The 288,358-nt window shown below is 47.6% G+C and overlaps 1 long non-coding RNA gene across 3 annotated transcripts; it reads right to left on the bottom strand.

Annotated features, from left to right (window-relative positions):
- Window positions 1–121,342: 121,342 nt before the first annotated feature.
- Window positions 121,343–231,197, bottom strand: LOC134987273 (uncharacterized). 3 transcript variants are annotated; one of them, XR_010192968.1, is made up of 5 exons: window positions 230,994–231,197; window positions 166,524–166,641; window positions 136,667–136,818; window positions 122,869–122,964; window positions 121,343–122,478 (listed from the first exon to the last, which is right to left on the bottom strand). It is a non-coding gene; the product is annotated as an uncharacterized LOC134987273 (long non-coding RNA). The 3 variants fall into 3 exon arrangements; XR_010192966.1 differs by lacking the exon at window positions 230,994–231,197 and adding an exon at window positions 180,091–180,424; XR_010192967.1 differs by lacking the exons at window positions 122,869–122,964; window positions 230,994–231,197 and adding an exon at window positions 180,091–180,421.
- Window positions 231,198–288,358: the final 57,161 nt, after the last annotated feature.

The raw sequence follows: 288,358 nt of genomic DNA, 5'->3' as shown, positions 1-288,358 counted from the left end.
GGCCCAAGGACAATTCCATCTTGCACCTCTTTTTTCTTTTCTTTTTCTTTGCATCATGTGCTGATTGGGGAGGGTTTTTTGGAAGGGACATCCTGCGTGACACTGCAGTGCCACTCCTAAATGGGCCCGGTGTTTGTGTCGGCCACTAGGGTCGCTAATCTTACTCACACAGTCAGCTACCTCATTGCGCCTCTTTTTTTCTTTGCGTCATGTGCTGTTTGGGGAGTGTTTTTTGGAAGGGACATCCTGCGTGACACTGCAGTGCCACTCCTAGATGGGCCCGGTGTTTGTGTCGGCCACTAGGGTCACTAATCTTACTCACACAGCTACCTCATTGCGCCTCTTTTTTTCTTTGCGTCATGTGCTGTTTGGGGAGGGTTTTTTGGAAGGGACATCCTGCGTGACACTGCAGTGCCACTCCTAGATGGGCCCGGTGTTTGTGTCGGCCACTAGGGTCGCTAATCTTACTCACACAGCTACCTCATTGCGCCTCTTTTTTTCTTTGCGTCATGTGCTGTTTGGGGAGGGTTTTTTGGAAGGGCCATCTTGCGTGACACTGCAGTGCCACTCCTAGATGGGCCCGGTGTTTGTGTCGGCCACTAGGGTCGCTAATCTTACTCACACAGCTACCTCATTGCGCCTCTTTTTTTCTTTGCGTCATGTGCTGTTTGGGGAGGGTTTTTTGGAAGGGACATCCTGCGTGACACTGCAGTGCCACTCCTAGATGGGCCCGGTGTTTGTGTCGGCCACTAGGGTCGCTTATCTTACTCACACAGCGACCTCGGTGCAAATTTTAGGACTAAAAATAATATTGTGAGGTGTGAGGTATTCAGAATAGACTGAAAATGAGTGTAAATTATGGTTTTTGAGGTTAATAATACTTTGGGATCAAAATGACCCCCAAATTCTATGATTTAAGCTGTTTTTTAGTGTTTTTTGAAAAAAACACCCGAATCCAAAACACACCCGAATCCGACAAAAAAAATTCGGTGAGGTTTTGCCAAAACGCGTTCGAACCCAAAACACGGCCGCGGAACCGAACCCAAAACCAAAACACAAAACCCGAAAAATTTCAGGCGCTCATCTCTAGATATGCCCCACAGTGTCAGATGTGCCCCACAGTGCCAGATGTGCCAGTTATGCCCCACAGTGCCAGATATGCCCCACAGTGCCAGATGTGCCAGATATGCCCCACATTGCCAGCTATGCCCCACGTTGCCAGATATGCCCCACAGTGCCAGATATGTCCCACAGTGCCAGATATGCCCACAGTGCCAGGTGTGCCAGATATGCCTCACAGTGCCAGGTGTGCCAGATATGCCCCACAGTGCCAGATGTGCCCCACAGTGCTAGATACTTACCCTCCGTCGCTCCCGCGCTGTCTTCTGAAGGAGGGACACGGAGAGCACAGCGCGCGGCTCTCCTGTGTCCCTCCTGCGTCTCCGGCGGCAGCGGCGTGTGTGTTAAAAGAAGTGCCGGTTCGTGCACTTCCTTTAACACACACACGCCGCTGCCGCCGGACACGCAGGAGGGACACAGGAGAGCCGCGCGCTGTGCCCTCCGTGTCCCTCCTAAAGCCCGACTCGAGTATAAGCCGAAGTGGCTTTTTCAGCACAAAAAAAAGTGCTGAAAAAGTCGGCTTATACTTGAGTATATACGGTACTTCAAAATCATAGGAAAAATGAGCTAAAACAGCATATACCCACACCTAAATATTTATTATGTGAAACTATAATAAGACTCATGCTTGTTAAAGTACACTGTAGTAGACTAGTGCTCACATGTACAGTACATGTACTTTATTGCCAAAGAACCAAATACATCCATTTGAGTTTCTGCTGCGGGGTACACTGGGCTCCACAAGGACTGGACAATGAGGTGTAGAATAGGATCTTGATCCGAGGCACCAACAGGCTCAAAGCTTTGACTGTTCCCAGAATGCACAGCGCCGCCTCCTATATCACCCCTCCTCCCAGCACAGGAGCTCGGTTTTGTAAGTTGGTGCTGCAGTAAGCAGGCACTGAACAGAGGGGCTGCTCCAGGCAGCCCTAAGAAAAGCTTTTTATGAGGTAAAAAGTGAAGACTTCAAGGGCAGCAGCGGTGGTTAATGTCTTGTGACATTCACTGCTGCAGCTCCAGCTCTCCCCAGCGGCGCTGTACACTCCCGAGCCCTGGTTGCCGGGTACCTACAGTGGAGGCTCCGGTTTTCTTCACGTTAGACACACATGGCTGGGGCTCTCCAGGATCGCGTGGCCGCGCTTCGGGAGGTGGCAAGCGGGACCCAGTCTTTATCGCGATCCGGCGCGGTCAGTGGGAGGCGGGCCGTGCGCGCTGGCGGTGGACACTGTGGGAGTACAGGCGATCCCACTAGATCACCAGGGCATGGGCGCAGGTCAGGTTTTCTCTCTAAACCAATTCTTATATCGCCCACAGTACCCGGTGGTTTTGCCAGTAGAGGGGATAAGGCTTAGACCTGAAGCCCCTCCCCAGCCTCAGGGCACCATGTTCTAGCAAGTGTTCCTGTCCTGGAGCTACATATCTGTCTTTTCCTCACTCCCTGTCAGTGTCTGCAGCGCCATTATCCCTCAGCTCACTGTTCCTGGGACTGCTTGGGCAAATCCTCCTATGTAAAGCCGCCTGGTTGTCAGCGCTGTGCCTTTACATGACACTTAAGTATTCTACCTGCCTTTTTAGTCAGTGTTAGTAAGAAAGAGTGCACTTAGTCAGGGTTTTATAGTACAATTACCCTGTGATATACATCCAGTTCTTACTGTGTACTGTTATATCTATTGTTATATAGCTGTGTAAGCTAGTCCAGTGCAGTATTATTGTCAGTAATAACCTCTGCATTGTACAAACTGTGACTTTCTGTGTGTGCATTTGATAGCTGAGTGGTGTCCATTTCGTGTCTTTCACTCAACCTGCTATCCCTATATTCCATAACCTGAGGGGGCTTGGTGCGTCAGGTGTTATCTAATATAGGATTTTCACAAAGATATACTGTATTACGTATTTTTCTCTGTGATTTAGTCACCATATCATTCCTTTATCTCTGCTAGTGCTGACTACACTGCGCAGGGGTTTGGGCTAGAGGTATTGTGCTGCTGATAATTGTACTGTGTTAACCTCATACTGCAAGTTATATCATGTCTGCTTCTGAGTGTAACGGTTCTGGGGCTGAACACACTGCTGGTGTTGCTGACGCCAAGGGGCCATATGAGGAGAATATAGCAGCTGTGGGCTCTGGTTCTGGGGGCTCCTTGCCCCCAAGTGGGACTGTGGCAAAGGAGGCACATACTGACCAACCGTGGGCCGCTTTTTCCACGCTTCTGCATACGCTAGTTCATAAACTAACTCCCCCTATGGGACCCCCAATGCCGGTACAACTGTATGTGGTCTCTGCAGCTAACCCGCCGTGGGCGGACGATTTATCTGCTCAATTAAAGAAGTTGAACTAGTCCTTGACTACTAAAAAGTCTGACCAACGCTCGCTTAAGTCCAAGAGGTCCTCTAAGCGAACACTTCTCTCCTCACAATCCACTGCTGTCACTGACACCTCGTCTGATGAAGACGGCACATATACTGACCCCTCAGGTTCTTACTCAGATACGGCTGATGGGGAGGGTAGTTCACATGTGGATGTTCCTGATCTTTTGGAGACTATTAAGTTAAATTCTGCAGATTACGGATGATCCGGAGCCATCCGTCCCTCCTAAGAAACCAGATAGGTTCAAGCGTCAGAAGGTGGTTAAGCAAGTTTTACCTCACTCTGACCACCTAGTGGATATACGTCAGGAACCCTGGGAAAACCCGGGTACGAAGTTTGTGCCTCAAAAGAAGATGCTGGCTCGCTATCCCCTCGCGCCAGAGCTGTCTAAAAATTGTGATTCACCTCCTCCAGTGGACTCACATGTGGCTAGGATGGTGGTTTCCTCAGCTCTACCTGTCACTACCGTCACGTCTCTAAAAGAGTCTACGGATAAACGTGTGGAGGGTTGTCTGAAAGCGATTTACACCCTCACGGGTGCTGCACAAAGGCCCACTATTGCAGCTACATGGGCTGCAGAGGCTATTGAAGCATGGGCCTTGGAGTTAGAAGCTGAAATCTCTTCTGACCATGCTAGACAATGCTTGTCATATATTATCACAGCTTCTCGATATATTAAAGAGGCGGCTTCTGATGCCGGTATCCTAGCAGCCAAGGCCTCTACTACGTCAGTCCTGGCTCGCAGGATATTGTGGCTGAGATCCTGGTCTGTGGATCTGGACTCTAGAAAAACCCTGGAGGTACTCCCTTTCAAGGGAGATTTTCTGTTTGGGGAGGACTTAAATAAGATTGTGGCTGACTTGGCTACTGCCAAAACTGCCTGTCTGCCTAATACCGCTCCTTCTGTGTCGAAGGCTAAAGGTACGTCCTTTCGCCCCTTTCGTCCATCAGGTAAAGCAAAAGGTCAGGCGTACCATAAGCAGGCCCGCACTTCCAAACCTGGTAAGCCGAAGCCCAAAAGAGCCTGGGCTGCCCGTCAGCCAGCTGCCAAGACCGATAAGCCTGCCGCATGACGGGGCGGGCCTCCCCCTGGGGGATCCCAGGGTGGGGGGCCGGCTTCTAGGGTGTACCCAGGAATGGTTGAAGACCACTTCAGATGCCTGGGTACGGGAAGTCGTCACTCGAGGTTACGCCATAGCCTTCAAATACCGACCCTCTCATCGATTTTGCCAGACAGACGTCCCTTTGGACCAGACAAAGGCAAAAACTCTACACTCGGTGGTACAGACCCTCCTGGATACAGGAGTCGTAGTACAGGTGACTCTTGCTCAGAGGGGCCGGGGGTACTATTCTCCGCCGTTTCTAGTCCCGAAACCGAATGGGTCCTCCCGGCCCATTCTCAACCTCAAGGCATTGTATAGGTTTGTGAAGGTTTCCAAGTTCCGTATGGAAACCCTTCGCTCTATAGTTCTGGCCTTGGAACCTGGGGACTACATGGTCTCCCTGGACATACAGGATGCTTACCTGCATATTCCTATAGCAGTGTCACATCAACAATACCTGAGGTTCGCTATTGGCAACCTACATTATCAGTTTCGGGTGTTACCTTTTGGTTTAACAACGGCTCCGCGAATCTTCACCAAAGTTATGGCGGTGATGACGGTGGTACTCCGCCATCAAGGGGTCAGGATACTGCCGTATCTGGACGACTTGTTAATCCTGGCAAATTCCCCAGATCTTCTCCTGCGTCATCTGGATATGACGGTCCTGTTTCTGCAAGCCCACGGGTGGCTCATCAACTGGAAGAAATCCTCCCTGGTCCCTGCTCAGAGCATGGTGCACCTGGGAGCGTTGTTGGACACTCACAACCAGAGGTTGTTCTTGTCTCAGGAGAAAGTCCTGAGGATTCAGGACAGGATTCGTTGCTTCCTTTCTCGTCCGCAAGTGTCGATACATTCGGCAATGCAGGTGCTGGGCCTAATGGTATCAGCATTCGACATGGTGGAGTATGCTCAATTCCATTCTCGCCCCCTCCAGAGGCTGATTCTAGCCAAGTGAGACGGCCTGCCTCACTGGATCAGATCTCAAATGATCTTTTCGACTCCGGAGGTCTGTCTGTCGCTACACTGGTGGCTTCGGGACCAACAATTGTGCAGGGGTCGTCCCTTCTGGATATCCAACTGGGTCCTGTTGACGACAGATGCCAGTCTAAAAGGTTGGGGCGCGGTGCTGGAGCTGCACTCCTTGCAGGGTCGGTGGACCAAGGAGGAATCTCTCCTCTCGATCAACATTCTGGAATTGCGGGCGGTCTTCAATGCGTTGAACCTAGCCCAGCATTTGATTCAGAACCGTCCTGTTCAAGTACAGTCAGACAACGCCACCACAGTGGCTTACATAAATCATCAAGGCGGCACTCGAAGCCGTTTGGCAATGAAGGGAAGCCTCACGGATTCTACGTTGGGCAGAATGCCATCTACCGGCAATATCGGCAATATTCATTCCGGGAGTCCTGAATTGGGAAGCGGACTTTCTCAGTCGTCAGGACGTGCATGCCGGCGAGTGGGGCCTCCATTCAGAAGTGTTTCAACTCCTCGTGGAAAGGTGGGGTCTTCCAGATGTGAATCTGATGGCGTCTCAACACAATCACAAGGTTCCGGTCTTCGGAGCAAGGACAAAGGATCCTCAAGCAGCATTCGTGGATGCGCTGGCGGTGCCGTGGAGGTTTCGGCTGCCGTACGTGTTCCCTCCGGTGTCACTCCTGCCCAGGGTAATTCGGAAGTTCAAGCAAGAAAAAGGAAATCTGCTTCTCATAGCTCTGGCGTGGCCCAGACGGCACTGGATCTCAGACCTGCAAGGCCTATCGTCAGAGCGTCCACTTCTACTTCCACAATGCCCAGACCTCCTCGTTCAGGGCCCCTGTGTCTACCAGGACCTAGCCCGGCTGTCTTTGACGGCGTGGCTCTTGAAGCTTCCGTCTTAAGAGCTAAGGGTTTTTCTGAAGAGGTCATTAAAACTATGTTGCGGGCCCGGAAACCGGCCTCTGCTCGGATTTACCATCGGGTCTGGCATTCCTACTTTGTTTGGTGCGCATCTAACCATTATGACGCTTCCAAGTTTAGTACAGCCAAACTTTTGGCTTTTCTACAGCAGGGCCTAGATTTAGGCCTGCGTCTGGCCTCCCTCAAGGTTCATATTTCTGCCTTGTCGGTGTGGTTTCAGAGAAAAATTGTGACTTTACCTGATGTTCATACTTTCACTCAGGGTGTGTTGCGTATCCAACCTCCCTATGTCCCGCCTGTGGCTCCTTGGGACTTGTCGGTGGTTTTGGAGGCATTACAGGAGCCTCAATTTGAACCTCTTGGTTCAAGCTGACCTTAAGTGGCTTTCCCTTAAGGTGGTGTTCTTGCTGGCTATTGCCTCTGCTAGAAGAGTGTCGGATTTGGGTGCCTTGTCTTGTAGTTCCCCATATCTGATTTTTCACCGTGACCGGGCGGTTCTTAGGACTCGTCCCGGATATTTACCTAAGGTGGTTTCTTTGTTCCACCTTAATCAGGAGATTGTGGTTCCAGTTTTTGTCTCTCCTGATTTGTCTCCCAAAGAGCGGTCTTTGGATGTGGTACGGGCTCTGCTTCTATTTGAAAGTCTGATTCTCTCTTTGTTTTGTTTGGATTTCACAAACGTGGCTGGCCTGCTCACAAGCAGACCCTGGCCAGGTGGATTAGAATGGTGATTGCGCATGCTTATGTGTAGGCTGGTCTGTCAGCTCCTGTTCACATTACGGCCCATTCTACTCGGTCTGTTGGACCTTCTTGGGCGGCCCAACGTGGTGCGACCCTTGACCAATTGTGCAAGGCGGCTACGTGGTCTTCCGGGAACACGTTCATAAGGTTCTATGCCTTCGATACTGCCGCTTCCCAGGATGCTTCCTTTGGACGCCGGGTTCTTGTGCCCGCTACAGTGCGTCCCCTCCCATAAGGAACTGCTTTAGGACATCCCCATTGTCCAGACTTGTGGAGCCCAGTGTACCCCGCAGCAGAAAATGAGTTTTATGGTAAGAACTTACCCTTGTTAAAACTCTTTCTGCGAGGTACACTGGGCTCCACAAGGCGCCCACTCTGACGCACTTAGCTTCTTTGGGTTGATATGGCATTAGCCGCTGACACTTCTCTTGTCGTGAGAGTGTGGTGTATGTGGCTACTAACCGTTGTCGTCTCTTTTCCTGCTACTGCATTGGGCTGGTTAACTCTACTGAGCTCCTGTGCTGGGAGGCGGGGTTATAGAGGAGGCGGCGCTGTGCATTCTGGGAACAGTCAAAGCTTTGAGCCTGTTGGTGCCTCGGATCAAGATCCTACTCTACACCCCATTGTCCAGACTTGTGGAGCCCAGTGTACCTCGCAGAAAGAGTTTTAACAAGGGTAAGTTCTTACCATAAAACTCATTTTTTATGCAGGATCAAATTGCTCAATGAGTAGGGTGTTTGATTACAATTTAACAGGTTATAGGTTTGAATCCTGGGTATTGTAGTATATTGAAATGTGTTATTTAATAAAATAACATCAAGCTCTCAAGGTAAGTGCATGAATGAGGTATAAAGAGAATTTGTGTACAAATCCATTTTCTTGTAGTGGTCTGTGAATGTGTGTGTTATTTGTATACGTATCCATATGTCCTGATTGGAAAAATGGGGGAGAGGGGGGCGCCAATTCTCTCTCTGGCACAAGGCACCAAAAAGTCTAGTTACGGCCCTGTTAATATACTGCACTTGTAGCGTTCATATTCAACTTATTTCAGTTCCTCGATAACCCATCAGCATGTATGAAATGTCATTCAAATCGTCACTCGCTTAGACCATTAATAAGCAGTTTTTAAAAACTCTTCCCAGCAAAGCCAAATAACAACTCATCTGAGCCTACGCTTCATGTTCTATAATTGCGATGGTGCCCAGAAGTGTCATCACTCCAAAGAAGGGTTATCTAGAAGATGTAGTGGAATATCGTCGCAGGCAGCAGCTGGACACAACTGTCATTGCTGTTGCTATCTCTTTTCCTCCTTTGGTGATCTCTGCAGCTGTCGCCTTACATAGGGCACGGCTGTCCTGGCTCTTTATCCAGCTGCGGGCATGCCACTACAGAAGAGATACACAGTTATTCACAACGGACAGATAACCACAAGAATGCCTGCACAGCATAAAAGCAATAGAAATAGCAGTCGCCAATGACTGCTTTATTCTTGGAGACTGATAATTTAGAGGTTGATAATGCTGCTGTCTAACAATAGTCACACCTACTTTCCCCACCAGCTAGTACAATGGTCATTCTGCTACTTTATGTATTTATCATGTGTTTTCCACACCTCTTAGATTGTAATCTCATTTGGCCAGTGATGTCTTTAGCCTCTCTTTCATGTTATTGCATCTAATTTGCGTGTGTTATGGGGATGTAATCAGAATCCTGACACTCACAATGCCGATGGATGCCCAAGCTTTAGGGTTAGCCACTGGGGGGAAGGTTAGGCTGTGGGTGGGAACGGTTAGGGTTTGGCTGCTGGAGGGGTCAGTTAGGGGTAGGGTAATTGTTAAAATAGTTACTGGGATCCGTCAGCAATCTGAGAGTCGGGATTCCGCTGTCGGGATTCTGTCTCCTGGTATTTCTTCCATTCCTGATTCCATTCAGTTTCTCGACTCTGGTGATTACCGATCTGGCACATTTCCTGCCTCTGTCCTGCTGCCTATTACTGACACGGCACATTTCCTGCCTCTGTCCTGCTGCCTATTACTGACACGACACATTTCCTGCCTCTGCCCAGCTGCCTGTTACTGACACGGCACATTTCCTGACTCTGCCCAGTTTCCTCTAGTGATAACTGACCTGGCCCGTTTCCTTACTCTGCCCAGCTGCCTCTGGTGACTACTGACCTGGCCTGTTTCCTGACTCTGCTCATCTGCCTCTGATGACTACTGACCTGGCCCGTTTCCTGACTCTGCTCATCTGCCTCTGGTGACTACTGACCTGACCCGTTTCCTGACTCTGCCAGTAACCTCTGGTGATTAATGACCTGGCCTGTTTCCTGACTCTGCCAGTTACCTCTGGTGACTACTGACCTGGCCCGTTTCCTGACTCTGCTCATCTGCCTCTGGTGACTACTGACCTGGCCCGTTTCCTGACTCTGCCAGTAACCTCTGGTGATTAATGACCTGGCCCGTTTCCTGACTCTGCCCAGTTGTCTCTGGTGATTACTGACGGCCCATTTTCTGAATCTGCCCAGTTGCCTGCCTCCGGTGATTACTGATCTGTCACTTTTCCTGATGCTGCCCAGCTGCCTCTGGTAATTGCTGATCCAGCCGGTGACATCGCCTCCCTGGTGCCAGTGTTTGCGGACAACTGTGCACTGTCTTGCTTCTGCCAACATTCCTGTGGTATAGATATACGTTTTCCGTTCCATCCTCTGACTTTGTCCTATAGATTTATCTGTCCGGAGTTTCCCTAGACTACTGGGTGAACAGCTGACCTCGTGTACATTTCTCATTCCTTGTTTATATAGTGTTAATTAGCTATTTTATTGCAGAAGCATCCTGTGATTAGCACTTGAGCTAATTGTTAGTCAGTGTTGTTGTTTTGATTATTCTCTGTTATTACTCTCTGGGTTCTCTAAGCCTGCAGTGCCTCATACCTCATCAGGGTTCTGTCTTTTGCTTAGATTACATTAGCTTTGGTTACGCAGTTCAGATCAGGTACATAAAACCTTAGATCAGTTTGCAGGGTTTCTGACGTCAATTCCGGTCCCGGACAGGCTGAAGTGTTCACAGCGGCTGAGTAAGTCCTGGGCTACTCAGAGACTGCACAAGATCTGTTTGTACAGCTCTGCTACACATGCGTTCGCACACTAGCACAGCTAAAATACACTCCCCTATGGGTGGCGACTATGCGAATGCAGGACTGCAATAAACCCCTTAGTGAGTGAACAGGTCTGAATTAGGCCAATTATCCAATATAACGGCTGATTGGTCGGATAATTGGATAGTGTGTACCCAGCCTAAGTTTTTGTCATTTGTGCGAGAGTAAGCTCTATTAGCATTCCTCTCTGTGATTCAGTTTTCCATCCACTGTGCACCCCTGACTCCTTTGAGGATTTGTGATCAGAAATGTGGATTTGCACTACCACCAGCAGGGCTTAGACCCACTAGCAGAGGAACTACTGGCGGTGCAGCCGGTGCAGTGCACCATGGCCCGAAGCAGTTAAAGGGCTGGATGTACTAAAGGGAAAATGCGGTAAAACCCTGTTTTACCGCACTTTCGTATGTACTAATCCCCGTCCGCCGCGTTTTCGCCCCATAGGGTATCGCCATCTTTTTATGGCGATTCCCTATAAAAGCCTATGTGATTCTTACCGCCGCAGCCTGCCGCTCCCCCCTGCGCCGCTCACGACGACCCTTCTCCCCCCAGCATACCTGTGTGTCACTGAGGTGCTGCGGCCCCCCTCCTCCTTCTCCCCCGCAGCACAGCCTTAGCTCCTTCGGGCTACAGGGGGGAAAGAGGAGGAGCCCGGGGACTCCCTGAACACGTCACCTCCCGGGTCTGGGAGGGGACGGAGACCCATGCTGACCCCCGCCGACCCCTGCACACATCATCGCAGTGGCCTCCTATACCGCATTGCGATACTAATCGCATATGTTAGTACATATGCGATTAGTATCATTGCGGTAGGCGGCGAGGGGCGGCGATGACATATAGTACATCCCGCCCTCAGTACCAACAGCCAGCAGGAATAGAATTAATAATAGTGACTCAATATAGTATCTTCCGATCCGTCACTTCGGGCTGTAAAGAAGGAGGCTGTCCAGTCTGGGGAGAGGAGGTTGGCCCCCGGCTGTGTGAGCCAATGAGGTACTGTAACACGTCAGAATGAGGTGCGCTATTACGGCGCCAGCTTGTGGTGCTGAGGGGAGCTGTGATTGTCTGACCTACAGTAGTTCCTAGAAGCAGGTGGATGTGTCAGAAGATCGTTACACCTGTTAGCTGCTGACGAACTTCATCACTCTAGACTTTTTCAAAATGTTGTTACAGTGTACCGGATTATCTTTTATTAATATAGTTATTTTTTGAATGTGCACTTATTTAGTTTCTTTTATTAATATAAGAGGCACAGAGCTTGCTAAATAATAATCTGTAACTATAAATTGTGCAATAAATAGGAGGTGGCACCTAGATGTGCGATCTACACCAGCTGTGGATAGTGTGTGAGAGAAGGTTAACTAATCTCTGCAGCAGGTTATGGTATGCCCTGTGTAGGGATGCCTTGCTGTTGGTTGTTGTCTCCAACAACAGTTAGGATTGTAATTCACAGTCACATAGGTTTGATTGATTAAGTTAAATATGCAGCTGTCTGGTGTCTTAAGAGGACTGCGACCTATGCCTCTGCTGTCCACTGTCTTACCCGATATTGATCTATGGGAGTCCTTGTAGAACTCCAACTCCTGGTGGGGCTGATGTTCGTTTCTCTTCTGATAGGGACTGTCCCACTCCCTTGTTTCTGGTCTTTCCAACGGTGCCTGTAGTCCGGTGTATGTGGAGTACACACACCCAAGACTTCCTGGGGGCCCAAAGCATATTTTTGCACCTAGGCCCACCACTCAGAAGTTCTGCCACTGCAACCCACCACTTCCTATCCCTAATCAATGTAATCAGTTTCATGACTGTCATCAAACCAGACAAACAAAGTCACTACTAGCACCTGCTTTAGTGAAATGACTTCAGTGGATAAGAACTATAATAGGCCAATAGCACATATTTATCAAATGAAAGGGAGGCCTCTACTCAAATTAATGGAATAAACCTAATGTTCTCCGAATACTATTATTATATAACATATATGAAAAATAAACTGAGTTAGGGCCTGATTGAGAGGTAGACGCTACTGCGTTCGTAATAGCGGCCGCTGTCGGAACAGCTGGAGCAAAATAAATACTATTAGTAGCCCTCCCCTTGAGCACCAGCGTGCAATGGGGAGTATAAGCTCTATATCCGTGGACATTGCAACTGCATCGGTTCTGAACATTCCACCATTGTTCACACCATTGACACATGGCCTCTGTGGCCGTGGATCTGCTTCACTGACACTCCCATGCAGGGCCACCATGAGGAGGGTGCTATGGGCACAACTGTCCTGGGCCCGGGAGAGGGGAGGGCCCGGGCAGCCTGCTGCTGCCTGCCGCCCAGCACTGCCTGCTGCTGAGAGGGCCCGCCCGGCTCGAAGTATTGAAAATGTACCTCCCAAAATGGCTGCCGCCTCAAAAGACACAGTTATTTTAAATGCTCGAGGAGGTGGCGGCCATTTTGGGAGGGACATTTTCAAAAGGTTAAAGAAGGCAGGCATTTACCACGGCCACCACCGGGACTGGGTGGCTGGCGAGGGGTTTCACCGTCAACGAGCAAAACCCCTCACAACGATAACCCTCCTGAGAGCAGGTACTGCGCATTGGGGCATTTTTACTATGTGGGCATAATATGTTGGTGACAGGGGCATAACTGTGGGGGTATAGTATCTTAGCATGCTGACAGGGGCATTAATGTGGGGGCATAATATGGTGTCAGGAGCATTACTGTGTGGGACATAATATGGTGAAAAGGGAATAAAAGTAGAGATGAGCGGGTTCGGTTTCTCTGAAACCGAACCCGCACGAACTTCATGTTTTTTTCACGGGTCCGAGCAGACTCGGATCCTCCCGCCTTGCTCGGTTAACCCGAGCGCGCCCGAACGTCATCATGACGCTGTCGGATTCTCGCGAGACTCGGATTCTATATAAGGAGCCGCGCGTCGCCGCCATTTTCACACGTGCATTGAGATTGATAGGGAGAGGACGTGGCTGGCGTCCTCTCCATTAGAAATTAGATTAGAAGAGAGAGAGAGATTGTGCAGAGTCAGACAGAGTTTACCACAGTGACCAGTGCAGTTGTTGTTAGTTAACTTTTATTTATTTTAATATATCCGTTCTCTGCTATATCCGTTCTCTGCCTGAAAAAAAACGATACACAGCAGCAGCCAGTCACACAGTGTGACTCAGTCTGTGTGCACTCAGCTCAGCCCAGTGTGCTGCACATCAATGTATAAAAGGCAAAGCTTATAATAATTGTGGGGGAGACTGGGGAGCACTGCAGGTTGTTATAGCAGGAGCCCCCAGGAGTACATAATATTATATTAATTTAAAATTAAACAGTGCACACTTTTGCTGCAGGAGTGCCACTGCCAGTGTGACTAGTGGTGACCAGTGCCTGACCACCAGTATAGTAGTATATTGTTGTATGTATTGTATACTATCTCTTTATCAACCAGTCTATATTAGCAGCAGACACAGTACAGTGCGGTAGTTCACGGCTGTGGCTACCTCTGTGTCGGCAGTCGGAACTCGGCAGGCAGTCCGTCCATCCATAATTGTATTACAATATATACCACCTAACCGTGGTATTTTTTTTTTCTTTCTTTATACCGTCGTCATAGTGTCATACTAGTTGTTACGAGTATACTACTATCTCTTTATCAACCAGTGTACAGTGCGGTAGTTCACGGCTGTGGCTACCTCTGTGTCGGCAGTCGGCAGGCAGTCCGTCCATCCATAATTGTATTATTATTATAATATATACCACCTAACCGTGGTTTTTTTTTCATTCTTTATACCGTCATAGTGTCATACTAGTTGTTACGAGTATACTACTATCTCTTTATCAACCAGTGTACAGTGCGGTAGTTCACGGCTGTGGCTACCTCTGTGTCGGCAGTCGGCAGGCAGTCCGTCCATCCATAATTGTATTATTATTATAATATATACCACCTAACCGTGGTTTTTTTTTCATTCTTTATACCGTCATAGTGTCATACTAGTTGTTACGAGTATACTACTATCTCTTTATCAACCAGTGTACAGTGCGGTAGTTCACGGCTGTGGCTACCTCTGTGTCGGCAGTCGGCAGGCAGTCCGTCCATCCATAATTGTATTATTATTATAATATATACCACCTAACCGTGGTTTTTTTTTCATTCTTTATACCGTCGTCATAGTGTCATACTAGTTGTTACGAGTATACTACTATCTCTTTATCAACCAGTGTACAGTGCGGTAGTTCACGGCTGTGGCTACCTCTGTGTCGGCAGTCGGCAGGCAGTCCGTCCATCCATAATTGTATTATTATTATAATATATACCACCTAACCGTGGTTTTTTTTCCATTCTTTATACCGTCGTCATAGTGTCATACTAGTTGTTACGAGTATACTACTATCTCTTTATTAACCAGTGTACAGTGCGGTAGTTCACGGCTGTGGCTACCTCTGTGTCGGCAGTCGGCAGGCAGTCCGTCCATCCATAATTGTATTATTATTATAATATATACCACCTAACCGTGGTTTTTTTTCCATTCTTTATACCGTCGTCATAGTGTCATACTAGTTGTTACGAGTATACTACTATCTCTTTATCAACCAGTGTACAGTGCGGTAGTTCACGGCTGTGGCTACCTCTGTGTCGGCAGTCGGCAGGCAGTCCGTCCATCCATAATTGTATTATTATTATAATATATACCACCTAACCGTGGTTTTTTTATACCACCTAACCGTGGCAGTCCGTCCATAATTGTATACTAGTATCCAATCCATCCATCTCCATTGTTTACCTGAGGTGCCTTTTAGTTCTGCCTATAAAATATGGAGAACAAAAAAGTTGAGGTTCCAAAATTAGGGAAAGATCAAGATCCACTTCCACCTCGTGCTGAAGCTGCTGCCACTAGTCATGGCCGAGACGATGAAATGCCAGCAACGTCGTCTGCCAAGGCCGATGCCCAATGTCATAGTACAGAGCATGTCAAATCCAAAACACCAAATATCAGAAAAAAAAGGACTCCAAAACCTAAAATAAAATTGTTGGAGGAGAAGCGTAAACTTGCCAATATGCCATTTACCACACGGAGTGGCAAGGAACGGCTGAGGCCCTGGCCTATGTTCATGGCTAGTGGTTCAGCTTCACATGAGGATGGAAGCACTCAGCCTCTCGCTAGAAAACTGAAAAGACTCAAGCTGGCAAAAGCACCGCAAAGAACTGTGCGTTCTTTGAAATCCCAAATCCACAAGGAGAGTCCAATTGTGTCGTTTGCGATGCCTGACCTTCCCAACACTGGACGTGAAGAGCATGCGCCTTCCACCATTTGCACGCCCCCTGCAAGTGCTGGAAGGAGCACCCGCAGTCCAGTTCCTGATAGTCAGATTGAAGATGTCAGTGTTGAAGTACACCAGGATGAGGAGGATATGGGTGTTGCTGGCGCTGGGGAGGAAATTGACCAGGAGGATTCTGATGGTGAGGTGGTTTGTTTAAGTCAGGCACCCGGGGAGACACCTGTTGTCCGTGGGAGGAATATGGCCGTTGACATGCCAGGTGAAAATACCAAAAAAATCAGCTCTTCGGTGTGGAGGTATTTCACCAGAAATGCGGACAACAGGTGTCAAGCCGTGTGTTCCCTTTGTCAAGCTGTAATAAGTAGGGGTAAGGACGTTAACCACCTCGGAACATCCTCCCTTATACGTCACCTGCAGCGCATTCATAATAAGTCAGTGACAAGTTCAAAAACTTTGGGTGACAGCGGAAGCAGTCCACTGACCAGTAAATCCCTTCCTCTTGTAACCAAGCTCACGCAAACCACCCCACCAACTCCCTCAGTGTCAATTTCCTCCTTCCCCAGGAATGCCAATAGTCCTGCAGGCCATGTCACTGGCAAGTCTGACGAGTCCTCTCCTGCCTGGGATTCCTCCGATGCATCCTTGCGTGTAACGCCTACTGCTGCTGGCGCTGCTGTTGTTGCCGCTGGGAGTCGATGGTCATCCCAGAGGGGAAGTCGTAAGCCCACTTGTACTACTTCCAGTAAGCAATTGACTGTTCAACAGTCCTTTGCGAGGAAGATGAAATATCACAGCAGTCATCCTACTGCAAAGCGGATAACTGAGGCCTTGGCATCCTGGGTGGTGAGAAACGTGGTTCCGGTATCCATCATTACTGCAGAGCCAACTAGAGACTTGTTGGAGGTACTGTGTCCCCGGTACCAAATACCATCTAGGTTCCATTTCTCTAGGCAGGCGATACCGAAAATGTACACAGACCTCAGAAAAAGAGTCACCAGTGTCCTAAAAAATGCAGCTGTACCCAATGTCCACTTAACCACGGACATGTGGACAAGTGGAGCAGGGCAGGGTCAGGACTATATGACTGTGACAGCCCACTGGGTAGATGTATGGACTCCCGCCGCAAGAACAGCAGCGGCGGCACCAGTAGCAGCATCTCGCAAACGCCAACTCTTTCCTAGGCAGGCTACGCTTTGTATCACCGCTTTCCAGAATACGCACACAGCTGAAAACCTCTTACGGCAACTGAGGAAGATCATCGCGGAATGGCTTACCCCAATTGGACTCTCCTGTGGATTTGTGGCATCGGACAACGCCAGCAATATTGTGTGTGCATTAAATCTGGGCCAATTCCAGCACGTCCCATGTTTTGCACATACCTTGAATTTGGTGGTGCAGAATTTTTTAAAAAACGACAGGGGCGTGCAAGAGATGCTGTCGGTGGCCAGAAGAATTGCGGGACACTTTCGGCGTACAGGCACCACGTACAGAAAACTGGAGCACCACCAAAAACTACTGAACCTGCCCTGCCATCATCTGAAGCAAGAAGTGGTAACGAGGTGGAATTCAACCCTCTATATGCTTCAGAGGTTGGAGGAGCAGCAAAAGGCCATTCAAGCCTATACAATTGAGCACGATATAGTAGGTGGAATGCACCTGTCTCAAGTGCAGTGGAGAATGATTTCAACGTTGTGCAAGGTTCTGATGCCCTTTGAACTTGCCACACGTGAAGTCAGTTCAGACACTGCCAGCCTGAGTCAGGTCATTCCCCTCATCAGGCTTTTGCAGAAGAAGCTGGAGGCATTGAAGAAGGAGCTAACACGGAGCGATTCCGCTAGGCATGTGGGACTTGTGGATGCAGCCCTTAATTCGCTTAACAAGGATTCACGGGTGGTCAATCTGTTGAAATCAGAGCACTACATTTTGGCCACCGTGCTCGATCCTAGATTTAAAGCCTACCTTGGATCTCTCTTTCCGGCAGACACAGGTCTGCTGGGGTTGAAAGACCTGCTGGTGACAAAATTGTCAAGTCAAGCGGAACGCGACCTGTCAACATCTCCTCCTTCACATTCTCCCGCAACTGGGGGTGCGAGGAAAAGGCTCAGAATTCCGAGCCCACCCGCTGGCGGTGATGCAGGGCAGTCTGGAGCGACTGCTGATGCTGACATCTGGTCCGGACTGAAGGACCTGACAACGATTACGGACATGTCGTCTACTGTCACTGCATATGATTCTCTCAACATTGATAGAATGGTGGAGGATTATATGAGTGACCGCATCCAAGTAGGCACGTCACACAGTCCGTACTTATACTGGCAGGAAAAAGAGGCAATTTGGAGGCCCTTGCACAAACTGGCTTTATTCTACCTAAGTTGCCCTCCCACAAGTGTGTACTCCGAAAGAGTGTTTAGTGCCGCCGCTCACCTTGTCAGCAATCGGCGTACGAGGTTACATCCAGAAAATGTGGAGAAGATGATGTTCATTAAAATGAATTATAATCAATTCCTCCGCGGAGACATTGACCAGCAGCAATTGCCTCCACAAAGTACACAGGGAGCTGAGATGGTGGATTCCAGTGGGGACGAATTGATAATCTGTGAGGAGGGGGATGTACACGGTGATATATCGGAGGGTGAAGATGAGGTGGACATCTTGCCTCTGTAGAGCCAGTTTGTGCAAGGAGAGATTAATTGCTTCTTTTTTGGGGGGGGTCCAAACCAACCCGTCATATCAGTCACAGTCGTGTGGCAGACCCTGTCACTGAAATGATGGGTTGGTTAAAGTGTGCATGTCCTGTTTTGTTTATACAACATAAGGGTGGGTGGGAGGGCCCAAGGATAATTCCATCTTGCACCTCTTTTTTCTTTTCTTTTTCTTTGCATCATGTGCTGATTGGGGAGGGTTTTTTGGAAGGGACATCCTGCGTGACACTGCAGTGCCACTCCTAGATGGGCCCGGTGTTTGTGTCGGCCACTAGGGTCGCTAATCTTACTCACACAGCTACCTCATTGCGCCTCTTTTTTTCTTTGCGTCATGTGCTGTTTGGGGAGGGGTTTTTGGAAGGGACATCCTGCGTGACACTGCAGTGCCACTCCTAGATGTGCCCGGTGTTTGTGTCGGCCACTAGGGTCGCTAATCTTACTCACACAGTCAGCTACCTCATTGCGCCTCTTTTTTTCTTTGCGTCATGTGCTGTTTGGGGAGGGTTTTTTGGAAGGGCCATCCTGCGTGACACTGCAGTGCCACTCCTAGATGGGCCCGGTGTTTGTGTCGGCCACTAGGGTCGCTTATCTTTCTCACACAGTCAGCTACCTCATTGCGCCTCTTTTTTTCTTTGCGTCATGTGCTGTTTGGGGAGGGTTTTTTGGAAGGGACATCCTGCGTGACACTGCAGTGCCACTCCTAGATGGGCCCGGTGTTTGTGTCGGCCACTAGGGTCGCTAATCTTACTCACACAGCTACCTCATTGCGCCTCTTTTTTTCTTTGCGTCATGTGCTGTTTGGGGAGGGTTTTTTGGAAGGGACATCCTGCGTGACACTGCAGTGCCACTCCTAGATGGGCCCGGTGTTTGTGTCGGCCACTAGGGTCGCTTATCTTACTCACACAGCGACCTCGGTGCAAATTTTAGGACTAAAAATAATATTGTGAGGTGTGATGTGTTCAGAATAGGCTGAAAATGAGTGTAAATTATGTTTTTTGAGGTTAATAATACTTTGGGATCAAAATTACCCCCAAATTCTATGATTTAAGCTGTTTTTTAGGGTTTTTTGAAAAAAACACCCGAATCCAAAACACACCCGAATCCGACAAAAAAAATTCGGTGAGGTTTTGCCAAAACGCGGTCGAACCCAAAACACGGCCGCGGAACCGAACCCAAAACCAAAACACAAAACCCGAAAAATTTCCGGCGCTCATCTCTAAATAAAAGTGGGGGCGTAATATGGTGTCGGGCATTACTGTGGGGACTTGGGGGTCTATTCATGAAGCAGTGAAAAGTGTGGAGAAGTGAGCCAGTGAAGAAGTTGCCCATGGCAACCAATCAGCATTGAAGTAACATTTATAATTTGCATACTATACAATTGTACAGAGCAGCTGATTAGTTGCCATGGGCAAGTTCTCCACACCTTTCATAGCTTCATGAATAGACCCCTGAATATGGTGTCAGAGGAATTACTGTGGAGGGCATAATATAGTGTTGTTGAGAGTATGTGCACAGGAATATATATTGGCAGCCCTGCGCCCATGACACAGTATTTTTTTGCAAGCACTTCCGCCCACATCCCATTGATTGTGTGCAGCCTTCTTTTTTCCAAGCGACACTGTGTGTAACGCCGGCCTCTGCGCAGAGTCGGGGGACGCATGTGCCGCAGGGGTGTTCTGGAGTTTTCCTACATGTGCAGTAGCATAAAATTGTTCAACTGGACAAACGTCAGCATTGCTCTTAGTGCTAAATATGGGGCTTCAGGTCACACTGACAGATCATCTGTAAAATATAATACAGATCCCCAGACAGACATACATCAAAACACACCGGGTATATCAAATGGTGATGTAGGATTATGGTGAGGTAAAATGGTGACTGCAGCACACACAGGAAGAGCTTCTTTACAACCTGCGTTTATTGTTAATGAAAATGGAATGGCTTCAGAAGCAAATTAGTCAAAAACATATTGGCAAAACTAGAGAGCAGCAGTGAGTGTTTAATCTTCCTGATAGTGTTTCAGTATAGGTGTCATCCCTAAATCATACACTGTCACACAGCCTTATTGCTTCTGCTGAGGAGGAAAGACGCCACGTAATGCTGGCTTGCATTTTATTTGATGAATGTTTCCTAGCACTTTTGATTTAACAGCGTGACATGCTTTTCATTTCAGTCACAGGAGGCCAAACTGTTTTTTAACTACCACTATCCAGAGCCATAACTAGAAAGAGGCACAGATGCCTCTCACCTCCATCCCTCTATCTCCTGCCCTGGGGCAAAAATATAGTTTTACCACAATTTTTTTAAGTATTACATATTATATTTATATATATATATATATATATATATATATATATATATATATATATCTCTGGAGAAGAAAGGCGGAACTTGGAGACTTACAGATTCTGGTGAAACAAACCATCAAGTGTTTAATCACTTCAACGTTTTGGGGGACGCACCCCCTTCAGGTAAAAACAAAACACATGTTTTGTTTTTTCCTGAAGAAGGGGGTGCGTCCCCCAAAACGTTGAAGTGATTTGTTTCACCAGAATCTGTAAGTCTCCGAGTTCCGCCTTTCTTCTCAACATGTATTGAGGTATCATACACCTCTAAGGAGGGCACCGGAGCCACTATCCTATATACACACACACACACACACACACACACACACACACACACACACACACACACACACACACACACACACACACACACACTATATATTGTAAATTATCTATATGAGAGTCTGACTTATCATCCTTCTCTTCTCAATGAGCTGATAAATAAATGCTAAATGAATGGGCTCTGCCACTGTGCACCGAGGCAGTTCAGGTGGTGTGTTACTTTCTTATTCCAGGGTGAACATCAATATGGGGGTGCAAATACTATGTGTGTGTGTGTGGGGGGGGGGGGGATGAGGATCTTAAAATTAGAGCTAATGCTTAGACTGTCAACCACAACAGGAAAATATGGGATGCGGTTATGTGACCGGCAGTTGGGAGACCACCGGTCACAATACCGACGCCTAGCCTGTTGGTCAGCATGCTGGCCAACAGGGACTATTCCCACTCATGTGTGTCCACGACACCCATGCAGTGGGAATACAGCGACCAAGCCTGCAGCGTGGTGAGGGCAGCAAGCCCACAAGGGGCTTCGTTGTGCTGGCACCCCTGGATCCCGGCATCAGTTTGGTGACCGGCGGTCTCACGAATGCCATTCTCACGAATCCAAACCAAAAATATTACATGCCAAAGAATATAATTCATGGGAAACTGCTTCAAAATAATTTAAAGAGGCAATAACTTAAAATAAAGTAAAAAGCAAAACCAGGCTTGGTGCAATCTGGTTAGCGGCATCAACACATGGTAGATGCAGCCAAATTCCCATATGCAGGGGTTAAAGTGGGAGGGGGAAACAGGGTGGAAGTTAGTTCCACCACCTGTATTGGTAAGGGGAACTAGTTCCACCTCCTTCATTGCCTACACAATAATACCAACAGAAAAGCCTGCCCCATCACCTACGTCAATAGATGATGCAGACGGCGCTAGTGTCCCTCCTCAGGTCCTCGGGACTTCCTTTTCCAGCACGGCGTATGTGATATCATGCTGTCACCGCTGCTAAAGTGAAGAAAGCCATGAAGAGGAGCAGGCTCTGTGCATCTTGAAGACAAGATAGAAGGTGCTGGAAGGACAAGAGAAGTGGGGAAGCTTCTGGAGGGATACAGGGCATGGAGATGCTTTAGGGACACAGGCAGTGAGTGCTGGAGTGACAGAGGCTGAGATATGTATAAGGGGCACTACTGTGGGCATTATGTGTAAGGGTCACCACTAATGTGGGCATTATGTGTAAGGGGCACTACTACTGTGGGCATTCTTTATATAAGCAGCAGTACTACTGTGGGCATTTTGTGTATAAGCGGCACTTCTGTGGGAATTGTATATAAGAAACACTACTGTGTGGCATAACGTGTATAAAGAGTACCATGGTGTAGTGCAATGTGAATAAAGAGCACTACTGAGTGACGTTACCTGAATAAGGGGCATTACTATGTGGTGTAATATGAATCAGGGGCACTACATGTGGTGTAATGTGAATAAGATTGTGCTACTCTGTGGTGTAATTTGAATTGGGGGTACTATTGCGTGCCCACGCTGCTTCTTTGTGAGACCAATGTCCCTTTATAAAAATTATGGGAAGTAGGGCACTAATTTATAGTTTGCAGGGGTGTGCTGAAAACACTAGCACTGGCCCTGGCTCCACTTAATGTGAGGAAGGGGGGGGAGGGGGGAAAGTGGCGGGGTAAATGAGTTCCACCACCTCTCCAGGACCACTTTAAGCCCTGCCCATATGTATAGCACAGGCGTCACAAAGGGGGGTGCTGGCTACACCTTAGTGTCACCCTTCCGCAGTGACAGGAGTCGGGTGCTGCAGTGTAACATTATCCAGCAACAACCGGCTCCTGTCACTGGGAAGGAGTTGGCATTGCAAGCACTAATCTCTGGGGGCAGCCCAGCATCTCTGGTGATGCCGAGCATGTGCCCTCGGAATGAGATAATTGGGGGTTTCCATGAGGATATCAGAGGTGGACTCCCACGAGACCACGCCCTTTCCACAAGGTCATGCACCTTTTGTGACACGTGCACAATCCGCATTCGAGGGGCTACCATTGGCTGTGTGTCACCGACCCTGGTTCCGCCACTGATCTGTGGTAAATAGAACTTGCATAGAGTCACTGCAGTCCTGAACATACCTGAAAGGTAAAATGTTATTTTATAGTGTGAAAAAAAGCAATTCACCCTTTTAAATATACTATTGATCTCAGCAGATAAAACTGTGTAATCAGCAACACTTTGTGACACCCATATTTGTATGTGGTACAATCTAAGTACAAAATGTGTCTGTTTTACAGTTGGCTTATTGTAGCAGTTTTTCTGTATTTTGTTCCCAAATCAAGCATCCAGAAACCCGCTGTATATATCCCGCCTTTGAACCATTAGTAGTCTGTGGCAGCATCCCTGCTTCCTATAGGCCCTACACACTACGCGATAACACTGAACGATATGAACGATCTGGTTCATTAATGAACAAGATATCGTTCATATCTTTCAGTGTGTATGCACTAACAATGAACGATGTGTGGCCCCGCGCTTGTTCATGGTTGGTGCTGGCTCGTTTATACTTTATACATGCATGCCAATATGGATAATCTCGTCTGTGTTAGCATGCAGGGATATGGGACCAGGTGACGGGGGGAGTGAAGAAACTTCACTCCCCCCATCACCCCTCCCCCCGCCGCCAGGTGGCCCGTTGGGCACCTTGGCGGAAAATGCCTAGTGTGTAGGGCCAATTAGTTATGAATGCATGTTTTACATACATACATTCAGAGGCAGCTGCAGAGTGAATGGTTGTATGCCCATATGCAAAGCCTGAGATGCATTCTGGTTGGCAAGAGTAGCTTATGTGTCTGGTTTATGCCATAGACACGTTGCAGATACTTAAAGTACATCCCACGCAGGGTTGGAATGGCCCACAGGTGTACAGGGAAACCCCCTGTTGGCCCCACTGACTGGGGCCCCTCTCCTTCTCCTCCTCTAGGGATCAGGATCCAGACTTGAATTATGCATTATACATATGTTACCTTATACTGCACAGGACAGATGTAGTAATAGTGGCCGGCGGCCGGGATCCCGGGGGCCAGAATACCGACGCCGGGATCCCGACCGCCGGCATACCGACAGCTGGGCAAGCGCCAATGAGCCCCTTGCGGGCTCGCTGCGCTCGCCACGCTGCGGGCATGCTATTTATTCTCCCTCCAGGGGGGTCGTGGACCCCCAAGAGGGAGAATATGTGTCGGCATGCCAGCGGCCGGGATCCCGGCGCCGGTATGCAGGTTGCCAGGATCCCGGCCGGCGGCATACCGAAGACAACCCCACAGGACTATGGTGTATTTTCTACAGTGCAGTGCTGTTATTAATCCATACTGTCAAAGTCAGAAAAATATCACGCTGCACATTGCCATATATGCACCTCATGCGTGTGCCCGCTGCACGTGCATGAGCTCTCCCGTGCGTGCGTATACTCGCAGTCGCGTCCACTCGCAGGCGCACGGTATGCGCATTTATGGTAGAGTTTGTGTGCGTCTAGCGGGCGACTCAATCGTTACATATTTTAGTATATAATGTATTTTTGTAGATTATGGTCCCGTTGATAGAATCTGAAAGTTTAGTTAATGTAGCATGTTCAGAGACAAAGAGATCCCTCTTTGTTTGATACGAAGGGTCAGACAGGGGTTACACAGTGGTGTTTAGTATCCATCGGAAGGGTATATAATTAGCAATATTCCGGTGTTGGTTAGAAACGGATTAATCGCTCGTGCGTATAGTTATGACTATAAGAAGTTTATGGACATTTACTATATTTGCAGTTTATTACCCATGCGGCGGGAAACCTGAGTTCCCCTCCCACCTGAGCAGTTTGAAATAGTCACAGCCAACCTGTATGAACCAACCTATGACCTTTTGTTATAATGCGGAGACGGATTCCTGTGTCCAATGAACAATAAGAATATAGGGACCATTGTACTGTACTGTGTGTAAGTGTATATAAAGACAAGCCGACCTGGGCCAGCTCCATTCTACTCTTCTCAACGGTTCTCATCACTGATAATCGGGAGCTGGATATCCAGGAAGGCGCATGCGATTGTTTCCCCTTGTGCGTAAGTTCTCTGCAGCCATTTTACCTCCTATTTGTTATAAGCCATTCACTCTCTCCTTCCCCTTAAAAGTAATAGTGTTGCTATTGTATTTTAACGTGTAGTAATTCTGTTAGATATTTATGTTAGCCTGGTAGTGTATAAACTGTACTGTATATTCTTTTGCAATTGAACGTTCATTCTCTCTCTTAAAGGTGTTAGAACCTTAGACCGGTATTTGAGTGTTTATTATATTTCTAAGGGTTCTCTGAGCGTCTCAGTCGCTCATACAGCTTTTAAACTAACAAGGTTACATTGCGTTGCATCTACACATTATCACTGCATAAAGATTTACAGTATAAGTACATTCTTTAAGGTATAGTTATTATGGTTTAATTCTGTGAGCGTCAGCGCCGCTTGTGATCTCCTCGTGGTCTCGAGCGTCCGCTACGCTGGTAGCGTATCATTACGGTAATCGGCAGCCTATGGTGTGCTTGATACCAACAGCGTATTCTCGCAAACGTTTGTGTCGCTCGAGCGGCTCGCTCCCGATACAGCATCCGCTACGCTAAGGGCGTACCCTTAAGGTACCTCGTGCGCCAATTGCGTACTGTGTCTCTTAACCTTTTATAGTGTTTAATATAGGGTAAATCTGTAGGCTTTATCAATTGGGGGCTCCTCCGCTCTTCACATATCTGCACTAGGTAACTTTAGCAGACATTATCTGTCAGCAAAGGGCGGGAAGGTGGTATCCCTCGCAGTGCTGACCAGATAAGCGTCTGCTTCGCTTAGTAAGGAGTGCTGAGGGAATCTGGAACCGGAAGGTAAGAACAGTACGTTATTGTCTTTTAAAACTGTTTAGTTTCTGTTTTGCGTACGTACGCATAAGCACACACACCTGTATTTCTTGTTTAGTAGTATTTGTCCGTATATCATTCTCCTGATTGCCACATACCAGTGATAACGTGCTGAGAGATTTGTTGTTATTAATAGTAAAAAGATAAAAAGTAATATTTAAGGGAATAATTGTAAAAGGCACGCACACAGTCTCGCCTAGAAATACAAGGGAGATTTGGGTGGTGTCCAGTAAATGATTACACTTAAAGATCATTTACATTGATAAACGTGTAGTTGTGTTACTGTGGATGTACTTGGTCTGTGTACACGTGTCCTTACAAGGGCGGGGCGTACACGACGCAAGGGTCGACGCACGGAGCGTATATTACGCAACGGAGCGTACGGATACGCCCACATAATACAAACCGCACGATAGTATTGTTTTAGTAGGCGATAAGGAAGTAACGCGATAATAACGCAAATCTATCTCAAATCCAAAAGTTAAAGTTAAAAGAGAAAAAAAAAACCTTCTCTGTTGCAATTCTTCTGGGTTAGGCTAATACCGAATGAAAGGAATTCTGTACAGAAATAAGAGTGTTCGAATGTAAGAGTGTGTATATATAAGATTTCTCTTTTTACGGACGTGGGAACCATAGGCCAGTAGAAAGAGGTACACCAGCGAGAGTGATAGCGTGGGGTGGCTTGGGAGGCGTCCCTTGTTAATCTCGACATATTAATGAGCAGTAGAGTCTGCTGTACATAACAGACCAGGAGGTCAAGGACCAGGAGGTTCAGGTACAGCAGACTAGAAGTAGAGAGCACAGCCGAAGAGGGTTGGTGCGAGACCCATATAGGCCAACAAAGCTCATTGCTGAAGGAATTCGCAGCCGAAATTTTCGATTCCACTGATCGTTCCGCACATAAGATTAGTTGCTTGTGTGCGGATACGATTGTACCGCATGTGATTGTGTGCATTAGCGTGTCTTGAATATTCATAAGAACGCTACTTGCACATTGTTAACGTGATTTGTGTAATTTTTTTATTTTAAGGGAAGTAGCCTGATCACTCAGGGACATTCCAACGACTGATACTTGCTGGGGAGGGTAACATACTCCCACACGCCCGAGCAAGTAGACGTTCATAGGTGCCCTAGGTTGGGTACGGAACCTCTGGGAACTTTGGTCGCCGTATTGGCCAGCGTGGGCGGGTGTTAAGTGGGCGGACCTCGAGGCAAAACCCCCACCGCAGCCTTACCCCGGACATCTTGGTTTTTGTAAGGGTTGCCGAAGACACTGATTTGAAGTCAGAGGTAGTGAAAGCAGCACCTGCAAAGATGGGGGCCAGTTGTTCAGGTAAGGGGCGATCAACCGAGGTTCAGGTTGATTTGGTAAACCGACCAATCGGGTCGGCAAGGTATATCATGTGTGAGAAATATGGTCATCACACAGAGATGTTGTGCAATGAATGGGAAAGGATGACTGTGCATGACGGGGAGAAGTTTCCCCGGGTAGGTAGTTTTAACCCAGAAGTATTACAGAATTTAAGGAGAAGAGTTTGCCTGATTAAATCTTCAAAAAGGCGTATTAGACATTATGACTATTTAACATTGTGGCAACAGGAAGGTGAAATACAAAGGGGGTTGGCGCAAGCCACTGGATCTAACCCTATCAGGAAACTGATAGCCACTGCACCCCCACCACCATACATACCTGGAGAGAAATTGGTTGCAGAGAATGGCACACAAGGTTATGATAAATGTATAGAAGTTAAAGATAATGTAACTAAAGTAATTAATGCTAACACTAATCCGTGCAAGTTGTACCCTGTTTTGAACTTTCCCCAGGATTGTGACCAAGAGGATGAGCCCACAACAATATCAGCACTCTCCCTAGCAGCCACCATATCAGAAACAGCAGTGGGCACGACCCAACCCGTAAGATTAGTATCAAAGGCCCCTAGCGGAGGGACAGGTGAGGTCGTATCATCTGGTAAGTACGGCACCATACACTATGCTGAAACCATTTCACCACATGTTGTAGAATCTACTCAGAATGATGTTGTGGGACTTAATCCAGTTAGGGTAATAGCAGTGCCAAATGGGAAAACTGAAGCCTCAGGAGCAACTCCTGTCAGGAACATCGCCATGCACTGTCCCTTTTCCTGAGCAGAATTAAGATCAATGATGTCTGAATTCCCTGATCCTAGGAAAGATTTAGTTGCATGTCAAAAGTATATTAGAGAGCTAGGAAATTCTGCAGAGCCAAATAACAAAGATTGGAGGACAGTTTTGAGGGCATGTTTACCCCCCAATGTTGATTCATTAAAGTTTATCGCTGATTGCAAGTTAGATGAGGAAGTACCACTAACAGACGAGTATAATCAGGATAATGTAAAGAGAATCAACTTACAGTTAGGAGTATATTTTCCTGCAGTAGTAAAGTGGAATAAAATCTTTACAATAAAACAAAAAGAAGGTGAATCCACACCAGAGTATTTTCACCGGGCTCTGCAGGATATGGCTAGGTACATTGGTATAGATGACATTAAAACTAATGTACACCACAGGGAAGTAGCTGTCTCTGTATTAATGGATGGGTTAAAAGAGCTTTTAAGGAATAGAATACAAACCACTAGGCCTGATTGGAGAGGTATGTCGGTGGATGCATTGGGAGAGGCTGTTGCTGGGCATGATCGGAATATCATCAGACACAGGGAGTCACAGAGTGATAAGCTAATGGCTGTAACCATACAGGCCCTTACTACCAGGCCACCTCAGCCCAGAACTGTGACCCCTGTGGGTAAGTCAAGAGGTATAAAATGTTATGGTTGCCACAGAGAGGGACACATGGCACGTGATTGTAAAACAAGACAAATACAAAATTCATATCAACCCCCTAGACAACGACCTGATACGAGACATTGGGATCAAGGACCGCAGAAGCAGAGCTATGAGCCACATGCAGGGGAAACAAAAAGGTATCCCCCAAGAAGAGACTGGCAAATCTCTGATAGTTCCCATCTACCCCCACCACAAGCAATTGCTGCCAGTGCGATTCAGGGGGGTCACCATACCCAATAGGGGTGTGGCCATACCTGTAATCTGCAGCCAGTGAAATTAATTGCGAGTCTTGGAAGTGAACCCGAGGTCACAATTGATGTAGCTGGTAAACCATTAAATTTCCTTGTAGATACGGGGGCGGCCAAATCAGTGATAAATTCGACAGTGGGCATGAGAACCACTGGTAAGACAATTCCAGCCATGGGAGTAACGGGAGTAGTACAGCACTACCCGGTTAGCAAACCAGCAGAGATTACAATAGGGCCGTTGCATACCAAGCATTCCTTTTTGCTGGCTGCATCGGCACCGACTAATCTCCTGGGAAGAGATTTATTGTGTAAAATGGGGTGCGTCATATATTGCACTCCTGAAGGTGTGTTCCTAGACATACCTGAGAACCACGCTCAGGAAGTGCAAGATATGCTAGACTCCCCATCAAAATTAATGTCACATACTGTTATGATAAATAGGAGTCCATCCCAGGTAGAAGAAATGACATCCCAAATACCAGAGTCACTTTGGACTAAAGATGGACAAGACACTGGATTAATGCCAAACGTAGCTCCAGTAGTTGTGCAAGTAAAAGATGGTAGGATAGCTCAAAAAATCCCACAATACCCTCTGAAGCCAGAGGTGGAGTTAGGAGTGTACCCCGTAATAGAGCGCTTGCTACAACAGGGCATTCTGGTAAGAACATCCAGCACTGCCAATAGTCCCATCTTCCCTGTTAAAAAGAGTGGGGGGAGGGGTTACAGGCTAGTGCAGGATCTAAGGGGGATTACCAAAATAGTTGAGAGTCAGTTCCCCGTAGTGCCAAATCCAGCAGTCATCCTTATGCAAATCCCTCCCACTGCAAAATTTTTCACTGCAATTGACCTCTGCTCCGCCTTCTTCTCGGTACCTCTGCACCCTGACAGCCAATATTTGTTTGCGTTCACATACAGAGGAGTTCAATACACCTGGACTCGCTTACCACAAGGTTTCATTGACAGTCCAAGTATTTTCTCACAAGCCTTACATGATTGTTTACAGTCTTTTCAACCTGAGAGTGGATCAATACTAATACAGTATGTAGACGATCTACTTCTGTGTTCTGATTCACTCGAATCGTCCCTGAGAGATACGAAACAACTCCTGATTCATCTCTCAGAAACCGGACACAAGGTTTCAAAAGATAAATTGCAATTATGCCAGACTAAGGTAAAATATTTGGGACACTGTCTGATACAAGGACTGAGACACCTGACCGCTGATAGAATTCAAGCAATTCGAGACATGACTGCCACAAACCCAGCAACAGATCAGAACGTTTTTAGGAATGTGTGGGTATTGCCGTAACTGGATCCCAGGTTTTTCCATACTAGCATTACCTTTACAGGAGATGGTCTCATCAAACAAACCTGATCGGATTTCGCATACAGACGAATCTGAGATGGCATTTGAGAGACTTAAACAGTGCCTAACGCAGGCACCAGCATTAGGTATGCCAGACTATGGGAAACCCTTTGAGCTGTACGGAACAGAAAGTGCTGGTTGCGCGGCAGGCGTCCTAACCCAAAAGCACGGTGATGCCAGCAGGCCGGTAGCATACTACAGCGCTCAGCTAGACACGGTAGCGCGATCCCTCCCCACATGCTTGCAAAGTGTTGCTGCGATAGCATTGCTAGTAACAAAAAGCGAAGATGTAGTGCTAGGACACAACCTCACAATCCACACGCCACATGCAGTGTCAGCCTTGCTAAATTCTGCCCAAACCAGACACGTCTCATCAGCGCGGTTTACAAGATGGGAATTGGCATTGATGGCCCCCGTAAACATCCCCATAAAGAGATGCAGCGCATTAAACCCTGCAACGTATCTCCCAGGTGTGCCTGGACAGGCACAAAGGGTGGAGGATGAGAGTAATGGTGAAGGAGGATTTAGCACAGGAAAAGACATGCATGATTGTATGGAATATTTGACCCAAAATTTCACGGCAAGGCCTGACATCAGTGACAACCCACAGGAAGATGTAGATTTTACTTTCTACACTGACGGTAGTTGTCACAGACAGACGGACTCGGGAGACTTGTGTACTGGATACGCAGTCGTAGATGACCAAGGCACCATAGAAGCAGAACCGCTAGGCCCACCTCACTCAGCCTAGGTTGCTGAACTGGTTGCCCTAACCAGAGCATGTGAATTGGCTAAGGGCAAGTCAGTCAATATCTACACAGATTCTAGGTACGCCTTCGGGGTAGTCCATGATTTCGGAGCCCTATGGCGCCTCAGAAATTTCATGACGGCAGCTGGTACACTGGTAGCGCATGCAGCTCACATCAAAAGGCTTCTAACAGCGATACAGGAACCCGACAGAGTGGCTGTTATCAAGTGTAAAGCACATACATTTAGCCAAGACCCAATATCACTTGGTAACACCCGAGCAGACGAAGCTGCTAAGTTAGCAGCTGGTACCCCCAGACAGACAGACATCACACAACTGATGGTATTTAATATTGTTAACACACAGAAATTGTGTGAAATGCTAAATTTGTGTTCCCCACAGGAAAAGGCAGTCTGGAGGTTAAAAGGATATGGCCAGGAGTCCTCAGGACTCTGGACAGATGGACAGGGTAAACCAGTGGCACCAAGAGAATACCTTCCAAGTCTAGCGGAAGCAGCACACGGGCTGACTCATCTGGGCAAAGAAGGGATGTGTAAGCTAGTAAGAGCTTACTGGTGCGCCCCAGGATTTTCTTCCCATGCAGGTAAGAGAGCAATGACATGCCTCACCTGCTTGAGGAAGAATATCGGGAAAGCAATACCAACAGAACCATCTCATATCCCACCAACAGACGGCCCTTTTCAAGTAATACAGATTGATTTCATACAATTACCCCCTTGTCGAAATTTGAAGTATGTACTAGTTTGTATAGATGTGTTTTCAAATTGGGTCGAAGCATTTCCTGCGGCCACAAATACCGCTATGTTTACTGCTAAGAAAATTGTGCAGGAATTTGTGTGTAGATACGGTATCCCTAGAATAATTGAAAGTGATAGGGGTACCCATTTTACAGGTGATGTCTTTCAAGGAATGTGTAAGTTGATGGGAATTAATAGTAAGCTGCACACTCCGTACCGCCCCCAGGCGAGTGCGAAGGTAGAAAGAGTGAACAGCACTATAAAAAATAAATTGAGCAAAGTTATGGCAGAAACAGGATTGACATGCCCAGAAGCTTTACCCATTGTACTATACAGCATCAGAACCACTCCCAGGTCCCCTCTTAATCTGTCCCCCTTTGAAATTCTGTTTGGTCGACAACCGCATGTTATGATTAACCCTCAGGATGATTTGAAGTGTAACAATGAAGTGACTATAAAGTACTTGGTTAAGATGAGTAAACAGCTAAGGAATCAGAATGATAACTTGAAGTTGGTGATTCCTGATCTGCCAGATAGTAATTGTCATGACATTGAACCTGGGGATTATGTAATGATACGGAATTTTCTACGCTCAGGTTGCCTTATTGACAGATGGGAAGGACCATACCAAGTCTTATTGATTAGCACGACAGCATTGAAGGTTGCTGAGAGAGAGACTTGGGTTCATTCGTCCCATTGTAAGAAGGTTGCTGATCCAGAGAGGTCTCGTGATAAAGAACAGACGGTAGAGGAAGTTGTATCACTGGAGTGTCTGTTTCAGGAAGATTGAGACGGCACCTGAGCATTGAGAAATAATAAGATCGGAGGCAGTCGTCGATCCCCTGTTCCCTTTTATTGTTTTTCTCCACCTCCCATCCCATCTCCCTCAATTATTTCTTTCCCCCTTCTCATTTTTCTCCATTTCCTCCTATAAGATGGACTTGCCCCAAGAGACTGTGATCCGGATTTTCCTGTTGACCATGATGTTGACCAGAGCAGTCTGTTCCGGCGAGAGTACCATGGAGGTCGAGAGAGGTTCTGGAATGGGTTCTGATGACAGAGATGGAGGCGTAGATTTCCAAGAACAACATAATCACCAAGCAAAGGCGAGTATCAGAAAACGATCTGGTAGCATTGACCATAGAAGGAACTGTGAAGGATTGTTAGCTGAAGAAAATTGCATCTGTAGGCATTGTGATAACTTAGTTGAGGATGGGTGCATCAAGAAATGTCAGTCCAGTTTTAACATTAACATGGACCGGCATCCATTGGGTGACTATCACTCATTAGTGGGTAAGGTGTTAAACCAAACAGACTGCTGGGTATGCTCTCAAGTACCTCAAGGTCACAGCAAGTCAGGACTAGTACCATTTCCTTTAACGATAGGGGAGGTACTTGAGTTAAGTGGTGGGAGGCCGGTTGACAAGAGGTTTAACATCTCTAATCCTCCTAGTTTGAAGCTCCACCAATACCATGTGGATAGGTCCTTAGTGTGTTTTAACATTTCCAATCCCCGAAAGCCGGGAAATTGGGAAGTGTCATGGAATAACAAAACCATGACCTTTTCATATAGAGCCGATAGAATGCCTACAGATACAGAGCTTATACGCCACATAGCCGATAGTGGAAAATATTTCCGATATAGGTATACCCTAGGAAGTAGGACCATGAGAGTTGGAGAAGTATCACCAGGATACTGTGCACATATCATACAACTGGATACGTGTACTAGACAGATGGGAGAATTAGGGTTAGGAGGATTCACATGGAAGATGTGTAACATGGTTCTAACATATTCAGTCCCATATGTTCTCCCCGATGATGCATATTTCATATGCGGGAGAAAGGCGTATAAGTGGCTTGCCCCAAACTCAGAGGGATTGTGTTATATTGGAAAAGTATTGCCTGAGGTAATGACTGTATCACATACCAAAATGAAAGATATTCACCGCAGTGCCCCAGCTCCTTATACTCACACTCATTACGAGCACATCGTTAAACGGCACCTGATAGAAAGAACAGAGCATCCGACTTCTGACCTGATCCATGAATCCACCGGGATTCAATTCCTAATCGCGTTAGATATCACTCGTACCGCCAGAGGAGTGATAAATTATAAATATATATCTGCGCTTGCAAATTTATTAGACAATATCACTGAAATGTATGATGACACATTCAGGTATACTGGGAGAGAGTTACAAGCCTACAAAACAGAACTGGTTCAGCATAGGATGATTCTCAATTATCTCACGTCTGTGACAGGCGGGTATTGTGTTACCCTAGCGACTCAGTATGGAATAAAGTGCTGCACGTATATTACAAACAGCACTGAGGACCCAGCCGAGGTCATAGACCAAAAGATGGATGACATTTTGCAATTAAAATGGGAGTTCCGAAGGAAACACAATCTCACCCTTACTGCCGTGGGTAATGAGCTGACCGGTTGGGTGTCATGGTTGAACCCACGAAATTGGTTCTCTGGTTTAGGAGAATGGGCTCAAGAATTATAATGGATGTAGGTAAATTTCTTTTGTGTATTCTGGGTGTCATCATATTGGTCGGTCTGATATTTAGATGCGTTCGGGTTTTAACAAAGTGTAAACGTAGCGCCCGAGTGATGAGTTTAAGAAGTGAAGATACTGTAATAACAACGACTGATTTGATTTACGACCCAACCATTGAGACAATGTTGTGATGAAAATGTGATTCCACGGTCCGTTTCTTTCACCGGTTTCTCCTTTGTTTTCCTCCAAGGTAAAAAGACATCCGCTTGGAAGAAGAATTTGACAACCTTTTACACAGACCATTGATGGACAATGCCATAGACCCCCAATATGCCTAGCGATTTTAAAATTTTACGATAGCCCAACACTTTTGTAAGTCTATGGACATTGAGAAAGCTTTTTGCTCAAGCAATTATAGCAAAAGCATCGGGAGACTACAGTCAACATGTACATCAAGACAAGACACCAGACAAGACTTCAATCAACAAATGTATATTAAACTCACATAGTTTATGACTGCATTTACCATAATTGCTCCTTATCTTCATCTCTACAACCCTCAGGTAATGACACACATAGTCGATAGGGAATATAGGCACAGATATCAGCACTCACATATCCCCCCATTCATGTATCATCAACTAAAATGTGCTCCCCCATTTTGTTGCAACCAAAAGCCGAAAAGAGCTCGGTAAAGTTTGACAGCCCATCCACAGACCCGTACCACGGGATAAGAAGGAATTCAAATGTATACTTCGCAATACCTCGAAGCTTGATTTAAAACACGTACGGCACGATGATACATGACCCCTCAAACATGGACTCATACATACATGCTTCTACTATCTCACTAGGTCATACCTTTTTCCCACCTTCTTCTCTTCTCCCTTACCCAATCATAGAAATGTATTATACATGACATATATTTTTCTCTTTTTTTTTTTTGAACTGTTTTAGGAAGTGGCAGTTATTGGTGACTGCCAAAGGGTGGACTGTCAAAGTCAGAAAAATATCACGCTGCGCATTGCCATATATGCACCTCATGCGTGTGCCCGCTGCACGTGCATGAGCTCTCCCGTGCGTGCGTATACTCGCAGTCGCGTGCACTCGCAGGCGCACGGTATGCGCATTTACGGTAGAGTTTGTGTGCGTCTAGCGGGCGACTCAATCGTTACATATTTTAGTATATAATGTATTTTTGTAGATTATGGTCCCGTTGATAGAATCTGAAAGTTTAGTTAATGTAGCATGTTCAGAGACAAAGAGATCCCTCTTTGTTTGATACGAAGGGTCAGACAGGGGTTACACAGTGGTGTTTAGTATCCATCGGAAGGGTATATAATTAGCAATATTCCGGTGTTGGTTAGAAACGGATTAATCGCTCGTGCGTATAGTTATGACTATAAGAAGTTTATGGACATTTACTATATTTGCAGTTTATTACCCATGCGGCGGGAAACCTGAGTTCCCCTCCCACCTGAGCAGTTTGAAATAGTCACAGCCCACCTGTATGAACCAACCTATGACCTTTTGTTATAATGCGGAGACGGATTCCTGTGTCCAATGAACAATAAGAATATAGGGACCATTGTACTGTACTGTGTGTAAGTGTATATAAAGACAAGCCGACCTGGGCCAGCTCCATTCTACTCTTCTCAACGGTTCTCATTACTGATAATCGGGAGCTGGATATCCAGGAAGGCGCATGCGATTGTTTCCCCTTGTGCGTAAGTTCTCTGCAGCCATTTTACCTCCTATTTGTTATAAGCCATTCACTCTCTCCTTCCCCTTAAAAGTAATAGTGTTGCTATTGTATTTTAACGTGTAGTAATTCTGTTAGATATTTATGTTAGCCTGGTAGTGTATAAACTGTACTGTATATTCTTTTGCAATTGAACGTTCATTCTCTCTCTTAAAGGTGTTAGAACCTTAGACCGGTATTTGAGTGTTTATTATATTTCTAAGGGTTCTCTGAGCGTCTCAGTCGCTCATACAGCTTTTAAACTAACAAGGTTACATTGCGTTGCATCTACACATTATCACTGCATAAAGGTTTACAGTATAAGTACATTCTTTAAGGTATAGTTATTAAGGTTTAATTCTGTGAGCGTCAGCGCCGCTTGTGATCTCCTCGTGGTCTCGAGCGTCCGCTACGCTGGTAGCGTATCATTACGGTAATCGGCAGCCTATGGTGTGCTTGATACCAACAGCGTATTCTCGCGAACGTTTGTGTCGCTCGAGCGGCTCGCTCCCGATACAGCGTCCGCTACGCTAAGGGCGTACCCTTAAGGTACCTCGTGCGCCAATTGCGTACTGTGTCTCTTAACCTTTTATAGTGTTTAATATAGGGTAAATCTGTAGGCTTTATCAATGCATTATCATGTATGTACTAGCAGTATTTACTATATGTATATATATATTTATTTTGCAGCACAGCGATCAGGTTACTACTGCGCATGCGTATGCACCACAATGCGCACGCGCGTCGTACGGGTACAAACAGCATCGTTGCTGGGCAATGCTTCAAGCGACAAATCCATTTGCAGGGGTGATCGCAAGACGATTGACAGAAAGAGGGCGTTTATGGGTGTCAACTGACCGTTTTCTGGGAGTGGTAGGGAAAACGCAGGCGTGTCCAGGCGTTTGCAGGGCGGGTGTCTGACGTCAATTTCGGGACTGGACAGGCTGAAGTGATCGCAAAGGCTGAGTAAGTTCAGACGTACTTTGAAACTGTAAAAAACTTTTTCGTTCAGCTCGGCTGCACACGCGTTCGCACACTTGCAAAGTGAAAATACACTCCCCCGTGGGTGGCGACTATGCGTTTGCACGGCTGCAAAAAGTAGCTAGCGAGTGATCAACTCGGAATGAGGGCCATTGTTACAGGCTGACACACAGGAGTGATCGCCCACCAACGTTCCATAATACTATCAATCATATTGCTCATATTGGAGACTAGGTGCTTCATCGCGCCCTACGGGCGCTCTTCACATCGTCGCAAGGGGCTACGCCCCCTTAACCCTTGCATGCCTTTCTGGGGTTCAATATTTGTATTATATGGAGTATTACCTGCATTCCTTTGTTAGTGGTTAAATATTGCACAATGAAAGTGCGTGCGATGGTGAAGGAGGCGCAGCCCCTTGCGACAGCGTGAACAGCACCTGCAGGGCATGATGTACAGAATGTAGATGCTGCGGGTGGAGGGGGGGCAGAAGCGGGAAAGGCCCTGATGGGGAAGGGTCGGGAGGTGCTGCGGATGGGGGAGGGGCAGAAGATTGGGGGCTGCAGATGGGGGAGGGGTCCGGAGGCACTGCAGGTGGGGGAGGGGCAGGGGTGCCATGGGTGGGAGAGGGGCAGGTGCGGGGATGTTGCGGATGGGTGAAGGGTTCCAGAGGTGCTGTGGGATGGGAAGGGGCGGGGGTGCCGGGGGTGGGGTAGGGGTCCGGAGGCACCATGGGTGGGGGATTGGCAGGTACAGGTGGTGCGGCGGATTGGGAAGGGGGTCTCGAGGTGCTGCAGGTGTTGGAGGAGCAGGTGTGGGGGTGCCGTGGGTGGGGGAGGGGTGGGTGAGGGGTGGACCACGGATTGAGGAGGGTGTCTGCAGATGCTGCGGGTGGAGGGGGGCAGGTGTGGGGGGAGACATATATGGGGGGTGGATGGTGGAGGGGGCCTGGAGGTGCTGTGGGTGGTGGAGGGGCGGGGGAGTGGGAGCCGCGGGTAATGTAGGGGGTCTGGAGGCACAGCGTGTGGGGGAGGGGTGGAGTGCCGCATGTGGTGGAGGGGAAGGTACGGAGGTGTGGTGCATTGGGGAGGGGTCTGGAGGCGCTGCGGGTACTGTACCTGCCAAAAAGGTAGTTGGAGGGTATGCAGTAACAGGGCCAAGACAGGGGTGACAGGGTCAGAACAGGGGTGACAGGGCCAGGACAGGGGTGACAGGGCCAGGACAGGGGTGACAGGGCCAGGTGAGGGGTGACAGGGTCAGAACAGGGGTGATGGGGCCAGGACAGGGGTGACGGGGCAAGGACATGGGTGACGGGGCAAGGACAGGGGCGACGGGGCCAGAACAGAAATGACAGGGACATGATAGGGGTGACATGGCCCGGGTAGGGGCGGCAGGACCAGCACAGGGGTGACAGGGCCAGTATAGGGTTGACAGGGCAAGCACAGGGGTGACAGGGCCAGGATAGGGGTAACAGGGCCAGCATAAGGGTGACAGGGCCAGGATAAGGGTGACAGGGCCAGGATAAGGGTGAAAGGGCCAGGATAAGGGTGACAGGGCAAGGCCAGGGGTGACAGGGACATGACAGAACACAGGGCACGGGAGAGATTGGTATTAGGGACAGAACAGTGGTGACAGACAGATGTGTCTTACCGGAGTCACTGCTGCTGGCTGCTGCTGTTCCACTCCAACCTGTTGGGATCTGCTGCTGGTGGAGACTTGGCATGGCTGACTCTCCCAGGGTGGAGTCCTGCTTCCTCTGCCGTCCGCATCCCTCCCCCCCTCCTCAGTCACACACCGCAGACCTCGCGCAGCTGCTGGGCACTGTGGTAAGGGGAGACTGGGACTGACTGGTTATCCCCCAGGAGACGCTGCGGCTGGAGGGAGGAGGGGGTCATATCATGCACGCGGCGCGGACCTTGCGGCTGCCGGGCACTGTGGAAAAGGGAGACTGGGAGTGACTGGTTTGCTCCCAGGAGACGCTGCAGCTGGAGGGAGGAGGGGGTCAGAGTCTGCAAGCAGCGCTGACTTCTGCAGCGCTACCCGCCGGCTAAAGTGTGTGAAGGAGCTGCGCGCACCTCACTGCGGGTGGCAGCACTGCAGCTAGCGGTGGGGTTGCCGGGGCTGGAGATAACAGAGGCAGTACGGAACCTGCACAGCGGCTGGTGCCCCACAAAACTGCAGCTAAGAAGCGTGGAGTGTGCCAGAAAGTGACGCTCCTCCGCGCCAGAGAGCCCCTGTTGAGTATGCTGATGTGGGGGGTCAAGCACATAGTGAGCCGGTGCCCAATCTGTCTGTATGGCATACCCCCTCACACACCCCCATACCTCCCAACTGTCCTGATTTTCGCGGGACAGTCCCATTTTTTTGGGTCTGTCCCGCTGTCCCACCCGTGGGCCGCAGTGTCCCCCGGTGGGGGGGCAGTTGGGAAGCTCCTGAACTCGCTGTTCTGCTTAGCAGAGCTGCGGTGAATAGATGCTGTGCGCATGCGCACAGCGTCTATTTAATGGAGACAGTGGGAGAGGGGGCATCAGGGGGTACGGATTAAGGGGGGGTTCCGGCAGCAGAGCCGGATTAAGGTGGGGGGGTAGGGGGTATGTACCATGGGCCCCACAGTTTTAGGGGCCCCCCCGGCTGGAGTAGCTCTGTCCCAGCTCTGAAGCTCCCCGTCCTGCCAGCAGCAGCATTGTGCTACAGTCAGCACACTCTGCTGCGTGTTGGCAGGTCTGTGGTGGTGCAGGGAGGCAGCAGCCTCCCTGCTTTCTTCTGCCTGTGCGGGTGTGTACGGGGGAGTGACCAGCCCCTCTGGATTTACCCCTAGCTGAGGGGCCAAAATCCCATAAAAAAAAATATATCCGGGATTTGCATAAGGGGGCGTGGCCACGCGGACGCGATTAGGCCACGCCCCCAAACCCCCAGCAGTCACAGCAATGACATAGAGCCCCCCGTCTCAAGTGCCCTGAGCCCCCCGGACTCATAATCCGCAACTGGGGGCATCCCAGATGTCACAGAGCGCTGGGCATGCCCCCTCACTGACGAAAACGGGGGCCCTCCCATGAATCCACTCCCCTTTTCGTTGGCCACGCCCCCTTTTCGCTGCCTGTGTGTCCCTCCTTCTGCCTGAAGAAAGCTGGGAGGTATGCACCCCTGCCTGTGCCATGCCCATACCATCTGCTTCTGCTCCTAGTCTCCTATAGATTTGCCCAGATCTGTGACTCATTTGACTAACTCCGCCCAGTGTTGTGACTCCGCCCAGCGTTAGCAAATGAGTCACAAAGTCACAGATCTGGGCTATTATATAGGAGATTGTACATTTTGCTTAATCCTGGCACCCTGAATATGAGCCATTATTTCACACAACTGATTCAATTAACCCTGCTGCTTAATTAGTTGCTTAGAATATAATTGAAATTCATAGGTTTTTAACCCTATGTTTATTAGTGATGAGCACCGGAAAATTTTCGGGTTTTGTGTTTTGGTTTTGGGTTCGGTTCCGCGGCCGTGTTTTGGGTTCGAACGCGTTTTGGCAAAACCTCACCGAATTTTTTTTGTCGGATTCGGGTGTGTTTTGGATTCGGGTGTTTTTTTCAAAAAACCCTAAAAAACAGCTTAAATCATAGAATTTGGGGGTCATTTTGATCCCAAAGTATTATTAACCTCAATAACCATAATTTCCACTAATTTTCAGTCTATTCTGAACACCTCACACCTCACAATATTATTTTTAGTCCTAAAATTTGCACCGAGGTCGCTGGATGACTAAGCTCAGCGACCCAAGTGGCCGACACAAACACCTGGCCCATCTAGGAGTGGCACTGCAGTGTCACGCAGGATGGCCCTTCAAAAAACTACTCCCCAAACAACACATGACGCAAAGAAGAAAAAAAAGAGGCGCAATGAGGTAGCTGTGTGACTAAGATAAGCGACCCTAGTGGCCGACACAAACACCTGGCCCATCTAGGAGTGGCACTGCAGTGTCACGCAGGATGGCCCTTCCAAAAAACACCCCCCAAACAGCACATGACGCAAAGAAAAAAAGGGGCGCAATGAGGTAGCTGTGTGACTAAGATAAGCGACCCAAGTGGCCGACACAAACACCTGGCCCATCTAGGAGTGGCACTGCAGTGTCACGCAGGATGGCCCTTCCAAAAAACACCCCCCAAACAGCACATGACGCAAAGAAAAAAAGAGGCGCAATGAGGTAGCTGTGTGACTAAGATAAGCGACCCAAGTGGCCGACACAAACACCTGGCCCATCTAGGAGTGGCACTGCAGTGTCACGCAGGATGGCCCTTCCAAAAAACACCCCCCAAACAGCACATGACGCAAAGAAAAAAAGAGGCGCAATGAGGTAGCTGTGTGACTAAGATAAGCGACCCAAGTGGCTGACACAAACACCTGGCCCATCTAGGAGTGGCACTGCAGTGTCACGCAGGATGGCCCTTCCAAAAACTACTCCCCAAACAGCACATGATGCAAAGAAAAATGAAATAAAAAAGAGGTGCAAGATGGAATTGTCCTTGGGCCCTCCCACCCACCCTTATGTTGTATAAACAGGACATGCACACTTTAACCAACCCATCATTTCAGTGACAGGGTCTGCCACACGACTGTGACTGAAATGACGGGTTGGTTTGGACCCCCACCAAAAAAGAAGCAATTAATCTCTCCTTGCACAAACTGGCTCTACAGAGGCAAGATGTCCACCTCATCATCATCCTCCGATATATCACCGTGTACATCCCCCTCCTCACAGATTATCAATTCGTCCCCACTGGAATCCACCATCTCAGCTCCCTGTGTACTTTGTGGAGGCAATTGCTGCTGGTCAATGTCTCCAAGGAGGAATTGATTATAATTCATTTTAATGAACATCATCTTCTCCACATTTTCTGGATGTAACCTCGTACGCCGATTGCTGACAAGGTGAGCGGCGGCACTAAACACTCTTTCGGAGTACACACTTGTGGGAGGGCAACTTAGGTAGAATAAAGCCAGTTTGTGCAAGGGCCTCCAAATTGCCTCTTTTTCCTGCCAGTATAAGTACGGACTGTCTGACGTGCCTACTTGGATGCGGTCACTCATATAATCCTCCACCATTCTTTCAATGGGGAGAGAATCATATGCAGTGACAGTAGACGACATGTCCGTAATCGTTGTCAGGTCCTTCAGTCCGGACCAGATGTCAGCATCAGCAGTCGCTCCAGACTGCCCTGCATCACCGCCAGCGGGTGGGCTCGGAATTCTGAGCCTTTTCCTCGCACCCCCAGTTGCGGGAGAATGTGAAGGAGGAGATGTTGACAGGTCGCGTTCCGCTTGACTTGACAATTTTGTCACCAGCAGTTCTTTGAACCCCAGCAGACTTGTGTCTGCCGGAAAGAGAGATCCAAGGTAGGTTTTAAATCTAGGATCGAGCACGGTGGACAAAATGTAGTGCTCTGATTTCAACAGATTGACCACCCGTGAATCCTTGTTAAGCGAATTAAGGGCTCCATCCACAAGTCCCACATGCCTAGCGGAATCGCTCTGTGTTAGCTCCTCCTTCAATGTCTCCAGCTTCTTCTGCAAAAGCCTGATGAGGGGAATGACCTGACTCAGGCTGGCAGTGTCTGAACTGACTTCACGTGTGGCAAGTTCAAAAGGTTGCAGAACCTTGCACAACGTTGAAATCATTCTCCACTGCGCTTGAGACAGGTGCATTCCACCTCCTATATCGTGCTCAGTTGTATAAGCTTGAATGGCCTTTTGCTGCTCCTCCAACCTCTGAAGCATATAGAGGGTTGAATTCCACCTCGTTACCACTTTTTGCTTCAGATGATGGCAGGGCAGGTTCAGGCGTTTTTGGTGGTGCTCCAGTCTTCTGTACGTGGTGCCTGTACGCCGAAAGTGTCCCGCAATTCTTCTGGCCACCGACAGCATCTCTTGCACGCCCCTCTCGTTTTTTAAATAATTCTGCACCACCAAATTCAAGGTATGTGCAAAACATGGGACGTGCTGGAATTTGCCCATATTTAATGCACACACAATATTGCTGGCGTTGTCCGATGCCACAAATCCACAGGAGAGTCCAATTGGGGTAAGCCATTCTGCGATGATCTTCCTCAGTTGCCGTAAGAGGTTTTTAGCTGTGTGCGTATTCTGGAAAGCGGTGATACAAAGCGTAGCCTGCCTAGGAAAGAGTTGGCGTTTGCGAGATGCTGCTACTGGTGCCGCCGCTGCTGTTCTTGCGGCGGGAGTCCATACATCTACCCAGTGGGCTGTCACAGTCATATAGTCCTGAGCCTGCCCTGCTCCACTTGTCCACATGTCCGTGGTTAAGTGGACATTGGGTACAACTGCATTTTTTAGGACACTGGTGAGTCTTTTTCTGAGGTCTGTGTACATTTTCGGTATCGCCTGCCTAGAGAAATGGAACCTAGATGGTATTTGGTACCGGGGACACAGTACCTCCAACAAGTCTCTAGTTGGCTCTGCAGTAATGATGGATACCGGAACCACGTTTCTCACCGCCCAGGATGCCAAGGCCTCAGTTATCCGCTTTGCAGCAGGATGACTGCTGTGATATTTCATCTTCCTTGCAAAGGACTGTTGGACAGTCAATTGCTTGGTGGAAGTAGTAAAAGTGGTCTTACGAGTACGACTTCCCCTCTGGGATGACCATCGACTCCCAGCAGCAACAACAGCAGCGCCAGCAGCAGTAGGCGTTACACGCAAGGATGCATCGGAGGAATCCCAGGCAGGAGAGGACTCGTCAGAATTGCCAGTGACATGGCCTGCAGGACTATTGGCATTCCTGGGGAAGGAGGAAATTGACACTGAGGGAGTTGGTGGGGTGGTTTGCGTGAGCTTGGTTACAAGAGGAAGGGATTTACTGGTCAGTGGACTGCTTCCGCTGTCGCCCAAAGTTTTTGAACTTGTCACTGACTTATGATGAATGCGCTGCAGGTGACGTATAAGGGAGGATGTTCCGAGGTGGTTAACGTCCTTACCCCTACTTATTACAGCTTGACAAAGGCAACACACGGCTTGACAAATGTTGTCCGCATTTCTGTTGAAATACTTCCACACCGAAGAGCTGATTTTTTTGGTATTTTCACCAGGCATGTCAATGGCCCTATTCCTCCCACGGACAACAGGTGTCTCCCCGGGTGCCTGACTTAAACAAACCACCTCACCATCAGAATCCTCCTGGTCAATTTCCTCCCCAGCGCCAGCAACACCCATATCCTCCTCATCCTGGTGTACTTCAACACTGACATCTTCAATCTGACTATCAGGAACTGGACTGCGGGTGCTCCTTCCAGCACTTGCAGGGGGCGTGCAAATGGTGGAAGGCGCATGCTCTTCACGTCCAGTGTTGGGAAGGTCAGGCATCGCAAACGACACAATTGGACTCTCCTTGTGGATTTGTGATTTCGAAAAACGCACAGTTCTTTGCTGTGCTTTTGCCAGCTTGAGTCTTTTCATTTTTCTAGCGAGAGGCTGAGTGCTTCCATCCTCATGTGAAGCTGAACCACTAGCCATGAACATAGGCCAGGGCCTCAGCCGTTCCTTGCCACTCCGTGTGGTAAATGGCATATTGGCAAGTTTACGCTTCTCCTCCGACAATTTTATTTTAGATTTTTGAGTCCTTTTTTTACTGATATTTGGTGTTTTGGATTTTACATGTTCTGTACTATGACATTGGGCATCGGCCTTGGCAGACGACTTTGATGGCATTTCATCGTCTCGGCCATGACTAGTGGCAGCAGCTTCAGCACGAGGTGGAAGTCGATCTTGATCTTTCCCTATTTTTGGAACCTCAACATTTTTGTTCTCCATATTTTAATAGGCACAACTAAAAGGCACCTCAGGTAAACAATGGAGATGGATGGATACTAGTATACTTATGGATGGACGAGCGACTGCCGACACAGAGGTAGCTACAGCCGTGGACTACCGTACTGCGTCTGCTGCTAATATAGACTGGATGATAATGATATAAAAAATATATATATATCACTACTGCAGCCGGACAGGTATATATTATATAATGACGGACCTGCTGGACACTGTCAGCACTGCAGACTCCTAAAGTAAGCTACTAGTATCAAGAAGATAGAAAAAAAAAAAACCACAGGTAGGTGGTATACAATTATGGATGGACGAGCGACTGCCGACACAGAGGTAGCTACAGCCGTGGACTACCGTACTGCGTCTGCTGCTAATATAGACTGGATGATAATGATATAAAAAATATATATATATCACTACTGCAGCCGGACAGGTATATATTATATAATGACGGACCTGCTGGACACTGTCAGCACTGCAGACTCCTAAAGTAAGCTACTAGTATCAAGAAGATAGAAAAAAAAAAAACACCACAGGTAGGTGGTATACAATTATGGATGGACGAGCGACTGCCGACACAGAGGTAGCTACAGCCGTGGACTACCGTACTGCGTCTGCTGCTAATATAGACTGGATGATAATGATATAAAAAATATATATATATCACTACTGCAGCCGGACAGGTATATATTATATAATGACGGACCTGCTGGACACTGTCAGCACTGCAGACTCCTAAAGTAAGCTACTAGTATCAAGAAGATAGATAAAAAAAAACACCACAGGTAGGTGGTATACAATTATGGATGGACGAGCGACTGCCGACACAGAGGTAGCTACAGCCGTGGACTACCGTACTGCGTCTGCTGCTAATATAGACTGGATGATAATGATATAAAATATATATATATATCACTACTGCAGCCGGACAGGTATATATTATATAATGACGGACCTGCTGGACACTGTCAGCACTGCAGACTTCTAAAGTTAACTACTAGTATGAAGAAGATAGAAAGAAAAAAAAACCCACCACAGGTAGGTATACAATTATGGACGAGCGACTGCCGACACAGAGGTAGCTACAGCCGTGGACTACCGTACTGCGTCTGCTGCTAGTATAGACTGGATGATAATGATATAAAAAATATATATATATCACTACTGCAGGACAGGTATATATTATATAATGACGGACCTGCTGGACACTGTCAGCAGAATGCGTTTATAGAATAAAAACACCACACGACGAGTGTTTAACTTTTTCAGGCAGACAATCACAATATACTGGTGGTCACTGGTCAGTCACACTGGCAGTGGCACTCTGGCAGCAAAAGTGTGCACTGTTAAATATATGTACTCCTGCTATAACTGCTCCCCAGTCTCCCCCACAATTAAGCTGTGTGAGCAGTGAGCACTCAGCACAGTCAGATATACATAGATGATGCAGCACACTGAGGCTGAGCACAGATATGGTATACTGTGTGTGTCACTGTGTATCGTTTTTTTTCAGGCAGAGAACGGATTATATTAAATAATAATAAAACTGCACTGGTGGTCACTGGTCAGTCACTAGTAAACTCTGCACTCTCTGAGTACTCCTAAGCTCCAGTAAATCAAGTGTCTCACTCTCACTATCTATTTCTATTCTAAACGGAGAGGACGCCAGCCACGTCCTCTCCCTATCAATCTCAATGCACGTGTGAAAATGGCGGCGACGCGCGGCTCCTTATATAGAATCCGAGTCTCGCGATAGAATACGAGCCTCGCGAGAATCCGACAGCGGGATGATGACGTTCGGGCGCGCTCGGGTTAGCCGAGCAAGGCGGGAAGATCCGAGTCTGCCTCGGACCCGTGTAAAAAGCGTGAAGTTCGGGGGGGTTCTGTTTCCGAGAAACCGAACCCGCTCATCACTAATGTTTATATCTATTTAATTGTTTTTCATTTCAGTGTTATTAATGAGATTTAATACTTTATTCCTAATAATAATTGTCGTTATAAAATCAGCACTTTTGTGACTACAATTAGAAGTCTATCTTCCATTCTCCCACACACCGAGCACTGACACAGGTCTGCAGATTTTTCCCATACATTTGCAATTAGGCATCAATTAAACTACAAAGTCTCTGTGATATGTGCGTAACAACTCCCACCTCTTACCAACTCAGCGCAGCCTGGTTTCAGATTTGACTGACATCTTATGTAAAGCATAATAAGAAGACTGGTGACTACTACAATTAATACCGCAGATCAGTGGCGTAACTTCGTCACAGTTGCCCGGAGGCAAGATAAATATTGGTGCCCCCCTATTTCCTATATTAAGATGTGTGTGTGTGTGTGTGTGTGTGTGTAGTGTTCTGAAAAAAAATTATATACTGTATTTATACATTTAATTGTCTTTTATTTTAAATGACACATTTCTTAGCAGTCATACCCAGGATTAGAACTCATGACCTGTTACACTAACAGCAGACACTTTGGTGGCGTTATTTGCTCCTGTAGAGGAAGCATGAGAATTCTAACTATATGAAGTTACGTGTAATTGTCAGAGAAGTATCTTCATATAGTTAAAATTCTCATATTTCCTATACAGGAGCAAACAGCTTCATCAGTAAGGTGTCTGCTTCCAGTGTAACAGGTTGTGGTTTCTAATCCTGGGTGTGATACTTGTAAAATGTGTATATTCAGTATAATAAAGAGAGTGTGATTTGTAAGGTGCAGGGACCAGTGAGGAAGTCGGCCACTGAAAAGACAGCGACAGATATCAATTAACTTAATTCAATGGTGTCACAGAATGGGAGGAGAGGTGCCCCCCTTTAGAGCAGGAGCCCGGCGGCAGATGACTCCGTTGCCTCCCAGAGTTCTGCCTCTGCCGCAGATCCATATAAAGTATGTGGTTTCTCAGTTAATACATACCACTAACTTCTGGTACCTGCTGACCGGAACCATTGCACTTTAAAAGGGGGCATGGCTTCTGTTGGGGGAGTGGCATTGGGTGAGTGGGCATGGCCTTGCAGCACGAGGGGGGGGTACTTTAGGGCCCATTTATTAATTATCAGGTTTTGACCCAATAATTACAATTTCTTATCATCACAATTTGCAGCAATAGAAAAATATCTGCCACCTGGATGTATCATAGTTCACTTACAGGAGCAACAGGAGCCCGTCAGTGACATGTGGTTATGTGAATGGCTGGGGAGGCACATATTGGGTCTGAATGCTGGGAGCCTGTCTCACCCCCTACTCACTGTAACTCTTCCCTCACTACACCAAGCTAATGTCCATTAAATCTCCTACCTGCATCCCTGTGTCTTCTCTTGCTGCTGCTGACTGAGCTTCAACTACAGTGCACTTCCTGGTCACATGACATATCAGTGTCCATCAGTGCACAAGGCCCGCCCCCATACTCACAGCTTTACTGCCCATGGTGTGGCCCCGCCCCCAGCTCTGCAAAGCAGTGTCTGACTGTAGAACCGAGGCAGAGCTGTTGCTGCCTTATCTCTTGTCTCCCTGCAGCTCCAGGGATCTCCACAAAGCTGGTGAGTGTTCGCTATAAAAAGGATTATATTAACCACTTGCCTGGCATGGTCACATCAGATGCGACCATGCCTGCAAGTGCTCTATCTGACCTGGTCGCACAGGATGCGACCAGTCAGATAGAGAGTGTTAGCAGCGGCAGGGAACATAAACTTCCCTCCGCTGCTGCTGTCAGAGGGACCGGAAGGTCCCTCTGCCTCCCTGCACTCTCCCCCTGTGTCTGCCGTGCTGCCGATCACTGCTGATTGGTCAGCACGGCAGGATCCCCCCCCCCCCTCCAGCGGCTGCAGACAATGGCAGCCGTTGGTGAGTTTAAATGAACCCTCCCAGGCCACCCCCAGACCCCCCCTGTATACCTGCAGGCTGTCCAATGATCGCAATGTTCCCAATCAATGTTTTTGGGGGGAATTTTACAATTAAATTTTTTTATTTTTTTTCATTTTTAACTAAAATCATTTGGAATAGGGTTAAATTCATGTTCTTCACCTAATTCACTCATCAAAAAAACCCGACATTTTCGGAGCGTTTTTCAGCGATATAAATCGTCAGTTAAGTGGCTAAACAAAGAAGATGTTTATGTTATAAATATCTTCTTTGTATTCTAATCGTTTTTATATAAAATCTCAGGAGTTTGACAGGGTGTATGACAGGGGAGGCAAAGGGGGTACAGATGCACTAAACGATCATTACAGTATAATAAAATATAATATGTCATAAGAGGTTGTTGGTATATCGTTGGCTAATGATATCGGCCTCCCCACCAATCATCCAGGTTGACAAGAGGTGACCTGGACGATTGGTGGGCAAGCCGATATTATTGGCCAACGATATACCAACAACCTCTTATGACATATTATAATTTATTATACTGCAATGATCGTTTAGTGCATCTGCACCTCCTTTGTCTGTGTATACTACTTTATTCTCAGCAGCACAGCACCTTTCATTACTGGAGGGTGTGCAATTTAGAACCATTTCCCCTACTATGTATGACAGGGGAGGCTCTGAGACGTGTAAATGAAAAGTGATTAGCGATCTCTTTACTTTTATTTTTGCAGGGGCCGTCGCACTAGTGCACGTGTGCAGTGTGCTGGTCACACATGCAGGAGAGGTGAGCATCGGGGAGGGACTCTACGGATCCCTCTCCCAGTGCTTATTGCAAAGTGTAGCCTATAGACTATAATGGCTAATGCCACCTTCAGGCCAAGCTCTATGGGGGATGCGTTTGCAGTCAAAAAGGGGGGTCCCTTGTAGATATATTTGGGGGATACTTAGTATTTGCAGGGGAAGGACTGCCCCCCCCCCCCCCCCTTCCCCGGTGTTTTCAAATAATAATTGATAAAAAGGCCCCTTTGTCTGCCAACAGGGCAGCCATCCAGGGGGAATGCTGGGACTGGAGTCTTGAGCTCAAACAGAGAAGTGGGTTTGCGAGGGGTGGAGATGTTGCTCCTGGCCCATTGAAAATAGTCCCACAGAAGAGGAGGCTGACAGCATTGATAGGTAAAAAAAAAATGTTTCCTGTCACAGACTGCCATTGATGTCCACCCAGGCCCTGTCTACTCTGGCCCCAGCTACGCACTTGCACTCTCTCACCTGGTGGGCATTGAGGCAAGTCAGTCTGCCTGTTTAGAGCTGTGCAGGCAATGCGGTGGCCACCCTTTTCCTCTCTTCCAGTCCTCTCTTGCACTCAGGTCCTCCAGAACCTGTCCCCCAAGCCAAATTACACGAGGAGCCGCTGCTGGAAGAAGCCTGGTAAATGAGCTCTATAGTGGCTTATGGATGAAGAGAAATGATTCATGATTGATATGTGTGTGTGTGTGTGTGTGTGTGTGTGTGTGTGTGTGTGTGTGTACCATATGTGTTGGGGGGATTAATAAATGTGCTGACAGAGTGAGTGAACGTGCTAATGGTACTGTGATGTTAAATATGATTAATTAATTGCTTAAAGGGTGATAGTTGAGGGAAAGTTAATGGGCGCTAACAGGGGCCCTTTAAGAGAGAAGGCCCTGTGTGCAGCCTCCCCCATCCGAGACCCTCCTCTCAGTCGGCGCCCGGCAGCGTAGCAGCTCTGTAGAGAATCTGAGCACTAGAGTGCTCAGCCCCTAATGCGTATGAGCAGATCTCTGGGAAAATGGCACAGAAGCAATTTTTACAGTGCATTCTGCAGTGGTGCTGCCGGTGGCACTGGACCCTGGAGGTGTAAATATTTATAAAATGGGTGCAGAGTGTGCGGTGTGGATCCCCCCTGGACTCAGTGGCCCGTGTGTACACACTGCACCCATTATAAATACGCCAGTGGGTTATAAAGGAATGTCTTAATGGAGTTTTATGGCAGCTGATAGGGTGGAAGAATGTGCTAATGGATGCTGGAAGGTGGAATGATAACTAATCTGGGAGAGATGAGTTAATGGATTCTGGGATTAGATTTATAATGAATTGGGGAGAGATAAATTGGCGATCAAGCCTTTGAAATGGTTGAATTGTTCCGTTCTTTGGTTATTCAGCCTTAGAGCGTATTAGAAGGGCTGCCAATAAAATCATTGGCATGCCGTTGCCGACCTTCCGAGAGCTTTATAGTCTTAGGGCTTCCAAGAAAGCTAGGAGAATTATATCAGAAAGCGGTCACCCATTTAACAAGTTTTTTGTCCATCCCAAAAGAAGTTTTGAACTTTGTTAGCACGCACAAGTCATCTTAGGAACAGCTTCCTTCCATCTGCAGTGCGTATGCTAAATATGTGAGTGTACTATTATATGTGTTCTATGAATGTTATGACCTGTTGCTGTTTAAACTGTGGATGCTGTCATATTGCTATTGGGTGTTGATGTGGGAGGCAATCATGAGACAGTCTGTCGGGGTTCCCGGCGGTCACAATGCCGAAATACTGGCGCCACAGGCTTTTCTCCCTCTATTAGTGTCCATGACACCCATAGAGGGAGAATAGATCCTGTGGCAAGCGCAGCAAGCCACCATCCCCGCAAGGGGTTTTCTAGCACTCGCCCCGCTGACGGCATACTGGCGGCTGGGATCTCGCTGTGGGGATCATGAAAGCCAGGATCCCGGCCATCGGTAAATAGTATGTATCCCACTCATGTACATAGGTAATTTCATTTGTCAACATGTTTGGCGGATGACAATAAAATAAACTTTGAACTTTGAAGATGGGATAATGGATGCTCACGGAGCGGAATTGGAATTGATTAATGGGTTCTTGGACAGGAATAGATTAGCAGATACTGTGTTGGGGAAACTGGTTAAGGGTTACTTGAGGGGTATGGCTGTTGGGTGGGGGCATTAATGGGTGCTAAAAGGGGTAATGGGTGCTAGCAGGATAGGTGAATGGGTTGCTTGGAGTAAATGGTGGTGGTGGTGAATGGACACATTGGGCGGGATTCAAATCTTTTATCACCCCCAATCTCCCGTCTAAAGTGACGGGAGATCGCGGGGCGATATTCTAATGACCCCCGTTTTCGCACTGATCGTGCCCAAAAGAGCCGGGTTTAGCCACGTAAAGCAGCTAAACCCGACTAAAGACATGGGCGTGATTGTGAAAAGTCCCGTTTAGCCGTCCAAACGGGTCACTTTTCATGCATTTTGGCTCACCACCTCAGGGGGTGGCGATCTGAAATGCTGATATCGCGACCATCGGCAGTAACATTTTAATACTGCCGGCGGGCGCGATGGGGGCGGGAGGGTGCAGAAAAGATTTGAATCCTGCCCATTGGGTGCAACTCAGTTTAACTCCTATCTAAAGCCATGCAATTGTTTTGCTTGACCAGCCCTGAGGTGGCGCTGAAATCTGCGTCAAGGCTGTGGGGCTAGTCATGAGTGCAGGCAGCACGCGTGGCACTTAATGCAGATAATCCCGTACATTCTCACGCGAGAATGCGCTTCACATGACCACAGCGGTCAAAATGATATGTTTTTATGTTTAGAATATTTATATAGTCATAATAACTGTATTTATTTTACTTTTCTACACAGTCATCTTAGCTAATGAATATCTAGGAAAGCTGCAGAGGCTAGGATGCAGGGTGTAGACTGCAGCCATTTCACAGATTGTCAGGAATCTCTAGAGAAGTCATTGAGAATGTCACCAACGGGAAAGTGCTTTGCTGCTTTACAATTGTAGAGTTCACCTGCTGTAAATAAAAGCTACACAGACAGTGCCAAAAAGATTCTATCTGACACCAGGGTTAAGTGAGGAAACAATCCCATCCCCTGCAGAGATTTCAGGCAAAGCTTTCATAGTCACCCTGTGACAGCAGCATGTCCTTCCCGGAACAGTGATCTGTCTAAGCTTCTAATCTAACCTCTTGCTAAACTATATCCCATTAATGCAAGCAAGTAGTGTCAATGTTGGGTGGATTCCGTTCCTTTCTTAATCCTACTGATCGCTCATTTACTGTCTCTAGTAAGAACTCCACGCCAGAGATAATTTCTAATTCAAATATCCCAATCTATTTATTTACACAGAGATCTATCATAAGACATCATAAGCCGTCTATTAATTTATTGTGTTTGACATTAACTATATACTTTAAGATAGCTTATCAACTAAAATAAAGACACGGACACAACTGGGTTGGATTAAATAGTAATTGAATTAATTAATTGGAATGACCTTATTTGTAGTAGGTGGCTAGGAAGACTCTACCACTAACCAGCTCTAACCCAACTAAAATGGTGATGACTGAAACACCCCATCTATATATATATATTTATATATATATATATACAGGAGTTGGTATGGTCGGCACTCCCTGGATAACAATGCAACTGCCCTGGTGCCTTCCTTTGTAGAAATGCAGAGAAAGAAATGTCCTTATAGAGAGGGGTATGCATCCATCCACTCCCAATAGTAAAGGAACAGGCTGCACGGGAACAGTTGGAGTTCCCGTGCAGGTGTCTTGCAGCATATTGCCTTGAAAAAAGCGCCCTGCGTGGCGCTGAAACGTTTGCCACAATATGCCATTTATTTGATTTATCATTTTGAATACAAGTTTGTTTTTACAAGACCCTTGGAGTGCCACCTGTTCCTTTACTGTTGGGAGTGGATGGATGCATACCCCTCTCTATAAGGACATTTCTTTCTCTCTCTCTCTCTCTCTATATATATATATATATATATATATCTCAGCATAACCTGTGTTGTGAAGGTCTCACCACCACTTACTATAGCACAGTGAGGACGCTCCCCAAGGAAGCACCCATCGCCCCCCCCACAAGGGCAGGACACACGCCGTCCTTCAAAAGGGGTACGTGCCCCACAACAGCACTTATGCTACACGTGACTGCTGGCCAGTAGCGCCTTCCCGCCCACTAACTCGGAAACAAACAATATTAGTAAGACAAATTGAAAAGAGCCAAAGTAAAGAGCCAACAGGATGGGTGGGAGGGCTTCCAAACCGACAAGAGGAAAGATCCTGGTAAGCTTCTCCCTACGTACACTAAAATCACCGCCCCTATACTCACTGATAGGCTGACCCTAACCAGTTACAACTCACTACAAACCTTGATCTGCCTAGCAACAGATGACAACTTCAACCAATCACAAAAATTCAAGACCCTTATATAGATTTTGTGCCTAGGCAGCCCTTTCCTTATCTTCTTTCATGCTATTCTTAATGTAGCTATCTTTCTGGTCACTTGTTCTCCATGTGTAGATGGAAGATTAGTGCTGTTTATAAGAAAAAGTAACCGTGGATTGATTAGCCAATCAGATTGCAGAAAAATAGTCCATAATAATTATTACATGGATGTTAATAGACTTGCTCTGTGTTTATTGTTTTGAGGGATACGGTTATGATATTGGACGGGAGGGTTAGCGTTGGGCACAAGGGGGTGGGTTAGGCTATGGGAGAGAAGTTTAGGGTTAAACACTAGGGGGATATTTATGATGAATGGCGGTCTGGTCAATGTTGACATGCCAAGCGGGGAAAAAAACAAACCCAATCTAGCTTGGGTTTACGCAGATTGATCGATGGTCGCGATGGTGACACAAGTCTTCATCCGCAGATGCATGCAGGAGACATCAGTCTCCTCTCATTTTATTTGTACGGGATGCCATACAAACTGGTATCAGGCTCTTGTTCTGTGTACCACAAAGCCAGACCCCAGACCTCTGGTGGCCCACCCATACCCCTCCCTCATATCTATTGGTGTTAAAATAAGGCAGATTGTTAGGATGACATAATTATACCAGCGCCGACTTCAGCCCCTGCACAATCTGCACAGCACTCTTTGCCTGACTGCTTTGCATGCAATATAACTTTCCGCACAGGAGCCAAAGGTGCCATGGTCAGTAGGGTGGTATTCAGTATGCCGGCTGTTGGGATCCCAGCGCTCAGTATGATCCCGATCGCCGGCCACTCATACTACACCGGTCAGTACTGACTATCGCTTATTTATGGACAATTACCATGTCATTTATGGATCCCATATATGTATTACTAAGATCCACTGTAGATTATCTCTGATATCATGGGATAATTCCGTGGCAGAGCAGTCCCCATAGGTTTGTATGGGGCTGCAATCTGGCTGTTTGCATCTAGCTTGGTTCCTATTGTAGCCTATCGGACTACGTTCTGCAAGATTTCCCAGAGCTACTTTCATGTGCCGGCCGACGACTGTGCATGCACATATCACAGCTGGATACTGGAAGAGCTGTTGTACCAAGAAGAGAATGATATAGACGCCGATGATAGGGGGGAGATAACAATATAATTGAGATCAATGATGCATCCCCTCTATTGTGGTTTTGTTTTTACTTTAAACAATGCGGCCTCTGTGAAAACTGTGGTCAGGGGGCACTTTTCTTTCATCATATTTGTCAACTTTCTGAATGCCCCTCATCTCAGGTCGTCTCAACAGGAGTTCATTGGTATAGGTGGACGGTTCGAGGGCATTGTAGAGCAGGGGGCGTGGCTATGATGACACAATTCAGCGTGATTCACATCATCGCCCTTCCCACTTTCGCCCAGCAAGCGGATGGAAAATATATGGAGGGGAGGAGCCTCTCGGCTATTCGAGGAGATTCGGCAAGCATGTCTTGTTTTCATTTTCAGTATTAACAGCAATATTATGAAATTTGGTCAAATTCTTACATTTTATGTTAAAAATGAATCTGACTTGCAGCAATCAGAATGTAAGGGGTGTGTTACGCCTCCATCTCTAACACCTATTTTAGATTTCAAGCTCTATTTGAGTGGTAAGGGTGTTTCACTGTGGGCTTACCATTAAATTCATTCATGTCTTCTTCATTATACGGTAAGAAAATCAGTAGTTATTTGTATTTCTTTGTTATACATTTTCTGCTACTCCCCCAAGGTTTGTTTGTGAATATAAGCATCAAATGATCCCATCTCCTACCTCAGAATATACCATTAGCGCCGACCTGAGATCCTCTTAAGATATGAAAAAGCCATTACCCTCTTAGTGCAACAAAATGATAGCTTGGAAATTCATAAAGAATCGTTTGCATTTCTGACAGGCTGACTTTGAGGTTATTATTATCCCGGCTGTAATGCACTTAGTGCGGTATGCACAATGAATCTTCCTCGCTGTAAGTACTAGATGATGGCAAGCAGCTGGGCCAATAACAAGGCCTCGTTCTATGCAAAGTGGAGGGCTGCTGACTGATAACAGAGAAATACAGCCAACTGCTCTCCCCATATCTGCCCTGTTAGGGAAAGGTCAAGAATAATTAGTTACCCTTAACTCCGCAATTAGCAATTAAGCCGGGCAATCTGCGCTTAAGACACGGTTGCAGGAAACGGCAGGGCTATATTCCCCGATGGCTCGTAAGACTTATATACGCAGCTACATAGCGGAAGCTCTTCTGAGACGAACAAAAGGCTCGCAGGTTCTGCATTTATTACATTTCATGCATTTGACAAACTGTAACTGCCAATTTTCAGCAGTAAGTGGAATTCACGTCCTCCATCTGAAAGCTTTCTGATGTGTACAGCCCGTAAGTACTTGAAATGCGTCCTTACTAACAACAGTATCATGTTTAAAAGGTTGAATATGTCTACACTTTGGCTTTTTTTTTCTTTTTTACCCTTTCTGTGCAGGAAGATCCATCACACAATGGACTGACTTCAAAGAATGGATCTGTATCCTTACTAACGGCTGCAGCCGTGTACTTGCTGGCAGTGACCTGCCTACCGTGTTCTAATTATGGGAATTAGTTTCTTATAAAGTGCTCCAACATTTACCCGGCACATTAAGATAAATTAGGGTGAAGACATTTAAAAACACGAAGGGATGAAGCGTCATTAACCCACAGTGTGTTGACTGCTGCTGCCTCCTGGAGCCATTTCATGTTGGATTATTGAGGAGAAATTGGGTTCTGTATGTTTTGTCGACGGGTTAGGATCAATATGCCACCGGTCGGGATGCCGGTAGCCAGAATATCGACCGTGGCATTCCAATGCTGAGAATCCCGACAGGGGATTACCTTCCCCCCATGGCCCCCTAACCCTCCCTATTATCAGCCTAAACCTACCACTCCCCACCTCACAGCCTAACTATCAGAAGGATCTGAATCAGAGGAGGACCCTACTGCATTTGCAATAGCGGCCGGCGTTAGAACTCAGGGAGCGATAATATGCAAATGCTAATGACAGCCTTCTTCTTACAGACCAGCGTGCAATGGAGACTACAAGCTCTGAAACGACCACGCAATATACTCACCTTAAGCCTCGCTCCTCTGTCCTTCCTTGCTGCCCGCTTCTCGGAACTATGGGAGAGATGTCATGACGTCTCTCCCATAGCGCACAGTCACACACTGCCAGAGCCTCAAGTCGGAGCTCAGGAGTGAGCTTCTGCCTCCTGTTGCCTCTGTGTGGAAGGAGCCCACTGGTAACAAAATCTCAGCAGGCGCCCGGCATCTCCCTGCGTGCCGGCTGACATCCTGGGTTAGGTGAGCCGGAGGAAGCGGAACTGGTTCCGTCTTCAAATGGATCTGACGGAACTCAGTTCCACCCTGTTCTGGCTCACTTTAACCTCTGGGCTTGGGTATGTTGCAGAGTTCCTGTAAACCCGAGCAGATGCCTTACAGCTACGAACAGTCCAGTTACTTAAATAGTGGAGTTTGTTAATTGAAGACAGTGTCGGACTGGGGCATGAAGGGCCCACCAGAGGAATGTAGTGGTCGGGGCCCATGTTTATTGGTGTGGCCAGTCTCCAGAATAGGTGTGGCCAGCTGATACATTAGTTTACCTAACCATTAGAGAGGGCATGGTCTGTGATCGTTGATAAATTTATATATAGTAAATGCTGCCAGTGCATGCATGATAATGTACCAGATTAATTACAGCAATGCACTGTAGAAAATACATCATAATCCTGTGCAGTATAAGGTAACATATGAATAATGTATAATTAGTGCACAGTCTGGAACCTGATCCCTAGAAAAGGAGGAGAGGCCCCCAGGCAGTGGGGCCTACCGGGGGTTTCCCCTGTTTCCCTGTAGGCCAGTCCAAACCTGATTGAAGATAAAGCAGGTACAGTCGTACTCACTGTTATATATACACACTGGTAGATGGCGCGGAGCAGTGTGTCATACAGTTCACCAGCTGGTGAGAGAATGTAGGTACCGGGTAGCAGTGCAGGATGCTGGAACAACAGTTATATTGCAGGTCTCACTGGAGATACAGTAAGTGTAAGACTACTGTCTTCCACTGGTGACACTCTCACATAGTCTCAAGATGGCCCCGTACATGGGGAGATGTGTGGGGGCGTGCCAAGGCCAGGGTCTCCATCTTCCAATGAAACTTTCCTTGTCTCACTGCTGAAGTTGCGGTGGCTGGTCTACCTCATGGGTCACACAGCCGGCCGATGGTGTAGCAAGCGATCGGATGCTGCATCCTTGGACGCAGCACTGGATCACACATACATGTAGGAGGCGTCTATTTATACCAGACGCCTCCTACCGCATTATCATATATGTGCATCTCTGCTGCTTCCTATGCTAAACCCAACCAAACTAAGGACCTAATTCATACTTACCTACTCTCCCGGAAGCTGCGGGAGGCTCCCGTTTTTTGGGGTAGCCCCCCGCACCCCCGGAAGAGTGGGCAGGTCTCCCGCATCCTGCTCGCACCCTAGTGATGCGAGCAGGATGGAGAGATAACCTCCCATATTCGCAGGTCCGTCGGGTGGAGAAGGGGTTAAAATGACGCAAATCGCGTCATTTTAGCCCCGCCCCCTTCCCGCGGACCCGCGAATCGCGGCATTTCTCGACGCGGGGGCGGGGCTTAGTGATGTCACAGTCCGCCCCCGAAGACACCTGCAACGTCTCCTCTCCGGGCTTCTCCCGGAGAGGAGACATACAATGTTGGTAAGTATGACCTAATTCAGAGTTGATCGCAGCAGCAAATTTGTTAGCAGTTGGGCAAAACCATGTGCACTGCAGGGGGGGGGGGGGCAGATATAACATGTGCAGAGAGAGTTAGATTTGGGTGGGGTGTGTTCAAACAGAAATCTAAATTGCAGGGTAAAAATAAAGAAGCCAGTATTTACCCTGCACAGAAACAAAATAACCCACCCAAATCTAACTCTCTCTGCACATGTTACATCTGCCCCCCTGCAGTGCACATGGTTTTGCCCAACTGCTAACAAATTTGCTGCTGCGATCAACTCTGAATTACCCCCTAAGACCATACTCAGTAGTAACCTTGGCAGCCATATTGGTACAGGGAATGAAGCTTCCTGTGAGTAATAGCAACATGTAGTCTGTGCAGTAGCGTACTCCACTTTTAACAGTTGTGGTTGCATCCACTTTGAATACAGAATTCTGCATTTATTTCCGAGCAAGCAGTGCACCTATAAATGCAGCCGACTTGCGTGCAACTCTAAAGCAATCCGATACGACTGAAATTTAATTATTTACCCACAGCTTAGTCAGCCTTTTACCCCTTTCACACCGCACAAATAACCTGGTATATTGCCGGGTCGACGCGGGTCGATGTGCAGTGTGAAAGGGGTAAGTCCTGCATTCCTGGGTCACCTGATCCGGTGTTTCAACCCGGGAATAAAGCAGGGTTATTCCCAGGTTATTACTGGGTCAGGTGCAGTGTGAACGGGTTGTTGGATCGATGCGACCCGGGACCCGTTCACAGTATAGGCAGAGGCGGCGTTAGAGGGACAGGCGGCGCTTGGAGATGATCTGATCTCCAGGCGCCACCTCCGCACACACCACCGCTGACGTCACCAACCCAGAAATTTGCTGAGTTGGTGTCGCCAGTCTGAAAGGGGTCTCAACCGGGTCACACCCGGAAAGGACCCGTGCACAAGTCCCGGGTGCGACCCGGTATAGTGTTGTGAAGGCGGCATTAGTGCCTTCTACTGTCTGCTGGGATGTACAGATGTGTCCTCTTGCACCTAGCGTCTATACGCCATACAGCGCAAAACATCCGGCAACGGAGACGCTCCGAGAGGAGTAGAGTACTGTCTTTTTCTTTAGATTTTGTATCGCAAATAGAGATGTGCACCGGAAATTTTTCGGGCTTTGGTTTTGGATTCGGTTCCGCGGCCGTTTTTGGGATTCGGACGCGTTTTGGCAAAACCTCCCTGAATTTTTTTTGTCGGATTCGGGTGTGTTTTGGAATCGGGTGTTTTTTTTCAAAAACCCCTCAAAAACAGCTTAAATCATAGAATTTGGGGGTCATTTTGATCCTATAGTATTATTAACCTCAATAACCACAATTTCTACTCATTTCCAGTCTATTCTGAACACCTCACACCTCACAATACTATTTTTAGTCCTAAAATTTGCACCAAGGTCGCTGGATGACTAAACAAAGCGTCCCAAGTGGCCAGCACAAACACCTGGCCCATCTAGAAGTGGTCTGCAGTGTCAGACAGGATGGCACTTCAAAAAATTGGCCCCAAACAGCACATGATGCAAAGAAAAGAGAAAAAGAGGTGCACTGTGGTCGTTGGACGGCTAAGCTAAGCGACACAAACACCTCAATATCACAGGAATTATTTGTTCTAATCAATGGTATTATTGGTCCAAATCACTGGAAGAAAATGACAAAATCACTGGAATTATTTGTTCTAATCAATGGTATTATTGGTCCAAATCACTGGAAGAAAATGACAAAATCACTGGAATTATTAGTTCTAATCAATGTTATTATTGGTCCAAATCACTGGAAGAAAATGACAAAATCACTGGAATTATTCGTTCTAATCAATGGTATTATTGGTCCAAATCACTGGAAGAAAATGACAAAAATCACTGGAATTATACGTAAACATTTGTAGAAAGTCGCTGCTTTCTGATTACAGAAATGCTCAGATATTCCTGCGAATCCACAATCCCTTCCCAGAGGAAAAAGAAATTGAGAAACCGTTGTTTGAGAACACTTGTTCTCTTCCCCTTACAAAGGAATAAACCACTTTCCAAGAAGACTGACGTTTTTGGGATTATGGAGACATAATAATGTTTTTGAATATAAATCCTAAAGCAGGTGGTGTATTAGAGCAAAAGAGTGCAAGAGACCAGCCATGCGGTTTCTGAAATATTATGACAAAATGTTACTGTATTTCATAAGCACTCATTCCTAACTCTGCTAAGTACTGTTTGGTATACTGTATCTGGCTTTCATGAGGTAGTTGTCCATTATTTCAGCTTCCATTGACCTTTTTGAAAGTGGTAGAAGTTATTGATTCTTTTTTTTAATTTTTATTTCCCCCTATTTTTAATTTTCTCCTGCATAGCCCAGTAAAATGTTGCAATGTTAAGTATTGACTTGTGCCTTCTGGGGGTCCACTTCTTCACCAAACCCAGCCAAATCTCATCCTAACCCTCTGTTCCACGCTCTCTATGTACCCCATCTGTGTCACCCATGTCTGTCTACCCCTCCCCTTTATATTGTAAGCTCTCACGAGCAGGGCCCTCTTCCCTCATGTGCTTATTCTTTGTCTTACTTTAATAATCTTCAACTGTACCACATCCAGCAGTCTTCTGCCACCTGATACTTATTCCAGTGTCATCTGCTGATGAAACTATGTTTATTTACTCTGTACTTGTCCTATACTGTCATCAACTGTAAATTGCTGTTTTCCTGTTTGATTATTTATGTACTCTGTAATTGGGCGCTGCGGAACACTTGTGGCGCCATATAAATAAACGATAATAATAATAATAATAATATTGGGTGTATAATCCCTAGGTGTAGCTCACACATCACACAGTACAGTATATAGGGTGTGTAATCCCCAAGTGTATCTCACACATTGCTCAGTACAGATTACAGGATGTATAATCACCAGGTGTATAACACACATCGCACAGTACAGTATATAGGGTGTATAATCCCAAGGTGTATCTCACACATCGCTCAGTACAGTATACAGGGTGTATAATCACCAGGTGTATCACAAACATTGCACAGTACAGTATACAGGGTGTATAATCCCCAGGTGTATCTCACACATCGCTCAGTACAGATTACAGGATGTATAATCACCAGGTGTATAACACACATCGCACAGTACAGTATATAGGGTGTATAATCCCAAGGTGTATCTCACACATCGCTCAGTACAGATTTGCTGCTGCTATCAGATCTGAATTAGGCCCTATATTATGCAGTGTTATACACTAAGGGCCTTTTTTAAGATACTCATTTTCACATTGAACATCAACACTAAAAATTATTTTTAGTACTGTTGTGTTGCATCTCCTTAAAGAAATAAGCAGCAAAGAGATGCGAATGCAGCCCAGATGTTTTCAGTCACTATGTTGACAGAGAAACTGTACACACGGGAAAGTGGGCACCCCAAGAAAAGATGGGGAGGTGGATGTCATTGTCCACCTAGGGACAAATGACCTGGCAAATGCTGAACTCATGGCCGTAAAAGATGAATTTAGGAAGTTAGGGACTGCTCTGAAGCAGGTGGCAACCACTGTATCTTTTTCAGAAGTATTGCCAGTACACAGAGGGGTAGACAGAACTCATCGCATCAGAAACTTCAATGTTTGGCTAAGGACATGGTGCAATGAGGAGAGATTTGGATTTATAGGCCACAGTCACACCATCTGGCAAGATAGGAGCTTATACAAAAGTGACGGCCTGCACCCATCTTCAAGGGGAACGAGAATACTAACTGAACAGTTTGGATGCTTCATCAAGAACTATTTAAACTCACAGAGGGGGGCAGTGAACCAAACAAGAATAAATAAATCTGCTCCCCCAACACAGAGGTATTGTTTCTGCAGGCAAAGGGAATAGGTAGCATATCCACAGCAATAGAAGATAATTCAGATCAAAACCAAATTAAAATAGGCAGAGAGAGGAACATAGCTAGGAACAGGAAAAGCACAAACAAAACTCTAAAAGCTATGTGTGCAAATGCTAGGAGCTTAGGAAATAAAATCCCAGAACTAATTGCAATAAAGACAAGGGATGATCTAGACATTGAGGCAATTACAGAGTCATGGTACAATGAAAATCATGACTGGGACATAGCTATACCGGGATATACTTTATTTAGGAAGGACAGAATTGGAAAAATCGGAGGAGGGGTAGCAATGTATGTAAAAAAATGCATAAATACTACATTAATACAAAGTATTGAAGAAAAAACTGAGGCCCTTTGGGTGACCATAGAAACAGGGGAAAAATCGAGTATTCGTATTGGCGTGATATACAGGCCACCAGGTCAGGAAGAGGAACTCGACAAGTACCTATTGCAGGACATAACTAAAATGGCATTAAAAGGAGAGGTAATAATCATGGGAGACTTTAATCTTCCTGATGTAAACTGGGAAGTGTCTGTTGCTAGTTCCACTAGAAGTAGGGACATTTTAAATTCCCTTCAGGGAGCATCCCTCCACCAATTGGTGAGGGAGCCCACTCGGAAAGACGCTATATTAGACTTAATACTTACAAATGGAGACAGAATATCGGACGTAAAAGTGGGTGAAAACCTGGGATCCAGTGATCATCAAGCAGTATGGTTCAGCATAAAGACAGAGACTGACTCATCCCATACAAAAACAAAGGTGTTGGATTTTAGGAAGGCTGATTTTGTAGGGATGGGAAAATGTGTAAGCGATTCTTTGGTAGAGTGGAGGAACTTGGAAGCCGTGCAGGAGAGGTGGGAAACATTAAAATGTGCAATATTAAAGGCAACAGACCTTTGTATCAAAAGTGTTAGGAAAAACACAAGGAAAAGGAAGCCAGTGTGGTTTGCAAAAGAAGTAGCAAATATTGTGAAAGCAAAAAAGATGGCTTTTAGGAAATATAAGCAGACACAAAATAATGAAGACAAAGAGATATATCTTGTTAGACAGAAGGATACTAAGAAGGTAATTGTCACGATCCAGGTAATTCTTTATCAGTATTTACCTTCCAAATGTCTCCTGAGACTGTCCCAGTGTTCCAAGCCTGGATTCCATCTGCACTGTCTGTGTGCAGCACGCTGCATCTCATTGTCTCTAATCTCCTTACTGTGATTCTGGCAGCATCAGGGTTAAGTTTCACATGCAAGTTACAAACAATCTTTCCCTCCAAAAGCCAACATGGGCGCAGCCATGTTTTCCTAATCACATGATACCTTTCAGCCTATCAGCTGCACTCTGCTCTCAGCCTGATTACCCAGCAGCTGCACTCTGGTCTCTGGTTAATCAGCCAGCCAATCCCTGTTTCCCAGCTGGTATAAATATCTTGTTCCTGGGGTGGAAAGATGTCAGTGCTTCAATTGTCTTCAGTGATCCCAGTGTGCAGTCCTCCCATGGACTTTCTCTGCAGTACAGCCTGACTCTGCAGTGTCTCATCATTGCATCCTGTGACTGGCAGTTACCGACACCAGCTTCCAGCAGTGCTCTGCCCTGCCAGTAACCATCGGTGTTTCACCATCGATCTCCAGTGACCATCGGTGTTCCTCCATCGATCCCAAGTCTCCATCGGTGTTCCTCCATCGATCCCAAGTCTCCATCGGTGTTCCGCCATTGATCCCAAGTCTCACAGAGGGGGGCAGTGAACCAAACAAGAGTAAATAAATCTGCTCCCCCAACACAGAGGTATTGTTTCTGCAGGCAAAGGGAATAGGTAGCATATCCACAGCAATAGAAGATAATTCAGATCAAAACCAAATAAAAATAGGCAGAGAGAGGAACATAGCTAGGAACAGGAAAAGCACAAACAAAACTCTAAAAGCTATGTGTGCAAATGCTAGGAGCTTAGGAAATAAAATCCCAGAACTAATTGCAATAATGACAAGGGATGATCTAGACATTGTGGCAATTACAGAGTCATGGTACAATGAAAATCATGACTGGGACATAGCTATACCGGGATATACTTTATTTAGGAAGGACAGAATTGGAAAAATCGGAGGAGGGGTAGCAATGTATGTAAAAAATGCATAAATACTACATTAATACAAAGTATTGAAGAAAAAACTGAGGCCCTTTGGGTGACCATAGAAACAGGGGAAAAGTCGAGTATTCGTATTGGCGTGATATACAGGCCACCAGGTCAGGAAGAGGAACTCGACAAGTACCTATTGCAGGACATAACTAAAATGGCATTAAAAGGAGAGGTAATAATCATGGGAGACTTTAATCTTCCTGATGTAAACTGGGAAGTGTCTGTTGCTAGTTCCACTAGAAGTAGGGACATTTTAAATTCCCTTCAGGGAGCATCCCTCCACCAATTGGTGAGGGAGCCCACTCGGAAAGACGCTATATTAGACTTAATACTTACAAATGGAGACAGAATATCGGACGTAAAAGTGGGTGAAAACCTGGGATCCAGTGATCATCAAGCAGTATGGTTCAGCATAAAGACAGAGACTGACTCATCCCATACAAAAACAAAGGTGTTGGATTTTAGGAAGGCTGATTTTGTAGGGATGGGAAAATGTGTAAGCGATTCTTTGGTAGAGTGGAGGAACTTGGAAGCCGTGCAGGAGAGGTGGGAAACATTAAAATGTGCAATATTAAAGGCAACAGACCTTTGTATCAAAAGTGTTAGGAAAACACAAGGAAAAGGAAGCCAGTGTGGTTTGCAAAAGAAGTAGCAAATATTGTGAAAGCAAAAAAGATGGCTTTTAGGAAATATAAGCAGACACAAAATAATGAAGACAAAGAGATATATCTTGTTAGACAGAAGGATACTAAGAAGGTAATTGTCACGATCCAGGTAATTCTTTATCAGTATTTACCTTCCAAATGTCTCCTGAGACTGTCCCAGTGTTCCAAGCCTGGATTCCATCTGCACTGTCTGTGTGCAGCACGCTGCATCTCATTGTCTCTAATCTCCTTACTGTGATTCTGGCAGCATCAGGGTTAAGTTTCACATGCAAGTTACAAACAATCTTTCCCTCCAAAAGCTAACATGGGCGCAGCCATGTTTTCCTAATCACATGATACCTTTCAGCCTATCAGCTGCACTCTGCTCTCAGCCTGATTACCCAGCAGCTGCACTCTGGTCTCTGGTTAATCAGCCAGCCAATCCCTGTTTCCCAGCTGGTATAAATATCTTGTTCCTGGGGTGGAAAGATGTCAGTGCTTCAATTGTCTTCAGTGATCCCAGTGTGCAGTCCTCCCATGGACTTTCTCTGCAGTACAGCCTGACTCTGCAGTGTCTCATCATTGCATCCTGTGACTGGCAGTTACCGACACCAGCTTCCAGCAGTGCTCTGCCCTGCCAGTAACCATCGGTGTTTCACCATCGATCTCCAGTGACCATCGGTGTTCCTCCATCGATCCCAAGTCTCCATCGGTGTTCCTCCATCGATCCCAAGTCTCCATCGGTGTTCCGCCATTGATCCCAAGTCTCCATCGGTGTTCCGCCATCGATCCCAAGTCACCATCGGTGTTCCGCCATCGATCTCAAGTCACCATCGGTGTTCCGTCATCGATCCCAAGTATTTCTCTGAACTGTGTTTAATAAAACCTTTGAACTTTCCCTTGTTGTCGTGATCACGCCTTCGGGCATTTGTTCTAAAGGTACCCTGTATGTCCAAGAACCCTGTACTGCCTCCCAGGTACACATATACCTCAGCCCCTACAACTGAGGCTTCCCCCTGGTCAGCACCAGCCCTCAGTTGTGATAGTAAGCACTGACCAAATGGATTCGGCTGGAGACCAGGTCCAAGCGACCAGGCCGATGCAAGAACTTGCAGCCTGCCTTGAACGTCAGGAGACTGCACAGGGCCATGTGATCCGCTGTCTCCAGGACCTCTCCTCTCGGCTGGATGGAATACAAGTAACCCTCCGTGGTTCAGAGGCGTCCAGTGTGCCGACTGCAGTACCTTTGGTGGTATCCCCACCCACCATTCCTGTTTCTGCTCCTTGTCTCCATTTACCGACACCTGCCAAGTTTGATGGTTCCCCAAAAGCCTGTCGGGGTTTCCTAAAGCAGTGTGAGATATATTTCGAGTTACAACCTGGCAGTTTCCCAACTGACCGCACCAAGGTTGCTTACATCATCTCCCTCCTCAGTGGCTCCGCCCTCGATTGGGTATCACCTCTATGGGAGAAGTCTGATGCCCTGCTCTCTTCATATGCAGACTTCGTGGCAACCTTCAGGTGCATCTTTGACGAACCAGGTCGTGTGACCTCTGCCTCCTCTGATATCCTCAGGCTACGTCAGGGGACACGAACAGTCGGTAAATATCTGGTACAGTACCACATCCTAGCGTCCGAACTTTCCTGGAATGATGACGCTCTTTACTCAGCCCAAGAAGGGGCGTCTGTGTCTACAGCCCAAGAAGGGGCGTCTGTATCTACAGCCCAAGAAGGGGCGTCTGTGTCTACAGCCCAAGAAGGGGCGTCTGTGTCTACAACCCCAGGAGGGGTGCTGGAGAAAACAACCCTGAGAGAGGTGTCTGATTCGTCAACCCCAGGAGGGGTCACCAAAGTTTCAGCCCCAAGGGAAGTATCCAGAGCCAAGTTCCAAGATGGAAATTTTTGTGCTACAGATGCAGTTATGAACTCCTGTTTGCCGTCTTCAGAGAGCACCACCCTGTTGGCATCCAGCATGGACCATGTCCAGGATGGTCTAAGTGAACACTCAGATACCACTCATTCCGGTTCTAACCGGATTTAGACTCCTTCAGTTCCAGCTGATTCGAATGTCAATCCAAAGACTCCTCCGGTCCCAGCCGGTTCAAGCTTTTCTGGACCCAATCCGGTTCCATCCGTAGGTCCAAAGACTCCTTCAATTCCAGCTGATTCAACGGTCTCCAAACTCAATCCTGTCCTATCCGTCGGCCCAAAGTCTCCGCCGGTCTCAGCCGGTTCAAGTTTGTCTGGACTCAATCTGGTCTCGTCCATAGGTCCAGTACAGTCTCATCTGGTTCCAGCCAGTTCAAGTTCATCAGGATTCAATCTAGATCCTTCCGTTTGTTCAGGTAAAGAATTTATAAGAAGTGTCCTGGGGCCACTCCTAAAGCAGGGGGTGCTGTCACGATCCAGGTAATTATTTATCAGTATTTACCTTCCAAATGTCTCCTGAGACTGTCCCAGTGTTCCAAGCCTGGATTCCATCTGCACTGTCTGTGTGCAGCACGCTGCATCTCATTGTCTCTAATCTCCTTACTGTGATTCTGGCAGCATCAGGGTTAAGTTTCACATGCAAGTTACAAACAATCTTTCCCTCCAAAAGCTAACATGGGCGCAGCCATGTTTTCCTAATCACATGATACCTTTCAGCCTATCAGCTGCACTCTGCTCTCAGCCTGATTACCCAGCAGCTGCACTCTGGTCTCTGGTTAATCAGCCAGCCAATCCCTGTTTCCCAGCTGGTATAAATATCTTGTTCCTGGGGTGGAAAGATGTCAGTGCTTCAATTATCTTCAGTGATCCCAGTGTGCAGTCCTCCCATAGACTTTCTCTGCAGTACAGCCTGACTCTGCAGTGTCTCATCATTGCATCCTGTGACTGGCAGTTACCGACACCAGCTTCCAGCAGTGCTCTGCCCTGCCAGTAACCATCGGTGTTTCACCATCGATCTCCAGTGACCATCGGTGTCCCTCCATCGATCCCAAGTCACCATCGGTGTTCCGCCATCGATCTCAAGTCACCATCGGTGTTCCGTCATCGATCCCAAGTATTTCTCTGAACTGTGTTTAATAAAACCTTTGAACTTTCCCTTGTTGTCGTGGTCACGCCTTCGGGCATTTGTTCTAAAGGTACCCTGTATGTCCAAGAACCCTGTACTGCCTCCCAGGTACACATATACCTCAGCCCCTACAACTGAGGCTTCCCACTGGTCAGCACCAGCCCTCAGTTGTGACAGTAATCAGATGTGCAAAGGCACAAGCTGAGGAGAAAATGGCCCAGTCAGTGGGTAAAGGAGGCAAAACTTTTTTTAGGTATATAAGCGAAAGGAGAAAAACAAAAGGCGGAATAATAAAACTAAAGACAGACCCTGGGAGTCTTGTTGAGGGAGACAATTTAATAGCATATCATCTTAATAATTATTTTTGCTCAGTATTTACTACTGAAAGAGAGGGGAAGGGGCCACAGTTAAGTTTCAGGGATATTCAGGAAAATGACACAAGTACATTTACAGAGGAGAAGGTCCTAACTGAACTCTCAAAGCTGAAAGTGGACAAATCTATGGGGCCAGATGGGATACATCCAAGGATACTAAAAGAACTTAAAGAGGTGCTGGTAGCACCATTGACAGAATTATTCAACCAGTCATTAGCTACAGGAGTAATTCCAGAGGACTGGAAAAGAGCAAACGTAGTCCCACTGCACAAAAGTGGAAGCAAGGAAGAGGCAAACAACTACAGACCAGTGAGTCTTACATCAGTAGTAGGGAAATTGATGGAAACACTCTTAAAAGAAAGAGTTGTAGATTATCTTAAATCCGGCAATTTACAGGATCCCAAACAGCATGGATTCACTGGGGGGAGATCATGTCAAACAAATCTTATTTACTTTTTTGACTGTGTGACTAAAGTGATGGATAAAGGTGGAGCCATGGATATAGCTTATCTAGACTTTAGTAAGGCTTTTGACACTGTTCCACATCGCAGACTGCTAAATAAACTTGAAAGTTTGGGATTGGATATTAGGATTATTGAATGGATAAGATCTTGGTTGAAGGATAGAAAACAGAGAGCTGTGGTAAATGGAGTGCATTCACAGGAGGGAAATGTTACCAGTGGAGTACCCCAGGGATCTGTACTTGGACCAGTGCTTTTTAATATCTTTATTGGTGACATTGCAAATGGCATTAAAGGGAAAGTATGCCTTTTTGCAGATGACACAAAGGTATGCAACAGGGTAGACACACCAGGTGGGGTAAAACAAATGATTGAGGATCTAGGTAGACTAGAGGAATGGTCAAGAGTGTGGCAATTACAGTTTAATGCCAAAAAATGCAAAATCATGCACTTGGGTCTCAAAAATCCAAATGCTAAATATAGTATTAATGGCACTATACTGGAAACTACTGAGGAGGAAAGGGATCTAGGAGTCACTATTTCAGATGACTTAAAGGCAGGTAAGCAATGTAACAAAGCAATGAAGAAGGCTAGTCAGATGCTTGGCTGCATTGGGAGAGGAATCAGCAGCAGAAAGAAAGAAGTAATAATGTCACTGTATAGGTCATTGGTACGGCCTCATTTAGAATACTGTGTTCAATTCTGGAGGCCATATCTTCAAAAGGATATTAATACATTAGAAACTGTACAAAGAAGGGCAACTAAAATGGTGCATGGCCTACATCACAAAACATACCCAGAAAGACTAAGAAATCTCAATATGTATAGTTTGGAGCAGAGAAGGGAAAGGGGGGACATGATAGAAACTTTCAAATATATCAAGGGTTTTAACAAAGTCCAGGAGGGAAACATTCTCCAAATGAAGAGAAGCAATAGGACACGAGGACATGCACTGAGACTGGAGGGGGGGGGGGGGGGGTTCAGGGGAAATTTGCGGAAAAATTACTTCACAGAAAGGGTAGTGGACAAGTGGAATAGCCTCCCATCGGAGGTGGTAGAGGCTAAGACAGTAGAGCAATTTAAACATGCATGGGATAGACATAAGGATATCCTTACAAAGAAATAAGGATCAATTAAGGTTAGAGATTAAAAAAAAAAAAAAAAAGGGGCAGACTAGATGGGCCAAGTGGTTCTTATCTGCCGACAAATTCTATGTTTCTATGTTACAGGGTGTATAATCACCAAGTGTATCACAAACGTTGCACAGTACAGTATACAGGGTGTATAATCCCTAGGTGTATCTCACACATCGCTCAGTACAGATTACAGGATGTATAAAATCACCAGGTGTATAACACACTGATCAGGATACTAGAAGTGACACAGAGCTGCAAGATACAGCAATGGCATACTGTACTGTACTATATGTATACTGCTGGTCACCAAAATGCTGCACTGTCCTACTATATACTGCTCACAATAATGCAGCACAGAGATAGTATACTTGACACAGAGCTGCAAGATACAGCAATGGCCTACTGTACTGTACTATATGTATACTGCTGGTCACCAAAATGCTGCACTGTCCTACTATATACTGCTCACAATAATGCAGCACAGAGATAGTATACTTGACACAGAGCTGCAAGATACAGCAATGGCCTACTCTACTGTACTATATATATACTGCTGGTCACCAAAATTCTGCACTGTCCTACTATATATTGCTCACAATAATGCAGCACATAGATAGTATACTTGACACAGAGCTGCAAGATACAGCAATGGCCTACTGTACTGTACTATATGTATACTGCTGGTCACCAAAATGCTGCACTGTCTTACTATATACTGCTCACAATAATGCAGCACAGAGATAGTATACTTGACACAGAGCTGCAAGATACAGCAATGGCCTACTGTACTGTTCTATATGTATACTGCTGGTCACCAAAATGCTGCACTGTCCTACTATATACTGCTCACAATAATGCAGCACAGAGATAGTATACTTGACACAGAGCTGCAAGATACAGCAATGGCCTACTGTACTGTACTATATCTGTGTACTGCTGGTCACCAAAATGCTGCACTGTCCTACTATATACTGCTCACAATAATGCAGCACAGAGATAGTATACTTGACACAGAGCTGCAAGATACAGCAATAGCAATATGTACTGTACTATGGGGGTAATTCCAAGTTGATCGCAGCAGGAAATTTTTTAGCAGTTGGGCAAAACCATGTGCACTGCAGGGAGGGCAGATATAACATTTGCAGAGAGAGTTAGATTTGGGTGGGTTATTTTGTTTCTGTGCAGGGTAAATACTGGCTGCTTTATTTTTACTCTGCAATTTAGATTGCAGATTGAACACACCACACCCAAATCTAACTCTCTCTGCACATGTTAAATCTGCCTCCCCTGCAGTGCACATAGTTTTGCCCAACTGCTAACAGAATTCCTGCTGCGATCAACTTGGAATTACCCCCTATATGTATACTGCTGGTCACCAAAATGCTGCACTGTCCTACTATATACTGCTCACAATAATGCAGCACAGAGATAGTATACTTGACACAGAGATGCAAGATACAGCAATGGCCTACTGTACTGTACTACTATAATTATATACTGGTGGTCCCCAGTCCCCACAATGCAGCACACAGAGCACAGATATTTGCAGCACACTGAGCACAGATATGGAGCGTTTTCAGGCAGAGAACGTAGATATTTGCAGCACACTGAGCACAGATATGGAGCGTTTTCAGGCAGAGAACGTAGATATTTTCAGCACACTGAGCACAGATATTTGCAACACACTGAGCACAGATATTTGCAGCACACTGAGCACAGATTACGGAGCTTTTCAGGGAGAGAACGCAGCCACGTCATATCCAATGCACGAGTGAAAATGGCGGCGACGCGCGGCTCTTTATATAGAATACGAATCTTGCGAGAATCCGACAGCGGGATGATGACGTTCGGGCGCGTTCGGGTTAACCGAGCAAGGCGGGAAGATCCGAGGCTGTCTCGGAACCGTGTAAAATAGGTGAAATTCGGGGGGGTTCGGATCTCGGAGAACCGGACCCGCTCATCTCTAATCGCAAATGCAGCAAAACACCGCTCACATTGTACTTGACACACTAGCTGTGATATTAACTACACAGAAATTGGTTTTATACACGTTCAAAGTCGCAGATAATGCACAATGGTACAAATGTATACAAATTTAGCACATCATATTGATCAATTTAGTTTTGTGGCTCCCAGTTGTTTTACTTATGAAAATAAGATGCACGTTTTCAGTGAGAAAGACGCCCGGCGTGGCGGAATCTCCAGGTTCTGGTTAGTGATGAGCGGGTTCGGTTCCTCGGAATCCGAACCCCCCCGAACTTCAGCCTTTTTACACGGGTCAGAGGCAGACTCGGATCTTCCCGCCTTGCTCGGCTAACCCGAGCGCGCCCGAACGTCATCATCCCGCTGTCGGATTCTCGCGAGGCTCGGATTCTATCGCGAGACTCGGATTCTATATAAGGAGCCGCGCATCGCCGCCATTTTCACACGTGCATTGAGATTGATAGGGAGAAGACGTGGCTGGCGTCCTCTCCGTTTATAGAGAAGAGAGTAGAGAGTTAGAGACACTATTTACTAATTTTGGGGAGCATATTAGGACTGGAGTACTACTACTTGCTGATAGTGTGACCAGTGACCATTGACCACCAGTTTAATTAATCCGTTCTCTGCCTGAAAAAAAACGATACACAGTGTGACACAGTCACATACCATATCTGTGCTCAGCCTCAGTGTGCTGCATCATCATATGTAATACTGTATATCTGACTGTGCTGAGTGCTCACTGCTCACACAGCTTAATTGTGGGGGAGACTGGGGAGCAGTTAGAGCAGGAGTACATAAATAATATATTTTAAGTACAGTGCACACTTTTGCTGCCAGAGTGCCACACTGCCAGTGTGACTGACCAGTGACCACACTGACCACCAGCATATTGTGATTGTCTGCTTAGGACGGAGTACTACTTGCTGATAGTGTGACCAGTGACCAGTGACCACCACCAGTTTAATTAATCCGTTCTCTGCCTGAAAAAAAACGATACACAGTGTGACACAGTCACATACCATATCTGTGCTCAGCCCAGTGTGCTGCATCATATGTAATACTGTATATCATTATCTGACTGTGCTGAGTGCTCACTGCTCACACAGCTTAATTGTGGAGGAGACTGGGGAGCAGTTATAGCAGGAGTACATATTTTAAGTACAGTGCACACTTTTGCTGCCAGAGTGCCACTGCCAGTGTGACTGACCAGTGACCACTGACCACCAGTATATTGTGATTGTCTGCTGACCACCAGTATATTGTGATTGTCTGCCTGAAAAAGTTAAACACTCGTCGTGTGGTGTTTTTATAAACGCATTCTGCAGACAGTGTCCAGCAGGTCCGTCATTACATAATATATACCTGTCCGGCTGCAGTACTAGTGTGATATATATATATATTTTAATTTTATCTCATTATCATCCAGTCTATATTAGCAGCAGACACAGTACGGTAGTCTACGGCTGTAGCTACCTCTGTGTCGGCAGTCGCTCGTCCATCCATAATTGTATACCACCTACCCGTGGTTTTTTTTTTTCTATCTTCTTGATACTAGTAGCTTACTTTAGGAGTCTGCAGTGCTGACAGACAGTGTCCAGCAGGTCCGTCATTACATAATATATACCTGTCCGGCTGCAGTACTAGTGTGATATATATATATATATTTTAATTTTATCTCATTATCATCCAGTCTATATTAGCAGCAGACACAGTACGGTAGTCCACGGCTGTAGCTACCTCTGTGTCGGCAGTCGCTCGTCCATCCATAATTGTATACCACCTACCCGTGGTTTTTTTGTTTTTCTATCTTCTTGATACTAGTAGCTTACTTTAGGAGTCTGCAGTGCTGACAGACAGTGTCCAGCAGGTCCGTCATTACATAATATATACCTGTCCGGCTGCAGTACTAGTGTGATATATATATATATTTTAATTTTATCTCATTATCATCCAGTCTATATTAGCAGCAGACACAGTACGGTAGTCCACGGCTGTAGCTACCTCTGTGTCGGCAGTCGCTCGTCATCCATAAGTATACTAGTATCCATCCATCTCCATTGTTTACCTGAGGTGCCTTTTAGTTGTGCCTATTAAAATATGGAGAACAAAAATGTTGAGGTTCCAAAAATAGGGAAAGATCAAGATCCACTTCCACCTCGTGCTGAAGCTGCTGCCACTAGTCATGGCCGAGACGATGAAATTCCATCAACGTTGTCTGCCAAGGCCGATGCCCAATGTCATAGTACAGAGCATGTAAAATCCAAAACACCAAATATCAGTAAAAAAAGGACTCAAAAATCTAAAATAAAATTGTCGGAGGAGAAGCGTAAACTTGCCAATATGCCATTTACCACACGGAGTGGCAAGGAACGGCTGAGGCCCTGGCCTATGTTCATGGCTAGTGGTTCAGCTTCACATGAGGATGGAAGCACTCAGCCTCTCGTTAGAAAAATGAAAAGACTCAAGCTGGCAAAAGCACAGCAAAGAACTGTGCGTTCTTCGAAATCCCAAATCCACAAGGAGAGTCCAATTGTGTCGGTTGCGATGCCTGACCTTCCCAAGACTGGACGTGAAGAGCATGCGCCTTCCACCATTTGCACGCCCCCTGCAAGTGCTGGAAGGAGCACCCGCAGTCCAGTTCCTGATAGTCAGATTGAAGATGTCAGTGTTGAAGTACACCAGGATGAGGAGGATATGGGTGTTGCTGGCGCTGGGGAGGAAATTGACAAGGAGGATTCTGATGGTGAGGTGGTTTGTTTAAGTCAGGCACCCGGGGAGACACCTGTTGTCCGTGGGAGGAATATGGCCATTGACATGCCTGGTGAAAATACCAAAAAAATCAGCTCTTCGGTGTGGAAGTATTTCAACAGAAATGCGGACAACAGGTGTCAAGCCGTGTGTTGCCTTTGTCAAGCTGTAATAAGTAGGGGTAAGGACGTTAACCACCTCGGAACATCCTCCCTTATACGTCACCTGCAGCGCATTCATCATAAGTCAGTGACAAGTTCAAAAACTTTGGGCGACAGCGGAAGCAGTCCACTGACCAGTAAATCCCTTCCTCTTGGCCCAAGGACAATTCCATCTTGCACCTCTTTTTTCTTTCATTTTTCTTTGCGCCATGTGCTGTTTGGGGAGTATTTTTTGGAAGGGCCATCCTGCGTGACACTGCAGTGCCACTCCTAGATGGGCCAGGTGTTTGTGTCGGCCACTTGGGTCGCTGAGCTTAGTCACACAGCTACCTCATTGCGCCTCTTTTTTTTCTTTGCGTCATGTGCTGTTTGGGGAGTGTTTTTTGGAAGGGCCATCCTGCGTGACACTGCAGTGCCACTCCTAGATGGGCCAGGTGTTTGTGTCGGCCACTTGGGTCGTTGAGCTTAGTCACACAGCTACCTCATTGCGCCTCTTTTTTTCTTTGCGTCATGTGCTGTTTGGGGAGTGTTTTTTGGAAGGGCCATCCTGCGTGACACTGCAGTGCCACTCCTAGATGGGCCAGGTGTTTGTGTCGGCCACTTGGGTCGCTTAGCTTAGTCATCCAGCGACCTCGGTGCAAATTTTAGGACTAAAAATAATATTGTGAGGTGTGAGGTGTTCAGAATAGACTGAAAATTAGTGGAAATTATGGTTTTTGAGGTTAATAATACTTTGGGATCAAAATGACCCCCAAATTCTATGATTTAAGCTGTTTTTTAGGGTTTTTTGAAAAAAACACCCGAATCCAAAACACACCCGAATCCGACAAAAAAAATTCGGTGAGGTTTTGCCAAAACGCGTTCGAACCCAAAACACGGCCGCGGAACCGAACCCAAAACCAAAACACAAAACCCGAAAAATTTCAAGTGCACATCCCTAGTTCTGGTGCACAGAGAGGGGTAGTTTGCTGCAACTTCACCAACAAGCTAGAATGAAGACAATTACAGTACTGGTTAAAAAACAGGTAAAAATGGGTTCGTTTATTTGTTTGTGGAAGCGGTCAGACCTGGATAAGGCCTTGGGAGGGGGGGGGGGGGAATGGGCCTCCTAAGTCTGGGGAGGCCTAAGATGCAACAACAGTGATGCAGGAATCAGGTCTTCCTGCCAGTGCCTTCGGCATGCACATGAAAGCGACCATGGCGTCGTGTCACACCCCTGTTTCACGTTATTGGGGCTCCTCCCAAGATGCTTTGCTATTCCTTCCTCCCCCAAATGGGAAACAGCGTCCTGTGGGTGGGATGGTGAAGCAGTTCCCGTAAAGCAGGGGTGGGGAACCTTTTTTCCACCAAGGGCCATTTGGATATTTATAAAATCCTTCGGAGGCCATACAAAAATTATCAACTTAAAAATTACCTGCCCCCTAGTTGTTATGCCCCTTAGTGGTGCACGTGAAAAATGGGTGTGGCCAATTAAAATGGGACGTGATACACACATGCCCCCAATAGTGCAGTGCCAGATACACATATGCCAGTGCAGTGCCAGATACACATATGCCGCAACAGTGCCAGATGCACAAATACCCCCACAGTGCCAGATACACAAATGCCCCCACAGTGCCAAACACATATTGCCCCACACATGTCCCCCATCCCAATATGCTGCTCACCGCTGCTGCTGTGTGTCAGGGGAGGGGAGGAGAGCGCAGCGTGCGCCTCTCCTGCCCCTTAGTGCTCCATCTGGCGGCGGCGTGTCTCAGCTGTCAGGGGCCAAGCAGGGAGGAGAGTGGAGCTATGTTGGGCGATGGTGGCGGCGTGTAGGACCTCAAACCAGCCACCGGTTCGTGAGCCAATCAGAGCTAGCAGACCGGCAGCTCCTTACTGGCTGCTGGTCCACGAGCTCTGATTTTCTCACGAACCGGCGGCTGGTTTGAGATCCAACTCGCCGCTGCCGCCGGACATAACTGCGCTCTCCTCCCTGCCCTGACAGCTGAGACATGCCGCCGCCGGTCTGAGGGGCGGCGTGTCTCGCTGACACATAGCAGCAGGTGGGCCGGAACAAACGGCTTTGCGAGCCTTATACGGCCTGCGGGCCGGAAATTCCCCACCCCTGCTGTAAAGCAAACCTGTCCTGTCAAAATCAGGCAGTTGTTGTAACTTGTATGTAACACCCAGTGATGGCTCCAGAGGTGAGGCTGCAGCATAGTTCATACAATATTTCAAATAGCGGAGCCACACCAACTGCCACCAACTGTCATCCCAAACTGACTCACTGGCAGTTGTTGTGGATGACACCCCTAGTGGTGTTGTCATGTGTCAGTGTGGACCATACCTGTACTCATCAGGACTCCCCATGACACGGCAGAAAGACAGGAGACTCCCCTAGTTACCAATACTATGACAACACAACAGATGAGGTGTAGACTGGCTTATCTATCTGGACCTCTCCGTCACTCTCGGAATGACTAAAATAAAAGCAGGGTAACAAAACATGGTACAACACAATACTGGATACCTTGACACAATGTACATGACAGTATAAAGTATATCTCAACACAATGCTTAAAACTCGGCTGTTGCCATTAGCCACTTAATTAGTCTTGTAACCTCAATAACAATAATGCAAAATATATCGGAATGAGGTAACCTTGTTTACAGGCTTAAGATTTACTATCCTGTATGTACAGTATATATACAGTGTGTGTATATATATATATATATATATATATATATATATATACACTGCTCAAAAAAATAAAGGGAACACTAAAATAACACATCCTAGATCTGAATAAATGAAATATTCTTATTAAATACTTTGTTCTTTACATAGTTGAATGTGCTGACAACAAAATCACACAAAAATTATCAATGGAAATCTAATTTATTAACCCATGGAGGTCTGGATTTGGAGTCACACTCAAAATTAAAGTGGAAAAACACACTACAGGCTGATCCAACTTTGATGTAATGTACTTAAAACAAGTCAAAATGAGGCTCAGTAGTGTGTGTGGCCTCCACGTGCCTGTATGACCTCCCTACAACCCACACATGTGGCTCAGGTAGTGCAGCTCATCCAGGATGGCACATCAATGTGAGCTGTGGCAAGAAGGTTTGCTGTGTCTGTCAGCGTAGTGTCCAGAGCATGGAGGTGCTACCAGGAAACAGGCCAGTACATCAGGAGACATGGAGGAGGCCGTAGGAGGGCAACAACCCAGCTGCAGGACCGCTACCTCCGCCTTTGTGCAAGGAGGAACAGGAGGAGCACTGCCAGAGCCCTGCAAAATGACCTCCAGCAAGCCACAAATGTGCATGTGTCTACTCAAACGATCAGAAACAGACTCCATGAGGGTGGTATGAGGGCCTTTCGTCCACAGGTGGGGGTTGTGCTTACAGCCCAACACCGTGCAGGACGTTTGGCATTTGCCAGAGAACACCAAGATTGGCAAATTCGCCACTGGCGCCCTGTGCTCTTCACAGATGAAAGCAGGTTCTCACTGAGCACATGTGACAGACGTGACAGAGTCTGGAGACGCCAAGGAGAACGTTCTGCTGCCTGCAACATCTTCCAGCATGACCGGTTTGGCAGTGGGTCACTAATGGTGTGGGGTGGCATTTCTTTGGGGGGCCGCACAGCCCTCCATGTGCTCGCCAGAGGTAGCCTGACTGCCATTAGGTACCGAGATGAGATCCTCAGACCCCTTGTGAGACCATATGCTGGTGCAGTTGGCCCTGGGTTCCTCCTAATGCAAGACAATGTTAGACCTCATGTGACTGGAGTGTGTCAGCAGTTCCTGCAAGACAAAGGCATTGATGCTATGGACTGGCCCGCCCGTTCCCCAGACCTGAATCCAATTGAGTACATTTGGGACATCATGTCTCGCTGCCTCCACCAACGCCACGTTACACCACAGACTGTCCATGAGTTGGCGGATGCTTTAGTTCAGGTCTGGGAGGAGATCCCTCAGGAGACCATCTGCCACCTCATCAGGAGCATGCCCAGGCATTGTAGGGAGGTCATACAGGCACGTGGAGGTCACACACACTACTGAGCCTCATTTTTTCTTGTTTTAAGGACGTTACATCAAAGTTGGATCAGCCTGTAGTGTGTTTTTCCACTTTAATTTTGAGTGTGACTCCAAATCCAGACCTCCATGGGTTAATAAATTTGATTTCCATTGATAATTTTTGTGTGATTTTGTTGTCAGCACATTCAACTATGTAAAGAACAAAGTATTTAATAAGAATATTTCATTCATTCAGATCTAGGATGTGTTATTTTAGTGTCCCCTTTATTTTTTTGAGCAGTGTATATACAATCAATCCAAATCAGCCGGCACTCACACACTAGGGACCAAATGCTCTGGTGTCCATTTCAAATTCATTCATACCACTCCAACACAAACGGCACTCGGGGACTGTGAAAGTTTTCAAGTTGTATATTAAGTCAATTTAAACGTTTTCGGGGACACAGCCCCTTCCTCAGGACCACAGACAATAGTAAAACATGTCATGAATCACAAACACAGTATTTAAGTGTGTATTTGTGATTCATGTTTTACTATCGTCTGTGGTCGTGAGGAAGGGGCTGTGTCCCTGAAAACGTTTGACGTTCGTGTTGGAGTGGTATATATATATATATATATATATATATATAGGGATATCATGCGTCTTAATACACTTTGACTGTTGATTGCAAAGACCTCCGAGTACCGCTGTTTCTTTTTGCGTTATATATACATATTTCTCTCTCTCTATCTATCTATCTATCTATCTATCTATCTATCTATCTATCTATCTATCTATCTATCTATCCACTGTTTATAAAATGTTTCAGAAGAGACCATATACTTTTCTTTTGTAATAGTGTACACACATAAGAACAATCAATTGCAAACATTGACTTTCGCAATATAAAAGTAACCATATGATCAAAGAGTCCCGTTATATGTAACCTTTAAAATGAAGGGGTATGGGTCGTTGGGTCGACTCAACTTAGATCGACAGTCATAAGGTCGACCACTGAAGGTCGACATGGGCATTAGGTCGATATGCACTAGGTCGGCAGGTGAAAAGGTCGACATGAGTTTTTGGACTTTTTGGTGTCGCTTTCTTCGTAAAGTGACGGGGAACCCCAGTTAGTGCACCGTGTCCCCTCACATGGCTCGCTTCACTCGCCATGCTTCGGGCAAGGTGCCTCGCTCCGCTACCGCTTCACTCTGTACAGGTTACTGTTCTAATCGTAGTCCACGTGGATTGTCAAGTATGGGAAAATCCCAAAAAATGATTTATTTATTTTTTTAAACTCATGTTGACCTTTTGACCCATCGACCTAGTACATGTCGACCTAATAACCATGTCGACCTATTGGCCATGTCGACCTAATGCGTGTCAGCCTACAGTGGTTGACCTAATGACTGTCGACCTATGCTGTGTCGACTTAACGACCGTATCCCAAATAAAAAGTCCCACAATATAGAAGAATAACTTTCACATCCGCAATGGTCAAGCTTTCGTAAGATGCAGAGAAAGAGAAAATGTGTCAAACTATTATCCTCAGGGGTTCCAGAGGGTCACTGCAATTTCTTGTGCACCTGCCCCCCCACCCCCCGCCTTCATCCCTTTTGTTTCTTTCTCTTCCCCTTCCCTTCCAGTTTCTCATGCATCCCTAAAGTAGTTAGGAAACGCTTTTACCAATGTTTTTGTTACAAGCCACCACTGCGGCTTGTCTCTGCGACAGGTCCTGGTTGTTGCTGTCCTGTCAAGGTCTGACGGTCCTGCTGGTTGCTAGACAACCAGGACGCCGGACAACTACAGCGCCTCTGGTTGCCAAGTGCTTAGGACACCAGGAGTACGTGCAGCACTGCAGCTGTAGGAGATTAATTATTGTGGGCCTTCTTCTTCCTGCAGCTCTGATTGGTTCCACTCCCTGTTATAAGGCAACCTGTCCTGCTCCACCCTGCCGGTTATACTGTAGCTTATGCTTTTGTGTAAGTTGTTGGTGTCCCCCGGATTCCTGTATTCTGTGGATACTCTGCATGTCAGAACTCCTGTCTGCCAGTCATGCCTGAATCCTGCCTGACCACTGAGTCTGCCATTTGTTACTCTGTCTTTGTTTCTTATTATTCTATCCCATAGCTCAGCCTGCAAGTGTATTTAATATCTGCACTGTGTTTTGCATTACATACCCAATGTCCCATTTCTACTGCTGAGACCTGACCCTGCCCTGCCTGTTAACCCTCTGTGCTCAAGTTCTTGTCTGTATTGTTTGTTGTGCATTACTCCGGACAAACATCTGGAGCTCTCCAGTCAATTGTGTGAGTCTCTACTGCTTGATGTTTAAGACCTGGTGGCATCCTAAGTACCATTGTGCGCGTATTACACTAAGGGAACAACGGATGGCTGTTGTAGCCATTAGACCCTATCGGGGGCTCTTTGTGCAGAAGTTCCAGATCAGTTTTATTCCATTTTTGTGGCTTTTTTTTATATACTGTAAATAGATTTTAAAAAAAGAGAGAAATGCAAATGACAATAAAAAGTCTCAAAATTCAGGGTGACATAAGGTGTCTACAGGATGCAATTAGCATTTTGAAAATTTCTGTGAAATCTTATGCATTAGGCTGGTAGTACATAGCGGTGATACGTAAAATTATGCAGAAACTGTTGATAAATAGGAGAGGACCCTTAGTATAGCTGTCTGGATCATGGAACAGAAAGGATCAATTAAGCAATAGAATTAATGGTACCTGTGGCTAGAACAACAGAGCAAAGTCAATTCCAAGGAGCAAGCTGGGTCAAGCCAATGTCCGCAACAGAAGAAGCGTCAGCAGTGTATCACACAGTGGCAGCACAGAAGTCTATAAGGAACAAATAAAGGGCTTGATGTAAAAAGCAGTAAAGAGAGTGGAGAAGAGGACCAGCGGAGAAATTGCCCATAACTTCCAATCAACTTATACCTATTATGTTATAGAATGTACTTGATAAATGATACCTTGAAGGTCATTGGTTGCTATGATGCATGAACTCATTGGCACCAAAGGTAGCAATAAATATTCAGAGCAGTATAATGAGTCCTAGAGACAGGAACAATAAACTGCAGCGAATGCACAATGGAGAAGCTTGATGATGCTTCAACATAGGTGGAGGTAATCAGCAGGAACAGAGGTTTAATTAACTGCTGCAGTGCTGTACAGCATGAGAAAACTGCACCAATGCAGGAAACATTCCACTAAAACCAAAGTAAGGACTTGCAGCAGTCCTACTTTTATGATAAGGTCCCTTCACACTGGGCGATATGAACAATGAACGATTTTTCAGTAATGATTTTTTGCATACACACTGAACGATTTGTATGAACAATTTGACATTGCAAACATCTATATCACAGGTTCTCAAACTCGGTCCTCAGTTCCCCACACAGTGCATGTTTTGCAGGTAACCCAGCAGGTGCACAGGTGTATTAATTACTCACAGACACATTGTAAAAGGTCCACAGGAAGAGCTAATTATTTCACTTGTGATTCTAAGGAGACCCGCAAAACATGCACTGTGTGGTGTCCTGAGGACCGAGTTTGAGAACCTGTGATCTATATCGTCCAAAGTGGCTTGCAATGATAAACAATGATAGACCATCGATGAACGACTGCGGGGTTCATCGGTGCCTCCACACTGTACGATATATCGTTCATTTTTTAACTATATCTTTCATATCTTTCTAAAATGTCATCCATTGTGTAGGACCCAATGATATGTGTTTTCCTGGTATTAGAGGGACTGTTTCAGATTATCTAGCCTGGGACTATTTCTATTCTAGCAGGGGATTCACGAGCTCACTGTCTGCCGATTGCACTGTGAGGGAAGTTGCAACTGGGGGGTGACAAAGAATTTTTTTTTTTTAGAATATTTTGTTATTTTATTTTAATTACTAGTACTATCACATTAATTTTAATAGCCTTTTCTTTTCAGTGAGGTTTCTACATGTAACGCACACTCTGGAAATCCCAATTAAATTAATGGACTTTTGAATTCATTTGCAAAAGTTGCTTAATGCTCGTGCATTCCCAAATGCCTGTGATCCACATAGCAAACGCTTATTGGATGCATGCACAAATGCAAAGTAGTTACTGTATATGCATTTTCACAATGGGATTTGCGGTTGCTTGGTGAAAGGGATAAAGGTGAAGGAGCAACATTTTTCTAGTATAACATTTAGAACATTGGGGGTAATTCAGATCTGATCGCTGCTGTGCATTTTCGCATAGCGGGCGATCAGATCTGAACTGCACATGCATATGCACCGCAATGCGCAGGCGCGATTGACAGCTGCAAAGGGGATCGCCAGTCAGCGACGGGTTTGTGTGAATGATCCATTCGCACAGCCGATCGCAAGGTGATTGACAGGAAGAGGGCGTTTGTGGGTGGCAACTGACCGTTTTCAGGGAGTGTCTGGAAAAACGCAGGCGTGTCCATGTGTTTACAGGGAGGGTATCTGACGTCAAATCCGGCCCAAACAGCTTGATGTGATTGCAGCGGCTGAGTAAGTCCTGGGCTGCGCAGAGACTGCACAAAATCAGTTTGTACAGCTCGGCGTACACATAGGATCGCACACTTGCACAGCGAAAATACACTCCTGTAGGCGGCGACTATCTGATCGCAGGGCAGCAAAAATCGCTGCCTAGTGATCAGACCTGAATGACCCCCATTGACACCAAGATTATTTTAAAAGAATTTTGAACGTATAAAGATTTTGTTTCGCTTATGCGTACCGCCTTTGTAAAGCAGATTATTCTAATATTGAACTATACAATGGCTGTCCAGCACTGATTACTACCACCTCAGGCTTTGTACTGCTGCTGAGGAGTTACGACTCCCCTCTACTCCCCTGCCACCTATAACTGATTAAAACGTGCTATATTATGATAGCACATTATAATGTATGCCGTACTATTTATGCTATCACAATATAGCACATTATAATCAGCAAAGGTGCCAGGGGAATGCAGGGAAGCCAGACCCTGGACCTCTATCAAAGGATGTAAGACAATAATAACCTACAGCCAGCAGCCTGCGGCTATTACGGTTAGCACTAAATTGCAGTAGAGTTTCCTAATAAAGTACACTAGGAAGACACAGGCAATATAGAAAATTGAAGTGGAGAGAGATTACAGGAAGAGATCTTAGTTGAAGTAGAGCAGTGGTCACTGCTGCCAATAGCCAAAACTGAGCTTCCTCATGTAAAGCATAGCAATGTTTTTTGTTTTGTTTGTATGTTTGTTTTTGTTTTTTTTTTATCCTCCAGTTTTTAAACATTTATTTACTGCTTAACAGTGGGTGGGATGTGGGTGTCGGGAGGCATCTGTATAAAATGCATGCCTTTAACCCTCTGTGTTACTACAGTCCCTGTTTTCTCCATACTGGTCGCTCTCCCAGAGTCCCCTCCCCACAGCCACGGCAGGACCTCCACCCCATGGCTGTGTGGTAGCAGCAGAAGCAGCATCAACATGTGTGATGTGTAGATAATTTTAAAGTTTGGGAGGGGAATACGCTAACTCAACACTAAAAATAACAGTGCCCAACATTTGTGTGTCTTCATGCAAAAGGGGCAATATTTTACCTCAGGAAACAAAAAAATCCATTTGCACCCCTCGTATAGAGGATTGTAAAGGGGACACATTCCGACCGCCGCCCGGAATTCCCACTTGGGTGGTGGTCCACCGCATCACCCGAAGGGGAAAAGATTAGTGTGGCGACCGAAGGTCACCACCGGGCCCGAAGCGTGGCAAGCACAGCTAGTGCACGAAAGGACACGCTGCGCTCGAGGTCGAGATTCCGACTGTCGGTATTCCGGCGTCAGTATTTCATACCGAATCCTTTTAGTCTGGGTACACACAAGACGGATATGTCAGTGGACCTGTCGTCACACCAACTGAGCAGCTGATCCAAGAAGTATACACACTTACCACTCAATGTGTCGGTGCCCTCGACATCTAGCTGGGTGAATTTGAATTTCCCTGTCCAGCTATGAAATCGGCCCCTGCAGCAAGAGCATGGGTGGTCGGGGGACTACCCATATACACAGCCAGATGTGCCATTGATATGTTTGTTTACTTGATATGTCTGTAAACGTGTTCACAGACATATTGGTTGTACACACCTGCCAATGGGCTGATAATATTTCGGCCTTTCGCTCGAGCACCCGATATATATGCCTAGTGTGTACCCTGCTTTAGGTAGATTTGCTCCTAACTAAGGGGTCCATGTACTATCCGAGCACTTACCATGGGGCAAACATCGCTCCTGCTTCACCTACTACCGCTATGAAGCAGGAACTGGCTACCCTGATTGTTACTAATAATAGACCTGCTGTGGAGAGTAAGCGGTAAGTCACCTGTAGGCAGACAGCACAGACCCTGTCTCTGGGGTCCCGTCCTGTGCAGCTGCAGCCAGGGCTGCCATCAGAAATTGTGGGGCCCGGAACTGACAAAATAAGCAGGGCCCCCACCACTATATATGCACCCTAATACATCCACATAAATACATTGAAAAATCCAGCTCTGCATTAAATGCAATGAAAAAGCTAGCTCTGCACAATACACTCCAGCTCCCCTCATGTCATTACAGCCCCCTCATGTGTCCGTCCAGCCACCCTCATGTGTCACTCCAGCCAGTCCCATGTGTCCCTCCAGACAGCCACCCCTAATGTGCCTCTCCCACCAGCCCCCTTCATGTGTCCCTTCAGCCATCGCCACTCTTGTGTCGCTCCAGCCACCCCCCATGTGTTACTCCAACCAACCCCCCTCATGTGCCACTCCAGCCAGCCCTCCATGTGTCACTCAAGCCGGCCTCCCTAATGTGCCCCTCCAGCCAGCCCACCCCTAATGTGCCCATCCAGCCAGCCCCCACCTCATGTGTCATTCCACCCAGTACCCCATCATGTGTCATTCCAGTCCCCAACCATGTCACTCAAGCCAGACCTCCCTCATGTGTCACTCCAGCCAGACCCCCTCATGTGTCACTCCAGCCAGACCCCCTCATGTGTCACTTCAGCCAGACCCCCTCATGTGTCACTCCAGCCAGCTATAATGTGCACTCCAGCCAGCCTACCTCATGTGTCACTCCAGCCAGGCTCCCTCATGTCTCTCCAGGAAGCCCTATGTGCCCCTCCAGCCAGCCCTCCACATGTGTCACTCCAGCCAGCCCTCCTCATGTGTCACTCCAGCCAGACTCCCTCATGTATCACTCCAGCCAGCTCCCCTCAAGTATCACTCCAGCCAGCCCTCCTTATGTGTCACTCCAGCCAGGCTCCCTCATGTCTCTCCAGGAAGCCCTATGTGCCCCTCCAGCCAGCCCTCCACACGTGTCACTCCAGCCAGCCCTCCTCATGTGTCACTCCAGCCAGACTCCCTCATGTATCACTCCAGCCAGCCCTCCTCATGTGTCACTCCAGCCAGACTCCCTCATGTATCACTCCAGCCAGCCCTCCTCATGTGTCACTCCAGCCAGGCTCCCTCATGTCTCTCCAGGAAGCCCTATGTGCCCCTCCAGCCAGCCCTCCACATGTGTCACTCCAACCAGCCCTCCTCATGTGTCACTCCAGCCAGACTCCCTCATGTATCACTCCAGCCAGCTCCCCTCATGTATCACTCCCGCTAGCCCTCCTCATGTGTCACTCCAGCCAGCCCTCCTCATGTGTCACTCCAGACTCCCTCATGTGTCACTCCACTCCAGACTCCCTCATGTGTCACTCCAGCCAGCTCCCCACATTAGGGGGGTTGACTACCCTAATGTGCCCCTCCAGCTATCCCCCTCATATGTCACTCCAGCCAGTTTCGCTCATGTGTCACTCCAGCCAGCCCCCCCCCCCCCCCACCGCCCCCCCCTCATGTGTAGCTCCAGCCAGCCCCATGTGCCCTTTCAGCCAGCTCCCCCTTATGTGTCTCTCTGGTTAGCCCCCCTCATGTGCACCTCCAGACTCAGACCAAAGACACTTACCTTCTTGTGCATCTGTGGTACATGCCCCGCCACACTCTGAATCTCACTGCTGTTCCTGGCTTGTCCTACTACTGCTACCCATAATCCGCGGTGGCGCGTTGTGACATTACCAGGCTCAGTGTGGAGTCTGGTCATGGAAACTGTTTTGGCAAGGATTTGCAGGCAGCATGCCAGTCAGTCTTCTTCCATCTCTTACTAGCAGGCCGCACCAGCCAACACTTTAAAATATAAGGAAAGCACTACCTACACTGACTGACCAGGTGTGGGCCCCCTTCTATGTTCGGGGTGCCAGTCCCGGCAGTCCTTCCCCCTGATGGCAACCCTGGCTGCATTTGAGAGATTTTCTTTTTAATAAATTTCTTTATTGAGTCATCATGAATAAGCAAGTATTAACATATCAGGAATAATTGCCATTTGTTTTGAATAACCTTGATACCATCATCATCACATATGTTAGCAGAAATAAAACATTGACAGTATTTAATCATAATGTGTGACTTATGTCAATTTGTTTCACCAAAATCTACATCAACTATAAAAATAACATGTTAGCCTCGAAGGGAGCCACCAACAAACCTCCAGGATCAGTACAGGGAAACAGGTGGATCCTGTGTTGCTAATCTCGTTAAATACCATGTGGTGTTTTTCAGGCTATGATGTATTTGTTGCCGCGTGGTAAGAGGAAGAGCAGAAATATAGGATTCCCATAACGTGAAAAAACGATCCACCTGTTTAGATTTTCTTTTTAAACAAACGTTGTCAACCAGTCCGAGTTGACAGAGATCACTTCCTGCTTCTATAGGGAACAGAAGTAGTTTTTGGCAGCTACAGGCAGGGTCGGACTGGCCCACAGGGGTACCAGAGAAACCACCGGTGGGCCCCACTGCCTGGGGCCCCACTCCTTCCTTTAGGGATCAGACTGTGCACGTATTATACATGATAGATATGTTGCATTACACTGCACAAAACAATTGAGTATTTCAAGCCTCTGTGGAGGCTGGCCACACCCCCTTTGTAGGCTTGCCACACCCCTAAGTATGGGCCCCTATAACTGCATTCCCCCGGTGGGCCCTTCATGCCCCAATCCGACACTGGCTACAGGTAGTGATATCAGCACTGGAGAAGACTGCTGATGGTAAGTGACACCTGGGACACTTATGTCAGCGCTAGTGACCCAGGTGCAGCGCCAATATTGTTGCCTGTTATTAGCACTAGCAGGCTGCACACAGAGAAATCCCTTTAGTACATTCTTGAAAGAGGTATGTACATGGATTTTCTCATCCTTTAGTGTTTTTCTCCTTTTTCTTCCCCTTGTACATGGACTGGTAAACGAGGTGCTTTATCTACCCATAATAATGGCGCCAGGATAAATAATAGTAGTCTAAACCTGCCCATATATCATACCTACCTACCTTAAATGACTCCTCTCCGGGAGAAGCCCAGAGAGGAGATGCTTTGGCAGATTTTGGGAGGTGGGGCCAGGCGTTATCGTCCTTAGGACCTGCCCCCAACACAGGGGAAACGGGTCCGTGGTGAGGGGCTACACCTAGGGTTGCCATCTCTCCCGGATTTCCTGGATTCTCCAGGATTTGGTGGCAACCCTCCAGGAGGCTTTTTCTGTCTCCCGGAAAAAGGGGACACGCCCCGCCCCCGACTGCGCGTCACCAACTCATGTACAAACAGTACAATGTGGTGCCGCGGCGTGCCCTTTGCGCTGCTGCCGCCGGCCGAACGGGAGAGGAGGTCCCGCCCCCACCTGCACCCAGCCACCCGGAAGAGGAGGTCTGCGCCGCTGCGTGCCAAACTTTGTTGACGTCATTGCACGGCGGTGGACCTCGGAGCCTGTACCTGCACTGAGCCGGGAAGCTGCAGAGCCGCACTGTGCTGCCCGGGATATACTAGGACTAGGACGACCTGTCTTCTGTCTGTCATGCTGGGAAATAACTTCTCATCCTACGGTGATACTGCATATTGTTTCTCATCTCTTATCAATTGCTTCATTCATATGGAATTCTTGTGATCCCTGTAATGATTACAGTTGCCATGTCTTTTATGTATAGTTTAGCTGCATGATTGCAGAGTCTCAGTTTTGGAATATCTGTCTCTGGAAAATAATATCCATGTTTGGCTGCCAAACTGAGTCCCAGCACCGCAGCACTTGTTTCAGTGTCCTGGCTTTAGCTCAGAGTCACCACACTGCTGCTTTTCTATACATAACCGTGGATTGTATAGCACATTACTGTCTGTCCATTCCCTGCATGCAATATCTGCAGTACATTGGAAGCCTGACCATTTTAGCAGATTCAACGGGTGACCAACGGCCAGCATACCGCGCTCGTTCATTGTTGGTGCCGGCTCGTTTATGCCTGCAAGCCAATATAGACAATCTCATCGATATTAGCATGCAGGGCTATGGGGCCAGGTGACGTCACCCCCTCACTGCCGCCAGGTCATCCGTCGGCCGTATCAGAGGGGAGTGGGTTGGGATGTGGGGGGTGGATCTCCAGGAATCGATGATGCATGAGGTGGCAACCTTAGCCACACCTCTCCATATGGTGCCAGAATTTCCGTTGATATCCCCATCCTGCCCACTTCACTAGTTCGCGGGTGGGATGCGGGAGTGCCGGCCACTCTTCCGGAGGTGCAGGGGATTGCCCGAAAAATTGGGAGTCTACCGCAAGTTCCAGTTGATTAGGTAAGTATGCCATATACGCAGCACTGCCAACAGTCAGGTTGGCAGTTTTAGACATAGATGGGCACAAAAGACCAAAGAAACGACAGCCAGTTTTGATCAACATCTGGATGGGATTTGTGAAGTCTTCAGTGGAGCTGTCAGAGAACGCAGGCAGACAACCTCGGTGATCTGATTCCCAGTGTGTACTGCAGACACGAGCACCAAGAGGGCAACTCGCTCTGCGTATAGACATGCGTGAACACCTTGAGAGTCCTTCGGTGTTATAGTGATCAGGATGTAAATGGGACATTTAATCCTATTTTCACCTTTCTGCGAAAGAGAACAATCCGATACTAGATTATATTGTCCGTTTATTCTGTGTATTAACAAGCCTGGTATATAGTGAAATTATGTTCCAGCTTTCCAGTGCCCAATTATTACCGGCAGTGAACTGTAGTTCTAATTTTACTGTTGTTGACTGTCCTTGTGTCATCCTAGAGTCTGTTTTCTGGGAGGTGAAAAGCGCCCCGGGGGCTGTGCCAGAGGATTCTTTGAATTGTTTGGTAGACTGCGTGCATATTGCAGCTTCTCTGCATCACTTATTTTCCTCTATCCTCTTGAAGACCACAGGAGGACAGGTCATTTAATATGGGCAATTAAAGCAAACATAAAACCTGCTTATACAGAGGGTTTGCATTCCTGCTCATGGGCAGTAAATCAACAAGGCCCATTTAACTGTATGCATTTTACTTGTATCCATATATAGTTTCAGATTAAGAACAAATATTTATTTTAAAGGGCAAATACACTCAATGGGGGTCATTCCGAGTTGATCATAGCTGTGCTAAATTTAGCACAGCTACGATCTTCTTCCCTAACATGCGGGGGGACGCCCAGCACAGGGCTAGTCCGCCCCGCATGTCAGTCCGGCCCCCCCACACACAAATACAAAAGCATCGCACAGCAGCTATGCCTTTGTATTTGAGGAGCAACTCCCGGCCAGCACTGCTCCTGCGGCTGGCCGGGAGTTACTTGTCGCTGCCAGTGGCCGCAGCGGCTACAAGAGACGTCACGCAGCCGCCGTGGCCCGCACCCCCAATGGTCCGGCCACGCCTGAGTTGGCCGGGCCGCTCCCCATAAACGGCGGCTTAACGCCGTCGTTCAGTCCCCTCCCGCCCAGCGACCGCCTCTGTCTCAGAGGCGATCGCTAGGCAACGAAAGCTGCCATGCGCCGACGCACTGCGGCACTGGCGCATGCGCAGTTCCGACCCGATCGCTGTGCTGCGACAAACTGTAGCAAGCGATCGGGTCAGAATGACCCCCCAATATGTAATATGGACCCTGGCATTTATACGTTTGTTGCTGTCTGGGATAAGTCACAAGTGTAAAGCTAGTTGTATGTACAGACTGTGTCAGTCATTTTACAGCGTATTACTGTGAGTTCAGTATAATTTACCGACGGACGCAATACCGACATGCATTATGCCGGCATGTTCAAAATGCCGACATGGCCAGAATACCAACATTTGAAATGCCGACATGTCAAAATACTGACATGATTTTTTTGTGGAGGGGTTTTGTGTGTCTACATAGGTCGACGTGGACACCGTCTAAGTGTACCACGTCCCCTCGCATGGCTCACAGCACTCGGCACACTATTATATTCCCCCTCCAGGTCCACTGGGATGGTAAAGTATGAACATGTCTGTTTTGGGGCAAAACGTTTTTAAAATATGCCTGTTGGCATTTTGACATTTCGGCATTTCAAATGTCAGTGTTCTGACTATGTCGCCATTTGAAACATGTCGGTATAATGATTGTCGGTATTTTGACCGTGTCGGTATTTTGACTGTGGGTCAATGGCTGACGGGATTATGACCATCGGTATTGTGTCAGTCGTTAAATCAACTGCTACCCCTCACAGACAGCATTGTCTTTACTAAGCAACTTTATAGCAGGGCCGTCAAGAAAATCCCAGGCTCCAGTGCTTAGATTCAGGTGTGAATACAAATAAGGGTGCTTTTTGGGGGCTGTTTAGTCTGTCGACAATCATCATATTGACATGCAGCATGTCGATGCAGAAATGTCGTCGGGTTTATAATGTCAACAAAACATTCCGGGTGGTCTAAAGGTGATTTATTTGCTCCAGCGGTGTCTTCCGGTTCAGCGGTGACGCCCTGATGATTCCTGGTAGATCCTGCGGCACTTCCGGCGACAAATGTTGATATAGCCTATGGCATGGTGGTAACACTAGGGACACAGCGGATGTGAAAGTGACTGTTAGGCCGCACAGAGCGTCCTTAAGCAGGGTGCTGGGTTTATTGGGTAACAGGAAAATGCAGGAACACAGTGGTAATGCAGGGGTTAACAGCAGTGCTCTCAAACACAGGGTAATAGCAGTTACCTGGGTGTCTCACCTATAGGCAGTGTCGGACTGGCGCATGAAGGGCCCACTCAGTAAATGCAGTGGTAGGGGCCCATGTTTAGGGGTGTGGCCAGCCTCTATAGGGGGTGCGACCAGCCAACACAGGGGCTATGCTAACCATTAGAGAGTGCATGGTCTGGGCCCTTTATAACTATATATAGTAATTACTGCTAGTGCATGCATGATAATGTACCAGAGTAATAACAGTAATGCACTGTAGAAAATACACCTTAGTCCTGTGCAGGATAATGTAACATATGTATAATGGGGTTGGGGCCGCGTGACCGAGGGCCGGGTTCCCGGCCACAGAATGCCAGTGGTGGGGGTGAGTGCAACGAAGCGCCTTGCGGGCTCACTGTGCTGGAAATGATACGGACTCGGAGGCGGGCTGCGCATGCCACAGGTTCTATTCCCACTCTATGGGTGTCGTGGACACCCACCAGTGGGAATAGTCCCTTCTAGTCGGCATGCCGACTGTCGGTATTTTCAGTATTCGGGATGCAGGGAGAGGTTATGGGACCATCGGCCACATAACTACATCCCGTTTAATGTATAATTCAAGTTCACAGTCTGAAATAGTGATGGCCATCGGTGTGTTCGCCATCGGTGACTGCCATCATCTGTGAAATGGTCACCAACTATGCTATGGTAGATCAGTGGTTTTACTCGTCAATGGTCATCCCTGTTATTTCAGTGAATGACCCGTGGGCCAATCACAGCCTTGGGGCGGGGCTTTGCAGATGTCAGGGCGGAGCTAAGCTCAGAGTCCCGACACCTTGCAAAATAAATAAATATTTGTTTATACTGTGCCATCGATAGAGGGAAAACCATCTATTTCTCTCTCATCGATGGAAAAAGCATTCGACATCGGCCATAAACCATTGATGATTAGGAATCATTGGTGGTCAATGGCCATCCCATGGGGTATATTTACTAAAATTCATATTTTCCCGTCTGAGGTCAAAGTTCAATCACGAATGACATCGAAAGTGTAAAGTTGCAACTTTTTGAATTTATTACGACTAATTTACTAAGCTTTCGTATTCTGCATTTTCGTATTTACCGATGTCGATGTAATTCGTTTTTTTTTTGCAGTGTTTTACATGAGTGACTTGTAAAACACTGCCGACTTTAATACAATGAATCTCGGCCGGATCTGAGAGATCCGTGCTGGGCTTCATTGTGCTCCTTTATTAAAATAGAAATCAGTGTTAAATTTAAAAAAAAATTGCGTGGGGTCCCCCCTCCTAAGCCAAACCAGCCTCGGGCTCTTTGAGCCTGCCCTGGTTGAAAAAATATGGGGAAAAAAATGATAGGGGTTCCCCCATATTTAAACAACCAGCACCGGGCTCTGCGCCTGGTCCTGGTTCCAAAAATACGGGGGACAAAAAGCGTAGGGGTCCCCCGTATTTCTGAAACCAGCACCGGGCTCCACTAGCCAGATACATAATGCCACAGCCGGGGGACACTTTTATCTTGGTCCCTGCGGCCCTGGCATTACATAACCAACTAGTCAACCCTGGCCGGGGTACCCTGGAGGAGTGGGGACCCCTTCAATCAAAGGGTCCCCCCCCTCCAGCCACCCAAGGGCCAGGGGTGAAGCCCGAGGCTGTCCCCCCCATCCAAGGGCTGCGGATGGGAGGCTGATAGCCTTTTTGACAAAAAATGAATATTGTTTTTAGTAGCAGTACTACAAGTGCCAGCAAGCCTCCCCCGCAAGCTGGTACTTGGAGAACCACAAGTACCAGCATGCGGCGGAAAACCGGGCCCGCTGGTACCTGTAGTACTACTACTAAAAAAAATACCCCAATAAAAACAGAAGACACACCTTGAAAGTAAAACTTTAATACATACATCCACACCTCCATATACACATACTTACCTATGTTCACACGAGGGTCGGTCCTCTTCTCCATGTAGAATCCATGGTGTACCTGTTGAAAAAATTATACTCACAAAATCCAGTGTAGATGGCTCCTCTTTTAATCCATTTGTAATCCTGGTACTTTGCATAATAACAAAACGGACACCCGACCTCGCACTGAAAGGGGCCCCATGTTTTCACATGGGACCCCTTTCCCCGAATGCCAGGAACCCCCACTGACTTTTGTCTAAGAGGGTTCCATCAGCCAATCAGGGAGTGCCACGTTGTGGCACCCTCCTGATTGGCTGTGTGCTCCTGTAGTGTATGACAGGCAGCACACGGCAGTGTTACAATGTAGCGCCTATGCGCTCCATTGTAACCAATGGTGGGAACTTTGTGGTCAGCGGTTAACCGAAAGTAACCTCACCGCTAACCACAAAGTTCCCACCATTGGTTACAATGGAGCGCATAGGCGCTACATTGTAACACTGCCGTGTGCTGCCTGTCATACAGTACAGGAGCACACAGCCAATCATGAGGGTGCCACAACGTGGCGCTCCCTGATTGGCTGATGGAACCCTCTTAGACAAAAGTCAGGGGGGGTTCCTGGCATTCGGGGAAAGGGGTCCCATGTGAAAACATGGGGCCCCTTTCAGTGCGAGGTCGGGTGTCCGTTTTGTTATTTTGCAAAGTACCAGGATTACAAATGGATTAAAAGAGGAGCCATCTACACTGAATTTTGTGAGTATAATTTTTTCAACAGGTACACCATGGATTCTACATGGAGAAGAGGACCGACCCTCGTGTGAACATAGGTAAGTATGTGTATATGGAGGTGTGGATGTATGTATTAAAGTTTTACTTTCAAGGTGTGTGTCTTCTGTTTTTATTGGGGTATTTTTTTAGTAGTAGTACTACAGGTACCAGCGGGCCCGGTTTTCCGCCGCATGCTGGTACTTGTGGTTCTCCAAGTACCAGCTTGCGGGGGAGGCTTGCTGGGACTTGTAGTACTGCTACTAAAAACAATATTCATTTTTTGTCAAAAAGACTATCAGCCTCCCATCCGCAGCCCTTGGATGGGGGGGACAGCCTCGGGCTTCACCCCTGGCCCTTGGGTGGCTGGAGGGGGGGACCCCTTGATTGAAGGGGTCCCCACTCCTCCAGGGTACCCCGGCCAGGGTTGACTAGTTGGTTATGTAATGCCAGGGCCGCAGGGACCAAGATAAAAGTGACCCCCGGCTGTGGCATTATGTATCTGGCTAGTGGAGCCCGGTGCTGGTTTCAGAAATACGGGGGACCCCTACGCTTTTTGTCCCCCGTATTTTTGGAACCAGGACCAGGCGCAGAGCCCAGTGCTGGTTGTTTAAATATGGGGGAACCCCTATAATTTTTTTCCCCATATTTTTTCAACCAGGGCCGGCTCAAAGAGCCCGAGGCTGGTTTGGCTTAGGAGGGGGGACCCCACGCATTTAAAAATAAAAAAATAACACTTTCCCATCCCCTTCCCACTGAAAAACATGCACGGATCTCATGGATCCGTGCATGCCTATCCAAACATGGGGGAAAAAAGCAGGTCTGGTTTTTTTTAGCACTTTTTCACGAATTGTATTTCAGCACGGCAGTGTTTGGCTATTGTCGGCAGTGCTTGTGATTTGCACTTTTTAGTAAATGACCGATTTCTACCAAATTGCAGGCGTATTTGACCGATGGTGTATTGATTCGTAATTTTTTCCTAGGACTTCCAAAATATTACGAATGCCCTCATCACTGCCGTGATTTGAGTTTAGTAAATTCCCGAGATGACACTTTGAAGAAAAAACATCATCTCGGTCAAAATCGGGACCTTAGTAAATATACCCCCTTGCCTGAAACCTCATCCCTAGAGGAGGAGGAGGGCCCTCCGTAAGTGGGCCCCACTGGGGGTCACCCTGTACCCCCGTGGGCCAGTTGCCTATAAGAGCTAAGCACAGCATGTGCACAGTACTGTGACAATCTTACACAATAAAGAAGTTGGCTGCAGTAGCACATCAGGTTAGAGGTCGCACCTCCCTGAACACTGGGTCCTAGTGCCCAGCATTTATAACACATAGGAGACGGTGGACCGTGGAAGTGCTGCTCACCCAACACCTAACCCTCCCCTCCCAGGCCTAACCCCCCCTAATGTTCCCCTAGTGCCTAAACTCTCCACTCATTCAGCCTAACCATATCTCTCTGCAACAGCAGCCTAGCCCTAAGCCCTCCGGTCCCTGCAGAATGTCAGCATTTCACTTGTTGACATTCTGCAGATACCAACATGTTCAGTTTCATGACTGTCGACATTGTGGGGTTGATATTATGATTACGGGGCGTATGCATCAACGCTTGAGGGTGATAAAGTAGAGAGAGATAACGCACCAACCATCTCCTGTCATTTTTAATACTCAGCCTGTAACATGGCAGTTAGGAGCTGATTGGCTGGTACTTTATCTCCCTCCACTTTATCTATCTCCAAGTATTGTTGCATATCCCTCCTGATGAATCTTATCCCTCTCTGGCGTGTGATTTTTGCTACACCAATTTCATGTCCTTTGTTTGATTGATTTTTTTGCATCTCAACATTTTTGTACCGGCATTGTCCCCTCTTTATACTGGCAGGAAGTAAGACCCGGTAGCCTCAGATTACAGATTAGAGTTTTTACTTGAGGTTAAAGGGTTTTAGGAAAATTAAAAGTATTGTGGTTAAGTCAACAGAGCAGTATGGTGTCTGCTTTCCCTGCATGTCCCACGTCATCTCTGGTTACCTTATCCTCTGAGCATTAATCTCCTTCTGTCCCTGTCCCACTTTATGTTTTACTTTCTCTCTTTTGTTTTGCTTTTTTTATTTTAGTGCCCACCAACAGCTCACCAGTTTGCTGACCTTAGCAAGAATCTATAGATTGCAGTAAAACTCTCTATTAAATGTAACAAAAAGTCAGATGTGCAGACAAAAGCACCTCTCAGAAGGATCTATGGGGCGGCTATAGTAACATGCAGGCTTGGACTGGCCCACAGGGGAACAGGGGAAACCCCCGGTAGGCCCCACTGTCTGGGGCCCCACCTCCTCCTCTAGGGATCAGGTTCCAGACTGCAATAATTATACCTTACACATATATTACCTTATGCTGCACAGGAATATGGTGTATTTTCTACAGTGCATTGTTGTTATTAATCTGGTACGTTATTACGCATGCACTAGCAGTATTTACTATATATATTTATTATGGGGCCCAGCTCATGCACTCTTTAAAAGTTAGGTAAACCAATGTGGTGTCTGGCCACACCCCTCCGTAGACTGGTGGCCACACCCCTACACATGGGCCCCTACCAATGCATTCCCCCGGTGGGCCCTTCATGCCCCAGTCCGACACTGGTAACATGCATCTAGTAATTGTGTGGACCGGCTTCGCCCATTATCGAGACATAGCAGGACCACTTACCGGCGGCATGTAGTATAAAAGCAGTTGCTTAAGAGAGTGTTAACTGGTTTGTCTGGTGAAGTCCATAAACTTCACACGGCCAGATGCATCCGCACATCACTCTCACTCACTTATCTAAATAACTAATGACGCTGACTACTGAAATATGGCATGAAAGGGGTCGGCTTTTTATTAATTGAAAGGAAGGCCTATTGAAACTAAACTCTGACGAAAGAAATCCCTCTCTAACTAAGGTGGCGGGGAGAAGAACAGTTAAGACTTGCATGAAGATAAATAACATTATGCAAATATCACATATAACATAAAATGTATAAAACACATATAGCAAATAATAAAAATGCCCAGATGTTCAGGGATCGGCCTTCTGCCACCATCCCTGAACATCCAAACTCCAATGCAACCATGGGCCATCTGCCCCTACATGGCCAGGGGTCGACCTCCTGCCACTACCCCTGACCACAATCCAACTCGTAAGGACAGAGCTAATACTCAGCCCCTATGGAAATAAAAATTGGGCCACCAGCCCCAAGAACCACATATGAGAATAGTCAACAGTAGCATATGGGCCCACCTGGTCCGGTGATGCCCATAAGTCAAAAAACATATCAAATACAACAAAAATTTCTAATCCAAAACCCTAAGAAAAATTAGCCTAATAAATCAAAGGTTAACTAACCGTTCTGAACCGGCCACTGGGAAGCCGACACAACATCAATAACTGTAACAAAGCTACACCCAACAAGGGCAGGAGGGTGGGCAACAACAAAACTGGAAAGCGGTCAGAAACTTCTAGACTCAAATCCCATATTCCTAGCAGTACCACCCCTGACTCTACCCCACCCAATCAACTTGAACCAAGACAAAGCATCGTTCCTCCCCCAAAAAAACCTTAACCCCTGACAGCCTGTAGTGAGCCACTGGATGATATGCCAAATGCCCAGACCGGTGAGTTTATGCTGTTCAGGCACACCAGATGCCTTACACAGTCTTTCTTCCTCTTTCGACTGCTTTGATCGGGTCGAAACTTCCCAGCGTGCCGCGCATCTAATTGGAAAACTTTTTTGTTTATTGTTTTTATATGCACAGTCCCTAGCTGTCGGCATTGAAAGCCAGGGACAGTGCTGTGCAAGCAGCAATGACAGCTGCGGTTGTTGGAAAGGTCAGTGCGACTCACCATACATATATTTTGTCACATTAACGCCCTATCTTGAAAACAGGAGCACCAATAATGATGGCACATTGCGCCCCAGTCATTTTGCATACTACACTACATTAATACCTGGGAAAAAGCAGTAACTGCAGCACATAATGTGCGCAGTTATTGTTAAACCCCATAACACACCATCATAAATATATACCCGGGGTGGATTGGTCATAGGGTTCACCAGGAAGATTCCTGGTAGGCTGACCTGTGTGTGGGGCCTGTTTTATGTGTTGTCATGTGGCCCTACCTCCCACATGTCAGGCAGCCCAACACACTCAGTGCAATGCATTGTCCCCATTCATTCTGTTATTCATACTTGCCTACTCTCCCGGAATGGCCAGGAGGCTCCAGAAAATCGTGTGGCCGGTCCGGGCCCCTGGAAGAACAGACAGGTCTCCTGATTTTCAAGGTCCCCCTCTGCCCGGCCACCCACTTAGTGAGTAAAGTCGGCGGTCTGGGCAGTCGATGACGTGATTCTCACTGAATTGCATCATCATAGCCACGCCCCCTGCAGAATAATGTCGGTAACATCAGCATTACACAGTGGGGGGCATGGCTACAATGACGCAATTGTGGTAACCACACCCCCAGTCTGCCTCCACTCCTCCTCCTTCGACGTGTCATAGCTCCACCCTGTCCCCCTGCTGAGCTGACCTGACTGCTCTATCCTGAAACTACGCAAGGAAAGCTGCAATTGCGTACAATCAGGCCCTATGAGAGGGATCCTGCTCCCCTCAACAGACCCCACCTCCTCATCAGACCACACCCCCATTAGGGCTGCTTCCATAAATTTCATCCCAATCCACCCCTGCAAATACCACATTGTGAGCTCTATTCATAAAAAAGTGCACTAACTCAAAAATAAGAATTTACTTACCGATAATTCTATTTCTCGGAGTCCGTAGTGGATGCTGGGGTTCCTGAAAGGACCATGGGGAATAGCGGCTCCGCAGGAGACAGGGCACAAAAAGTAAAGCTTTACGATCAGGTGGTGTGTACTGGCTCCTCCCCCTATGACCCTCCTCCAAGCCTCAGTTAGGTACTGTGCCCGGACGAGCGTACACAATAAGGAAGGATTTTGAATCCCGGGTAAGACTCATACCAGCCACACCAATCACACTGCACAACCTGTGATCTGAACCCAGTTAACAGTATGATAACAGCGGAGCCTCTGAAAAGATGGCTCACAACAATAATAACCCGATTTTTGTAACTATGTACAAGTATTGCAGACAATCCGCACTTGGGATGGGCGCCCAGCATCCACTACGGACTCCGAGAAATAGAATTATCGGTAAGTAAATTCTTATTTTCTCTATCGTCCTAGTGGATGCTGGGGTTCCTGAAAGGACCATGGGGATAATACCAAAGCTCCCAAACGGGCGGGAGAGTGCGGATGACTCTGCAGCACCGAATGAGAGAACTCCATGTCCTCCTTAGCCAGGGTATCAAATTTGTAGGATTTTACAAACGTGTCTGCCCCTGACTAAATAACCGCTCGGCAAAGTTGTAAAGCCGAGACCCCTCGGGCAGCCGCCCAAGATGAGCCCACCTTCCTTGTGGAATGGGCATTTACATATTTTGGCTGTGGCAGGCCTGCCACAGAATGTGCAAGCTGAATTGTATTACACATCCAACTAGCAATAGTCTGCTTAGAAGCAAGAGCACCCAGTTTGTTGGGTGCATACAGGATAACAGCAAGTCAGTTTTCCTGACTCCAGCCGTCCTGGAACATATTTTCAGGGCCCTGACAACATCTAGCAACTTGGAGTCCTCCAAGTCCCTAGTAGGTGCAAGGCACCACAATAAGCCGGTTCAGGTGAAACACTGACACCACCTTAGGGAGAGAACTGGGGACGAGTCCGCAGCTCTGCCCTGTCCGAATGGACAAACAGATATGGGCTTTTTTGAGAAAAAACCACCAATTTGACACTCGCCTGGTCCAGGCCAGGGCCAAGAGCATGGTCACTTTTCATGTGAGATGCTTCAAATCCACAGATTTGACTGGTTTTAAACCAATGTGATTTGAGGAATCCCAGAACTACGTTGAGATCCCACAGTGCCACTGGAGGCACAAAAGGGGGTTGTATATGCAATACTCCCTTGACAAACTTCTGGACTTCAGGAACTGAAGCCAATTCTTTCTGGAAGAAAATCGACAGGGCCGAAATTTGAACCTTAATGGACCCCAATTTGCGGCCCATAGACACTCCTGTTTGCAGGAAATGCAGGAAACGACCGAGTTGAAATTTCTTTGTGGGGCCATCCTGGCCTCACACCACGCAACATATTTTCGCCACATGTGGTGATAATGTTGTGCGGTCACCTCCTTTCTGGCTTTGACCAGGGTAGGAATGACCTCTTCCGGAATGCCTTTTTCCCTTAGGATCCGGCGTTCCACCGCCATGCCGACAAACGCAGCTGCGGTAAGTCTTGGAACAGACATGGTACTTGCTGAAGCAAATCCCTTCTTAGCAGCAGAGGCCATAAGACCTCTGTAAGCATCTCTTGAAGTTCCGGGTACCAAGTCCTTCTTGGCCAATCCGGAGCCATGAGTATAGTTCTTACTCCTCTACGTCTTATAATTCTCAGCACCTTAGGTATGAGAAGCAGAGGAGGGAACACATACACCGACTGGTACACCCACGGTGTTACCAGAACGTCCACAGCTATTGCCTGAGGGTCTCTTGACCTGGCGCAATACCTGTCCCGTTTTTTGTTCAGACGGGACGCCATCATGTCCACCTTTGGTATTTCCCAACGGTTTACAATCATGTGGAAAAAACTTCCCGATGAAGTTTCCACTCTCCCGGGTGGAGGTCGTGCCTGCTGAGGAAGTCTGCTTCCCAGTTTCCATTCCCGGGATGAAACACTGCTGACAGTGCTATCACATGATTTTCCGCCCAGCGAAAAGTCCTTGCAGTTTTTGCCATTGCCCTCCTGCTTCTTGTGTCGCCCTGTCTGTTTACGTGGGCGACTGCCGTGATGTTTTTCCCACTGGATCAATACCGGCTGACCTTGAAGCAGAGGTCTTGCTAAGCTTAGAGCATTATAAATTTACCCTTAGCTCCAGTATATTTATGTGGAGAAAAGTCTCCAGACTTGATCACACTCCCTGGAAATTTTTTCCTTGTGTGACTGCTCCCCAGCCTCTCGGGCTGGGCTCCGTGGTCACCAGCATCCAATCCTGAATGCCGAATCTGCGGCCCTCTAGAAGATGAGCACTCTATAACCACCACAGGAGAGACACCCTTGTCCTTGGATATAGGGTTATCCGCTGATGCATCTGAAGATGCGATCCGGACCATTTGTCCAGCAGATCCCACTGAAAAGTTCTTGCGTGAAATCTGCCGAATGGAATTGCTTCGTAGGAAGCCACCATTTTTACCAGGACCCTTGTGCAATGATGCACTGTTTTTAGGAGGTTCCTGACTAGCTCGGATAACTCCCTGGCTTTCTCTTCCGGGAGAAACACCTTTTTCTGGACTGTGTCCAGAATCATCCCTAGGCACAGCAGACGTGTCGTCGGGATCAGCTGCGATTTTGGAATATTTAGAATCCACCCGTGCTGTTGTAGCAGTATCCGAGATAGTGCTACTCCGACCTCCAACTGTTCCCTGGACTATGCCCTTATCAGGAGATCGTCCAAGTAAGGGATAATTAAGACGCCTTTTCTTCGAAGAAGAATCATCATTTCGGCCATTACCTTGGTAAAGACCCAGGGTGCCGTGGACAATCCAAACGGCAGCGTCTAAAACTGATAGTGACAGTTCTGCACCACGAACCTGAGGTACCCTTAGTGAGAAGGGCAAATTTGGGACATAGAGGTAAGCATCCCTGATGTCCCCGGACACTATATAGTCCCCTTCTTCCTGGTTCGTTATCACTGCTCTGAGTGACTCCATCTTGATTTGAACCTTTGTAAGTGTTCAAAAAAATTTTTAGAATAAGTCTCACCTAGCCTTCTGGCTTCAGTACCACAATATAGTGTGGAATAATACCCCTTTTCCTTGTAGTAGGAGGGGTAATTTAATTATCACCTGCTGGGAATACAGCTTGTGAATTTTTTCCCATACTGCCTCCTTGTCGGAGGGAGACCTTGGTAAAGCAGACTTCAGGAGCCTGCGAAGAGGAAACGTCTCTACATTCCAATCTGTACCCCTGGGATACTACTTGTAGGATCCAGGGGTCCTGTACGGTCTCAGCGCCATGCTGAGAACTTGTCAGAAGCGGTGGAGCGCTTCTGTTCCTGGGAATGGGCTGCCTGCTGCAGTCTTCTTCCCTTTCCTCTATCCCTGGGCAGATATGATCTTATAGGGACGAAAAGACTGAGGTTGAAAAGACGGTGTCTTTTTCTGCAGAGATGTGACTTAGGGTAAAAACGGTGGATTTTCCAGCAGTTGCCGTGGCCACCAGGTCCGATGGACCGACCCCAAAAAACTCCTCTTCCTTTATACGGCAATACACCTTTTTGCCGTTTGGAATCTGCATCACCTGACCACTGTCGTGTCCATAACATCTTCTGGCAGATATGGACATCGCATTTACTCTTGATGCCAGAGTGTAAATATCCCTCTGTGCATCTCGCATATATAGAAATGCATCCTTTAAATGCTCTATAGTCAATAAAATACTGTCCCTGTCAAGGGTATCAATATTTTTAGTCAGGGAATCCGACCAAGCCACCCCAGCTCTGCACATCCAGGCTGAGGCGATCGCTGGTCGCAGTATAACACCAGTATGTGTGTATATACTTTTATGATATTTTCCAGCCTCCTGTCAGCTGGTCCTTGAGGACGGCCCTATCTATAGACGGTACCGCCACTTGTTTTGATAAGCGTGTGAGCGCCTTATCCACCCTAAGGGGTGTTTCCCAACGCGCCCTAACTTCTGGCGGGAAAGGGTATACCACCCATAATTTTCTATCGGGGGGAACCCACGCATCATCACACACTTTATTTAATTTATCTGATTCAGGAAAAACTACTGTAGTTTTTTCACATCCCACATAATACCCTCTTTTGTGGTACTTGTAGTATCAGAAATATGTAACACCTCCTTCATTGCCTTTAACGTTTATTCACCGTCGACACTGGATTCAGTGTCCCTGTCTGTGTCTGTGTCGACCGACTAAAGTAAACGGGCGTTTTAAAACCCCTGACGGTGTTTTTTAGACGTCTGGACCGGTACTAATTGTTTGTCGGCCGTCTCATGTCGTCAACCGACCTTGCAGCGTGTTGACATTATCACGTAATTCCCTAAATAAGCCATCCATTCCGGTGTCGACTCCCTAGAGAGTGACATCACCATTACAGGCAATTGCTCCGCCTCCTCACCAACATCGTCCTCATACATGTCGACACACACGTACCGACACACAGCACACACACAGGGAATGCTCTGATAGAGGACAGGACCCACTAGCCCTTTGGAGAGACAGAGGGAGAGTTTGCCAGCACACACCAAAAACGCTATAATTATATAGGGACAACCTTATATAAGTGTTTTCCCTTATAGCATCTGTTTTATATATTTCTAACGCCAAATTAGTGCCCCCCCTCTCTGTTTTAACCCTGTTTCTGTAGTGCAGTGCAGGGGAGAGCCTGGGAGCCTTCCCTCCAGCCTTTCTGTGAGGGAAAATGGCGCTGTGTGCTGAGGAGATAGGCCCCGCCCCTTTTTCGGCGGCCTCGTCTCCCGCTTTTAACGGATTCTGGCAGGGGTTAAATATCTCCATATAGCCTCCGGAGGCTATATGTGAGGTATTTTTAGCCAAAATAGGTTTTCATTTGCCTCCCAGGGCGCCCCCCTCCCAGCGCCCTGCACCCTCAGTGACTGCCGTGTGAAGTGTGCTGAGAGGAAAATGGCGCACAGCTGCAGTGCTGTGCGCTACCTTTAGAAGACTGAGGAGTCTTCTGCCGCCGATTCTGGACCTCTTCTTACTTCAGCATCTGCAAGGGGGCCGGCGGCAAGGCTCCGGTGACCATCCAGGCTGTACCTGTGATCGTCCCTCTGGAGCTGATGTCCAGTAGCCAAGAAGCCAATCCATCCTGCACGCAGGTGAGTTCACTTCTTCTCCCCTAAGTCCCTCGTTGCAGTGATCCTGTTGCCAGCAGGACTCACTGTAAAATAAAAAACCTAAGCTAAACTTTTCTAAGCAGCTCTTTAGGAGAGCCACCTAGATTGCACCCTTCTCGGCCGGGCACAAAAATCTAACTGAGGCTTGGAGGAGGGTCATAGGGGGAGGAGCCAGTACACACCACCTGATCGTAAAGCTTTACTTTTTGTGCCCTGTCTCCTGCGGAGCCGCTATTCCCCATGGTCCTTTCAGGAACCCCAGCATCCACTAGGACGATAGAGAAATCTGAATCGCAGCAACACAGATTATTGTTGTGCCGTATATTGGGGGTCATTCGGAGTTGATCGCTCGCTGCCGTTTTTCGCAGCACAGCGAACAGGTTACTACTGCGCATGTGTATGCACCACAATGTGCAGGCACGTCATACGGGTACAAAGCGGATCGTTGCTGGGCGATGGATTTAACGAAGAATCCATTCGCACAGCCGATCACAAGGAGATTGACAGGAAGAGGGCGTTTGTGGGTGGCATCTGACCATTTTCAGGGAGTGTTTTGAAAAATGCAGGCGTGTCTAGGCGTTTGCAGGGCGGGTGTCTGACGTAAATTATGGGACCAAAAAGACTGAAGTGGTCGCAAGAGCTGAGTAAGTCCAGAGCTACTCAGAAACTGCAAAAAACGTTTCCGTCCCGCTCGGCTGCACATGCGTGCGCACACTTGCACAGCGAAAATACACTCCCCCGTGGGCGGCGACTATGCGTATGCATGGCTGCTAAAAGTAGCTAGCGAGCGATCAACCCGGAATGAGGGCCATTACCCAGCTCTTTTTGAAAATCTCACAATTTTTTTGGTCTTTCACCGGCAGCCTAGTGCTGCTGGCAAAGGGTCTCAGTAAAATTAGCTGGCCCTGCATGTGTACAGATTGACCGGGGGGGGGGGGGGGGGGGGAAGGGGGGGTCAAAGAGACGCCTTACTGGCTTTGCGAGTCCCCATTCACGATTATAGGGTAATATCATCTTAAAACGGCTTATTGATTGTGCTAAATCTTCAACTGCATAGAATCCTATGGGGATGGCGGTAAGTAGTGCAAGCTTAGTGAGCACTAGGGAAATTTCTGATTTTTTTATGTTGAATTATTACCTGAAAAATGCTCTTTCTCCAGGGGAAAACACAGGGGAAAGGGCCTTCCTCAATAAATAGTTCCCTTACTGACACTATACACATAGTAATGATGTGATCTACAGCAAACAATTGAGGATCAGCTTTCATGCATCTGACTACACAGACTCTTTAACCGGGATGCAATCAATTTGCCGGCTGTCGTGATCCTGGCGGTCAGGATACTGATGCCGGATACCAGATTGCCGACAATGCCGACAGCGGAAATCCCGCCGCACAGGGGCTATTCCCACTCATGGGTGTCCACCAAGCCCGCAGCGTGGCGAGCGCAGCAAGCCCGCAAGGGGTCTCTTAGCGCTCGCCCTGCTGCCGGCATTCTGTCATCCCTGCCCGCCGGTATATAATATTTAACCCCTTTAACCACATAACTGCCATTTTTTTTCCAAAAAACGCTCAGAAATTGTCGGGGTTTTTTATGATTTAATTAGATCAAGAACATATATGTAAAACTTATTCAGAATGATTTGATTAAAAAAAAAGTAAAATATTTGTCAAATAACAGGTACACACTGGGGGGGGGGGGGCTGAGGGGGTTAATTTAAATTTTCTGGGTGGCTGCTCCTCCATGCTGCTGCCGGGTGGGGGGTCTTGATGTGCTGACTGATCAGCGGTGATAGGCAGCACGGCAGGCATGGGGGGAGGATGCAGAGGGCCCGGGAGCTGCAGAGGGGGCGGGAGGTGCAGAGGGGCGGGAGGTGCAGAGGGGGTGGGAGGTGCAGAGGGGCCAGAAGGTGCAGATGGGGTGGGAGGTGCAGAGGGGGCGGGAGGTGCAGAGGGGCCCGAAGATGCAGAGGGGGCGGGAGGTGCAGAGGGGGCGGGAGGTGCAGAGGGACCAGAAGGTGCAGAGGGGGTGGGAGGTGCAGAGGGGCCAGGAGGTACAGAGGGGTTTGGGAGGTGCAGAGGGGACAGAAGGTACAGAGGAGGCAGGAGAATATCTTATGGTACCCGGCTACCAGAGCCGGCCTTAGGCATAGGCAAACTAGGCAATTGCCTAGGGCATTTGGTATGCTTAGGGGCACCAGCAGCTCCTGCTGATTAAAATGATATGCGGCATGCCTATATTCTGTGTGTGACTGCGGCAGTATCTGCATACGAAATGCTACGTTGCAGTGTATTCCTGGAAATCACTGTAATGGAGCATTTCGTATGCAGATACAGCCGCAGTCGCACACAGAATATAGGCATGCTGCATATCATTTTAATCAGCAGAAGCTGCTTGTGCAACCTAGCCACATAGCAATGCAAATAAGATGCATTTTCATAAACAAAAGGCGCCCGACGTTAGCAGAGCTGCCAGCTGACTCATGCCAGGCATCTAGAAAAGAAAAATTGTAGCAGGGATCAGTTTCTTGGGGTGCACTCCATCCCATTTACAAATAATTTAAAAATTTCACAGATTCATTACTGAGTACATATTCTCAAACGAAGATGACCAATTTCCACGTGGAATATTCCTAACTTATGTTCCACCTATGATATTATTATGGCCTAATTATTCGGCCATACTAAAGCGAAATATTTAAAAACAATACAGAAATAGAAAAACGTGAAGAAAAAAGAAACTTTATTTATTAGACAGATTTCTGTCTTGTGTGAAAATAAAATATAATTAAAACCAATTTGTGTGCCGCCTATTATTTCTTGTATATTCAATATACTCTTATGATGCCAGGCATCATGCCAGGCATCTCCTGCAGAACTAGTGGCGGTGCTAGGGGGCACCAGCCAAAATCTTGCCTAGGGCATCATATTGGTTAGGGCCGGCTCTGCCGGCTACTCTGCGTTTTGGACTGGTCGCATTGTTTGCAACCAGGTCAGATAATGCACAGCTGGGTGTGGTTGCAAATGATGCAACCACACAAGGCAAGTAGTTAAGGGGCCTATTTATCAATTCATATTTGCGGGATACCACCCCAAAACACTAAGATTAGGGGGTTACCTGCAAATATTAAGTCTCCTCGGGATGTATGTATGTATATTTTTTCGACCAAAAAAAGCATCCCTCAAAGACTTTGGTCTTTGAGGGCTGGTTGAGTGGAAATATGATCACCCAGATGCCTGTTTTTGTGTAACGTCTTTAATTTTTATAGGGAAGTATATGACTATGGGTGTAGATTGTGGGGTCTGTGCGGGTACATGGAGCCCAATTCAGAGCTGATCTTAGATGCTAAATTTAGCACATCTATGATCAGAATCTCTGACATGCGGGGGAATGCCCAGCACAGGGCTAGTCCGCCCCACATGTCAGGCCCTACCCCTACCCACCGAGTAGCTCCCTGCCTGCACAGCTACCCGCCATGTTTTTCCTGCCGCAGCAATGATCTGGACACGCCTGTGTTGTCTGGATCGCACCCCCCCAACTTCGTTCTAATGCCATTGGAACGCCACCTCCCGCCCCGCGACCGCCTCTGCCTGTCAATCAGGCACAGAGGCGATCGCACCAGTGAGATCCTTTCGCATCTCACTGGGTGGGCACGCGCAGGGCACCTGCTGTGTAAGCGCTCTCCACAAATAGCTTCAGAGTGTAATCGCTGCAGTTGCAGCGATCGCCTCTGAATTAGGCCCATAGTTCTGCATCTTCTGATGGCACGAGGTCAGTGACTTGGTACTTTTCCTTGTTACTGTTGGCACAGGACAGGAAAGTGTCTATACAGACCCGCATGCAAGAAAAGAAAAACATTTTGTAGGAAGAGATGACATAGCCATGGACATGAAGAAGAGATATTCGGATTAAAAATGTAATAGCCTCCGAGTTCCGGAGGTTCCGAAATTTTGTGCAAATCTGCCGTTTTTTTTTTTGAAAGTACCAATTACAGGTTGAGTATCCCATATCCAAATATTCCGAAATACGGAATATTCCGAAATACGGACTTTTTTGAGTGAGAGTGAGATAGTGAAACCTTTGTTTTTTGATGGCTCAATGTACACAAACTTTGTTGAATACACAAAGTTATTAAAAATATTGTATTGAATGACCTTCAGACTGTGTGTATAAGGTGTATATGAAACATAAATGAATTGTGTGAATGTAGACACACTTTGTTTAATGCACAAAGTTATAAAAAATATTGGCTAAAATGACCTTCAGGCTGTGTGTATAAGGTGTATATGATACATAAATGCATTCTGTGCTTAGATTTAGGTCCCATCACCATGATATCTCATTATTGTATGCAATTATTCCAAAATACGGAAAAATCCCATATCCAAAATACCTCTGGTCCCAAGCATTTTGGATAAGGGAGACTCAACCTGTATTTACAAGGCAAAACCCCTTGTACTGTAAATGATTGCTGCTTTAAAAAAAAAACAGGCGGACTCGCACAAAATTCCCGTATCTGCGGAACTCAGAGGCTATTATATTTAGCCGAGGCTCTCCTCTATTTAAAAGAAAATAATTTTCTTTTAGTCGTCTATTATGCAAATCTCATGAACAATCCCTGGTTAGATAAACTCTTTCATATAGCACTTAATTGGGTCTGAGCCTGAATTTCTGGTCAGCATGCAGTCTCCTATTTAGCCATCTAGCTGATGTAAGCAACTTGAATTGAGTAGTGTAAAATGCTAATTACACTGCTGACTAATATAAGCCTGATAATGTTGGCTCGGTGGCACAGTGGTAAGGGCTACATGTAAACAGATGGCTGCATACACCCAGACCCCTGGCTAGACTCTCTTTGGGTCGATTTCACATAACCCTCCCCATTTAAATTGCACATATTCTTTAACTTATGAGCAAATCTTTGATCTCTACGGATCAAAGAACCCAGGAAAGACTCATATTTCATGTATTCATTATGTGGAGCAGGCTGACAGCAAAAGAAAAGTAATTAATCTCATATTATGAAATATAGCTTTGCTGGTTACTCATATCTTCTCATCATAAGTAAACACAAAATAGCAATGTTGCAGCAGCAGGTATTAGATGACTAATTGATTATGTATAATTGATTAACTATGGAAAATTATGGAATTACACTGTGTTGTCTCAGTGTTGGTGCCCACATTGCTGTCTCAGTGTTGGTGCCTTGTCAAACAAACATAGTATTAAGAAGAGGCACCATACAAACATAGAATTTGATGACAGATAAGAACCACTTGGCCCATCTAATCTGCCCATATACACGCACACATACTTACATACTAGGGTTATTATTTTGTTGGGAGCGAATTAAACTACCAGTACATTTTGAATTGTGGGAGGAAACCTGAGTACCTACGCAAGCACAGAGAAAATGTACAAACTCCACACATTTAGGGCCATGGTGGGAATCAAACCCATTGTTTGTGAAAACCGTATTACAGGTTGAGTATCCCTTATCCAAAATGCTTGTGACCATAAATATTTTGGATATCGGATTTTTATGTATTTTGGAATAATTGCATACCATAGTGAGTTATCATGGCGATGGGACCTAAATCTAAGCACAGAATGCGTTTATGTTTCATATACACCTTATACACACAGCCTGAAGGTCATTTTAGCCAATATTTTTTTTATAACTTTTTGCATTAAAAAAGTGTGTATACATTCACATAATTCATTTATGTTTCATATACACCTTATACACACAGCCTGAAGGTCTTATAATATAATATTTTTAATAACTTTGTGTATTAAACAATCTTTGTGTACATTGAGCCATCAGAAAACAAAGATTTCACTATCTCACTCTCCCAATCGTCCGTATTTCGGAATATTTGGATATGGGATATTCAGCCTGTATCAGCATAAATGTATACATTTGTAGGATGTATTTTACTGCCACAGTGAATATAGATTCTGAGCTTTAAATACTGTATGTATGTGCCAGATCCATAATCACTGTGGGTCTTCTGGTGCGCTATATACAGACTAGCTACTATTATATGCCTACTTATCAGCATTTCCCAGTACTCTCTCTATTTTCTATTTTCAGTTGTGTAGATCCACTCTGTAGTGAACACTTTGGGGGTCACTCTGACCCGTTCACACGCATCGGTTCTTCGCTGCGGTGCAAATGGGTCAGAACAGTGCATGCGCTGCAGCCACATTGCGCACGCGCGTTGTTACGGACAGCGGCCAGAACAAGGAAGAAAGTAATCGCTAGCGCGATCGCAAGAAGACTGACAGGGAGGAGGCGTTCCGGGGCGGATACTCACCGTTTTCTGGGCATAGAGATCCGAACGCAGGCGTGTCCAGGTGTTTGAAGGGCAGATGGCTGAAGTCAATCCCGGGACCTTCGTCGCTGGATCCGTCGCACAGGGTAAGTAAGTCTGACCCTGGTCTTGTTTTGCAGGAAACTTTTTTAAGCATAGCAGGGCTGCACAAGTGATCACAGCCCTGCTATGCTAAAATACACTCCCCCATAGGCGGCGACAAGTTGATCGCATGAGCAGCAATAAGTTGCTACTGTACGTGCGATCAACTCGGAATGACCCCCTTAGGGCCTAATGTAGATGATGGATGTAATTTCCCTAAAGAGCACAGACATAAAATTGCTAAATAGATGCATTTTGCCTAGTGTATGCAGAACTGGAGGTATGTTATGATACAGTGCATCCGGAAAGTATTCACAGCGCTTCACTTTTTCCACATTTTGTTATGTTACAGCCTTATTCCAAAATGGAATAAATTAATTTTTTCCCTTTAAAATTCCGCACACAATACCCCATAATGACAACGTGAAAGATTTTTGCAAATTTATTAAAAATAAAAAACTAAGAAATCATATGTACATAAGTATTCACAGCCTTTGCTCAATCAATTGTTGATGCACCATTGGCAGCAATTACAGCCTCAAGTCTTTTTGAATATGATGCCACAAGCTTGGCACACCTACAGAATCTTTGGCCAGTTTCGCTCATTCCTCTTTGCAGCACCTCTGAACATAGGCGGATCCAGGCAGGGGGCACTCGGGCCCGTGCCCCCCCCCCTGTCGTTTCTGACTTTTTACAAAAGGAGAACAACAGCAGTACTACTGCTATTTCCATCAGTCAGATTTCATAAAAGAGCCGGCAGGCACTAGGACCCGCTGCTGCTCTAACAGCATGTCCGTGTGGTAACCAATGGGGAGGCCCCCTGCTCACACCGCAACCTACCTCACCCACTGCCTGCCAGCCAGCAAGAGTCCAGCCCAGGCGCGGGGTTCAGATGCCAGCATCCAGTGTCAGACTGGAGCATGAAGGGCCCACTGGGGGTATGCAGTGGTAGGGGCCCATGATTAGAGGTGTGGCCAGCCTCCAAAGAAGGTGTGGCCAGCCACCACAGAGGTTTGGCTAGCCATTATAGAGTACCTGGTCTGGACTCCTTGATAATTTATATAGTAATTAATGCTAGTGTATGCATGATAATGTGCCAAATTAATGACAGCAATGTACTGTAGAGAATACATCATAATCCTGTGCAGTATAAGGTAACATATGTATAATATATAATTAAAGAGCACAGTCTAGAACCTGATCCCTAGAGGAGGAGGGCCCCCAAGGCAGTTGGGCCTACCGGTGGTTTCCCCTGTACCCCTGTAGGCCAGTCCAAGCCTGCCAGCATCAAGTAAGACTGTTACTTATGACGGCTCAGAAGGCTTCATTAGCCCTCACTGCACCGCACAGTTTCCCAGCACTTCCTCCTCCACTTCCTTTACCACAAACTAGGCGCAGTCAAACTCAGCCTCAGCTTTGAGAAGGCAGCCTGTGTGACTGCAGATGTCTTATGCTGCTTGTTGGAGATCCAACTGGCTGCTTCTGCTAATCAAAGATGGGCAGTTCGTGTCCTGCAGTCTGCGTCTCAGTGCAGTGCCCAAAACAAGGTATGCTGCACCTGCCACCGCCAACTAAAAACTATAATAATTATATTGTGCTGGGGTGCCTTCCAGGCTCCCATAACTAATGGAACTGGTGACCAACATTTCAAGGCCCAATCAGCCTTTTCATCAGGGTGAAACATTGGCAATAAACCAGGATGCGCTCCTACAGCCAATCATTACCTGATGGCTTATTCTGTGAGGCCACGCCCTCTGTGATACCACTCTTCTTATCTGGGAGCATGCGTGCCTTAGGTGCATGTAAATATAACTATTACCGTTCCCCTATCATGGTGCCCCCCCTTTCATTTTCTTCTGGATCCGCCCCTGCCTCTGAAGCTCCATTAGGTTGGGTGGGAAGCGTTGGTGCACAGCCTTTTTTAGATCTCTCCAGAGATGTTGAATCAGATTCAAGTCTGGGCTCTGGCTGGGCCACTGATGGGCCATTCACAGAGTTGTCCTGAAGCCATTCCTTTGATATCTTGGCTGTGTGCTTATGGTCCTTGTCCTGCTGAAAGATGAACCGTTGCCCCAGTCTGAGGTCAAGAGCGCTCTGGAGCAGGTTTTCATCCAGGATATCTCTGTACATTGCTGCATTCATCTTTCCCTCTATCCTGACTAGTCTCCCAGTTCCTGCCGCTGAACAATATCCCTACAGCATGATGCTGTCACCACCATGCTATACTGTAGGGATGATATTGGCCTGGTGATGAGCGGTGCCTGGATTCCTCCAAACATGATGCCTGGCATTCACGCCAAAGAGTTCAATCTTTGTCTCATCAGAGCAGAAAATTTTGATTATCATGGTCTGAGAGTCCTTCAGGTGCATTTTGGCAAACTCTAGGCAGGCTGCCATGTGCTTTTAACTAAGGAGTGGCTTCCGTCTGGCCACTCTACCATACAGGCCTGATTGGTGGATTGTTGCAGAGATGGTTGTCCTTCTGGAAGGTTCTCCTCTCTCCACAGAGGAATGCTGTACCTCTGACAGAGTGACCATCAGGTTCTTGGTCATCTCCCAGACTAGAGCCCTTCTCCATCGATCGTTCAGTTTAGATGGCTGGCCAGCTCTAGGAAGAGTCCTGGGGGTTTCGAACTTCTTCCATTTAAGGATGATGGAGGCCACTGAGCTCATTGGGACCTTCAAAGCAGCAGCTATTTTTCTTTACCCTTCCCCAGATTTGTGCCTCGAGACAATCCTGCCTCGGAGGTCTACAGACAATTCCTTTGACTTCATACTTGGTTTATGCTCAGACATGCACTGTCAAGTGTGGGACCTTACATAGACAGGTGTGTGCCTTTCCAAATCATGTCCAATCAACTGCATTTATCACAGGTGGACTCCACCACTTAAGCTGTAGAAACATCTCAAGGATGATCAGTGGAAACAGGATGCACCTGGGCTCAATTTTGAGCTTCATGGCAAAGGCTGTGAATACTTATGTACATGTGATTTCTTAGCTTTTTATTTTTAATAAATTAGCAAAAATCTCCAAAAAAAACCTTTTCTTCACGTTGTCATTATGGGGTATTGTGTGTAAAATTTTGAGGGAAAAAATTAATTTATTCCATTTTGGAATAAGGCTGTAACATAACAAAATGTGGAAAAAGTAAAGCGCTGTGAATACTTTCCGGATGCACTGTATGTGCAACTCTTCATAAACTTTATAAATATGTTTGGATCTCTGCAGAATTCATCCCAGTAATGAATAGCAGATCTCTGCAGAATTCATCCCAGTAATGAATAGGATAGGCCTCGATACCAGTATGGCAGAGGGATCCTGCTCTGTAGCCTTCCCTGCTAGTTTCACCAGCCCAGCTTCTCATAGCCAGGGTCGGACTGGCCCACAGGGGTACCAGGGAAACCACCGGTAGGCCCCACTGCCTGAGGGCCCACTCCTTCCTCTAGGGATCAGGTTCCGGACTGTGCACTTTTATTATACATGGTAGATATGTTGCATTACACTGCACAAGACTATTGTGTATTTCAAGCCTCTGTGGAGGCTGGCCACATCCCCTTTGTAGGCTGGCCACACCCCCTTTGTAGGCTGGCCACACCCTTAAGTATGGGCCCCTATCACTGCATCCCCCCGGTGGGCCCTTTATGCCCCAGTCCGACACTGCTCATAGCCTAGTGCTGGTAGTGACTTTTTTCAGGGAACTGCACACAGTTTGAACCCCCCCCCCCCCACACACACACACACGCACACAGTTTTGGCCCACCGGTTTTTACTGGTACCAATCTTAGATATGAGATTGTATCACGCTGTTGTTGAAGTGGGCAAGATGCATAGATAATACCTGGATTTGCGACTGTGTACTGAGGGAGCAGGGATAAATGATGAGAAATTGCATCATTTAGCCCTGCCCCCTGTATATGGAGCCGAGAATCGCAGTATTTTACTGATAAGTAAGTGAGGCCTGCCTCCGAACTGTCTGACTGCATCTCCTCTTCTGACCGTGACTATTTTTGTTCCACCTCCCATATGTTGGCAGGTATTCCATATTTATTTTGCACTATCTGCAACGATCTCATAGGCATGCGCAGACGCTGACACGGGGGTGCGCTCCAGACTTATCCCCTCCACCAGGTAACGGACTACCTCCTCCACTCCTTGCTCTGGGACATAAGACTGCTCACTTGGGCTGCCAGGTAAGTAGTCTATGTCCTGGATGGGACCATAATGAGGAGGAGGGGGGAAGTCTGAAGCGGCACTCCATGTCGGCGTCTGCACACACCTATGCAAGCTCTACTTAAGTATTCAAACTGGCCACAGGTGGTAATGCAATAGTTCAGATCTTTCCTTCATTTGCACTACTGTATTTCTGTAATCCCCACTGAAGCCACATACAGGCCCAGACTTATCAAGCCTTGGAGAGTGATAAATTGCACAGTGATAAAGTACAAACCAATCAGCTCATAACTGTCATTTTTGAAATACAAATTGTAAAATGACAGTTAGGAGCTGGTTGGTTGGTACTTTATCACTGTGCAATTTATCAATCTCCAAGCCATGATAAATTTGGGCCATACTTTTTATGTTTTCTTTACCAGTTTTTGATTTGCTAATATTAAAGCTGGCGCTGTGCTTCCCTAATATATCTGTATTTGCGCAAAGAAGAGAATATCTACATTGCAAAAATAGCAATTTAATACCTACCGGTAATTCCTTTTCTTGTAGTCCATAGTGGATACTGGGGAACTGTACTTTAGTACCGTGGGGTATAGCTCTGGTCCACTGGAGCCTGCCACTTTAAAACCCTTAGTGTGTGTATGTGTGTGCTGGCTCCTCCCTCTATGCCCCTCCTACCAGACTAGGAAACTGTGTCCGAGGAGACGGACAGACCATGAGAGAAGAAACATATACAATAGCGGTGAGGCAACCAGCCAACACACAACCAAACGAACAGGAGTGCTAACTGAACAGAGGATAGCGACAACCAGCATAACAAAGACAGCAAAGCTAATCCAACATAGTAAAGGGGCCGCAACTGCGGTCCAACCAACACTTACATACAGTAATCAGGATACGAAGCATTACGGAGGGCGCCCAGTATCCACTATGGACTACGAGAAAAGGAATTACCGGTAGGTATTAAATTCCTATTTTCTCTTATGTCCTAGTGGATACTGGGGAACTGTACTTTAGTACCATGGGGTAGTCCCAAAGCTCCCAAAATGGGTGGGAGAGTGCTGAGACCCTTGCAAAACCGCCTGACCCAACTGAAGGTCCTCCTTGTCCAAGGTGTTGAACCTATAGAACTTCACAACGGTGTTCGAACCAGACCAAGTAGCAGCTCGGCACAACTGTAAAGCCGAAACACCCCGAGCAGCCGCCCAGGAAGAACCCACCGGCCTTGTCAAGTGGGCCTGAATAGAAAAGACGTCAGCTAAAGGCAAAGCCGCCGAAGTATAGGCCTGTTGAATAGACAATCTGAGCCAACGAGCAATAGATTGCTTAGAAGCCTCAGAGCCCTCACCACATCCAAGGACTCTGGGCCCACAGAAACGTCAGCCAACACCAGAACTACACGTGAAAATTCACGTGAAAGGCTAATTCACGTGAATGGCTGACACCACCTTAGGCAAAAACTGAAGCCGGGGTCCTGAGCTCAACCCTATCTTCATGAAAAATCAAGTACGGGCTCTTACAGGATAAGGCCCCCAATTCAGAAACCTGTCTTGCAGACGACAATGCCAGCAACATGACAGTCTTCCAAGTGAGAAATTTAAATTCCACCTTCTGTAAGGGTACAAACCAGTCCGATTGAAGAAAGGACAAAACCACATATAGATCCCACGGAGCCATGGGAGAGACGTAGGGTGGCTGCAGATGAAGAACTCCTTTCAGGAAAGTCTGCACCTTTGGCAACAATGCAAGTTGTTTCTGGAAGAAAATAGAGAGGGCCGAAATCTGTACTTTGAAGGAGCCCAACCGTAGGCCCATATCCACACCTGCTTGCAGGAAAAGCAGAAAATGACCAATCCGAAATTCCACAGGAGAAACTTTTCTTCCCTCACACCATATTTATTCCAGACACGGTGGTAGTGTTTCTATGTAACCACCTTCCGGGCCTGTACCATAGTAGAAATAATCTTGAAGGGAGACCCTTTCTGGCTAGAATCTCCCTCTCAACTTCCAAGCCGTCAAACGTAGCTGCTGTAAGTCTGTATAGACGAATGGACCTTGTTGTAGAAGATCCTTTTGAAGCGGCAGAGGCCAGGGTTCCTCCAGAGGCATGGTCAGGAGTTCTGTGTACCAGGCCCGTTGAGGACAATCCGGACAATTAGAATTGCCCAAACGCTTTCCCTTTTGAGTCTTTTTAGAACCTTTGGAATGAGCGGGATTGGAGGGAACAGGTAAACAAACTGGTAAGTCCATGGGGTCATCAGCGCGTCCACTGCAACAGCCTGAGGATCCCTTGTACTTGAACAGTAACGGTGTAGCTTCTTGTTGAGATGAGAAGCCATCAGATCTATCTGCCGACACCCCCACCGGTGAACTAAGTGTTGAAACACTTGAGGATGAAGGCCCCATTCCCCCCGGATGGAGGTCGTGCCTGCTGAGGAAGTCCTCCTCCCAGTTGTCCACTCCTGGAATGAATATGGCTGAGAAGGTCCATGCGTTGGCTTCCGCCCAGAGGAGTATCTTTGACACTTCTCACATTGCTGCACTGTCCAACTGTACTTGGATGGCTTGATCCTGGAGAAAGTAGGAAGCCTGTAGAAGGGCATTGTATATCGCCCTGAGTTCCAGGACTTTGATCGGTAGTGCAGATTCCTGACACAGCCACCGTCCCTGGAACTGGGCCACTTAAGTCACAGCGCCCCAACCCCAGAGGCTGGCATCTGTTGTCAGCAGAATCCATGACTGGGTACAGAAACTCCGGCCTTCCACCAGGTGAGGAACTTGTTGCCACCAGGACAGAGAAATCCGTGACTTCGGAGACAGGGTCACCATCTGATGCATGTGCAGGTGAGACCCTGACCACTTGTCCAGCAAATCCAGCTAAAAAGGCCGGGCATGAAGCCTGCCGCATGGGACTGCCTCGTATGCGGCTACCATCTTGCACAGCAAGTGTATGCAAAGATGTATTGAGACCTTGCGAGGTCTGAGCACTGAGCGCACCATAGTTTGGAGAACAAAAGCCTTGTCCATAGAGAGGAACACCTTCTCAGACCCCGTATCCATTATCATCCCAAGCAACTGAAGACGCTGGGATGGTTCCAAGTGAGATTTTCAAAAATTTAGGATCCATCCATGATTCATCAGCAGACGAGTCATCAGGTCGATGCTTTGCAGCAGACGTTCCCTGGACACTGCTTTTATCAGGAGATCATCCAAGTAGGGGACAATGTTGATCCCCAGTTTGCGCAGTTGTAGCATCATCTCCGCCATGACCTTCGTGAAGACCAGTGGTGCTGTGGAGGAACCAAAGGGTATGGCCTGAAACTGGAAGTGACTGTCCAAGATGGCGAACCTGAGGTAAGACTGGTGAGGAGGCCACATAGGGATGTGCAGGTAAGCATCCTTGACGTCTAGGGAAACTAGAAATTCTCCTTCCTCCAGACCAGACAGCACTGCCCGCAGGGATTCCATCTTGAATTTGAATACCCGCAGATAAGGGTTCAAAGCTTTCAGATTTAATATGGGCCGTACCGAACCGTCCGGCTTTGATATGACAAAAAAACTGCAGTAAAACCCCCTGTTGCATAACGGAGGAGGTACTGGAACCACTACTCCCGTCAGTAAAAGTTTTTGAATGGCTTCTTGCAAGGTAACTCTTGCTGCGGGTAAAGCTGGTAAGCGTGACCTGAAAAATCTGTGAGGAGCGAGTGTTTGAAATTCCAGCCGGTATCCCCGAGAAATGAGGTCCCTCACCCACGGATCCTGGCAGGACTGTGCCCACACCATGGCTAAGTACTGAAGGCGAGCACCTACCGGAAAGTCACCCTGTTGTTGGGGCCAACCATCACGCGGAAGGCTTTGCGGCAGAGGTTCCAGGGTTTTGGTCCAAGGAAACTGCAGCTGCAGGTTTTCGGGACTTACCACGAGATCCTCTAGGAGCATTGGAGGCTCCTTGGCCTCTGCCTCTGAACCTTGCCACACAAAAGGACTGCAAGGAGGGACCTGAGTAAGAGCGTCTAGCAGGTGGGGAGGCCGACGGCAGATAGGTAGAATTACCCGCCGTTGTTTGAGAAATCCATTTATTCAACTCGTCTCCAAACAAGGCATCACCTGTAAAGGGAAGATTTTCTACCCCTTTTTTGGAATCAGCATCCATTGACCATTGACGTAACCACAGAGCCCTGTGGGCCGAAACCGCCATAGCAGTAGTACGGCCATTTATTTGATACAATTCCTTTACAGCTTCACTCATAAAATTGGTAGCATCCTGTATATGCTGCAGCAGAGTAATGATCTAATCCTGGGGCAGGGAGTCAAATCCATTAATAACATTATCAGACCACTTGACCACTGCCCTTGAAATCCAACCATAAACTATTGTGGGACATTGTGTGATGCCCGCTGCCATATATATTGCTTTGAGAGTGGTCTCTATTTTACGGTCAGCTGGGTCTTTTTGCACATTGCCCCAGGTACTGGTAGTACCAATTTTCTTGACAGTCTAGACACAGACGTATTGACTGACGTTTTTTTCCCCCCATACCTTCCTGTCCTCGGCCGGGAGGGGAAAGGAGGACAACAACCTCTGACGGGTTTTTATTTTTTTGTCAGGGTTCACCCATGCCTCCTTGGCCAGGGAGTTTAATTCCTTTGACACAGGAAATGTGGCTGATGATTTTGGTTTTACGTTAAAGTACAATTCTTCATCTGGTTCTGCCTCCTGATCGGGTATGTTAAGAACCTCCCTCACAGCATCTGTTAGAGGGTGGCGGCTTGCTGCTGGTGTGTGAAACAGCGCCTCAGGAGCTCAGTGTCCTGTCAGCAGATGGTGGCGGCTCGCTGCTGGTGTGTGAAACAGTGCCTCAGGAGCTCAGTGTCCTGTCAGCAGGGATTACGAACCATTAACCCTCAGGAGGTTGGTTTGGTCCCTCCTCTAAGTCCCAGGAAGCAGATAGACTGGTTGCCAATCAGCACTACCTGAAAAAAACAAACTAAAATAAAAAATTAAGGAAAACTATTTGGAGCACATTTTTCTAAACTGAGTCTGGTAGGAGGGGCATAGAGGGAGGAGCCAACACACACATACACACACTAAAGGTTTTAAAGTGCCAGGCTCCAGTGGACTCGATCTATACCCCACGGTACTAAAGTACAGTTCCCCAGTATCCACTAAGACGTAAGAGAAAATCTATTCCATGATGGGTATATAACAGTAATAACACAGCAAACACACTTCATGTGAATCACGACGCTGCCTTGCCTAATTTTCTTTGTCATCGCATAAATTCTCATACTGTATTAGTTAATGTTGTTTCCTAATCCATTTTTCACCTATGGGTACAAAAGCAGGGTTTCTTCAGGGGGTTTTTAAATGCAGAATGTTGGTTCAAAAAACATAGGTAGACACCAATATATGGCAAAAATTGTCCCCTTTATCTATACTAAATGATGAAAGTTAAATGATAACTAGGTTCTGATTGGATGCTATTGGCAACACCTCTACTTCTCCTCTTTAGTCTAGAATATTTAATAAATCTCCCCCATCAGAACAATTGGGACCTGTGTATCATGCCATTTTTCCCGTGGGTCCTAATGAAACAAGAGCCTAGCCCCGCTCCCCAAAGTGCACAACAGCATCTAGTCTCTGGGTTATTCCCAGAGAGGAGACAAGAAAAGGTGGCAAGTATGATGTTCTTTAGACCGGAGCAATTTTATTAAAATTATATCCTTTTTTCTTTTTTTATGAGAAGTGCCCAGATTTAGAAGGCACTATCAGGCTTTATTGATGTTACTGCCTTGAAGGTGGTCCTGAAGACACATGTGGTATAAAAGGTGGTACGGAAGGTGGCTCAGTCTAAAGAAGGCCCAGGTGTTCCATGCTCCTCACTTTATTCCAAAATCTTCTGTCTCCTCTAATGTGAAACGCATCTTCGCCTTCTTCTGCTATGGGGGCAGATTTAGGCAATTTGAGCATGTATGGTCAAATAGAAGATTTGTTTTTTTCCCCATCTCTGACGATGGAATAACACCTTTGCAATGAAGCGTGCCATAAACGTGAAGACAAGCAGGTGGCCAGGGATCATAGTTGAAGCTGGGTTGATACTAAGAGTTGCTTTTGCCAGTGAATTCCCAGAAACCATAGTTTGGATTTGTCAAGTCTCCAAAATTTACACCATCTTCCCATATGAACATCACATTAGGCTGGTTCCACAAGTCATAGGAAGAAGTCTTCAAAAATTGTCTATCTTGATACCATTATTTGTACCTCATCCGGCAATGTGTTAGCCTTGCACAAATCACAGAAGTAAGCTTAACAGCACCAGAAGCATCCTTTTCCTACATTCGGGGACCCTTGTGGCATGTGACTGAGGATCTTCTCACTGTGTTTACATTTTATTAAGCAGATCACAGTAAACATCGGAGACCATGACAATTGAAAACACAATGATAAAAATTGTAAACAAAATAGGTATCAGGTCTATATGAAAGAACAGACTGGTTTGCGATCAATTTCTTCCCACTGTGTGGTATGTTACAAGTGGCTTCTTATGGGGGTCTCTCTTCTCATCCATCCTGCTGGCAAAGCTCCTAGTGGGTCTGCTCCTGATGACACTGTAGCCAAATAGAAGTCTTGCTGGTTGTATTTCTGAAAGGACTGCACAGACTTCGTGATAGCCCTCGACCATGTTGTGGTCCTGGTGTTATGGTCCACATAGACAAGTCTTCCATCGTAGGTAAATTTTTTCTCCCAGCCGGGAGGTAAAAGCAGATACCATGTCGTGGTCTTGGTATTGTGGTCTATAGTATCTTTCAAATGGAAACTGCCTGCAAAATTATAAAGATACAGTAGATGATGTTTTGGCCACAACAGCTCAGAACACTTGTCGCCTTCCTTACAACCATACATCTGATGAGGTATCTAGTTTTAAAATGCAACCAGTATTGTATTTGAAATCATCTTAAAGGGTCTATTCATCATCACTTAATTTATACAAAAGTAGGTGGAAATTAACATTGCTATGGATTTCCATTTATACAAAACAACATAATTCTGAGCTTCAATGGTCATCATAACTATAAGTCAAGAGAAAACTGTCTTGTTTTTGCTTTTTTTTTTTAAATGTAGATTATTGACTAGAATTTACTACTGCACAGTATGTCCTTCAGTTTTATCCCAAAAGGTCAGCAAGTTACAGAATTTAACATTGCACTTACAATGCATAATTTACTTGTCTTCCTGTGACCCACTGATGACTCTTCAGCCATAAAGTCATTGATTGTGCGTCCTCTCCTGTAGCTTCTGTAAATCTTCTAAATAAGATCCTAAATTACTACATGTAAATTAAGTGCGTAAGTGACTTTAAAGTTGAGATGAAAATAATTGCCTGCATAGCGGTTTGGCAGCCTTTCCAATTATTGCATGCACTTATTTAATGCTTGGAGGAAAAAAAGGCAGTATTAATCCAGTACACAAATGCACCAGATTTTAAATCCACTGTAACTAAATTTACCTAAGTAAAATATAATTTCACAGCATACAGCAGCACACTGTAGGTCACAAAAAATGGTCATTATTATTTGCAAATCTCATGTACTGTAGTTATCTAAAACTGCAGATTAAAAAAATTCATCTGGTCTTGACAAAGTATGTGGGCACAAAAACTGAGACATAGATTATAAGCCTCACTGCACTTTATAACATCCTCCACCAAGCGCTGTGTCAGCATTCATCATGTCTACATGTCGACACTATAGAATGCCAATTTCCCGATCCTGGTAGCCCATCGGCCATCAACCTGGTCTTGGCAGTTGCAGGAGCTCCAGCCCGGCTTCCAAGTCCCAGTGGTCATGCTGCTCTCACTTCCACTGAGGGAGCTGTGGTTTTCACCTATGCCTAATCCTAACCTCCCCCCTTCCACAGCCTAAGCCTAACCTCTCCCTGTAGCCTACCCTACCCCATCCAGCAATGCCTAACCCTAACCGTTGGCATACTTGAAATGTCGACATTTCACATGGTGACATTTCAGATGTTAATATTAACATGTCAACATTCTTATGATTTCAACGTGGTATCTGTCGACTTGTTGACCCATGTTGACATTGGGTATGGTATGCAAGATCGACCACACATAGGTCCACAGTGTCTAGGATGACCACTGTTTGTCGACAGTAACTAGGTCGACAGGGTCTCTAGGTCAACATGGTTTAGGTCGACAGGTCAAAAGGTCGACATGAGGTTTAAAAAAAAATGGTGTCGTTTTCACCGTACAGTGACCGGGAACCCTAATTAGTGCACCGTGTCCCCTTCGCTTGACATGCTTCGGGCAAGATGCCTCCCTCTGCTACTGCTGCCCTCGGCGCAGGTTACCATTCCCAATCGTAGTCCACGTGGATCGTAAAGTATGAAAAAGTTCCAAAAAAAGAAAACAAAATGTAAAAAAGTAATGTTGACCTTTTGACCTGTCGACATAATACATGTCAACCTAGAGACCCTGTCAGCCTAGAAACCCTGTTTACCTAGTTACTGTCGACCAATAGTGGTCGACCTAGACACTGTGACCTAAGTCTTGTCGGCGGAGAGACCGGATACCATTGACATCCTAGTGTCAACATTGTGGTGTCGACAACTCCTCGTGCCCATATCCATATCTAATAACTTTTAACACCTATAGAGCAATATAACTGTATGAATGTTTTTCTCTGTATCTGTAAGGCCACCATGAGACTTGGAAGCTTCCATTTATTAGCAGATGGATAAAATCTATTGTGCATCAGTTTTATTGGAGGCTTGTATTCCAATTATAAACCTCACATGACATGGATGTACAGTACACGGATTGTTATTAGCCAAGATTTTGGGTGAGGGTTAGGCTGCAGGGTGAGGGGGGAGGTTAGGATTAGACTGTGGGAGGGGGAGTTTAGGGTTAGGCTGTGTTAAGGGTAGGTTAGGGGGAGGGTAAGGTAAATGGTTACAGTACTTACCAAAATGTGTCAGGATTATGACAGTCGGGATACCGTACTCAACCCTTCAGTTATTATTTCTTTATTAATGAACTTTGTGACATGAATAATTTATAGATGCATTTTTGTGCTATGGGGTCTGATTTCTGTGGTTCAGTATTTTACAGTGAGGCATAGTCATTTCTTTTTGGTGTCATACTGTATATGATTTGTCCATTATCATTTTTGATTGGGGTGATTTGGTTACAAGTCTGTCTGTCTCTTAGTTTTTTCCCACTTTTTGTAACACTGGGGCAGATGTATTAAACCTGGAGAAGTGATAAAGGTGACAACACACCAGCCAATCAGCTTCTGTCATTTTTCAAACCCGTAATGATTGGCTGGTGCGTTATCACCTTCCACTTATCACTGCTTTATCACTTCCCCAGGCTTAATACATCTGCCCCTAAATATTTACGGGGACACTGTGAGATTCACTTTCTATCCATGCTACCTGGCATTTAGCTGGGCATCCCCAATTGTAGCAGCCCACGCCCTTCTTAGAGGACTGGAACTGATGCTAAGTAACATGAAATGTTAGGAAGTTTGTTTATTTTTTTAATTCTTTTTTTGTGGTTTAAGTCTATCAAAACTAGTTTTACTGCCAGTTTTCTACAGTGGATTTTCATGCAGCTTGTGCAACCAAAGGGTAATCTACCCAGTGATTTATATCCGTTATATGGAAGAAATTGGGATTACAATATGAAGGTGTGAAATTGGTGCTTCCATTAAGGTTTGCCTTTATTAAATCTAGGGGTACATTTATTATAACTAAGGGTGTGTAGGCGCCTAAAAACATGCTGAAAAGTATCAATTTCACCAAAACCCTGCTTGATAAATTTACTCATAGGTGGACGTTCAGATTTGCTATTTCTATGATTCAGAATAGCAGTTTTTTCAGAAGAAATTCATCTTAATTCTCCGAATTCCCAGAGGCCAGTGTACGGAATGCAGGGTTATGCCGCTGTCCCTGGTCCTGATGTTGCCTGGGAATCAGAATATCCTATTAATTAGCCCAAGCAAACACAATTAGCAATATACTAAGAGTGCCGGTGTGAATTACAATCCTATAATAGGATTTTGATAACCTACCGGTAAATCCTTTTCTCCTAGTCCGTAGAGGATGCTGGGGACGAAATCAAGACCATGGGGTATAGATGGGATCCGCAGGAGACATGGGCACTCTAAAGACTTTTCATTGGGTGTGAACTGGCTCCTCCCCCTATGCCCCTCCTCCAGACCTCAGTTGTAGGAACTGTGCCCAGGGAGACTGACATTTAGAGGAAAGGAATTACTTAACTAGTGGTGAGATATCTACCAACTCATACCCTCAACCATGCCGCACACATGGCATTCAACATAACACACGCCAACAGGCATGAACTAATTGCAGCAACATGCTGAAACCAAAATCCTATTGTCTCATACGTCCTAGAGGATGCTGGGGACGAAATCAAGACCATGGGGTCTATACCAAAGCTCCAGTACGGGCGGGAGAGTGCGGATGGCCCTGCAGCACCGATTGACCAAACTTTAGGTCCTCATCGGCCAAGGTGTCAAACTTGTAGAACTTAGCAAATGCGTTTGACCCTGACCAAGTAGCTGCTCGGCAAAGTTGTAATGCCGAGACCCCCTGGGCACCTTCCTAGTGGAGTGGGCCTTTACCGACGTCGGTAACGGCAATCCAGTCGTATGAGCTTGCTGAATCGTATTTCTAATCCAATGTGCAATAGTCTGCTTGGAAGCAGGACAGACAATCTTGTTGTGATCATACAGGACAAACAGAGCCTCTGTTTTCCGTATACGAGCTGTTCTAGCAACATAGATTTTCAAAGCTCTAACCACATCTAGAGACTTTGAATCAGTGAATGTGTCAGTAACTACTGGCACCACAATAGGTTGGTTTATGTGAAAAGCAGAAACCACCTTAGGAAGAACATGTTGTCGAGTTTGCAACTCTGCCCTATCTTCATGGAAAATCAGGTAAGGGCTCTTGTGAGACAAGGCCCCCAATTCAGACACCTGCCTTGCGGATGCCAATACCAAAAGCATCACCACTTTCCAAGTGAGAAACTTCAACTCTATCTTTTGTAGAGGCTCAAACCAATCCGATTGAAGGAACTGCAATACCACGTTAAGGTCCCATGGTGCCACTGGAGGCACGAATGGAAGCTGGATGTGCAGGACCCCTTTCACGAAGGTCTGAACCTCTGGAAGAGAGGCCAATTGTTTTTGGAAGAACACCGACAAGGCCGAAATCTGGACCTTGATTGATCCCAATCGTAGGCCCGCCTCCACACCATCCTGCAAAAAATGGAGAAAACGTCCTAAGTAGTGATGAGCGGTTTCGGTTCCTCGGAAACCGAACCCCCCCGAACTTCACCCATTTTACACGGGTCCGAGGCATACTTGGATTCTCCCGTATGGCTCGGTTAATCCGAGCGCGCCCGAACGTCATCATCCTGCTGTCGGATTCTCGAGAGATTCGGATTCTATATAAGGAGCCGCGCGTCGCCGCCATTTTCACTCGTGCATTGGAAATGTTAGGGAGAGGACGTGGCTGGCGTCCTCTCCGTTTATTAATGTTGCTGCAAATATTTGTGCTTATTGCTTAATTGTGGGGACTGGGGAGCAGCAGTATTATATAGGAGGAGTACAGTGCAGAGTTTTGCTGATCAGTGACCACCAGTTTTATCAGTTCTCTGCCTGAAAAACGCTCCATATCTGTGCTCAGTATGCTGCATATATCTGTGCTCACACTGCTTTATTGTGGGGACTGGGGACCAGCAGTATTATATAGGAGGAGTACAGTGCAGAGTTTTGCTGACGAGTGACACCAGTATTATACGTTGTCTGCCTGAAAAACGCTCCATATCTGTGCTCAGTGTGCTGCATATATCTGTGCTCACACTGCTTTATTGTGGGGACTGGGGACCAGCAGTATTATATAGGAGGAGTACAGTGCAGAGTTTTGCTGACAAGTGACCACCAGTATATATAGCAGTATGGTACGGAAGGCCACTGCTCTACCTACCTCTGTGTCGTCAAGTATACTATCCATCTAGATTCTATACCTGTGGCGCATTTTAGTTTTGCAGTTTGCTGACAGTGACCACCAGTATATATAGCAGTACGGTACGGAAGGCCACTGCTCTACCTACCTCTGTGTCGTCAAGTATACTATCCATCTAGATTCTATACCTGTGGTGCATTTTAGTTTTGCAGTTTGCTGACAGTGACCACCAGTATATATAGCAGTACGGTACTGAAGGCCACTGCTCTACCTACCTCTGTGTCATCAAGTATACTATCCATCTAGATTCTATACCTGTGGTGCATTTTAGTTTTGCAGTTTGCTGACAGTGACCACCAGTATATATAGCAGTACGGTACGGAAGGCCACTGCTCTACCTACCTCTGTGTCGTCAAGTATACTATCCATCTAGATTCTATACCTGTGGTGCATTTTAGTTTTGCAGTTTGATGACAGTGACCACCAGTATATATAGCAGTATGGTACGGAAGGCCACTGCTCTACCTACCTCTGTGTCGTCAAGTATACTATCCATCTAGATTCTATACCTGTGGTGCATTTTAGTTTTGCAGTTTGATGACAGTGACCACCAGTATATATAGCAGTACGGTATGGAAGGCCACTGCTCTACCTACCTCTGTGTCGTCAAGTATACTATCCATCTAGATTCTATACCTGTGGTGCATTTTAGTTTTGCAGTTTGCTGACAGTGACCACCAGTATATAAAGCAGTACAGTACGGAAGGCCACTGCTCTACCTACCTCTGTGTCGTCAAGTATACTATCCATCTAGATTCTATACCTGTGGTGCATTTTAGTTTTGCAGTTTGCTGACAGTGACCACCAGTATATATAGCAGTATGGCACGGAAGGCCACTGCTCTACCTACCTCTGTGTCGTCAAGTATACTATCCATCTAGATTCTATACCTGTGGTGCATTTTAGTTTTGTAGTTTGCTGACAGTGACCACCAGTATATATAGCAGTACGGTACGGAAGGCCACTGCTCTACCTACCTCTGTGTCGTCAAGTATACTATCCATCCATACCTGTGGTGCATTTCAGTTGTGTGCAGTATATATAGTAGTAGGCCATTGCTATTGATACTGGCATATAATTCCACACATTAAAAAATGGAGAACAAAAATGTGGAGGTTAAAATAGGGAAAGATCAAGATCCACTTCCACCTCGTGCTGAAGCTGCTGCCACTAGTCATGGCCGAGACGATGAAATGCCATCAACGTCGTCTGCCAAGGCCGATGCCCAATGTCATAGTAGAGAGCATGTAAAATCCAAAAAACAAAAGTTCAGTAAAATGACCCAAAAATCAAAATTGAAAGCGTCTGATGAGAAGCGTAAACTTGCCAATATGCCATTTACGACACGGAGTGGCAAGGAACGGCTGAGGCCCTGGCCTATGTTCATGGCTAGTGGTTCAGATTCACATGAGGATGGAAGCACTCATCCTCTCGCTAGAAAAATTAATAGACTTAAGCTGGTAAAAGCACAGCAAAGAACTGTGCGTTCTTCTAAATCACAAATCCCCAAGGAGAGTCCAATTGTGTCGGTTGCGATGCCTGACCTTCCCAACACTGGACGGGAAGAGCTTGCGCCTTCCACCATTTGCACGCCCCCTGCAAGTGCTGGAAGGAGCACCCGCAGTCCAGTTCCTGATAGTCAAATTGAAGATGTCACTGTTGAAGTACACCAGGATGAGGATATGGGTGTTGCTGGCGCTGGGGAGGAAATTGACAAGGAGGATTCTGATGGTGAGGTGGTTTGTTTAAGTCAGGCACCCGGGGAGACACCTGTTGTCAGTGGGACGCATATGGCCATTGACATGCCTGGTCAAAATACAAAAAAAATCACGTCTTCAGTGTGGAATTATTTCAACACAAATGCGGACAACAGGTGTCAAGCCGTGTGTTGCCTTTGTCAAGCTGTAATAAGTAGGGGTAAGGATGTTAACCACCTAGGAACATCCTCCCTTATACGTCACCTGGACCGCATTCATCAGAAGTCAGTGACAAGTTCAAAAACTTTGGATGACAGCGGAAGCAGTCCACTGACCACTAAATCCCTTCCTCTTGTAACCAAGCTCCTGCAAACCACACCACCAACTCCCTCAGTGTCAATTTACACCTTACACAGGAAAGCCAATAGTCCTGCAGGCCATGTCACTGGCAAGTCTGACGAGTCCTCTCCTGCCTGGGATTCCTCCGATGCATCCTCCTTCACATTCTCCCGCAACTGGGGGTGCGAGGAAAAGGCTAAGAATTCCGAGCCCACCCACTGGCGGTGATGCAGAGCAGTCTGGAGCGAGTGCTGACATCTGGTCCGGACTGAAGGACCTGCCAACGATTACTGACATGTCGTCTACTGTCACTGCATATGATTCTGTCACCATTGAAAGAATGGTGGAGGATTATATGAGTGACCGCATCCAAGTAGGCACGTCAGACAGTCCGTACGTATACTGGCAGGAAAAAGAGGCAATTTGGAGGCCCTTGCACAAAATGGCTTTATTCTACCTAAGTTGCCCTCCCTCCAGTGTGTACTCCGAAAGAGTGTTTAGTGCAGCCGCTCACCTTGTCAGCAATCGGCGTACGAGGTTACTTCCAGTAAATGTGGAGAAGATGATGTTCATCAAAATGAATTATAATCAATTCCTCCGTGGAGACATTCACCAGCAATTGCCTCCAGAAAGTACACAGGGATCTGAGATGGTGGATTCCAGTGGGGACGAATTAATAATCTGTGAGGAGGGGGATGTACACAGTGAAAGGGGTGAGGAATCGGAGGATGATGATGAGGTGGGCATCTTGCATCTGTAGAGCCAGTTTGTGCAAGGAGAGATTGATTGCTTCTTTTTTGGTGGGGGCCCAAACCAACCAGTCATTTCAGTTACAGTCGTGTGGCAGACCCTGTCGCTGAAATGATGGGTTCGTTAAAGTGTGCATGTCCTGTTTATACAACATAATGGTGGGTGGGAGGGCCCAAGGACAATTCCATCTTGCACCTCTTTTTTCTTTCATTTTCTTTGCATCATGTGCTGTTTGGGGACTATTTTTTTAAGTGCCATCCTGTCTGACACTGCAGTGCCACTCCTAGATGGGCCAGGTGTTTGTGTTGGCCACTAGTGTCGCTTAGCTTAGTCACACAGCGACCTTGGTGCACCTCTTTTTTTCTTTGCATCATGTGCTGTTTGGGGACAATTTTTTTGAAGTGCCATCCTGTCTGACACTGCAGTGCCACTCCTAGATGGGCCAGCTATTTGTGTCGGCCACTTGTGTCGCTTAGCTTAGTCACACAGCGACCTTGGTGTGCCTCTTTTTTTCTTTGCAATATGTGCTGTTTGGGGACAATTTTTTTAAAGTGCCATCCTGTTTGACACTGCAGTGCCACTCCTAGATGGGCCAGGTGTTTGTGTCGGCCACTTGTGTCGCTTAGCTTAGCCATCCAGCGAATTCGGTGCAAATTTTAGGACTAAAAATAATATTGTGAGGTGTGAGGTGTTCAGAATAGACTGAAAATGAGTGTAAATTATGGTTATTGAGGTTATTAATACTATGGGATCAAAATGACCCCCAAATTCTATTATTTAAGCTCTTTTTGAGGTTTTTTTGTAAAAAAAACACCCGAATCCAAAACACACCCGAATCCGACAAAAAATTTTCAGGGAGGTTTTGCCAAAATGCGTCCGAATCCAAAACACGGCCGCGAAACCGAATCCAAAACCAAAACACAAAACCCGAAAAATTTCCGGTGCACATCTCTAGTCCTAAGTGAAACTCTTCCAAAGGAGCCTTCTTGGATTCACACCAAGACACATATTTTCTCCAAATACGGTGGTAATGCTTTGACGTTACTCCCATTCTGGCCTGAATAAGGGTGGGGATGACCTCCTTAGGAATACCCTTCCTGGCTAGGATACGGCACTCAAAAGCCATGCCGTCAAACGTAGCCACGGTAAGTCTTGGTACACACACGGCCCCTGCTGCAGCAGGTCCTCCCGAGCAGGAAGAGGCCGAGGATCTCCTATGAGTAACTGCTGAAGATCTGGGTACCAAGCCCTTCTTGGCAAGTCTGGGGCAATGAAGATTGCTTGAACCCTTGTCTATCTTATGATCCTGAGTACTTTTGGGATCAGCGGAAGTGGAGGGAAAACATACACTGACGGAAACACCCACTGGGTCACCAGTGCACCCACTGCTACTGCTTGAGGGTCTCTCGACCTGGAACAGTATCTCTGAAGCTTCTTGTTGAGACGAGATGCCATCATGTCTATTTGAGGAAATCCCCAAAGACTTGTCACCTCTGCGAAGACTTCTTGGTGGATGCCCCACTCTCCTGGATGGAGATCGTGTCTGCTGAGGAAGTCTGCTTCCCAGTTGTCTACTCCCGGAATGAATATTGCCGACAGAGCTTGTAGATGTTTTTCTGCCCAGCGGAGGATTTTTGTCGCCTCTGCCATTGCCGCTCTGCTTTTCGTTCCGCCCTGCCTGTTTATGTATGCGACTGCTGTTACATTGTCCGCCTGTATCTGCACGGGACGTTCTTGAAGAAGATGTACCGCTTGTTGAAGGCCATTGTAAATGGCTGTTAGCTCCAGAACGTTTATGTGAAGGCAGGCTTCCTGTTGTGACCAACGTCCCTGGAAGTTTTCTCCCTGAGAGACTGCTCCCCAGCCTCGGAGACTTGCATCCGTGGTTACTAAGACCCAGTCCTGAATCCTGAAGCTGTGTCCCTCTAGCAGGTGAGAGCTGTGCAACCACCACGGGAGCGAAATCCTGGTTTTTGACGACAGGATTATCTTTCTGTGCATGTGTAGGTGTGACCCCGACCATTTGTCCAACAGGTCCCACTTGAATACTCTGGCATGGAACCTGCCAAACTGTATGGCCTCGTAGGCCGCCACGATCTTCCCCAACAACCGACTGCACTGATGGATCGACACACTTGATGGTTTCAATATCTGTTTTACCATTTTCTGGATTTCCAGAACCTTTTCCAGTGGAAGAAATACTCTCTGAACTTCTGTGTCCAGAATCATCCCGAGAAAAGACAACCTTGTCATCGGTTCCAACTGTGACTTTGGGTAATTTATGATCCACTCGTGTTGTTGGAGTATTGACAGGGAGAGGGATATGTTTTGTAATAACTGCTCCCTGGATCTCGCCTTTATCAGGAGGTCGTCCAGATAAGGGATTATATTGACTCCTTTCTGACGAAGGAGAACCATCATCTCCGCCATCACCTTGGTGAATACCCTCGGCGCCGTGGAGAGACCGAAAGGTAACGTCTGGAATTGGTAATGGCAATCCTGAATCGCAAATCTCAGATAAGCCTGGCGAAAGAGGATAAATGGGAACATGCAGGTAAGCATCCTTTATGTCCACTGACACCAAGTAGTCCCCCTCCTCCAGACTGGCAATCACCGCCCGAAGTGATTCCATCTTGAACTTGACCCTTTTCAGGAAAAAAATTCAGATCTTTTAGATTTAAGATCGGTCTGACCGAGCCGTCCGGCTTCGGAACAACAAAGAGGCTTGAATAAAAACCCCGCCCTGGTTGTGACAACGGTACCAGGACTATGACCTGGTCTTGACATAATTTTTGGATTGCCGCTGTTACTGCTTCTCTCTCTGGCGGAGAAGCTGGCAAGGTTGATTTGAAAAATCGGCATGGGGGAACGTCTTGAAACTCTAGTTTGTATCCCTGGGATACTATTTGCAACACCCAGGGGTCCAGGCCAGATAGAATCCAATCCTGGCTGGAGAGTTTGAGACGTGCGGCCTCCCGCAAGGGAGTTCCAGCGTCATGCTGGGGATTTGGCAGAATTAGGGGTAGACCTTTGCTCTTTGGAACCTGGAGCCGGTGTGGGCTTCTTTCCCCTTCCCCTTCCCCTACCTGCAAAGAAGGGGGAACCTCTCGTCTTTTTGTATTTATTGGGCCGAAAGGACTGCATTTGCAGGTGATAGGTCTTTTTTGCCGGTGCAGACGCAGAGGGCAAAAATGTTGACTTACCTGCGGTAGCTGCCGAGACTAATGCATCCAGGCCATCGCCAAAAAAGGCCTCACCTTTATATGGGAGAGCCTCCATGTTTCTTTTGGAATCAGCATCCGCATTCCACTGGCGAATCCATAAGGCCCGCCTAGCCGATACTGCCATGGTAGCGGCTTGTGAACTCAAGAGTCCAATATCCTTCATTGCTTCCAGCATGTAGGCGGCAGCGTCCTTGATATTCCCTAACTTAAGGAGTATCTCATCTTTATAAATCGTGTCAATTTCTGATGACACGCTTTCTGACCATTTTTCAATAGCGCGACTCGCCCATGCGCAGGCAATAGTGGACCGGAGCAGTGTACCATTGGTAACATAAATGGATTTCAATGTCGTTTCCATTTTGCGAGAAGAGAAGAGATCTTTAAGAGAAGCCGTGCCAGGAGCAGGGAGAATTACCTTCTTTGTCAACCTGGAAAGTGCACTGTCTAACACAGGGGGTGACTCCTATTTTTTTTCTATCCTCAGCCGGGAAAGGGTAAGCTATGTGAATCCTTTTGGGAATACGAAATTTTTTATCAGGATTCACCCACATCCCTTCAAACAGAGCATTTAGTTTGTGTGAAGAAGGGAACGTGACTTTGGATTTCTTTTCCTTACATAAATAAGCTTTCTCCTGAGGTACAGGAGTGCTTTCTGTAACCTCCAACACGTCCCTTATAGCCACAATCATATATTGTATACTTTTTGCCAATTTATGATCTATCTCTCTGGATTCACTATCGTCGACACAAGAATCAGAATCCGTGTCGGTATCAGTGTTTACAACATTTGCAAATGGTCTCTTATGTGACCCAGAGGGGCCGCCCGCATAAGGAATAACAGCATCCTGAAAAATCACATCTTCCACAGATTTTCTCCAGCATGCAGCCTTAGATTCAGACTTATCCAATCTACGGTTAATCAGATGCATACTGTCACGTAGCTCTTTCACCCATGCAGGCTCTTGGTGTGCCGGTAGCGCCACCACATTACAACTCTGTGTCCCTAAAATGGCTTCCTCCGGAGAGGAACTCCCTGCCTCAGACATGCCTCACACGTGTACACCACACTCACAGACACGCTGGGACTTATTTGGGGACAGACCCACAGTAAAATCTGTCAGAGGGACACAGTATAAGAGCAGCCATCTCACAACCCCAGCGCCTGTATTTAATGTCTGTGAACACAGAATGCCCACTGACATGCAGCACTCTTTACACAGTAAAACACATTTGTAAAGCACCCAAATCGCTTTGTGCCCCCCTTATTTACACCCTGAATACTTGTAGTCAGAAGTGGAGGAGGACCAGCTATATCTCTGCAGCCTGAGGAGAGAGAGAGAAAATGGTGCTGAGCAGTGTGCTGACTGTCTGAGGAAGAAGCTCCACCCTTTTTACCTAAGAGACTGTTTGTAATATTTATACTGGCGGGGGTAGGGCTGTGCCTGGGCATCTTATGCCCCCTATTAGCCAGTTTATAGATGTATTTTGCTGCCCAGGGCGCCCCCCCCCCCCCTGCACCCTGCAGTGCCTGTGTGTGTGGGAAGCAATGGCACGCTGCGTTCCCGCCAGCCGCGTCGTACCTCAGCCGTCACTTACTTGATTGAAGTTCAATCTTCTCATACTCACCTGTCTTCTGACTTCTGGCTCTGTGAGGGGGGTGACGGCGTGCTGTGGGAGTGAGCATCTAGACACGGCTAGTGTTCAGTTCCCTTCAGTAGCTAATGGTGTCCTGTCAGCCAGAAGCAGAGCCATGAAACTGTGAGGAAGTTGGTTCTGCTTCTGCCCCCTCAGTCCCACGAAGCAGGGAGTCTGATGCCAGCAGATCTCCCTGAAAATAAAAAACCTAACATAAGTCTTTTCAGAGAAACTCAGTAGAGCTCCCCAGAGTGCATCCAGTCGACCTGGGCACATTTCTAAAACTGAGGTCTGGAGGAGGGGCATAGGGGGAGGAGCCAGTTCACACCCAATGAAAAGTCTTTAGAGTGCCCATGTCTCCTGCGGATCCCGTCTATACGCCATGGTCTTGATGTCGTTCCCAGCATCCTCTAGGACGTATGAGAAATTTTATTTAGCCAATATTTTCAAGTAGCAGGCATGGAACGGACATGATAATTTGGTTTATAAATCAGTTTAAAAGTTAGATTTATTTTTTACCTTAGTTTGTTTTAACCCAATAATAATAACTATTATGATGATGAATATTTTTATTATACGTGTTCAGTAAACCATCGTATAAGCAAAACCAGACACGTTGGAAGATTAGAATGTTGGAATTGCATAGAATGAGTAAGTAATGGGTTAAGGAGAGGTAGACAAGAAAGCAAGTTAATTGAAAGTGGGATAAACCAGGAAGGAGGAGATGTTGGGTATCACAGGTGGACAGGTACATACATTAGGATTCAGTTAACATTATTGAGGGAATGAACTCTCTGAATAGTTATCATAGGCTTGATTTATGATGTTTAAAAATAAAAAAAAACTTGAAGCCACTTCAAATGATTGGGCATATCCCAGCTGCAGCATATTCTATAGTGTGTCACATTGGGTTTGGTGATAATGCAGATTTCAGGACATTCCTGTTAGATAAGAGCTGTATTGATTAATTGACAAGAACTGAGATAGCATTATGTTGATATTTAAATATGGCTTTGTCTCCTAGGAATTGTTGGGATGGATATGCCGGCAGATGGAATACCGACTGTGACATCTCGATGATCAAAATCTCAACATACTTACAGTTCCTCAATGACCTCCTAATCCTAACCATCACTGTCTGCAGCCTAAACCTAAATCTCCCCCCTCCCCTGCGCAGCCTAACCCTATCCCTCCCCGGGGGGTGCCTAACCTTAGACCCCCTCCACGCAGCCTAACCCTAAGCTCCCTGGGCCTCAACCTAACCCTCTCCCTGCAGCCTAAACATCACGGCTTACCTCTCCAGTGGGCCGGCAGTGTAGCAATCGGGATCCCGAGCGTTGGGATGCCTGTCGGGATTTCAGCGCTGGCATTCTGAGACGTGTTGGGATTTCAGCGACAGTATTTTGGCAGCTGGGCTACCGGCCACCGGGATACTAACCGGATCCCCCTAGGACATAAGCAAGTGGTGTAGGTAATATATCATACTGTATAAAGTAAAAAATTGTGCTTGAAATCCAAATAGTAATAAATTTTTCGGTTGATTAGGCTTTTAAATATTTTTGTTACAATATAGTAGCATTTTATATTAAAATTCAGTAATATTTTAATGCATCATTTGCACATAGAGGTGAAGGCGGCCATTTTGTGGCTGCATCCAGTATGCAGACCATTTGTAGTAAATAATGATGTCAAGACCGTTGGGGAAATGTACAGTAATAGGGTGTTAGAATCAGGATGTGAGAGATTTTGTGAGAGTTCCCCTGTTTTTTTAAAGTGGCAATCATTTACATGGCAAAATCACCCCCCCTCCCCCCCCATATCTGACAAGTATTCATGAGGTAAGATTTATACTCTGATGTACTGCTTTCTGCTGAATTGATAGGCTACCTTCTAATGTATATCAGTGTACCCCCGGATATGCCTACCCCCATTGTCTGTTGTTGGCATGTCTACTTTAATATGGTCTAGTAGATTATTTGGCTTCTTGCAACACTAATCCTAGTGTGTGGTATGTTTTATAGAGAATAAAGACTGTGAGGTAGTGTACACATTAGAGATGAGCGGGTTCGGTTCCTCGGAATCCGAACCCGCCCGAACTTCATTTTTTTCTACACGGGGCCGAGCGACTCGGATCTTCCCGCCTTGCTCGGTTAACACGAGCGCGCCCGAACGTCATCATCCCGCTGTCGGATTCTCGCGAGGCTCGGATTCTATATAAGGAGCCGCGCGTCGCCGCCATTTTCACACGTGCATTGAGATTCATAGGGAGAGGACGTGGCTGGCGTCCTCTCCATTTATAGAGAAGAGAGTGAGACTACTAGAGAGAGACACAGTAGTAATTTTGGGGAGCATTAGGAGGAGTACTAGACTAGTTACTTGCTGAAGTGATAGATAGTGTGACTGTATTAATTATCTGACTTGTGGGGGAGACACTGACAGTGGGGAGCAGTTAGAGTCTGAGAGCAGGACTCAGGAGTACATATAACGTACAGTGCACACTTTTGCTGCCAGAGTGCCACACTGCCATTGTGACCACACTGACCACCAGTATAATATATATTGTGATTGTCTGCTTAGGAGTACTACTTGCAAGTTGCTGATAGTGTGACCAGTGACCTGACCACCAGTTTAATAATCACCACCAGTTTAATATATATAATATATATATATAATTGTATATAATATATATATAATATTGTATACCACCTACCCGTTTTTTTTTTTCTTTCTTCTTCTTTATACATACTACTATAGTAGCTTACTGTAGCAGTCTGCGGTGCTGCTGAGCTGACAGTGTCCAGCAGGTCCGTCATCAGTCATTACATAATAAATATATATACCTGTCCGGCTGCAGTACTAGTGATATTATATATATATATATATATATATATATATATATATATTGATTTCATCTCATTATCATCCAGTCTATATTAGCAGCAGACACAGTACGGTAGTCCACGGCTGTAGCTACCTCTGTGTCGGCAGTCGCTCGTCCATCCATAATTGTATACCACCTACCCGTGTTTTTTTTTTTTTTCTTTCTTCTTTATACATACTACTATAGTAGCTTACTGTAGCAGTCTGCGGTGCTGCTGAGCTGACAGTGTCCAGCAGGTCCGTCATCAGTCATTACATAATAAATATATCTACCTGTCCGGCTGCAGTACTAGTGTGATATTATATATATATATATTGATTTCATCTCATTATCATCCAGTCTATATTAGCAGCAGACACAGTACGGTAGTCCACGGCTGTAGCTACCTCTGTGTCGGCAGTCGCTCGTCCATCCATAATTGTATACCACCTACCCGTGGTTTTTTTTTTTCTTTCTTCTTTATACATACTACTATAGTAGCTTACTGTAGCAGTCTGCGGTGCTGCTGAGCTGACAGTGTCCAGCAGGTCCGTCATCAGTCATTACATCTCCTATATAATAGCCCAGATCTGTGATCTTGTGATTCATTTGCTAACGTTGGGCGGAGTCACAACAGTGGGCGGAGTTAGTCAAATGAGTCACAGATCTGGCCAAATCTATAGGACACTAGGAGCAGCTGCAGAAGCAGATAGTATGGACATGGCACAGGCAGGGGTGCATACCTCACAGCTTTCACACACACACACGGCGAAAAGGGGGCGTGGCTTCACGGGAGGGCCCCGTTTTCGTCAGTGAGGGGGCATGCCCAGCGCTCTGTGAGCTGCTGGCATGCCCCCAGGGGCTGATTATGAGTCCGGGGGGCACAGGGTACTTGAGACAGGGGAGCCCTATCTCATTGCTGTGCCTGCTGTGGGTTGGGGGCGTGGCCTAATCGCGGGACGCGAGGCCACGCCCCATTATGCAAATTCCGGGTTTTTTTGTTTGTTTTTTTTATGGAATTTGGGCCCCTCAGCTAGGGCTAAATCCAGGGGAGGTGGTCGCTCCCCCTACACACCCGCACAGGCAGAAGAAAGCAGGGAGACTGCTGCCTCCCTGTAACACCACAGACCTGCCAATACGCAGCAGCGTGTGCTGACTGTAACACAATGCTGCCGCTGTTACTGGCAGGACGGGGGAGCTTCTGAGCTGGGACAGAGCTACTCCAGCCGGGGGGGCCCCTAAAACTGTGGGGCCAACGGTACGTACCGCTTGCCCCCCCCCCCCTTAATCCGACTCTGCTGCTGGAACCCCCCCTTAATCCGTACCCCCTGATGCCCCCTCTCCCTCTGTCTCCACTATTCACCGCTGCTCTGCTAAGCAGAACAGCGAGTACAGGAGCTTTCCAACTGCTCGCTCCCCCCCCCCACCGCAGGACACTGCGACCCGCGGGTGGGACAGCGGGACAGACCCCCAAAAATGGGACTGTCCCGCGAAAATTGGGACATTTGGGAGGTATGGGGGTGTGTGAGGGGGTATGCCATACTTGACCCCCACATCAGCATACTCAGCAGGGTCTCTCTGGCGGGGAGGAGCGTCACATTCTGGCACACTCCACGCTTCTTAGCTGTAGTTTTGTGGGTCACCAGCCGCTGTGCACTTTCCGTACTGCCTCTGTTATCTCCAGCCCCTGCGACCCCACCGCTAGCTGCAGCGCTGCCACCCGCAGTGAGTTGCGCCCAGCTCCTTCACACACTTTAGCAGGCGGGTAGCGCTGCAGAAGTCCGCGCTGCTTGCAGGCTCTGACCCCCTCCTCCCTCCAGCATCAGCGTCTCCTGGGAGCTAACCAGTCACTCCCAGTCTCCCCTTACCATAGTGCCCAGCAGCCGTGAGGTCCGCGCCACGTGCATGCTATGACCCCCTCCTCCCTCCAGCCGCAGCATCTCCTGGGGGCTAACCAGTCACTCCCAGTCTCACCTTACCACAGTGCCCGGCAGCTGCGCGAGGTCTGCGGTGTGTGACTGAGGAGGGGGGGAGTGATGCGGATATGCAGAGGAAGCAGGAATACAGCCTAAGAGAGTCAGCCATGCCAAGTCTCCACCAGCAGCAGATGCCAACAGGTTGGAGTGGAACAGCAGCAGCCAGCAGCAGTGACTCCGGTAAGACACATCTGTCTGTCACCACTGTTCTGTCCCTAATACCAATCTCTCCCGTGCCCTGTGTTCTGTCATGTCCCTGTCACCCCTGGCCTTGACCTGCCACCCTTATCCTGGCACTTTCACCCTTATCCTGGCCCTTTCACCCTTATCCTGGCCCTGTCACCCTTATGCTGGCCCTGCTACCCCTATCCTGGCCCTGTCACCCCTGTGCTTGCCCTGTCAACCCTATACTGGCCCTGTCACCCCTGTCCTGGTCCTGCCGCCCCTACACTGACCCTGTCACCCCTATCCTGTCCCTGTCATTTCTGTCCTGGCCCCGTCGCCCATGTCCTGGCCCCGTCACCCCTGTCCTGGCCCTGTCACCCCTGTTCTGACCCTGTCACCCCTGTTCTGACCCTGTCACCCCTGTCCTGGCCCAGTCAACCCTGTTCTGACCCTGTCACCCCTGTCCTGGCCCTGTTACTGCATACCCTCCAACTACCTTTTTGGCAAGTACAGTACCCGCAGCACCTCCAGACCTCTCCCCAATGCACCACACCTCCGCACCTTCCCCTCCACCACATGCGGCACTCCACCCCTCCCCCACATGCTGTGCCTCCAGACCCCCTACACCACCCGCGGCTCCCACTCCTCCGCCCCTTCACCACCCCCAGCAATCTCCAGGCCCCCTCCACCATTCACCCCCCTTATATGTCTCCCCCACACCTGCCCCCCTCCATCCGCAGCATCTGCAGACACCCTCCTCCATCCGCGGTCCCCCCCTCACCCACCCCTCCCCCACCAATGGCACCCCCGCACCTGCCCCACCACCACCTGCAGCACCTCCGGAACTCCTTCCCCATCTGCCGCAACACCTGTACCTGCCCCTCCCCTACCCATGGTGCCTGCGGACCTCTACCCCACCAGCGGCACTCCCGCCCCTTCCCATCCCACAGCACCTCCGTAACCCTTCACCCATCTGCAACATCCCCACACCTGCCCCTCCCCCACCCATGGCACCCCTGCCCCTCCCCCACCTGCAGTGCCTCCGGACCCCTCCCCCATCTGCATCCCCCACTCCTCTGCCCCTCCCCCACCCGCAGCACCTCCCAACCCTTCCCCATCCGGGCCCCACCCCCACTTCCGCCCCCCCTCCATCCGCAGCATCTACAGACACCATCCGCAGTACCCCCTGCACCCGCTACATTCTGTACATTGTGGCCTGCAGGTGCTGTTCACGCCGTCGCAAGGGGCTGCGCCTCCTTCACCATCGCACACCCTTTCATTGTGCAATATTTAACCATTAACAAAGGAATGCAGGTAATACTCCATATAACACAAATATTGAACCCCAGAAAGGCATGCAAGGCATGTAGCCCCTTGCGACGGTGTGAAGAGCGCCCGTAGGGGGCGATGAAGCACCTAGTAATAAATATATCTACCTGTCCGGCTGCAGTACTAGTGTGATATAATATATATTGATTTCATCTCATTATCATCCAGTCTATATTAGCAGCAGACACAGTACGGTAGTCCACGGCTGTAGCTACCTCTGTGTCGGCAGTCGCTCGTCCATCCATAATTGTATACCACCTACCCGTGGTTTTTTTTTTCCTTTCTTCTTTATACATACTACTATAGTAGCTTACTGTAGCAGTCTGCGGTGCTGCTGAGCTGACAGTGTCCAGCAGGTCCGTCATCAGTCATTACATAATAAATATATCTACCTGTCCGGCTGCAGTACTAGTGTGATATAATATATATTGATTTCATCTCATTATCATCCAGTCTATATTAGCAGCAGACACAGTACGGTAGTCCACGGCTGTAGCTACCTCTGTGTCGGCAGTCGCTCGTCCATCCATAATTGTATACCACCTACCCGTGGTTTTTTTTTTTTCTTTCTTCTTTATACATACTACTATAGTAGCTTACTGTAGCAGTCTGCGGTGCTGCTGAGCTGACAGTGTCCAGCAGGTCCGTCATCAGTCATTACATAATAAATATATCTACCTGTCCGGCTGCAGTACTAGTGTGATATAATATATATTGATTTCATCTCATTATCATCCAGTCTATATTAGCAGCAGACACAGTACGGTAGTCCACGGCTGTAGCTACCTCTGTGTCGGCAGTCGCTCGTCCATCCATAATTGTATACCACCTACCCGTGGTTTTTTTTTTCTTTCTTCTTTATACATACTACTATAGTAGCTTACTGTAGCAGTCTGCGGTGCTGCTGAGCTGACAGTGTCCAGCAGGTCCGTCATCAGTCATTACATAATAAATATATCTACCTGTCCGGCTGCAGTACTAGTGTGATATAATATATATTGATTTCATCTCATTATCATCCAGTCTATATTAGCAGCAGACACAGTACGGTAGTCCACGGCTGTAGCTACCTCTGTGTCTTTTAGTTGTGCCTATTAAAATATGGAGAACAAAAATGTTGAGGTTCCAAAATTAGGGAAAGATCAAGATCCACTTCCACCTCGTGCTGAAGCTGCTGCCACTAGTCATGGCCGAGATGATGAAATGCCAGCAACGTCGTCTGCCAAGGCCGATGCCCAATGTCATAGTACAGAGCATGTAAAATCCAAAACACCAAATATCAGTAAAAAAAGGACTCCAAAATCTAAAATAAAATTGTCGGAGGAGAAGCGTAAACTTGCCAATATGCCATTTACCACACGGAGTGGCGAGGAACGGCTGAGGCCCTGGCCTATGTTCATGGCTAGTGGTTCAGCTTCACATGAGGATGGAAGCACTCAGCCTCTCGCTAGAAAACTGAAAAGACTCAAGCTGGCAAAAGCACCGCAAAGAACTGTGCGTTCTTCGAAATCCCAAATCCACAAGGAGAGTCCAATTGTGTCGGTTGCGATGCCTGACCTTCCCAACACTGGACGTGAAGAGCATGCGCCTTCCACCATTTGCACGCCCCCTGCAAGTGCTGGAAGGAGCACCCGCAGTCCAGTTCCTGATAGTCAGATTGAAGATGTCAGTGTTGAAGTACACCAGGATGAGGAGGATATGGGTGTTGCTGGCGCTGGGGAGGAAATTGACAAGGAGGATTCTGATGGTGAGGTGGTTTGTTTAAGTCAGGCACCCGGGGAGACACCTGTTGTCCGTGGGAGGAATAGGGCCGTTGACATGCCTGGTGAAAATACCAAAAAAATCAGCTCTTCGGTGTGGAAGTATTTCACCAGAAATGCGGACAACATTTGTCAAGCCGTGTGTTGCCTTTGTCAAGCTGTAATAAGTAGGGGTAAGGACGTTAACCACCTCGGAACATCCTCCCTTATACGTCACCTGCAGCGCATTCATAATAAGTCAGTGACAAGTTCAAAAACTTTGGGCGACAGCGGAAGCAGTCCACTGACCAGTAAATCCCTTCCTCTTGTAACCAAGCTCACGCAAACCACCCCACCAACTCCCTCGGTGTCAATTTCCTCCTTCCCCAGGAATGCCAATAGTCCTGCAGGCCATGTCACTGGCAATTCTGACGATTCCTCTCCTGCCTGGGATTCCTCCGATGCATCCTTGCGTGTAACGCCTACTGCTGCTGGCGCTGCTGTTGTTGCTGCTGGGAGTCGATGGTCATCCCAGAGGGGAAATCGTAAGACCACTTTTACTACTTCCACCAAGCAATTGACTGTCCAACAGTCCTTTGCGAGGAAGATGAAATATCACAGCAGTCATCCTGCTGCAAAGCGGATAACTGAGGCCTTGGCATCCTGGGTGGTGAGAAACGTGGTTCCGGTATCCATCATTACTGCAGAGCCAACTAGAGACTTGTTGGAGGTACTGTGTCCCCGGTACCAAATACCATCTAGGTTCCATTTCTCTAGGCAGGCGATACCGAAAATGTACACAGACCTCAGAAAAAGAGTCACCAGTGTCCTAAAAAATGCAGCTGTACCCAATGTCCACTTAACCACGGACATGTGGACAAGTGGAGCAGGGCAGGGTCAGGACTATATGACTGTGACAGCCCACTGGGTAGATGTATGGACTCCCGCCGCAAGAACAGCAGCGGCGGCACCAGTAGCAGCATCTCGCAAACGCCAACTCTTTCCTAGGCAGGCTACGCTTTGTATCACCGCTTTCCAGAATACGCACACAGCTGAAAACCTCTTACGGCAACTGAGGAAGATCATCGCGGATTGGCTTACCCCAATTGGACTCTCCTGTGGATTTGTGGCATCGGACAACGCCAGCAATATTGTGTGTGCATTAAATATGGGCAAATTCCAGCACGTCCCATGTTTTGCACATACCTTGAATTTGGTGGTGCAGAATTTTTTAAAAAACGACAGGGGCGTGCAAGAGATGCTGTCGGTGGCCAGAAGAATTGCGGGACACTTTCGGCGTACAGGCACCACGTACAGAAGACTGGAGCAACACCAAAAACGCCTGAACCTGCCCTGCCATCATCTGAAGCAAGAAGTGATAACGAGATGGAATTCAACCCTATATATGCTTCAGAGGTTGGAGGAGCAGCAAAAGGCCATTCAAGCCTATACAATTCAGCACGATATAGGAGGTGGAATGCACCTGTCTCAAGCGCAGTGGAGAATGATTTCAACGTTGTGCAAGGTTCTGCTGCCCTTTGAACTTGCCACACGTGAAGTCAGTTCAGACACTGCCAGCCTGAGTCAGGTCATTCCCCTCATCAGGCTTTTGCAGAAGAAGCTGGAGACATTGAAGGAGGAGCTAACACGGAGCGATTCCGCTAGGCATGTGGGACTTGTGGATGGAGCCCTTAATTCGCTTAACAAGGATTCACGGGTGGTCAATCTGTTGAAATCAGAGCACTACATTTTGGCCACCGTGCTCGATCCTAGATTTAAAACCTACCTTGGATCTCTCTTTCCGGCAGACACAAGTCTGCTGGGGTTCAAAGACCTGCTGGTGAGAAAATTGTCAAGTCAAGCGGAACGCGACCTGTCAACATCTCCTCCTTCACATTCTCCCGCAACTGGGGGTGCGAGGAAAAGGCTCAGAATTCCGAGCCCACCCGCTGGCGGTGATGCAGGGCAGTCTGGAGCGACTGCTGATGCTGACATCTGGTCCGGACTGAAGGACCTGTCAACGATTACGGACATGTCGTCTACTGTCACTGCATATGATTCTCTCCCCATTGAAAGAATGGTGGAGGATTATATGAGTGACCGCATCCAAGTAGGCACGTCACACAGTCCGTACTTATACTGGCAGGAAAAAGAGGCCCTTGCACAAACTGGCTTTATTCTACCTAAGTTGCCCTCCCACAAGTGTGTACTCCGAAAGAGTGTTTAGTGCCGCCGCTCACCTTGTCAGCAATCAGCGTACGAGGTTACTTCCAGAAAATGTGGAGAAGATGATGTTCATTAAAATGAATTATAATCAATTCCTCCGTGGAGACATTGACCAGCAGCAATTGCCTCCACAAAGTACACAGGGAGCTGAGATGGTGGATTCCAGTGGGGACTGTCACAACTGAGGGCCTGAGCTGACGGGAGGCAGCCTCAGTTGTAGGGGCTGAGGTATAGTGGAACCTGGGAGGTTGTATCAGACCCCTAGACATGTAAGTAACATGTAACAGAATTGCCCGAAGGTGTGACCACGACAACCAGGATAAAAGTCAATGATGTTTATTTATGACAAAACTCCGTAACACAGCAGTAGTAAAAAGAAAACATAAAAATCAGCAGAGAATAAATACAGTTCCTGGGTACTACAGGGTGGCAAGGGCCACAGGACTCTGGTAGCGTGAGATAGTTCTTATAATCTTCTAGGTGGAAAGTCCTTACCAGGCCCGACTGTAGCAATGGAAATAGCCCAGGATCGTACCAGCTGGTGTTCCAGGAAAAGCTGGGCTGCTGTGGGTAAAACGGCTGCTGTGGGTACTGGCTGGAACCAGACTGATGTTGACACGGAGTGAAAACTGGCTGGAACCAGTTAAATAATAAATGTAACTTGAGAGCGATGAAATATGGAATGAAGTTTGGAGATTGAGAGCGGTAAAATTATAATGCCGGTGATAAATGATAATATGCAGAAAAGGGTACCGGCACTTTAAGAAGAGCTGACCTCTGCTGGAAGCTGGATGCTGAAAGCAGGTGGTTCTGTAGCTGGAAGCAGATGAATCCAATGAGGATAGGAGAGTCAGGCTACACCGCAGGTGGAATGCTGGTGTGGGTCTCTTTAGTGGAGGTTTGGAGATAGGAACTGGAACCTGGAAAACAACCACAGGAGAGAGACAAACTGGAACTAGGTTTGACAACCAAAGCACTGACGCCTTCCTTGCTCAGGCACAGCATATTTATACCTGCAGCAAGGAAGGGGTTGGCTAGGCAATTATGCAGATTAACAATACAGACAGCAGATTGGTGGAAATGATCAGATGACAAAATCCAAGATGGCTGCGCCCATGCAGACATTTGGAGGGAAGTTTGGTTTGTAATCCATGTGAGAATTGAAACAGCAATGGCGGCGCCGGCCACAGGAGACAGGAGACGCCAGACTGATGATTGCACATCTAAACCACGCGGGCACAGCGGAGGCCGCGGCTGACGTAATCGCCACTCTGACACTCTGCATGCAGGAACTCAGGGACAGCGGCGGAGGCCGCGGGGAACGCCATTCCAGATGTAACATGGCGCCGCGGTGACCGCGTCTCAGAGTGACAGGAGAGGAGGCAGGAATGTGGACATCAGTGTAACGGATGGGATCCGGTCCTGGAACGCTGAGCCAGCCTCAGGAGGCATCTGAAGGGTAAGTAATGGCGTCCAGATACCCGGATCGTGACAGCACCCCCCCCTTTAGGAGTGGCCCCAGGACACTTCTTTGGCTTTTGAGGAAACTTGGAATGGAATCTCCGGACCAAGGCAGGAGCATGGACATCAGAAGCATTGGTCCATGAGCGTTCCTCAGGGCCGTAACCCTTCCAGTCAATAAGATACTGTAGTTGACCGTAACGGTGACGTGAGTCCAGGATCTTGGCCACTTCATACTCAACGCCTCGTTGAGTTTGGACTTTCGGAGTTGGAGGAAGTGAGGAATGAAACCGATTCAGGATCAGCGGTTTCAACAGGGAAACATGGAATGTCCTGGGTATTTTTAAGAAGGGAGGTAACTGAAGTCTGTAAGCAACAGGATTGATGACTTGTTCAATTTTAAAAGGACCGATGTAGCGAGGTGCAAACTTCATACTGGGAACTCTTAACCTCAAATTCTTCGTGGATAACCATACCCGATCACCCACCTTGAGAGCAGGAACTGCTCTACGCTTCTTATCCGCAAACTTCTTGTACCTGAACGATGCCTTGAGCAGAGCTGATCGTACACTCTTCCAGTTATTAGCAAACTGATGCAAGGTGATATCCACTGCTGGAACAGAAGTTGCTGGAAGCGGTTGGAACTCAGGGACTTTAGGGTGGAATCCAAAGTTAGTGAAGAATGGTGTTGAAGAAGATGAGGAATGATACTGGTTGTTATGACAGAACTCGGCCCAGGGAAGTAATTGAACCCAGTCATCTTGAGAGGAAGACACATAGATGCGGAGGAAGGCCTCCAAGTCCTGATTCACCCTCTCAGTTTGACCATTGGTCTGAGGATGGTAAGCCGAGGAAAACTTTAGCTTGACTTGGAGGACTTGACATAAACTTCGCCAGAATTTGGCTGTGAATTGAACTCCTCGATCTGAGATAATTTCTTCAGGAAGACCGTGGAGTCGGAAGATCTCTTGTATGAATACTTGAGCCAACTTGGAAGCTGACGGAAGACCGGTGAGAGGAATGAAGTGCGCCATCTTGGTGAACCGGTCAACTACCACCCAGATGGTATTGAACTTGTTGCACATGGGTAAGTCTGTAATGAAATCCATCGACAAATAAGTCCATGGTCGACGGGGAACGGATAGTGGAACCAGTTGCCCCGCAGGCGACTGGCGGGATACCTTATGTTGAGCACACTTTGGGCAAGATGCAATAAACTCCATGACGTCCTTTTTCAGAGTTGGCCACCAATAGGACCTAGAGATAAACTCCAGGGTTTTTTGGATACCTGTATGTCCGGCAAAACGGGAAGCATGGGCCCAATGCATGAGCTTCTTCCTTAGCATCGGCTTCACAAAACTTTTCCCTGGTGGGGGCGTAGAGTCCATCCCTACCGTGGAGAATGCCAACGGATTTATAATAGGATGCTTGTCTGAAGACTCTGACTCATTTTCTTGCTCCCATGAGCGGGAAAGGGCATCGGCCTTGCGATTCTGAGAGCCCGGACAGAACTGGAGCTTAAAGTCGAACCTGGAAAAGAAAAGTGCCCATCTGGCTTGACGAGGATTGAGACATTGTGCGCCTTTCAGATATAAAAGATTCTTGTGGTCTGTAAGTATGGTGATTGAATGAGAAGCTCCCTCCAACAGATACCTCCACTCTTCAAGAGCGAGCTTGATGGCTAGCAACTCCTGGTCGCCAATGGCATAGTTGCGCTCAGCTGGGGAGAACTTCCGGGAGAAGAAACTGCAAGGGTGTAAATGACCATCTTTAGCCCTCTGAGATAACACCGCTCCTACTCCAACGGAGGAGGCATCCACCTCTAAGATGAAAGGGGAGTCGATGTCGGGCTGTTTCAGAACTGGTGCTGAGATGAACCGTTGTTTTAAAAGATGAAAAGCTTGCGTAGCTTCTTCAGACCACTTGGACGGGTTAGCACCCTTCTTAGTTAAAGCAGTAATAGGCGCCACAATGGTGGAAAAGTCTCGTATAAACTTTCTGTAATAATTGGCGAACCCTAAGAACCTCTGGACCCCTTTGAGGGTTAAGGGTATCGGCCAATTCTGGATTGCTTGTAGTTTCTTAGGATCCATCTCTAGTCCGGAACCGGACACAATGTAACCTAGAAACGGAATGGACTTGACTTCAAAGACGCATTTCTCTAATTTGCAATAGAGATGATTGACACGGAGACGGGACAGAACCTCTTTTACCCAAAAACGATGTTCCTCTAAATTGTTAGCAAAAATGAGGATATCATCTAGATAGACCACGACATGACGGTATAAAATGTCTCTGAAGATCTCATTGACAAAATGCTGGAAGACAGCTGGGGCATTGCTCAATCCGAAGGGCATGACGAGGTACTCATAATGTCCGTCACGGGTGTTAAAGGCGGTCTTCCACTCGTCACCCTCACGGATCCGGATGAGATTGTATGCACCTCTCAAGTCCAGCTTTGTGAAGATGGTAGCTCCGCTAACTCTATCAAAGAGCTCAGTAATCAGGGGTAAAGGATAGCGGTTCTTGATGGTAATGTCGTTCAAACCTCTGTAGTCGATGCACGGCCGCAGACCACCATCTTTCTTCTTTACAAAAAAGAAGCCTGCGCCGGCTGGAGAAGAAGAAGGTTGAATGAACCCCTTTGCTAGGTTCTCTTTAATGTATTCCTCCATAGAATGCGTCTCAGGCAGAGACAACGGATAAGTTCGGCCTCGAGGTGGAACCTTCCCTGGAACGAGATCAATCGGGCAGTCCCATTCTCTATGAGGAGGAAGGATATCAGCAGAAGCTTTACTGAACACATCCGTGAAATCTTGATATGGAGGAGGTGGAACATCAGACGACCTGGGGGAGGAAGAACAGACAGGCAATACTTTAAACAAACATGTCTCAGCACAGGAGGAACCCCATGCCAGAATTTGCGTAGTCGTCCAATCAATTGTAGGATTGTGAAGACGGAGCCATGGAAGGCCCAGGACCACAGGATGTGTGGCTCTTGGAATCACTAAAAAAGAAATAAGTTTGGAATGAAGAACTCCCACTCTCAGACGAACTGGTAGAGTCCTTAGAGAAATAACTGTATCAAAAATCTTGCTGCCATCCACGGCAGTTAAGGAGATGGACGAAGGAAGTCTCTCGGTGGGTAGGGACCACCGTTTAACATAGGCTTCGGTAATAAAGTTCCCAGCTGCTCCGGAATCAAGGAGGGCAATGACGTTCCGATAACGTTGAGCAACTTGAAGCGAGACTAGGAGATTACAATCATGAGGAGATGGAGAGGAGATCATTACTCCTAGCCGGCCCTCTCCTGGGCGAGCTAGGGTTTGGAGTTTTCCCGGACGTTCGGGACAGGCATTGATGGTGTGAGACGGAGCTGCACAGTAAAGACAAAGAGACTCAAAGAGACGTCTTCGGCGCTCAGCAGGAGTTAAACGGGAACGGCCAATTTGCATGGGCTCATCTTTAGATGGTGACAGTTGGCGAGGAGGAGGAGCAGAAGATTTTGGAGCAGATGATCTTCCACGCTCAGTTGCTCTCTCTCTGAAACGTAAATCAACTTTCGTGCAGAGTGAGATTAGCTCATCTAACTTGGAAGGTAAGTCTCTGGTAGCTAACTCATCTTTAATACGCTCAGATAAGCCATGCCAGAATGCAGCATACAGGGCCTCGTCGTTCCATGCCAGTTCGGATGCCAGGATCTGGAACTGTATCAGATATTGTCCTACAGCACGTGATCCCTGGCGTAAACGGAGAATCTCAGATGAAGCTGAAGTTACCCGGCCTGGCTCGTCGAAGATACGCCTGAATGTTGACACGAATGCAGTGTAGGAGGATAGCAGGGTGTCAGACCTCTCCCATAACGGTGATGCCCAATCAAGGGCTGAGCCACTGAGAAGAGAGATAATGTAGGCAATTTTTGTACGGTCACTGGGAAAATTGCCAGGTTGTAGCTCAAACTGAATCTCACACTGGTTGAGAAATCCCCTGCAGAATCTTGGAGATCCGTCAAATTTTGCTGGCGTTGGAAGATGAAGACGTGGAGCAGAAATGGGTAAGGTGGGTGGGGTTATAGCTGGAGTCACTGTGGTTGACGCACCGGACGCGTCTGATCCACGGAGGGTTGTCTGAATCCCATCCAGCCGAGTAGAGAGATCCTGGAGACAGCGGATGATGTGGCCCTGTGCAGCCTCCTGATGTTCAAGTCGGGCTGCCAGTTCTTGCATCGGCCTGGCCGCTTGATCCTGGTCTCCGGCTGGATTCATATGGTCAGTGCTTACTGTCACAACTGAGGGCCTGAGCTGACGGGAGGCAGCCTCAGTTGTAGGGGCTGAGGTATAGTGGAACCTGGGAGGTTGTATCAGACCCCTAGACATGTAAGTAACATGTAACAGAATTGCCCGAAGGCGTGACCACGACAACCAGGATAAAAGTCAATGATGTTTATTTATGACAAAACTCCGTAACACAGCAGTAGTAAAAAGAAAACATAAAAATCAGCAGAGAATAAATACAGTTCCTGGGTACTACAGGGTGGCAAGGGCCACAGGACTCTGGTAGCGTGAGATAGTTCTTATAATCTTCTAGGTGGAAAGTCCTTACCAGGCCCGACTGTAGCAATGGAAATAGCCCAGGATCGTACCAGCTGGTGTTCCAGGAAAAGCTGGGCTGCTGTGGGTAAAACGGCTGCTGTGGGTACTGGCTGGAACCAGACTGATGTTGACACGGAGTGAAAACTGGCTGGAACCAGTTAAATAATAAATGTAACTTGAGAGCGATGAAATATGGAATGAAGTTTGGAGATTGAGAGCGGTAAAATTATAATGCCGGTGATAAATGATAATATGCAGAAAAGGGTACCGGCACTTTAAGAAGAGCTGACCTCTGCTGGAAGCTGGATGCTGAAAGCAGGTGGTTCTGTAGCTGGAAGCAGATGAATCCAATGAGGATAGGAGAGTCAGGCTACACCGCAGGTGGAATGCTGGTGCGGGTCTCTTTAGTGGAGGTTTGGAGATAGGAACTGGAACCTGGAAAACAACCACAGGAGAGAGACAAACTGGAACTAGGTTTGACAACCAAAGCACTGACGCCTTCCTTGCTCAGGCACAGCATATTTATACCTGCAGCAAGGAAGGGGTTGGCTAGGCAATTATGCAGATTAACAATACAGACAGCAGATTGGTGGAAATGATCAGATGACAAAATCCAAGATGGCTGCGCCCATGCAGACACTTGGAGGGAAGTTTGGTTTGTAATCCATGTGAGAATTGAAACAGCAATGGCGGTGCCGGCCACAGGAGACAGGAGACGCCAGACTGATGATTGCACATCTAAACCACGCGGGCACAGCGGAGGCCGCGGCTGACGTAATCGCCACTCTGACACTCTGCATGCAGGAACTCAGGGACAGCGGCGGAGGCCGCGGGGAACGCCATTCCAGATGTAACATGGCGCCGCGGTGACCGCGTCTCAGAGTGACAGGAGAGGAGGCAGGAATGTGGACATCAGTGTAACGGATGGGATCCGGTCCTGGAATGCTGAGCCAGCCTCAGGAGGCATCTGAAGGGTAAGTAATGGCGTCCAGATACCCGGATCGTGACAGGGACGAATTGATAATCTGTGAGGAGGGGGATGTACACGGTGATATATCGGAGGATGATGATGAGGTGGACATCTTGCCTCTGTAGAGCCAGTTTGTGCAAGGAGAGATTAATTGCTTCTTTTTTGGTGGGGGTACAAACCAACCTGTCATTTCAGTCACAGTCGTGTGGCAGACCCTGTCACTGAAATGATGGGTTGGTTAAAGTGTGCATGTCCTGTTTATACAACATAAGTGTGGGTGGGAAGGCCCAAGGACAATTCCATCTTGCACCTCTTTTTTCTTTAATTTTTCTTTGCGTCATGTGCTGTTTGGGGAGTGTTTTTTGGAAGGGCCATCCTGCGTGACACTGCAGTGCCACTCCTAGATGGGCCAGGTGTTTGTGTCGGCCACTAGGGTCGCTTATCTTACTCACACAGCTACCTCATTGCGCCTCTTTTTTTCTTTGCGTCATGTGCTGTTTTGGGAGTGTTTTTTGGAAGGGCCATCCTGCGTGACACTGCAGTGCCACTCCTAGATGGGCCAGGTGTTTGTGTCGGCCACTAGGGTCGCTTAGCTTACTCACACAGCTACCTCATTGCGCCTCTTTTTTTCTTTGCGTCATGTGCTGTTTGGGGAGTGTTTTTTGGAAGGGCCATCCTGCGTGACACTGCAGTGCCACTCCTAGATGGGCCCGGTGTTTGTGTCGGCCACTAGGGTCGCTTATCTTACTCACACAGCTACCTCATTGCGCCTCTTTTTTTCTTTGCGTCATGTGCTGTTTGGGGAGTGTTTTTTGGAAGGGCCATCCTGCGTGACACTGCAGTGCCACTCCTAGATGGGCCAGGTGTTTGTGTCGGCCACTAGGGTCGCTTAGCTTACTCACACAGCTACCTCATTGCGCCTCTTTTTTTCTTTGCGTCATGTGCTGTTTGGGGAGTGTTTTTTGGAAGGGCCATCCTGCGTGACACTGCAGTGCCACTCCTAGATGGGCCCGGTGTTTGTGTCGGCCACTAGGGTCGCTTAGCTTAGTCATCCAGCGACCTCGGTGCAAATTTTAGGACTAAAAATAATATTGTGAGGTGTGAGGTATTCAGAATAGACTGAAAATGAGTGGAAATTATGGTTTTTGAGGTTAAAAATACTTTGGGATCAAAATGACCCCAAATTCTATGATTTAAGCTGTTTTTTAGTGTTTTTTGAAAAAAACACCCGAATCCAAAACACACCCGAATCCGACAAAAAAAATTCGGTGAGGTTTTGCCAAAACGCGGTCGAACCCAAAACACGGCCGCGGAACCGAACCCAAAACCAAAACACAAAACCCGAAAAATTTCAAGTGCACATCTCTAGTACACATAGGGGTGTGGGATCCCCTACAGTGCACATCCTGCACCTAGAGCAAACCTCACACTGCTGCTGGCAAGCATGTCTCTCTGTGCCCTGCTCAGGGCAGATGCAAGGTTTCCGGGTGCCCTAGGCAGCATTTCACCCACCATCCCAGCTCCCACCAATTCATAATATGCCACACATTTGCGCCCCAAATTTACTGTATGCCACAGTGTGAATGATGCCATACAATGCCCCCAATGGATATTTATGCTAAACATCTGTGACACAATACATCTCAGCACCCATTAACACCCCCCCTCCCTCCCCCGCACACACATTAACCATGACAGGACTTATTAACACACACATTGCCAGTGCTCGTTAACCTACATCCAACCATACACACACACACACACACACACACACACACACACACACACACACACACACACACTGTCAGCACTCAATAAATCCAGCCCCCCCCACACACACTCACCCTGCCAGCACACAATAAATCCACCCCCACACACACACTCACCCTGCCAGCACACAATAAATTCACCCCCGCACACACACTCACCCAGTAAGCACACAATAAAACCACCCCACACACACACTCACCCTGCCAGCACACAATAAATCCACCCCCACACACACACACTCACCCAGTAAGCACACAATAAATTCACCCCCGCACACACACTCACCCAGTCAGCACACAATAAAACCACCCCACACACACACTCACCCTGCCAGCATACAATAAATCCACCCCCCACACACACTCACCCTGCCAGCACACAATAAATCCACCCCCCACACACACTCACCCTGCCAGCACACAATAAATCCACCCCCCACACACACACTCACCCTGCCAGCACACAATAAATCCACCCCACACACACTCACCCTGCCAGCACACAATAAATCCACCCAACACACTCATCCTGCCAGCACACAATAAATCCACCCCACACACACACACTCACCCTGCCAGCACACAATAAATCCACCCCCGCACACACACTCACCCTGTCAGCACACAATAAATTCACTCCCCCACACACACGCTCACCCTGCCAGCATACAATAAATCACCCCCCCCCCCCCACAGACACTCACCCTGCCAGCACACAATAAATCCACCCTACACACACACATACCATACCCTCCAACATTTTACACATAAAAAGCAGTATAAATTTCTTATACTTTCAATGGAAAAATGTAGAGTCAGAAATTGGTACAGACCATAGAAAAAAGGTGCTGTACATGTCAAAAAGGTACAGTTGGAAGGTATGACATACACTCACCATGTCAGCACACAATAAATCCACCCCCCCCCCCACACACACACACATACACTCCCCCTGTCAGCACACAATAAATCTACTACACACACACCCCCACACACACACATACACTCACCATGCTAGCACTCATTAACCTCCCCCCCACACACACATACACTCTAGTACCCCTTTCACATCGCCAAAATAACCCGGCTTTTTACCGGGTTGTTTCCAAGTCGAATTAAGGTGCGGTGTGAAAGCACCAAAGTGAATATCCCGGGACGTCCAACCCGGTATTGCAACCCGGGTTGAAAGAAGGGTTGAACACGTGTCGTACCTGAATTATTGTGCACTTAAAAGCTACAGTCCCGGGATATTCAACCTGGATCTGAAGAAATAGCGCTGATTGGCTGTTTCCAGTCAGCTGAGGTCTGTTTACTGTACTGCACTGTAAGCACATGTGTTGAAAAGCAATCAGCACAGTTCTGCACTCCTTTGGACCTAGTTCTGCACTCCTTTGGACCTCATTAGCCATGGCAAACTGGAGTGATGAGGAAGTCAGGTAGTTGCTGCGGGTCAGGGGTGAAGAAGAAATACGTAGGCAGATAACAGGTACAGTCAGGGATGTGATAACATATCGCAACATCAGTAAAATGCTTGCGGCATCAGTTTTTATTAGGTCCCAACTAGTAATGTGCACTGGAAATTTTTCGGGTTTTGTGTTTTGGTTGTGGATTCGGGTCCGCGGCCGTGTTTTGGATTCAGGCGCGTTTTGGCAAAATGTCCCTGAAAATTTTTTGTCGGATTCGGGTGTTTTTTTTTACAAAAAACCCTCAAAAACAGCTTAAATCATAGAATTTGGGGGTCATTTTGATCCCATAGTATTATTAACCTCAATAACCATAATTTCCACTCATTTCCAGTCTATTCTGAACACCTCACACCTCACAATATTATTTTTAGTCCTAAAATTTGCACCGAGGTCGCTAGATGACTAAGCTAAGCGACCCAAGTGGCCGACACAAATACCTGGCCCATCTAGGAGTGGCACTGCAGTGTCAGACAGGATGGCACTTCAAAAAATAGTCCCCAAACAGCACATGATGCAAAGAAAAAAAGAGGTGCACCAAGGTCGCTGGATGGCTAAGCTAAGCGACACAAGTGGCCGACACAAACACCTGGCCCATCTAGGAGTGGCACTGCAGTGTCAGACAGGATGGCACTTCAAAAAATAGTCCCCAAACAGCACATGATGCAAAGAAAAAAAGAGGTGCACCAAGGTCGCTGGATGGCTAAGCTAAGCGACCCAAGTGGCCGACACAAACACCTGGCCCATCTAGGAGTGGCACGGCAGTGTCAGACAGGATGGCAGATTTAAAAAATAGTCCCCAAACAGCACATGATGCAAATAAGAAAAGAGGTGCACCAAGGTCGCTGGATGGCTAAGCTAAGCGACCCAAGTGGCCGACACAAACACCTGGCCCATCTAGGAGTGGCACTGCAGTGTCAGACAGGATGGCACTTCAAAAAATAGTCCCCAAACAGCACATGATGCAAAGAAAAAAAGAGGTGCACCAAGGTCGCTGGATGGCTAAGCTAAGCGACACAAGTGGCCGACACAAACACCTGGCCCATCTAGGAGTGGCACTGCAGTGTCAGACAGGATGGCACTTCAAAAAATAGTCCCCAAACAGCACATGATGCAAAGAAAAAAAGAGGTGCACCAAGGTCGCTGGATGGCTAAGCTAAGCGACACAAGTGGCCGACACAAACACCTGGCCCATCTAGGAGTGGCACTGCAGTGTCAGACAGGATGGCACTTCAAAAAATAGTCCCCAAACAGCACATGATGCAAAGAAAAAAAGGAGTGCACCAAGGTCGCTGGATGGCTAAGCTAAGCGACCCAAGTGGCCGACACAAACACCTGGCCCATCTAGGAGTGGCACTGCAGTGTCAGACAGGATGGCAGATTTAAAAAAATAGTCCCCAAACAGCACATGATGCAAAGAAAAAAAGAGGTGCACCAAGGTCGCTGGATGGCTAAGCTAAGCGACCCCAAGTGGCCGACACAAACACCTGGCCCATCTAGGAGTGGCACTGCAGTGTCAGACAGGATGGCACTTCAAAAAATAGTCCCCAAACAGCACATGATGCAAAGATAAATTAAAGAAAAAAGAGGTGCAAGATGGAATTGTCCTTGGGCCCTCCCACCCACCCTTATGTTGTATAAACAGGACATGCACACTTTAACAAACCCATCATTTCAGCGACAGGGTCTGCCACATGACTGTGACTGAAATGACTGGTTGGTTTGGGCCCCCACCAAAAAAGAAGCAATCAATCTCTCCTTGCACAAACTGGCTCTACAGAGGCAAGATGTCCACCTCCTCCTCATCCTCCGATTCCTCACCCCTTTCACTGTGTACATCCCCCTCCTCACAGAGTATTAATTCGTCCCCACTGGAATCCACCATCTCAGTTCCCTGTGACTTTCTGGAGGCAATTGCTGGTGAATGTCTCCACGGAGGAATTGATTATAATTCATTTTGATGAACATCATCATCTCCACATTTTCTGGAAGTAACCTCATACGCCGATTGCTGACAAGGTGAGCGGCTGCACTAAACACTCTTTCGGAGTACACACTGGAGGAGGGGGGGGGGCAACTTAGGTAAAATAAAGCCAGTTTGTGCAAGGGCCTCCAAATTGCCTCTTTTTCCTGCCAGTATACGTACAGACTGTCTGACGTGCCTACTTGGATGCGGTCACTCATATAATCCTCCACCATTCTTTCAATGGTGACAGAATCATATGCAGTGACAGTAGACGACATGTCAGTAATCGTTGGCAGGTCCTTCAGTCCGGACCAGATGTCAGCACTCGCTCCAGACTGCCCTGCATCACCGCCAGCGGGTGGGCTCGGAATTCTTAGCCTTTTCCTCGCAGCCCCAGTTGCGGGAGAATGTGAAGGAGGAGCTGTTGACGTGTCACGTTCCGCTTGACTTGACAAGTGTCTCACCAGCAGGTCTTTGCACCTCTGCAGACTTGTGTCTGCCGGAAAGAGAGATACAACATAGGCTTTAAACCTAGGATCGAGCACGGTGGCCAAAATGTAGTGCTCTGATTTCAACAGATTGACCACCCGTGAATCCTGGTTAAGCGAATTAAGGGCTCCATCCACAAGTCCCACATGCCTAGCGGAATCGCTCCGTTTTAGCTACTCCTTCAATGTCTCCAGCTTCTTCTGCAAAAGCCTGATGAGGGGAATGACCTGACTCAGGCTGGCAGTGTCTGAACTGACTTCACGTGTGGCAAGTTCAAAGGGTTGCAGAACCTTGCACAACGTTGAAATCATTCTCCACTGCACTTGAGTCAGGTGCATTCCCCTTCCTTTGCCTATATCGTAGGCAGATGTATAGGCTTGAATGGCCTTTTGCTGCTCCTCCATCCTCTGAAGCATATAGAGGGATGAATTCCACCTCGTTACCACCTCTTGCTTCAGATGATGGCGGGGCAGGTTCAGGAGTGTTTGCTGGTGCTCCAGTCTTCGGCACGCGGTGTCTGAATGCCGAAAGTGGCCCGTAATTCATCTCTTGCACGCCCCTGTCATTTTTAAAAAAAATTCTGCACCACCAAATTCAATGTATGTGCAAAACATGGGACGTGCTGGAATTTGCCCACATGTAATGCAAGCACAATATTGGTGGCGTTGTTCGATGTCACAAATCCCCAAGAGAGTACAATTGGGGTAAGCCATTCTGCGATGATGTTCCTCAGTTTCCGTAAGAGGTGGTCAGCTGTGTGCCTCTTATGGAAAGCGGTGATACAAAGCGCAGCCTGCCTAGGAACAAGTTGGCGTTTGCGAGATGCTGCTACTGGTGTGACTAAAGTGATGGATAAAGGTGGAGCCATGGATATAGCTTATCTAGACTTTAGTAAGGCTTTTGACACAGTTCCACATCGCAGATTGCTAAATAAACTTGAAAGTTTGGGATTGGATATTAGGATTATTGAATGGATAAGATCTTGGTTGAAGGATAGAAAACAGAGAGTTGTGGTAAATGGAGTGCATTCACAGGAGGGAAATGTTACCAGTGGAGTACCCCAGGGATCTGTACTTGGACCAGTGCTTTTTAATATCTTTATTGGTGACATTGCAAATGGCATTAAAGGGAAAGTATGCCTTTTTGCAGATGACACAAAGGTATGCAACAGGGTAGACACACCAGGTGGGGTAAAACAAATGATTGAGGATCTAGGTAGACTAGAGGAATGGTCAAGAGTCTGGCAATTACAGTTTAATGCCAAAAAATGCAAAATCATGCACTTGGGTCTCAAAAATCCTAAAGCTAAATACAGTATTAATGGCACTATACTGGAAACTACTGAGGAGGAAAGGGATCTAGGAGTCACTATTTCAGATGACTTAAAAGCAGGTAAGCAATGTAACAAGGCAATGAGGAAGGCTAGTCAGATGCTTGGCTGCATTGGGAGGGGAATCAGCAGCAGAAAGAAAGAAGTAATAATGCCACTGTATAGGTCATTGGTACGGCCTCATCTAGAATACTGTATTCAGTTCTGGAGGCCATATCTTCAAAAGGATATTAATACATTAGAAACTGTACAAAGGAGGGCAACTAAAATGGTGCATGGCCTACATCACAAAACATACCCAGAAAGACTAAGAAATCTCAATATGTATAGTTTGGAGCAGAGAAGGGAAAGGGGGGACATGATAGAAACTTTCAAATATATGAAGGGTTTTAACAAAGTCCAGGAGGGAAACATTCTCCAAATGAAGAGAAGCAATAGGACACGAGGACATGCACTGAGACTGGAGGGGGGGAGGTTCAGGGGAAATTTGCGGAAAAATTATTTCACAGAAAGGGTAGTGGACAAGTGGAATAGCCTCCCATCAGAGGTGGTAGAGGCTAAGACAGTAGAGCAATTTAAACATGCATGGGATAGACATAAGGATATCCTTACAAAGAAATAAGAATCAAATAAGGTTAGTGTTAAAAAATAATATAAAAAAAATAAAAAAAAATAAGGGGCAGACTAGATGGGCCAAGTGGTTCTTATCTGCCGACAAATTCTATGTTTCTATGTTTCTATGGTGCCGCAGCTGCTGTTCTTGCTGCGGGAGGCAATACATCTACCCAGTGGGCTGTCACAGTCATATAGTCCTGAGTCTGCCCTGCTCCACTTGTCCACATGTCCGTGGTTAAGTGGACATTGGGTACAACTGAATTTTTTTAGACACTGGTGACTCTTTTTCTGAGGTCTGTGTACATTCTCGGTATCACCTGCCTAGAGAAGTTGAACCTAGATGGTATTTGGTACCAGGGACACACTAACTCAATAAATTCTCTAATTCCCTGTGAATTAACGGTGGATACCGGACACACGTTTAACACCACCCAGGCTGCCAAGGCCTGAGTTATCTGCTTTGCAGCAGGATGACTGCTGTGATATTTCATCTTCCTCGCAAAGGAGGAAGTACTACTGTACTACTGGAAGTAGTACAAGTGGTCTTCTGACTTCCCCTCTGGGATGACGATCGACTCCCAGCAGCAACAACAGCAGCGCCAGCAGCAGTAGGCGTTACACTCAAGGATGCATCGGAGGAATCCTAGGCAGGAGAGGACTCGTCAGACTTGACAGTGACATGGCCTGCAGGACTATTGGCTTTCCTGTCTAAGGAGGAAATTGACACTGAGGGAGTTGGTGGTGTGGTTTGCAGGAGCTTGGTTACAAGAGGAAGGGATTTAGTTGTCAGTGGACTGCTTCCGCTGTCACCCAAAGTTTTTGAACTTGTCAATGACTTCTGATGAATGCGCTCCAGATGACGTATAAGGGAGGATGTTCCTAGGTGGCTAATGTCCTTACCCCTACTTATTACAGCTTGACAAAGGCAACACACGGCTTGACAAATGTTGTCCGCATTTCTGTTAAAATAATTCCATACCGACGAGGTGATTTTTTTGTAATTTGACCAGGCATGTCAATGGCCATATTCGTCCTACGGACAACAGGTGTCTCCCCGGGTGCCTGACTTAAACAAACCACCTCACCATCAGAATCCTCCTTGTCAATTTCCTCCTCAGCACCAGCAACACCCATATCCTCATCCTGGTGTTGGGAAGGCCAGGCATCGCAACCGACACAATTGGACTCTCCTTGGGGATTTGTGATTTAGAAGAACGCACAGTTCTTTGCTGTGCTTTTACCAGCTTAAGTCTATTAATTTTTCTAGCGAGAGGATGAGTGCTTCCATCCTCATGTGAATCTGAACCACTAGCCATGAACATAGGCCAGGGCCTCAGCCGTTCCTTGCCACTCCGTGTCGTAAATGGCATATTGGCAAGTTTACGCTTCTCGTCAGACGCTTTCAATTTTGATTTTTGGGTCATTTTACTGAACTTTTGTTTTTTGGATTTTACATGCTCTCTACTATGACATTGGGCATCGGCCTTGGCAGACGACGTTGATGGCATTTCATCGTCTCGGCCATGACTAGTGGCAGGAGCTTCAGCACGAGGTGAAAGTGGATCTTGATCTTTCCCTATTTTACCCTCCACATTTTTGTTCTCCATTTTTTAATGTGTGGAATTATATGCCAGTAATATATCAATAGCAATGGCCTACTGTACCGTATTGCTATATATACACTGGTGGTCACAGCAAAATTCTGCACTGTCCTCCTACTATATACTGCGCACAACTAAAATGCAGCACAGGTATGGATGGATAGTATACTTGACGACACAGAGGTAGAGCAGTGGACTACTGTACCGTACTGCTATATATATACTGGTGGTCACAGCAAAATTCTGCACTGTCCTCCTACTATATACTGCGCACAACTAAAATGCTGCACAGGTATGGATGGATAGTATACTTGACGACACAGAGGTAGAGCAGTGGACTACTGTACCGTACTGCTATATATATACTGGTGGTCACAGCAAAATTCTGCACTCTCCTCCTACTATATACTGCGCACAACTAAAATGCAGCACAGGTATGGATGGATAGTATACTTGACGACACAGAGGTAGAGCAGTGGACTACTGTACCGTACTGCTATATATATACTGGTGGTCACAGCAAAATTCTGCACTGTCCTCCTACTATATACTGCACACAACTAAAATGCAGCACAGGTATGGATGCATATTATACTTGATGACACAGAGGTAGAGCAGTGGACTACTGTACCGTACTGCTATATATACTGGTGGTCACAGCAAAATTCTGCACTGTCCTCCTACTATATACTGCGCACAACTAAAATGCAGCACAGGTATGGATGGATAGTATACTTGACGACACAGAGGTAGAGCAGTGGACTACTGTACCGTACTGCTATATATATACTGGTGGTCACAGCAAAATTCTGCACTGTCCTCCTACTATATACTGCGCACAACTAAAATGCAGCACAGGTATGGATGCATAGTATACTTGACGACACAGAGGTAGAGCAGTGGACTGCTGTACCGTACTGCTATATATACTTGTGGTCACAGCAAAATTCTGCACTGTCCTCCTACTATATACTACAATGCAGCACAGATATGGAGCGTTTTTCAGGCAGAGAACGTAGATATTTTCAGCAAACTGAGCACAGATTTTTGCAAGCACACTGAGCATAGATATTTGCAGCACACTGAGCACAGATATTTGCAGCACACTGAACACAGAAACTGAGAGAACGCAGCCACGTCCTCTCGCTATCATCTCCAAAGCACGAGTGAAAATGGCGGCGACGCGCGGCTCCTTATATAGAATACGAATCTCGCGAGAATCCGACAGCGGGATGATGATGTTCGGGCGCGCTCGGGTTAACCGAGCAAGGCCGGAGGATCCGAGGCTGCCTCGGAACCGTGTAAAATGGGTGAAGTTCGGGGGGGTTCGGATCTCGAGGAACCGAACCCGCTCATCACTAGTCCCAACAGCAGGTGGTCAATAAGTTGAAGGCACTCAAGAAACAATATCACAAGGTTAATGACCACAATAGGAACCGCAGTGGTGTTGCCCGCATGGATTGGCAGTATTTTGAGCTGTGTGCCCATGCACTTGGCCATACCGCATTAAGCAGCCCGGTGACATTGTCATCCAGTCTGGCTGCCGCTGAAACTAGCCAGGCCTGTGCTGCAGAATCCCTTCCTCTTGTAGTAACCTGCATTGTTTGTGGATGAGCCTACATCCATGGCGGTTGATCCACAGCTGATGGAAGAAGAAGCCGGTGTGTTGCCTACAACACAGGTGGCTGATGAGATACAACCTGGACTTAGTGTGGCCGCAACAACCCCAACATCAACAAACCCAATGCAGCCTTTATGAATATTCAAAAGTAATTGGAGATGAATTACAACTAAAATAATATTAAAAATGATAAATGTTGCAGTATATGCAGTGTGTAGGTGGGAGGAGACCACAGACACGCTTTCTATCATCACTGCAGTTTTCTATAGCCCCGCTGCAATTCACATTTGTAAAGAAATTTTTGATCTCTTGCACCCACAGTATATACTGTACCGCCACGCAGGAGGAGGCCTAACAAGACAGAACAGGCAGCCAAAGCCATGACGACTGTTCTGTTGGATAAGTTTGAACAAATGGACGCAGCCATGGCAGCCAGGGTAGATGCTCGCATAGACTGTTTCCTGGCAGCGGAACAAGCCATGCAGAACAATTTTTTGGATCATATTAGAGACATGCAGGTGGAAAATAACAGAGATGCTCGTGAGCGACAGAGAGAGAACTAGGACTTTCTCACGTCTCTATTTGGTAGCCGAAGTCAACGCTTAGGGTACCCACATAATATGCCTCGCCAATACAGTCACTCATATCCCCATTTCAATCCTGCACCTTACCCAGCACTGTATGAGTATAGTCATCCCCAACCACCCCCTACACAGAGGCTGGTAGACCCTAATGCACCAGTGTACCCAGCACCGTATGAGTATAATCATCCCCAACCACCCCCTACACAGAGGCCGGTAGACCCTAAAGCTCCGGTGTATCAAAATGTACCTTAATCTCAAAGGTTTTTATTTATATTACCTGAGTATATGCTGACTTGTTGTTGTTGTTGTTATATTTTAGAAAAAACTTAAAACATTAATAATATGGTATACATTAACATAGTATTGTTATTTGGTATTTACAGAGCTTGTTTTGTATAAAGTAAAAAGGTGTCACACCTGTTTTGTAAAACCTACTGAAATGTAATTTTTCAACAAAAAACAAAGTATAACACACAATAGCAGTTGAACATGGGCACAGAAGTAGAATGGCAATAAACATTTTTGGGAAACTATAACAAAACAAACTAAAAAACATTTAAACCAACAAAGATGAAAAGTTGTCCATTATTGCAGCCCTAATTTGTTCCGCACTTGATGCATGGTCACCCAAATATGACTCCGGATCAAGTGCAGAATAGACACATTCAGAGTCCTTTACTGTCCACTCCGGTAGGAATTCCTCCCTCCTAAACTCGCATACAGTATGCTGCCACAATGTTAGGCATAATCAAAAGGTCCACATCGTTCCTTTTCAAAAGACAACGACCTTTCAAAACCAATTCTGGCAGAGCTTAGGGTGTGAGTATATGCAGGGCCGGTTCTAGACCATGCGGCACCCAGGATGAAAGTTTCCTTTGACGCCTGCCCCCCCCCCCCTTCCCCACACACAAAAAAAAACCTGGTAAAAAAGGGTTAGTGCGCGCCAAAAAATAGGGAATTGGCTTCATAGGGAAGGGGCGTGGTCACAGTTATACACCCTGTAGTTGTGCCCCCTGTAGCTGTGCCCCCAGTGGATTTGTTCCCTGTAGTTTTGCCCCTTGTAGCTGTGCCCTCAGTAGTTGTGCCCCCATTGCTGTGCCCTCAGTAGTTGTGCCCCTGTAGTTTTGACCTGTTGCTGGGCCCTCAGTAGTTATGCCCCTGTAGTTTTGCCCCCTGTTGCTGTGCCCTCAGTAGTTGTGCCCCTGTAGTTTTGCCCCCTGTTGCTGTACCCTCAGTAGTTGTTCCCCTGTAGTTTTGACCCGTAGCTGTGCCCTCAGTAGTTGTTCCCCTGTAGTTTTGACCCGTAGCTGTGCCCTCAGTAGTTGTTCCCCTGTAGTTTTGACCCGTAGCTGTGCCCTCAGTAGTTGTGCCCCTGTAGTTTTGCACCCTGTTGCTGTGCCCTCAGTAGTTGTGCCCCTGTAGTTTTGCCCCTGTTGCTGTGCCCTCAGTAGTTGTGCCCCTGTAGTTTTGCCCCCTGTTGCTGTGCCCTCAGTAGTTGTGCCCCTGTAGTTTTGCCCCCTGTTGCTGTGCCCTCAGTAGTTGTTCCCCTGTAGTTTTGACCTGTTGCTGGGCTCTCAGTAGTTGTGCACCTGTAGTTTTGACCCATTGCTGTGCCCTCAGTAGTTGTGCCCCTGTAGTTTTGCCCCCTGTTGCTGTGCCCTCAGTAGTTGTGCCCGTTGCTGTGCCCTCAGTAAATGTGCCACTTGTTGATGTGCCCCTAGTAGCGGCACTTGAAAAAAAATACTCACCAGCCCGCTCCTGCTTCCCGACCGCTGCTGCTGTACTCCGTTTCTGGCCGCCGCACCTTGGATCTATGAGAGAGACATCATGATGTCTCCCCATAGCGCCGCACACTGCACAGACACTAGAGGTTAAATATGACCTCTAGCGTCTGCTCCCACAATGCCGTGCAGTGCACGATGATGTCAGGCGCACCGCATGGCACCGGTAGTACCAGTGGCGCCCTCAGTACAGCGGCACCCTGGGCAAGAAGCCTGCTTGCCCGTGGCAAGATCCACTACTGAGTATATCTTATCTGGTTTGGGGTCAGCTGACCGTGTTGCGTGAACCCCTTCATCAACCATCTTCTCAAAGGGTAAGCTGCATCCCCAATTTTATGGACCAGTACGTCCACTCCATCAACTGTTTTAGAGTTCTACACAAAGAGTAAAAAAAAATACATTAAGAATAGGAGCAGACTCCTCCGTTAGGGGCAGACTGGGTGCCGCAGATGGGGTGTTGGCGTTTGCGGGTAAGATTAAATAATATTTGGGTGCAATGATGGAATCACGTTATTTAGGAAACATTACCCCCTATTTTAGTGCTCAGGACGACATCTATAAGCATGAACAACAGGGCCAGCTATAATAACAGTTAAAAAATGAAAATGTACTTACCCCTCTAGGGAACAGCCAGCCACCTTGCTTTTCCTCTGCTAGCCGGAACAGTTCTGAATTGGCAAGTACCCCAGCATCATGTGCCCATCCAGGCCAACCGATAAATACATCTATGAAGCTGGGAAACAAAGCAAATTAGTTAGGAAATGTAGAAATATAAATGTAAAAAAAAAAAAAAAAGGACAGAACATCCTTACCAATATTTATGATCCACCACAGCCTGTAAAACTATGGAGTGCCACCTTTTCGGTTGTACTAATCAGCATGGTCATCGTGAGGGGCTATGATAGGAATGTAGGTACCATCAATTGCACCTGCGCATTGGGAATATCCGTGGATCTTGAAACCATTTATGGTGTCCTGTAAGAGCTGTCCTTGGGGTAGACAAATAAATCGATCGTATAGACTTTGCACCAGTGCCCGTGTGATTTCATAAACGATGTTGCACACTGTTGATATGCCCACACCAAATAGGCACGACAGGGTGCGATATTCACCGGGAGTTGCGTACCACCACAATGCTATCGCTAGCCTCCTACTTGGCTCTATGGGTGCACGGAAGTTTGCGGTCTGCCTAGCAAGTGTTGGGGTCAATAGATCCAAGAGATAATGGAAGGTCTGCCGTAACATCCTGAAGTGTGACTTTCACTGGATATCATCAAAATTAAGGACGCTGTGATGAACGCTTGTCCATGCTGCCTTTCTCTGGACTACAATCCTCGGTCAGAAGAGATGTGGAGGTTCAGGATAGTCGACACCGATGCTGTTGTGAGAGATCTCCTCCTGTGCAGATATTGTCTCCGCAAAATATCCCTTTCAGACCAAAAATTCAACCTACTTTGTCTTGTTAAATAGCTGCAAAAGAAGCTACAGACACTGAGAAGCTGTAATAACCTCTCACAACCTGAATCCAGCAGCAGTACAGCTGAGAAAATCATGAATTCCGGGCTCTGCGCTGGGACATGTGCTCTGTCGGCCATGATTGCTGCAATGTGAGCGTTCCCCAGCCCCCTCCTTTTCTTATAGAAAACTGGGAACCAATCAAGTCCTTTTAAAATGACATCACATGGGTGACCCGGGTTGAACAAAAAGACACAAACACGGCAATAACCCGGGAATAACCCAGGTGAAATATTGCAATGTGAACGTGACCTGAGTTTGCGATGTGAAAGGGGTATAGCCCTATCAGCAATAATTAACACACACAAGCCCCTACACATACACTCAGCCACCCATGAAATCCTGTCTCCAAAATAAAAGCATAACAGACCTGCCTTAGCTGGTTCCATGCAGCAGCAGCGGCTAATGTTACTTAGGGGGCGGAGCCTCCCATGTGATTGTGAGTGACAGGCCAGCAGCACCCAGTATCCTGACAGGGGCACCATTCTGCCACCGGTATACTGGCGAGGTAGGTGACTCTATGGGTGTCCACGACACCCATAGAGGGAGAATAGAACCTGGCTTAGTCGTACTCGCCCCCCTGCCGGCATTCCACCGCTTGAGATGCCGATGTTGGCATAATGACATTCTGCATCCCGAGCGGAGGTAAATCATACCGAACCTGCTATCTTCTACACATGTGCCAGCTTCCAGAATGTCACTGGCGGGATGGTGCTGGCTACAGAAGGTCGGTATGGGCACACTACACAGAAGAGGAGGGATGCCCTGAGGCATAAATACCCTGGGTACACTGTGGCAGGGACAAATTTAAATGAATAAATATTCTCTGTTCTCCGTAATATGTTGGCGCTATATACTGTACACTAAGGGTCATAATAACCATTTTTTTTATTTTTGTATAATGTAATTTTCACATTTTATGTCACAAAACTAAATCTTAAGTTCACTATTGGACCCTTGGTCAATGTAAACTAGAGTCTTATGTCATGTCTTTTGCAGAGGTTAAAGTGAGCCGGAACCGGGGCGGAACTGCATTCTGCCAGTTCCATTTGGAGACGGAACGCAGTTCCGCCTCCGGTTCACCTAACCTAGGGCAATGCCGGGTGCCCGCTGAGGCTGTGTTAGCAGCGGGTGCCGGCTCTTTCACCCTAAGCGCTGCCGGAAGCTGGAGCTCACTCCTGAGCTCCGGCTTCCGGTTCAGGCAGTGTGTGCGGCTATGCGCTATGGGAGAGACGTCATGACGTCTCACCCATAGCTGCGAGGAGCGGGCACCAGACAGAGGCTGTGGTCTGGAGGCAGAAGCGGGGCAGGTGAGTATTGTGTTTTTTTTTTTTTCTTTTGTGTGTGTAAGCAGCGCTACTAGAGGGGGGAAACTGGGGACATATTTACTGGGGGGCAAACAAACTGGGGGCAAACCAACTGGAGGCATATCTACTGGGGGCAAACCTACTGGGGGCATATTTATAGCGGGCAAAACTACAGGGGGCACATCTACTGGGACAAAACTATGGGGGCATTACTACTGGGGGCATAACTACTGGGGGCATTACTACTGGGGGCATTACTACTGGGGTCACAACTACTGGTGGCAAACCTACTGGGAGCATATCTACAGCGGGCATAACTACAGGGGGCACATTTACTGGGGACATAACTACTATTATGTGGTGTAATGTGAATAAGATTGTGCTACTGTGCGGCGTAATTTGAATTAGGGATACTATTGGGTGACCACACCCCCTTTTCTCTGACGTCCTAGTGGATGCTGGGAACTCCGTAAGGACCATGGGAAATAGACGGGCTCCGCAGGAGACTGGGCACTCTAAAGAAAAGATTAGGTACTATCTGGTGTGCACTGGCTCCTCCCTCTATGCCCCTCCTCCAGATCTCAGTTAGAATCTGTGCCCGGCCAGAGCTGGGTGCTCCTAGTGGGCTCTCCTGAGCTTACTAGTAAAGAAAGTATTTATTAGGTTTTTTATTTTCAGTGAGCTTCTGCTGGCAACAGACTCACTGCTACGTGGGACTAAGGGGAGAGAAGCAAACCTACCTGCTTGCAGCTAGCTTGTGCTTCTTAGGCTACTGGACACCATTAGCTCCAGAGGGTTCGAACACAGGCACCTGTCCTCGATCGTCCGTTCCCGGAGCCGCGCCGCCGTCCCCCTCGCAGAGCCAGAAGAACAAAAGCTTGAAGACGACGAAATCGGCGGCAGAAGACTCCTGTATTCATTTAAGGTAGCGCACAGCACCGCAGCTGTGCGCCATTGCTCCCAGCACACTTACACACTCCGGTTACTGTGGGGTGCAGGGCGCTGGGGGGGGGGGGGGGGGGGCGCCCTGGTCAGCAATTGAAGTACCTTTTGGCAATAAAAATACATATATACAGTCTGGCACTGTATATATGTAAAACCCCCCGCCATTTTTTTACACAGAAAGCGGGACAGAAGCCCGCCACTGAGTGGGCGGGGCCTTCTTCCTCAGCACACCAGCGCCATTTTCTCTTCACAGCTCCGCTGGAAGCAGCTCCCCAGGCTCTCCCCTGCAGTATCCAGGTACAAGAAGGGTAAAAAAGAGAGGGGGGCACATAAATTTAGGCGCAAATAAAACATATAAGGCAGCTATTGGGTAATCACTTATTATAAGTAAAAATCCCTGTGTTATATAGCACTGTGGTGTGTGCTGGCATACTCTCTCTCTGTCTCCCCAAAGGACTTTGTGGGGTCCTGTCCTCAGTCTGAGCATTCCCTGTGTGTGTGCGGTGTGTCGGTACGGCTGTGTCGACATGTTTGATGAGGAGGGTTACGTGGAGGCGGAGCAAGGGCAGATAAGTGTGGTGTCGTCGCCCCCGTCGGGGCCGACGGATATGTGGAAGGTCTTAAACGACAATGTAAGCTCCTTACATAAAAGGTTTGATGACGCTGCAGCCTTGGGACAGCCGGGGTCTCAGCCCGCGCCTGCCCAGGCGACTCATAAACCGTCAGGGGCTCATAAACGCCCTCTATCTCAGATGGTTGACACAGATGTTGACATGGAGTCCGACTCAAGTGTCGACGATGATGAGGCACATTTACAGTCTAAAATGACTAAGGCCATCCGATACATGATTATTGCAATGAAAGATGTATTACACATTTCTGAGATTAACCCTGTTAATACCAAGAGGGTTTATATGTTTGGGGAGAAAAAGCAGCCAGTGACTTTTCCCCCATCTGATGAATTAAATGAATTATGTGAAGTAGCGTGGAGTTCCCCTGATAAGAAACTAGTGATTTCTAAGAGGTTACTGATGGCGTACCCTTTCCCGCCAACGGACAGGTTACGTTGGGAAACATCCCCTAGGGTGGACAAGGCGCTGACACGCTTATCTAAAAAGGTGGCCCTGCCGTCTCAGGATAAGGCCGCCCTAAAGGAGCCTGCGGATAGAAAGCAGGAAGCTATCCTGAAGTCAGTGTATACACACTCTGGTACTCTACTGAAACCTGCTATTGCTTCAGCCTGGATGTGTAGTGCTGTAGCAGCATGGACAGATACTCTGTCAGACGACATAGATTCCCTCGACAGGGATACTGTTTTGCTAACCCTGGGCCATATAAAAGACGTCGTCTTATATATGCGGGATGCTCAGAGGGACATTTGCCTGCTGGGCTCTAGAATTAATGCTATGTCCATTTCTGCCAGGAGGGTCTTATGGACTCGGCAATGGACAGGAGATGCTGATTCTAAAAAACACATGGAGGTTTTGCCTTATAAGGGTGAGGAATTGTTTGGGGACGGTCTATCGGACCTCGTGTCCACAGCGACAGCTGGAAAGTCGACCTTCTTGCCTCAGGTTTCCTCACAGCCTAAGAAAGCACCGTATTATCAAATGCAGTCCTTTCGTTCTCAGAAAGGCAAGAGGGTCAGGGGCGCATCCTTTCTTGCCAGAGGCAGGGGTAGAGGTAAGAAGCTGCACCATGCAGCCAGTTCCCAGGAACAAAAGTCCTCCCCTGCTTCCACTAAGTCCACCGCATGACGTTGGGGCTCCACAGGCGAAGCCAGGTGCGGTGGGGGAGCGTCTCTGAAACTTCAGCAACCAGTGGGTTCGCTCACAGGTGTATCTCTGGGCTGTACAAATTGTATCTCAGGGATACAAGCTGAAATTCGAAGCGACTCCCCCCCGCCGTTACCTCAAATCAGCCTTGCCAGCTTCCCCCATGGAAAGGGAGGTAGTACTGGCGGCAATTCACAAGCTGCACCTCCAGCAAGTGATTATCAGGGTCCCCCTCCTTCAACAGGGAAGGGGTTACTATTCCACAATGTTTGTTGTACCGAAACCGGACGGTTCGGTGAGACCCATTCTGAATTTAAGATCCTTGAACACTTATATAAAGAAATTCAAGTTCAAAATGGAATCGCTCAGAGCGGTTATTGCAAGCCTGGAAGAGGGGGATTTTATGGTGTCGCTGGACATCAAGGATGCTTACTTGCATGTCCCCATTTACCCACTTCACCAGGAGTACCTCAGGTTTGTGGTACAGGACTGTCATTGACTCATTACCAGTTCCAGACATTGCCGTTTGGCCTGTCCACGGCACCGAGGATATTTACCAAGGTAATGGCCGAAATGATGATACTCCTTTGGAAGAAGGGAGTTATAGTTATCCCGTACTTGGACGATCTCCTCATAAAGGCGAGGTCCAGAGAGCATTTGTTGATCAGCGTAGCACTCTCTCAGGAAGTGTTGCAACAGCACGGCTGGATTCTGACTGTTCCAAAGTCGCAGCTGATTCCTACGACGCGTCTGCTTTTCCTGGGCATGATTCTGGACACAGAACAGAAGAAGGTGTTTCTCTCTGTGGAGAAGGCCCAGGAATTTGCATCTCTGGTCAGGGACCTCCTGAAACCAAAACAGGTATCGGTGCATCACTGCACGCGAGTCCTGGGAAAGATGGTGGCTTCATACGAAGCCATTCCCTTCGGCAGGTTCCATGCAAGGATCTTTCAGTGGGATCTGTTGGACAAGTGGTCCGGATCGCATCTTCAGATGCATCGGCTGATCACCCTGTCCCCAAGGGCCAGGGTATCTCTTCTGTGGTGGCTGCAGAGTGCTCACCTTCTCGAGGGCCGCAGGTTCGGCATACAGGACTGGGTCCTGGTGACCACGGATGCAAGCCTCCGAGGATGGGGGGCAGTCACTCAGGGAAGAAACTTCCAAGGGCTGTGGTCAAGTCTGGAGACTTCTCTACACATAAATATACTGGAACTAAGGGTCATTTACAACGCCCTGAGTCAAGCAGAGCCCCTGCTTCGAAACCGGCCAGTGCTGATTCAGTCAGACAACATCACGGCGGTCGCCCATGTAAACCGCCAGGGCGGCACAAGAAGCAGAATGGCAATGGTGGAAGCCACAAAGATTATTCGGTGGGCGGAGAATCACGTGCAAGCACTGTCAGCAGTGTTCATTCCGGGAGTGGACAACTGGGAAGCAGACTTCCTCAGCAGACACGACCTCCACCCGGGAGAGTGGGGACTTCATCAAGAAGTCTTCACACAGATTGCAAAGCGATGGGAACTGCCACAGGTGGACATGATGGCGTCCCTCCTCAACAAAAAGCTAAAAAGATATTGCGCCAGGTCAAGGGACCCTCAGGCGATAGCTGTGGACGCCCTAGTGACACCGTGGGTGTACCAGTCGGTATATGTGTTTCCTCCTCTTCCTCTCATACCCAAGGTACTGAGAATAGTAAGAAAGAGAGGAATAAGAACAATACTCATTGTTCCGGATTGGCCAAGAAGGACTTGGTACCCGGAACTGCAAGAAATGCGCACAGAGGACCCATGGCCTCTGCCTCTCAGACAGGACCGGCTGCAACAAGGGCCCTGTCTGTTCCAAGACTTACCGCGGCTGCGTTTGACGGCATGGCGGTTGAACTCCGGATCCTAGCAGAAAAAGGCATTCCGGATGAAGTTATTCCTACGCTGATAAAGGCTAGGAAGGACGTGACAGCAAAGCATTATCACCGTATATGGCGAAAATATGTTGCTTGGTGTGAGGCCAGGACGGCCCCTACAGAGGAATTCCAGCTGGGTTGATTCCTGCACTTCCTACAGTCAGGGGTGACTATGGGCCTAAAATTGGGGTCCATAAAGGTCCAGATTTCGGCCCTATCCATTTTCTTTCAATAAGAACTGGCTTCACTGCCTGAGGTTCAGACGTTTGTTAAGGGAGTGCTGCATATTCAGCCCCCTTTTGTGCCACCAGTGGCACCCTGGGATCTTAACGTTGTGTTGGATTTCCTTAAATCCCACTGGTTTGAGCCACTTAAGACCGTGGAACTAAAGTATCTCACGTGGAAAGTGGTCATGCTGTTGGCCTTAGCATCGGCTAGGCGTGTGTCGGAATTGGCGGCTTTGTCATGTAAAAGCCCATATCTGATCTTCCATATGGACAGGGCAGAATTGAGGACTCGTCCCCAATTTCTCCCAAAGGTGGTATCATCGTTACATTTGAACCAACCTATTGTGGTGCCTGCGGCTACTCGGGACTTGGAGGACTCCAAGTTGCTGGACGTAGTCAGGGCTTTGAAAATATAGGTTTCCAGAACGGCTGGAGTCAGGAAGACTGACTCGCTGTTTATCCTGCATGCACCCAACAAGCTGGGTGCTCCTGCTTCAAAGCAAACTATTGCTCGCTGGATCTGTAGCACGATTCAGCTGGCTCATTCTGCGGCTGGATTGTCGCATCCAAAATCAGTAAAAGCCCATTCCACAAGGAAGGTGGGCTCTTCTTGGGCGGCTGCCCGAGGGGTCTCGGCTTTACAGCTTTGCCGAGCGGCTACTTAGTCGGGTTCAAACACCTTTGCAAAGTTCTACAAGTTTGATACCCTGGCTGAGGAGGACCTTGTGTTTGCTCAGTCAGGGCTGCTGAGTCATCCGCACTCTCCCGCCCGTTTGGGAGCTTTGGTATAATCCCCATGGTCCTTACGGAGTTCCCAGCATCCACTAGGACGTCAGAGAAAATAAGAATTTACTCACCGGTAATTCTATTTCTCGTAGTCCGTAGTGGATGTTGGGCGCCCGTCCCAAGTGCGGACTTTCTGCAATACGTGTATATAGTTATTGCTTAAATAAGGGTTATTGTTATGAGCCATCCGTTGAGTGAGGCTCAGTTGTTGTTCATACTGTTACCTGGGTAAGGTTATCACAAGTTGTACGGTGTGATTGGTGTGGCTGGTATGAGTCTTACCCTGGATTCCAAAAATCCTTTCCTTGTAATGTCAGCTCTTCCGGGCACAGTTTCCCTAACTGAGGTCTGGAGGAGGGGCATAGAGGGAGGAGCCAGTGCACACCAGATAGTACCTAATCTTTTCTTTAGAGTGCCCAGTCTCCTGCGGAGCCCGTCTATTCCCCATGGTCCTTATGGAGTTCCCAGCATCCACTACGGACTACGAGAAATAGAATTACCGGTGAGTAAATTCTTATTTCTTGAGCCCATGCCCCCTTTTTGCGGCGCAATACCTTTCTTTCACAAGCATGGGTGGGGGGTGAGTTCCACCACCTCTCTAGGACCACTTTAAGCACTAGTCTTATGTAAAGTGAGACTTTGACCCTGTGTCATGTCTTTCATTGTAAAGATTAGTTATACCAATGACTAAAAATGTTCATGTATCCTACTGTTTAATAAAATAGCTGCGGTCATACTGAGAGAGAACATAGCGTCCCACTGCTTCCATTCCACACATAATATAATTATATCAGGAGTGTTCCTGCACTGCAGCTCTTGTCATCAGGTCAGACTGGAGGGTAAAAGAGCCAAGGAATGCAAGGATTCATTCAGGAAAAATACAGGGAAAGGGATTTTATTCCTTGTATTTCATTTCTCTCACATCACAAAATCATAATCAAACATAGCTAGACACAATTATTGTGTGCTTATGGAATAAATGTGTGTGATATGCATAATCAGATAATCTTTGACTCTACAGTCAGCCCTTGTAATTTAATTTACTGGCAGACCTTAGACACCCTGTTCTAACGCTGGCTATCATCTATCATCAGCGGCTTCATGAAATGACTCTTCTTAGAATTAAGCGTAAGAACTGACAATTGATCGCTGTAGATGATCTCCATTAAAGAAGTCTAGCTTATTATGGCAAATCAATTAATACACTGAATTTCAATAAAACGCAAGTGATGAACACTACATATGCTGCAATAAAAAATGTATTTTAGCTGTTTAGTCAGCTTATAGTCCATCAACACTTGCACTGTGTATTGTTGCTCATGCTTTACTTCATCAAATGTATTTTAATGGAAACCATGTTCTAACTTTAATCATGAATGTATGAATTGTATTAGTACAAAGCAAACATTGCTATAATAGGATGCACAAATTGTAACAAACTGATACTGACTACAAAATAAAAAGCTGTGACAGGAAACTACTTTGTTGTCATCTGCTTGTCATTTCACTTGTACATATGACACTATATACTGTAGGACCAGATTTATCAAGGCTTGGAGAGTGAAAAAATTGCACGGTGATAAAGGACCAACCAATCAGCTCATGACTGTCATTTTTTTTAAACATAGCCTGTAACATGACAGTTAGGAGCTGATTGGCTGGAACTTTATCACCGTACAAATTTACCACTCTTCATGGCTTGATAAATCTAGGCCTATGGACCTTATTCAGCTTCAGTTGCAGTTTTGTTATTTTAGCAAAACTGCAACTGCCTGCGGTCGCATGCTGAGGGACGCCCAGCACAGGATAAGGCCGCCCAACATGCAAATGTGGAAGCCCCACTGCCTTCACAGCCTGGCTGCAAAGGCAGGCATAGAGCCGCCATTTTCCCAGGTCACAGAGGTCGCGTGTTACGTCACGCAGAAGCCCGAAACCCACCCTTATTTCTGAAGACACGCCTGCTCAACGCTGCATTGCTGTGTTGCCGCCCCAGACCCCCCCCCCCCCTCCCCCACGAACGCCTCTGCCTGTCAATCAGACAGATGCGGTCGCATAAGTGGGATGCGATTGCACGCGCAGTATGGCTTCATGCGCCTTGGGCATTAGTAGTTCAGTATGTGGTCTCGATTCATACTAAATTGCCCTATATTGTACAATGCCCTGACTGAACTATTGTATATTTTCTAAAACATGTAATACTGCTATACAGTATATATCCATAATGCACACTGTTTTCTATGACAAGAAACATATAAATTATTTGCCTGATAGGGTCACTAGAGCAGCTGGGTCACGAGGTCAGAATGACCTTTCATGAATCTCCCAGAGGGAGTATTGTTAAGGTGTATAATGCATTTCAGCCATTCAACAATACATGTGGGAGCATTTAAGCACGTAATCAGCATTAGACAAATAGAACACAGCAGTCTCTGTCTATAGCAAACATCAATAAGTAGGTGGACTAAATCACTGTTATCTGTTATCCTTTTTTCATTATTTAGTGTGTTTCTTACTTTGACAGGATCTCTTTTTGAGCTCATGATTGTAGGAGATTATCATTCCATTCTTGCGTCTTCAAAGTAGATTCCATGCAACAGATCCCACACACAGCAGATCACGCAGAATAGATCACATCACAAACAGAGCATGAAGCAATTTGAAATGTTGATGGTGCAGGAAGCAAGGAGGTTCCCGGTAGCTTTAACACGCCACCGTAAGATCTGAAGACTAGTAACTGTACACTATACTATACTATTGACTGTACTAAGGGCCTAATTCAGCATGGATCGCTATTCCGAGAATTCACAAATTGAGCGGTTATCAAACGACTGCTCATTGGACACGCGTGAGGGTTAATAGTGACAGAAATTGCGTACCGATCATAATCGCAATGTAGCCGCTGTTTGACTGACAGGAAGTCTGCGTTTCTGTGTGGAAACCTGCCGTTTTCTGGGTGTGTCAGAAAAACCGCAGCTGTGCCCAGGCGTTTTCTGTGAAAGGTCTCTGACGTTAGCGCAGACCACTTCTAGGCCATCTCAGTCGCAGATTAGTGGCAGCCTCAGACCTACTCACATTTTCTCAGACGGCAATAATCGTCGATGTTTCGGAAATTGCGTATGCATCTACGAATGAATAGCGATCTGCAATGCATTTGCAAATTTGCACAGGGCGTTTTTTATTCCTGTCGGGGTGGCGCCTTTCAACTGCAATATCTCAGAATAATGATCCATGCCGGTGGGGTGGTGACGGGCCGTGGACCCCACGTCTTGTGGGTGTCGATGCACCGCTTGGGGGGGGGGGGGGGCGTGGTCCGGACATCGCAGGCATGTCCGGACCATTTGCAGGGCGGGCCACGATGGCTGCGTGATGTCACACGCAGCTGCTGTGACCCAAAAGATGGATGCCCTCCGACTGCCTTCGCAGCTAGGCTGTGTAGGCAGGGGGCAACTCTAAGCATGCGATGCTCTCACATGTTAGCGGGGGGTGGCAGGACCTGACATGCGGGGTGGACCTGCATGACAGTTAGGAGCTGGTTGTTTGGTACTTTATCACTGTGCAAGGCTTAGGGGTCTATACATGAAGCAGTGAAAAGTGTGGAGAAATGAGCCAGTGGAGAAGTTGCCCATGGCAACCAATCAGCATTGATGTAACATTTATAATTTGCATACTATACAGTTATACGGAGCAGCTGATTGGTTGCCTGGTTGCCATGGGCAACTTCTCCACAGGCTCACTTCTCCGCTCTTATCACTGCTTCATGACTAGACCCCTTAGTACTAAAGCTGCCTACTCACCAGTCAGTTCCAAAGTCGTTGGACAATCTGACTGGTTAATGCTCAAGGCGATGTGATAAAGTGAGCTTGCGCTGGCATGGCCTCTTGATATAAACCCTAGTGCCGACACGCCCTACAGATAATCACTCTTTTTTTTTTCTTTTTGATTTTACCTTTCATACGGTTTCTAATAACGTAAACCACTAAAATGCATCCCTTTTAGCTAAGAGAGAGCGAGAGCTGCAGCACGTAGGAAATAATGATATAATACTGTAGTATCTACGTGATATGCTGTCTGAGTTAATTGCTTAAAATAGGTGGGATAAGTGAACTGATCGCTAATGGGATTGTGTGAGTGAATTATAAGCTTCACGTGTGTGATAGGAATAGCATGTCTCCTGTGTAATCAATACAGCGCAGGGTGATGGATCAGTGCGCTATCCCTGCATGCTACATTGTGCTGAGTGTGTGCTTTTGCCAGCTCTGGTCCAGCACATTCATTTTTTTAATGATATTTATTTATTGAGTCTTCAAGCCATACTAACAATGTCGCTAACTGAAGTGGATTATTGATTGAAGTTCTGATTGCCTCAGGCTATGCTGTACAGTATACAAGCTGCATAGTGAGTGTTGTTAGCCACTGTCACAGGTCTCTCCGTGATATGAATTATAATTATAATTGGTAATACTTATAATTGTAGTTGTTGAGATAAATGTGCACTGTGGACTATTGTTTCCAGCACTGGGGCAGGGCAATTTTCTGCCCTGTGCCGGCTTCGTCCCCTTAACCTGTGACCTCATGACATCATTCTGAGGGGACAGGGTCATCTGTACCGGGAAAAAAAGCACAGCTCTACTGGCTGCAGGGTGCCATTACAGGTAGCTTGCAAGCCAAATGCAGTGCTGCCACCTGGTGCTGCCACCAGGGTCCTATGCGATGGGCACAGAGGCGTCACCTGCTCTGGTGACACCCGGTGTGCACTCTGCACTGCTCCCCCCCCCCATGTGCGCCTCTGGCACGGTCGCCCAAAAAGGGGGGCATGGCCTAACAAAAGGGGATGTGGTCTCATGGGGGGTCTCCATTTCTACACTCCGGGGGCGTGTCTAGCAACCCCTGAGATGCTGGATGCCCCCGGAGACTGGGCTGAGTGCAGTGCCGCCTCTTCATGTGTGACAGGAGCCGAGTACTGCAGGAGAATATAAGACTAGGCTCATGTCACTGCAGAAGAGCCGGTACTATGGTGTCATCCCTTCAGCCCCCCGCACACGGCATGTGTCGCCACTGCTTGAGCGGCGGGACCACTTACAAACCAATAGTTATGGCCTAACTGTTCATCCATAAACTTTGCTTTTTCTGTTAGTGTGGTGTGATAATCTGGATAACTATCATGGTCCGAATCTTCCTGCTCTTTTTATTGTATGCATTCCAGCAAGCAGGAGTTTCATTTTTTATGTTATTATACACATCTGCACCTTGCTAATAAACAAACTGTGGGCAAACCTCTGAAAATGCAGTTTTCTGAGTTGTGACTGCATTTCCCAATGCACTGAGCTCCAGCAAGCAAAATTTTCCATAGCTTGGACCCGGTACGCAACAGGGACGTGCAGTCAGGGGAGGCAGTGCCTCCCCTGTCATTATTTAGTAAAATAATAGACGGAAGATACTTATGACATGTTCTGTGTCATAAGTAACTTTGTAATATTATTTTAACCATTGTAAGAAATGGAAGTTGCAGGTTAGGAGGCACTGATAACAGTGCCTCCCGTTGTGAATGGGACGGAGGAGAAAGCAGGGGGCGTGGCCAAGCACTGGGCTGTAAAAGCCCATAGAAAATCAACGAGGAAGCGGCACTAATAGAAGTGCCGCGACGATAGGGCTAGATGTGATTTGACAGCGGATCCAGGGCTGGATCCGCTGGTCCAATCACCTATAAGCTAAAAAATGAGTGCTCACCTTCCCCAGCATGGCCGCTTCCTTATCAGGCACAGTCCCCCTCCTGGCGCATGTTCCCCCTCCTTCTCTGTCCGCGCCGGGTGCCGCTATGAAGAGCCGCTGTCGCCGCTGAAGAGAGAGCGGCTGTCATACCTGCTCAGCAGGAGCAGTTGGAGGGCGGAAATTAGTTAGCCGAGGTTCGTGCTGCCGCATGTCCCCCCTCCTTGTCTGTCCACGCCGGGCGTCGCAGAGAAGAGCCGCTATCAGTGGCAGGTCCGCTGAGAAGATCCCCCGCTGTCAGTGTCAGAGCTGCTCCCTCCGCCGGCAAGTGCAGCTGGAGGGCGCAAACAGATTCAATCCAGGTTTGTCTCTCTCTCTCTCTCTCTCTCTCCCTCTCCCCTCTCCAGTGGTGCACGCAGGGGGGGGGGGGTTTCCAACTACCTGGACCCCCCCCCCCCTGATGAGCTGAATCTTCTGTTTTTGAGACGGAGACACAGTTGTCTCCATCTCAGGTAAAAGACGCGTTCGCGATCGCGACCGCGGAGCCGCTGCACTGCAGCAGTAACAGAGAGCTACCATAGCCCTCTACTACAGACAGTCTGGAGTGAATGGGGGAGCTGCTGGCTGCGCAAGTTCCCTCCGTCCGCTAGCGCGCCTGGTGGAAAGGTATGCACATACTGTAACTGTGTGTATGTTTGCATTTGTAGTAATTTATGTATGTGTGTATGTGATTGTGTGTGTATGTATGTATGTAATACTATGTATGTATGTATGTATGTATGTATATTTATGTATGTTCGGGTGTGTGTTTGTGTATATGTGTTTGTGTGTCACTCTGTGTATATGGTGCAATAGTTCCCTGGGTGAAGACTGGCATGCACCCCTACGTGCAGTGGAAACCAGGTGGCACTTAGTAGTTTTTGTGAGTAAATCAATGTATTAAAGTACAAAAGGCATAGTGTACTGACGTTTCAATGGCCGTTTTTTTCAAGGTGCTTTACTATAGGCTTGAAAAAAAAAAACGCTTTGTGTGGCGTTGAAACGTCGGTACACTATGCCTTTTGTACTTTAATACATTGATTTACTCACAGAGACCGCTGAGTGCCGCCTGGTTTCTACTGCACGGAGAGGGGCATGCCATCTATTACATATAAGGAGGATATATATATATATATATATACACACACACACACACACACACACACACACACACACACACACACACGTGCGTACGATAGATATATATATACATACATACATACATACATACACACATACACACATACATACATACATACATACATACACACACACACACACATACATACTGTACATACATACACACATACACACACACCCACATGGAAACCCCCCTCACTGAATCCTGCGTTTGCCCCTGCTCTCCCCTCTCTCTCCTCTCCCTCTCTCTCTCTCTCTCGCTCTCTCTCTCTTTCCAAACTCCTAAATGCATATGCCTGAGTGTATAGGTAAGTAAGTCTGCCGAAGAACAAATTGTGTGCCCTCTCTCCTCTACAGGTACCGGCCCTATTGGATTCTACTGGACAAGAGGACGTGATCGGCGTGGGATGTAGGTAAGTAATCTGTCTCTCATTTTTACAGGTACCGGCCCTATTGGATTCTACTGGACAAGTGGACGTGACCGGCGTGGGATGTAGGTAAGTATGTGTGAGTGTGTAAGTGTGTTTTTAATAAACTTTTACTGTCACGGTGTGTGAGTTGTGTTTTTATTTGGGTATTTTTGTTGTTGTAGAATTACAGGTACCAGCGGGCCCGTTATTTCCCCGAATGCTGGTACTTGAGGTTCTCCAAGTACCAGCAAGCGGGGGAGGCTTGCTGGGCCTTGTAGTTCCACAACAAAAAACAATATTCTTTTTTTACACACATGGCTATCAGCCTCCCATCCACCGCCCACGGATGGGGGGGACAGCCCCGGGTTTCACCCCTGGCCCTTGGGTGGCTGGAGGGGGGGGACCCCTTGATTAAAGGGGTCACCACTCCTCCAGGGAACCCCGGCTAGGGGTGACTAGTTGGGGGGGTAATGCCACGGCCGCAGGGACCTACATAAATGTGTCCCCCGGCTGTGGCATTATGTCCCTGGCTAGTGGAGCCCGGTGCTGGTTTTAAAAATACGGGGGACCCCTACGTCTTTTGTCCCCCGTATTTTTGGAACCAGGACCGGACTAAGAGCCCGGTGCTGGTTGTCTAAATACGGGGAACCCCGGTCCAATTTTTTCCCAGTATTTAAACAACCAGGACCGGCTCAAAGAGCCCGGAGCTGGTTATACTTAGGAGGGGGGACCTTAGGCATTTCTTTTTTTAAATTTTAACCAATTCATAGCCTTTTCCACAGATAAGCATGCACGGATCTCGCTGATCCGTGCATGACTATCACAACAAGCCAGCAAAAAGCAGGTCTATTTGAAAGCTCCATTTTTTTTTTTTTTACAAATTCTATGCTTTTGCGGCAGTGTTTGTCTTCTATTAACTTAATAACGCTGCATCCACGGCGCTATTAAGTTAATGGAAGCCCTGGACAACAAAATTGCATTCATGTCCTCCTCCCACCCCTTCCCAGTCCCAAACACTAATTTTTTTTTCTATAAAAATGTACAATATATCACAAGTATAATGAGCAGGCAGGCAGCGGGCATTGGCGGCAGTGGTGGTAGGGGTCATCAGCAGGATTTGGTGGACATTATGGCTGCAGTGCCTCACCAGCCACTGACCTCACCGCACGCCACTGGTACGCAATGCCATCTATAAATGATGTTGCCTAAGTGAAGCCTATGGATCCTCCCAGTGTCCCCTGTTGCTCGCTCATGCACAGAAGGACTCCCAGGTCATAAATGCATAAGTCATCTAATCACAAGGGACAGCTGTTATCGGCAGAACAGCTCTTTGCGATTTTGCCCAATTGCTAACAAAATTCCTGCTGCGATCAATTCCAAGTTGATCGCAGCAGGAATTCTGTTAGCAATTAGGCAAAACCATGTGCACTGCAGGGGAGGCAGATATAACATGTGCAGAGAGAGTTAGATTTGGGTGTGGTGTGTTCAATCTGCAATCTAATTTGCAGTGTAAAAATAAAGCAGCCAGTATTTACCCTGCACAGAAATAAAATAACCCGCCCAAATCTAACTCTCTCTGCAAATGTTATATCTTCCACACGGTTTTGCCCAACTGCTAACAAATTTGCTGCTGCGATCAACTCTGAATTAGGCCCATTGATGGGTTGAGCTGCATGTCAGCTCAATATTGATGAACGCTGAGCGACATGCGGTAGCACGCAACGTTCATCAATCTGACCCCCATACACACTAGAGATGTGCACTTGAAATTTTTCGGGTTTTGTGTTTTGGTTTTGGGTTCGGTTCCGCGGCCGTGTTTTGGGTTCGACCGCGTTTTGGCAAAACCTCACCGAATTTTTTTTGTCGGATTCGGGTGTGTTTTGGATTCGGGTGTTTTTTTCAAAAAACACTAAAAATAAGATTTTACTTACCGATAAATCTATTTCTCGGAGTCCGTAGTGGATGCTGGGGTTCCTGAAAGGACCATGGGGAATAGCGGCTCCGCAGGAGACAGGGCACAAAAAGTAAAGCTTTTCCGATCAGGTGGTGTGCACTGGCTCCTCCCCCTATGACCCTCCTCCAGACTCCAGTTAGGTACTGTGCCCGGACGAGCGTACACAATAAGGGAGGATTTTGAATCCCGGGTAAGACTCATACCAGCCACACCAATCACACCGTACAACCTGTGATCTAAACCCAGTTAACAGTATGATAACAGCGGAGCCTCTGAAAGATGGCTTCCTTCAACAATAACCCGAATTAGTTAACAATAACTATGTACAATTTATGCAGATAATCCGCACTTGGGATGGGCGCCCAGCATCCACTACGGACTCCGAGAAATAGATTTATCGGTAAGTAAAATCTTATTTTCTCTATCGTCCTAGTGGATGCTGGGGTTCCTGAAAGGACCATGGGGATTATACCAAAGCTCCCAAACGGGCGGGAGAGTGCGGATGACTCTGCAGCACCGAATGAGAGAACTCCAGGTCCTCCTTAGCCAGAGTATCAAATTTGTAAAATTTTACAAACGTGTTCTCCCCTGACCACGTAGCTGCTCGGCAAAGTTGTAATGCCGAGACCCCTCGGGCAGCCGCCCAAGATGAGCCCACCTTCCTTGTGGAATGGGCCTTTACAGATTTAGGCTGTGGCAGGCCTGCCACAGAATGTGCAAGTTGGATTGTGCTACAGATCCAACGAGCAATCGTCTGTTTAGACGCAGGAGCACCCATCTTGTTGGGTGCATACAATATAAACAACGAGTCAGATTTTCTGACTCCAGCTGTCCTTGCAATATATATTTTTAATGCTCTGACAACGTCCAGTAACTTGGAGTCCTCCAAGTCACTTGTAGCCGCAGGCACTACAATAGGCTGGTTCAGATGAAATGCTGACACCACCTTAGGGAGAAAATGCGGACGAGTCCGCAGTTCTGCCCTGTCCGAATGGAAAATCAGATATGGGCTTTTGTAAGATAAAGCTGCCAGTTCTGACACTCTCCTGGCCGAAGCCAGGGCTAGAAGCATGGTTACTTTCCATGTGAGATATTTCAAATCCACCTTTTTTAGTGGTTCAAACCAATGAGATTTTAGGAAGTCCAAAACCACATTTAGATCCCACGGTGCCACTGGAGGCACCACAGGAGGCTGTATATGCAGCACTCCCTTAACAAAGGTCTGGACTTCAGGGACTGAAGCCAATTCTTTTTGAAAGAAAATCGACAGGGCCGAAATTTGAACCTTAATAGATCCCAATTTGAGACCCATTGACAATCCTGATTGCAGGAAATGTAGGAATCGACCCAGTTGAAATTCCTCCGTCGGAGCACTCCGATCTTCGCACCACGCAACATATTTTCGCCAAATTCGGTGATAATGTTGCACGGTTACTTCCTTCCTTGCTTTAATCAAAGTAGGAATGACTTCTTCCGGCATGCCTTTTTCCTTTAGGATCCGGCGTTCAACCGCCATGCCGTCAAACGCAGCCGCGGTAAGTCTTGAAACAGACAGGGACCCTGCTGAAGCAAGTCCCTCCTTAGAGGTAGAGGCCACGGATCTTCCGTGATCATCTCTTGAAGTTCCGGGTACCAAGTCCTCCTTGGCCAATCCGGAACCACTAGTATCGTTCTTACGCCTCTTTGCCGTATAATTCTCAATACTTTTGGTATGAGAGGCAGAGGAGGAAACACATACACCGACTGGTACACCCAAGGCGTTACCAGCGCGTCCACAGCTATTGCCTGCGGATCTCTTGACCTGGCGCAATACCTGTCCAGTTTTTTGTTGAGGCGAGACGCCATCATGTCCACCATTGGTCTTTCCCAACGGGTTACCAGCATGTGGAAGACTTCTGGATGAAGTCCCCACTCTCCCGGGTGAAGATCGTGTCTGCTGAGGAAGTCTGCTTCCCAGTTGTCCACTCCCGGGATGAACACTGCTGACAGTGCTATCACATGATTCTCTGCCCAGCGAAGAATCCTTGCAGCTTCTGCCATTGCCCTCCTGCTTCTTGTGCCGCCCTGTCTGTTCACATGGGCGACTGCCGTGATGTTGTCCGACTGGATCAATACCGGTTTTCCCTGAAGCAGAGGTTCTGCCTGGTTTAGAGCATTGTATATTGCTCTTAGTTCCAGAATGTTTATGTGAAGAGACGTTTCCAGGCTCGTCCATACTCCCTGGAAGTTTCTTCCTTGTGTGACTGCTCCCCAGCCTCTCAGGCTGGCGTCCGTGGTCACCAGGATCCAATCCTGTATGCCGAATCTGCGGCCCTCCAATAGATGAGCACTCTGCAACCACCACAGAAGAGACACCCTTGTCCTTGGAGACAGGGTTATCCGTAGGTGCATCTGAAGATGCGACCCTGACCATTTGTCCAACAGATCCCTTTGGAAAATTCTTGCGTGGAATCTGCCGAATGGAATCGCTTCGTAAGAAGCCACCATTTTTCCCAGGACTCTTGTGCATTGATGTACAGACACCTTTCCTGGTTTTAGGAGGTTCCTGACAAGCTCGGATAACTCCTTGGCTTTTTCCTCCGGGAGAAAAACCTTTTTCTGAACCGTGTCCAGAATCATCCCTAGGAACAGCAGACGAGTTGTCGGCATTAACTGGGATTTTGGAATATTCAGAATCCACCCGTGCTGTTTTAGCACTTCTTGAGACAGTGCTAATCCCATCTCTAGCTGTTCTCTGGACCTCGCCCTTATTAGGAGATCGTCCAAGTATGGGATAATTAATACGCCTTTTCTTCGAAGAAGAATCATCATCTCGGCCATTACCTTTGTAAAGATCCGAGGTGCCGTGGACAATCCGAACGGCAGCGTCTGAAACTGATAGTGACAGTTTTGTACAACGAACCTGAGGTACCCCTGGTGTGAGGGGTAAATTGGAACGTGGAGATACGCATCCTTGATGTCCAAGGATACCATAAAGTCCCCCTCTTCCAGGTTCGCTATCACTGCTCTGAGTGACTCCATTTTGAACTTGAACTTCTTTATGTACAGGTTCAAGGACTTCAGATTTAGAATAGGCCTTACCGAGCCATCCGGCTTCGGTACCACAAAAAGAGTGGAATAATACCCCTTCCCTTGTTGCAGAAGAGGTACCTTGACTATCACCTGCTGAGAGTACAGCTTGTGAATGGCTTCCAACACCGTCTCCCTTTCGGAGGGGGACGCTGGTAAAGCAGACTTCAGGAAACGGCGAGGTGGATCTGTCTCTAATTCCAACCTGTATCCCTGAGATATTATCTGCAGGATCCAGGGATCTACTTGCGAGTGAGCCCACTGCGCGCTGTAATTTTTGAGACGACCGCCCACCGTCCCCGAGTCCGCTTGAGAAGCCCCAGCGTCATGCTGAGGCTTTTGTAGAAGCCGGGGAGGGCTTCTGATCCTGGGAAGGAGCTGCGTGTTGCTGTCTCTTCCCTCGACCTTTGCCTCGTGGCAAATATGAATAGCCCTTTGCTCTCTTATTTTTAAAGGAACGAAAGGGCTGCGGTTGAAAAGTCGGTGCCTTTTTCTGTTGGGGAGTGACTTGAGGTAGAAAGGTGGATTTCCCGGCTGTAGCCGTGGCCACCAAATCTGATAGACCGACTCCAAATAACTCCACCCCCTTATACGGCAAAACTTCCATATGCCGTTTTGAATCCGCATCGCCTGTCCACTGTCGCGTCCATAAAGCTCTTCTGGCCGAAATGGACATAGCACTTACCCGTGATGCCAGTGTGCATATATCCCTCTGTGCATCACGCATATAAAGAAACGCATCCTTTATTTGTTCTAACGACAGTACAATATTGTCCCTGTCCAGGGTATCAATATTTTCAATCAGGGACTCTGACCAAACTACCCCCGCACTGCCCATCCAGGCAGTTGCTACAGCTGGTCGTAGTATAACACCTGCATGTGTGTATATACTTTTTTGGATATTTTCCATCCTCCTATCTGATGGATCTTTAAGTGCGGCCGTCTCAGGAGAGGGTAACGCCACTTGTTTAGATAAGCGTGTTAGCGCCTTGTCCACCCTAGGAGGTGTTTCCCAGCGCTCCCTAACCTCTGGCGGGAAAGGGTATAATGCCAATAATTTCTTTGAAATTATCAGCTTTTTATCAGGGGTAACCCACGCTTCATTACACACGTCATTTAGTTCTTCTGATTCAGGAAAAACTATAGGTAGTTTTTTCATACCCCACATAATACCCTGTTTAGTGGTACCTGTAGTATCAGCTAAATGTAACGCCTCCTTCATTGCCAAAATCATATAACGTGTGGCCCTACTGGAAAATACGGTTGATTTGTCACCGTCACCACTGGAATCATCGCCTGTGTCTGGGTCTGTGTCGACCGACTGAGGCAAAGGGCGTTTCACAGCCCCTGACGGTGTTTGAGTCGCCTGGACAGGCACTAATTGATTGTCCGGCCGTCTCATGTCGTCAAACGACTGCTTTAGCGTGTTGACACTATCCCGTAGTTCCATAAATAAAGGCATCCATTCTGGTGTCGACCCCCTAGGAGGTGACATCCCCATATTTGGCAATTGCTCCGCCTCCACACCAATATCGTCCTCATACATGTCGACACACACGTACCGACACACAGCAGACACACAGGGAATGCTCCTAATGAAGACAGGACCCACTAGCCCTTTGGGGAGACAGAGGGAGAGTTTGCCAGCACACACCAAAAGCGCTATATATATATCAGGGATAGCCTTATAATAAGTGCTCCCCTATAGCTGCTTTGTTATATAAAAATATCGCCATAAATTTGCCCCCCCTCTCTGTTTTACCCTGTTTCTGTAGTGCAGTGCAGGGGAGAGACCTGGGAGCCGTCCTGACCAGCGGAGCTGTGAGAGGAAATGGCGCCGTGTGCTGAGGAGATAGGCCCCGCCCCTTTTCCGGCGGGCTCGTCTCCCGCTATTTTGAGAAATCAGGCAGGGGTTAAATATCTCCATATAGCCTCTAGGGCTATATGTGAGGTATTTTTAGCCTTTATAGGTACTCATTTTGCCTCCCAGGGCGCCCCCCTCCCAGCGCCCTGCACCCTCAGTGACTGCCGTGTGAAGTGTGCTGAGAGGAAAATGGCGCACAGCTGCAGTGCTGTGCGCTACCTTTAGAAGACTGCAGGAGTCTTCAGCCGCCGATTCTGGACCTCTTCTGTCTTCAGCATCTGCAAGGGGGCCGGCGGCGCGGCTCCGGTGACCATCCAGGCTGTACCTGTGATCGTCCCTCTGGAGCTTGATGTCCAGTAGCCAAGAAGCCAATCCATCCTGCACGCAGGTGAGTTGACTCCTTCTCCCCTCAGTCCCTCGCTGCAGTGATCCTGTTGCCAGCAGGAATCACTGTAACATAAAAAAACCTAGCTAAACTTTCTCTAAGCAGCTCTTTAGGAGAGCCACCTAGATTGCACCCTTCTCGGCCGGGCACAAAATCTAACTGGAGTCTGGAGGAGGGTCATAGGGGGAGGAGCCAGTGCACACCACCTGATCGGAAAAGCTTTACTTTTTGTGCCCTGTCTCCTGCGGAGCCGCTATTCCCCATGGTCCTTTCAGGAACCCCAGCATCCACTAGGACGATAGAGAAAAACAGCTTAAATCATAGAATTTGGGGGTCATTTTGATCCCAAAGTATTATTAACCTCAAAAACCATAATTTCCACTCATTTTCAGTCTATTCTGAACACCTCACACCTCACAATATTATTTTTAGTCCTAAAATTTGCACCGAGGTCGCTGGATGACTAAGCTAAGCGACCCTAGTGGCCGACACAAACACCTGGCCCATCTAGGAGTGGCACTGCAGTGTCACGCAGGATGGCCCTTCCAAAAAACACTCCCCAAACAGCACATGACGCAAAGAAAAAAAGAGGCGCAATGAGGTAGCTGTGTGAGTAAGCTAAGCGACCCTAGTGGCAGACACAAACACCTGGCCCATCTAGGAGTGGCACTGCAGTGTCACGCAGGATGGCCCTCCCAAAAAAAACACTCCCCAAACAGCACATGACGCAAAGAAAAAAAGAGGCGCAATGAGGTAGCTGTGTGAGTAAGCTAAGCGACCCTAGTGGCCGACACAAACACCTGGCCCATCTAGGAGTGGCACTGCATCACGCAGGATGGCCCTTCCAAAAAACACTCCCCAAACAGCACATGACGCAAAGAAAAAAAGAGGCGCAATGAGGTAGCTGTGTGAGTAAGCTAAGCGACCCTAGTGGCCGACACAAACACCTGGCCCATCTAGGAGTGGCACTGCAGTGTCACGCAGGATGGCCCTTCCAAAAAACACTCCCCAAACAGCACATGACGCAAAGAAAAAAAGAGGCGCAATGAGGTAGCTGTGTGAGTAAGCTAAGCGACCCTAGTGGCCGACACAAACACCTGGCCCATCTAGGAGTGGCACTGCAGTGTCACGCAGGATGGCCCTTCCTAAAAAAACACTCCCCAAACAGCACATGACGCAAAGAAAAAAAGAGGCGCAATGAGGTAGCTGTGTGAGTAAGCTAAGCGACCCTAGTGGCCGACACAAACACCTGGCCCATCTAGGAGTGGCACTGCAGTGTCACGCAGGATGGCCCTTCCAAAAAACACTCCCCAAACAGCACATGACGCAAAGAAAAAAAGAGGCGCAATGAGGTAGCTGTGTGAGTAAGCTAAGCGACCCTAGTGGCCGACACAAACACCTGGCCCATCTAGGAGTGGCACTGCAGTGTCACGCAGGATGGCCCTTCCAAAAAAAACACTACCCAAACAGCACATGACGCAAAGAAAAAAAGAGGCGCAATGAGGTAGCTGCGTGAGTAAGCTAAGCGAACCTAGTGGCCGACACAAACACCTGGCCCATCTAGGAGTGGCACTGCAGTGTCACGCAGGATGGCCCTTCCAAAAAACACTCCCCAAACAGCACATGACGCAAAGAAAAAAAGAGGCGCAATGAGGTAGCTGTGTGAGTAAGCTAAGCGACCCTAGTGGCCGACACAAACACCTGGCCCATCTAGGAGTGGCACTGCAGTGTCACGCAGGATGGCCCTTCCAAAAAAAAAACACTCCCCAAACAGCACATGACGCAAAGAAAAAAAGAGGCGCAATGAGGTAGCTGTGTGAGTAAGCTAAGCGACCCTAGTGGCCGACACAAACACCTGGCCCATCTAGGAGTGGCACTGCAGTGTCACGCAGGATGGCCCTTCCAAAAAACACTCCCCAAACAGCACATGACGCAAAGAAAAAAAGAGGCGCAATGAGGTAGCTGTGTGAGTAAGCTAAGCGACCCTAGTGGCCGACACAAACACCTGGCCCATCTAGGAGTGGCACTGCAGTGTCACGCAGGATGGCCCTTCAAAAAAATACTCCCCAAACAGCACATGATGCAAAGAAAAATTAAAGAAAAAAGAGGTGCAAGATGGAATTGTCCTTGGGCCCTCCCACCCACCCTTATGTTGTATAAACAGGACATGCACACTTTAACCAACCCATCATTTCAGTGACAGGGTCTGCCACACGACTGTGACTGAAATGACGGGTTGGTTTGGACCCCCACCAAAAAAGAAGCAATTAATCTCTCCTTGCACAAACTGGCTCTACAGAGGCAAGATGTCCACCTCATCATCATCCTCCGATATATCACCGTGTACATCCCCCTCCTCACAGATTATCAATTCGTCCCCACTGGAATCCACCATCTCAGCTCCCTGTGTACTACTTTGTGGAGGCAATTGCTGCTGGTCAATGTCTCCACGGAGGAATTGATTATAATTCATTTTAATGAACATCATCTTCTCCACATTTTCTGGAAGTAACCTCGTACGCCGATTGCTGACAAGGTGAGCGGCGGCACTAAACACTCTTTCGGAGTACACACTTGTGGGAGGGCAACTTAGGTAGAATAAAGCCAGTTTGTGCAAGGGCCTCCAAATTGCCTCTTTTTCCTGCCAGTATAAGTACGGACTGTCTGACGTGCCTACTTGGATGCGGTCACTCATATAATCCTCCACCATTCTTTCAATGGGGAGAGAATCATATGCAGTGACAATAGACGACATGTCCGTAATCGTTGGCAGGTCCTTCAGTCCGGACCAGATGTCAGCATCAGCAGTCGCTCCAGACTGCCCTGCATCACCGCCAGCGGGTGGGCTCGGAATTCTGAGCCTTTTCCTCGCACCCCCAGTTGCGGGAGAATGTGAAGGAGGAGATGTTGACAGGTCGCGTTCCGCTTGACTTGACAATTTTGTCACCAGCAGGTCTTTGAACCCCAGCAGACTTGTGTCTGCCGGAAAGAGAGATCCAAGGTAGGTTTTAAATCTAGGATCGAGCACGGTGGCCAAAATGTAGTGCTCTGATTTCAACAGATTGACCACCCGTGAATCCTTGTTAAGCGAATTAAGGGCTCCATCCACAAGTCCCACATGCCTAGCGGAATCGCTCCGTGTTAGCTCCTCCTTCAATGTCTCCAGCTTCTTCTGCAAAAGCCTGATGAGGGGAATGACCTGACTCAGGCTGGCAGTGTCTGAACTGACTTCACGTGTGGCAAGTTCAAAGGGCAGCAGAACCTTGCACAACGTTGAAATCATTCTCCACTGCGCTTGAGACAGGTGCATTCCACCTCCTATATCGTGCTCAATTGTATAGGCTTGAATGGCCTTTTGCTGCTCCTCCAACCTCTGAAGCATATATAGGGTTGAATTCCACCTCGTTACCACTTCTTGCTTCAGATGATGGCAGGGCAGGTTCAGGCGTTTTTGGTGGTGCTCCAGTCTTCTGTACGTGGTGCCTGTACGCCGAAAGTGTCCCGCAATTCTTCTGGCCACCGACAGCATCTCTTGCACGCCCCTCTCGTTTTTTTAAAAATTCTGCACCACCAAATTCAAGGTATGTGCAAAACATGGGACGTGCTGGAATTTGCCCATATTTAATGCACACACAATATTGCTGGCGTTGTCCGATGCCACAAATCCACAGGAGAGTCCAATTGGGGTAAGCCATTCCGCAATGATCTTCCTCAGTTGCCGTAAGAGGTTTTCAGCTGTGTGCGTATTCTGGAAACCGGTGATACAAAGCGTAGCCTGCCTAGGAAAGAGTTGGCGTTTGCGAGATGCTGCTACTGGTGCCGCCGCTGCTGTTCTTGCGGCGGGAGTCCATACATCTACCCAGTGGGCTGTCACAGTCATATAGTCCTGACCCTGCCCTGCTCCACTTGTCCACATGTCCGTGGTTAAGTGGACATTGGGTACAACTGCATTTTTTAGGACACTGGTGAGTCTTTTTCTGACGTCCGTGTACATTCTCGGTATCGCCTGCCTAGAGAAGTGGAACCTAGATGGTATTTGGTAATGGGGGCACACTACCTCAAGAAATTGTCTAGTTCCCTGTGAACTAACGGCGGATACCGGACGCACGTCTAACACCAACATAGTTGTCAAGGCCTCAGTTATCCGCTTTGCAACAGGATGACTGCTGTGATATTTCATCTTCCTCGCAAAGGACTGTTTTGACAGTCAATTGCTTACTGGAAGTAGTACAAGTAGTCTTCCGACTTCCCCTCTGGGATGACCATCGACTCCCAGCAGCAACAACAGCAGCGCCAGCAGCAGTAGGCGTTACACGCAAGGATGCATCGGAGGAATCCCAGGCAGGAGAGGACTCGTCAGAATTGCCAGTGACATGGCCTGCAGGACTATTGGCATTCCTGGGGAAGGAGGAAATTGACACTGAGGGAGTTGGTGGGGTGGTTTGCGTGAGCTTGGTTACAAGAGGAAGGGATTTACTGGTCAGTGGACTGCTTCCGCTGTCGCCCAAAGTTTTTGAACTTGTCACTGACTTATTATGAATGCGCTGCAGGTGACGTATAAGGGAGGATGTTCCGAGGTGGTTAACGTCCTTACCCCTACTTATTACAGCTTGACAAAGGCAACACACGGCTTGACAAATGTTGTCCGCATTTCTGTTGAAATACTTCCACACCGAAGAGCTGATTTTTTTGGTATTTTGACCAGGCATGTCAATGGCCATATTCCTCCCACGGACAACAGGTGTCTCCCCGGGTGCCTGACTTAAACAAACCACCTCACCATCAGAATCCTCCTTGTCAATTTCCTCCCCAGCGCCAGCAACACCCATATCCTCCTCGTCCTGGTGTACTTCAACACTGACATCTTCAATCTGACTATCAGGAACTGGACTGCGGGTGCTCCTTCCAGCACTTGCAGGGGGCGTGCAAATGGTGGAAGGCGCATGCTCTTCACGTCCAGTGTTGGGAAGGTCAGGCATCGCAACCGACACAATTGGACTCTCCTTGTGGATTTGTGATTTCGAAGAACGCACAGTTCTTTGCTGTGCTTTTGCCAGCTTGAGTCTTTTCATTTTTCTAGCGAGAGGCTGAGTGCTTCCATCCTCATGTGAAGCTGAACCACTAGCCATGAACATAGGCCAGGGCCTCAGCCGTTCCTTGCCACTCCGTGTGGTAAATGGCATATTGGCAAGTTTACGCTTCTCCTCCGACGATTTTATTTTAGATTTTTGAGTCCTTTTTTTACTGATATTTTGTGTTTTGGATTTTACATGCTCTGTACTATGACATTGGGCATCGGCCTTGGCAGACGACGTTGCTGGCATTTCATCGTCTCGGCCATGACTAGTGGCAGCAGCTTCAGCACGAGGTGGAAGTGGATCTTGATCTTTCCCTATTTTTGGAACCTCAACATTTTTGTTCTCCATATTTTAATAGGCACAACTAAAAGGCACCTCAGGTAAACAATGGAGATGGATGGATACTAGTATACTTATGGATGACGAGCGACTGCCGACACAGAGGTAGCTACAGCTGTGGACTACCGTACTGTGTCTGCTGCTAATATAGACTGGATGATAATTAGATAAAATTAAAATATATATATATATCACACTAGTACTGCAGCCGGACAGGTATATATTATGTAATGACGGACCTGCTGGACACTGTCTGTCAGCACTGCAGACTCCTAAAGTAAGCTACTAGTATCAAGAAGATAGAAAAAAAAACCACGGGTAGGTGGTATACAATTATGGATGGACCAGCGACTGCCGACACAGAGGTAGCTACAGCCGTGGACTACCGTACTGTGTCTGCTGCTAATATAGACTGGATGATAATGAGATAAAATTAAAATATATATATATATCACACTAGTACTGCAGCCGGACAGGTATATATTATGTAATGACGGACCTGCTGGACACTGTCTGTCAGCACTGCAGACTCCTAAAGTAAGCTACTAGTATCAAGAAGATAGAAAAAAAAACCACGGGTAGGTGGTATACAATTATGGATGGACCAGCGACTGCCGACACAGAGGTAGCTACAGCCGTGGACTACCGTACTGTGTCTGCTGCTAATATAGACTGGATGATAATGAGATAAAATTTAAATATATATATATATCACACTAGTACTGCAGCCGGACAGGTATATATTATGTAATGACGGACCTGCTGGACACTGTCTGTCAGCACTGCAGACTCCTAAAGTAAGCTACTAGTATCAAGAAGATAGAAAAAAAAACCACGGGTAGGTGGTATACAATTATGGATGGACCAGCGACTGCCGACACAGAGGTAGCTACAGCCGTGGACTACCGTACTGTGTCTGCTGCTAATATAGACTGGATGATAATGAGATAAAATTAAAATATATATATATATCACACTAGTACTGCAGCCGGACAGGTATATATTATGTAATGACGGACCTGCTGGACACTGTCTGTCAGCACTGCAGACTCCTAAAGTAAGCTACTAGTATCAAGAAGATAGAAAAAAAAACCACGGGTAGGTGGTATACAATTATGGATGGACCAGCGACTGCCGACACAGAGGTAGCTACAGCCGTGGACTACCGTACTGTGTCTGCTGCTAATATAGACTGGATGATAATGAGATAAAATTAAAATAAGAATTTACTTACCAATAATTCTATTTCTCATAGTCCGTAGTGGATGCTGGGGACTCCGAAAGGACCATGGGGAATAGCGGCTCCGCAGGAGACTGGGCACAAAGTAAAAGCTTTAGGACTAGCTGGTGTGCACTGGCTCCTCCCCCTATGACCCTCCTCCAAGCCTCAGTTAGGATACTGTGCCCGGACGAGCGTACACAATAAGGAAGGATTTTGAATCCCGGGTAAGACTCATACCAGCCACACCAATCACACCGTACAACTTGTGATCTGAACCCAGTTAACAGCATGATAACAGAAGGAGCCTCTGAAAAGATGGCTCACAACAACAATAACCCGATTTTTGTAACAATAACTATGTACAAGTAATGCAGACAATCCGCACTTGGGATGGGCGCCCAGCATCCACTACGGACTATGAGAAATAGAATTATCGGTAAGTAAATTCTTATTTTCTCTAACGTCCTAGTGGATGCTGGGGACTCCGAAAGGACCATGGGGATTATACCAAAGCTCCCAAACGGGCGGGAGAGTGCGGATGACTCTGCAGCACCGAATGAGAGAACTCCAGGTCCTCCTCAGCCAGGGTATCAAATTTGTAGAATTTAGCAAACGTGTTTGCCCCTGACCAAGTAGCTGCTCGGCAAAGTTGTAAAGCCGAGACCCCTCGGGCAGCCGCCCAAGATGAGCCCACTTTCCGTGTGGAATGGGCTTTTACAGATTTTGGCTGTGGCAGGCCTGCCACAGAATGTGCAAGCTGAATTGTACTACAAATCCAACGAGCAATCGTCTGCTTAGAAGCAGGAGCACCCAGCTTGCTGGGTGCATACAGGATAAACAGCGAATCAGATTTTCTGACTCCAGCCGTCCTGGAAACATATATTTTCAGGGCCCTGACTACGTCCAGCAACTTGGAATCCTCCAAGTCCCTAGTAGCCGCAGGCACCACAATAGGCTGGTTTAAGTGAAATGCTGAAACCACCTTAGGAAGAAATTGAGGACGAGTCCTCAATTCTGCCCTGTCCGTATGAAAAATTAGGTAAGGGCTTTTATAGGATAAAGCCGCCAATTCTGAGACACGCCTGGCTGAAGCCAGGGCTAACAGCATTACCACTTTCCATGTGAGATATTTTAAGTCCACAGTGGTGAGTGGTTCAAACCAATGTGATTTTAGGAATCCCAAAACTACATTGAGATCCCAAGGTGCCACTGGAGGCACAAAAGGAGGCTGTATATGCAGTACTCCCTTGACAAACGTCTGAACTTCAGGAACAGAAGCCAGTTCTTTTTGGAAGAATATTGACAGGGCCGAAATTTGAACCTTAATGGACCCTAATTTGAGGCCCATAGACAGTCCTGTTTGCAGGAAATGACCCAGTTGAAATTCCTCTGTAGGGGCCTTCCTGGCCTCGCACCACGCAACATATTTACGCCAAATACGGTGATAATGTTGTATGGTTACATCCTTCCTGGCTTTGATCAGGGTAGGGATGACTTCATCCGGAATGCCTTTTTCCTTCAGGATCCGGCGTTCAACCGCCATGCCGTCAAACGCAGCCGCGGTAAGTCTTGGAACAGACATGGTCCCTGCTGGAGCAGGTCCTTTCTTAGAGGTAGAGGCCACGGGTCTTCCGTGAGCATCTCTTGAATTTCCGGGTACCAAGTCCTTCTTGGCCAATCCGGAGCCACGAGTATAGTCTTTACTCCTCTCCTTCTTATGATTCTCAGTACTTTTGGTATGAGAGGAAGAGGAGGGAACACATACACTGACTGGTACACCCACGGTGTTACCAGAGCGTCCACAGCTATTGCCTGAGGGTCCCTTGACCTGGCGCAATATCTGTCCAGTTTTTTGTTGAGGCGGGACGCCATCATGTCCACCTTTGGTTTTTCCCAACGGTTCACAATCATGTGGAAGACTTCTGGGTGAAGTCCCCACTCCCCCGGGTGAAGATCGTGTCTGCTGAGGAAGTCTGCTTCCCAGTTGTCCACTCCCAGAATGAACACTGCTGACAGTGCTATCACATGATTCTCCGCCCAGCGAAGAATCCTTGCCACTTCCATCATTGCCCTCCTGCTTCTTGTGCCGCCCTGTCTGTTTACGTGGGCGACTGCCGTGATGTTGTCCGACTGGATCAACACCGGCTGACCCTGAAGCAGAGGTCTTGCCTGACTTAGGGCATTGTAAATGGCCCTTAGTTCCAGGATATTTATGTGAAGTGACGTTTCCATGCTTGACCACAAGCCCTGGAAATTTCTTCCCTGTGTGACTGCTCCCCAGCCTCTCAGGCTGGCATCCGTGGTCACCAGGACCCAATCCTGAATGCCGAATCTGCGGCCCTCTAGGAGATGAGCACTCTGTAACCACCACAGGAGAGACACCCTTGTCCTTGGAGACAGGGTTATCCGCTGATGCATTTGAAGATGCGATCCGGACCATTTGTCCAGCAGATCCCACTGAAAAGTTCTTGCGTGGAATCTGCCGAATGGAATCGCTTCGTAAGAAGCCACCATCTTTCCCAGGACCCTTGTGCATTGATGTACTGACACTTGGCCTGGTCTTAGGAGGTTCCTGACTAGGTCGGATAACTCCTTGGCTTTCTCCTCCGGGAGAAACACCTTTTTCTGTACTGTGTCCAGAATCATCCCTAGGAACAGCAAACGTGTCGTCGAAATCAGCTGCGATTTTGGAATATTTAGAATCCATCCGTGCTGTCGTAGTACTACTTGAGATAGTGCTACTCCGACCTCTAACTGTTCTCTGGACCTTGCCCTTATCAGGAGATCGTCCAAGTAAGGGATAATTAAGACGCCTTTTCTTCGAAGAAGAATCATCATTTCAGCCATTACCTTGGTAAAGACCCGGGGTGCCGTGGACAATCCAAACGGCAGCGTCTGAAACTGATAGTGACAGTTCTGTACCACAAACCTGAGGTACCCTTGGTGAGAAGGGCAAATTGGGACATGGAGGTAAGCATCCTTGATGTCCAGAGACACCATATAGTCCCCTTCTTCCAGGTTCGCTATCACTGCTCTGAGTGACTCCATCTTGAACTTGAACCTTTTTATGTAAGTGTTCAAGGATTTCAGATTTAAAATGGGTCTCACCGAGCCGTCCGGCTTCGGTACCACAAACAGCGTGGAATAATACCCCTTTCCCTGTTGTAGGAGGGGTACCTTGATTATCACCTGCTGGGAATACAGCTTGTGAATGGCTTCCAATACCGCCTCCCTGTCGGGGGGAGACGTTGGTAAAGCAGACTTCAGGAACCGGCGAGGGGGAGACGTCTCGAATTCCAATTTGTACCCCTGAGATACTACCTGCAGGATCCAGGGGTCCACTTGCGAGTGTGCCCACTGCGCGCTGAAATTCTTGAGACGGGCCCCCACCGTGCCTGAGTCCGCTTGTAAGGCCCCAGCGTCATGCTGAGGACTTGGCAGAAGCGGGGGAGGGCTTCTGTTCGTGGGAAGAGGCTGTAAGCTGCAGTCTTTTTCCCCTTCCTCTGCCCCGGGGCAGATATGAGTGGCCTTTTGCCCGCTTGCCCTTATGGGGACGAAAGGACTGAGCCTGAAAAGACGGTATCTTTTTCTGCTGCGAGGTGACTTGGGGTAAAAAGGTGGATTTTCCAGCCGTTGCCGTGGCCACCAGGTCCGATAGACCGACCCCAAATAACTCCTCCCCTTTATACGGCAATACTTCCATATGCCGTTTGGAATCCGCATCCCCTGACCACTGTCGCGTCCATAATCCTCTTCTGGCAGAAATGGACATCGCACTTACTCTTGATGCCAGAGTGCAAATATCCCTCTGTGCATCTCGCATATATAGAAATGCATCCTTTAAATGCTCTATAGTCAATAATATATTGTCCCTGTCCAGGGTATCAATATTTTCAGTCAGGGAATCCGACCAAGCCACCCCAGCACTGCACATCCAGGCTGAGGCGATTGCTGGTCGCAGTATAATACCAGTATGTGTGTATATACTTTTAAGGATATTTTCCAGCTTCCTATCAGCTGGTTCCTTGAGGGCGGCCGTATCAGGGGACGGTAACGCCACTTGTTTTGATAAGCGTGTGAGCGCCTTATCTACGCTAGGGGGTGTTTCCCAACACGCCCTAACCTCTGGCGGGAAAGGGTATAATGCCAATAATTTTTTAGAAATTAGCAGTTTTTTATCGGGGGAAACCCACGCTTCATCACACACCTCATTTAATTCATCTGATTCAGGAAAAACTACGGGTAGTTTTTTCACACCCCACATAATACCCTTTTTTGTGGTACTTGTAGTATCAGAAATGTTCAAAACCTCCTTCATTGCCGTGATCATGTAACGTGTGGCCCTACTGGAAAATACGTTTGTTTCCTCACCGTCGACACTGGAGTCAGTGTCCGTGTCAGTGTCTGTATCGACCTGAGGTAACGGGCGTTTTATAGCCCCTGACGGTGTTTGAGACGCCTGTACAGGTATTAACTGATTTGCCGGCTGTCTCATGTCGTCAACAGTCTTTTGTAAAGTGCCGACACTATCACGTAATTCTTTCCATAAGACCATCCAGTCAGGTGTCGACTCCCTAGGGGGTGACATCACTAACACAGGCAATTGCTCCGCCTCCACACCATTTTCCTCCTCATACATGTCGACACAGCGTACCGACACACAGCACACACACAGGGAATGCTCTGATAGAGGACAGGACCCCACTAGCCCTTTGGGGAGACAGAGGGAGAGTTTGCCAGCACACACCAGAGCGCTATATATATACAGGGATAACCTTATATAAGTGTTTTTCCCTAATATAGCTGCTGTATATATTAATATGCCAATTTAGTGCCCCCCCTCTCTTGTTTTACCCTGTTTCTGTTGTGCAGGACTGCAGGGGAGAGTCAGGGAGCCTTCCTCCAACGGAGCTGTGAGGAAAAAATGGCGCTTGTGTGCTGAGGAGATAAGCCGCCGAAAAAGGGGCGGAGCCTTTCTCCCGCTTTTTTGTGGAAAACTGGCAGGGGTTAAATACATCCATATAGCCCAGGAGCTATATGTGATGTATTTTTAGCCATTTAAGGTATTTTCATTGCGTCCCAGGGCGCCCCCCCCCAGCGCCCTGCACCCTCAGTGACCGGAGTGTGAAGTGTGCTGAGAGCAATGGCGCACAGCTGCGGTGCTGTGCGCTACCTTATTGAAGACAGGACGTCTTCTGCCGCCGATTTTCCGGACCTCTTCACTCTTCTGGCTCTGTAAGGGGGCCGGCGGCGCGGCTCCGGGACCCATCCATGGCTGGGCCTGTGATCGTCCCTCTGGAGCTAATGTCCAGTAGCCTAAGAAGCCCAATCCACTCTGCACGCAGGTGAGTTCGCTTCTTCTCCCCTTAGTCCCTCGATGCAGTGAGCCTGTTGCCAGCAGGTCTCACTGAAAATAAAAAAACCTATTTAAACTTTTACTCTAAGCAGCTCAGGAGAGCCACCTAGATTGCACCCTTCTCGTTCGGGCACAAAATCTTAACTGAGGCTTGGAGGAGGGTCATAGGGGGAGGAGCCAGTGCACACCAGCTAGTCCTAAAGCTTTTACTTTGTGCCCAGTCTCCTGCGGAGCCGCTATTCCCCATGGTCCTTTCGGAGTCCCCAGCATCCACTAGGACGTTAGAGAAAATATATATATATATCACACTAGTACTGCAGCCGGACAGGTATATATTATGTAATGACGGACCTGCTGGACATTGTCTGTCAGCACTGCCGACTCCTAAAGTAAGCTACTAGTATCAAGAAGATAGAAAAAAAAACCACGGGTAGGTGGTATACAATTATGGATGGACCAGCGACTGCCGACACAGAGGTAGCTACAGCCGTGGACTACCGTACTGTGTCTGCTGCTAATATAGACTGGATGATAATGAGATAAAATTAAAATATATATATATATATATCACACTAGTACTGCAGCCGGACAGGTATATATTATGTAATGACGGACCTGCTGGACACTGTCTGAAGAATGCGTTTATAAAAACACCACACGACGAGTGTTTAACTTTTTCAGGCAGACAATCACAATATACTGGTGGTCAGCAGACAATCACAATACTGGTGGTCAGTGGTCACTGGTCAGTCACACTGGCAGTGGCACTCTGGCAGCAAAAGTGTGCACTGTACTTAAATGTACTCCTGCTATAACTGCTCCCCAGTCTCCCCCACAATTAAGCTGTGTGAGCACTGAGCACTCAGCAGTCAGATAATGATATACAGTATATGATGCAGCACACTGGGCTGAGCACAGATATGGTATGTGTGACTGTGTCACACTGTGTATCGTTTTTTTTCAGGCAGAGAACGGATTAATTAAACTGGTGGCACTGGTCACACTATCAGCAGCAAGAAGTACTCCTCCTATATGCTCCCCAAAATTTGTGTCTCTCGTACTCTAGTCACTCTAAACGGAGAGGACGCCAGCCACGTCCTCTCCCTATCAATCTCAATGCACGTGTGAAAATGGCGGCGACGCGCGGCTCCTTATATAGAATCCGAGTCTCGCGATAGAATCCGAGCCTCGCGAGAATCCGACAGCGGGATGATGACGTTCGGGCGCGCTCGGGTTAACCGAGCAAGGCGGGAAGATCCGAGTCGCTCGGACCCGTGTAAAAAAACCTGAAGTTCGGGCGGGTTCGGATTCCGAGGAACCGAACCCACTCATCTCTAATACACACTGGCCGATTTCATGCTAAAAATAAACGATAACGACATAAATTTCATTATCGTTAATTTTTTATGCAGAAATCGGCTAGTGAGTAGGGGCGGGATGTATTGACATACATCGCCGCCCCTCGCTGCCCATCGCAGCGATGTTGATCGCATATGTACAAATGCTTGTATCTGTATTATTGTCATTTTGTTTTTAATGCACAGCTGCACCAATGCAATCTTACCTACAAACACTTAAAATCGTACAGAATTACCATTGCTTCTCAAACCTCACAATTCTTTTAATTTCTTACGGTGCAAATACATTTCAACACCCACTTTATCTACGCTTCTGATTCATTTCATACTAAATCAACACCCATTGAGCCGACATTGCTTTTCTCACCTGCATTTCAGCAATTCTTCTGCTCGGATTCCCTTACAGCCTCCACTCCTTCTTCCACTTTCCCACAACCTATTTACCTACTAAACACTATGTCAAGGCTTTCTTATACTCCCCACATCACTCAGTGTCTACCTAATCATGTGTCTTTATCCTTCCCCCCTAGTCTCCTACACCTCCTCCTCTCTCCCCTCCTCTGTCTCCCCTCCATCTCTCTGTATTCTTTCCCCTCCTTTCCTGTTACACCACTTTCACTCACGTTTACCCCATGGTCCTGCTACCCCACAACTCAGCCCTGCTCCATCCCTCCCTTCCCTGTCACCTCCCCACACCCCCATCCACATCACACTGACCTCCCTCCCTGCCCACCTCCTGCAGTTTCCCCTCCTAGCTCAGGCACCCGCACCATCACTACTCTCTCATCATCCCAGCCCTCAAAGTTAATCTCTCCTCATCGCTACAGCAACCCTGATAATCTCATTCACATCTCTCCCACAAACTCATACCCCCTATCCTGTGCCCTCTGGAATGCCAGATCTGTTTGTAACAAACTGGTCCCCACTCATGACCTTTTCATTTCCAACTCCCTACACCTACTAGCCATTACTGAAATTTGGATTACGCCCTCTGACACTACCTCTCCTGCTGCTCTCTCTGCTGGAGGCCTCACATTCACACACACACCCCGTTCTGGGGGTCGCCATGGGGGTGGTGTTGGGGTCCTTTTACCTTCTAGTTACTCCTACCAACTCATACCACCAGAACCATCCCTTACATTCTCTACATTTGAGGTCTATACTATACGCCTCTTCCAACCAGTCCATCTTAGAGTAGCTGTCATTTACCGCCCCCCCCTGGTGCTGCTTTCAAATTCATCGACAACTTTGCTGCCTGGCTTCCTCACTTCCTCTCTTCTGACATTCCCTCCATTATCCTAGGTGATTTTAACATCCCTATTGACATCCCCACACAATCCCCTGCCTCTAAACTCCTTAACCTCACCTCTTCACTTGCTCTCTCCCAGTGGACCTCCTCACCCTCCCATGTGAATGGGAGCTCACTGGATCTGGTCTTCACTCACCGCTGTGATATTTCTGATTTTTCCAATTCCCCATTTCCCCTCTCTGACCACCACCTGCTTTCCTTTACCCTATCTCTCTCGACTTCCCCATCTCTACCTCCCAAGGCTACCATCACTAAGCGTAACATTGACGCTATTGACACCACATTCCTTTCCTCCCTGTTTGACTCACTTCTCTCTCCTATTCTCTCTCTCTCATGCCCTGAACAAGCCACTTCCACATACAATGCATCCCTTACTTCTGCTCTTGACTCTGTTGCTCCACCAACCACTATTCACCCTCGCAAATTAACACCTCAACCCTGGCACACCAAATGCACTAGATATCTGCAAAAATGCTCACGTACTGCTGAGCGTCACTGGAGGAAATCACGCTCTAAGGCAGACTTCCTCCATTTCAAACTTATACTCTCATCCTTCAGTGCTGCCCTTTCTCTTGCTAAACAGTCATACTTCAAGAACCTCATCTGCTCCCAGTCTTCAAACCCCCGGCGCCTCTTTTGCCACTCTCAACTCACTCCTCTGCCCACCTCCACCTCGTCTCCCTTCCTCACTCTCTGCTCTTGACTTTGCCACTTACTTCACATCCAAAATTGACTCCATACGTAAGGACATCACATCACACCAGACCATCAGTAACCAGCTTTCTCCCATCCCTTACCACCCCTCCCACCAAGTCTGACATCTTTCTCCCATGCATCTGGAGAGGAAGTCATGGCCCTCATTCATTCCTGTCCCCTCACCACCTCCCCACTTGACCCTATCCCCTCCCGCCTCCTCCGCTACCTCTCTCCTTCTGCTTGTTCCCATCTTTCCCACCTTCTCAATCTCTCCCTCTCATCAGGCACTGTCCCCTCTGCCTTCAAGCATGCACTCATCTCTCCTATTCTTAAAAAACCTACCCTTGATCCAAACACTCTCTCCAACTACCGACCCATCTCTCTCCTCACTTTTGCCTCCAAACTCCTTGAGCGTATTGTCTACAACCGCCTTATTTCCTTTCTTTCCTCACACTCACTACTTGACCCATTCCAGTCTGGCTTCCGTCCACTCCACTCCACTGAAACTGCCCTTACAAAAGTATGCAATGACCTCCATGCTGATAAATCTAAGGGACACTACTCTATACTTATTCTACTTGATCTCTCTGCTGCTTTTGACACTGTGGACCATCCTCTCCTACTGCAAATCCTTCACTCCATTGGACTGCGTGACACTGCCCTCTCTTGGCTGTCTTCCTACCTCTCTGACCGTTCATTCTCTGTCTCCTCTCATGACTCCACCTCCACCTCACTTCCACTAACTGTAGGTGTACCCCAAGGTTCTGTCCTTGGTCCTCTTCTCTTCTTTCTCTATACATCCTCACTAGGTAAGCTCATTAGTTCTTTTGGCTTCCAATATCATCTCTATGCTGATGACACCCAAATCTATCTTTCCTCTCCAGACCTCTCCCCTGCTCTCCTCACTCGTATCTCCAACTGTCTCTCTGCTACCGCTTCCTGGATGTCCCAGCACTTTCTTAAACTTAACATGTCTAAGACCGAGCTGATCATCTTCCCTCCCTCCCGCATAACCTCACCTCCTACAATCTCATTATCTATTGATGGCACTACTATCTCCTCTAGCCCCCAAGTGCGCTGTCTTGGAGTAATCCTTGACTCCTCCCTCTCCTTCAAACCACATATTCAGCACCTCTCACAAACCTGCCGTTTTCATCTAAAAAATATTTCCAGGATCAGACCCTTTCTGACCCAGGATGCTACTAAGACTCTTATCCACTCACTGGTCATCTCCAGACTGGACTACTGTAATCTCCTCCTGACTGGCATTCCTGACAAACACCTCTCTCCACTCCAATCTATCCTAATGCTGCTGCCCGGCTCATTTTCCTCACCAAACGCACTACGTCTACCTCTCCTCTCCTACTAGATCTTCACTGGCTCCCCTTCCCTTTCAGAATCCATTTCAAGCTTCTCACACTCGCTTACAAAGCCCTCACCCACTCCTCTCCCACCTACATCTCTGACCTTATCTCCCTTTACACTCCCACCCGTCCTCTTCGCTCTGCTAATGCACGACAACTCTCCTGCCTACGGATTACTTCCTCCCACTCCTACCTCCAAGATTTTTCATGTGCTGCACCACTTCTCTGGAATTCCCTACCTCTCCCCCTCAGACTCTCCACCTCTCTACAAAACTTCAAACGGGCCCTCAAGACCTACTTCTTCACCAAACCCAGCCAAATCTCATCCTAAGCCCCTGTTCCACATTCTCTATGTACCCCATCTGTGTCACCCCTGTCTGTCTACCCCTTCCCTTTAGATTATAAGCTCTCACGAGCAGGGCCCTCTTCCCTCATGTGCTTATCCTTTGTCTTACTTTAATAATCTTCAACTGTACCACATCCAGTAGTCTTCTGCCACCTGATACTTATTCCTGTGTCATCTGCTGATGTAACTATGTTTCTCTGACGTCCTAGTGGATGCTGGGTACTCCGTAAGGACCATGGGGTATAAACGGTCTCCGCAGGAGACTGGGCACTCTTAAAAGAAAGATTAGGTACTATATCTGGTGTGCACTGGCTCCTCCCTCTATGCCCCTCCTCCAGACCTCAGTTAGTATCTGTGCCCGGCCAGAGCTGGATGCACCCTAGGGGCTCTCCTGAGCTTCCTAGAAAAGAAAGTATTTGTTAGGTTTTTTATTTTCAGTGAGATCTGCTGGCAACAGACTCACTGCTACGTGGGACTGAGGGGAGAGAAGCGAACCTACCTGCTTGCAGCTAGCTTGGGCTTCTAAGGCTACTGGACACCATTAGCTCCAGAGGGATCGAACACAGGCCCAGTCCTCGGTCGTCCGGTCCTGGAGCCGCGCCGCCGTCCCCCTTGCAGAGCCAGAAGAACGAAGAGAAGTTGAAAATCGGCGGCTGAAGACTCCGGTCTTCATTAAGGTAGCGCACAGCACTGCAGCTGTGCGCCATTGCTCCCTTAGCACACCACACACTCCGGTCACTGATGGGTGCAGGGCGCTGGGGGGGGGGCGCCCTGGGCAGCAATTAGATTACCTTACTTGGCGAAAAGCACATAATACAGTCTGATAAACTGTATATGTGCATTAACCCCCGCAATTAAAGTACATTAAAGGACAGAAGCCCGCCGCTGAGGGGGCCGGGCCTTCTTCCTCAGCACACCGGCGCCATTTTCTCTTCACAGCTCAGCTGGAAGGAAGCTCCCCAGGCTCTCCCCTGCAGTATCCTGGTACACAAAGGGTAAAAAAGAGAGGGGGGGCACATAAATTTAGGCGCAAAACTGTGTATATAAGCTGCTATAGGGGAAAAATCACTCAGTATAGTGTACATCCCTGTATTATATAGCGCTGTGGTGTGTGCTGGCATACTCTCTCTCTCTGTCTCTCCAAAGGGCCTTGTGGGGGAACTGTCTTCAAATAGAGCATCCCCTGTGTGTGTGGTGTGTCGGTACGCGTGTGTCGACATGTCTGAGGTAAAAGGCTCCTCTAAGGAGGTGATAGAGCGGATATGTGTGTGGGAGGGTGTCTCCGTCGACAACGCCGACACCTGTTTGGATATGTGTAAGTGCTGAGGTAAAATTATTGCACAAAAGGTTAGGGAACAGAAAGGAAATCTACCCTGGTCTGTCCCTATGTCACAGAGTCCTTCAGAGTCTCTCTATGTTCACTATCCAAAATAACAAAGTATCGACACGGAGTTTAACTCCACTGTCGACTACGATAATGCAAAGTTACAGCCAAGAGGGCTAAAATATATTCAATATATGATTATTGGAATAAAAGATGATTTGCATATCACTGATGACTCATCTGTCCCTGACACGAGAGTACACACGTTAAGGGGAAGAATGCTGAGGTAAATTTCCCTCCTCTCATGAGGAAAAAGAGCTGGAATCTCCAGACAAGAGACGGCAGCTTCCCACAAGAGAATTCTCAGGCTGTATCCTTTCCCCACTAGGGCCAGGATGTGTTGAGAATCTTCCCCTTGGGTGTCCTGTTTGCACTAGCTATTCTCAGGGATCCTGCAGATAGTGTGCACATTCTAGTATACTACCCAGACTGGCGATTGTGTCGGCATGGGTTTATAGCGCTGTGGCAGCGTGGACAGGTACCTTATCAGCAGAGACTGAGACCCTAGTATGCATATAAATATTTTAAGATGCTGTCTTAAGTGATAGATATATAATTATAAAGCATGCCCAAAGGGACATGAGTATACTGGGTCCTAGAGACAAAAGCTATGTCGATTTCTGCTTGACGTGTCCTGTAGAATATACATTGGACAGATGATGCCGACTTAAGAGGCATATGGAAGGCTGAGGATTGTGTGGAGAAAGGTTCTCGGGCCTGGTCTCCACAGCTATAGCTGGTAATACTGATATTTTGCCTTATTTTCCTGCACAGCCTAGGAAAGCACGACATTATTAAATGCAGCTTTTCGAATAAAGAAACAAGAAAGTCTGAGGTGCGTCCTTTCTTGTCAGAGCCGGGGGCAGAGGAAAGAAGCTGTACAACACAGCTAGTCCCCAGGAACAGAAGTCCTCCCCGGCCTCTACAAAAATCCACCGCATGTCGCTGGGGCTCCACAGGCGGAGCTAGGCCCGGTGGGGACACGCCTTCGTAAGTTCAGCCACAAGTGGGTTCACTCCCTGTTAGATCCCTGGGCAATAGAAATTGTATCGCAGGGATACAGGCTGGACTGTGAGAAGATGCCCCCTCACCGAGGACCCGGCGGGCTTCCCCCCAAGAGAGGGAGCCAGTGTTAACTGCAATTCGTAAATTGTATCTTCAACAGGTGGTGGTCAAGGGTCCCCTCCTTCAACAAGAGGGTGTTATTATTCGACCATGTTATAATCCCGAAACCAGACGGTTCGGTTAGACCCATATTGTATTAAAATCCCTGAACATATACCTGAAAAGGTTCAGGTTCAAGATGGAATCGCTAAGAGCGGTCATTGCAAGCCTGAAATGAATCGGGACATAAGGGATGCATACCTTCGTGTCCCCATTTATCCACCTCATCAGGCGTACCTCAGAATTGCGGTACGGGATTGTCATTACCAATTTCACCAAGGTAATGGCGGAAATGATGGTGCTCCTGCGGAAGCAAGGTGTCACTATTATCACATACTTGGATGATCTCCTCATAAAAGCGAGATCAAGAGAGCAGTTGCTGGACAGCGTATCACCTTCTCTGGAAGTGAAACGGCAACACGACTGGATTCTATATATTCCGAAGTCGCAGTTGGTTCCTACAGCTCATCTGCCTCGCCTAGGCATGATCCTAGACACAGACCAGAAGAGGGTTTATCTCCCGATAGAGAGAGCTCAGGAGCTCATGACACTGGTCAGGAATCCATTGAAAACCAAAACAGGTGTCAGTGCATCACTGCACTCGAGTCCTGGGAAGGATGATGGCATCATACGAGGCCATCCCCTTCGGCTGGTTCCATGCAAGGACAATGGAACTTACTGGACAAGTGGTCCGGATCACATCTTCAGATGCATCGGTTAATCACCCTATCCCCCAGGGCCAGGGTGTCTCTCCTGTGGTGGCTGCGGAGTGCTCACCTTCTCGAGGGCCGCAGATTCGGCATTCAGGACTGGGTCCTGGTGACCACGGATGCAAGCCTCCGAGGGTGGGGGGCAGTTACACAGGGAAGTAAATTCCAAGGTTTGTGGTCAAGCCAACAGACTTGCCTTCACATCAATATCCTGGAACTAAGGGCCATATACAACGCCCTAAGTCAAGCGGAGTTCCTGCTTCGCGACCAACCGGTTCTGATCCAGTCAGACCGCAGGGGCTCATGTAAACCGCCAGGGCGGCACAAGGAGCAGGGTGGTGAGGGTAGAAGCCACCAGAATTCTTCGCTGGGCGGAGAATCAAGTAAGCGCACTGTCAGCAGTGTTCATTCCGGGAGTGGACACGACCTCCACCCGGGAAAGTGGTGACTTCATCAGGAAGTCTTCACGCAGTTTTGCAAATTGATGGAAACTGCCTCAGGTGGACTACATGGTGTCCCACCTCAATTAAAAGATAAAAAAGGTTTTACGCTGGGTCAAGGGACTCTCAGGCGATAGCTGTGGTCGCACTAGTAACACCGTGGGTGTTCCAGTCGGTCTATATATTCCCTCCTCTTCCTCTCAGACCCAAGGGCTGAGAATTGTAATAAACGGAGGAGTGTGAACAATATTCTTTGCACCGGATTGGCCAAGAAGGACTCGGTACCCGGAACTGCAAGAAATGCTCTCAGAGGACCCATGGCCTCTGCCTCTCAGTCAGGACATGTTGCAACAGGGACCCTGTCTGATCCAAGACTTACCGCGGCTGCGTTGGACGGCATGGCGGTTGAACGCCGGATCCTAGCGGAAAAGGGCATTCCGGATGCAGTTATTCCTACGCTGATAAAGGCTAGGAAAGACGTGACAGCAAGACTTTTTCACTGTATATGGCGAAAATAGGTTGCTTGGTGTGTGGCCGGGAAGGCCCTACAGAGGAATTCCAGGGGGGTCGATTCCTGCACTTCCTACAGTCAGGAGTGACTATGGGCCTAAAATTAGGATCCATAAAGGCCAAGATTTCGGCCCTATCCCTTTTTCTCTCAAAAGAACTGGCTTCACTGCCTGAAGTTCGGACGTTGTTACAGGGGTGCTGCATATTCAGCCCCTTTTGTGCCTCCAGTGGCACCTTGGGATCTTAACGTGTGTTGGATTCCTAAAATCCCACTGGTTTGAGCCACTTAAGACCGTGGAGCTAAAATATATATTGGCCTTAGCTAGGACTAGGCGTGTGTCAGAATTGGCGGCTTTGTCATGTAAAAGCCCATATCTGATCTTCCATATGGAAAGGGCAGAATGGAGGACTCGTCCCCAATTTCTCCCTAAGGTGGTATCATCGTTTCATTTGAACCAACCTATTGTGGTCCCTGCGGCTACTAGGGACTTGGAGGATTCCAAGTTGCTGGACGTAGTCCGGGCCCTGAAACTTTATGTTTCCAGGACGGCTAGAGTCAGAAAAGCTGACTCGCTATTTATCCTGCATGCACCCAACAAGCTGGGTGCTCCTGCTTCAAAGCAGACTATTGCTCGCTGGATCTGTAGCACGATTCAGCTTGCACATTCTGCGGCTGGACTGCCGCATCCTAAATTAGTAAAAGCCCATTCCACGAGGAAGGTGGGCTCCTCTTGGGCGGCTGCCCGAGGGGTCTCGGCTTTACAACTTTGCCGAGCTGCTACTTGGTCGGGTTCAAACACTTTTGCAAAATTCTACAAGTTTGATACCCTGGCTGAGGAGGACCTTGAGTTTGCTCATTCGGTGCTGCAGAGTCATCCGCACTCTCCCGCCCGTTTGGGAGCTTTGGTATAATCCCCATGGTCCTTACGGAGTACCCAGCATCCACTAGGACGTCAGAGAAAATAAGAATTTACTCACCGGTAATTCTATTTCTCGTAGTCCGTAGTGGATGCTGGGAGCCCGTCCCAAGTGCGGACTCTCTGCAATACATGTATATAGTTATTGCTTAACTAAAGGGTTATTGTATGAGCCATCTGTTGAGAGAGGCTCAGTTATTGTTCATACTGTTAACTGGGTATAGTTATCACGAGTTGTACGGTGTGATTGGTGTGGCTGGTATGAGTCTTACCCTGGATTCCAAATCCTTTCCTAGTAACGTCAGCTCTTCCGGGCACAGTTTCCCTAACTGAGGTCTGGAGGAGGGGCATAGAGGGAGGAGCCAGTGCACACCAGATATAGTACCTAATCTTTCTTTTAAGAGTGCCCAGTCTCCTGCGGAGCCCGTCTATACCCCATGGTCCTTACAGAGTACCCAGCATCCACTACGGACTACGAGAAATAGAATTACCGGTGAGTAAATTCTTATTTTATTTACCCTGTACTTGTCCTATACTGTCATCAACTGTAAGTTGCTGTTTTCCTGTTTGATTATTTATGTACTCTGTAATTGGGCGCTGCGGAACCCTTGTGGCGCCATATAAATAAAGGATAATAATAATAATAACATCGCAATGCGGTGATGGGGCCCCCCGCGATACCTGTAAGGTGGTGTGCAGGGGGTCTCCGTCACATCCCTGGGCTCTCCTTCTCCTCAGCTGCCGGGAACAAGGCAGCAGGCTGTCCCTGGCACCTCCGGGTCCAGGCTGCCTGGAGGAAGGTATGCCGGGGAGGAGGGGGGTCAGCATCTGCGGAGGTTTGCGCCGGCCGGCTATAAGAAGCCCATATAGGGTATCGCCATCCAGAGATTGCGATACCCTGGGCGGCGAAAACCCGGAGGCCGTGTCTTAGTACATTTGAAAATGCGGTAAAACGGTGGTTTTACCACATTTTTCACTTAGCACATTCTGCCCTAGGCCCCTTTAGAACACAGCGGGTCACAGCTCCGATGTGTGCAGGGGTGTGCGGGCACACGGTGGCATACACGCTGTGGGCCGAGGTCGCACCTAGCCACCAACTACATCGGGGTTGGGGAGAGTCACGGGCCGACTTGACTGGGTGCAGGGGGAGCTGTGGGCCCTGGAAGCATCTCTAGCCCCATAGCAGCTGCACCCCCTGCACCCTAGGTACTTACGCCAGTGCTGGCCAGCAGCAGTAAGCAGATACTTAACATATTTAAGGCCAGTCAGGGTCTCTCCCATATATGCATTACGCAGCATTCCCGAGTCACACAGACGCAATGCACTGAAAGCACAGTTTTGGGCTTCACGGTGCAGATTCAATAAAAGTGATAAGATAAGGAAAAAAAGACAACATTTGCAAAAAAAAACCCACAGAAACAACCCAAATTTTAGTGATTGGCGGCCTTAGCTTCACCCTCCTGGTCCTGATGCCCTAGGCAGCTACCTAATGGTTGCACCAGCCCTGATTACTATAGAAGGTTCCACTGATCCTCCTTTAAAGTTTCACTTTTTACAGCAATGAACATTAAAGGGGTCATAGGACACTCAAAGAAGAATTTGCACCAGTGCCTACTTTGTCATTCCCGGAAGGATTTATTATTTCCTATTAAATTTGATGTTTCTGATGTCAGTGCTGGAGCCACCTTTGCTTATCTGTCACAAGAAGTCCATCCCTGTGCCTTCTTTGAAATGAGGGGGAAGAGCCAACAAAGGAGGTAGGGGCCATGTGCTCCAACCTGTGCCCCGCCCCTTTATGTTCACCGGTGCGGTTTGCTTGCTGGTGAAACATCCCTAGGCTGGGGTTGGACTCTAGGGTAGGGGCCCTATGAGAGAGAGGATGATGGCACATGTTTATTTGTGCTCTGAGGCACATAAAGTAGAACCTAGAGCAATGAAGGAGGTCAGGGTGCCCATTCTATGGCATGCGCTCGGAGGCTATCGCCTTTCATTTTCTCCTGTATTTATGCCCTTGGCTGCAGCTAAATCCGAAGTGGGTACCCAGAAACTCATAAAAAGTAAATTGACTCTGTGAAGAGAGGAGGCAATATATTGCAGTATATTGAAGCTGCAAAAATATTGACTGCAAGACATTCAAGATTTGATTTTGATATTATCTACTCAGTAGCGGCTCTTGCCACGGGCAAGCAGGACTTTTGCCCGGGACGCCGCTGTCCCGAGGGCGCTGCCGCCATGGCAAGAGACGCTACTAACTGGCATGGGGGCGGCAGTGGTTAGGAAAAGGTCCTCTCCGTGAAGGGAAACTAGACACGTAGTGAGGTAGCGTCTAGTTTCCCTTCGCGGAGAGGACCTTTCCCAGCTAATGGTGCCTGCCGTGCGGTGCGCCTGACGTCATCACGCACCGCACAGCAGTTTAAAACAGCCATAGACGCTAGAGGTCATAATTGACCTTTAATGTCTGTGCGCTCCTATGGGAGAGACGTCATGATCCGAGGAGCGGCGCCAGCGGCCGGAGACAGAGGGCAAGAGCGGTCGAGAAACAGGAACGGGGCTGGTGAGTATTCTTTATTTTTTTACTAGGGGCACAGCTACTGGTGGGCACAGTAATGGGGGCAAAACCCCTGGGGGCAAAACTAATGGGGGCACAACTACTGAGGGTGCACTTCTGGGGGCAAAACTACTGGGGGCACAGCTACTGGGGGCACAACTCTACAGGGGGCAAAACTGACCACGCCCCTTTCATATGAAGCCACGCCCCTATTTTTGCCGCGCGCTTCAGGCGCACTAATCCTATTTCACCTGTCGGGGGGGAGGGGGGGGAGCCAAAGGAAACTTTCGCTCTGGTCGCCACAAGGTCTAGAACCGGCCCTGTATCTACTGATCTTGTTTGGAATGTAAAAGCTGATTCTTTATTTAGTAGTATTCTACAAAAAAAAAGTATGAAGATACTTATTTAATACTCTCATTGTTGATCAGCAGTATTTTTACTTTTTTTCAGGTGCTCCTGCAAAGGTCATACTGTAGCTCCTGTAGAAACTCCACCATATATTTTATTTGTATCTGAATCAGTATGGCAAGGCAGTTCTCATGGAGATATATACGGGTGTAGTACGGCTGACCGGCGGTCAGGAGACTGCTGGTCAGCTTACCGACGCCGGGATCCCGGCAGCATACCGACGCCGGGATCCCGGCGGGGAGGGGCGAGTGCAGCAAGCCCCTTGCGGGCTCGCCGCGCTCGCCACGCTGCGCACGGGTTCTATTCCCACTCTATGGGTGTCGTGGACACCCACGAGTGGAAATAGTCCCTGTTGGTCGGCATGCCGACCATCGGGATAGTGAGCAGTCAGGATGGTGAAGGAGGTCATGTGACTGTCGGTCAGCTGACCGGCGGTCACATGAATACCACCCATATATACGATTTCAAGTTATCCATTCAGATAAACCATCAGATTATTGCCCAGTTCCGTTTAGTGGCCATCCCTTAACGTTTCCTCAAATAATTTCCATTTTATTTTTGTATTTAATTATAATGCATGGGAAATATTCTATAGCTACTAAAGCACAGGTCAGTGCAAAGCAGGTACGTTTATTTAAAATAAATTGAAAGAAAGCTTTTAGGATCAATTATTTTTTATTATTTAAATATTAGATCTTTATATAATATTTAATATAAATTCAATATATAATATTTACTAGGATCTCACTTATTTAGGTGCAGGCTATTTTAGCTGGATCTTGTTAAAAGTTGTCTGAGCACATGCTGTTTATATTGCATGTATTGTATTGGTATTGGTGTGTACATTATGGTGACAGAAGGTGCAGGCACTTGCAAAAATATTCTAATGCCTCAGCCACTGTCTTATACAGAGATAGCCACTGCCAGTTACTCCATACTTGCCTACTTTTGAAAACTAGCTTTAGGGAGATTGCAAGTGTTAGCAGAATACGTCGTGCAACGCTGAAGGGGCGTGTCATATTCCACCCAAAGGGCGTGTCTAGCTCCACCTATGGGCGTATATATTGCCACTCAGGGGTGTGGCCTGCAGCTGAGCTGCTGGTTTATTGGCAGTGTGAGATCACTTTAATTTAAAAATCACATTGGACACCTTTGCTCCCAAATGAGAACTTGCATATACAACTGTACAAATAACATTTATTTTTATTCTAAGTGAGGCCACTGTGAGATTGGTTCCATTTACACTAACTCAAGACCTAAATGCTAACAGGAGAAAGGGAAGAAACTGGTGCTGAGTGTCACAGACATTACCTACCACCAGAGAGAGCACTCACTGACAGCTATAGATGTCTGTCAGTGAGTGCATTTTCAGAGCGCAGTTATTGTCTGTGACATTCAGCACCCAGTTTCTTCCCTTTCTCCTGTCCAATCCAGACACCATGGTTACCTTGACGCTGTCTAGTAGTTTATTAAATTCCCTTACGTTTTAACAGGCCACTGTGGGGGGAGAAGATGCCACCACTGCCGCCGCTGCCACCACTGAGCACACTAGTCTTCACTCAGACTCTCTGAGTATGCACTGCGAGACGGCCACTGCTACCCACAACCCATGCAGGCCCCGGCATTTACAGACTCGCGCATGCGCAGTCTGGATTTTTATGGAGGGACTAGAGATGTGCACTTGAAATTTTTCGGGTTTTGTGTTTTGGTTTTGGGTTCGGTTCCGCGGCCGTGTTTTGGGTTCGACCGCGTTTTGGCAAAACCTCACCGAATTTTTTTTGTCGGATTCTGGTGTGTTTTGGATTCGGGTGTTTTTTTCAAAAAACACTAAAAAACAGCTTAAATCATAGAATTTGGGGGTCATTTTGATCCCAAAGTATTATTAACCTCAAAAACCATAATTTCCACTCATTTTCAGTCTATTCTGAACACCTCACACCTCACAATATTATTTTTAGTCCTAAAATTTGCACCGAGGTCGCTGGATGACTAAGCTAAGCGACCCTAGTGGCCGACACAAACACCTGGCCCATCTAGGAGTGGCACTGCAGTGTCACGCAGTATGGCCCTTCCAAAAAACACTCCCCAAACAGCACATGACGCAAAGAAGAAAAAAAGAGGCGCAATGAGGTAGCTGTGTGAGTAAGCTAAGCGACCCTAGTGGCCGACACAAACACCTGGCCCATCTAGGAGTGGCACTGCAGTGTCACGCAGGATGGCCCTTCCAAAAAACACTCCCCAAACAGCACATGACGCAAAGAAGAAAAAAAGAGGCGCAATGAAGTAGCTGTGTGAGTAAGATAAGCGACCCTAGTGGCCGACACAAACACCTGGCCCATCTAGGAGTGGCACTGCAGTGTCACGCAGGATGGCCCTTCCAAAAAACACTCCCCAAACAGCACATGACGCAAAGAAGAAAAAAAGAGGCGCAATGAGGTAGCTGTGTGAGTAAGATAAGCGACCCTAGTGGCCGACACAAACACCTGGCCCATCTAGGAGTGGCACTGCAGTGTCACGCAGGATGGCCCTTCCAAAAAACACTCCCCAAACAGCACATGACGCAAAGAAGAAAAAAAGAGGCGCAATGAGGTAGCTGTGTGAGTAAGATAAGCGACCCTAGTGGCCGACACAAACACCTGGCCCATCTAGGAGTGGCACTGCAGTGTCACGCAGGATGGCCCTTCCAAAAAACACTCCCCAAACAGCACATGACGCAAAGAAGAAAAAAAGAGGCGCAATGAGGTAGCTGTGTGAGTAAGATAAGCGACCCTAGTGGCCGACACAAACACCTGGCCCATCTAGGAGTGGCACTGCAGTGTCACGCAGGATGGCCCTTCCAAAAAACACTCCCCAAACAGCACATGACGCAAAGAAGAAAAAAAGAGGCGCAATGAGGTAGCTGTGTGAGTAAGCTAAGCGACCCTAGTGGCCGACACAAACACCTGGCCCATCTAGGAGTGGTACTGCAGTGTCACGCAGGATGGCCCTTCCAAAAAACACTCCCCAAACAGCACATGACGCAAATAAAAATGAAAGAAAAAAGAGGTGCAAGATGGAATTGTCCTTGGGCCCTCCCACCCACCCTTATGTTGTATAAACAGGACATGCACACTTTAACCAACCCATCATTTCAGTGACAGGGTCTGCCACACGACTGTGACTAAAATGACGGGTTGGTTTGGACCCTCACCGAAAAAGAAGCAATTAATCTCTCCTTGCACAAACTGGCTCTACAGAGGCAAGATGTCCACCTCATCATCATCCACCGATATATCACCGTGTACATCCCGCTCCTCACAGATTATCAATTCGTCCCCACTGGAATCCACCATCTCAGCTCCCTGTGTACTTTGTGGAGGCAATTGCTGCTGGTCAATGTCTCCACGGAGGAATTGATTATAATTCATTTTAATGAACATCATCTTCTCCACATTTTCTGGAAGTAACCTCGTACGCCGATTGCTGACAAGGTGAGCGGCGGCACTAAACACTCTTTCGGAGTACACACTTGTGGGAGGGCAACTTAGGTAGAATAAAGCCAGTTTGTGCAAGGGCCTCCAAATTGCCTCTTTTTCCAGCCAGTATAAGTACGGACTGTCTGACGTGCCTACTTGGATGCAGTCACTCATATAATCCTCCACCATTCTTTCAATGGTGACAGAATCATATGCAGTGACAGTAGACGACATGTCCGTAATCGTTGTCAGGTCCTTCAGTCCGGACCAGATGTCAGCATCAGCAGTCGCTCCAGACTGCCCTGCATCACCGCCAGCGGGTGGGCTCGGAATTCTGAGCCTTTTCCTCGCACCCCCAGTTGCGGGAGAATGTGAAGGAGGAGATGTTGACAGGTCGCGTTCCGCTTGACTTGACAATTTTGTCACCAGCAGGTCTTTGAACCCCAGCAGACTTGTGTCTGCCGGAAAGAGAGATCCAAGGTAGGTTTTAAATCTAGGATCGAGCACGGTGGCCAAAATGTAGTGCTCTGATTTCAACAGATTGACCACCCGTGAATCCTTGTTAAGCGAATTAAGGGCTCCATCCACAAGTCCCACATGCCTAGCGGAATCGCTCCCTTTTAGCTCCTCCTTCAATGCCTCCAGCTTCTTCTGCAAAAGCCTGATGAGGGGAATGACCTGACTCAGGCTGGCAGTGTCTGAACTGACTTCACGTGTGGCAAGTTCAAAAGGTTGCAGAACCTTGCACAACGTTGAAATCATTCTCCACTGCGCTTGAGACAGGTACATTCCACCTCCTATATCGTGCTCAATTGTATAGGCTTGAATGGCCTTTTGCTGCTCCTCCAACCTCTGAAGCATATAGAGGGTTGAATTCCACCTCGTTACCACTTCTTGCTTCAGATGATGGCAGGGCAGGTTCAGGCGTTTTTGGTGGTGCTCCAGTCTTCTGTACGTGGTGCCTGTACGCCGAAAGTGTCCCGCAATTCTTCTGGCCACCGACAGCATCTCTTGCACGCCCCTGTCGTTTTTTAAAAAATTCTGCACCACCAAATTCAAGGTATGTGCAAAACATGGGACGTGCTGGAATTTGCCCATATTTAATGCACACACAATATTGCTGGCGTTGTCCGATGCCACAAATCCACAGGAGAGTCCAATTGGGGTAAGCCATTCCGCGATGATCTTCCTCAGTTGCCGTAAGAGGTTTTCAGCTGTGTGCGTATTCTGGAAACCGGTGATACAAAGCGTAGCCTGCCTAGGAAAGAGTTGGCATTTGCGAGATGCTGCTACTGGTGCCGCCGCTGCTGTTCTTGCGGCGGGAGTCCATACATCTACCCAGTGGGCTGTCACAGTCATATAGTCCTGACCCTGCCCTGCTCCACTTGTCCACATGTCCGTGGTTAAGTGGACATTGGGTACAACTGCATTTTTTAGGACACTGGTGAGTCTTTTTCTGACGTCCGTGTACATTCTCGGTATCGCCTGCCTAGAGAAGTGGAACCTAGATGGTATTTGGTAACGGGGGCACACTACCTCAAGAAATTGTCTAGTTCCCTGTGAACTAACGGCGGATACCGGACGCACGTCTAACACCAACATAGTTGTCAAGGCCTCAGTTATCCGCTTTGCAACAGGATGACTGCTGTGATATTTCATCTTCCTCGCAAAGGACTGTTGGACAGTCAATTGCTTGGTGGAAGTAGTAAAAGTGGGCTTACGACTTCCCCTCTGGGATGACCATCGACTCCCAGCAGCAACAACAGCAGCGCCAGCAGCAGTAGGCGTTACACGCAAGGATGCATCGGAGGAATCCCAGGCAGGAGAGGACTCGTCAGAATTGCCAGTGACATGGCCTGCAGGACTATTGGCATTCCTGGGGAAGGAGGAAATTGACACTGAGGGAGTTGGTGGGGTGGTTTGCGTGAGCTTGGTTACAAGAGGAAGGGATTTACTGGTCAGTGGACTGCTTCCGCTGTCGCCCAAAGTTTTTGAACTTGTCACTGACTTATTATGAATGCGCTGCAGGTGACGTATAAGGGAGGATGTTCCGAGGTGGTTTACGTCCTTACCCCTACTTATTACAGCTTGACAAAGGCAACACACGGCTTGACAAATGTTGTCCGCATTTCTGTTGAAATACTTCCACACCGAAGAGCTGATTTTTTTGGTATTTTCACCAGGCATGTCAACGGCCATATTCCTCCCACGGACAACAGGTGTCTCCCCGGGTGCCTGACTTAAACAAACCACCTCACCATCAGAATCCTCCTTGTCAATTTCCTCCCCAGCGCCAGCAACACCCATATCCTCCTCATCCTGGTGTACTTCAACACTGACATCTTCAATCTGACTATCAGGAACTGGACTGCGGGTGCTCCTTCCAGCACTTGCAGGGGGCGTGCAAATGGTGGAAGGCGCATGCTCTTCACGTCCAGTGTTGGGATGGTCAGGCATCGCAACCGACACAATTGGACTCTCCTTGTGGATTTGGGATTTCGAAGAACGCACAGTTCTTTGCGGTGCTTTTGCCAGCTTGAGTCTTTTCATTTTTCTAGCGAGAGGCTGAGTGCTTCCATCCTCATGTGAAGCTGAACCACTAGCCATGAACATAGGCCAGGGCCTCAGCCGTTCCTTGCCACTCCGTGTGGTAAATGGCATATTGGCAAGTTTACGCTTCTCCTCCGACAATTTTATTTTAGATTTTGGAGTCCTTTTTTTACTGATATTTGGTGTTTTGGATTTTACATGCTCTGTACTATGACATTGGGCATCGGCCTTGGCAGACGACGTTGCTGGCATTTCATCGTCTCGGCCATGACTAGTGGCAGCAGCTTCAGCACGAGGTGGAAGTGGATCTTGATCTTTCCCTAATTTTGGAACCTCAACATTTTTGTTCTCCATATTTTAATAGGCACAACTAAAAGGCACCTCAGGTAAACAATGGAGATGGATGGATACTAGTATACTTATGGATGGACGAGCGACTGCCGACACAGAGGTAGCTACAGCCGTGGACTACCGTACTGTGTCTGCTGCTAATATAGACTGGATGATAATGAGATGAAATGAATATATACATATATATAATATCACTAGTACTGCAGCCGGACAGGTATATATATTTATTATGTAATGACTGATGACGGACCTGCTGGACACTGTCAGCTCAGCAGCACCGCAGACTGCTACAGTATGCTACTATAGTAGTATGTATCAAGAAGAAAGAGAAAAAAAAACAACCACGGGTAGGTGGTATACAATTATGGATGGACCAGCGACTGCCGACACAGAGGTAGCTACAGCCGTGGACTACCGTACTGTGTCTGCTGCTAATATAGACTGGATGATAATGAGATGAAATTAATATATATATATATATATAATATCACTAGTACTGCAGCCGGACAGGTATATATATTTATTATGTAATGACTGATGACGGACCTGCTGGACACTGTCAGCTCAGCAGCACCGCAGACTGCTACAGTAAGCTACTATAGTAGTATGTATCAAGAAGAAAGAGAAAAAAAAAACCCACGGGTAGGTGGTATACAATTATGGATGGACCAGCGACTGCCGACACAGAGGTAGCTACAGCCGTGGACTACCGTACTGTGTCTGCTGCTAATATAGACTGGATGATAATGAGATGAAATTAATATATATATATATAATATCACTAGTACTGCAGCCGGACAGGTATATATATTTATTATGTAATGACTGATGACGGACCTGCTGGACACTGTCAGCTCAGCAGCACCGCAGACTGCTACAGTAAGCTACTATAGTAGTATGTATCAAGAAGAAAGAAAAAAAAAAAAAACACGGGTAGGTGGTATACAATTATGGATGGACCAGCGACTGCCGACACAGAGGTAGCTACAGCCGTGGACTACCGTACTGTGTCTGCTGCTAATATAGACTGGATGATAATGAGATGAAATTAATATATATATATATATAATATCACTAGTACTGCAGCCGGACAGGTATATATATTTATTATGTAATGACTGATGACGGACCTGCTGGACACTGTCAGCTCAGCAGCACCGCAGACTGCTACAGTAAGCTACTATAGTAGTATGTATCAAGAAGAAAGAGAAAAAAAAAACCACGGGTAGGTGGTATACAATTATGGATGGACCAGCGACTGCCGACACAGAGGTAGCTACAGCTGTGGACTACCGTACTGTGTCTGCTGCTAATATAGACTGGATGATAATGAGATGAAATTAATATATATATATATATATATATATATATAATATCACTAGTACTGCAGCCGGACAGGTATATATATTTATTATGTAATGACTGATGACGGACCTGCTGGACACTGTCAGCTCAGCAGCACTGCAGACTGCTACAGTAAGCTACTATAGTAGTATGTATCAAGAAGAAAGAGAAAAAAAAAACCACGGGTAGGTGGTATACAATTATGGATGGACCAGCGACTGCCGACACAGAGGTAGCTACAGCCGTGGACTACCGTACTGTGTCTGCTGCTAATATAGACTGGATGATAATGAGATGAAATTAATATATATATATATATATAATATCACTAGTACTGCAGCCGGACAGGTATATATATTTATTATGTAATGACTGATGACGGACCTGCTGGACACTGTCAGCTCAGCAGCACCGCAGACTGCTACAGTAAGCTACTATAGTAGTATGTATCAAGAAGAAAGAGAAAAAAAAAAACACGGGTAGGTGGTATACAATTATGGATGGACCAGCGACTGCCGACACAGAGGTAGCTACAGCCGTGGACTACCGTACTGTGTCTGCTGCTAATATAGACTGGTTGATAATATGATGAAATTAATATATATATATATATATATATATATATATAATATCACTAGTACTGCAGCCGGACAGGTATATATATTTATTATGTAATGACTGATGACGGACCTGCTGGACACTGTCAGCTCAGCAGCACCGCAGACTGCTACAGTAAGCTACTATAGTAGTATGTATCAAGAAGAAAGAGAAAAAAAAAACCCACGGGTAGGTGGTATACAATTATGGATGGACCAGCGACTGCCGACACAGAGGTAGCTACAGCCGTGGACTACCGTACTGTGTCTGCTGCTAATATAGACTGGATGATAATGAGATGAAATTAATATATATATATATAATATCACTAGTACTGCAGCCGGACAGGTATATATATTTATTATGTAATGACTAATGACGGACCTGCTGGACACTGTCAGCTCAGCAGCACCGCAGACTGCTACAGTAAGCTACTATAGTAGTATGTATCAAGAAGAAAGAAAAAAAAAAAAACACGGGTAGGTGGTATACAATTATGGATGGACCAGCGACTGCCGACACAGAGGTAGCTACAGCCGTGGACTACCGTACTGTGTCTGCTGCTAATATAGACTGGATGATAATTAGATAAAATTAAAATATATATATATATCACACTAGTACTGCAGCCGGACAGGTATATATTATGTAATGACGGACCTGCTGGACACTGTCTGTCAGCACTGCAGACTCCTAAAGTAAGCTACTAGTATCAAGAAGATAGAAAAAAAAACCACGGGTAGGTGGTATACAATTATGGATGGACCAGCGACTGCCGACACAGAGGTAGCTACAGCCGTGGACTACCGTACTGTGTCTGCTGCTAATATAGACTGGATGATAATGAGATAAAATTAAAATATATATATATATCACACTAGTACTGCAGCCGGACAGGTATATATTATGTAATGACGGACCTGCTGGACACTGTCTGTCAGCACTGCAGACTCCTAAAGTAAGCTACTAGTATCAAGAAGATAGAAAAAAAACCACGGGTAGGTGGTATACAATTATGGATGGACCAGCGACTGCCGACACAGAGGTAGCTACAGCCGTGGACTACCGTACTGTGTCTGCTGCTAATATAGACTGGATGATAATGAGATGAAATTAATATATATATATATAATATCACTAGTACTGCAGCCGGACAGGTATATATATTTATTATGTAATGACTGATGACGGACCTGCTGGACACTGTCAGCTCAGCAGCACCGCAGACTGCTACAGTAAGCTACTATAGTAGTATGTATCAAGAAGAAAGAAAAAAATAAGAATTTACTTACCGATAATTCTATTTCTCATAGTCCGTAGTGGATGCTGGGGACTCCGTAAGGACCATGGGGAATAGCGGCTCCGCAGGAGACTGGGCACATCTAAAGAAAGCTTTAGGACTATCTGGTGTGCACTGGCTCCTCCCCCTATGACCCTCCTCCAAGCCTCAGTTAGGATACTGTGCCCGGACGAGCGTACACAATAAGGAAGGATTTTGAATCCCGGGTAAGACTCATACCAGCCACACCAATCACACCGTATAACCTGTGATCTGAACCCAGTTAACAGCATGATAACAGAGGAGCCTCTGAAAGATGGCTCACAACAATAATAACCCGATTTTTGTAACAATAACTATGTACAAGTATTGCAGACAATCCGCACTTGGGATGGGCGCCCAGCATCCACTACGGACTATGAGAAATAGAATTATCGGTAAGTAAATTCTTATTTTCTCTAACGTCCTAAGTGGATGCTGGGGACTCCGTAAGGACCATGGGGATTATACCAAAGCTCCCAAACGGGCGGGAGAGTGCGGATGACTCTGCAGCACCAAATGAGAGAACTCCAGGTCCTCCTCAGCCAGGATATCAATTTTGTAAAATTTTACAAACGTATTTGCTCCTGACCAAGTAGCTGCTCGGCAAAGTTGTAAAGCCGAGACCCCTCGGGCAGCCGCCCAAGATGAGCCCACCTTCCTTGTGGAGTGGGCATTTACAGATTTTTGGCTGTGGCAGGCCTGCCACAGAATGTGCAAGCTGAATTGTACTACAAATCCAACGAGCAATAGTCTGCTTAGAAGCAGGAGCACCCAGCTTGTTGGGTGCATACAGGATAAACATCAAATCAGATTTCCTGACTCCAGCCCTCCTGGAAACATATATTTTCAGGGCCCTGACAACGTCTAGCAACTTGGAGTCCTCCAAGTCCCTAGTAGCCGCAGGCACCACAAATAGGTTGGTTCAGGTGAAACGCTGAAAACCACCTTAGGGAGAAACTGAGGACGAGTCCTCAATTCCGCCCTGTCCGAATGGAACATCAGATAAGGGCTATTTCAGGATAAAGCCGCCAATTCTGACACGCGCCTGGCCCAGGCCAGGGCCAACAGCATGACCACTTTCCATGTGAGATATTTTAACTCCACAGATTTAAGTGGTTCAAACCAATGTGACTTTTGGAACCCAAAACTACATTGAGATCCCAAAGTGCCACTGGAGGCACAAAAGGAGGCTGTATATGCAGTACCCCTTTTACAAACGTCTGAACATCAGGGACTGAAGCTAGTTCTTTTTGGAAGAAAATTGACAGGGCCGAAATTTGAACCTTAATGGACCCCAATTTCAGGCCCATAGACACTCCTGTTTGCAGGAAATGTAGGAATCGACCCAGTTGAATTTCCACCGTCGGGCCTTACTGGCCTCGCACCACGCAACATATTTTCGCCAATTGCGGTGATAATGTTTTTGCGGTTACATCCTTCCTGGCTTTGATCAGGATAGGGATGACTTCATCCGGAATGCCTTTTTTCCTTCAGGATCCGGCGTTCAACCGCCATGCCATCAAACGCAGCCGCGGTAAGTCTTGGAACAGACAGGGTCCTTGCTGGAGCAGGTCCCTTCTTAGAGGTAGAGGCCACGGATCCTCCGTGAGCATCTCTTGAAGTTCCGGTTACCAAGTCCTTCTTGGCCAATCCGGAGCCACGAATATAGTGCTTACTCCTCTCCATCTTATCAATCTCAGTACCTTGGGTATGAGAGGCAGAGGAGGGAACACATACCCTGACTGGTACACCCACGGTGTTACCAGAGCGTCTACAGCTATTGCCTGAGGGTCCCTGGACCTGGCGCAATACCTGTCGAGTTTTTTCCAACGGTTTATAATCATGTGGAAGACTTCTGGGTGAAGTCCCCACTCTCCCGGGTGGAGGTCGTGCTGAGGAAGTCTGCTTCCCAGTTGTCCACTCCCGGAATGAATACTGCTGACAGTGCTATCACATGATTTTCCGCCCAGCGAAGAATCCTTGCAGCTTCTGCCATTGCCCTCCTGCTTCTTGTGCCACCCTGTCTGTTTACGTGGGTGACTGCCGTGATGTTGTCCAACTGGATCAACACCGGCTGACCTGGAAGCAGAGGTCTTGCTAAGCTTAGAGCATTGTAAATGTCCCTTAGCTTCAGGATATTTATGTGAAGTGATGTCTCCAGGCTTGACCATAAGTCCTGGATATTCCTTCCCCGTGTGACTGCTCCCCAGCCTCGCAGGCTGGCATCCGTGGTTACCAGGACCCAGTCCTGAATGCCGAATCTGCGGCCCTCTAGAAGATGAGCACTCTGCAACCACCACAGGAGGGACCCCTTGTCCTTGGTGACAGGGTTATCCGCTGATGCATCTGAAGATGCGACCCGGACCATTTGTCCAGCAGGTCCCACTGGAAAGTTCTTGCGTGGAATCTGCCGAATGGGATTGCTTCGTAGGAAGCCACCATTTTACCCAGAACCCTTGTGCATTGATGCACTGAGACTTGGCTCGGTTTTAGGAGGTTCCTGACTAGCTCGGATAACTCCCTGGCTTTCTCCTCCGGGAGAAACACCTTTTTCTGGACTGTGTCCAGGATCATCCCTAGGAACAGAAGACAAGTCGTCGGAACCAGCTGCGATTTTGGAATATTGAGAATCCAACCGTGCTGCAGCAACACTACCTGAGATAGTGCTACACCGACCTCCAACTGTTCCCTGGATCTTACCCTTATCAGGGAATTGTCCAAGTAAGGGATAACTAAAATTCCCTTCCTTTGAAGGAATATCATCATTTCGGCCATTACCTTGGTAAAGACCCGGGGTGCCGTGGACCATCCATACGGCAGCGTCTGAACTGATAGTGACAGTTCTGTACCATAAACCTGAGGTACCCTTGGTGAGAAGGGTAAATTTTGACATGAAGGTAAGCATCCTTGATGTCCCGAGACATCATGTAGTCCCCTTCTTCCAGGTTCGCAATCACTGCTCTGAGTGACTCAATCTTGAATTTGAACCTCTGTATGTAAGTGTTCAAAGATTTTAGATTTAGAATCGGTCTCACCGAGCCGTCCGGCTTCGGTACCACAACAGTGTGGAATAATACCCCGTTCCCTGTTGCAGGAGGGGTATCTTGATTATCACCTGCTGGGAATACAGCTTGTGAATGGCTTCCAAAACTGTCTCCCTGTCAGAAGGAGACATCGGTAAAGCCGACTTTAGGAAACGGCGAGGGGGAGACGTCTCGAATTCTAATTTGTACCCCTGAGATATCACCTGAAGGATCCAGGGGTCTACTTGCGAGTGAGCCCACTGCGCGCTGAAATTCATTGAGACAGGCCCCCCACCGTGCCTGATTCTGCTTGTAAAGCCCCAGCGTATACTGAGGGCTTGGCAGAGGCGGGAGAGGGTTTCTGTTCCTGGGAACTGGCTGATTTCTGCAGCCTTTTTCCTCTCCCTCTGTCACGGGGCAGAAATGAGGAACCTTTTGCCCGCTTATCCACGAAAAGACTGCGCCTGATAATACGGCGTCTTCTCATGTTGAGAGGCGACCTGGGGTACAAACGTGGATTTCCCAGCTGTTGCCGTGGCCACCAGGTCTGAAAGACCGACCCCAAATAACTCCTCCCCTTAATAAGGCAATACTTCCAAATGCCGTTTGGAATACGCATCACCTGACCACTGACGTGTCCATAACCCTCTACTGGTAGAAATGGACAACGCACTTAGACTTGATGCCAGTCGGCAAATATTCCGCTGTGCATCACGCATATATAGAAATGCATCCTTCAAATGCTCTATAGGCAAAAATATACTGTCCCTATCTAGGGTATCAATATTTTCAGTCAGGGAATCCGACCACGCCAACCCAGCACTGCACATCCAGGCTGAGGCGATTGCTGGTCGCAGTATAACACCAGTATGTGTGTAAATACATTTTAGGATACCCTCCTGCTTTCTATCAGCAGGATCCTTAAGGGCGGCCATCTCAGGAGAGGATAGAGCCCTTACAAGCGTGTGAGCGCTTTATCCACCCTAGGGGGTGTTTCCCAACGCACCCTAACCTCTGGCGGGAAAGGATATAATGCCAATAACATTTTAGAAATTATCAGTTGTTATCGGGGGAAACCCACGCATCATCACACACCTCATTTAATTTCTCAGATTCAGGAAAACTACAGGTAGTTTTTCCTCACCGAACATAATACCCCTTTTTGGTGGTACTCGTATTATCAGAAATGTGTAAAACATTTTTCATTGCCTCAATCATGTAACGTGTGGCCCTACTGGAAGTCACATTTGTCTCTTCACCGTCGACACTGGAGTCAGTATCCGTGTCGGCGTCTATATCTGCCATCTGAGGTAACGGGCGCTTTAGAGCCCCTGACGGCCTATGAGACGTCTGGACAGGCACAAGCTGAGTAGCCGGCTGTCTCATGTCAACCACTGTCTTTTATACAGAGCTGACACTGTCACGTAATTTCTTCCAACAGTTCATCCACTCAGGTGTCGACCCCCTAGGGGGTGACATCACTATTACAGGCAATCTGCTCCGTCTCCACATCATTTTTCTCCTCATACATGTCGACACAAAAGTACCGACATACAGCACACACACAGGGAATGCTCTGATAGAGGACAGGACCCCACTAGCCCTTTGGGGAGACAGAGGGAGAGTTTGCCAGCACACACCAGAGCGCTATATATATACAGGGATAACCTTATATAAGTGTTTTTCCCCTTATAGCTGCTGTATAGTTAATACTGCGCCTAATTTGTGCCCCCCTCTCTTTTTTAACCCTTTCTGTAGTGTAGTGACTGCAGGGGAGAGCCAGGGAGCTTCCCTCCAACGGAGCTGTGAGGGAAAATGGTGCCAGTGTGCTGAGGAGATAGGCTCCGCCCCCTTATCGGCGGCCTTATCTCCCGTTTTTTTATGTATTTTGGCAGGGGTTAAATGCATCCATATAGCCCAGGAGCTATATGTGATGCATTTTTTGCCATCCAAGGTGTTTATTATTGCGTCTCAGGGCGCCCCCCCCAGCGCCCTGCACCCTCAGTGACCGGAGTGTGAAGTGTGCTGAGAGCAATGGCGCACAGCTGCAGTGCTGTGCGCTACCTTGTTGAAGACAGGACGTCTTCTGCCGCCGATTTTCCGGACCTCTTCTGCCTTCTGGCTCTGTAAGGGGCCGGCGGCGCGGCACTGGGACCCATCCAAGCTGGGCCTGTGATCGTCCCTCTGGAGCTAATGTCCAGTAGCCTAAGAAGCCCAATCCACTCTGCACGCAGGTGAGTTCGCTTCTTCTCCCCTTAGTCCCTCGATGCAGTGAGCCTGTTGCCAGCAGGTCTCACTGAAAATAAAAAACCTAAACTAAAACTTTCACTAAGAAGCTCAGGAGAGCCCCTAGTGTGCACCCTTCTCGTTCGGGCACAGAGATCTAACTGAGGCTTGGAGGAGGGTCATAGGGGGAGGAGCCAGTGCACACCAGATAGTCCTAAAACTTTCTTTAGATGTGCCCAGTCTCCTGCGGAGCCGCTATTCCCCATGGTCCTTACGGAGTCCCCAGCATCCACTTAGGACGTTAGAGAGAAAAAAAAACACGGGTAGGTGGTATACATATACAATTATATATATATTATATACAATTATATATATATATATATATATATATATTAAACTGGTGGTGATTAATTAAACTGGTGGTCAGGTCACTGGTCACACTATCAGCAACTTGCAAGTAGTACTCCTAAGCAGACAATCACAATATATACTGGTGGTCAGTGTGGTCACAATGGCAGTGTGGCACTCTGGCAGCAGAGTGCCAGCAAAAGTGTGCACTGTACGTTAAAATATGTACTCCTGCTCTCAGACTCTAACTGCTCCCCACTGTCTCCCCCACAAGTCAGATATACAGTCACACTATCACTTCAGCAAGTAGTAGTACTCCTCCTAATGCTCCCCAAAATTACTAAAGTAAATAATACTGTGTCTCTCTCTACTCTAGTCTCACTCTCTATAAACGGAGAGGACGCCAGCCACGTCCTCTCCCTATCAATCTCAATGCACGTGTGAAAATGGCGGCGACGCGCGGCTCCTTATATAGAATCCGAGTCTCGCAATAGAATCCGAGCCTCGCGAGAATCCGACAGCGGGATGATGACGTTCGGGTGCGCTCGGGTTAACCGAGCAAGGCGGGAAGATCCGAGTCGCTCGGACCCGTGTAAAAAAACCTGAAGTTCGGGCGGGTTCGGTTTCCGAGGAACCGAACCCGCTCATCTCTAGGAGGGACACTGAAAAACCAGGAGGGCTAGGAAGGTTTGCAAGGCAGCGGGAGGCTCAATTAAAAAAAACGTGAGCAGCAGAAGGGTAGGTAAGCCTGTGGGGGGGTGCAGGAAGATTTGATTATATGAAAATGGGGATCATTATTCTATATCGGGTGTGGTATGCATGACCAGCGGTCAGCATACTGATGCCGGCATCCTGCCACGGGTTCTATTCCCATTCTATGGGTGTTGGGATTATGAGGGGGCAGGATGTAGGGGGAAGTTGTGTGACCGTCGGTCACATGACTACATCCCTTCTGTATCTTGTGGATTGTAGAATGCCCGCTGCTGTATAACATCAGAGTGGGTAACAAAGCAGCAGCTGGACCAGGGTACATATTGACACAGGTAAGAGCTGCCCAGCAGCAGTGCCAGCTGCCAGTGTTCTGCTCAGGTACTGGCTGCAGGGAGGGAAGGTGATGGGGAAGGTGGCGCTAAGTACCTGGGATAAATGACGAATACACCAGCCCTTCCCTCACCAGCAGCTCCCTGCACTGAGGATGGAATTTAGGATACAGCACACTTGCAGGATCCGGATTGACCCTCTCTCCCAGAGCGCATCCATCCCGGGCGAAATAGCGCATCCGTCATGAAGTATCCTATACAGGCCCCACCTGCGGCATTTCCAGACTAGAGCATGCACCGTCCAGATTTTTCACAGTGGGACACTGAAAACCGAGGCGGGGAGGGGGGGGGGGATGCTGGGTGTAATGCTGGGGGGGGGGATACTGGGTGTAATGTTGCCCCCCAACATTACACCCAGTAACACATCACATTTCACACAGCCCCCCTCCCCCATATTACACCCACTACCATATTACATTATGCACAGCACACACAGCCCCCACCCCATATTACATCCAAATACCACATTACATTATACACAGCCCCTCCCCCCCCCCCCCCCCCCCCCCCATATTACACAAAGTACCATATAACATTGTATTATACAGAGCCCAAACATCCCCCCCTTCCCCATAAACCCCAGTACATACAGCACCCACCTGCTGGCTTTGCTGCTCTTTCCTGTGAGGAGCAGGGAGCTGTCCCAGGACAGTGTGGTGGGGGAGTCAGCACTGGGCAGCCACATGCAGATTGCAGGACCAGGAAGAGGTAAGCTGGTCTGTGTGTTACACGCAGCCCACTCTGAGTGAGGTGGGCGGGGCCAGCAGCAGTGAAGCAGAGCACTGGCTGTCAGTAGACCAGCTGCTCTGTTATACCCCCTTTCACATCGCACTGAAAACCCCGGTACCGACACGGCATATTGCCGTGTCGAAACGGGTCCGTGTGCGATGTGAAAGGTCCAATTGTGAATTAGCGGGTCGCCTGACCCGTAATTCAACCCGGTAAAAAAGAAGGGTTCTTACCGGGTTGATTACCGGGTCAGGCGCAGTGTGAATGGGAGCCGTTCCGATGCTCATCTCCCGGCGCCGCCTCCACCCCCGCCCCTGCTGCTGCTGCTCCCTCCACTGCTATGGCAACCGACCCGGGTCGGAAAGCCAGCAGAGGAGCGCAAATGCCGGATCCCACCCGGTAAGTACACGTTTGTCTTACCGGGTAGGATCCGGCATTTGCGATCTGAATGCGGTATTAATTACTCTCCTGCCTCCACTCAGGCTGCCCGGCTCAATGTGCACAGCAGGACGGCCACCGCTACCCACAACCCCGCGGTGGCCGCCAGCTGTGACCTCTTCAGTTCAAGCTCCGCCCCCCGCATTTCCGGACTCGCGCATGCGCTGTCCGGGTTTACAAGGAGCTGCTTTAAAAACCGGGAGGGCAGGCAAGGTAAGCGGGGCAGCGGGAGGCTCCCGCTAAATGCGGGAGGGTAGGCAACCCTGAGTTACTCGCATCTGCCACTGTAGTACAAAGTACATGATATCGGGAACAATTGTCGCACACCAGACCATTAAACTTCTGAGGAACCCTATGCTGTCTCAGACAGAGCAGCTCTCCTGAGGGGTGGTCTTCAGTATGCCGACTGACGGGATCCCGGCGCACAGTATACCGGCGCCGGAATCCCGACAGCCGGCATACCGACACTTATTCTCCCTTGTGGGGGTCCATGTCCCCCCTGGAGGGAGAATAAAATAGCGTGGCGCGCATAGCGCGCCACCGTGCCCGTAGCGTAAGCCGGCGGTCGGGCTCCCGGCGCCGGTATGCTGGTCGCCGGGAGCCCGACCGCCGGCATACCATACTGAACTCCTCCTGAGATGGCCATTCCAACTGCGAGCTAATATGCAGTGACTAACTAGGGAATGCCCAGAAAACCACCCCCGTTACCTCCCTCAAACGGTCACTACCTGTCACTCACTTTGCAAAAAATTCCTAAATGCATCAGACATCACTAATTAACCACTTAACTGACGATTTATTTAGCTGAAAACTGTTCCGAAATTGTCATTTTTTTTTTATGAGTGAATTAGGTGAAGAACATTAATTTAACCCTATCCCAAATGATTTTAGTGGAAAAAAAATGGGGGAAAAATATATATTTTTTGGATTTTTTTGTTAAAAAAATATTTTTCCCCCAAACATTGAAACATCGTTTGGGAACATCGCGACCATCGGAACATCACGACCATCGCGGCTTTCACTTTGTAAGCCAGGACAGCCTGCAGGTATACAGAGGGGATCTGTGGGTGGCTTGGGAGAGTTCAGTTACACTCCCCAGCAGCTGCCATTGTCTGCAGCCGCTGGATGGGGGGGGGGGATCCTGCCGTGCTGACTGATCAGCAGTGATCGGCAGCACGGCAGACACAGGGGGTCTGACAGCAGCAGCGGAGGGAAGTTTCCCTTCCCTGCCGCTGCTAACACTCTCTATCTGACTGGTCGCATCCTGTGCGACCAGGTCAGATAGAGCACTTGCAGGCATGGTCGCATCTGATGCGACCATGCCAGGCAAGTGGTTAATCACCATGCATGCGCAGTGTGGCTTGTTGGGAATTTATTTATTTATTAACAGTTTCTTATATAGCACAGCAAATTCCATTGCGCTTTACAATTGGAAATAACAATGATATATCAAAACTGGGTAATAACAGTTATAGAGGTAGGAGGGGAATGCTAAAACTCGTTGCGTATGCTAAATGGTGCTCCAGCCAATCAGCTCCCAACTGTTATTTTTTTAAACACATGACAGTTAGGAGCTGAACAGATGACAGTTGGGAGCTGATTGGCAGGGGCACCATTTATCATATGCAACAAGTTATTATTCACAAGGAGTTTTATCGCTCGTTGATAAATGAGCCCCTTGGTTTTCGAGTATAAAATATAGATAATGTTCTTGAGTTGCTAATGTACAGATAAGTGAGAAGCAGATAAGTCTACCTAAAGGAATCATATTGTAAACCCCAATGGGCAAGATCCATCTCCTACGATTGTAAGCTCAAGGGTATACAGCCATATGCCGTTACCGTATATACATGTGATCCAGGATGAAAATCAATTTCCATACACGAAATCAGGAAGAATTTTTTTTTTTCCATTACAAGATAAAATTGACTGAAATGTCTCCAGGGTTTTTCTTCTGGGATCATTGGTATTTGTTACTTGGTATAGTTAGGACAAAAAAAAATTATTTTCAGAAAACAGAAAGTGCCATGTTGATAGTATAGCAGGTATAACAATGCCTGCAGGGCAGCTGACAGAATTGGCGGGTCCTGATGCTAATGGGGAAGAAGGGGGCAAATGGGAGCATGAAATATTGCATGGATTTTTATAAATAATTCCCGTTTTATGAACCTTCACGGTGAGTCAAAACAAGTCAAATGCCTAAATCAAAAAACGAAACGATACAACTTTATTGTCATTGACAAAACAAACATGAATTGTCTAATATGTAGAAATATGCAAATAAATATGGGTTTACGGTGGACAGTTCTGCCCATGTATATATAAATAGGGTATATTTTTTTGTTTAAATCAATTAATAAGTCTCCAGATTTTAATGAGCACATTGGTTTTAATTGGAATTTTAACAGGAACATTCATTATACTGGCGATGTACTGAAGCTGTTTATTCATTTACAGGTTAACAGTTCACATATGCTAAAAATCAGCCACATACGGAGGATGTATATGGAGATTTCATATTGCGAAGACCTCTTCATGGGAGGAATCATGCCAATTCCTGTAGTACAACATGCTCTGTTCCCATTAGTATGGCTATGGGAGTATGCTCCCTGTGTTTATAACAAATGTAGGAAGGAATGTGAACAGTTTGCTACTGATAACTTGGCAGCAGGTATTTCTAGAAAATGTGCGGTGTGACCGAGAGTCCTCAAATGCACTACAAATCTATTTGGCAATGAAAACTCTGGCTACATCTGATGATGTACTTAATATTTTAATTTTCTATATTTCTCAGTATGGCTTCCGTAGTCTCTAGAACTGTTTCTGTACTGGCTTTTGTCATTGTGCACAGTGGTGGCCAGTGCAGGATTTAGGTCAGACTGCCCCCGGGAACACTATTTCTCTCCCTCCGTTTTATTATTAGCAGGTAAGCTATATAAGCACCATACCTGATTCTTGGAAAAGCATCCAGGTGCAAGAGAATGAGCTTCAGACCACGCGTTGGAGAGGGCAGCAGCTGAAGGACCAACACAGTGTTGGTTCTTCAGCTGCTGTACATGGACGGCGCCATCAGTCACAATGGCAAAATTGGTGCAGGGTGAAACAGTCAGCGACGGTCGCAGAGGCTATTTATAGGAAGCAACCTGATACATAAAGCTTCATTGGGCAGATCAGATGCTGGGATAGCAGGATGACATCACACAGGGAGGAGCATGAGATGACTGTCCTTCCCACACCAGTATCAAGCCATTTAGCGCCCTCACCACTCCTCCGCCATGCTAAGGATTCCACACTCTGCAAATCAGCGCAGTAACTGGGGGTGGGCAAGCCACATGGCACCTGACCTTTGTTTGGCATACAGAGTGCTCATTTTCTCCCTCCTATGGCCCTGCATGTAATAAATGTAAACACAGCTGCCAGATGGGATCTTTCAGCTGCTGAGTGGCCCCAGTTGCTGATTATTCTGACCAACCTGAGACAGGGCTTGCTAACCAACAGAAGAGCCTGCTGTGCTTTAGGCCAAAAGGTTGCACCAAAGTTGCTGGATGACTAAGCTAAGCAACACAAGTGGATAGCACAAACACCTGGCCCATCTAGGAGTGGGACTGCAGTGGCAGACAGGATGGCAGTTTTAAAAATTAGGCCCCAAAGAGCACATAATGCAAAGAAAAAAAGAGGTACAAGATGGAATTGCCCTTGGTCCCTTCCACCCACCCTTATGTTGTATAAACAGGACATGCACACTTTAACAAACCAATCGTTTCAGCGATGGGGTCTGCCACACGACTGTGGCTGAAATTATTGGTTTGTATGGGCCACCACCAAAAAAGAAGCAATTAATCTCTCCTTGCACAAACTGGCTCTACAGAGGCAAGATGTCGTCCTCATCCTCCGAATCCTCACCCCTTTCCGTGTTTACATCCTCATCCTCACAGAGTATTAATTCGTCCCGACTGGAATCCACGAATCACAGGTCCCTGTGTACTTTCTGGAGGCAATTGCTGGTAAAGGTCGTCCTGGAGGAAGTTATAATTAATTTTGATGAACATCATCTCCACATTTTGTGGAAGTAACCTCCTACGCCGATTGCTGACAAGGTTACCGGCTGCACTACATACTCTTTCGGAGTACACACTGGAGGGGGGAGGGGGACAACTTAAGTAAAATAAAGCCAGTTTGTGCAAGGGCCTCCAAATTGCCTCTATTTCCTGCCAGTATACATACGGACTGTCTGATATACCTACTTGGATTCTGTCACCGATATAATACTCCACCATTCTTGCAATGGTGACAGCATCATATGCAGTGACAGTTGACATGTCAGTAATTGTTGGCAGCTCCTTCAGTCCGGACCAGATGTCAACACTTGCTCCTGACTGCCCTGCATCACTGCCAGAAGGTTGGCTAGGAAATGTTATTTTCCTCGCAGCCCCAGTTGCTGGAGAAAATTATGGAGGAGCTGCTGATGGGTCACGTTCCGCTTGAGCTGACAATTTTCTCACCAGCAGGTCTTTGCACCTCTGCAGATTTGTGTCCGTCGGAAAGAGAGATACAACATAGGCTTTAAACCTAGGATCGAGCATGGTGGAAAAAATGTAGTGCTCTGATTTCAACAGACTGACCACCCTTGAATCCCGGCAAAGTGAATGAAGGGCTTCATCCACAAGTCCCACATACTTAGCGGAACCGCTGCTTCTTAGCTCATCCTTTCATTTCTCCAGCTGCTTCTGCAAAAGCCTGATGAGGGGAATGACCTGACTCAAGCTGGCAGTGTCCGAACTGACTTCACGTGTGGCAAGTTTGCAGGGTTGGAGAGCCTTGCACAACACGAAAATCATTCTTCACTGCGCTTGAGTCAGGTGCATTACCCCTCCTTTGCCTATATCATAGGTGGATGTTTAGGCTTGAATGTCCTTTTGCTGCTCCTCCATCCTCTGAAGCATATAGAAGGTTGAATTCCACATCGTTACTACCTCTTGCTTCAGATGATGGCAGGACAGGTTCAAGAGTGTTTGCTGGCATTCCAGTCGTCGGCACGCAGCCGCTGAATGTCAAAAGTGGGCCGCAATTTTTCAGGCCACCGGCAGCGTCTCCTGCACGCCCCTGTTATTTTAAAAAAAAATTCGGCACCTCCAAATTAATTGTGTGTGCAAAACATGGGACGTGCTGGAATTTGTCCAGATGTAATGCTCGCAAAATATTGGTGGTGTTGTCAGATATCACAAATCCCCAGGAGAGTCTAAGTGGGGTAAGCCATTTTACGATGATGTCCCTCAGTTTCTGTAAGAGGTTGTCAGCGGTGTGCCTCTTATGGAAACCGGTGATACACAGCGTAGCCTGCCTAGGAAAGAGTTGGCGTTTGTGAGATACTGGTGCCGTTGCTGTTGTTGCTGTGGAAGGCAATACATCTACCCAGTGGGCTGTCACAGTCATGTAGTCCTTAGTTTGCCCTGCTCCACTTGTCCACATGTCTGTGGTTAAGTGAACAGTGGGTACAACCACATTTTTGAGGACACTTTTCTTTATGTCCCTGTACAGTCCGGGAATAGCTTGCCTAGTGAAGTAGAATCTAGACGGGATTTGGTACCGGGGACAAAGTACGTCCATCAACTGTCTATATCCCACTGCACTAATGGCGGATACCGGATGCACGTCTAACACCAACATAGTTGTTATGGCCTCAGTAATCCGCTTTGCAACATGGTGACTGCTGCCATATTTAATCTTCCTCGCAAAGGACTGTTGGACAGTCAATTGCTTAGTTAAAGTAGTACAAGTGGTCTTCCGACTTTCTCTCTGGGATGACGATCGACTCCCAGCAGCAACAACAGCAGTGGCAGCAGCAGTAGGCGTACCAATCAAGGATCCTCCGGAGGAATCCCAGATAGGAGAGGACTCGTGAGTCATGCCAGTGACATGGTCTGCAGGACTACTTCCATTCCTGACTGAGGAAGAAATTGACATTGGGGGAGTTGGTGGTGTGGATTGCAGGAGCTTGGATACAACAGGAAGAAGGAATTTATGTGTCAGTGGACTGCTTACGCTATTACACAAAGTTTCTGAACTTAACAATGGCATGATGAATGCGCTGCAGGTGACGTATAAGGGAGGATCTTCCTAGGTGGTCAATGTCTTTACACCTATATATTATGGATTGACAAAGGGAACACATGGCTTGACACCTGTTGTCCGGATTTGTGGAGAAATAATTCCACACCGAAGAGGTGGCTTTTTTGGTATTTTGCCCAGGCATGACAAAGGGCTTTTTCATCCCATGGCCAACAACTGTCTCCACTGGTGCCTTAGTCAAACAAACCACATCACCATCAGAATCCTCATTGTCAACTTCCTCCTCAGCGCCAGCTACACCAATATCCTCCTTATCCTGGTGTACTTCTACAGTGACATCCTCAATTTCAATATCAGCAACTGGCAGAGGGCGTGCAAATGGTGTTAGGAGCCTCCTCTTCCCATACAGTGTTGTGAAGGTCAGGCCTAGACATCGCAATCGCGGACACAGTTGGACTCTCCTTGGGGATTTGTGATATCTCTGAATGCACAGTTGTTTTTTCCTGTGCTTTAACAAGCTTAATTTTTTTATTTTTTGAGAGGGAGGAAGGCTTTCATCTTCATGAGAAGCTGAACCACTAGTCATGAACATAGGCCAAGGCCTTAGCCTTTCCGCTTCGTGTTGTGACTGGCATATTGCCAATTTTACGTTTCTCATCAGATAATTATTATTATTTTTTTGTTATTAATTTTTGCTTCTTGGATTTTACATGCCCTCTATGACATTGTGCATTGGCCTTAGCAGACGACATTGATGGAATTGCATCGTCAATGTCATGACTGGTGGCAGCAGCAGCTTCAGCACTAGTACAAGGAACTGGAAGTGGTTCCTGATCTTTCACTATTTTCTTCCTCTAAATTTCTGTTCTGTATTTCACAGGACAGCACCCTTTAATTACTATAGCACACAGAACAGTGCTCTCTTATTTTCACAGCACCCCTGTAATTTTACAGCATACAAGACAGGGCTAGTGTACCTTTATTTTCACAGCACCCCTGTATTTTTACAGCATACAAGACAGGGCCAGTGTACCTTTATTTTAACAACAGCACCCCTGTATTTTTACAGCATACAGGACAGGGCCAGTGTACCTTTATTTTTACAGCACTCCTGCATTTTTACAGCATACAAGACAGGGCCAGTGTACCTTTACAACACCCCTGTATTTTCACAGTATCCCTGTATTTTGACAGCATACAAGACAGGGCCAGTGTACATTTATTTTCACAGCACCGCTGTAATTTTACAGCATACAAGACAGGGCCAGTGTACCTTTACAACACCCCTGTGTTTTTACTGCATACAGGACAGAACCAGCACCCCTGTAATTTCATAGCACCCCTGTATTTTTACAGCATACAGGACAGGGCCAGCACCCCTATATTTTAACAACACCCCTGTAATTTTACAGCATACAAGACAGGGCCAGTGTACTTTTATTTTAACAACAGCACCCCAGTAATTTACAGTATACAGGACAGGACCAGCACCCTTGTATTTTCACAGCACCCCTGTATTTTTACAGCATAAAAGAGATGGCCAGTATACCTTTATTTTTACAGCACCCCTGTATTTTTACAGCATACAAGACAGGGCCAGTGTACATTTATTTTAACAGCAGCACCCCTGGTTTTTTTTTACAGCATATAGGACAGGGCCAGTGTACCTTTATTTTCACAGCATTCCTGTATTTTTACAGCATACAAGACAGGGCCAGTGTACCTTTATTTTTACAGCACACCTGTATTTTTACAGCATACAGGACAGGGCCAGCACCCCTGTGTTTTTACAACATATAAGACAGGGCCAGTGTACCTTTATTTTCACAGCATCCCTGTATTTTTAAAGCATACAAGACAGGGCCAGTGTACATTTATTTTCCCAGCACCCCTATAATTTTACAGTATACAGCACAGGGCCAGTGTACCTTTACAACACCCCTGTATTTTACAGCATACAGGACAGAACCAGCACCCCTGTATTTTCACAGCACCTCTGTATTTTTACAGCATGCAGGACAGGGCAAGCATCCCTGTTTTTTAACAACATACCTGTAATTTTATAGCATACAAGATAGGGCCTGTGTACCTTTATTTTAATAACAGCACCCCTGTAATTTTACAGCATAGAGGACAGGGCCAGCACCCCTGTATTTTCAGAGCACCCCTGTATTTTTACAGAATACAAGACAGGGCCAGTGTACCTTTACAACACCCCTGTATTTTTTGCAGCATACAGGACAGTGCCCCTGTACAGCACAGTGACAGGACAGCAACACCCATGTACAGCTGCAGCACCCCTAACAGCACAGGACACCACAGTGACAGGACAGCACCCCTAACAGCACAGGACACCACTGTGACAGGACAGCACCCCTAACAGCACAGGACACCACCGTGACAGGACAGCACCCCTAACAGCACAGGACACCACTGTGACAGGACAGCACTCCTAACAGCACAGGACACCACTGTGACAGGACAGCACCCCTAACAGCACAGGACACCACTGTGACAGGACAGCACCCCTAACAGCACAGGACACCACCGTGACAGGACAGCACCCCTAACAGCACAGGACACCACTGTGACAGGACAGCACCCCTAACAGCACAGGACAACACCCCTAGAGAATACACACTGACCCCACCCAACGCCACCATCCACAGAGAGACAGAGGTCTGTCTCCCTCACTCTCCAAGTCCGGAGTGAAAATGGCGGTGATGTGCGGCTCTTTATATGGAATCCAAAATCCACAAGAATTCGACAGCGGGATGATGATGTTTTGCCTCGTTCTGGGATCCGAGTCCGGTGGGAAGTCCCGGCTTGGATCGTGAAGTTCGGGGGGTTCGGATCTCTGAGATCCAAACTAGTGATGAGCGGGTTCGGTTTCTCGGAAACCGAACCCCCCCGAACTTCAGCCTATTTACACTGGTCCGAGGCAGACTCGGATCTTCCCGCCTTGCTCGGTTAACCCGAGCGCGCCCGAACGTCATCATCCCGCTGTCGGATTCTCGCGAGGCTCGGATTCTATCGCGAGACTCGGATTCTATATAAGGAGCCGCGCGTCGCCGCCATTTTCACACGTGCATTGAGATTGATAGGGAGAGGACGTGGCTGGCGTCCTCTCCGTTTAGATAGAGAGTGAGACACTTGATTTACTGGAGCATTAGGAGTACTCAGAGAGTGCAGAGTTTTGCTGATGGTTATACTAGTGACCACCAGTTTTATTTATTATTTAATATAATCCGTTCTCTGCCTGAAAAAAAATGATACACAGTCACATACCATATCTGTGCTCAGCCTCAGTGTGCTGCATGATAATATCATCTATGTATATCTGACTGTGCTGAGTGCTCACTGCTCACACAGCTTAATTGTGGGGGAGACTGGGGAGCAGTTATAGCAGGAGTACATATTTAACAGTGCACACATTCTGCTGACAGTGTCCAGCAGGTCCGTCATTAATTATATTATAATATACACCTGCAGTAGTGATATATATATATTTTTTATATCATTATCATCCAGTCTATACTAGCAGACGCAGTACGGTAGTCCACGGCTGTAGCTACATCTGTGTCGGCAGTCGCTCATCCATAATTGTATACCTACCTGTGGTGGGTTTTTTTTTCTATCTTCTTCATACTAGTAGTTTAGGAGTCTGCAGTGCTGACAGTGTCCAGCAGGTCCGTCATTATATAATATATACCTGTCCTGCAGTAGTGATATATATATATTTTTTATATCATTATCATCCAGTCTATACTAGCAGACGCAGTACGGTAGTCCACGGCTGTAGCTACCTCTGTGTCGGCAGTCGCTCGTCCATAATTGTATACCTACCTGTGTTGGGTTTTTTTTCTTCTATCTTCTTCATACTAGTAGTTTAGGAGTCTGCAGTGCTGACAGTGTCCAGCAGGTCCGTCATTATATAATATATACCTGTCCTGCAGTAGTGATATATATATATTTTTTATATCATTATCATCCAGTCTATACAAGCAGACGCAGTACGGTAGTCCACGGCTGTAGCTACCTCTGTGTCGGCAGTCGCTCGTCCATAATTGTATACCTACCTGTGATGGTTTTTTTTTCTTCTATCTTCTTCATACTAGTAGTTTAGGAGTCTGCAGTGCTGACAGTGTCCAGCAGGTCCGTCATTATATAATATATACCTGTCCTGCAGTAGTGATATATATATATTTTTTATATCATTATCATCCAGTCTATACTAGCAGACGCAGTACGGTAGTCCACGGCTGTAGCTACCTCTGTGTCGGCAGTCGCTTGTCCATAATTGTATACCTACCTGTGGTGGTTTTTTTTTTCTATCTTCAAACTAGTAGTTTAGGAGTCTGCAGTGCTGACAGTGTCCAGCAGGTCCGTCATTATATAATATATACCTGTCCTGCAGTAGTGATATATATATATTTTTTATATCATTATCATCCAGTCTATACTAGCAGACGCAGTACGGTAGTCCACGGCTGTAGCTACCTCTGTGTCGGCAGTCGCTCGTCCATAATTGTATACCTACCTGTGGTGGGGTTTTTATTCTATCTTCTTCATACTAGTAGTTTAGTAGTCTGCAGTGCTGACAGTGTCCAGCAGGTCCGTCATTATATAATATATACCTGTCCTGCAGTAGTGATATATATATATTTTTTATATCATTATCATCCAGTCTATACTAGCAGACGCAGTACGGTAGTCCACGGCTGTAGCTACCTCTGTGTCGGCAGTCGCTCGTCCATAATTGTATACCTACCTGTGGTGGGTTTTTTTTTCTATCTTCTTCATACTAGTAGTTTAGGAGTCTGCAGTGCTGACAGTGTCCAGCAGGTCCGTCATTATATAATATATACCTGTCCTGCAGTAGTGATATATATATATATTTTTTATATCATTATCATCCAGTCTATACTAGCAGACGCAGTACGGTAGTCCACGGCTGTAGCTACCTCTGTGTCGGCAGTCGCTCGTCCATAATTGTATACCTACCTGTGGTGGGGTTTTTTTTTTCTATCTTCTTCATACTAGTAGTTTAGGAGTCTGCAGTGCTGACAGTGTCCAGCAGGTCCGTCATTATATAATATATACCTGTCCGGCTGCAGTAGTGATATATATATATTTTTTATATCATTATCATCCAGTCTATACTAGCAGACGCAGTATGATAGTCCACGGCTGTAGCTACCTCTGTGTCGGCAGTCGCTCGTCCATAATTGTATACCTACCTGTGGTGGGGTTTTTTTTTCTATCTTCTTCATACTAGTAGTTTAGGAGTCTGCAGTGCTGACAGTGTCCAGCAAGTCCATCATTATATAATATATACCTGTCCGGCAGTAGTGATATATATATATATTTTTTATATCATTATCATCCAGTCTATACTAGCAGACGCAGTACGGTAGTCCACGGCTGTAGCTACCTCTGTGTCGTCAGTCACTCGTCATCCATAAGTATACTAGTATCCATCCATCTCCATTGTTTACCTGAGGTGCCTTTTAGTTGTGCCTATTAAAATATGGAGAACAAAAATGTTGAGGTTCCAAAAATAGGGAAAGATCAAGATCGACTTCCACCTCGTGCTGAAGCTGCTGCCACTAGTCATGGCCGAGACGATGAAATGCCATCAACGTCGTCTGCCAAGGCCGATGCCCAATGTCATAGTACAGAGCATGTAAAATCCAAAACACCAAATATCAGTAAAAAAAGGACTCAAAAATCTAAAATAAAATCGTCGGAGGAGAAGCGTAAACTTGCCAATATGCCATTTACCACACGGAGTGGCAAGGAACGGCTGAGGCCCTGGCCTATGTTCATGGCTAGTGGTTCAGCTTCACATGAGGATGGAAGCACTCAGCCTCTCGCTAGAAAAATGAAAAGACTTAAGCTGGCAAAAGCACAGCAAAGAACTGTGCGTTCTTCGAAATCACAAATCCACAAGGAGAGTCCAATTGTGTCGTTTGCGATGCCTGACCTTCCCAACACTGGACGTGAAGAGCATGCGCCTTCCACCATTTGCACGCCCCCTGCAAGTGCTGGAAGGAGCACCCGCAGTCCAGTTCCTGATAGTCAGATTGAAGATGTCAGTGTTGAAGTACACCAGGATGAGGAGGATATGGGTGTTGCTGGCGCTGGGGAGGAAATTGACCAGGAGGATTCTGATGGTGAGGTGGTTTGTTTAAGTCAGGCACCCGGGGAGACACCTGTTGTCCGTGGGAGGAATATGGCCATTGACATGCCTGGTGAAAATACCAAAAAAATCAGCTCTTCAGTGTGGAAGTATTTCAACAGAAAAGCGGACAACATTTGTCAAGCCGTGTGTTGCCTTTGTCAAGCTGTAATAAGTAGGGGTAAGGACATTAACCACCTCGGAACATCCTCCCTTATACGTCACCTGCAGCGCATTCATCATAAGTCAGTGACAAGTTCAAAAACTTTGGGCGACAGCGGAAGCAGTCCACTGACCAGTAAATCCCTTCCTCTTGTAACCAAGCTCACGCAAACCACCCCACCAACTCCCTCAGTGTCAATTTACTCCTTCCCCAGGAATGCCAATAGTCCTGCAGGCCATGTCACTGGCAATTCTGACGAGTCCTCTCCTGCCTGGGATTCCTCCGATGCATCCTTGCGTGTAACGCCTACTGCTGCTGGCGCTGCTGTTGTTGCTGCTGGGAGTCGATGGTCATCCCAGAGGGGAAGTCGTAAGACCACTTTTACTACTTCCACCAAGCAATTGACTGTCCAACAGTCCTTTGCGAGGAAGATGAAATATCACAGCAGTCATCCTGCTGCAAAGCGGATAACTGAGGCCTTGGCATCCTGGGCGGTGAGAAACGTGGTTCCGGTATCCATCATTACTGCAGAGTCAACTATAGACTTGTTGGAGGTACTGTGTCCCCGGTACCAAATACCATCTAGGTTCCATTTCTCTAGGCAGGCGATACCGAAAATGTACACAGACCTCAGAAAAAGAGTCACCAGTGTCCTAAAAAATGCAGTTGTACCCAATGTCCACTTAACCACGGACATGTGGACAAGTGGAGCAGGGCAGACTCAGGACTATATGACTGTGACAGCCCACTGGGTAGATGTATGGACTTCCGCCGCAAGAACAGCAGCGGCGGCACCAGTAGCAGCATCTCGCAAACGCCAACTCTTTCCTAGGCAGGCTACGCTTTGTATCACCGCTTTCCAGAATACGCACACAGCTGAAAACCTCTTACGGCAACTGAGGAAGTTCATCGCAGAATGGCTTACCCCAATTGGACTCTCCTGTGGATTTGTGGCATCGGACAACGCCAGCAATATTGTGTGTGCATTAAATCTGGGCAAATTCCAGCACGTCCCATGTTTTGCACATACCCTGAATTTGGTGGTGCAGAATTATTTAAAAAACGACAGGGGCGTGCAAGAGATGCTGTCGGTGGCCAGAAGAATTGCGGCACACTTTCGGCGTACAGGCACCACGTACAGAAGACTGGAGCACCACCAAAAACGCCTGAACCTGCCCTGCCATCATCTGAAGCAAGAAGTGGTAACGAGGTGGAATTCAACCCTCTATATGCTTCAGAGGTTGGAGGAGCAGCAAAAGGCCATTCAAGCCTATACCACTGAGCACGATATAGGAGGTGGAATGCACCTGTCTCAAGCGCAGTGGAGAATGATTTCAACGTTGTGCAAGGTTCTGCAACCTTTTGAACTTGCCACACGTGAAGTCAGTTCAGACACTGCCAGCCTGAGTCAGGTCATTCCCCTCATCAGGCTTTTGCAGAAGAAGCTGGAGACATTGAAGGAGGAGCTAACACAGAGCGATTCCGCTAGGCATGTGGGACTTGTGGATGTGTAAGGATGTGCCCTGTGGGCACATCTGTGTTGTCCCTAGTTGGGGACAGCGCTGGGGCAGCTTGTCTGTCCCCAGCGCTGGGTGCGTGGCGGCGGCGGCGGGTGTCCGGTGCAGGGATTACCCTTTTCCCTGCACCGGACCCCAGGCTGGAGGGTTTGAATGTTGGCGCCCTCCGGGAGCCAATCGCGGCTCCCGGAGCGGCGGCCAATCAGGAAGAGACGCGGCGAGCCAATCAGCGCTCGCCGCGTCATAGGCCCCGCCCCCGGCTTCTGACGTCAGACGCCGGGCGGGAGCCGTTCGGACAGGAGGCCGCGCCGAAGAGCGGCGAAGAGGAGGAGCCCGCGCGCAGGAGGAAGAAGAAGAGGATCGCGTGGCTGAAGAGAAGACACGGCCGGGAGCAGCGGAGGAGGTCGTCGGCGCGCCGGAGCGCAGAAGAGGATCCGGCGCCGAGGAGAAGACGACGACCGCGGGGAGAGGAGGTCCTGAGGCCGCGGAAGAGGCCAGAAGACGTCGGCCTGCAGAAAGAAGATGTCCAGCGGCGGCTGGACGCAGGGAAGAGACGGAGGCGCCGCTGGCCAGGACGGGTCAGCGGCAGAAGACGGTGGAGGCCCCCAGGTTAGGTAAGGCCTCAGTGAGGCTATCCTCCCCCTCCCCTTTTCCTCCCTCGACCACCAAGGACGGGCATTAGGCCCGAGGACACAATTCAGGCGCTAGGCCTGGGCGCAGTTAGGAGTTTGGGCCCCCAATATTTGATGAGGTGGTTTGGGCATTAGGCCCAAGCCACCCCACTCATGCGGCACCAGTTAGGCGGGCACTAGGCCCGGGGGACAATCTAGGCACTAGGCCTGTGGCTAATAGAGGGCGTTAGGCCCTAGGGTATTTGTGGCCAAATCAGGGATACGATAAGGTGACCCTGGGCACAAGGCCCAGGTCACCCAACGGGCGGCAAGTAGGCGGGCGCTAGGCCCGTGGGTAAAGTCAGGCCTCCGGCCTGTGGGCAGTTAGGGGGCGCTAGGCCCAGCGAAGCAGTGTTTCCCTGAGGTGAGTAAAGGTGGTACTGGGCGCTAGGCTCAGGCCACCCTGAGAGTACGGTAGGTGGGTGAGCTGTGCGGTCCCCACTACTGGGTGTTCTGGGTCGGGTAGATAAAGGGACAGCACCGTTTTATGTTGTAACTCCGATAGTGTGATATATGTTATCGTGCAGGGCAAAGTGTATGTGTTGTGTAAGTTGTGCATAGTTGTGTTGCACCACACCCACAGAGCTAGTTTGAGGGCTCCGCTGTTGTAGATAGTATAGGGTGTGACACTAGGTCAGAGTTAGGCCCTGCACGGCTGTTTCTCTTTGCCTCCTTACAGGGACCTGTAAGTGGAGAAGATCGGAGTGCAAGACTTGTGACGGTGAGTAGCATCCGTGTACGTCTGTCCCTTGTTTGTCCCCGAGCGCCGGAGTTAGGATTGCTCACGGACGTGAGAATCCCTTTCATCACACTACGTGCGAAAGCGCGAGTGTGTGAAAGCTGGGTAGCTGAGGCTTTGTGCCGGTGATGACCATTCACCCAGCCGGTGAAGGTCGCAGCCACCCCTGGGGTATCCCCTGTTCCAGCGGAAGAAGGGTCGATACCCCCTTTAATGTAAACCCTTCTCTCCTCAGCTAGGTCGTCGGTAAGCTCCGAGAGGGAATCGCCGTGTCCGGATCCGACTGAAGAATTACAGGTCCGTTGAAGGTTCCGGTACCTGAAGGTGAGAGAGAGCGGCGCCTGGTGAGTACCGCGTCTACACCTGCACGGCAGCAGGCACCACCACACGCACCGCACCTCTCACACTTGGCGTAGTCGGCAGGATCAAAGAGACCGGATCACGGACACGATGTGGAACGCCACCAAGAAGACCTCCCTGCGGACGGCTCCGGAGAAGACTCACCCCCGGACGTGTGCGGACCAGAGCGACTGGGTGACGGTGTCTGGGGCAGACATCCTGAAGATGGTGCAGCGGTCGGTCCAGCGTGAAAAAGAAGAGCGCCGGGAGAAGGGGCGCAAGAAGGCCGCTGTGACGCCCTGCAAGAAATGTCGGCAAACAGGTCACTTTGCCGACGAGTGTACTTGGCGAGAGACGTCCCCAAAGAAGGTGGTCCAGGAAGCGGACCGAAGACGTCAGAAGGGCCAAGCGAAGAAGGAGTCCTGGTGTTTGCTCTGCGGAAACTACGGGCATGAGCACAACAGTTGTCCTTGGGACGAAGAGTTGAGCGAAGACGAGGTTGATTCCTGGTGTGAAAACTGTGGAGATCCCCGACATCGGCTCCTGGAATGTCCATGGACTGAAGACCGGACGGACTACGAGGCCACGGTGAAGCAGCTGACGGAGTCTCGTCAGCAGCTTTGGGACCGGGTGGCTGCAGAGCCTGTGTGTGCGCTCTGCGAGGCGAGAGGACATGCGCTTCCCGATTGTCCGTGGAACGAAGACCGGATGATTGCGGATGGTCGCGCCCAGAGATGGGAGGAGGAAACCAGGGAAATGGAGCGGAAGGCCTTGCTTGAAGTTAGTTCGCAGGTGCCCATTTCCTCTGAGCCGGAACCAACGGGTGAAGATTCCCCAGTGAAGGAGGTGGATCAGGAACCCGTCTTGGAGAAGGTGGCAGTGGCCCTCCCTTGTTGGAAGTGTCGGCGACCAGGACATGCGGCCAGTGAGTGCCCTTGGGAAGATGCCGCGGACCTACTCTGTCCCAAGAAAGTGACCCCAGTAAGGCAGAATCCTTTCCCGCATGAGGCGGAGGTGGACGACTGGGAGGTGAAGAGACCACGCTGCGAAGAAAAGCGTGAAGACCCAGTGACTGAGACGTCTGGAATCTCTCCACGATGGAACCGTACACGACCAGGACGTGCGGAACAGGAGTGTCCTGGGTACCAAGAGATGCCAGCGGAAGCGAAAGAGTACGCTGAGGAAGCAGAGGTGCCAGCGGAAGCGAAGAAGTACGCTGAGGAGGAAAGTAATACCCCAGTCCAAGTATCGGAGGAGGACTCGGACTACGGTGAGCTGTCCGCCGACGAATCCCTCCCAGAACAGATGGAGGACGACTCTGGCGTCGGAAGCGCCGACGAGAGTGACTGGCAGGATCGGGTGGAGTCATGCTCCCACTTGAATGCCCTCCGTGAAGAGGAGGAGATAGTCCTGGAGCAAGAGTACCTGCCGGGAGTGCCGAGATGGACCGACGTACGGGGACAGGACTGTGATGCCGTGGGAGGACCCGTTCCAGAGGAAGACACAGGACCTTTGGAGATGCCCCACGAGGAAATTCGACATGTGGTGGCTGTTGCCCGGGAGGAAACGGATGCCCCGGAGGATTCCGCTGTTGGGTGGTGGTCGATACCACACCCGGAAGACAGGGACGAAGCCACAGACGATATCGGAGGCCAAGAGTGGGTGACTGTTGTCCCCGTGGAAGAAGATTCCCCTTGGTGGCCAACGTCAAGCGACCGTGAGGAGATGCCACTCCCCCAGAGGATCCGCCGATGGAGGTCAGGACGCAAGAGGAACCCGGAGCTGGAGGAGGAAGGATGTGGGGTCACAGCTGGTCCAGGCTGGGCCCCTGAATGCACCCTCGCCGGAGGGACCTCGGAATTCCCTGACCCGCGGACAATGGGCGTCGTGAGGAACTTTGTAGGGACTACAAAGGAAAAAGGGGGGGGAAATGTAAGGATGTGCCCTGTGGGCACATCTGTGTTGTCCCTAGTTGGGGACAGCGCTGGGGCAGCTTGTCTGTCCCCAGCGCTGGGTGCGTGGCGGCGGCGGCGGGTGTCCGGTGCAGGGATTACCCTTTTCCCTGCACCGGACCCCAGGCTGGAGGGTTTGAATGTTGGCGCCCTCCGGGAGCCAATCGCGGCTCCCGGAGTGGCGGCCAATCAGGAAGAGACGCGGCGAGCCAATCAGCGCTCGCCGCGTCATAGGCCCCGCCCCCGGCGTCTGACGTCAGACGCCGGGCGGGAGCCGTTCGGACAGGAGGCCGCGCCGAAGAGCGGCGAAGAGGAGGAGCCCGCGCGCAGGAGGAAGAAGAAGAGGATCGCGTGGCTGAAGAGAAGACACGGCCGGGAGCAGCGGAGGAGGTCGTCGGCGCGCCGGAGCGCAGAAGAGGATCCGGCGCCGAGGAGAAGACGACGACCGCGGGGAGAGGAGGTCCTGAGGCCGCGGAAGAGGCCAGAAGACGTCGGCCTGCAGAAAGAAGATGTCCAGCGGCGGCTGGACGCAGGGAAGAGACGGAGGCGCCGCTGGCCAGGACGGGTCAGCGGCAGAAGACGGTGGAGGCCCCCAGGTTAGGTAAGGCCTCAGTGAGGCTATCCTCCCCCTCCCCTTTTCCTCCCTCGACCACCAGGGACGGGCATTAGGCCCGAGGACACAATTCAGGCGCTAGGCCTGGGCGCAGTTAGGAGTTTGGGCCCCCAATATTTGATGAGGTGGTTTGGGCATTAGGCCCAAGCCACCCCACTCATGCGGCACCAGTTAGGCGGGCACTAGGCCCGGGGGACAATCTAGGCACTAGGCCTGTGGCTAATAGAGGGCGTTAGGCCCTAGGGTATTTGTGGCCAAATCAGGGATACAATAAGGTGACCCTGGGCACAAGGCCCAGGTCACCCAACGGGCGGCAAGTAGGCGGGCGCTAGGCCCGTGGGTAAAGTCAGGCCTCCGGCCTGTGGGCAGTTAGGGGGCGCTAGGCCCAGCGAAGCAGTGTTTCCCTGAGGTGAGTAAAGGTGGTACTGGGCGCTAGGCTCAGGCCACCCTGAGAGTACGGTAGGTGGGTGAGCTGTGCGGTCCCCACTACTGGGTGTTCTGGGTCGGGTAGATAAAGGGACAGCACCGTTTTATGTTGTAACTCCGATAGTGTGATATATGTTATCGTGCAGGGCAAAGTGTATGTGTTGTGTAAGTTGTGCATAGTTGTGTTGCACCACACCCACAGAGCTAGTTTGAGGGCTCCGCTGTTGTAGATAGTATAGGGTGTGACACTAGGTCAGAGTTAGGCCCTGCACGGCTGTTTCTCTTTGCCTCCTTACAGGGACCTGTAAGTGGAGAAGATCGGAGTGCAAGACTTGTGACGGTGAGTAGCATCCGTGTACGTCTGTCCCTTGTTTGTCCCCGAGCGCCGGAGTTAGGATTGCTCACGGACGTGAGAATCCCTTTCATCACACTACGTGCGAAAGCGCGAGTGTGTGAAAGCTGGGTAGCTGAGGCTTTGTGCCGGTGATGACCATTCACCCAGCCGGTGAAGGTCGCAGCCACCCCTGGGGTATCCCCTGTTCCAGCGGAAGAAGGGTCGATACCCCCTTTAATGTAAACCCTTCTCTCCTCAGCTAGGTCGTCGGTAAGCTCCGAGAGGGAATCGCCGTGTCCGGATCCGACTGAAGAATTCCAGGTCCGTTGAAGGTTCCGGTACCTGAAGGTGAGAGAGAGCGGCGCCTGGTGAGTACCGCGTCTACACCTGCACGGCAGCAGGCACCACCACACGCACCGCACCTCTCACAGATGGAGCCCTTAATTCGCTTAACAAGGATTCACGGGTGGTCAATCTGTTGAAATCAGAGCACTACATTTTGGCCACCGTGCTCGATCCTAGATTTAAAACCTACCTTGGATCTCTCTTTCCGGCAGACACAAGTCTGCAGGGGTTCAAAGAACTGCTGGTGAGAAAATTGTCAAGTCAAGCGGAACGCGACCTGTCAACATCTCCTCCTTCACATTCTCCCGCAACTGGGGGTGCGAGGAAAAGGCTCAGAATTCCGAGCCCACCCGCTGGCGGTGATGCAGGGCAGTCTGGAGCGACTGCTGATGCTGACATCTGGTCCGGACTGAAGGACCTGACAACGATTACGGACATGTCGTCTACTGTCACTGCATATGATTCTCTCCCCATTGAAAGAATGGTGGAGGATTATATGAGTGACCGCATCCAAGTAGGCACGTCAGACAGTCCGTACTTATACTGGCAGGAAAAAGAGGCAATTTGGAGGCCCTTGCACAAACTGGCTTTATTCTACCTAAGTTGCCCTCCCACAAGTGTGTACTCCGAAAGAGTGTTTAGTGCCGCCGCTCACCTTGTCAGCAATCGGCGTACGAGGTTACATCCAGAAAATGTGGAGAAGATGATGTTCATTAAAATGAATTATAATCAATTCCTCCGTGGAGACATTCACCAGCAGCAATTGCCTCCACAAAGTACACAGGGAGCTGAGATGGTGGATTCCAGTGGGGACGAATTGATAATCTGTGAGGAGGGGGATGTACACGGTGATATATCGGAGGATGATGATGAGGTGGACATCTTGCCTCTGTAGAGCCAGTTTGTGCAAGGAGAGATTAATTGCTTCTTTTTTGGTGGGGGTCCAAACCAACCCGTCATTTCAGTCACAGTCATGTGGCAGACCCTGTCACTGAAATGATGGGTTGGTTAAAGTGTCCATGTCCTGTTTATACAACATAAGGGTGGGTGGGAGGGCCCAAGGACAATTCCATCTTGCACCTCTTTTTTCTTTCATTTTTCTTTGCGTCATGTGCTGTTTGGGTAATAGTTTTTTGAAGGGCCAGCCTGCGTGACACTGCAGTGCCACTCCTAGATGGGCCAGGTGTTTGTGTCGGCCACTAGGGTCGCTTAGCTTACTCACACAGCTACCTCATTGCGCCTCTTTTTTTTCTTCTTTGCGTCATGTGCTGTTTGGGGAGTAGTTTTTTGAAGGGCCAGCCTGCGTGACACTGCAGTGCCACTCCTAGATGGGCCAGGTGTTTGTGTCGGCCACTAGGGTCGCTTAGCTTACTCACACAGCTACCTCATTGCGCCTCTTTTTTTTCTTCTTTGCGTCATGTGCTGTTTGGGGAGTAGTTTTTGGAAGGGCCAGCCTGCGTGACACTGCAGTGCCACTCCTAGATGGGCCAGGTGTTTGTGTCGGCAACTAGGGTCGCTTAGCTTACTCACACAGCTACCTCATTGCGCCTCTTTTTTTTCTTCTTTGCGTCATGTGCTGTTTGGGGAGTAGTTTTTTGAAGGGCCAGCCTGCGTGACACTGCAGTGCCACTCCTAGATGGGCCAGGTGTTTGTGTCGGCCACTAGGGTCGCTTAGCTTACTCACACAGCTACCTCATTGCGCCTCTTTTTTTTCTTCTTTGCGTCATGTGCTGTTTGGGGAGTGTTTTTTGGAAGGGCCATCCTGCGTGACACTGCAGTGCCACTCCTAGATGGGCCAGGTGTTTGTGTCGGCCACTTGGGTCGCTTATCTTAGTCACACAGCTACCTCATTGCGCCTCTTTTTTTCTTTGCGTCATGTGCTGTTTGGGGGGTGTTTTTTGGAAGGGCCATCCTGCGTGACACTGCAGTGCCACTCCTAGATGGGCCAGGTGTTTGTGTCGGCCACTTGGGTCGCTGAGCTTAGTCATCCAGCGACCTCGGTGCAAATTTTAGGACTAAAAATAATATTGTGAGGTGTTTAGAATAGACTGAAAATGAGTGGAAATTATGGTTATTGAGGTTAATAATACTTTGGGATCAAAATGACCCCCAAATTCTATGATTTAAGCTGTTTTTTAGGGTTTTTTGAAAAAAACACCCGAATCCAAAACACACCCGAATCCGACAAAAAAAATTCTGTGAGGTTTTGCCAAAACGCGTTCGAACCCAAAACACGGCCGCGGAACCGAACCCAAAACCAAAACCCGAAAAAATTCCGGTGCTCATCACTAATCCAAACCCGCTCATCTCTAATTGGAACGCATGTGCAGCACAACTCTGATGCATGCCAGAGAGAAAACATCGGCCACTTGCGTCCCACATCGCCACTACTTGCACCTCTGGGGGGTCAGTACTACAAGGAGATAACGAAAGACTAGCACCAAACATTGGGTGGTGTATATAGGTGGTCATTCCGAGTTGTTCGCTCGTTATTTTTTTGTCGCAACGGAGCGATTGGTCGCTAATGCGCACTGTCCGCAGTGCGACTGCGCCAAGTAAATTTGCGATGCAGTTAGGTTTTTTACTCACGGCATTACAAGGTTTTTTCTTTGTTCTGGTGATCGTAATGTGATTGACAGGAAGTGGGTGTTTCTGGGCGGAAACTGGACGTTTTATGGGTGTGTGCGAAAAAACGCTACCGTTTCTTGGAAAAACGCGGGAGTGGCTAGAGAAACGGGGCAGTGGCTGGCCGAACGCTGGGTGTGTTTGTGACGTCAAACCAGGAACGAAACTAACTGAACTGATCGCAGATGCCGAGTAAGTGTGGAGCTACTCAGAAACTGCTAAGAAGTGTCTATTCGCAATTTTGCTAATCTTTCGTTCGCAATTTTGATAAGCTAAGATTCACTCCCAGTAGGCGGCGGCTTAGCGTGTGCAAAGCTGCTAAAAGCAGCTTGCGAGCGAACAACTCGGAATGAGGGCCATATTCAAGATAAAAATATTTGCAAAATTATGGAGATTGAGACAGTGGATGGATAAATCCATACATCGACGAATCTCTTATTCTGTGTAATGGGTAATTCTGGGCAACAACACCTGATCCTTTTGGTGGGAATGTAAGGGGCATGTAGGAAGACTTCCAGGGTAGTTTGGGGCATGCATATGGAGCAGGCACACCTGTTTCAGACAGATGTTTTTGCACCCAGCATGGAGTGGGTGTACCTGCCGATACTAATGAAAGCCAGCTGCATGAAGACGGATGCATGTACTTGCATTAGCATAAGGTACCAAGCAGGCTGCCACAGACGCATTTGGACTAAGAATGAGACCCTTAGTTTGTACGACATGCAAGCGCATTCAGTAATATGTTCCGCTCTGCATCATCCCCAGCAAATATGGAAAACACAAATGAGTAAATAAGTGAGGTCGTCAGTATATCATACTTGCCTACCTGACCCTCTCCATGAGGGAGAACATGCTCTGTTCCTGGACTTTCCTGGTAATGTATGATTGCCATCACCTGTGGTGAAACACTTTCTTATCAATTAACTAGCTCACCACAGGTGATGGCAATCATACATTACCAGGAAAGTCCAGGAACAGAGCATTTTCTCCCTCATGGAGAGGGTCAGGTAGGCAAGTATGCAGTATATTCACCTAGAGCAGAACATGCCTCTAGCCTTTTTTAATAATTGGGTATTATTTCTACTAAAATATTTAATTCTACAAATTAATATGTTTATCAGTTGTTTAGAATGTAATATAGTACTCAAGTAATGGAGTAGCAACAGCTAAATGGCAGCTGATCGTAAACAAATGGAGGCACTGGACCCAGGGTTCAATATTATTTGTATGTGAGCATAAATAGTCAGGAACCATACCAGAGGAAGAGTTAAACCTGTTAGATGAGAGACAGTGGAGGCTGCATGTTGTAGATGATGAAGAAAGTACTTCTGAGCAGTGTAGGCGGGCAAGTGTAGAGTAGGAGGAGAATGTGGAAGAGACAGATGGAAGTCTCTGTGAATGCTTCTACCTTCTTTAGATAACAATCTGCACAGCCACAGGGTTTGATAAGAGGAGCTCCTGTGCTAGGATGGCTGAAGCAAGATATAGCAACAGCATACCTCCCAACATGACCCTCTCCAGGAGGGACAGAATGCTCTGCTCCTGGTCTATTCTCCTAATTTATGATTGCCGGCACCTGTTTTGAACAGGTTAATGGGTAAGAAAGGTGTTTCAGCACAGGTGATGGCAATCATAAATTAAGAGGGAAGTCCAGGAGCAGAGCATTCTGTCCCTCCTGGAGAGGGTCATGTTGGGAGGTATGCAACAGAGATTAGCTGCTTTGATTTCTTTTGACGGCTCATTTGTAAAATATTTGCTATAATTGTGGGGGAGCCACATGCAGGACAGTATCAATGTATAACGAAGAGAAACAGAATAAAGTTCATACCCACCACCACCACCACCACCAATAATGTACTGTGGGCCTGATTCATATTTGTAAGTAATGCAAAAATATGGGCTACATGCAAGGCAGACGGTATTTACCCTGCACAGAAAAAATATACATTTATGTGCTCCGCTTGCATTGCAACATGGTTTGTTCAAGACACAAAGTTGGTGGAGTGTTCTCAGTGGCCCTACACTCCAGCTAGACCATAGGCCTGCAAACTCGGTCCTCATTACCCCACACAGTGCATGTTTTGCAGGTAACCCAGCAGGTGCGCAGGTGTATTAATTACTGACAGACACATTTTAAAAGGTCCGCAGGCAGAGTTAATTATGTCACTTGTGATTCTGTGAGGAGACCTGGAAAACATGCACTGTGTGGGGGTAATGGGGACCGAGTTTGCAGACCTATGAGCTAGACCTATCATTTACTCCAGTCTCTCACACTGGGGGTCATTCCGAGTTGATCGCACGCTGCCGATTTTTGCAGCACAACCGATCAGGTTACTACTGCGCATGCGTATGCACCACAATACGCACGCGCGTCGTATGAGTACATACAGCATTGTTGCTGTGCACTGGTTCTAGCGACGATTCCATTCTCACAGCCGTTCGCAAGGAGATTGGCAGAAAGAGGGCGTTTGTGGGTGTCAACTGACCGTTTTCTGGGAGTGGTAGGGAAAACGCAGGTGTGTCTAGGCGTTTGCAGGGCGGGTGTCTGACGTCAATTCTGGGACCGGATAGGCTGAAGTGATCGCAAGTTGAAACCTACTCAGACGGCCATCGTCGGGCAACGACGCTGGGAATGAGGAAAGCGGTCGCAGCGGCGACCGCAAGAAGATTGACAGGAGGAAGGCGTGTCGGGGCGTCAACTGACCGTTTTCCGGGAGTGGTCCAGCGAACGCAGGCATGTCCAGGCGTTTTGAGGGAGGATGTCTGACGTCAAATCCGGGACCTTCATCGCTGGATCCGTCGCAAATGGTAAGTAAGTATAGGGTTGGTCTTGTTTTGCTATAAACTTTTTTAGCATAGCAGGGCTGCACAAGCGTTCGCAGCCCTGCTATGCTAAAATACACTCCCCCATAGGCGGCGTCAGGTTGATCGCACGAGCAGCAAAAAGTTGCTACGTGCGATCACCTCGGAATGACCCCCCCATGTGCACTGCAGGTGGGGCAGATGTAACATTTGCAGAGAGAGTTAGATTTGGGTGGATTTTTTTGTTTCTGTGCAGGGTAAATAATACTGGCTGCTTTATATTTACACTGCAATTTAGATTTCAATTTGAACACACCCCACCCACATCTAACTCTCTCTGCACATGTTATATCTGCACCCCCCCCCCCCCCACTGCAGTGCACATGGTTTTGCCCAACTGCTAACAATGGGGGTCATTCCGAGTTGTTCGCTCGTTGCCGATTTTCGCTATATTGCGATTAGTCGCTTACTGCGCATGCGCAAGGTTCGCAGAGTGCATGCGCTTGGTTATTTTACACAAAAGTTAGGTATTTTACTCACAGCATTACGAGGATTTTTCATTGTTCTGGTGATCGTACTGTGATTGACAGGAAGTGGGTGTTTCTGGGCGGAAACTGGCCGTTTTCTGGGAGTGTGCGAAAAAACGCTGGCGTTTCTGGGGAAAACGCAGGAGTGTCTGAAGAAACGGGGGAGTGTCTGGGCGAACGCTGGGTGTGTTTGTGACGTCAAATCAGGAACGAAACTGACTGAACTGTTCGCAATGGCAGAGTAAGTCCCGAGCTACTCAGAAACTGCTAAGAAATTTCTATTCGCAAATCTGCTAATCTTTCATTCGCAATTCTGCTAAGCTAAGATACACTCCCAGAGGGCGGCGGCTTAGCGTGTGCAATGCTGCTAAAAGCAGCTAGCGAGCGAACAACTCGGAATGAGGGCCAATGTTGCTGCTACCATCAGTTCTGAATTATCCCCCGTGTAGCTTAGCATGTAGAAATTCTCTGACACACCAACTCTCTCTGCACATGTTATATCTGCCCCCCCCTGCAGTGCACATGGTTTTGCCCAACTGCTAACAAATTTGCTGCTGCGATTAGATCTGAATTAGGCCCACAGGCCAAGTATAGTACTGCAAGGATCTGTTTTCACAACTGGGAACAGATGCCGACCAGCATAAACATATAGGGGGTCATTCCGAGTTGATCGCTCGCTGGCGTTTTTCACAGCGCAGCAAACAGGTTACTACTGCGCATGTGTATGCACCGCAATGCGCAGTCGCGTCATATGGGTACAAAGCGAATCGTTGCTGGGCGATGGATTTAATGAAAAATTAATTTGCACAGCCGACCGCAAGGAGATTGACAGGAAGAGGACGTTTATGGGTGTCAACTGACCGTTTTCAGGGAGTGTTTGGAAAAACGCAAGTGTGTCCAGGCGTTTGCAGGGCGGGTGTCTGACGTCAGTTCCGACTGAAGTGATTGCAGTGGCTGAGTAAGTCCAGAGCTACTCAGAAACTGCAAAAAACTTTTTGGTCCCGCTCAGCTGCACATGCGTTCGCACACTTGCAAAGCGAAAATACACAGCTGCTAAAAGTAGCTAGCGAGCGATCAACTCGGAATGACCCCCATAGTATATAGAGGTGCAAGCCACAATACTTGTGCGTGGCTGAGGGCAGGTGTAAATACATGACAGTGATGGTTGCCAGCACTAGCGATCGCTTCCTTTTGGCTGTCTGCAATTGTACTTCTGACATTTCTAGCTGTTGACATTGATGCTCATACATACAGGTGTGTATATACAGGTGAAAGTCAGAAAATTAGAATATCGTGCAAAAGTTCATTTATTTCAGTAATTCAACTTAAAAGGTGTAATATATTATATAGACTCATTACATGCAAAGTGAGATATTTCATGCCTTTATTTGTTATAATTTTGATGATTGTGGCTCACAGCTTAAGAAAACCCCAAATTCAAAATCTCAGAAAATTAGAATATTACATAAAATCAATAAAAACAAGAATTTTAAATACATAAATGTCGGCCCTCTGAAAAGTATAATCATGTATATGTACTCAGTACTTGGTTTGGGCCGCTTTTACATGAATTACTGCCTCAATGCGGCGTGGCATGGATTCTGTCAGTCTGTGGCACTGCTAAGGTGTTATGGAAGACCAGGATGCTTCAATAGCGGCCTTCAGCTCTTCTGCATTGTTCGGTCTCATGTCTCTTATCTTTCTCTTGGCAACGCCCCATAGATTCTCTATGGGGTTCAGGTCAGGCGAGTTTGCTGCCCAATCCAGCACAGTAATCCCACGGTCATTGAACCAGGTTTTGGTACTTTTGGTAGTTTGGGCAGGTGCCAAGTCCTGCCGGAAAATGAAGTCAGCATCTCCATAAAGCTTGTCTGCTGAAGGAAGCATAAAGTGCTCTAAAATATCCTGGTAGGCGGCTGCGTTGACTCTGAGCTTAATACAGCACAGTGGACCAACACCAGCAGATGACATAGCTCCCCAAATCAACACAGACTGTGGAAACTTCACGCTGGATTTACTCTGGGACCTTGGTTTCCAAATGAGATGCAAAATTTGCTCTCATCAGAAAAGAGGACTTTGGATCACTGAGCAACAGACCAGTTCTTTTTTTCTTGTCAGAAAAGGCCATTCAAAAGTGTGGGGAAGCTTCAGAAGGAGTCGACTGAGGCTGGAGTTAGTGCATCAAGAGCCACCACACACAGACGGATCCTGGACATGGGCTTCAAATGTCGTATTCCTCTTGTCAAGCCTTTCCTGAAAAACAAACATGGGCCCTCATTCCGAGTTGTTCGCTCGCTAGCTGCTTTTAGCAGCATTGCACACGCTAGGCCGCTGCCCTCTGGGAGTGTATCTTAGCTTAGCAGAATAGCGAACGAAAGATTAGCAGAACTGCTACTATATATTTTCTTGCAGTTTCTGAGTAGCTCCAGACCTACTCCTAGATTGCGATCAGCTTGGTCCATCTAGTTCCTAGTTTGACGTCACAAACACGCCCTGCGTTCGGCCAGCCACTCCCCTATTTCTCCAGACATTCCCGCGTTTTTCCCTGACACGCCTGCGTTTTTTAGCACACTCCCGGAAAACGCTCAGTTATCACCCAGAAACACCCACTTCCTGTCAATCATTCATCGATCAGCAGTGCGACTGAAAAGCGCCGCACGAACACCAGCAAATATACTAAGTTTTGTGTAAAATAACTTAGCGCATGCGCTCTGCATACCATGCGCATTTAGCAACAAATTGTAGCATAGTGAAAATCGGCAACGAGCGAACTCCTCGGAATGACTACCAATGTCAGAAGCGTCTTACCTGGGCTAAAGAAAAAAGAGAATCTATGGGGCGTTGCCAAGAGAAAGATGAGAGACATGAGACCGAACAATGCAGAAGAGCTGAAGGCCGCTATTGAAGCATCCTGATCCTCCATAACACATCAGCAGTGCCACAGGCTGATAGAATCCATGCCACGCCGCATTGAGGCAGTAATTCATGCAAAAGGGGCCCAAACCAAGTACTGAGTACATATGTATGATTATACTTTTCAGAGGGCCGACATTTCTGTATTTAAAATCCTTTTTTTATTGATTTTATGTAATATTCTAATTTTCTGAGATTTTGGATTTGGGGTTTTCTTAAACCGTGAGCCACAATCGTCAAAATTATAACAAATAAAGACTTGAAATGTCTCACTTTGCATGTAATGAGTCTATATAATATACTAGGTGCTTCATCACGCCCTACGGGTGCTCTTCACACCGTTGCAAGGGGCTACGCCCCCTTAACCCTTGCATGCCTTTCTGGTGTTCAATATTTGTATTACATTGAGTATTACCTGCATTAATTTATTAATGGTTAAATATAGCACAATGAAAGGGCGTGCGATGGTGAAGGGGTGGTAGCCCCTTGCTACGGCGTGAATAGCACCTGCAGGGCACGATGTACAGAATGTAGCGGGTGCGGGGGGGGGGGGGGGGCTGCAGCGGATGGGGGAGGGTGTCTGTAGGTGCTGCGGGTGGAGGGGGAGGGCGGATGCGGGGGGGCGGATGGGGAAGGATCGGGAGGTGCTGCAGGTGGAGGAGGAGCAAAGGAGTGGGGGCTGCAGATGGGGGAGGGGTCCGGAGGCACTGCAGATGAGGGAGGGGCAGGGATGCCACGGGTGGGGAAAGGGCAGGTGCGGGGATGTTGTGGATGGGTGAAGGGTCCCGGAGGTGCTGTGGGATGGGAAGAGGCGGGGGTTCCGGCGGTGGGGTAGGGGTCCAGAGGCGCCGCGGATGGGGGAGGGGCAGGTGCGGGTTGGTGCAGCAGATGGGGAAGGGGGTCCGGAGGCGCTGCAGGTGATGGAGGGGCAGGTGCGGGGGTGCCGTGGGTGGGGGAGGGGTGGGTAAGAGGGGGACCACGGATGGAGGAGGGTGTCTGTAGATGCTGTGGGTGAAGGGGGGGGCAGGTGTGGGGGGAGACATATATGGGGGTGAATGGTGGAGGTAGTCTGGAAATGCTGTTGGTGGTGTAGGGGTGGGGGAATGGGAGTGGCGGGAGGTGTAGGGGGTCTGGAGGTACAGCGTGTGGGGGAGGGGTGGAGTGCCGCATGTGGTGGAGGGGAAGGTGCTGAGGTGTGGTGCATTGGGGAGGGGTCTGGAGGCGCTGAGGGTACTGTACCTGCCAAAAAGGTAGTTGGAGGGTATGCAGTAACAGGGCCAGGACAGGGGTGACAGGGTCAGACTCAGAACAGGGGTGACGGGGCCAGGACAGGGGTGACAGGGTCAGAACAGGGGTGACGGGGCAAGGATAGGGGTGACGGGGCCAGGACGGGGGCAACGGGGCCAGGACAGAAATGACAGGGACTGGATACGGGTGACAGGGCCAGGGTAGGGGCGGCAGGACCAGGACAGGGGTGACAGGGCCAGGATAGGGTTGACAGGTCAAGCACAGGGGTGACAGGGCCAGGATAGGGGTGACAGGGCAAGGATAAGGGTGACAGGGCCAGGATAAGGGTAAAAGGGGCAGGATAAGGGTGAAAGGGCCAGGATAAGGGTGACAGGGCAAGGCCAGGGGTGACAGGGACATGACAGAACACAGGACATGGGAGAGATTGGTATTAGGGACAGAACAGTGGTGACATACAGATGTGTGTTACCGGAGTCACTGCTGCTGTTCCACTCCAACCTGTTGGGATCTTCTGCTGCTGGAGACTTGGCATGGCTGACTCTCGCAGGCTGGAGTCCTGCTTCCTCTGCCCGCCCACATCCCTCCCCCCCATTCCTCAGTCACACACCGCGGACCTCGCTCGGCTGCCGGGCACTGTGGTAAGGGGAGACTGGGAGTGACTGGTTAGCCCCCAGGAGACGCTGCGGCTGGAGGGAGGAGGGGGTCTTAGTATGCATGCGGCGCGGACCTCGCGGCTGCTGGGCACTGTAGTAAGGGGAGACTGGGAGTGACTAGTTAGCCCCCAGGAGACGCTGCGGCTGGAGGGAGGAGGGGGTCATAGCATGCACGCGGCGCGGACCTCGCGGCTGACGAGCACTGTGGTAAGGGGAGACTGGGAGTGACTGGTTAGCCCCCAGGATACGCTGCGGCTGGAGGGAGGAGGGGCTCGGAGCCTGCAAGCAGCGCGGACTTCAGCAGCGCTGCCTGCCAGCTAAAGTGTGTGAAGGAGCTGGGCGCACCTCACTGCGGGCGGCAGCGCTGCAGCTAGCGGTGGGGTTGCCGGCGCTGGAGATAACAGGCAGTCTGGAACCTGCACAGCGGCAAGTGCCCCACAAAACTTCAGCTAAGAAGCGTGGAGTGTGCCAGAAAGTGACGCTCCTCCGTGCCAGAGAGCCCCTGCTGAGTTTGCTGATGTGGGGGGTCAAGCACACAGTGAGCCGGTGCCCATCTGTCTGTATGGCACACCCCCTCACACACCCCCATACCTCCCAACTGTCCCGATTTCCGTGGGACAGTCCCATTTTTTGGGGTCTGTCCCACTGTCCCACCAGCGGGCCTCAGTGTCCCGCGGTGGGGGGGGGGGCAGTTGGGAAGCTCCTGTACTCGCTGTTCTGCTTACCCCAGGGGGTACGTACCGCGGGCCCCACAAGGGCCCCCCGGCTGGAGTAGCTCTGTCCCAGCTCTGAAGCTCCCTCGTCCTGCCAGCAACAGCAGCAGCATACTGCTACAGTCAGCACACGCTGCTGCATGTTGGCTGGTCTGTGGTGTTGCTGCCTCCCTGCTTTCTTCTGCCTGTGCGGTTGTGTAGGGGGGAGCGACCACCCCCTCTGGATTTACCCCTAGCTGAGGGGCCAAAATCCCATTAAAATATAAAAAAAAAAAACAGAATTTGTATAAGGGGGTGTGGCCACGCATCCCACGATTAGGCCATGCCCCCAAAACCACAGCAGGCACAGCAATGAGATAGGACCCCCCTGTCTCAAGTGCCCTGGGCCCCCCGGACTCATAATCCGCCCCTGGGGGCATGCCAGCAGCTCACAGAGCTCTGGGCATGCCCCCTCACTGACAAAAACGGGGGCGTGGCTCGCAATTGCGAGTTCGCCCACGAAGCCATGCCCCATTTTCACCGCACGTGTCCCTCTTTCTGCCTGAAGAAAGCTGGGAGGTATGCACCCCTGCCTGTGCCATGCCCATACCATCTGCTTCTGCTCCTAGTCTTCTATAGATTTGCCCAGATCTGTGACTCATTTGACTAACTCCGCCCAGTGTTGTGACTCCGCCCAGCGTTAGCAAATGAGGCACAAAGTCACAGATCTGGGCTATTATATAGGAGATTAGTTTCACCTTGTAAATTGAATTACTGAGTTTCACCTATATACACGATCAAGTCACATTATTATGACCACCTCCTACACTTGACGTCGGCAGCGTGTAGCCCATGAAGTACAGTACGTCAGCGCTGGCTTGGTGGGTATATAAGGTGTGCGATAGGCCGTCTGCACACATATCACTCGTTGCTGTCATGGGTAAAAGGGGAGATTTATACGAGTTGCAAAAGGGATGATTATCGGCTTTCGGGCCAAGGGTGGCAGTGTTTCTGAAACAGCGCAGTTTGTGAATTTCTTGCGTGCTGCTGTGGTGACGGTGTATCGTGACTGGACAAATGGCACCATTGCAAATAACAAAAATGGAAACTGCGGAGCACCACATGCCATTGATGTGAGAGGTGAACGTCAGCTATGAAGGTGCGTGAGGGCCGGCCGACATGCTGTAGTGGAGCAGCTCACTGTCAAAATGAACCTGGGGGCTACCAGACGTGTGTCTAAAATGGCAGTTCAGCCCGTCTAGCAGCTGGCGTGCTGCACACGGATACTCTGGCTATTAGCTGGTGATCATAATAATGTGACTCCACCGTGTATGTACTGTAGATAGATAGATACTGTAGATAGATAGATAGATAGATAGATAGATAGATAGATAGATAGATAGATAGATAGATAGACACACAAAAATAAAAAGTTGATAAAATACCGTGCGCCAAATAATAGCTGCCTTCTGGTTTCAAAATGGAAAATAAAGTGTCACCAACACTTCATAAATCGATGCAGTCAAAAGAGAATACCATTTGAATTCACTGGCGCTCATGAAAGATAAACAGAACAAACAATCATAGTGTATTATGTATGTAAATGAGTGATAAAAACATGGGGAATCTTTTGGTGGGTCTTGTACCTAAATTATATGTCTACCGTTTTAAGAGCAGACAAAGGAGGAGCTGGAGCTGGAATAGCTCCAGTCTGGATTCTGTCCCCTTATAATCCTCTCCTCGGTGATGGGCCAGAAAAAAGAGAAGGATAGAAACCTCCAATAGTGCAACACTATTTTTTTCACAACAACATCACTTTAAAAACACTTGGGGATAAGGGTGGTCTCTCACCAAAGGAAATGGTCAGCTGAATAAGCAGACAAAACAGCGAAATTAAAGATCGTAACACTAGGCGTCCCCGGGATTCGCCGTCCAGATCCAATGTTGATATCCCAGACGTCTCCCCAAAGCAAACAGATCCTGCCAACGCGTTTCGACACACCAGTGTCTTTTTCAAGGCATCCATGAAAACATAGGATCTGGACGGCGAATCCCGGGGACGCCTGGTGTTACCATCTTTAATTTCCAGACTGGTGAGATTCCAGATACACACACACACTGCAACTTTAAATGTTGTTGCAGTTTTTTTAGTGAACACATTTTACGCCTGAGATTTGGCATCTTAGCTCTTCATCAGGCCAACTACATACAATTGCAGATGTGCGCATTTATTAGACATTTCCATAGCAGCCTGCAGATTGCAGAATAAAAGCCTACCTTCTGCATTGGTGTGTGAACAGTTAATAGTCTGGCTGCATCTCTTGGATACAAGCTCTAAAAGGAAAAGGGTTGAGTAAATGAATGTCTTCTTGAGATGTCACCTTAGAAAGTGTCAGCACAAAAGGTGGCTTACTTGTTTCATCTCCAAAACAGCAGCATTCTTTCCCTGACATTTCCCGACCTTTCTTTGTGCTCTCTGTCTGACCTTGGAGGCCGTTTCCTGGCCTTCTCTGGGTGACCTCTGACCACTGCAGACCTTTAGCTGGAGAATGTGACATTTTGTCCTCCTCTGGCTGACATGTGATGCTCTCATTATTCCGAAGTATGTGAAAATAATGACCTCCTGAGACCTTTGAGTTTTGCTTTCCTACTTTAGTCTGCAGCGAAAGCAGAATCACTGGGCCATAGTTCCTCTGCAGGAAACATACAACCAAAAATAGGCAGAACTTCAAAACTAGTATTAATCAAACGGGAACATTTTTCTGTGTTTCCGACATAACCTGCTATGTTACATATAATTATTCCCCTGACATGTCATTTCTCTGCAGGTAATGTATGCACTTTCTACTACGCTGGAATACTTAACCACTTTTTCATTTTTTTTCAGTTCCAAATATAATAATTTAAAATGATCCAGTACTGTGGAAAAAAGTATCAGTATAGTAAATATTGCAAGATGTCTTTGTAGTAATTTGATCAAGATGTTCGCACTATGACTGTGTTTGCGTGATGCCGTGGCAGCCAGATTTACTACTTGGCTTATGCAAGTTTCCGTGAGGTCGGTACACATCTATACAATCCTCGGACTGTTCTCCCGATATCAAAAGAACGGGCTTTCCATTGTATAGGGGTGTACGCTGTCCCGATGCAGGAGCATTAGCTGATAAATGGCTTGTAACGCTACCGCAATGGTCAGGAGTGGAAGGTCGCGTCTTGTGTGCAGCACAGCTGACCTCCAATCCCCATAGAGGAGCAGCTTCTCTCCCCCCCCCCCCCCCTCGCTGCTGCCCCACCTTGCAGGAGGTCACAGGGGGGTCATGGCTCATTACACACACTGCCTGGTTGATCCTGAGTGTTAACTTGATAAGCCGGGGATCGCATCAGTGTGTAAACACCTTATAGACACTTACATTAGCATAAACCAGAAAATTTGGCTTCCACAGCATCACGCAAACACAGCCACAGTGCAAACATCTTGAATAAATTAATACAGTGTGCTGAAGTGATTATCAGTGCTGAAAGTAAGGTGGTACGGTGTGGTACAGAGTACAATTATGAAATATGGTGGTGGTACTCAGTACCACCAGCCCACCACTTGGGCATAATTTATAAGGGGCATTTTTGTGTGTGGGACATAATAATAATAATAATAATAATAATAATTTTATTTATATAGCGCTCTTTCTCCAATAGGACTCAAGGCTCTTAAAAGATACATAGCATAATATAGTACAGAAAATAATGAAGTACATTTTCATAAAATACAGCAGCATGAAGATACTAAAAGGGACATTATGGAAATGCTTCAGTAAACAGAAAAGTCTTGAGTCTACTTTTGAAGGATTCTATAGTTGGGGCCTCTCGCACTGTGCGGGGAAGTGAGTTCCATAGAGTCGGAGCCGCATGACTAAAAGCTCGACCCCAGATGAATTACGGTAGATTCTAGGTACTGCTAAAAGTCCTTCATCTACAGATCGCAGTAATCGAGTGGGGCAGTATGGAGTCAGAAGCTGTTTCAGGTACCTTGGGCCTTGGTCATGTAATGCTTTGAAACTCAGTAAGCCAATCTTGAAGATGATTCGCCATCTTACAGGCAGCCAGTGAAGGGAGTAGAGGATGGGTGTTATGTGGCTAGAATGGGGCTGGTTGGTTAATAGCCTGGCAGCTGTGTTTTGCACCAGCTGTAAGCGCTGCAATTCTTTTGCTGGTAGACCAAGGTAGAGGGCATTACAGTAGTCTAAATGAGATGATACAAATGCATGTATGACTTTTGGCATATCATCTGAGGGAATTAAGTGCTTGATTCTGGCTATGTTCCTCAGGTGAAAGAATGAGGATTTGATTGTGGCTGATATCTGATGTTTAAGTGTCAAGCCACCATCCAGGATGTCGAAGTCAGAAAAATGTCTTAATGCACACTGCCATATTTGCACCGCACACTGGTCCGTGCTGCGCATGCGTACGCTCTCCCGTGGAAGCGCATACCCGCAATAGCGTGCACTCGCACGCGCAGTATGCGCATTTACGGTAGAGTTTATGTGATCGTAGCGTGCGACTCATTCGTTACAAATATTCACAATTAATGTATTTCATAGATCATGTTCCCCTCAATAGTTTCTGTAAGTTTGGTTTAGATAGAATGTCCCTGAGCGGAGGAATCCCTCTTTGTATTGCACGAAGGGTCTAACAGGAGTCATACAGCAGTGTTTGATACCCATCGGAAGAGTATTTAATTAGCAATATTCCGGTGTTGGTTTGGAGCGTATTAATCGCTCGTGCGAATAGTTATGGACATAAGAAGTTTATGTCCATTTCTATGATTTGCACATACTCAGGTATGCGGCGGGAAACCCAGTTCCCCACCCACCTGAGCTGTTGGAAATCAGCACAGCCCACCTGTATGAATCAACCTATGACCTTTGGTTACAGTACAGGGCCGAATTCCTGTGTCCAATAAACTGTAGGATTGTAGGGACTAGGAGATTGCATTGTGTGTGGGGCATAAATAGGCAGACCGACCACATCCAGCTCTCACTCTCTCATCAACGGTTATCTGCTGATAATCGGGAGCTGGATATCGAGGCGCTGGCGATCATACCCTTTGTGCGTAAGTTCTCTCCGTAATCATTGTCTTTCTGTGAGCCAATTCCTCTCTCTCTCTCTGTGTCTATCTCTCTCTCTCTCTATTTTCTCTTTTCTCTCATATCTCCCCTAGACTAAACTTTATAGTATTGTATTGTATTGTGTTAGACCAGGATAGTATTGTAGTTTATCCCTTAGTTAGGTGTTTGGTTAGGAAGTCTTTGTTATATTGTAGTGTATCATTTGTACTGTGTTACTCTTTTACAAGTATACTAGATATAATACAGATAATAGGCTTTGGAACCCTAAATCAGTATTTGTGTATTTACTATAGTGTTAAGTGTTCATTTGAGCGTCGGTGACGCTCAAACAGCTTTGTAGGTAGTCAGGTTACACAAGGTTGCATTTACACCCTGTACTCACATTAAGGTATTCTGTGTGTTTCATTGGTATAAGGTTTAATATCAAGGTAAAGTGTTGTAAGCGTCTGCATCGCTGGTGACCTCCTCGTGGTCTCTAGCGTACACTATGTAACAGCGAATCTTTCCCCTAGACTTAACCAATAACGTGTCCTGTGATCACTGGGCCGCGAGCGAACGTGACGCTTGAGCGTCTCGCCTACGGCTGAGCGATCGCTACGCAGATAGCGTACCATTACGGTACTTCTTAAGTAAACAGCGTACAGTGTTCTTAGCTTCATAAGGGTTGGTTATACGACAAAGGAATTTAGCATTGTCAATTGCGGGCTCGCCCGGTCCTTTTCACATCTGCACTAAGTAGATCAGCAGACTTTATCCCCCAGCAAAAGGGTGGGAGGTTGTCTCGCAGTTGCTGACGGGATAAGCGTCTGCTTCGCTTAGGTAAAGAGTGCTGAAGGAACCCGGTAACCGGAAGTAAGAACAAAACGCTTGTGTCTTTTTAAAACTGTTTATTTTTTTCTTTTGTCTTGCATACGCACGCATATATACCTGCATTTCTTTTCACTTGTGTATTTCATTTTTCGTATATCACTATTCCTGTTTGCCACATTTTTATAGTTGATAGAAAGGGCTAAAAGGAGATTTGCTGTTATTTAATAATAGAGGTAATAGTTAAAGTATAGAACAACACACGGCTTGTCCGAGAGACGAGGCAGCCAGTGTGCAGTGTGGATTGCGGTAGATGATCAGGGATCATCTACATTGATAAAATATATATTGTGTTACGGTGGATCCTTTGCATTGCGTACACGTGTCGCTAACAAAGACTAGCGTACGCAATCCAAAAGGCAGACGCACGCAGCGTACATTACGCAACGTAGCGTCTGGTTACGCCCACGTAGCTCAAGTTGTGATAAAGTTGGATTTTAGCGCAAAGCGATAATTAACGCACAGCGATAAATAACGCGAAGCGGTAAATAACGCAAATCTATTTTTGGAAAATCCGAAATTTAGTTTAACAGATCCTGCTCCTAATTGGTAACACACTTGGCCTGAAGACAATTTCTGCGCAGAAATAGATATAGAAACAAAAGTGTACATGTGTTGAGTGAGTGTGTTTTGTATACAAAAGTTTATACAATTTTAAAGGTGGAACCAAAAGGAAAGTCGGGTACTCGTAAAGGGACATACGTGTAAGTGACATATACGGTGGCTAGGGAGGCATCCCTGGTTAAATAATATTTGAGCATTAGAGTATAGCGGACCATAAGGTAACAAGACCAGGAGGTCATAAGGTAAAAAGGTCCGCTATAAAAGTCCAGTGGCACAACGCCTGGGGTGTTGGTGCAGAACCCATATAGGCCATACAAGCTCTGGTTGAAGGAATCGCAGCCGGAAACATCGATTCCATTAATCTTTCAGTACATGACAAATAGTGCTCGCGTACTGAACGATTGGACCGCACGTAATTGTGTGCAGTAGTTAGTAATCTGACCTCATACCATTAGAGAAAAGTGGTCACAAACGCTACTTGTACATTCTGACGTGATTTGTGTAATTTTTTATTTTTGGAAGGGAAGTTCGCTGGTCACTCAGGAACTATCTAACAACCCCAACTTTACTGGAAAGAGTAAGTGTCCTGCGGGTAACCCTCATATGTTCCAGTAAACTGAAGGTTCCATAGGGGCCCTGTATCGAGTACGCCAGCACCATATCGGTGTGATCAGGTCGTATTGGTCGAGGTGGGCGAGTGAGTGGGGTACTCGGTAAACCGCCACCGCCGGCCTACTGTGGAGTAATTTGGTTGTCTGTAAAGGCTTGCTGAAAACCTTGATACAGAAAATCCAAGGAGGACTAAGCAACACCTACAGACGATGGGGGCCAGTTGCTCAGGTAGGGGGCGATCAACCCAGGTTCAGGTTGATTCGGAGAACCGACCAGTCGGGTCGGCAAGATACATTATGTGTGAAAAATACGGTAGTCACACAGAGGTTTTATGTGATGAATGGGAGAGAATGACTGTACAAGACAGGGACAAGTTCCCAAGAATAGGTAGCTTCAGTCCAGATGTGTTACAAAATTTAAGGAGGAGGATATGTCTCGTAAAATCATCAAAGAGACGAATTCAGCATCATGATTACTTGCAGTTATGGCACCAGGAAGGTGAGATACAGAGAGGTTTGGCTCTGGCGGCGGGAACTGGGGCGGTCAGGAAGCTGATTGCCACAGCTCCTCCTCCACCATACATTGCAGGAGAGAGGTTGATTGCGGAGAGAAACGCACTGGGTTGTAAAACACAAACTCTTAGTAACCCTGTAAATGTAAATGATGTTAACCGAATAACTCATGCAAGTATTAACCCGTGCAAGTTGTACCCTGTTTTGAACCTTCCTCAGGAGTGTGAACAAGAAGACGATTCGGCAACAATTTCAGCTCTCTCTCTTGCGGCCACCATATCAGAGACCACAGTAGGCACAGCGACACCCACGAGATTAGTGAAAGCCCCTAGCGGAGGGATAGGTGAGGTCGTGTCAACGGGTAAGTACGGCACCATGCACTACACTGAAACCATTGTACCACAAGTTGTAGAATCTACACAGGAAGATGCTGTTAGAATTGCTCCTGTAAGGGTAATAGCAGTTCCCAATGGAAAAACAGATGTGTCTGGAGCCACTCCCCTAAGGAACATTGCCATGTACGCCCCATTTTCCAGAATGGAAATAAGAGCAATAGTGTCCGAATTTCCTGACCCCAGGAAAGACTTAGTTGCTAGCCAAAAATACATCAGGGATTTAGGTAACACTGTAGAGCCCAACAACAAGGATTGGCAGGTACTGCTAAGAGCTTGTTTACCTTCCAATGTCGACGCAACTCAGTTTTTAGCTGACTGTCAATTGGATAAAGATGTACCGCTTACAGACGTATACAATAAGGATAATGTAAAAAGGATAAATTTACAACTAAAGGAGTATTTCCCAGCCGTTGTTAAATGGAATAAAATATTTTCCATTAAGCAAAAAGAGTCCGAAACGGCAGCAGAATATTTCCACCGGGCACTAACAGAAATAGCAAAGTACACTGGTATAGAGGACATAAAGACCAACCCAAACCATCGGGAAGTAGCAGTGTCTGTACTGATGGATGGTTTGAAAGAAACATTAAAGACTAGGGTTCAGACCACGCAGCCATGCTGGCGAGGTCTGTCAGTGTCCACATTGAGAGAGGCTGCTGTTGATCATGACAAAAACATCACTAGGCACAGGGAGTCGCAAAGTGATAAGTTGATGTCAGTAAGTATACAGGCGCTGACCACAAGGCAGCCTGCGTATGTACCACCGAATCCTGTGGGTAAGGCAAGTATAATAACATGTTTTTCTTGTAACAAACCAGGACACTTTGCACGAGACTGTAGAGTAAGAAATGTACAAAGATCTTTTCAACCCCCTAGACAACAACACAACACACGACATTGGGAGCAGGGTCCACAGAGGCGGAGTTTTGAGCCACATACAGGGGAAACAAAAAGATATCCCCCGAACAGAGATTGGCATGCCTCTGGTAGTTCCCAGCTAACCCCCTCACAAATAGTTGCTGCCAATGGGATTCAGGGAGGTCAGCATACCCAATAGGGGTGTGGCCATACCTGTAATCTGCAACCAGTTAAATTGATTGCTAGTCTTGGAAGTGAACCAGAGATTGCAATCAATGTGGCTGGTAAAACTTTAAACTTTCTTGTAGACACAGGGGCGGCCAAGTCAGTGATAAATTCGACAGTGGGCATGAGAACCACTGGTAGGACAATTCCAGCCATGGGAGTAACAGGAGTAGTCCAGCACTACCCTGTTAGCAAACCAGCCGAGATTACAATAGGGCCTTTGCACACCAAGCATTCCTTTTTGCTGGCTGCATCGGCACCAACCAATCTCCTGGGAAGAGACTTACTATGTAAAATGGGTTGCGTCATCTATTGTACTCCTGAAGGTGTATTCTTGGACATCCCTGAGAATCACGCTCAGGAAGTACGAGACATGTTAGACTCCCCATCAAAATTAATGTCACACACCGTTATAACAAATAGGAACCCATCCCAGGTAGAAGAGATGACATCTCAGATACCAGAGTCACTTTGGACAAAAGATGGACAGGACACTGGATTAATGGCAAACGTAGCTCCAGTAGTAGTACAAGTAAAAGATGGTAGGATAGCTCCAAAAATCCCACAGTATCCTCTGAAGCCAGAGGTGGAGTTAGGAGTTTTTCCCGTAATAGAGCGCTTGCTACAACAGGGCATTCTAGTAAGAACGTCCAGCACAGCAAATAGTCCCATCTTCCCTGTTAAAAAGAGTGGGGGGAGGGGTTACAGGCTAGTGCAGGATCTAAGGGGGATTAACAAAATAGTCGAGAGTCAGTTCCCCGTAGTGCCTAATCCAGCTGTCATCCTAATGCAAATTCCTCCCACTGCCAAATTTTTCACTGTTATTGACCTCTGCTCCGCTTTCTTTTCGGTACCTCTGCACCCTGACAGCCAATATTTGTTTGCATTCACATACAGAGGAGTCCAATACACGTGGACTCGATTACCCCAAGGTTTCATAGATAGTCCAAGTATATTTTCTCAGGCTTTGCATGATTGTTTACAGTCTTTTCAACCAGAGAGTGGATCAGTATTGATACAGTATGTGGATGATTTACTGCTGTGTTCAGATTCACTGGAAGCTTCCCTGAAAGATACGAAACAGCTCCTGTTTCACCTTTCAGACACAGGTCACAAGGTTTCCAAAGACAAGTTGCAATTATGCCAGACTAAGGTAAAATATTTGGGACACTGTCTAACACAAGGACTGAGACACCTGACCGCTGATAGAATCCAAGCCATTAGAGACATGACACTGCCACAAACCCAGCAACAGATAAGGACGTTTTTAGGAATGTATGGGTATTGCCGTAATTGGATCCCAGGGTTTTCCATATTGGCGTTACCTTTGCAGGAAATGGTCTCTTCAAACAAACCTGATCGGATTTCGCATACAGACGAATCCGAAACAGCATTTGAAAGACTCAAGCAATGCCTAACGCAGGCACCAGCACTAGGTATGCCAGACTATGGGAAACCCTTTGAACTATACGGAACAGAAAGTGCTGGGTGCGCAGCAGGTGTACTAACACAAAAACACGGTGATGCCAGCAGGCCAATTGCATACTACAGCGCGCAGCTAGACACGGTAGCGCGATCCCTCCCCACATGCTTGCGTAGTGTTGCGGCGATAGCATTGCTAGTGACGAAAAGCGAAGATGTCGTGCTAGGCCACAACCTCACAATCCATACGCCACATGCAGTATCTGCCTTATTGAATTCTGCCCAAACCAGACACGTCTCATCAGCCAGGTTTACGAGATGGGAATTGGCATTAATGGCCCCCGTAAACATCACCATAAGGAGATGCAGTGCATTAAACCCTGCAACATTTCTCCCAGGTGTGCCTGGACAGGCACAAAGGGTGGGAGGTGAGAGTGATGGGGAAGGAGGATTTAATGCAAAGGAAGATACACATGATTGTATGGAATATTTGACCCAAAATTTTACCGCAAGGCCTGACATCAGTGACAATCCACTAGAAGATGCAGAACTCACGTTCTACACGGACGGTAGTTGTCACAGACAGTCAGACTCGGGAGACTTGTGTACTGGATACGCAGTCGTAGATGACCAAGACACCATAGAAGCGGAAGCGCTAGGCCCACCTCACTCAGCCCAGGTTGCTGAACTGGTCGCCCTAACCAGAGCATGTGAATTGGCTAAGGGAAAGTCTGCCAATATCTACACCGATTCTAGATACGCGTTCGGGGTAGTCCATGATTTCGGAGCCCTATGGCGGCTCAGAAATTTCATGACGGCAGCTGGCACACCGATAGCGCATGCAGCGTATATAAAAAGGCTTCTAACAGCGATACAGGAACCCGACAGAGTGGCTGTTATCAAATGTAAAGCACATACATATAGCCAAGACCCAGTATCCCTTGGTAACAGCCGAGCAGACGAAGCCGCAAAGCTTGCAGCTGCTACCCCCATACAGACAGACGCCACACAGTTGATGGTATTCAATACCATCAACACACAGAAGTTGTGTGAGATGCAGAATTTGTGTTCCACTCAGGAGAGAGCAGTCTGGAAGGCAAAGGGATATGGCCAGGAGTCCTCAGGGCTCTGGACGGATGGACATGGTAAACCAGTGGCCCCCAGGGCATACCTTCCATGTCTGGCTGAAGCAGCTCACGGGCTGACTCATCTAGGCAAGGAGGGGATGTGCAAATTGGTAAGAGCATACTGGTGTGCCCCAGGATTCTCCTCCCATGCTAGTAAAAGAGCAATGTCATGCCTTACCTGTCTGAGAAAGAATATTGGAAAGGCAATACCTACAGAACCCTCCCATATCCCACCTGCCGGCGGCCCTTTCCAAGTAATACAAATTGACTTCATCCAATTACCCCCATGTAGAAATTTGAAGTATGTACTTGTTTGTATAGATGTTTTCTCGAATTGGGTCGAAGCTTTTCCAGCAGCTACAAACACTGCTATGTTTACAGCTAAGAAAATTGTGCAGGAATTTGTATGTAGATATGGTATCCCTAGAATCATTGAAAGTGATAGGGGTACCCATTTTACAGGTGATGTCTTCCAAGGAATGTGTAAGTTGATGGGTATTGATAGTAAGCTGCACACTCCGTACCGTCCACAGGCGAGCGCGAAGGTCGAAAGAGTGAACAGCACTATTAAAAATAAATTGAGTAAAGTAATGGCAGAGACAGGTTTGACGTGGCCAGAAGCTTTACCCATTGTTTTGTATAGCATCAGAACCACTCCCAGGTCCCCTCTTAATCTGTCTCCTTTTGAAATTCTGTTTGGTCGACAACCGCACGTCATGATTAACCCTCAGGATGATTTGAAATGTAACAATGAAGTAACTGTAAAGTACTTAATTAACATGAGTAAGCAGTTGAGGAGTCAAAATGATAATCTGAAGTTGGTGATTCCTGATTTACCAGATAGTAATTGTCATGACATTGAACCTGGGGATTATGTAATGATACGAAATTTTCTACGCTCAGGTTGTCTTATTGATAGATGGGAAGGACCATACCAGGTCTTATTGACTAGCACCACAGCATTGAAGGTTGCTGAGAGAGAGACTTGGGTCCATTCATCCCACTGCAAAAAGGTTGCTGACCCAGAGAAGTCCCGTGATAAGGAACAGACGGTAGAGGTTGTATCACTGGAGTGTCTGTTTCAGGAGGACTGAGGCGGCACCTGAGCCTTGAAGATCGAAAGCAGCTGTCGACTCCCCACTCCCTTTTATTGTTTTTCTCCACTTCCCATCCCTTCTCCCTTGATATTTCTTTTTCCCCTTTCTCATTCTTCTCCATTTCCTCCTCAAAGATGGACTTGCCCCAAGAGACTGTAATCCGGATTTTGATGTTGACCATGATGTTGACCAGAGCAGTCTGTTCCGGCGAGAGTACCATAGAGGTCGAGAGAGGTTCTGGAATGGGTTCCGATTATGATGATGGAGGTGTAGTTTTCCAAGATCAACCAATCCAACAAGCAAAGGCGAGTATCAGAAAACGATCCGATAGAAGAAATTGTGATGGATTGTTAGCTGAAGAAAATTGTATCTGTAGGCTTTGTGATAATCTGGTTGAAGATGGATGCATAAAGAAATGCCAATCTAGTTTTAATATCCATATGGACCGGCATCCATTGAGTGACTATCACTCTCTAGTGGGTAACGTATTAAACAAGACCGATTGTTGGGTATGCTCTCAAGTACCTCAGGGTCACAGCAAATCAGGGCTAGTACCATTTCCTTTAACGTTAGGGGAGGTACTTGAGCTAAGTGGTGGGAGACCGGTGGACCGGAGGTTTAACATCTCCAGCCCTCCTAGTTTGAAGCTCCACCAATACCATGTGGATAGGTCCCTCATATGTTTTAACATCTCCAATCCTAGAAAACCGGGAAATTGGGAAGTGTCATGGAGCAACCTTACCATGACCTTTTCACACAGAGCAGATAGAATGCCTACAGATACAGAGCTCGTACGCCACATAGCCAGTAGAGGAAAATCTTTTCGGTATCGATATACCTTAGGAAATAGGATTACTAAAGTTGGAGAGGTATCACCAGGATACTGTGCACATATCGTACAAACTGATACGTGCATTAGACAGATGGAAGAATTAGGGTCAGGAGATTTCACCTGGAAGGTTTGTAACATGGTCATGTCCTTCTCCGTCCCTTATGTTCTCCCCGATGATGCATATTTCATATGCGGGAGAAAGGCGTACAAGTGGCTTGCCCCAAACTCTGAAGGATTGTGTTATATTGGAAAAGTATTGCCTGAAGTGATGACTGTAACACATGACAAAATGAAAGACATACACCGTGGTGCCCAAGCTCCTTATACTCACACTCACTACGAACACCGAGTTAAAAGACACCTGTCAGAAAGGTTAGAGCATCCGGCCTCTGATCTTATCCATGAATCCACCGGGATTCAGGTTCTGGTAGCGTTAGATTTCACTCGTACCGCTCGAGGAGTGATGAATTATAAATACATTTCCGCACTCGCCAATTTGTTAGATAATATCACTGAAATGTATGATGACACGTTTAGATACACCGGAAGAGAACTCCAAGCTTACAAAACGGAACTAGTTCAGCATAGGATGGTTCTTAATTACCTTACAGCAGTAACAGGCGGATATTGTGTTACATTGGCAACACAGTACGGCATAAAGTGTTGCACGTACATCACAAATAGTACCGAGGATCCGGTAGAGGTCATAGACCAAAAGATGGATGATATTCTGCAATTAAAATGGGAATTTCGTCGAAAACACAATCTCACCCTTGTTGCTGTAGGTAATGAGCTGACTGGTTGGGTGTCATGGTTGAACCCGCGAAATTGGTTCTCCGGTTTGGGAGAGTGGGCTCAAGGAGTCATAATGGATGTTGGAAAGTTTCTACTGTGTATCTTGGGTGTCGTTATATCGATTGGATTGATATTTAGATGCGGGCAGGCTTTGACGAAGTGTAAACAAAGTACGAAAGTGATGAGCTTGAGGAGTGAGGAAACTGTAATTAACCTGGATTTGATTTATGACCCAATGCTAGAAACCATGACGTAATGATGTAATGAGTATACGGTCCGTCTTTCACCCATTTCTATGTTTTCCTCCGAGGTACAAAGACCCACGTAGACGAAGGATTTGATGAGCCAAGGGGCCGACAACGGAAAGATGGAAAGAGGAAGAGCAGACGACCTGATATACAAGATTTTGATGGACAATGCCATGGGTACCCCAGTTTCCCTAGGAACTTTAAAATCACGCTAGCCCAACATTTTTTTGTAAATCCATGGACGTTGATTGCTTTACTCACGATTTATGAGCAAAAGCACAAAGAAGAAGACTCCAAGCAAATGACACCAATCAAGACCTCAATCGACGAATGTACATTTCCCTGACATAGAATATCATTGCATTTTCCATAAGTGTTCTTTATCTTCATCTCTACAACCCTCAGGTAATGACACACATAGTCGATAGGGAATACAGGCACAGATATCAGCAACCACATACCTCCCCCATTCATGTATCATCAACTAAAATGTGCATCCCCATTTTGTTGCAACCACAGCCGAAATGAGCTCGGTAGAGTTTGACAGCCCATCCACAGACCCTTAGTACGGGATAAGAAGGAATTCAAATGTATACTTCGCAATACCTCGAAGCTTGATTTACCACACGTACGGCACGATGATACATGACCCCCCCAAACATGGACTCATACACACATGCTTCTACTTTCTCACTAGGTCATACCCTCTTCACACCTTCTCCTCTCTCCTCCCCTACCCAACCATGGAAATCAATTAACCCCTGACTTACATTTTTCTCCTTAAATGTTTTGTGGCAGTTATTATTGACTGCCAAAGGGTGGACTGTCGAAGTCAGAAAAATGTCTTAATGCACACTGCCATATTTGCACCGCACACTGGTCCGTGCTGCGCATGCGTACGCTCTCCCGTGGAAGCGCATACCCGCAATAGCGTGCACTCGCACGCGCAGTATGCGCATTTACGGTAGAGTTTATGTGATCGTAGCGTGCGACTCATTCGTTACAAATATTCACAATTAATGTATTTCATAGATCATGTTCCCCTCAATAGTTTCTGTAAGTTTGGTTTAGATAGAATGTCCCTGAGCGGAGGAATCCCTCTTTGTATTGCACGAAGGGTCTAACAGGAGTCATACAGCAGTGTTTGATACCCATCGGAAGAGTATTTAATTAGCAATATTCCGGTGTTGGTTTGGAGCGTATTAATCGCTCGTGCGAATAGTTATGGACATAAGAAGTTTATGTCCATTTCTATGATTTGCACATACTCAGGTATGCGGCGGGAAACCCAGTTCCCCACCCACCTGAGCTGTTGGAAATCAGCACAGCCCACCTGTATGAATCAACCTATGACCTTTGGTTACAGTACAGGGCCGAATTCCTGTGTCCAATAAACTGTAGGATTGTAGGGACTAGGAGATTGCATTGTGTGTGGGGCATAAATAGGCAGACCGACCACATCCAGCTCTCACTCTCTCATCAACGGTTATCTGCTGATAATCGGGAGCTGGATATCGAGGCGCTGGCGATCATACCCTTTGTGCGTAAGTTCTCTCCGTAATCATTGTCTTTCTGTGAGCCAATTCCTCTCTCTCTCTCTGTGTCTATCTCTCTCTCTCTCTATTTTCTCTTTTCTCTCATATCTCCCCTAGACTAAACTTTATAGTATTGTATTGTATTGTGTTAGACCAGGATAGTATTGTAGTTTATCCCTTAGTTAGGTGTTTGGTTAGGAAGTCTTTGTTATATTGTAGTGTATCATTTGTACTGTGTTACTCTTTTACAAGTATACTAGATATAATACAGATAATAGGCTTTGGAACCCTAAATCAGTATTTGTGTATTTACTATAGTGTTAAGTGTTCATTTGAGCGTCGGTGACGCTCAAACAGCTTTGTAGGTAGTCAGGTTACACAAGGTTGCATTTACACCCTGTACTCACATTAAGGTATTCTGTGTGTTTCATTGGTATAAGGTTTAATATCAAGGTAAAGTGTTGTAAGCGTCTGCATCGCTGGTGACCTCCTCGTGGTCTCTAGCGTACACTATGTAACAGCGAATCTTTCCCCTAGACTTAACCAATAACGTGTCCTGTGATCACTGGGCCGCGAGCGAACGTGACGCTTGAGCGTCTCGCCTACGGCTGAGCGATCGCTACGCAGATAGCGTACCATTACGGTACTTCTTAAGTAAACAGCGTACAGTGTTCTTAGCTTCATAAGGGTTGGTTATACGACAAAGGAATTTAGCATTGTCAAGGACAACACCAAGATTCCGCACACGATCACTGGTCTGTAATTCTGAATCCCCGAGCGTAAGTCCAGTTTGCTGGCTATGCTGCAGTCTTGTCCTTTGATGTTGCGGTCATATCATAAGGACCTCTGTTTTATCCGGGTTCAGTCGCAGCCAACTGGCGCTCATCCACTCCTGTAGTTCAGCTAGACAGCCATTTAGGGTTTCTATTGGGTTATCAGTGCCCGGAGCAAAGGACAAATGGACAAAGGACATAAAATGGTGTCAGTGGCATAACTGTGTGGCATAATATGTAATAGGCATTACGGTGTGTGGTATAATTGTGAGGCATTACGGTGTGTGGCATAATGTGTAATAAGCATTATGGTGTGTGGCATAATGTGTAATAAGCATTACGGTGTGTGGCATAATATGTAAGGGGCATTACGGTGTGAGGCATAATGTGTAATAAGCATTACAGTGTGTAGCATATGTAAGGGGCATTACAGTGTGTGGCATAATGTAGCTACTCCCCTAGTTTTGTGTGACCATGCCCCCTCATGCCACATGACCACACCCATTTTTACTATCAGTAACATTAAGAAAAAAATTCTACTTCCACCACTGGTGATAATCCATGTGCGGACAAGAAACGGAGCACACACCGGCATACACTCATACAGCGGTTACAGTGGAGAATGCTGTGTATATACAGCAGTATATCATGGAGGTGTAATGGAACTTGCAGGGTCACTGGCCTCTTTAGCGCCATCACTCCCCGCTATGGAGACTCTCATGAACATGTCCTCTATTTATGGAGGACATAGCTAAAGACACACGGTATCGGCGCACATGTGCAGTAGCGCAGGAGGGTAGGAGGTCGAGCCTCTGACAGTCCAGAGTCCTAGTGCCACTAGATAGAGACAGCAGAGGGTGCTCTCTCTCTACAGCCTTAGCTGAACATGTCATGCCCACAACCCTCACACAAAACGGATGTGAGTCGGCCAGGGGCGGATTGGCCATAGGGATTACCAGGAAGATTCCTGGTAGGCCAACGTGTCTGCGGAGCCTGTTTTGTGTGTTGTCGTGTGGGCCCCACCCCCCACATGATGTCAGTCCACTGCCATAGCTACATGGTATGTTATACCATGTCAGGCCACGTCTACAAACTTTTACAGGGCCACTTTTAGTTCCCAATCTGCCCCTTGCCTGCAGCAAAAGACATAAGGAAGGCCGCATTTGCGTTCAATGATACCCCTTTCACACCAGCAGCTTTGAGCACGGGATATTGGCACATGAGCGCGCATAACCTGTGTTCCTGTGTGTTGTGAAAGGTACCAGGGGCAATATACCAGGTTGAGTGGCCCGGTATTTCAACCCTGCTAGCGAGCAGGGTTGAACGTGTGTTCAATCCGGCTCGCTGTGCGGTGTGAACGGGAGCCGGTTAGTGCGACCCGTTTCCCATTCACAGTGTGTGGACCGGCGGCGCTTGGAGATCATGTGATCTCCCAGCACCGCCCACGCCGCGTCACTGCCAACGTCACCAACCCGGCATATTGCCGGGTTGCAGTCTGCGGTGTTTAAGGGGGTATTGAGGCGGGTCGCACACTGGGAGCTCCCGGGTGCGACCCACCTCAGACGGTATGGAAGTGGTATCAGTCTCTATGAAGAGGGATCCCATCCCCCTCAAGAGACCCAAACCCCTCATTAGGGCTGCTTCCATAAATTTCCTGGGCTGGATTTCCATCCCAATCCGCCACTAGAGTCTGCAGTGTTGCCGCCCTGTTAGTACCCAGAAATACTCATTACATGCAAAACAAGATCCAGCATATGTTCACTTTTGCACATGCACACACAGTGGAGGTCATTCCGACCCGTTACGCACGCAGCGCCGCAGCGGTTTATCGCTGCGGTGCGAACGGGTGCAGAATGCACATGCGCGGCAGGCATGGTGCACGTGCGCGACATTACCTGGCGACAGGGGTCGCCGGGTTACGTTGCGACTTACAAAGGAAGCGGACACAGAGCTGACCGCTAAGAAGATTGACAGGAAGGAGGCGTGGCTGGGTGGATCCGGAGCGTTTGGAGCCGTTTTCGGGGAGTGGTGAGTATAACGCAGGCGTGTCCAGCAGAACGGAGGGTGGAGGAGTGACGTCAAAGCCGGCTCCAGCATCGCTGGATCCATCGCACAGGGTAAGTAGGTATAGGGCTGGTCTTGTTTTGTGTGAATTTTTTTTAGCTTAGCAGGACTGCACAAGCGTTCGCAGCCCTGCTAAGCTAAAATACACTCCCCCATAGGTGTAGCTAGTTGATCGCAGCAGCAGCAAAAAGTTGCTGGCTGCGATCAACTCGGAATGACCCCCTGTATGCTAAACTTTGCTAATTGCACCCTTCTAAGAAGATGTCTCTGAATCAGCCCAATAGAGTATATTAGTAAATATATGTTGACAATGCTAAATTCCTTTGTCGTATAAACAACCCTTTATGAAGCTAAGAACACTGTACGCTGTTTACTTAAGAAGTACCGTAATGGTACGCTAGTTGCGTAACGATCGCTCAGCCGTAGGCGAGACGCTCAAGCGTCACGTTCGCTCACGGCCCAGGGATCACAGGACACGTTATTGGTTATGTCTAGGGTAATGATTCGCTATGGCGTAGCTTACGCTCGAGACCACGAGGAGGTCACCAGCGATGCAGACGCTCACAACACTATACCTTTATGATAAAACCTTATACCAATGAAATACACTGAATACCTTAATGTGAGTACAGGGTGTAAGTGCAACCTTGTGTAACCTGACTAACTACAAAGCTGCTTGAGCGTCACCGACGCTCAAGTGAACACTTAACACTATAGAAAATACACAGATGCTGGTTTAGGTTCCAAAGCCTATTAACTGTATTATCTCTAATATACTTGTAAAAGGGGATAACAGTACAAATGATACACTACAATATAACAGAGACTTCCTAACCACAGAACTAAACAATAAATACAAAAAGACAATACTACACTGACCTAAATGCAATACAATACAATACTATCTAATACAATACAATACTAGCCTAGTCTAGGGGAGATATGAGAGAACAGAACAGAGAGAGAGAGAGAGAGAGAGATGAGATGAGAGAAATTGGCTCACAGAAAGACAATGATAACGGAGAGAAACTTACGCACAAAGGGTATGATCGCCTGCGCCTCGATATCCAGCTCCCGGCTATCAGCAGATAACCGTTGATGAGAGAGTGAGAGCTGGATGTGGTCGGCCTGCCTATTTATGCCCCACACACAATGCAATCTCCTGGTCCTACAATCCCATTGTCCATTGGCCGAAGGAATTCGGCCCTGTATCATAACAAAAGGTCATAGGGTGATTCATACAGGTGGGCTGTGACGATTTCCAACAGCTCAGGTGGGTGGGAAACTGGGTTTCCCGCCGCATACCTGAGTATGTGTAATTAATAGAAATGGACATAAACTTCTTATGTCCATAACTATTCGCACGAGCGATTAATACGCTCCAAACCAACACCGGAATATTGCTAATTAAATACTCTTCCGATGGGTACCAAACACTGCTGTATGATTCCTGTTAGACCCTTTGTACGATATAAAGAGGGATTCCTCAGCTCTGGGACATTGTATTTTAACCAAACTTTCAGAATCTATCAAAGGGACCATGATTTATAAACTACATTAATTGTGAACATTTGTAACGAATGAGTCGCACGCTACGACTACATAAACTCTACCGTAAATACGCATACCGCGCCTGCGAGTGCACGTTATTGCGGGTATGCGCATCCACGGGAGAGCGCATGCACGCGCAGCGCGGACCAGTGTGCGGTGCAAATATGGCAACGTGCATTGAGACATTTTTCTGACTTTGACAGTCCACCCTTTGGCAGTCAATAATAACTGCCACAAAACATTTAAGGAGAAAAATGTAAGTCAGGGGTTAATTGATTTCCATGGTTGGGTAGGGGAGGAGAGAGGAGAAGGTGTGAAGAGGGTATGACCTAGTGAGAAAGCAGAAGCATGTGTGTATGAGTCCATGTTTGGAGGGTCATGTATCATCGTGCCGTACGTGTGGTAAATCAAGCTTCGAGGTATTGCGAAGTATACATTTGAATTCCTTCTTATCCTGTGGTACAGGTCTGTGGATGGGCTGTCAAACTCTACCGAGCTCATTTCGGCTGTGGTTGTAACAAAATGGGGATGCACATTTTAGTTGATGATACATGAATGGGGGAGGTATGTGGTCGCTGATATCTGTGCCTGTATTCCCTATCGTCTATGTGTGTCGTTACCTGAGGGTTGTAGAGATGAAGATAAAGAACACTTACGAAAAATGCAATGATATTCTATGTCAGGGAAATGTACATCTGTCGTCGAAGTTGTTTTCGGTATCTGTTGAGAGTCGTCTTCTTTGTGCTGTATTGCTCCTTAGGCATGAGCAAATAGCTTTGTCTGAGCCATCAGATTTACAAAAATGTTGGGCTAGCGTGAGTTTAAAGATACTAGGGAAACTGGGGATCCATGGCAAAGTTCATCAAGTGTCCATATTTAAAGTTGTCAAATCTTCTTCTTCGGTGCTTGTCTGTTGTCTGTATACATCTCGTCTCGTCAGCTTCCTCGTCCAAGGGGGTCTTTGTATCTTGGAGAAAAGCAGAAAAACAGGTGAAAGAAACGGACCGTATAATCGCATTTTCATCACATTCTGGTTTCTATCATTGGGTCATAAATCAAATCCAGGTTAATTACAGTTTCCTCACTCCTCAAGCTCATCACTTTTGTACTTTGTTTGCACCTCATTAAAGCCTGCCCGCATCTAAATATCAATCCAATCGATATAACGACACCCAAGATACATAGTAGAAACTTTCCAACATCCATTATGACTCCTTGAGCCCAATCTCCTAAACCGGAGAACCAATTTCGCGGGTTCAACCATGACACCCAACTAGTCAGCTCATTACCTACAGCAGCAAGGGTGAGATTGTGTTTTCGACGAAATTCCCACTTCAATTGGAGAATATCGTCCATCTTTTGGTCTATGACCTCTACCGGATCCTCGGTGCTATTTGTGATATACGTGCAACACTTTATGCCGTACTGTGTTGCCAATGTAACACAATATCCACCTGTTACTGCTGTAAGATAATTAAGAACCATCCTATGCTGAACTAGTTCTGTTTTGTAAGCTTGAAGTTCTCTTCCAGTGTATCTAAACGTGTCATCATACATTTCAGTGATATTATCTAACAAATTGGCGAGTGCGGAAATGTATCTATAATTCATCACTCCCCGAGCGGTACGAGTGAAATCTAACGCTACCAGAACCTGAATCCCGGTGGATTCATGGATAAGATCAGAGGCCGGATGCTCTAACCTTTCTGACAGTTGTCTTTTAACCCGGTGCTCGTAGTGAGTGTGAGTATAAGGAGCTTGGGCACCACGGTGTATGTCCTTCATTTTGTCATGTGTAACAGTCATCACTTCAGGCAATACTTTTCCAATATAACACAATCCTTCAGAGTTTGGGGCAAGCCACTTGTACGCCTTTCTCCCGCATATGAAATATGCATCATCGGGGAGAACATATGGGACGGAGAAGGACATGACCATGTTACAAACCTTCCAGGTGAAATCTCCTGACCCTAATTCTTCCATCTGCCTAATGCACGTATCAGTTTGTACGATATGTGCCCAGTATCCTGGTGATACCTCTCCAACTCTAGTAATCCTATTTCCTAAGGTATATCGATACCGGAAAGATTTTCCTCTACTGGCTATGTGGCGTACGAGCTCTGTATCTGTAGGCATTCTATCTGCTCTGTGTGAAAAGGTCATGGTAAGGTTGCTCCATGACACTTCCCAATTTCCCGGTTTTCTGGGATTGGAGATGTTAAAACATAAGAGGGACCTATCCACATGGTATTGGTGGAGCTTCAAACTAGGAGGGCTGGAGATGTTAAACCTCCGGTCCACCGGTCTCCCACCACTTAGCTCAAGTACCTCCCCTAACGTTAAAGGAAATGGTACTAGCCCTGATTTGCTGTGACCCTGAGGTACTTGAGAGCATACCCAACAATCTGTTTGGTTTAACACGTTACCCACTAAGGAGTGATAGTCACTCAATGGATGCCGGTCTATATGGATATTAAAACTAGATTGGCATTTCTTTATGCATCCATCTTCAACCAGATTATCACAGAGCCTACAGATACAGTTTTCTTCAGCTAACAATCCATCACAATTTCTTCTATCGGATCGTTTTCTGATACTCGCCTTTGCTTGTTGGTTTGGTTGATCTTGGAAAACTACGCCTCCATCATCATAATCGGAACCCATTCCAGAACCTCTTTCGACCTCTATGGTACTCTCGCCGGAACAGACTGCTCTGGTCAACATCATGGTTAACATCATGGTTAACATCAAAATCCGGATCACAGTCTCTTGGGGCAAGTCCATCTTTGAGGAGGAAATAGAGAAGAATGAGGAGGGGGAAAAAGAAATTTTAAGGGAGAGGGGCTGGGAAGTGGAGAAAAACAATAAAAGGGAGAAGGGAGTCGACAACTGCTTTCGGTCTTCAAGGCTCAGGTGCCGCCTCAATCCTCCTGGAACAGACACTCCAGTGATACAACCTCTACCGTCTGTTCCTTATCGCGGGACTTCTCTGGATCAGCAACCTTTTTGCAGTGGGATGAATGGACCCAAGTCTCTCTCTCAGCAACCTTCAATGCTGTGGTGCTAGTCAATAAGACCTGGTATGGTCCTTCCCATCTATCAATAAGACAACCTGAGCGTAGAAAATTTCGTATCATTACATAATCCCCAGGTTCAATGTCATGACAATTACTATCTGGTAAATCAGGAATCACCAACTTCAGATTATCATTTTGATTCCTCAACTGTTTACTCATGTTAATCAAGTACTTTACAGTTACTTCATTGTTACATTTCAAATCATCCTGAGGGTTAATCATGACATGCGGTTGTCGACCAAACAAGATTTCAAAAGGAGACAGATTAAGAGGGGACCTGGGAGTGGTTCTGATGCTATACAAAACAATGGGTAAAGCTTCTGGCCACGTCAATCCTGTCTCTGCCATTACTTTACTCATTTTATTTTTAATAGTGCTGTTCACTCTTTCGACCTTCGCACTCGCCTGTGGACGGTACGGAGTGTGCAGCTTGCTATCAATACCCATCAATTTACACATTCCTTGAAAGACATCACCTGTAAAATGGGTACCCCTATCACTTTCAATGATTCTAGGGATACCATATCTACATACAAATTCCTGCACAATTTTCTTAGCTGTAAACATAGCGGTATTTGTAGCTGCTGGAAAAGCCTCGACCCAATTCGAGAAAACATCTATACAGACAAGTACATATTTCAAATTTCGACATGGGGGTAATTGAATGAAGTCAATTTGTATTACCTGGAAAGGGCCGCCGGCAGGTGGGATATGGGATGGTTCTGTAGGTATTGCTTTTCCAATATTCTTTCTCAGACAGGTAAGGCATGACATTGCTCTTTTACTCGCATGAGAGGAGAATCCTGGGGCGCACCAGTATGCTCTTACCAATTTGCACATCCCCTCCTTGCCTAGATGAGTCAGCCCGTGAGCTGCTTCAGCCAGACATGGAAGGTATGCCCTGGGGGCCACTGGTTTACCATGTCTATCCGTCCAGAGCCCTGAGGACTCCTGGCCATATCCCTTTGCCTTCCAGACTGCTCTTTCCTGTATGGAACACAGATTCTGCATCTCACACAACTTCTGTGTGTTGATGGTATTAAATACCATCAACTGTGTGGTGTCTGTCCGTGTGGGGGTAGCAGCTGCAAGCTTTGCGGCTTCGTCTGCTCGGCTGTTACCAAGGGATACTGGGTCTTGGCTATATGTATGTGCTTTACATTTGATAACAGCCACTCTGTCGGGTTCCTGTATCGCTGTTAGAAGCCTTTTTATGTGAGCTGCATGCGCTATCGGTGTACCAGCTGCCGTCATGAAATTTCTGAGCCGCCATAGGGCTCCGAAATCATGGACTACCCCGAACGCGTATCTGGAATCGGTGTAGATATTGGCTGACTTACCCTTAGCCAATTCACATGCTCTGGTTAGGGCGACCAGTTCAGCAACCTGGGCTGAGTGAGGTGGGCCTAGCGGTTCCGCTTCTATGGTGTCTTGGTCATCTACGACTGCGTATCCAGTACACAAGTCTCCCGAGTCTGACTGTCTGTGACAACTACCGTCCGTGTAGAACGTGAGTTCTGCATCTTTCAGTGGATTGTCACTGATGTCAGGCCTTGCGGTAAAATTTTGGGTCAAATATTCCATACAATCATGTGTGTCTTCCTTTGCATTAAATCCTCCTTCCCCATCACTCTCACCTTCCACCCTTTGTGTCTGACCAGGCACACCTGGGAGAAATGTTGCAGGATTTAATGCGCTGCATCTCCTTATGGTGATGTTTACGGGGGCCATTAATGCCAATTCCCATCTTGTAAACCTTGCTGATGAGACGTGTCTGGTTTGGGCAGAATTCAATAAGGCAGATACCGCATGCGGTGTATGGATTGTGAGGTTGTGGCCTAGCACGACATCTTCGCTTTTCGTCACTAGCAATGCTATCGCCGCAACGCTACGCAAGCATGTGGGGAGGGATCGCGCTACCGTGTCTAGCTGGGCGCTGTAGTATGCAATTGGCCTGCTGGCGTCACCGTGTTTTTGTGTTAGTACACCTGCTGCGCACCCAGCACTTTCTGTTCCGTATAGTTCAAAGGGTTTCCCATAGTCTGGCATACCTAGTGCTGGTGCCTGCGTTAGGCACTGTTTGAGTCTCTCAAATGCTGTTTCAGATTCGTCTGTATGCGAAATCCGATCAGGTTTGTTTGAAGAGACCATTTCCTGCAAAGGTAGCGCCAATATGGAAAACCCTGGGATCCAATTACGGCAATACCCACACATTCCTAAAAACGTCCTGATCTGTTGCTGGGTTTGTGGCAGTGTCATGTCTCTAATGGCTTGGATTCTATCAGCGGTCAGGTGTCTCAGTCCTTGTGTT

The sequence above is a fragment of the Pseudophryne corroboree genome, chromosome 2 (genome assembly GCF_028390025.1).
Source record: "Pseudophryne corroboree isolate aPseCor3 chromosome 2, aPseCor3.hap2, whole genome shotgun sequence".
Classification (NCBI taxonomy): domain Eukaryota; kingdom Metazoa; phylum Chordata; class Amphibia; order Anura; family Myobatrachidae; genus Pseudophryne; species Pseudophryne corroboree.
The sequence above is the reverse complement of the archived record's forward strand: the minus strand, read 5'-3'. Positions and strand labels throughout refer to the sequence as shown.